The sequence below is a fragment of the Crassostrea angulata genome, chromosome 6 (genome assembly GCF_025612915.1).
Source record: "Crassostrea angulata isolate pt1a10 chromosome 6, ASM2561291v2, whole genome shotgun sequence".
NCBI lineage: Eukaryota > Metazoa > Mollusca > Bivalvia > Ostreida > Ostreidae > Magallana > Magallana angulata.
The window spans coordinates 28,286,975-28,566,683 of record NC_069116.1 but is presented as its reverse complement, the minus strand read 5'-3'; the positions used below and the strand labels follow the sequence as shown (position 1 = coordinate 28,566,683).

Sequence of the window (279,709 nt, the reverse complement as noted above, 5' to 3'; positions counted from 1 at the left end):
TACCTATTGCATTAGAACATCAGAAGTATTTGAGATTTAGATGAAAAGGAAAATATTTCAATATACCTGCCTACCATTTTGGTTGTCTTCAGCACCTAGAATATTCAGAAAAGTTCCCAAACCAATTTTTGCAAAGCTCAGACCATTAGGTTATGTTAGTATGACCTACATTGATGACATCTTACTCTTTGGAGATACTGAAGAAGAGTGCAGAAAAAATGTTGACATCACAAAAAGATATCTTGAAAAGTTAGGTTTTGTGATTCATGTAAAGAAAAGTCAATTTGAAACTAATAAAAGTATTACCTTTGGGTAACAAAATTAATTCTGAGAGAATGATCGTTGAATTGACTGAAGAGAATGAAGAAATGATTTATGAGAAATGTATTTCATTGATGAGCAAAAATTATGCTAAAATAAGAACTGTTGCTTGAGTCATTGGACTCATTATTTCAAGTTTCTCAGCAACAGAGTTGGGACAATTACATTACAGATTGTTAGATTCAGAAAAAATAAAATATCTAAAAGAAGCAAAAGGAAACTTTGAAGCAATAATGCCAGTAAATGATGAAATGAAAAAAGAACTTGTTTGGTGGTGCTCAAATATTTATTCTGAAATAAGACATTTCTAGAGGTAACCCAGAGGCTACGATTAAGACTGATGCATCATTGCTGGGCTGGGGAGCCATCATGAAAATATCGAAATAGGTGGAAGATTGAAAAGGAAGAAAAAATAAACCACATTAATTATTTAGAGATGCTTGCAATTTATTTTGGTTTGAGATCTTTTGAGAATCTGATACAAAACAAATATGTAAGAATATTATCAGTTAACACTACTGCCATCAGCTATATCAATAACATGGGCGGTATAAAATCCAAAAAATGTAACGAACTGGCTATTGAAATATGGGAATGGTGTAGTGACAGAAATATATGGTTGAAATGCTCATATATTCCTGGAAAGGATAATATTGAAGCAGATAGACTATATAGAGAATTTAATGATCAAGTTGAATGGCAATTAGATCATGATATATTCTTACAGATTTGGGATTTTTTGTCCTTATATGTACCAGTACTTGTTAAAATAAGAGAAATCAGTAATGGTATACATGTACTACATGTACTACATGTACCCGGTATGTACTAGTACTTTTAACATGATTTTTTCTCAATCATGAAAAATATAAGTAAATGGAGTGACAAAGGACTATGTGCGGTATGGTCAACTATCTGCCCCCGATTTCAACCAATTTTTAAATAGTATCGTATAAAAATAAAATCTTCACAAATCATTGTATAGAGGATGCCTATAACTTTAATAATGATTTCAGTCATCCTTGCTCATTCGCTGTGTATCTATGACGTCACCTAAATGGCCGAATTCCCGCAAATTTGCAAACAAATGAAAATATTCTGATTTTTGCTCTATATTTTGCATTCGGAAGTATAGAGCGCAGGTCTGCTCAAGTGCGATTTTAACATATACTTTTCTTCAGATAGTTATACACATTATACTAAAATATGGTACTTGAGCAAGCCTGCGCTCGATGTTTCCCAGTCGAAAAACCATCGGAAAACACCCATATTTTGCTACAAAACATCAATTTATCAAAATAATGCAATATTCATGACGTCATTTCTACATTATGACGTCACTGTGGTGATAACCTTTTACACCTTTATTTCCAATATGATTTTAACTATCTTTCACCTTATTTTAAAGCTCTTTCTAAAACTTCGATTTTGGGGGGCAAAAATTGCATAAAACCGCACTTAGTCCTTAGGAAAACCATATATAGATCTGTTTGCATCAAGATTAAATGGACAAACTGAAATATTTTGTTCTTGGAGACAAGATCCTGATAGCAGTTATGTAGATGCATTTTCATTGAATTGGGGGAAATTTGATCATGTTTATATTTTTCCACCTTTCAGTTTGTTGAGCTTGTGCATAAAGAAGATTCAGCAAGATGAGGCAAGAGGGATTATTATCGCACCTCTTTGGCCAACACATATTTGGTTTACAGGATTAATGAAAATATCAGTAATAAACCCATTGTTGATTCCAAGAAGAAAGAATCTACTGTTAAACCCACACATAAACAAGATTCATCCACTATGGCAAAAAATGACTTTAATTGCATGCCAATGGTCTGGCAATCATACAGAAATTCAGGACCTTCAAAAACTACTACCTCCATTATCATGGCATCATGGAGAACCGGTACTAAAACAATATCAAACATTCATTAAAAGATGATTTCAGTACATCTCTGAACGGAAAATTGATCCATTTTCACCATCTGTAAATAACGTTCTTGAATTTTTGACTGTTCTTTTTAATAATGAACTGAGTTATAGCTCTATAAACACAGCTAGAGGAGCGTTATCAGCTTTGGGTATAAAACTATAAGGTACCAGTGTGGGATCCCATAGCCTTGTCATAAGATATATGAAAGGAGTTTATAATATTCGACCAACAAGACCTAGATATTCAGGAACGTGGGATATATCGTTAGTACTTCAACAATTAAGAAAATGGTCACCTGTGAAGACTTTAAGTTTAAAACATTTAACTTTAAAGCTGACAATGTTAATTGCATTAACAAATGCAGCACGAGCTCAATCAATTCATCTTATTCATATTACTAATATGAAAAAAATGTTTTAACAAATATATTTTTTAATTTTCTGGACTGTTGAAATAACCCAGACCAGGTTATAAAACGCCTGTTGTACCTTCCTGACAAGAGACTTTGTATATACGTTGTAGTGAAGGAATATTTATCAAGAACTGCATTAATAAAAAATGGAGAACAATCACTTTTATTAAGTTATGTTAAACCTCACAAAGCAGTCACAAGAGACACAGTGTCACGATGGATTAAAATGGTGATGAACATTTCTGGAATCAATACAGACATATTCGGTTCACACAGTGTTAGGTCGGCATCCGTATCAAAAGCAAAATTTGCAGCTGTACCTGTGGATGAAATCTTAAGAAAAGCTGGATGGTCTAACACAGGAACATTTTCAAAATTTTATGAAAAAGATATCATTGTGGATAAAGTTTACGACCAAAAATATCATTTTTAAAAGTATAAGGCAAATTTGATGATCAATTTGTTGATCATCCAGCTATCTTGACAGCAAAAGAATCCTGAAAAGCTGCACGTCCAACGTATGAGACACGACTATGTTTAATGCAAAAAATCTAATTAAAGATAAGGAGAAAAATAAGAACGTAAACATCAGTTTGTAAATTATATATTTTAGTATTATTAGGACATTAAACTGCCATTGCTCTTTTGATATTTCAATGTTAAGATAAAGCTAAGACATCTGAAATATAATATATTATTGTAAGCAGCTTTATTGATACAGTATATGCCATGGCAACACTGACAAATAGTACATTTGATAGTAATAATCAATCATCTACGTAATATAAGGATTAATGGGGAAAACTAACAGAAATAGAAAGTATAATCATCATATTTTGTTTTTTCATTTTTTTATTTTGCAAAAAAATTGGGAAAACTCGTGATAATTTAAGCTTGAAATTATTCACTTTGAAAACAGTGAGCAGACCACTATGAGCAGAACTTAATTATAGACTATCTAAAATTGATTTGATTTGTCTGATAGTCAGTGCACTTTGTTGGACAATGTCATAAAACATTTTGTAGAGTTGATATAAAGGCATTGGTCGTCTTTACTTTAACTCACCTTTCTCTTGCTGTGTGTGGGTTGCATCTGTCTATGCACAGCTTGACGTAGTCTATAACCCATTTAAAGACACTAATTATCTTATTTTGAAGCAAATTCACCCAGCTGGCCGAGTTTCTCTTTCGAACATTTGAAATTGAAAACAGTTTATTGTGTATTTAAACGGTTTCTTCAAAATGATATGTGTAATGAGTTCTTTTGGATTTTGTCGGCTGAATGAAAAATAAGACTTTGTAAAGAAAATAAACAAGTTTAATTTGAAAAAAAATCAAGAAACAAAACAAATCATTATTCTCACTCCCCCTTTCACGCCACTCTCATTCGAAAATAACTTCAAAAAACAATAATAATTCAATTTAACAAATGAACAAGGATCTGATATTATCAACTGAATTCAAACTTAAATCACACTGTATCAGATATCAAATGGAAGTAAACTACAAAATGTTGTTTAGAAAAATAATTTCAAATAATAAAACTCTTGTTAAAAAAAATTCTCAAAAAATGTTGAAGTTCAATAATTCAAAAAACCGTGATATTACAATTACTTCAAATTTCAGCTCAAAATCATGTATATGAAAATTAGCCTGTAATAACAGTCACTTTTACACACTTAAAACCTCTCTCTGAAAAGGAACTTAGTCACTTCAAGGACACCACACACCCAAGACGCTCCTGCACTCGTCAAATTGCCTGTCCCTCTAGTATCGCTATCCTAACTGAAAGCCCCGGACTCACAGGTCTCTCGCTTCCAGTCTACGACCACTTCTTGGACAGAAAATTCGCTCAACACAGAATGCGTTCCCGACATTCGTCTGTTGCCAACATGACCTTTTCCTCATTATTATACTAACTGGAGATATTCACCATTTTTTAAATCAGGAGCTGCAAAACGTGGCACCCGGCTGATGTTGTTACCGGACCCTCTACTGACCACTACACCCAAACCGGTCACTTTAAATACTCGATCTAAAAATAGTACACTCACCGGGCACTCGTCACTCACATACAGTAACCCATTCATAACAAAAATAAAGAAGAATACAAATATAATCACCTGTATATACAAACTGAATCAACTTTATTACAATATGATTAAAACAATATAGTAAAAACAATTTGATTGTACACATATAAACCTTTTAATCAAACCATAATAGTTTTGAAAATCTACATCTTTTCATCCTTTGAACTAAATAAATGCGCTTCTCTTAGTTATATCTAGTTTAATTTCAAATAGATTTAAACAAGTTTTCTTTACTGTATAATAGTAAATTCAACTTTAGGGTTTTATATTATTTAAAGTTTATCAAATTTGTTACTGGTTTGTTAAAAGAATGTACCATATCTTATAAGTTTATTGCAAAACTAATACCTAAAAGATTGAGTTCTTTGTTAAACTGAAATTTTATGTGAGCGTTTGGAATCATATTCAGTGTAACTAAACAAAGTTTGTCGTCAATTAACAAAATTGTTATATTTGTTGTTTATTTAGATTTGATTTCTAATTTTCAATAAAATTCTAATTTTTGTTAAAATTTTTTGCTTTGGTGTTCATTAATAGTTTTTACATACTAACGGAAAAAAAACTGTGCAACGTGTGGCCTTGATTTGTCTTGCTGCAGAGTGATGTGATTTTGATTTCTCTTTATGAGGGTAACACATGACGCTGAATAATTTCATCTCGATAGCGTACGCCGGTGAGAATTCCATTGAGAATTTGTAGAGGGGTCCTTTCACGTGCTGATATTCGACCCCACACCATAACGCTACCTCCACCAAATTGTCGACGTTGCACAACACAAGCGTCCTGGTAACGCTCCCCAACGCGACGATACACCCTACAACGGCCGTCATTGCTATCCAAATGAAATCTGGATTCATCAGTGAAAAGAATATTGGCCAAGTCCTGTATTCTGAATCGCAGATGTCGTGTGCACCACGCTAGTCTGGCGATACGATGACGTTGAAGCAGTACTGGGTGCACCGCTGGACGTCTCGGTCTGATGTTTTGCTCGCGCAGACGATTACGCACAGTTCTTGGACTAATTGGTCGAAGCCCTGTAATGCTACGGACAGTCAAACTTGCTGTCTGGAAACTATTTCTCAGATGCACAAGTCTAATGTGGTTGTCCGGTTGACGTGACGTCACACGAGGTCGCCCAGAGCGCGGTCGATCCTGGCTGTTGCCAGATTGTTGAAAACGTCTCAATAATGACTGGGTGGTATTCCGATGAACTCCAAAGTGTCTTGCTACAGTATTTTGTGCCATTCCAGCTTGCAGCATCCCAACATCACGATTACATTGGTTTTCGTTGAGTCGTGGCATGACATAGGGGTAAATTTTGTTGAAACTAAAGTGATTTCCTTAACAAAAAAAAGTTTAAACAAATCCTTTACAGTTCTTATTCCAATCAGTATTGGCCCGTAAAACTCGTGCGTACAAATTCTTCAATAAACAACAGGTGCTCACTAACCATGAAAAAGTCCGTGCACCCGGACGGTTACCATCCGATATTGTCAAAAACAAAAACCATTATCTATTGTTTAAATTTTATAAATACAAACAATAGATATAGGAAAATTATACTAAATTTTATAATGCACAGTTTTTTTTTTTCGCTAGTATATGTTTAAGGTATTAAATATACACAGATGAGATGTACCTGTGTATTTGTGTATATGCCGATGAAACAACTTTGTCCCTATGTTTTCAGTGAACTGCAAAAACATTTCATTTCAAACAATTTTAAACAAAAAAAACAAATGGTTTTTGCTCGTTCTTTTGACGCTTTTCTCAATTTTTGGTCGTTTGAATACCATAATTTAAAAATAAACAGGATAAAAAAAAACGATTTTCAGAAGACCGGAGTTACTCATGTGACCATTTGTGACCGTTTTCTTTCGTCCTCTTGTGTCGTCCGTTTGACACGCATGCTTATAGACTTTCTGTAAAAACAAAAAACAAAAGAACAACCTTTAAAAGAATGTTAATGATCTAAATTAAATTCGATCACAATTTAAACATCTAATAAATATGTTTTCAAATAGCATTTTTGGACTTATTTCCCAAAGTAATCATGGTGGTTGTCACGTCAAGAACAATGACGAATGACATTTACCAGTTGCATAACAAGACGCGTATTCGACCCATAATTATCAACTTAATCAAACATCATACAATGAAGCGCACTGAAGTGGTAAAATTTTACGTTTGAATGGAATGTTCTAAACTTTAAAAATAGTATTCTTCACAATGTAAACACAAATAAATTTGTTACTAAAAATATTCTTGACAATTTATTTTGAACAATATCACTGTTTCTGAACATATATTTGGAAAAAAGTGTGTTTATGTGTGTTTTTGTGTATAATGCACGTGTGTGAAATTCCTGCTTGTGCTGTTTAGAAGAGTGGCGGTTCCGAAAGCATTGTGACGAATGCTGTTTTCCTCATTTCAAAAGAAATGGGCGTGTGTTATGTAGCAATTGACGTTCGATACAAAGTTTAGAACATTCCATTCTAACGAAAAATTTTACCACTTCAATGCGCTTCATTGTATGATGATGAGAATTTAAAGATCAACAATATTACTTAGTTTAACAGTTAATGTTTTCAAAAACTGTAAAAAAAAAAAATCGAATGTAATCATCAAACATCAGTTTACATGATTGTATTCTGTATCAAAATATTGTCCGAACCACATCCTGTATATCTCTTGACATAATAGTAAAAGAAGTAAACATGCACAAGGAATCAAAGCTGTAAATTGATTGTTTTATTGAAGCGTTGTTAAACGTTAAACAATATTGCGCTCCGGTACTTGTACACAGATAAATGACCGCTACAAACCATATAGCTTAAGTACCTTTTAAATTTTTCTCAAAACCAGTTTTTGCGTGTACACAGAGGATCCAAGGGGCTGAGGTAAAAATTGACATACATAAATAGGGTTAATCCAAAATTCAATGTTGTTGCAGTTAAGCTTAGGAAACTAATTTGCAATATCGAAAATGTAGTAAAACTAACATCAATTTACATAAAGCTGGTATTTCTAATTTTGTACAGATCCTTCTAAATAATAACAGTTTTCTATATAAAGGATTTTATTGATTAAACAACTAATCATTTAATATTTTTATTAGTTTGATAAGATATTGGCGCTTCTGATCGGTCGAAAAATTTCTTTGATACCTATGCATCAAAAGAATTTTTGCCAGTTCTACTTTTCTCATCTGATCTGATTTAACACTATTTATAGAACGGGAATTTCCAAAACAAACACCGTCAACAAGATGCAAAGCAGGCTTTTGTTGCATTCTTCTTTTTGACTTCCCATTCTTTATCACCCACTTACTTATAACATTATTACATTATACACACAAAAAAGAATTGATGACAATTTATTTCTTCCAACATTTTAAAAAATATTACTCTTCTTTGTTGTATGGGTTTCATACAATATACATGAACTGTTTTTTTTAAAAACACCATTGATTTGATTTGTGCTTAAATCGTGGAATTTATTGAAAGTTTTAAATATGATAATGGTTGCCGTGTGTAACCATTGTCAAACTTGGTAAGGAATATTATTCTAATTTATACAATATATGTTGCTAACTGCCTTTTTACATGTTATCTTGCCTCAAAGAAGACAAGGTCGCAAAGGGATATTGGAAAGTTTAAAGCTGAAAATTTACAATGGCAAGTTGTTGTGCGGCTGGATGTCATTCTGTTATGAGACTTTGATTGGAAAGATCGGACCATTTTATAGCGACATAAGGTCGCCCAAAATACACAACTTTGACACAAACGACAAATTCTATAGTAGCTCTGGTTACCAATAGAAATTGAACAGCAGTTGCACTAAACAGAGCGCCAACAGTCGCAAAAGAATGTTCTTGACACAACTTACAAAACAAACTATAGGATGCGGGACTACGTGCTATAATACGTTTGACCCATTTTCCTTTGACCGTTGAACAGTAACATTATTACTTTACTGAAATAAGACACAGTGCAAATACATCAGCAGATACTCAACTATCGCTCGACTAAAGCTCTTTATTAATTAAGTAGTTTTACTTATGCCGATAATATAAACTTAAGGTAATCCATCCATAACTAAGGCAAATTTAACGCTTTTGGTTGATCTATACTACATCAAATACGTATTTTAAAGCTATTATGAGGCTAACATAAACCAAACTCGGGTGTATGTATATAGTCAATTAAATGAACTTTTTGAACTTAAAACTTTTAAAAAGAGTTATCTGCCCTTTGGAAAAATTTAAAAAAAACATTTTCTGAAAATATTTATGGTAAACTATGAAAGTTTTTAGCATATTCGAAAAGAGGGAACGCTTTTGCAACTTTTTACCAAGAGAAATGTGAGAAAATTACTTGTACTTAAGAAATATATTTAAAAATGCATTTTTCCCATAGACTTCAATGTTAACTTCAACATATGATAAAGTTATTAATATTGATTTTTTTTAAAGACTTCAAAGGTGAATCTTTGTTATTTGATAAACTCCTTAAAATCACACTAAGAATTTAGTGATCAAACTTGCAATCTATTAGATATGAAAAATAATAGTTATGGATGGACCACCTTAAATCAGTAATACCGACAAAGAACTATATATGCGATAAGGGATAAGGCATACCTTCTGAAATTGTGAAAAAACTGAATACGCTAGTTAGAGAAATTTAAACGTTTCAAAACATCGATCATTCCTTGTACTTCTATGTCGTCACGTAAATGGGCCGTTTCCCGCATTTTCTCAAAAGCATGAAAATTTTGATCAGTTTTTTTCATGTTCAAAAGTAGGAGGTACAGTATATAAATAGTGCCTGTTAGGGAGGGTAACAGTGTCAATTTCAACTGCTATCCTCCCAAACAGGCACTATTTATTTTATCATACTGAATGTTTGAATTTTAGAGAATTTTTTATTGCTTTTATATAGAAATGACGTGAATTTTACGGCGAACCGTACGCACATAATTTACGCGCATGTGACAATTCGTTGCGTTACCCGTTGCCAAGTGTGTTGCTAACGCTGAGGGTAATAGAACGGATTTTTAACTGCATCTTAACCAATCAGGTTTCAGTATTCAACATGAAAGTATAATAAAGAGCAATGTTGGCCCAAAACCATTTTACGTACTTGTATATCATTGGTCGAAATATTTTGCATATCATATCATATTATGGAGCAAGCATGCACTCGATGTTCCCTTTTCAAAAAACTGATAGGAAATCCCCCATTTTTGGAAAAAATACGTACTTTTTGTGAAATAAGCTCATTATATACATAATATATTTCTATTATGACTTTGATTAGACAATAAACCTGAACTAGTAACCGATCTTTTAGAAAATTTCAAAAGCTCTTCTCATAACTTTGGGTTTTGGGGCATAAAAACACTTTATCCCGCATATGGTTTTTTAATTACACACATTTGTCTGATTGTAATGGGACATTACGATTCCTAGATCTAGATTTAATAACTGTTATTAACATGTGTGCGTCTACGAATAATTATTTTGATAAATCCTGTTTTACATAATGTAAAGTGAGTAGGAAAGCATTGAAAATTGCCCTAGTTATAATAAAATGTTCCTTAAAAAGGTACATTATTACACATAATTAATTCAATGAATCCTGTTTTACTTAATGTAAAGAGTGGGATAGCATTGTGTAAATTGCCCTTGTTATGATAAAAAGTGACCCAAAAACGTACATCAATTTGTTTGATAATTTGCTAGACTTGAACTGTGCATGTAATACGACCACCAGGCCCTTTCCATGACCTAAATAATAATATTATTGCCTTTTACTTTAAACTAACATCAGCTATGTAGGACTTATGCTTTCTCAGATACAAAAATGTTGAAAATTGAATAGAGCTTTAATATCTGCAATGATATCTGATTTCGAAATATAAACCATGAAGAATCCTAAGAGTATATCCTGTTTATAAAATTGATCTAGAGGTACTTATATCATCGGATTATTTTTAATGTAATCCAACATACAACATTTTCATAATCGTTTAACTCTGGCGTGCGTCCAATTACAACACATTAAACTATATACGAAAAATGACGTAACAATGCACTGGCGAGAATTGGTACACGTCGAGAACTGGTCGCACGCCCGTATTGATATTAATGATGACAAATTACGTTACTTACAATAGACCATTACAATTTGCATAATTGGAAACCGGTACATTTTAAATTAAAAGTTCTGGTGCTGAAGAAACACAAATACTTTAAAATGACAGTAAATTGTCTTCAGTTAGTTTGCATCATATGATATATAAATATTATATAAATACCACATAATTATTTGCTTATGATACAATTAGATGTATTTTAACAGGTTGGGTCAAATCAGTAATTTTGGGATATAATAGTGCAAAAAACGGAAAAATTATCTGGTTTTTAAAAAAAATAAATATAAATCTGCATTAATGTACCTTATATCAAATACAACAACTTTTGGTAAGCAAGTTTTCCTGATCCCAAGATGTTTTGGATACTGAGGGATCAATCACCACACAAGTACGTTTGCATAAAAAGTTTGTTACCAAAAATTGTTACATTTCGTGTATTCTAAGGCAGATTTAACATTTTTTTACAAAATAAAAAAAAAAGCTATTTTTTGCACTTCAAATTTATATCCCATCTGGGCTATAATATCCCAAACGGGCAATGCAATATATATATATCGAAACAGCTACTCAGGCCAACGAGCAGGAAGTATGTTCACCAAAAACAGTAGCTGAAGCATGTGAAATGGAAGTTATTAACTTATCATCAAAAGAACTTACTGCAGATCAAATGAGTTTATTGAAAAAAGGATTAAAATTTGTACCAACTAGAACAAATATTGATTTCACACAGTTACTAACAGATCTGCAAACTTGGGAACGTAGGATGCGGCTTCGGGAGTATTTCATTGACGAAGAAAATGGCATTTCTTCACAAGATGTAGGTACTGTTAATCATAAAAACTCTAAAAGTAATTGGACACCAGAAGAGGGAAGAGACAAGTGGTTGGATGAATACATCAGACAAGTGAAAGAAGACGTTATCCGGGGGTTAAATAGAAAATTTTCAAGTAACATAACTGTTTCAGAAGACAAAGCAATGAGGGAATTATTACATGATCAAAGCATAATTATTAGAGCAGCAGACAAGGGATCTGGGATAGTAGTGATGGACACCAATAAGTACGTCGACCAGTTGGAGAACGAAATGATTAACAGTGCGTCATATGATCAAGTTGAAGTAGATAAAAGCAAACAAATCACTAACAAAATTAAGAAACTAATTAACAATATGTATAAAAAAGGATCCATCACGTCTGAATTACGACATTATCTTTTACCTACAGAAATATCTTCAGGAAAACTACAGGCAAATCCAAAAATTCATAAGGAAAACCATCCATTTAGAACAATAGTAAATGGCCGCCAACATCCAAGGGAGAAGCTTGCAGAATATGTAGAATCTCAATTGGAGGAGGCAAACCGATCGTTAAAAAGTTATGTACAAGACACTACGGATTTTTAAAGAAAACTTTCTACCGTAAATCAACCATTATCCAATTCCTCAATATTATTTTGTATGGACGTGAAAGCGCTGTATCCCAGTATACCCAGACAAGAAGCGCGGGAAGTAATAGCAAAAGTTTTAAATCAACGACAGAAAAAAGAAGTTAACACAAATACCATTTTACAGATGATGGATGCTGTCCTGGAAAATAACAATTTTAGTTTTAACAACAAACAATATATTCAAACAGAAGGAACTGCTATTGGATCTAAACTTATGCGTGTATATATATGGGGGATTGGGAACGTATTCTTTTGGAACAGTGTAACGTACAACCTCTTTTTTATGTTAGATATATCGATGACATATTTGGAATCTGGTCAGGGACAGAGGCCGATCTCCTACATTTCCATGAAATGGCTAATGGTATACATCCAAATATTCAGGTTGATCTACGCTTTTCTAAATCTAGCATAGAGTTCCTAGATGTAAATATTTCTATTGAAAAAGGATATCTTTCTACCGACCTGTACAGTAAACCCACTGACAAACATGTGTACCTAAATAAAAAATCCAGCCATCCTGAATCTACAAAAAAATCTATACCATTTGGACTGGGTATCCGTGCGCGCCGAATCTGCTCAACAGATGAGGGATATTTCAAACAACGGGAGAAAATTAAAACTAATCTTCGCAAATGTGGATATTCCAACAAGGATGTCGAGGATCAGCTGGCGAAGGTGGATAAACTCAACCGCTCGGATTTATTGAACTACAGAAAAAATAACAAAAAGTGTAACCGTGTTCCGTTTGTGTTAAACTATTCCAGAGGACTACCAAATATTCATCAAATACTAAAGAAACGTCAAAAAATTCTCGAAAATTCCGACCGCCTAAAACTTGCGTTTCATAACACACCTATAGTGGCATTCAGGAGAGACAAAAACTTGAAAGACATATTGGTCCATAAGAAACATAATAACCTCTTTTTTAAAAAACAACACTTATCCGAGCCGTGTGGTGCAAAAAAATGTGTTATGTGTAAATATATTATTTGTTCTGGCCAATTTCAAGATTCTAAGGGCAAAACGTATCAAGTTAAAAATCATATCGATTGCAAGTCAAGTAATGTTGTTTATGGGGTGTTTTGTAAAAAGTGTAACAAAATTGTATATGTTGGGGAAACGGGGGTGACTTTATATCAAAGACATGTTTTAAATTTGTCACTGATCAGGAGAGAAACTAACGACCCTGTAGCAATGCATTTTTATACTGACGAACACACAGTTGAGGATTATTCTGTAATAGGTATCGAACAATTGTACAAAGATGAAACTTACAGAAAATTCAGAGAAAATTTGTGGAAGAAAAAATTAAATACTTATATGCCTTTTGGTATAAACAAAAGGGAACATTATTGTCTTTAGACTACATTATTACTAGTTTGTATAGACATTTCCTTTTTTCTTATGTCCCGTTATCTATACATTTTTCATATATTACTTATTTATGTACTAATTACGGCTATCAATGTGCTTTCTATAGACTCTCACCTATATTTCATATGTTTTTGGCGCCATATTGTTGTATGACGTCACTTGCCAGACTGTATTCATATTGTGACGTCATAGTATATGTTCTACGTTGTGTTGCTATAGACAATAAACACCGACTGATGAAGACCGGTAACACGGTCGAAATATTTTGAAACAGTGTTTTAAAAGTTTTATATATATATATATATATATATATATATATATATATATATATATATATATATATATATATATACATCCTATTTTGGTGATTGGTCCTAACATGTTTAGGTTATTTTCAAATAAATAAAGGGAAGTTATAAGGTTAAACTTTCAAGGCAGCTTAGATAAGACAATATGGATGTAGTCGTAAGTATTACTAATTCATTTATGATAATGACATGTTTGTTGTTTACAATAAAGAATATACATTTACATTAATCAAATACCCGGCTACTGCACTGACACTACAATAATACAACTACTATAATTTTCACTGCGTGCGCGAGAATTTATACTTTGTTTTACCCTCGATTTGCCTATGTTACAACAGAAAAAGTACGAATAACTAGCTATGGGGGTGTGTTCTCACGTCTGATACCCAATCACAACATTTACCGAAAGGTAACTAACTTACTGGTAAATGTCGTTCTTGAAATCAAAAGATTTTTCAGCCAATATGTTTGTTTCATACTGACTGCCATTTTACGACAAAACTATAAAATGAGATTCCTGCGACAAATTTTAAATTTCATATTCATCGAGAACGACATTTCACAGCAATGGCTATTGTCCTTCCAAGACAATACGGAATATCGCTCCTGAACATCATCGATGAGTCGACTACATCAGAATGTCTAACCATGCAAAGTGAACATCCACTGTCACTAAATATGGAACCACATGAGTATTACAGACTGGATGAAGTTTTCCATTCAAGGCTTTACAAGAAAAATGACATCTGTTCTTTTAGATGAAACAATATAGTTTGTGGGGACATTGAAGAAGAAAGAAAGCAACAGTTTTTGTGGCACTTTCGCTGAGATCCTTAAGAGCAGAATGTGAGCTGACAAGTGGCCAGTATCTGAATAGACTATTTTGATATGTTAAATAAATATGTAAATATGATTTTAGGAATATTTGTGATCCATTGATAAAATATGTATCAATCGATTTTATGTTAAAAGGAATGAAATAAAAAAAAAATGATTTTTTCCTTTTATGTCATCTGAGTCAGTAAGGTGTCTTATTGCTACCTGTTTTTCAGTCGGCGTTCTTCGTACGTCGTTCGTAAACTTTTGAACATTTGTAGATTTTTTCTGGAACCACGGTATCAATTTAAATGAAATTGAGTACATTGCTTATCTTGGTAAAGGGAAGATAACGTTATGAAAACCATGGCCTCTGTCCTCCTGGGGCTTGAGGGGTGGGGCTAAAATCACCAAAATTAATGCAATCTTTAAAAATCTTCTCCACTCCTGGACATCAAGCAGTCAAACTACGGGCATGATTGTAGAAATCGTTGAGCTCTCTACGAAAATTGAGAAATTGATGGCCCCTGGGCCAGGGGTTTCGGTGTCAGGGTGGGGCTCTAATGATTATGTAATGAAAATACAGTAATTTTAAAAAAATCTTCTCCTCTGCTCCTATGTATTTAGGCAATGAACTAGGTGGTACTATAGTAATTAGCCAATGAGCTAAGTACATAGTACAGATGAGTAAGAATACCTTTTCTAAAATTGTGAATTCATGGTCCCTAGGTCAGGAGCACTGGTGTTAGTGCGGGGCTCTAATGATTATATAGTAAAAATGCATTAATTATTTAAAAATCTTCTTATCTGCTTCTGGGTAATAAACAAATGAGCTAAGTACATCGTTATGATGAGGGACAGTGTTGCTTTCAAAATTATTACTCAGTAATTTCATGGCCCCTGTGTCAGGGGTTCTGGTGTTAGGGCAGGGCTTAATGATTATACAGGGTAGGATGGTGTAACTTTGATTTGCTATTTTTTTGTACTAAAGATTTTTTCAATTATGTCACTTTTATTATGCTACAATGTTTTAATAATTTGATTTGAATTTTGAATGATAATTGGATTAAACAATCCCGGAATATTAAAGATGATTTCGTTAGCCCGGTAATTATCATGCACATGAATATACATTGCAAAAGCCAGACCGCAGATTTCCATGTGACCGATAAGGTACATGGGCTTCTTGTTATTCTTTATAGCCATTGTTCCTCAGATGTTATCACCTTTATAAAGGAAAGGCAAAATAAGCAATAAACTTCAACAAATTATTGCTATAACCAGTAAATCAGAGTTATAGAGCAATTCAGTAAACTTTAAAGATTATTGTCTGTGATTAGTATATTTTCTTATAAAGGACATAGTAGGTGAATATCCAAAAAATGACTCAATATATCTGATTTTTTTTTTTATAAAAATAAAGAACTTGTAGGTTTGATCATATTTAAAATTTGTATATAGCTAATACGGATATTCTTTAATATCAATTTCATCAACGAATGGTCTACAGACGTTGTAATAATCTTAATACAGGTAAAAAAAAAGTTCACTTTAAATATTTATGTCCTGCTTAGATCTGAAGAACAAAACATTTCTTTAGTGGTCACAGAATAGGCAGAAGCGATTACAAACAGATAGTATTATAGACAATGTAAATTCGTATGGAAAGGGTGATTTATTGCACGATTTTTAATAAAAAAGAAATAAGACAATTTATTTACAGTTAACGTTAACACTTAACTTACATGTTAGACAATCGGATGCATCTGTTTTTCTGACATATCATGCTGCAACCCGTTAATCAGCGGAATATATTAAATTCGTTAGACCATTAATAAATTGAATATCACTCCATCCTATCCAGACTGTGGCTTACCATTCAATATCGACAAAGATCACAGGGCGAAAAACCATCTTTAAGCAAGTCCTTAAAGGTGGCTTAAAGGTGACTTAAAGGAGCTTAAAGGCTATACAACCTTTAAGCCGCCTGTAAGTCACCTTTAAGCAAGTGTTTATAGGTCCTTAATGTCCAAACTTCTTTAAGCTACCTTTAAGCCACCTTTAAGCCACCTTTAAGCATCTTTAAGTGGCATTTACGCTCTCTTTACACTGCCTTTACACTGTCTTTAAGTGGCCTTTAAGTCAATATTGATCAAGCTGAACAATAAAAACATATATTAAATGCAAAAGCTCTTTTATAGAGATGGGAGGGGGTCAACTGAGTGATAATATAATTTCCAAGGAAGGGGGGGGGGTTCCAGGCGGTTTTAATCGTCGCTCCATTAAACACAGATCGCTATCATCAGCACCGCTCCGATGGACACAGATTGCCGTTATAAAATTCTTTATAATTTTTTGGGGGTTTCAAAATTATTGTAGGGATGAGCGCAGTCTTTGTATCTTAATATGTGCATAAAACTAATTAAAGTATGTTTGTTTCCTATTATAAATTAATCGGTGAAAAATCTCTCTCTCTCTCTCTCTCTCTCTCTCTCTCTCTCTCTCTCTCTCTCTCTCTCTCTCTCAGTTCATCTGGTTATTAAACAAAATAAAGATAATGAACCAAAAATGCATGATTTAATTTGTTAATCGGTTTAATTTTGTATTTTTTTTTTCAATTTTCATTATTTCTAACTCTAGATCTGCTAGATACATGTTAAAGATGAAAAGACTCTCAACTGCCTTTGTTATATCGGGCAGGATATTACTGCTTTGTTTGTCTAGACATAGTTTTGTTCGTTTGTGTATATCTAATAAGAGTCTATTGTTTGTCCAACTTAAGAAAACCCCTGGAACTAACACAGAATATACAAGATATACACAACAGTTGTGTCGTGTGCCCAGGTGCATGTTTGTGTATATCTAATTAAAGTCTATTGTTTGTCCAACTTAAGAAAACCCCTGGAACTAACACAGAATATACAAGATATACACAACAGGTGTGTCGTGTGCCCAGGTGCACATCAGGGTTTCTAAAGGCGTTGAATCTTAGTATGTACGAGTATACGATAAGTCTAGTGAATAAAAGTTAATTTACATTTGTAATTCATTTTCAAAGTATTATTTCCTAGCTCTGGGTTTCAAATATGTTACGTCTACAAATTAACGATACATGTATGTAAGAGTGAAATCTTGAGGCTAATTAATTAATGTACCTGTGATCATAAATAGGGGTTGATTATTTAAATATATGTATAAGGGTAAATATGTCAAATATACCCGGCCTGGCACATCATACAATTGTATGTACAAGTCATTTGCAATTGCCACATGCAGTAAATACGTCACCGGTAATTGGTAATTTTGTTTGTTATAGAATTGATAGTTTAAAAATCATGTACATACAATTACATGTAAATATTTAAACATATTGGAACGGCGCCGCGATCATGAAAACCGGGAAATTGCGGGAAATTGAACAAATACCCTAATAGTATCAATGCATTTACAGCGAATTACAGAATACCGGTAGAGTTTTCAATAGCTTGTTGGATTGCTCAATAGGGTATTCAATTTGGTCAGCAAGGTATCACATCAGGTTTAAATCTAGGTCCTGTGGTTACTCAAGTGTAGATGCTTATTTTGCACTCAACCCATTCATTTTACACAAAGAAAACCTCTAGAACACTCTCTCCTATTCTATTCATAGACTTTTTAAAAAAAGTTCACCTGGACAGCACTGGGCTCTATAGAGTACAATTCTGCTTGGAGTAATTTGAATTTTGTTTTTCAAAAAATGTAATTCAAAAGGCAGTTCTGAAGAAACAAACAAAAGAGACAAGCATAACTTAAAAAAAGGAGATATTTTTCACTGCAAAAAATCATTAAACATTTTGGTTCCCTGATTCCTGGTGCATCTTACAGCACTAATAGTTTTTTTTATGCTGACTGCTTAATTAGTTCAGACTTTTATAGCAGTAATGTAGGATAACAGAGAGAAACAAAAAGGCCCAAAACATGCAAATGTTTACCAGATTAACTCACTCTATTGCTGTCATACCTGAGTAATCACATGACCTAGATTTAAACCTAATGTGATACCTTGCTGACCAAATTGAATACCCTATTGATCAATCTAGCAAGCTATTGAAAACTCTACCGGTATTCTGTAATTCGCTGTAATAAAAGAAATGATTTCATTTTCTTTCTTACATTTTTATAGCTATAAATTAGATGAATTACGTATATCTACTCGGTTTAAATTTATTAACTAAGAAAGCCTACTATAGTGAACCTAACGGTTTCCATTTAGGTATAATATATTTTTGTTCACTGAAGACCAAGTTCCGTATTTCATTCTAAATACATGCATGCATGTAATTTATAAATTAGATATAATTGATTGTTACAAACTGAATGGTTTGTCAAAATCTTTTCAAGTAAACACATTCAATACAGTGATTCAATATCCACTGATATATAGGATATAAAAACGCTTAAAAATATGTAAGTTGCCGTGGCGTAGAGGATGTGTGGTGATGCTAGTAAACTAAGGGTCCCGGGTTCAATTCTCACCGAGGCCGTTTTTTTTGGGTGTTTTTTTTTTTCATTTTTCTTTCTAGAACAAAAACCGTTTTAATACCTTTTCTTTCATAAAGTTAATACATTTTGTTGGAAATTAAGCATAATATTGAATTAAATTTTTTTTGATGGCTTAAAGGTGGCTTAAAGGTAGCTTAAAGGTGGCTTAAAGGTGGCTTAAAGAAGTTTGGACATTAAGGACCTATAAGTTGTCCTTAAAGGTGGCTTAAAGGTGGCTTAAAGATAGTCTTTAAGCTGCCTTTAAGCCATCGTTACGCTTTCTTTAAGCCACCTTTAAGCAATACATATAGCTTAAAGGTAGCTTAAAGGTGGCTTAAAGATCGTCTTTAAGCTACCTTTAAACACCTTTAAGCTATCTTTAAGGAGGACTTAAAGATGGTCATTCATCCTGTGGATCACCCAAAATACAGTAAGTACGTTCAAAGAGATGACATTTTCCACAGGAATTAACAAGGAAGTATCATTTTGTATTTTACATGCTTCGTGGATATTGATTTCCTTGTTAAAAAGAAAACTAACCAGTTTTGTTGTGTAATTTGGAAACAAAATAAACTTGTTTTTTTAAATCAATCCACAGTTAAATAAGTCGCAAACGACGCCAGTAGTCTTAAATTACAGTTAATCCGACTTTTTCAAATTAAAGTTAAGCATATACATGTTGAACACCCTTTCAGTGTGAAACATAATATCTTAAATGGAACGTCATTCAATAACTATTATGAGAAAAAACCTCTGACCAATTTGATTGCTTTTTCTGTTACCCTACACCTCTCAACGTCAGTCTGTTCTCAATAATGGGTGTTTGAGAGTTAAGCAATTGAAAAATTAAAAAGAAATTGGTTAAAAGATCAAATGTCGCACCAGTTCAAATTTCTCAAATTCTTAAAGATCTAAAAACATTTTTCGCCTTTTTATTTCCTGCTTATTTCTTTTAAAAAGGTGACTCTTGGGATATCAAATCGGAAACAACATTGTAAACTTTGCATTTGAGCAACACTAGCTTTCAAGGTGAGCATTTGATAGGCTGGAGCTACCCATCTATTTTAGTTGTTAATAGTAAGTAACATGCATTATTGAATTTTATGTTTTATATTTTGATTGCCTTATTGTTTTGTTGGAATTGAAGCTTTAAAAAACTTGATTCTACATCAAAGTAGAACGAAAATTTCAGTTCTTATAAATACAACTGTTGATATTTTTAAATGAGAGCTACAAAGATCGTAGATTTTAAGAATATAGGGCATCTGCACATAAAAAGTTATCGTTCTTTCTATGCGAACAAAAGTTTTTCAAAAACTTGTTTTGTAAACCGTAAAAATGATGAAAAACTCGGTAATGTCTTTATATTTTTAATTTCTAATGTTAGGGTGACCTATTTCACCTAGATGATTTATTTGACTTACAAATATTATTATTTTAAAAAACTAACCTCATAGTTTGTTTATAACTTACGAAGGATGATGCAACTTTGAATTTTGGATAAAAACCAACGAAAGTGACATAGTTTTAAAATTGATCCATTTCTATAGACTCTAGCATGTACATGTAACTTATTCATTTAATGCGTACTTCAAGTTACATTTACATATATTAGTTTGGTGTTCAATTAATTTTTATTTCTTTTCAGAGTGTACAATAAATACTGATTCCTTAGTCATGTCAAAATCCTTTCTTTTCAGACAATTTGACTGGAAGCGGTGAAAAAAGGAAAGCTCTGAAGTTATAGTTAATAAAAGGTGATAATAACAAACGATGGAAAAGTGACATATAATTTATAACATAAAATGCCTGTTTATATATACATGCCAGTGCTTTGACATCCCTTTCTAAGGCCTAACATGTCATTTAGCTTAAAATGATTTCTTATACATAAAACATTTTCCTCAAACCACATTAGGCACATAATTAGAGATCCAAATCATCTAGGGGTACCGGCTGATAACTCCATCGCTCATGATTTTCTTTTCACAATGTTTATCATAGTATTTTCTCGAATTTATAACCCAAATGAACTTCGATCAACAGATATGCAATACTTAACTTAAAGAAACCCTTTTTTGCTTTTATATTATTCGTCAAAATTGCTCAGGATTAATTAAACTTTAGACACAATATTACACCTTAATTGGATTTGCATGGTTCATGATAATTAATCATTGTGTGAACTAATTTAATATTTTTTTTTTCAAACCCAACATATCGACTCTGTGTCAGATAGTACAATCTAAACTTGACTCCTATTAGTTATTTCATTATTAACTCACCTGAGCTGAAAGCTGAAGTGAGCTTTTCCGATCACATTTTGTCTGTCGTCCGGTGTAATGAAGAATAATGACCCCAGTAGAATAATGACCGGGGGTCATTTTTCGACGTAGAATAATGACCCCCCCCCCTTGCTGAAGAATAATTGGATTTTTCTAAAGAAAAAAGACCCAGGGGTTATTTTTCTTCATGTTAAACACGAAGAAAAATGACCCCCCCCCCCCCTCCGGTAACATGAATAGAAATTGGTTACACCGTATCCAAGATATGACTTTGAAATTTACTTAATTTTTCACTCTGTTCAACTGATTTTGAAGTTATAAACACCGAATTTGTAAATAAATCGCTGTAGATAGTTTTTCATATCAGTAGCAGGCACACACAAAACACTCTTATATTGCCACAAATTAATTGTTAACAGTTTCGTCACTTCTCTCATCGACATACGGCGGGAAATGACGCAAATAAAGACAGATTCATACACAATGAGGATATTGTGTGATAATTAACGAACAATAATCATGAAAGAATAATTGTTGTAATAATATAAGCAATATTCACTGGTGAATGAATTATCAATCTTAGAATGATACATGTATATATCTTTATGGAAAAACACTAAGGGGACAAGTAACGTAGGAATATGAATTCTTCTTATTTACATTTCTTGAGGAAAGTGATTTTTAAAAAATCAATTTTGTCAGTGTTGTTTTTTTCTACGTGATACATGAACATCAATATTCTAAACATTTGTTGTAATGTTGTATTTGTGATCATGAATAGACTTTATTCTTTTAAAGCAAATGTGTGAAGAGTACCTGACTATAGTAAATCTTAATACATAATAAACACTGATCGATTATAATAAGAAAAGATTGTTTCTAAAAGCGTTGATAAGAGTTTAGGGCCCATGTTAGGGGTTTATATCCCCTTTGATTTTGATCACACGATCTTTATTGTATCCAAAGTTACCAATGCTCATACAAACTATTGATGCATTAATCATCTTGATATTAACTAAACTTACTAAAGTATGCCGACGATAAAGTAAAATATATGTTCTGTACGAGTACTCTCAGTACTTTGACGATTTTCCTTATTGGCCGTTAACTTCTACTGGCGTAATGGCTGCTGTCAGTGCCTACTAACTTCAGCTTGGTTATAATGCCTAACAGTGGAGTAAACTTTTCATAATTTTGATTTCATAAATTCCGCGGGATGCACTAGCATATCCAGTAGTTTGTAATAGTGGAAATCCTCAATGCAAGTATAATTCATGAACAATAGGAAGAATATAAAAGATGCGACGGCGAAGCGCGAAGATGCGAAAATGAAAGTGCCAAGTTGCGAAGGCGAAGAAGTGATACTACTATCGCTTCTTTGCCTTTGCAACTTCGCACTCTCGCCTTCGAATCTTCGCGCTTTCGCCTTTTTAGCTCACCGGGGGAAGTCAAGGGGAGCTTATGCTATACTCCCGGCGTTGGCGTCCGGAGCTGGTTAAAGTTTTTGGTGCAGGTCCTGTATTTTAATAAGCTATTACTACTTCACCTAACCTGAATGGATGGTGAGTCTTATGATACAGATGCAATTGACAGGCATGGATGCTGAATCAGAGCCATACGTTGGGGATGCTTGAGGAGGTAAAGGTTTTAATTGCTGGTGCCCTCTGATGATGATATCTTAGTTATTACTGGTCCTAACTTCACCAAACTTGCATGGATGGTGCGTCTTATGATACTGATGCACCTGACAGGCTTGAATGCTGAATCTGAGCCAAAGGTTTATGATGCTTGATGAGGTTTAGTTTTTCGGAACAGGTCACATGTTTTATAGATGATAGCTTGCATAGTTGATTTAACTATATTATAAATGAAACGCAGAGGTTGCTTCAGATGCAGAGCCTAATATCCATAATCAAGGATGCTAAAAAAATCTGCTACCTCACTCAAACCTGCTTGATAGATATATGTAGTTGTTCTTAAATGATATAACATGATTCCTATGATATAGTATTGTATGATATGAAACACTATTGTTTAATAGGATACAATATATTACCATATGTTATATTATAAAACGTTATATGATACGATATAATATTGTATCATTTTTTTATATTTTATGATATGATATTGTATCATGATATTGTTCTGTGTAGTATTGTATATTATGAAACAATATTGTATAATATTATATTGTTTTATTAAGGTAAGGTTTGCGGCTTGCATTTTTTAGAGGTTGTACCAAAGTTACATACCATTTTGTTCACTATACTAAAATCTTTTTACTCATGAAACTCAAATGAATTTTGCCCGTCCCGTTTTATAACTACAAAAGGTCAAAGTTCATGATTTCCAATTTTCATTTTGATGAAATGTAAACAATTTCATGAAAATATGTACATTTTATATGTGACTATTATGGGGGTTATTTATGCTTAAAATGTTCGAAAATAATATCACTATTAATATCATGATTCACTTTTATTAATTTCTGATGAACTATCTAAAAATAGAATAAAATGCAACAAAAGTCTTAATTTTGGACTACTATTATGTAAACGAAAACGTCTTATTTGAAACCTTTCCAAGTCCACCGATTTCAGGAAAAAAGTATCTTAGAATATGTGTAATCTGATGTTTCTAAAACACTATTCAAAACTATATGATGCGGATTTTGTTTTCGTGGAAATTGATAAAATGCTTGTGTCCTCTTATTTTTTCTTTGAAACTAAAAAACCCCGCGAAATAAAAAAAAGCTGAAATCAATTATGACGTCATATAAATTTTGACGTCATAACTGAAATAAAGGGTAGTTGGTGTTACGTCACAATGAAAATGTGTGAGTTATCTCCCTGTAACCGCAAACCTTACCTTAATAAATTATTAAATCACATTATGCTATTACATATGATATTGCAATATATAATATTGCATCCTATGATATAATATTGTATATTCTATGATATTGTATCATACAGTATTGTTTAATATGATATTGGTTTCTGTAATATAGAATTATATTTAATGAAATTGTATATATGATATTGATATATTATAAAATATCGTATCATACGATATTGTATAATGTGATATTGGTTTATATGATATATTATCATATTACATGAAATTGTATTTTATGATGTTGTAATATATATTATTGTATCATATTATACAATTTGTATAATATTATTGTATCATATAATATTTATTTTTTCCCATGATATTGTATCATTTGATATGGTACACTGTTGTATCAAATTATATTGTATCATATAATACAATATCATATTATTTATCAAATATGATACAGTATCATACGATACAATATCATACTTTATATACAATATAATAACGCATTTTCAATGTTATGATGTATAATTGCAATATGATATTGTTTCATATAATTCTATAGTGTATTATGTTTTATGATATTGCCTTATTTGATCAAATACAATAATGTTTAACACAATACAATGTCATATCATACGTTACAATATCATATCTCACAATTTTTGTACGGTATTTTATGGTAGTATATGATATATTGTAAGTATAATAGGATGCAATTTTTAAATTTATATTATTGTATTGATTAACGTATGATCATATGATTATCATACAATTTTTTAACAGATGATATACGATAATGTGTCAAAACAGAATCCATGAATATCCAAGATCAGAAAGGATGGTTTTCATATAATATTACAAAGGTGGTCTCTTTAAGGTGATGCCTCGTCTCAGTGAGCTTTGTAATCTGTGATTACCTATGTTTTATAATTGCTGAGCTCTCTATCGTTTAAGGGTTCCGAGGCATATTTTGGAATTTTTTTTCATAGAATTAATAAAATTAAATTATTCAGGGGGTTAGGGTCCGGACCCCCTCTCCCCTTTTACTGCGTGAAATTATTAATATTGAATTTTCCCAGGGGACGGACCCCCTCTCCCCCTCTAGATCCATGCATGAGCAAGGAGTGTCGCATAATGAAATTAGAATGTTACTGTGTTTGGTCCACGGTAAACAGACGGCTGGTAAGCGATAGGAGTCTGGAAGAGCATACATGTATGTACACAATATGGTGGACATTAGATTTTGTGTGGAGTATAAAATGATTAGGCATAGCCAGCACTGGTAAACATATATGTCACATGAACACATTAAAATATTTATAAACATTCATAGTAAGCACGATGGCCTAGCGCATGCGTACCAATAATACCCTGGATTAATGGAAAAACCTTGGCGAGTACGGTGCCTGCTTTAAATTCTATGTAATCGACCAAGACTTGCTGAATGCAATCAAAAAAGGCGAAGGCGATATATCATTCATTTATTCAATCTCAACACCATTGCACAATGGTACACAGAGATTATAATGATACAATATGTGGTATTTCTTAATAATTAACCATGCATGCGTAGGCGAGAGAGAAAAAAACCCATATACAACTCTGACTCGTTAATACAAATGTGAAGTATGGGGGTTCTAACCTTGGGAGCATTTTTAGGGTCTTCCGTCTTCAGCGGAAGACCCTTCTATTATTCTATTGTTTCTTTTTCACTTTTCTTATTAGGGTCTTCCGTTTTCAACGGAAGACCCTCTTGTTATTCTTCGGTTTCTTTTTATTATTATTATTATTATTCTTTTTCTTTTCTTCTGACTCCTTTTTTGCTTCATAACTCAAAAAGTGTTTAACCGATTTTGATGAAATTTTCAGAGATTTTTGTAAGTTGCCGTCCCTCAAAAATATTAAAGTTTTAAAGAGAACGTCACTCCCGTTTTGACGTGACGTCATTTTAAAAAATTTCAAAAAGTCATTTTGTCCCGGACTTTTCTCAAAAACGCTTTAAGATAGAGGCTTGAAATTTTGAATGGTTATGATTTGATCGATTTACCTCTGTAATAAGGCTGGAAATGAAAATCTATCACTTCCGGTCGAAACCGGAAGTAAAACAAAATTTTCGAAAAAATGAATTTTCTGATTTAATCAAAAATGTATATGTGTTTTGTAGAGCTTATTTAGCTGAATCTAACACTGAAAGCCGTTTTAAAATCGGACGATGCATTACAGAGATATACGAGTTCAAAAATGATTTTTCCGGAAATATTTATTCCGCGTTTTTGGTTAAGAAATTAGTATCAAGTTCTTGGTTAAATTAACTTGTACCTAAAAATTAATTGTTAAGTCGTACTGTAACACATTCGGATTTTTTTTGTTAAGTCGTTCTTGAAATCGGAAAGGTTTTTGTTAAGTCGTACGTAAAATTATTCGGTTTTTGTTAAGTCGTACCAGGAATAATTCGATTTTTTCATCTTTTTATTCAAGGTACTCTTGTTATTGGTTTAAGAGCTCTGCTTCTTACAGGAACTTCCAGCTTTACTTCCGACATTAACGGAAGACCCACTCGTTGCTTTGCAACGAGCTTTGCTCTAGTTCTTATTCTTATTCTTTTTTTTTCTAACCGATTTTGTGCAGACGATTTCTCAGAGATGGCTTGATAGATTTCATTCAAATTTTCAAGATTAACGTGTTTTTATCTGAAGTTTATTGTTTTTTATCCATTTCTGAAAATACACTTCCGGTCGGAAGTTATCGTCCGTTTACGATTTTAAAAAGTCAATTTTGTCGGCAACGTTTCTCAAAAACGAGAAAAGATATAGGGCTGAAATTTTTAGAGAAGATAGATCTACCGTTTTTCTGGTGCAACACACTCACCAAAATGTCCGCTGTCACTTCCTGTCGTTTTTGGAAGAAAATTTCAAAAATTGAATTTTTCGACTTTTATATTTTTTAATATTTTTCTTTGAAATTTTTACACCTTATAGTGACCCTTTTACTGTTTAAGAATATGTAATTAGTTTTAAAATCGATCAAGGCATTCTCGAGAAATTAAGTGTCAAAGTTCTGAAGCGGAGTCCGAGTAGCTCAGTCGATACAGTCGTGGACATGGTCCAGGCGACCCGGGTTCAAGCCTCGAGTGCCGCCAAATTTTTTTTCATTTTTTTTGCTTAGATCTACGATTTTATCTTTGAATTGATAAGTTTAATCTAATCTATTCAAAAATCGGGCGGAAGACCCACTCGTTGCTCGCAACGAGATCGAATCTAGTTTTATTTATTTTTCTAATAAAAGCACACAATATCCTCAAAGAACAGTGTTTTGTACTTGCCATTATAAATTCAAAACTAATAGCACTTTTTATTTTTATATTTATATTTGATAAGCATTGATTGCGTTCTTGCTGCAACGAGTTACAGTTAAGTATGTAGTAAAATTCATCTCCTATTTCGCACTTATTGCAATGAGCACAGAATCTTTCATGTCTAGGAATATTTGCCCAACGTCCACTTTCAATGGGTAGATGGTGATTACATGTTCGAAATCTACAAAAAGTAATTGCATCTTTTTTTGATAATGTATCAAAATAATGTTCAAATTTTAACTCTTCCTTATAAATTCTATAATTTAGAGCTTTTGGGGATGATTGTAGAATAGATTGCCAATTTTGTTTGAATTGGTCTATCAACGTGAGTTTTATTTTTGCCTTTAGCCATTGTGAGTTATGTATAGTTTGATTAATCCATATACTAGATAAACCGCAGTTATTTAGAATATGTTTGATGTTTTCATACCAAGGGATTTTCCCCCCAATTTCGTGATTCATACAAATTCCTAGATCATATATTAACTTTGCAATTTTTGTATCTTTTCCGGTAAGTATTCTTGACCAATAAGAAAAAATGCGTGTTTTAATTTGAATTTCAAGTGGGTATCGACCAAGTTCACCATATATCATGAAATCTGGAGTCGATTGTTTTAAATGGAGTAGAAGTTTACAAAATTTGAGATGAATTCTTTCTATAATTGCAATATTTGAAAAGCCCCAGACTTCACATCCATATAACAGTATAGGTTGGACAATTTTGTCAAATAAATCTAGTTGACACTGTACTGATAGGTTATGAAATCTCCCCTTTTTTAACACTTCATATAATGCTTTTGTAGCTTTTTCGGCTAATTTCTGTATTGCAATTTTTAAAGATCCTGTTCTGCTGAATACTATACCCAAGTAGTTAAAATCAGTAACAACTTCAAAAAATTTATCGTTATATTTTATTTGCACGTTTTCTTTCTGCCTACCTTTGCTAAATATTATCATTTTAGATTTATCGATATTCATTTTCAGGTTCCATTTTTTGCAATAAGTATGAAAGCAATCTATCTCTCTTTGCAATTCCTCGGGAGATTCAGCTAACAGTACGGTGTCGTCTGCATATAATATAGCAAATAATTTGAAAAAAATATCTAACTTATTTTCTAACATGTCAGTAATAGTTGGTAAACCTTGCACATCAGACTCATTTAAAATGTCATGTAAATCATTAAGGTACATAGAGAATAAGAAGGCTGACATATTTTCACCTTGCATCACTCCGTTTTCACAATGAAAAAAAGTAGAGGTTTCATTATTATAAACAATCCTTGAATTAATATGATTGTACATATTAAAAATAATATTAAACATTTTGCCACAAATATTATGGGATAATAGTTTAAACCACAATGCTTTTCGCCATACGTTATCAAACGCTTTTTCGAAATCTACAAACATACAATAAAGTTTTTTCTTCTTTATTCTCAAAAGTTCGAATAGAATATGTAATGTCAAAATATTATCAATTGTTGAATATTCTTTTCTAAAACCTGATTGGTTTTCATTTAGTACGATAAATTCATCCCAGAATGTATTCAGTCGTTCGTTAAGAATGGAGGTAAAAAGTTTTCCAATACAGATTAATATAGTGATTGGTCTGTAATTTTGTGGGTTGGTTTTAACACCCTTGTTTTTGTATATTGGTATAATATTTCCCTCCAACCAAATAGAGGGAATCTTACCAGACGAAAAAACTAAATTGAACAACTTTTCATAAACTGGCAACATTAACTGCTGTGTTGCTTTAATAGATTCGTTTCTTATCCCATCTTCCCCACTGGCTTTATTATCTTTTAGATTCTTAATTGCTTTTTTATTTCCTCTTGTGTAATGTAATTATTTAGATCGTGATTAAAATCTTCATACTGTAAATTAGCAATTTCATTATCAACCATGTGATTTTTTTCATCGCTTTATTGTATGCTGTTTGATTAAGTTGATAATTATGGGTCGAATACGCGTCTTGTTATGCAACTGGTAAATGTCATTCGTCTGTGTTCTTGACGTGACAACCACCATGATTACTTTTGGAAATAAGTCCAAAAATGCTATTTGAAAACATATTTATTAGATGTTTAAATTGTGATCGAATTTAATTTAGATCATTAACATCCTTTTAAAGGTTGTTCTTTTGTTTTTTGTTTTTACAGAAAGTCTATTAGCATGCGTGTCAAACAGACGACACAAGAGGACGAAAGAAAACGGTCACAAATGGTCACATGAGTAACTCCGGTCTTCTGAAAATCGTTTTTTTATTCCTGTTTATTTTTAAATTATGGTATTAAAAAGACCAAAAATTGAGAAAAGCGTCAAAAGAACGAGCAAAAACCATTTGTTTTTTTTTGTTCAAAATTTTTTGAAATGAAATGTTTTTGCAGTTCACTGAAAACATAGGGACAAAGTTGTTTCATCGGCATATACACAAATACACAGGTACATCTCATCTGTGTATATTTAATACCTTAAACATACACTAGCGAAAAAAAAACAAACTGTGCATTATAAAATTTAGTATAATTTTCCTATATCTATTGTTTGTATTTATAAAATTTAAACAATCGATAATGGTATATTTTTTGACAATATCTGATGGTAACCGTTCGGGTGCACAGACTTTTTCATGGTTAGTGAGCACCTGTTGTTTATTGAAGAATTTGTACGCACGAGTTTTACGGGCCAATACTGATTGGAATAAGAACTGTAAAAGATTTGCTTAAACTTTTTTTGTTAAGGAAATCACTTTAGTTTCAACAAAATTTACCCCTATGTCATGCCACGACTCAACGAAAACCAATGTAATCGTGCTGTTGGGATGCTGCAAGCTGGAATGGCACAAAATACTGTAGCAAGACACTTTGGAGTTCATCGGAATTCCACCCAGTCATTATGGAAACGTTTTCAACAATCTGGCAACAGCCAGTATCGACCGCGCTCTGGGCGACCTCGTGTGACGTCACGTCAACAGGACAACCACATTAGACTTGTGCATCTGAGAAATAGTTTCCAGACAGCAAGTTTGACTGTCCGTAGCATTCCAGGGCTTCGACCAATTAGTCCAAGAACTGTGCGTAATCGTCTGCGCGAGCAAAACATCAGACCAAGACGTCCAGAGGTGCACCCAGTACTGCTTCAACGTCATCGTATCGCCAGACTAGCGTGGTGCACACGACATCTGCGATTCAGAATACAGGACTTGGCCAATATTCTTTTCACTGATGAATCCAGATTTCATTTGGATAGCAGTGACGGCCGTTGTAGGGTGTATCGTCGCGTTGGGGAGCGTTACCAGGACGCTTGTGTTGTGCAACGTCGACAATTTGGTGGAGGTAGCGTTATGGTGTGGGGTCGAATATCAGCACGTGAAAGGACCCCTCTACAAATTCTCAATGGAAATCTCACCGGCGTACGCTATCGAGATGAAATTATTCAGCGTCATGTGATACCCTTCATAAAGAGACATCAAAATCACATCACTTTGCAGCAAGACAACGCAAGGCCACACGTTGCACAGTTTCTTTTTTCCGCTAGTATGTAAAAACTATTAATGAACACCAAAGCAAAAATTTTAACAAAAATTAGAATTTTATTGAAAATTAGAAATCAAATCTAAATAAACAACAAATATAACAATTTTGTTAATTGACGACAAACTTTGTTTAGTTACACTGAATATGATTCCAAACGCTCACATAAAATTTCAGTTTAACAAAGAACTCAATCTTTTAGGTATTAGTTTTGCAATAAACTTATAAGATATGGTACATTCTTTTAACAAACCAGTAACAAATTTGATAAACTTTAAAAAATATAAAACCCTAAAGTTGAATTTACTATTATACAGTAAAGAAAACTTGTTTAAATCTATTTGAAATTAAACTAGATATAACTAAGAGAAGCGCATTTATTTAGTTCAAAGGATGAAAAGATGTAGATTTTCAAAACTATTATGGTTTGATTAAAAGGTTTATATGTGTACAATCAAATTGTTTTTACTATATTGTTTTAATCATATTGTAATAAAGTTGATTCAGTTTTGTATATACAGGTGATTATATTTGTATTCTTCTTTATTTTTGTTATGAATGGGTTATCGTATGTGAGTGACGAGTGCCCGGTGAGTATGCTATTTTTAGATCGAGTATTTAAAGTGACCGGTTTGGGTGTAGAGGTCAGTAGAGGGTCCGGTAACGACATCAGCCGGGTGCCACGTTTTGCAGCTTCTGATTTAAAAAATGATGAATATCTCCAGTTAGTATAATAATGAGGAAAAGGTCATGTTGGCAAAAGACGAATGTCGGGAACGCATTCTGTGGTGAGCGAATTTTCTGTCCAAGAAGTGGTCGTAGACTGGAAGCGAGAGACCTGTGAGTCCGGGGCTTTCAGTTAGGATAGCGATACTAGAGGGACAGGCAATTTGACGAGTGCAGGAGCGTCTTGGGTGTGTGGTGTCCTTGAAGTGACTAAGTTCCTTTTCAGAGAGAGGTTTTAAGTGTGTAAAAGTGACTGTTATTACAGGCTAATTTTCATATACATGATTTTGAGCTGAAATTTGAAGTAATTGTAATATCACGATTTTTTGAATTATTGAACTTTAACATTTTTTGAGAAATTTTTTTAACAAAAGTTTATTATTTGAAATAGTTTCTAAACAATATTTTGTTGTTTACTTCTATTTGATATCTGATACAGTGTGATTTAATTTTGAATTCAGTTGATAGTATCAAATATTTGTTCATTTGTTAAATTGAATTATTATTGTTTTTTGAAGTTATTTTCGATTGAGAATGGCGTGAAAGGGGGATTGAGAATAATGATTCGTTTTGTTTCTTGATTTTTTTTCAAATTAAACTTGTTTATTTTCTTTACAAAGTCTTATTTTTCATTCAGCCGACAAAATCCAAAAGAACTCATTACACATATCATTTTGAAGAAACCGTTTAAGTACACAACAAACTGTTTTCAATTTCAAATGTTCGAAAGAGAAACTCGGCCAGCTGGGTAAATTTGCTTCAAAATAAGACAATTAGTGTATTTAAATGGGTTATAGACTACGTCAAGCTGTGCATAGACAGATGCAACCCACACACAGCAAGAGAAAGGTGAGTTAAAGTAAAGACGACCAATGCCTTTATATCAAATCTACAAAATGCTTTATGACATTGTCCAACAAAGTGCACTGACTATCAGACAAATCAAATCAAATTTTAGATAGTCTATAATTAAGTTCTGCTCATAGTGGTCTGCTCACTGTTTTCAAAGTGAATAATTTCAAGCTTAAATTATCACGAGTTTTCCCAATTTTTTTGCAAAATAAAAAAATGAAAAAAAAAAAAAATATGATGATTATACTTTCTATTTCTGTTAATTTTCCCCTATAATCCTTATATTACGTAGATAATTGATTATTACTTATGCCGATAATTTACTTAAATCAGTAATACCGACAAAGAACTATATGCGATAAGGCATAATTTCTGAAATTGTGAAAAAAACTGAATACGCCAGTTATAGAAATTTAAACGTTTCAAAACATCGATCATTCCTTGTACTTCTATGTCATCGCTAAATGGGCCATTTCCCGCATTTTCTCAAAAGCATGAAAATGTCATCATTTTATTTCATGTTCAAAAGTAGGAGGTACAGTATATAAATAGTGCCTGTTAGGGAGGGTAACAGTTGAAATTGACAACCGACGCGAAGCGGAGGTTGACAGTGGTTTCCTCGGGGTGTCAATTTCAATTGCTATCCTCCCAAACAGGCACTATTTATTTTATTATACTGAATGTCTGAATTTTAGAGAATTTTTTACTACTTTTATATACAAATGACGTGAATTCTACGGCGAACCGTACGCGCATAATTTACGCGCATGTAATAATTCGTTGTGTTACCCGTTGCCAAGTATGTTGCTAACGCAGAGGGTAATAGAAGGGATTATCAACTGCATCTTAACCAATCAGGTTTCAGTATTTAACATGAAAGTATAATAAAGCGCAATGTTGCCCCAAAACCATTTTACATATATCATTGGTCGAATTATTTTGTATATCATATTAAGAAATGGTTTTAGAGCAAGCATCCACTTGATGTTTCCTTTTCAAAAACTGATAGGAAATCCTCCATTTTTGGATAAAATACGACTTTTTGTGAAATAAGCTCATTATTTACATAATATATTTCTATCATGACTTTGATTAGACAATAGACCTGAACTAGTAACCGATCTTTTAGCAAATTTCAAAAGCTCTTTTCATAACTTTGAGTTTTGGGATATAAAAACACTTTATCCCGCATATGGTTTTTTAATTACAAACATTTGTCTGATTGTAATGGGACATTACGATACCTAGATCTAGATTTAATAACTGTTATTAAACTGTACTAATCGAGAGACATAGCCGCAGTTTTTGATAATGGTATGTTTTTCAACTTCAAAGGGTACTCTTCTTGTACGGATAACTCCTCTTACAGTTCTCGAGATAGAAAGTTCGTGTTTTGCAGATCAATTGTACATACACTAGAGGTGTTTGTTCTCAAGGTAATCAAATGATAGATGACAATTAACAATGTGCATCTATCAATAATTATTTTGATAAGTCCTGTTTTACTTTATGTAAAGAGTGAGATAGCATTGTGTAAATTGCCCTAGTTATGATAAAAAGTGACCCAAAAAAGTACATCTATTTGTTTGATAATTTGCTAGTCATGAACTGTGGATGTAATACAACCACCTAGGCCCTTTCCATGACCTAAATATTAAATAATATTATTGCCTTTTACTTTAAACTAACATCAGCTATGTAGGACTTAAGCTTTCTCAGATACAAAAATGTTGAAAATTGAATAGAGCTTTAATATCTGCAATGATATCTGATTTTGAAATATAAACCATGAAGAATCCTAAGAGTATACCCCGTTTATAAAATTGATCTAGCGGTCCTTATATCATCGAATTATTTTTAATGTGATCCAACATACAACATTTTTATAATCGTTTAACTCTTGGGTGCAAGCAATAACAAACACATTAAACTATATACGAAAAATGACGTAACAATGCACTGGCGAGAAATGGTGCTCGTCGAGAACTGGTCGCACGCCAGTATTGATATTAATGACGACAAATTACGTTACTTACAATAGACCATAACCACTTGCATAATTGGAAACCGGTACATTTTAGATTAAAAGTTCTGGTGCTGAAGAAATACAAATAATTTAAAATGACAGTAAATTGTCTTTAGTTAGTTTGCATCATATGATATATGAATATTATATAAATACCACATAATTATTTGCTTATGATACAGTTAGATGTACTTTAACAGGTTGGGTCCAATCGGTAATTTTGGGATTTAATAGTGCAAAAACGGAAAAATGATCTGGTTTTTTAAAAATATAAATCTGCATTAATGTACCTTATATCAAATGCAACAACGTTTGGTAAGCAAGTTTTCCTATGAGCGTATAGTCTGTAAGATTGATCCCAAGATGTTTTGGCTATACTGAGGGATCAATCACCGCAGTAGTACGTTTGCATAAAAAGTTGGTTACCAAAAATTGTTACATTTCGTGTATTCTAAGGCATATTTAACATTGTTTAGCAAAATAAAAAATGCTTTTTTTGCACTTCAAATTTATATCCCATCTGGGCTATAATATCCCAAACAGGCAAGATAGATAGATAGATAGATAGATAGATAGATAGATAGATAGATAGATTTGCGTGCGCGAGAATTTATACTTTGTTTTACCCTCGATTAGCCTATGTTACAACAGAAAAAGTACGAATAACTAGGGGGTGTGTTCTCACGTCTGATACCCAATCACAGCATTTACTGAAAGGTAATTAACTTATCGGTAAATGTCGTTCTTGAAATCAAAAGATTTTTCAGCCAATATGTTTGTTTCATACTGACTGCAATTTTACGACAAAACTATAAAATGAGATTCCTGCGATAAATTTTAAATTTTATATTCACCGAGAACGACATTTCACAGCAATGGCTATTGTCCTTCCAAGACAATACGGAATATCGCTCCTGAACATCATCGATGAGTCGACTACATCAGAGTGTCTAACCATGCAAAATGGACATCCACCATCGCTAAATATGGAACCGCATGAGTATTACAGACTGGATGAAGTTTTCCATTCAAGGCTTTACAAGAAAAATGACATCTGTTCTTTTAGATGAAACATTGAGCGCTGAGCTTCATTATAGTTTGTGGGGATATTGAAGAAGAAAGAAAGCAACAGTTTTTGTGGCACTTTCGCTGAGATCCTTAAGAGAAGAATGTGAGCTGACCAGTGGCCAGTATCTGAATAGACTATATTGATATGTTAAATAAATATGTAAATATGATTTTTGGAATAGTTGTGATCCATTGATAAAATATATATTAATCGATTTTATGTTAACAGGAATGAAATAAAACAAAAACAAAAAAACAAAAAATGATTTTTTCCTTTTTAGGTCATCTGAGTCAATAAGGTGTCTTATTCCTATCTGTTTTTCAGTCGGCGTTCTTCGTACATCATTCGTAAACTTTTGAACATTTGTAGCTTTTTCTCTGGAACCACGGTACCAATTTAAACGAAATTGGGTACATTGCTTATATTGGTAAAGGGCAGATAACGTTATGAAAACCATGGACTCTGCCCTCCTGGGGCTTGAGGGGTTGGGCTAAAACCACCAAAATTAATGCAATCTTTAGAAATATTCTCCACTCCTGGACATCAAGCAGTCAAACTACTGGCATGATTGTAGAAATCATTGAGCTCGCTGCCAAAATTGAGAAATTGATGGCCCCTGGGCCAGGGGCTTTGGTGTCAGGGTGGGGCTCTAATGATAATGTAGTTAAAATGCGTTAATTAAAAAAATCTTCTCCTCTGCTCCTATGTATTAAGCCAATGAACTAAGTGGTACTATAGTAATTAGCCAATGAACTAAGTACATAGTAAATATGAGTAAGAATACCTTTTCCAAAATTTTGAATTCATGGCCCTTAGGTCAGGAGCACTGGTGTAAGTGCGGGGCTCTAATGATTATAGCGAGTCCCATAATGCTCTATAATGTTTTCATCCGTGGTGCAATGCCAAAAATGGCCGACTTTTAACTCGTAATTTACGGTGACTTAAAGTTTGAAGACACGTTTTGAGTACCGCATATGCTTTGGCGAGACTCAAAAGATTTGTTACATGCTTCCATACCTTCGTATTGAGTCGAGAAACGTAAACAAAGACGAACAAAGTCATTGATGACGTCACTGTGCACTCGCGCTATATTTCCCGCGATAAATTTAGAAGTGGATCAAACATCTGTAATGAGTGTACTGGCTATTTCAGTATAGACTGCGATGCCTGCCTCATTGACATATGGTTTGTTTTTAATCTTTTTTTTTAATATAGAGATTTTATATATATATACTAGCAAGAGCCATACTTAACTGTCATATCGATCGATTTTTAAGCTAATTGTGCATGCATGTACAGTAGGCAGGTAAGTATATGAGTAGGGAGGAAATAAACAATAGGACATTTTGAACTAAAAAAAAAGGAATAAAATGAAAAAATAAACAGGTAAAAATTATGTAGATATTGCATATAGTCAGACCATTAAATTTAAAAGTGGGAAATTACACACCTACAAACAGGTACTGCTCTCTCTCTCTCTCTCTCTCTCTCTCTCTCTCTCTCTCTCTCTTTCTCTCTGGGTAGGGGGTTGCGCTGTATGTATCATAACCATTAAAATTAGTACCTTTCGCATACTCATTGTAGAGCAATACTCTCTCAAAAATTATTTGACGTTCGTTGATACCTAAATAAAACTATAAGTTGACAATGATGCAAGGTATGTGCAAGTTGCTGCACTCGCCAGAACGGTAGCACCGTAAAACATATTATAGTAAAATTGCATTAATTCTTTAAAAATCTTCTCCTCTGCTTCTGGGTAGTAAACAAATGAGCTAAGTACATCGTTATGATGAGGGAGAGTGTTGCTTTCAAAATTATTACTCAGTAATTCCATGGCCCCTGTGTCAGGGGTTCTGGTGTTAGGGCAGGGCTTAATGATTATACAGGGTAGGGTGGTGTAATTTCGATTTGCTATATTTTTTGTACTAAAGATTTTTTCAATTATGTCACTTTTATTATGCTACAATTTTTTAATAATTTGATTTGAATTTTGAATGTTAATTGGATTCAACAATCCCGTAACATTGAAGATGATTTCGTTAGCCCTGTAATTATCATACCCATGAATATACATTGCGAATGGCCACACCGCGGATTCCCATTTGACCGATAAGGTACATGGGCCTCTTGTTATTCTTTATGGTCATTGTTCCTCAGATGTTATCACCTTTATAAAGGAAAGGCAAAATAAGCAAACAACTTCAACAAATTATTGCTATAACCAGTAATTCAGAGTTAAAGAGCAATTCAGTAAACTTTAATGATTATTGTCTGTGATTAGTATATTTTCTTTTAAAGGACATAGTAGGTGAATATTAAAAAAATGACTCAATATATCTGATTTTTTTTTCATGAAAATAAAGAATTTGTAGGTTGGATCACATTTAAAATTTGTATATAGCTAATACGGATATACTTTTATATCAATTTCATCAACGGATGGTCTACAGACATTGTAAGAATCTTAATACAGGTAAAAAAAAGTTTACTTTAAATATTCCACATTCTTTTCCTAGCTCTTATTTATATCCTACTTAGATCTGAAGAACAAAACATTTCTTTAGTGGTCACAGAATAAGCAGAAGCAATAAGAAACAGATTGTATTATAGACAATGTAAATTCGTATGGAAAGGGTGAGTTATTGCATGATTTTTAATTAAAAAAAAAGAAATAAGACAATTTATTTACAGTTAACACTTAACTTACATGTTAGACAATCGGATGCATCTGTTTTTCTGACATGTCATGCTGCAACCCGTTAATCAGCGGAATATTTTAGATTCATTAGACCATTAATAAATTGAATATCACTCCATCCTATCTAGATTATGGCTTACCATTTAATATCGACAAAGATCACCCAAAATACAGTAAGTACGTTCATAGAGATGACATTTTCCACAGGAAATAACAAGAAAATATCATTTTATATTTTACATGCTTCGCGGATATTGATTTCCTTGTTAAAAAAAAACTAACCAGTTTTGTTGTCTACGTTGTATAATTTGGAAACAAAATAAACTTTTTTTTTTATCAATCCACAGTTAAATAAGTCGCAAACGACGCCAGTAGTCTTAAATTACAGTTAATCCGACTTTTTCAAATTAAAGTTAAGCATATACATGTTGAACACCCTTTCATTGTGAAGCTTAAAATCTTAAATGGAACGTCATACAATAACTATTATGAGAAAAAACCTCTGACCAATTTGATTGCTTTTTCTGTTACCCTACAACTCTCAACGTCAGTCTGTTCTCAATGTTCGAGAGTTTAGCAATTGAAATAGTTCAATTTTATTATAAAAAAATGTGGTTAAAAGATCATTTGTTTCACCAGTTCAAATTTCTCTAGATCGAGATCTAAAAACATTTTTCGTCTGTTTATTTCCTGCTTATTTCTTTTAAAAAGGTGACTCTTGGGATATCAAATCGGAAACATTATTGTAAACTTTGCATTTGAGCAACACTAGCTCTCAAGGTGAGCATTTGATAAGCTGCAGCTACCGACTATTTTAGTTGTTAATAGTAAGTTACATGCATTATTGAATTTTATGTTTTATATTTTGATTACCTTATTGTTTTGTTGGAATTGAAGCTTTAAAAAACTTGATTTTACATCAAAAGTAGAACGAACATTACAGTTCTAATAAATTCAACCGTTGATATTTTCAAATGAGAGCTACAAAGATCGTAATCATATTTTAATAGATTTTAAAAATTTCGGGCATCTGCACATAAAGAGTTATCGTTCTTTCTATGCCAACAAAAGTTTTTCGAAAACTTGTTTTGTAAACCGTAAAAATGAAAAACTCGGTAATGTCTTTATATTTTTAATTTCTAATGTTAGGGTTATCTTTTTGACCTAGATGATTTATTTGACTTACAAATATTATTATTAGGTCACCTGAGTCACTCAGGTGACCTATTGCAATTGGTCTTCGTCCGTCGTCGTGCGTTAACAATTTTACATTTTTAACTTCTTGAAAACTACCAGGCCAATCGTTACCATTTTTGGTGTGAAGCATCTCTATGGTAAGAAGAATCTAAATTTTGAAACTCATGGCTCTACCACCCCTGGGGTGCCACGGGCGGGGTCAAATATGCAAAAGAAGCCAAATTTTCAAAAATCTTATTCTCTACTTCCACACATGTGAGGAAAAAACTGAATGCATGGTTATGATGTCCATGGAGCCTTCTACCAAAATTGTTAAATTCATGGCCTCTGGTTCAAGGGTTCAGGCTCTAGGGTGAGACCAATATGGCCATATTGTAAAAATGTATTAAATCTTAGAAAATCTTCTTCTCTACTTCCATATATATTTGTTAAAAACTAAATGCCTGGTTATAATGTCCATGAAGCCCTCTACCAAAATTGTAAAATTCTTGACCCCTTTGTTAGGGGTTCAGGCTCTCGGGTGGGGCCAATATGGCCATATTGTAAAAATGTTTTATATCTTAAAAAATCTTCTTCTCTACTCCAACACGTGTGGGAAAAAAACTGAATAAATGGCTATTATGTCCACTTACTCCTCTACCTAAATGTGAAATTCATGACCTCTGGGTCAGGGGTTCAGGACATGAGGTGGGGGGGGGGCAATATGGCAATATAGTGTTAATGCATATAATGTTTAAACATTTTCTTATCTATTCTCACACATCTGTATTAAAAACTGACTTATAATTATGTTTACCAGGAAGTCCTCTACTGAAATTTTAATTTTCATTTCCCCTGGAGTATGGGTTTTGACTCTAGGGCAGGGCCAAAATGGATGTATAGGTGTTAATGCATATAATGTTAAAAAATTATCTTCTTTACTCCCACACACCAGAAAGGAAAACCGAATTCATGATTTTGTAGACCAGATCTTTAAGTTTTTTGCCAAAATTATAGGTTTCATAGTTCTTTTTGAAAGATTTCAGGCAGGGAGGTGGTCGTCATTACAAATTATAATTTTTCTACTACAGAATGAAACCTAATTAATTAAATGCAAATATGAGACTCCTCGACAAGTTTTTGTATGGGTTATATGCTACTCAGGTGACCGTTAAAGCCAATTGGCCTCTTGTTTTAAAAAACTAACCTCATAGTTTGTTAATTACTTACGAAGGATGATTCAACTTTGAATTTTGGATAAAAACCAACGAAAGTGACATAGTTTTAAAATTAATCCATTTCTATATAATTTAATTCTGGTTGTAACGCGGCATTTGATTGGATAGAAAAATTTAGTTAAATTTGTATAACCTGGTTTGCACGTCACAAGACACGTCACAATGCACCAACGTACTAATTCACTTGACGTTACGTTTGAATTTTGAACAGATTTATATCATTTTTAAAAGTAAAACGGACTCAATTTGTACAGCAAATTCCAGAAAATTAAATTATAAAGAATGAACTCAATCTCTACCCAAGTTATACTCGTATAACCTGGGTTGGAGCAATTTACGCTTTTTTATAATCCGCTTCGCGGATTATAAAGCGTAAATTGCCCCAACCCAGGTTATACGAGTATAACTTGGGTAGACATTGAGTTCATTTCTTAAAGACTCGAGCATGTTCATGTAAGTTATCCATTTAATGCGTACTTCAAGCTAAATTTACATATATTAGTTTGGCTTTCAATTAATTTTTATTTCTTTTCAGAGTGTACAATGAATATTGATTCCTTAGTCATGTCAAAATCCTTTCTTTTCAGACAATTTGACTGGAAGCGGTGAAAAAGGGAAAGCCCTGAAGTTATAGGTAATAAAAGTTTATAAACACAAACGATAGAAAAGTGACATATAATTTATAAGATAAAATGCCTGTATATATATACATGCCAGTGCTTCGACATCCCTGTCAACGGCATAACATGTCATTTAGCTTAAAATGATTTCTAATACATAAAACATTTCCCTCAAACCAGATTAGGCACATCATTAGAGATCCAAATCATCTAGGGGTACCTGCTGATAACTCCATCGCTCATGATTTTCTTTTCACAATGTTAATCGTAGTATTCTCTCGAATTTATAACCCAAATGAATTTCGATCAACAGACATGCAATACTGAACTCAAAGAAACCCTTTTTTGCTTTTATATTATTCGTCAAAATTGCTCAGGATTAATTAAACTTTAGACACAACATTACATCTTAATTGGATTTGCATGGTTCATGATAATTAATCATTGTGTGAACTAATTTAATATTTTTTTTATTCAAACCCAACATATCGACTCTGTGTCACATAGTACAGTCTAAACGTCACTACTATTAGTTATTTCATTATAAACTCACCTGAGCTGAAAGCTCAAGTGAGCTTTTCCGATCACACTTTGTCTGTCGTCCGGCTCTCCGTCTGTCTGTACGTTCGTAATCTGTTCACATTTTCAATATCGTCTCCAGAACCACTGGGCCAATTTTAACCAAACTTAGCACAAAACACTCTTAAACAAAGTGGATTCAAAGTTGTGAAATTTAGGACCGGGCCTTTTTTTAAGGGGAGATAATTAGGAATTTTTGAAAATCTTTGAGAAATTTTCAAAAACCTTTTTCTCAAGAACCGTTTGATCAGGAAAGCTGAAATTTATGCGAAAGCATCCTCAGGAAGTGTAAATTCAAAGTTGTGTAAATTTATGAGCGCCAGAGGTAGGATGTGGCCACAATACGGTGGCCAAATTTTTACATAGGAATTCATGGAGTAAATCTTTAAAAATCTTCTTCATAGAAACTAATCAGTCAGAAAAGCTGAAACTTGTGTGGAGGCATCCTCAGGTAGTGTAGATTTAAGTTTGTTCAAACCATGATCCCTCTGGGGTAGCATGGAGCCACAAAGTGGGTTTTATTTTTACATAGAAAAATAGAAAGAAATCTTTAAAATTTACTTCTCAAACCATTTGCTAATAAAAGCTGCAACTTTAGTGAAAAGAACTCAGAAAATGTAGATTCAATTTCTTTAAAATCAAAATCTTGAGGAGTAGGGTGGGCCACTTTGGGGATCCAATTTTACAAAGGAAAACATTTTATTCATTCACAAAAACACCTATGTTATAATATATGGTGTAACTTATAAGTAATCATTTTGATATGTTGGTTTTTCTTCAAAATTGTTCAGACTTTGGCCCTCTTGACGATTCTTAGGCATTTCAAGGGGTTCAGAGTTTGATGTAGGTTTATATCCCATTTGTAAACAATTATCTAGGATATTTTTTAAAGACTGCTCAACATGTGATATGACTATAAAATCATCCTGTTAGAAAAGGTACTTGACTATAACCATAAGAATATCCAGGGGGAAAATAGATATTTATTTATACAGGATCTACATGCATTATACGACATTGTCCAGATATTTTGTATTATGACCCAATTAAACGGATTTTTTCAAGCCTATTGTTTCTCAGGTTAGCGATGTGGCCCATGGGCCTCTTGTTTTGATTTATTATATACTGTCATTAAGACTTGTTTGTCAAGTATTCAAGGGGATAAAAAATATATTGATTTTCTTTGTTCAGCATTTAATGTGTCCTTTTACAGTCCCTTGGGGATTTTGTAACGTTATTTATCTTGTAATGCTTTTTAAGTATGAAAAACAGATCAAAAGATCAAAGCCACTGTATACTTTACTTAATTTATGAGTTCTTCTCTCTTTGAATTTGTCAAGTTACGTTTTATTTTGGGAATCCATAGATTAAACGCTCCTAAAACGTTATATAATAAATAATAGATACACACTCAGGTGACAAAAGTATGCCAGTTTTATTTCTTTTCCCTGTGCATTTCATTGAAAACCAACATTTTTCAAAGACTTTTTGAAAAGTAACCCCTTAACCAAATTTTAAAAGATCTGGATTGATAAATTCAAAATTTCTGTAGCTTTTTTTGCATCATATTTAAATATTTTCCCAACCTTCTGTTTCTGATATAGTATATTAATAATCCAAAGTAAGATTTTTTGACTAGCATTTTACAAAAGATATATAGGAGAACTCTTAAAAAATATGTAAGTATTGTGTTTGAAATATCTTTTACCAATGAGTGGTCAAAAAACTATTTCAATGCATGTCAAAAAGTGCAAATTGAATTTACTGTAATCTATATAATTTCTTAAAAATCTGAAAAAAAATAACATCAGAATATCTTTCAAAAATAAGTCCTGATTTCAATGAAATATAGAGGGGAAAAATGACACACTTTTTGCATGTAAGTGTGGTTCACAAAAATGACCTATTAGATTGTTTCAATCGAGATTTTCAATGCACACGTGCATGTAACTAACAAAAATATTTTTCAGTTGATAGCATATTGTCTTAATTTCTTATGAACTTTGAACACAGAGGCAAACAGATTTTTGGAGAGGTTTTGGAAAGAGTTTTATGCATACGTTTTACGATTTGATCTCGAATTTTCAATATAAACCAAGCTGCATTCCTGTAATGAAATACTGTGTCAAATCAACTTTGCTATGTACGCCTTATCTTAAGAATTCTCTCTATCATGCAAGGATGATTTAGATTTTTCATTTAATTTTGAAATGGTATGTAAGCTTTTATCTTATCTGAAGAAAGCGTTTAAGCATTTCTTAAACTTGTTTAATTTTTTTGTTTTCTCTTTCGTTAGGAAGAAAGGGGTGGCGGTAGTGGATAAGACTTGATTTATATGACTGCATTGATTTTGTACGTTTTGGAAATTTTTTAATTTGAACATATTTTATTATGCATAAATATATTTACATAAAAGGATTATGTAGCAGGCAGAGCTTATGTAAGCCTTCTCTTTTGGAAACATTGTCAGGGATGGCTAATTTCTGTCACTTTTTATACACGTTTTCAGTTTCTAAAAAGTCAAATCAGACATGCTGATATATATTTGTCAAATAAGAAATTTAAAAAAACCATTTTAATGTATAAGTATTGTCTAAAGTATTGAAAATCTAATCTTCAATTTATCTAACTTTACTTTTTTTCTAAAAATTCAAATTAAAAAAAAAATGATCTTACATGTAAGTTATCATTTTCGTTATCATTTGAATTGTTAATTTCCAACTGGTTGTGTAGTTATTTTAAAAAATCCGTTCTGACATATGTGTTGAAATAAATAGATAAAGTTAACAGTAATTTATTATCTACGTTTGGAAAAATTGTCCCTTTAATAAATGGAGACGAAAATATTTTTATGAATTATTATTTTTTATTGATCAATGTACAGAAGAACAAATTGAAAACTTTGTCAAATTTTTATTAAACAAATAGCAAAAGTTTGATCCGAAGAAAACAATTTCGATTTGCAATGCATTACAGTTTTGACAGTCAAATAACTTTATCATGTCTATTGGCATAAGATCAATTTAAAAGATCTTGACGGTTTGGCATTAAACTTTTAAATAGAAAAAGTAAGTACGTGTAAATATTTAAAATCAATACAAAAACGAGTGTTCATTCGCGGATATAGAAAAGTTTTCAAAGAGGAAAGTGTGTGTGTGGGGGGGGGGGTCAAGAGATATTTTTTGTGTTTTTACTACAGTTTGAATTTATGAAGTGTGAATTTTACAAAGATTAAGGGGGCTCGGACTCTTCGGACACCCCCGACTCCCTCTCCCCACCGTGGATCCGCACATTTTGTTATTGGCCACTGGGTACCTAAATAACATCACTGCTCATATAACGTTAGTTTGATATTTCAACTCTAAAAACAAAAGTAAATCTATTTTTGCAATTTTTTAAAAATCATAATCTCTTTCTTTGAAAAAGATAAATCAACAGAGAAAATGTTCTAAAATAAATCACAGTATGTTAAAGAGGACCAAACACAAATCTTTATAACAAATAAATAAAAAAGCAACAACGTGTAAATGATCATATGTATCAGATCATGCATGAAAAAATCCTCAAGCTTTGTGCACTAATTTTTTTTTATCAAGTCTTGTAATAAAAATTCCCGGGTGAAAAAGTTATAAAACGCACGGCAAAGGGTTCCTGTTGAGAGAGTGAATTGTTGTTAAGCGAAAGCCCATCTATTGCTCCCGGAAGTTTCAAACAAGCCTACTGTGCTTCCTGATCGACTATCATGTTTACTTCCGGTTCCAATAGATGGCGAACTTCCGCGTCTATCATCCCAGCGTCCGACCGGAAGTAAACTTCCGCGTCTATCATCCCATCCGACGAATGATGTGGAGCTTCCCCGACGGTCATCCCATCCTCTATGATCACGCTTGACCTCTTCCAAGGAACGAGGACTTGTTACTCGTTCGTCTGCCTCTCGCACGCGCATCGTTTTTCTGGGACTTTTATTGTTCCGCCAGCAGTAGACGCAATATTTGTAGATGCAAAATAGAAATGCACCAACGACCAGCAGACAGAGGGCTGCTATGGTAGCAATCTCGAGGGGTGTCAAGTGGATTCGTTTCCAACTGTCATCTACTTTAGGAGGCAGTGTCTGAATTATTGTCCTGGTTTGAGCGTTTCGTTTCTCGCGCGGCTCTTCGAAGTCAACGATATTTTTCGATACCACTGTCTCCAATGCTGTAAAAAGAGAAATGTCAATGTGTATTGCAACTTAAAACCAATGAACCTAAGTCCTAGATAACTCATATAAGCTCAAAATTTAAAAACAAGAATGCAATATGTGTCTTAAATTTACTTAGTGTAGATACAACCGTAGGTTATAAAGACTTGATAAATACCATTTAAGTCCACGCCTATATTAAAGTATTTATAAAATCTATATATAAAAAAAAGGATAAAACTTATTAACCGTTCATACGTATATTGCGAACAATAAATTATGTACAAGTTTTCTCGTATCTTTGGCTCCCACTGTCGCATAGAGACTTCTATGACCATTTTAACGGTATATTTCACGTCAAATTCTGTTAACGCTATATGAATATATTTATAGGAATTTACATCGCACTTTTTTTGACGTGTAAAAAATTACATTTTTGCAAAATGTAATGTAAGTATTAAATTGTTTTAATTTAAACTATTTATAACTTTACAGAAACAAAATTATAACATACTGTAATATATTAAACCTGATTATTACGACCTCACAAATCAAAATACCATTGATAACTAAAACAAAACAAAGAAAAGGAGGATATTCCCTGATTTTATGTACGAAAAAAGTTAGTGTTTTTTTTTATTATTATGTCTCTATTATATTTATTGTTTGAATTCTTTTATGTTCAAATTGTAAAAATTCAAATAAATAAATTAGTTTCATATGATTAACATGAAAGGCGACTTACTCTTTGCTCAGTTAATTATTGTACATTATATAAATATAAATTATAATAAATTATATAAACCGACGCGAAGCGGAGGTTGACAATGGTTTTCGAGGGGTGTCAATTTCAACTGTTATCCTCCCAAACAGGCACTAATTATTTTATTATTTCGTTGTGTTACCCGTTGCCAAGTGTGTTGTTAACGCTGAGGGTAATAGAATGAATTATCAACTGCGTCCAAACGAATCAGATTTCAGTATTTAACGTAAAAGTATAATAAAAAATAGTATTATACTTTCATGTTAAATACTGAAATCTGATTCGTTTAGACGCAGTTGATAATCCGTTCTATTACCCTCAGCGTTAGCAACACAGTTAGCAACGGGTAACACAACGAATTGTTACATGCGCGTAAACTATGCGCGTACGGTTCGCTAAAGAATTCACGTCATTCATATATAAAAGAAGTCACGTTTTCTTTAAAATTAAGACATGCAGTATAATAAAATAAATAGTGTCCGTTTAGGAGGGTAAGAGTTGAAATTGACACCCCTCGAAAACCATTGTTAACCTCAGCTTTGCGTCGGTTGACAATAGTTTTCTCGGGGTGTCAATTTCAACTCTTACCCTCCTAAACGGGCACTATTTATATAATGTTGTTTCACTTTTAAAACAAAACCTTTCTTATAACGATAAATGTGTGTTTTTCACCTTTTTAACCCCCCCCCCTTTTTTTTTGGCGTAAGTGAGTTGTTTTTTTTTTTAACTTTTGTTTTGTTTTTATTGTAACTTTTTTTTTCAGATTCAAAGTTTTAGAACAAGTTTTAAATAAAATGCGTTGACACATGAATTATGGCATGCTACTAAAACAAGACAAACTCTTTACCGTCACTTGTAATGACAATCGTTCTTAACAGGAATGAATTGATATAATTTTAATTCAACTTTAAGCAACCATGGTACTGTGTAAATATATCCTTCTAATCTTTTGCGTAGACAAACTTCAAAAAAAATTCTTATATTTTTTTCACATTTATCATGAGCTGCATTGATTTTATTTGATTTTTTTTTTGTAAAATGCATACACATTGATTTTAAAACTGAGCAAGCTTTGTTTGTTCAATTCGACTTTGAAATATTGATTGGGAAATTAGAATTTATATATATCTTAATCGCAAAGTTTAACGTGTTTAAGCGTCCTTGAAATGAAACCAAAAATGTATAAAAATTAAACTTGACTCTTGAAAAATATAAACAAAATTTACCCACCATATCCAATAAATAGAAAAACCCACGTTAGGAGATATGTCATCTTTCTCTTTGTGCTCTTTTGTTTATCTAAAAATTAATGAACATAGTCAGTAAAACATTAATTAACATAATTGTTCACTTGTCAACTATACAGTCTTTTTGAATAGAATTAACTTCCCTTTTCCCAAAATTATATATACTATATTTAAAAATTACATGATGATGGAAAACTGTTCAAATTTTAAACACAATATTGTTTAATTTGACAGACTAATATAAAAATTGAGATATGAAAAAAAAAGTTTTAGTACATAAAGTCTATTAAATATACCTGCAATTCAATGCCGCGAATAAAAATGGCTAAATCACGCCATAAAGATCTTTCGTGGTGCGCCTATGATAGAACTGACACTGTTTAAACTTAGATTGTGTTGTAAAGGGGGTGCTTCGAATGAACTGTCACTCCGGCTGATAGATAATGCTAGAGTATGGCACTACGCATCATCCGAGAATTGATTTTAATCTTATTAAACAGCTACCCAAAAATGACTTCAATAAATGGGACCCCCTTTGATTGGAATGCCACTGGTTTCACGATCTAAACTAGGAGGAAAACAAAACGTGGTACAGGCTTGTGAAAAGAAAAAAAACTAGATCTCGTTACGAGTAACGAGTAGGTCTTCCGTCCGATTTTGTTTTCATATGATACGATGAAATATCGATATTATCTGCCAAATCTGCGATCTTGGTGAATCTAGGTTTTTTGTCTCGAGACCGAAAACGGACGAACAAAAGAGGTTTATGAAAATAAAAGCTAGGGTTTTTTATACATATGTTTAGTGTACACTACTGTTAATCATAGCAGATGAAACACCAAAGATAATCAGTTAAACTTGTGAAAAAAATGAATTGTTTGAACTCTTCTGGTGAGTACCGGAAGTGACGGTTGACAAAAGAAAACCCGTTAAATATATCTTCAATCGATTGTCTATCATTTATAAAAGTTTGTGTCTCAATCACTTACAGTGACTAAAATCTCGCTGGTATCAATTTTGTAAAAAAGGCTAAGTACCAAAGATATTTGAAATCTTGCTTGTTTTCAAGTTATCTGTAATATAGTTTACGAGTGTCTTGGCTTCTCATTTAAGGGGCCAGCCCCTTTTTCTTGAGTTCAATCGACAGTTCTCACGAATACTAACATTTTTTGTTCTTACACCCATCTAAAATTGTTGTTCATTTTTGAGATACAAATGATTGAATATTTTAGGGGCCAGCCCTATAGATCCTTAATGGGGACAGACTTTGGAGTTTTGATTAGTGGAATTGATTAGAATCATCAATGCAAACATTTTCTTTTCTACATTGCCTAACAAAATATGTCTCCTTCTCTAGATATATTGCATCAAAGTTTAAGTACTTTGGCCCCTTAAAATCCCTAATTACGTCATAAATGGGTGTGAAAATGATTTCACCTGATAAATATTGCTACAATCAACAACTTTGCTTCTATATTGCATTACCAAATTTTGATCGTTTTCAAGTTATTTGCAATAGAGTTTACGAGTGTCTTGGCCCCTAATTTAAGGGGCCAGCCCCTTTTTCTTGATTTTGTTGGAAAGAACGTTTAATTATCTACTATATTTGTTATATATGTCTGAACAAAATATCAACTGATAAAAAGATACAGATGAAAACGTATGAAGAATTTGAATGAAAATTCGTACCCAATTTTCGTGCCTACGCGAGCTCCAAAAAATGGCGCCACTGGCGTAAAACAAAATAATAGTGCACAACTTCAGACTATAGACTACCTATCCTGAAAATTTCATAGTCATATCTCTGATAGTTTCTGAGATCAGCTCTGCACAAAATAGGTCGTAAAAATGTACAAAATGGCCGATAAATCGGTACCGGAAGTGCCGACAGGAAAAATCTCAAAAACGTATGAAGTTTACATCAAGACTCATCTTCTCTGAAAAAATGGTCGAAATCGGTCGAATAGTTTTTGAGAAATCTCGTGCACAAAATTTGTGGAAAAAAATAATAATAATAACTAGATCTCGTTACGAGTAACGAGTAGGTCTTCCGTCCGATTTTGTTTTCATATGATACGATGAAATATCGATATTCTCTGCCAAATCTGCGATCTTGGTGCATCGAGGTTTTTTGTCGCGAGACCGAAAACGGACGAACAAAAGAGGTTTATGAAAATAAAAGCTAGGATTGTTTTTATACATTTGTTTAGTGTACACCACTGTTAATCATGGAAGATGAAAGACCAAAGATAATCTGTTAAACTTGTGAAAAAAATGAATTGTTTGAACTCTTCTGGTGAGTACCGGAAGTGACGGTTGACAAAAGAAAACCCGTTAAATATATCTTCAATCGATTGTCTATCATTTATAAAAGTTTGTGTCTCAATCACTTACAGTGACTAAAATCTCGCTGGTATCAATTTTGTAAAAAGGCTAGGTACCAAAGATATTTGAAATCTTGATTGTTTTCAAGTTATCTGTAATAGAGTTTACGAGTGTCTTGGCCCCTCATTAAAGGGGCCAGCCCCTTTTTCTTGAGTTCAATCGGAAGGTCTCACGAATACTAACATTTTTTGTTCTTACACCCATCTAAAATTGTTGTTCATTTTTGAGATACAAATGATTGAATATTTTAGGGGCCAGTCCTCTAGATCCTTAATGGGGACAGACTTTAGAGTTTTGATTAGTGGAATAGATTAGAATCATCAATGCAAACATTTTCTTTTCTACATTGCCTAACAAAATATGTCTCCTTCTCTAGATATATTGCATCAAAGTTTAAGTACTTTGGCCCCTAAAAATCCCTAATTACGTCATAAATGGGTGTAAAATGATTTTACCTGATAAATATTGCTACAATCAACAACTTTGCTTCTATATTGCATTACAAAATTTTGATCATTTTTAAGTTATTTGTAATAGAGTTTACGAGTGTCTTGGCCCCTAATTTAAGGGGCCAGCCCATTTTTCTTGATTTCATTGGAAAGAACGTTTAATTACCTACTACTTTTGTGATATATGTCTTAACAAAATATCAACTGATAAAAAGATAAAGATGAAAACGTATGAAAATTTTGAATGAAAATTCGTACTCAAATTTCGAGCCCAGGCGAGCTCCAAGAAATGGCGCCACTGGCGTAAAACAACATAATAGTGCACAACTTCAAACTATAGACTACCTATCCTGAAAATTTCATAGTCATATCTCTGATAGTTTCTGAGATCTCCTCTGCACAAAATATCTTGTAAAAATGTACAAAATGGCCGATAAATCGGTACCGGAAGTGCCGACAGGAAAAATCTCAAAAACGTATGAAGTTTACATTAAGTCTCATCTTCTGTAAAAAATTGGTCGAAATCGGTCGAATAGTTTTTGAGAAATCTCGTGCACAAAATTTGTGGAAAAAAATAATAATAATAATAATAAGAAATCGTACGAAAACTATAAGGTCTTCCGTTGGAAACGGAAGACCTTAATAACTAGATACGATCTCGTTACGAGTAACGAGTAGGTCTTCCGTTCAATTTTTAAACGATAGCATTAAAATATCAATGAAATTTCAGAATTCCCCTCAACCACTCCCTTTCAGAAAATGTAAACGATTGTCATTATCCTTTAAAATGCTTAACAAAAAGTTTTGCTTTTTCTTATACAGAACATTAAAGATATAAGATTTTTGTCCCCTAAAATCCCTAATTACGTCATCAATGGGTTTGGAAATGAGTTCTACAAACTGATATTGTTACGATCAATAACTTTGTTCCTACAATGCATTACAAAATCTGTATCGTTTTTAAGTTAACTGTAATAGAGTTTACGACAATCTTGACCCCTAAATAAAGGGGCCAGCCCCTTTTTCTTGAGTTCATTCGAAAGGTCTCACGAATTATAACATTTTGTGTTCTTACACTTATCTAGAATTGTTGTTCATTTTATAATTACAAATGATAGAATATTTTAGGGGCCAGCCCTATAGATCCTTAATGGGGACAGACATTGGTGTTTTGATTAATGGAATCGATTAGAATCATCAATACAGATATTTTCTCTTTTACAATGCTTAACAAAATATGTCTTCTTCTCTAGATATATTGCGTCAAAGCTTTAGCACTTTGGCCCCTAAAAATCCCTAATTACGTAATAAATGGACGTGGCAATGATTTTTTCTGATAGATATTGTAACGATCAACAACTTTGCTTCTATAATGCATTACAAAATCTTTATCGTTTTTTCGTTATCTGTGATAGAGTTTACGAGTTTCTTGGCCCCTAATTTAAGGGGCCAGCCCCTTTTTCTTGAGTTCATTCGCAAGGTCTCACGAAAAATAACATTTTTTGTTCTAACACCTATCTAAAATTGTTTTTCATTTTTGAGATACAAATGACTGAATATTTTAGGGGCCAGCCCTATAGATCCTTAATGGGGACAGAGATTGGTGTTTTGATTAGTGGAATTGATTATTATTATTAAGACAGACATTTTCTCTTCTACAATACTTAAGAAAATATGTCTCCTTCTCTAGATATATCGTGATAAAGTTTAAGTACTCTGGCCCCTAAAAAACCCTAATTACGTCATAAATGGGCGTGGTAATGATTTTTTCTGATAGATATTGTAACGATCAACAACTTTGCTTCTATAATGCATTACAAAATCTTTATCATTTTTAAGTTATTTCTAATAGAGTTTACGAGTGTCTTGGCCCTTAATTTAAAGAGCCAGCCCCTTTTTCTTGATTTTGTTGAAAAGAACTTTTGATTTTCTACCACTTTTGTTATAAATGTCTTAACAAAATACCAACTGATAAAAAGATACAGATCAAAACGTATAAAAATTTTGGATAAAAATTCGTACCCAATTTTCGTGCCCAGGCGAGCTCAAAGAAATGGCGCCACTGGCGTAAAACAAAATAATAGTGCACAACTTCAGACTATAGACTACATATCCTGAAAATTTCATAGTCATATCTCTGATAGTTTCTGAGATCAGCTCTGCACAAAATAGGTCATAAAAAACTACAAAATGGCCAATAAATCGGTACCGGAAGTGACGACAACAAAAATTTCAAAAACATATAAAATTTAGATCATGACTCATCATCTCTGAAAAAATGACTGAAATCAGCTGAATAGTTTTCGAGAAATCGCGTGCACAAAATTTGGAGAAAAAAAATAATAATAATAACTAGATACGACCTCGTTACGAGTAACGAGTAGGTCTTCCGTCCGATTTTTTTTTTTTTTTAGATAAAATGATACCATGAGATATCGATACAATTTCAAAATTACCTCCCCCCCCCCCAAAAAAAAAAAATTGAAGATAAAGAATAAAAACCCTAATTATGTCAGACATGGGCCTGACGATGACTCTTTCAAACCGATAATGTAGAGATCAACAACTTTGATTTTTATAATGCATTCTAAAATATTTATCGTTTTCAAGTTATTCGTAATAGAATTTACGAGTCTCCTGGTCCCTAATTAAAGGGGCCAGCCCCTTTTTCTTGATTTTATTGGATAGAACTTTTCATTCTCTACTACTTTTGTTCTATATGTCTTGTCAAAATATCAACTGATAAAAAGATACTGATCAAAACATATGGAAATTTTGATTCGAAATATGTACCCCATTTTTGTGCCTAAGCGAGCTCCAAGGAATAGCGCCACTGGTGCAAAACAACTAAATAGTGCACAACTTCAAACCATGCTCTACCTATCCTGAAAATTTCAAAGTCATATCTTTTATAGTTTCTGAGATCAACTCTGCACAAAATTGGTCGTAAAAAATTACAAAATCGACCGTAAATCCGGACCGGAAGTGACAACGACAAAAAATTCAAAAACATATAAAATTCAGATAATTTCCCATCATCTGTGAAAATATTGTTCAGATCGGTTGAGTAGTTTTCGAGAAATCGCGTGCACAAAATTTGGAAAAAAAAATAATAATAAACAGTACGAAAACAATAAGGTCTTCCGTTGGAAACGGAAGACCTTAATAAGGTCTTCCGTTGGAAACGGAAGACCTTAATAAGGTAAAATATTGAAATCACGCGTTCTTCGTTTTCTCGCACAGTTTAAAAGTGAAGCTTTCCATATTTCATCTATATAATGATTAACGTTATGCGCAGACCTAGAAAGGGTCTTGGGAATAAAACTGCCAAAAATTAAGGGTTTTAGAGGGGGCTAACCCCCCCCCCCCTCAAAAAAAAAAAAAAATTAAAAATTGTTTTTAAAAAAATTGTAACTTTTATACTATTCATCTGATTTTTAAAATCTTTTCGGTTTATTGTACAGAGGAGAGAATACAATTTTTAAAATGTGGTCCGGGGGTTACTTTTTGACACCTTTTAGGAGTTTAAGGCGACTAAAAATGACTATTGAATCTTCAGCTGCAGTGTATGGCTTGATCTGTAGGGGAAAAATTTGAAACTCCCGATCCTTTCACTCAATTTTAAATAAAAACTCATGTAAATGTACATCGGACCTCATTCTTATTGTCGGCCAAATCTTAAGCAGAATGAACAATTTATAATTAAAATCCTGAAATCAAACAGCACGTATTGATTGTACGGGGAATCAAAATTTACACAGTGCACGGGATGTAAGCAAACGTATAACTATTCAGATGCATGTATATTTTTTGTATTTTGTTAAATCAGAAAAGATATGCATTATTCCTGAATGTTGAAACTGTGAAAATTACAGTCATCGATTTTATACTGAATAAATTTACATGTTACGTGTTTCGTCATTTCTTCATTTATCAAGCATAATTATATCAATCCCATTTAATTCAAACAGTAGATTATCCTTGTAAACGACGTGAAAAAAACTTTTAAAGCAGAAATACATGTGCAGAATGCATAACTAATTGTTTATCGACATCCTTGCGTTGGTGTAAACTGAACCCGCGATTTCTACTTTCGGTTTGCTTTCCGATCGCAGCTTTTGAAACTGACATGTTCCCCACTGTTCAATCAATTACTAACATTATTTAGACCTGACCTTTCTATTTATGTCCTTACCGTGGCATTAACACACTCTCACGTCCGTGAATTAAGTGGTTTTGATTGCACTTTCTGCATGGTCAATGAAATTCGTACGCGCGAACCCAAAGGTGCTTTCCAATCCCTCCTCAGACAACATTATTCAACTTATTGTCTACCACTCTTAAACGCCATGCACATAACGATTTTTGTAGAAGATTGTGCAGGATTTGGTATCACTAGATACGACCTCGTTACGAGTAACGAGTAGGTCTTCCGTCCGATTTTTTTTTTTTTAGATAAAATGATACCATGAGATATCGATACAATTTCAAAATTACCTCCCCCCCCCAAAAAAAAAAAAAAAATTGAAGATAAAGAATAAAAACCCTAATTATGTCAGACATGGGCCTGACGATGACTCTTTCAAACCGATAATGTAGAGATCAACAACTTTGATTTTTATAATGCATTCTAAAATATTTATCGTTTTCAAGTTATTCGTAATAGAATTTACGAGTCTCCTGGTCCCTAATTAAAGGGGCCAGCCCCTTTTTCTTGATTTTATTGGATAGAACTTTTCATTCTCTACTACTTTTGTTCTATATGTCTTGTCAAAATATCAACTGATAAAAAGATACTGATCAAAACATATGGAAATTTTGATTCGAAATCTGTACCCCATTTTTGTGCCTAAGCGAGCTCCAAGGAATAGCGCCACTGGTGCAAAACAACTAAATAGTGCACAACTTCAAACCATGCTCTACCTATCCTGAAAATTTCAAAGTCATATCTTTTATAGTTTCTGAGATCAACTCTGCACAAAATTGGTCGTAAAAAATTACAAAATCGACCGTAAATCCGGACCGGAAGTGACAACGACAAAAAATTCAAAAACATATAAAATTCAGATAATTTCCCATCATCTGTGAAAATATTGTTCAGATCGGTTGAGTAGTTTTCGAGAAATCGCGTGCACAAAATTTGGAAAAAAAAAATAATAATAAACAGTACGAAAACAATAAGGTCTTCCGTTGGAAACGGAAGACCTTAATAATAAGAAACAGTACGAAAACTATAAGGTCTTCCGTTGGAAACGGAAGACCTTAATAAGAAGAAATCGTACGAAAACTATAAGGTCTTCCGTTGGAAACGGAAGACCTTAATTAAATTAAGTGTTAACAAAAGAAATGAGATTGGAATACATATACTGTTGAATGTCTCGTTTGCATTGCTTTACCACTTCAGCATTTTGAATTTGCATGTTTGTCATTTACAAAATGCATTTCATATTGTCTTTTATAATATTAGTTAAATATTTTAGAAAGCCTGTTATTTTCAATTTTCAAAGTTTTTAAACTTGCTTAAATAGTCGCAGTTTAAATTTTTTTTTTTTTAGAAAGTATGATTTAAATAGAAAAGCACGGGATATTAAACACGGTGGAATCATTTTTATTCGTGGGGGTCAGTGTTCGTGGGGAGCCGAAATTTTCCTGGTTTGTGGGGACGTAATATCGTTAGTAGTGTAATCGTGATAATTCTAAAAAAAATATTAAACAAATGGTTGTATATGTGAACTGCGGGCAAGGGTTACACACGAAAGCCACGAACAATGCCGATAGTATTTTTATCCACACTAGATCAACCATTAATTTTTTGGCCCCGTTAATAACAAATTAATCATACAGAGCAGTGAAACATAATCATGTATATTAAACACATTGTATTTCTCCATTTTTAGAAAAGTGACATGTATCTAAGATAATTCATATTAAACTCTTAATGCAATGCAAAAAAGAAAGATACTGAACAGAAAGATATTCTTGCTAACTTTAATTACATGTATTTTTCTTTATTCAACTTATTAATTCGAAATGTCACGATAGATGTTCTTCTGAAAATATATTGATGTCTTCTTGAATCAAAATGATTTAGGGGTGAATTATTGACACCCTAATTGAAAAATATTTTTCGGGAGAAGGGCCAAAATATTCATTTCTTGATAATAAAGCTAATCAAATTTTAGAGATGGATCGGTCAACTTCAAGGGTATAGGTTATATTTACATGTGGTTTAAAAATGGAGATATACATTCTTCTTACACTAAAGCGGGGCCACTCACTTTATTTGTATTCGCTTCCAAAGAGAATTAGTACTGAACTTATGAGCAAATTATGGATTTACAGGTTTCGCTGGTCATTTCAATTTACCTTATCCTTTGTGCCCGAGACAACGCAAAGTGAAATTATCAATTTAGGATAAGAGCTCGAGGTAAATGAAAGAATATCGATTTTTAAAACTACAAACAATGTCCTACGGTGCTAGCCGGCATGATTGGAATAAGTAATCTTTCCATACAAAAAAAAATTGTATGAACTTTCTTGGATGAAAAGAGTACAAAAAAGATTAACGTAAGGTTGAGATGAACGATGAGTGATTGCAAAAGCCATAAACACAAGCATATAGTTTCAACAATCGTGTGATGATTGGAATAGAGCAAAAAAAAAAAAAAAAAAAAAAAAAAAAAAACGAGAGAGAGAGAGAGAGAGAGAGAGAGAGAGAGTCTATCGAATTTAGGATCTGCTATTTGGGACAAGTGAACGTTGCGTACAAAGTTATCCAAATAAAATAGTTTGAGAAAAAATTATTAGCAATCAATTGATTTGTTTTTATGGAAACAATTTAATCGATAAACTAAAGGACTGAAATCCGCCCAGCAGGTAACAATTCAGATATCTTACGAAACTTCACTTTGATTTCACGTGTATATACATTACTTTCTAATATGACATCATTTACAAATTATTTTGTTACTAATACTGTGTCGAAAACATAATGCTAATGCCAAGGTTGGTCTTTTGCACTCACTTATAAGTAATTTCGTAAACATATCAAATATACTATAAATATATATTTAACATATCTAATGACAGACCAATGTTCAGAGAGTAAATTCACCTTTTTGGTTTCAGCGTCTTACATAACAGCTAATGCATTCACCTTTAAAAATTAATCTTCTATCATATGGTAAAATAATGATTCCTAAGGAAGAAATAATTTTCTCGCAAGATGTTTAAAAAGATATTATATTTCGTTTTGAATAACAGTTTTTTTCCGTTAGGAATTAAATTTGGAGAGGTATTTTCAATCTAGGAAATTTAACTCTCGGATTGGGTTTTAAACTCATATGGGATTTCTGTTTCAATCCTTTAAGGAATTTAATTTGCAATAGGATTTTAAAAAATTCGGTTAAGAAATCCATTACATCCTACAATTTTTTTTTATTCAATTCGAAATTATATTTTCATAACAAATTTTGAAAATATGTTTTATTCAAAGTTGCACATTTCCCCGCCTATTTTACTTTTATCATTCCTAATCATCATGCTATCAATCATTATCAAGCATTGACTTTTCTGCTGAATGGAGAAACTATTTCAATGCGCATTGAGCCACTTTAAATGTATATTTCTCACCTTGTAGGTGAGATACATCAATTGTTACAGTGGTTGCATTTTTTTTTTCAACAATGACCTTTTGTATGATATCATAAATTGTTTCTGAAGCAGCACATGAGACGGATGCAACGATCCACCTTGGTACTTGAGTACTTATTCGGCACGGTGTTTACGATATAATTCATCACCCCCTTAATAGATGTACACCTTGTTACAAAGCTTCTTGATAAAGCATGTTTCCTATTTTGAAAACATGATTTTGATTGCATCGATCTTTTCGTGATTAAACATATTTGATTTTTTTCTTTATTAAGTCAATGCACACAAACTAAGAGAGACACCAAAGTTTAATATTATAAACATGTCCTAAAGTATCTACTACCAAGACATCCTTTCAAAATATTTCGGTTTCCACTCACGTAATCCTTTTGTTACCATAAAAAAACGAGATACAAACGTTCTTCGAACATACGAGAATGAATTTTTTGACATGTGATTTGGGAAACATAGAATACTACATTTTCATTTTAGTATTTCTTAAACCTTCTTATAAAAAGATTTAGACGATTATGTAGATTAGTTGTATATGTATGCGTTTAATTGAAAAGACCACTCCTTTAAACACCAAAATATATTCCTTTATTATTATTAAAGAAATTTTATTATATATAAGTCTTACTATAAGATACAAATATTAAATATATATTTTTCCAAATAATTTACACCAATTTAGCTCGAAATCAAAACTCGGGTTCGATTTTTTTTTTTATATAATTATTGATAACAACGGGCAAGGGTACATGCAATTCATTGTATCGATTTTTCTTTTGCCAGCTGGGATACACACCGGATGAACCTCGGCTATAAAGTCATCTAAATATTAACTGAAAGGTCTGAAAATGTGACTGAATGTCAGGGTGCCATTCATTTACCTGTAGGTTACATTTAAGTTGCCCGAATGAAAAAACTTCCATCTGAATTTTTTTCTTGGTTACATAATGTACATGAGGTGGTAGGGTGACTCCTGAAATTGAGACTGTCTCAATGATCCCAAAGATAATTTATCTCGCTAGAAAATTAATTTAGATATCTGATAAATTAGAGATTGATAAATGTAATCTGACCTTAGCCGGTGATAAAGGTAACCAATTGATTGTGCTCTGAGTATACGCGTACATAAATCAAGTGTTTATTGGATTAACATTTTTCTGTATTGAAATATAAATTTATATTATTTCCATATTTCAGTAATCCATTCCTGTTTTTCCAATAACTTCTGTCTATAATTAAAAAGATCTTATTAATCATCTAATTACATTTTCCCCATTTTTAAAATCCGACATTGTTCTTACTTGTGCATACATTGTATATTACAACATTACCTGCGTTACCTGCGGACTACATGTATACACAAGACACGTACATGTAGCTATCACAAACATAATTCCAGCTACTTTTATTGAGAAAAGATACAATTTTTTTTAATTTCCATTTCATAGAATTCAGTAAAATTGAATGCTAGTAGATTTAGCTTCACTTACAAATTGTGCATATAAGTAACTTTATCAAAATCAAATAAAATAATATTTCCTTTATTCAAGGCATGTATCCCAATTAAAATGTATATTACTCTTTTTCTTCCATTTACAAAACGAAAGCAGTGATACTAATCAGAATACCGGTAAACAATGAATGAATGAATTAAAAAAAATATATATATGAAAATAAAAAAAGAGAAAATTAAGTAAACTATAAGAAAAAAAGCATTTCGGCTAAACACCAAAGAATTTTATGTCAAAAGTCACCAAACTTGTTATTACATAACGATTCCCTTCAAACTGTCAAGAAAGTTATTGAAAAGCATTTGTTTTATGATAAGTGTGGTCGCATGAATAGGATAAGACTTTTCTAAAATAGTTATAGAAAAAAACGGAAAGTGTCAAGCTTTCTTCTTTTCTTACAAATTACTGGGACATTTAAGGGGCTTTTGAACAATCTTTGATATGTCCTCTCGAGTACTCCATTTCAAATTCCAAATAGTTAAACATCAAAATAGCAACTTACTATTCAAAAGTAGCGCAATTTATAGTTTATCATTAAATGCAAGTTGTTCAATTCAGAAAAAATAGTCCTAAGGTATGCTATCCTAAATTTTCCTTTACGTCAGTACCCATACCTATTACTATTAGCTGGGTCTGCCACTTAACAGTTAGTGAAAAGGATATCAGAAAGAACGGGAAAATGTTTTAAACTAGATTTTTCCGACCATAAATGTGCAAGCGTGTTTTAAGAGGGTACTTTAAACTAAACAATGGTTAAGGATTGAATTTTACATCTGAAAATGTGAGTTCATGGTAAATGGACCTACTTTAAAGGAGTGAAGTAAAGAATTGATTTTTTTTTTTTTTTGCATTTGTTTTTTTTATTTTGCCCCGATGACAAACCTTTCCGGAAACCCCTTTTAGTATACATATGTTAAAAATAAAGTTTTGTCGCTTAGATTTTTGTTTTCCATTGATTGTCAAGTGTCATATTATTTGGGATTATACAATAGTCCAGCACAAGTACAAATATATATATATAAAGTGATTTGGTATCATGTTATTTTTAAACCTACTTTTTATTATAAATAATTTTAATTTTAATTCATTATATTTTTTTAAACAATTCATTATAGTATTTTATAAAACTATCAAATTCATATGATGGCTCATTTTAAATATGTCATTATATATTTTATTTGAAGTTTTCAAAACTATTTAAAAACATTCTGTTTGGATGATTTTACAGCTACGTGAAACACATTGCATTTTGTTGTGTTTTTATTCTATACTTGACATGATCATTTATTTTAAATTGGACAAAAATATATTGTATAAATGATATTTATTGACAGAAAATTTAAATCACGTTTGAAATGAACGAACAATCATGAACACATCATAAAAATATCTAAGATTTGAATTCCATTAAGTAATTGCTACGAACAAACCTGGACTCAATGCCCTTTATTGATTATAACCACCTTGAATTAATATATGGCCTGTGTCAAGGATTTAAGGGTTTTATTTTGATTTTATTTTGATTTTATTTTGAACAATTATAGTAACTTTATCCATCTGGTTTTTGATAAGGATTTTCGACCTCGTTTCTAGGTACACGTCATCTCTCTCTCTCTCTCTCTCTCTCTCTCTAAAATAAATTATATTTATAATCATGATATATGCAGTGGCACGTGTGTATGTGTGTGACTTTATCGAACACGTGTTTTGTATAGGTCATTGTGAGGAACGTGTTTTTACCGCTTTCAATTGGTTATACGTGTACAGGTTTTTAATGTGATAATTATACAAGGTAAATCCTAAATCTAAGGTTACGGGTACGTGTTTATAAAATGTAAAAGGGTTATAAATCTTTGATTTTTAAAAACCAGATATTATTGAAATTGTTCATTTAAAATGTTCAAAACAAATACCAGTCTTCTGTCTATACTACTCCAAATGATATGATGTATGGTAAACGGGGTGTTTTCTATTATCTGTCTTGGGATATGTACAAAAATGATTTCACTCTGATGTAAACTGATCAGTAATTTCCCTCCCCCAAAAAACCCTTAATATTCAAACAATACTTTGGAACTATTAAGCAATGGTTGTTCAATCTTACACCAGTCTGTACATCAATTAAAGTAGGCTTAAATGCCGAATTAAAAAAAGAGTATCAATGCACTTTACTGAAGTTTAGTACCTAAATTCTAGTAGGTTACTTTTATATGTATCGATATAAAACAAAAAGTAAGAAAGATAATACGATGGTCCGTGTTTCTTTAATTAGCATTGTAATTTTCTTTAATGTTGTCTAGCCTCTTAGTTGTTGTGAACAACTGACTTCATATGCCGGTTAATTGATTCGTCATATATGAATCATGGAAACTATAAGTCTATTTTTCTTAGATGAATGTGTAACAGGTTAAATGCTAGGTTGTTTAAAAACAGATTTAAATGATATATTTCTTGACTATTTGAAAACAGAATTTAATTGAAAACCCTTTTCCTTCGGGTACACATTTCAATATTTCTTTAGCATTTTCCTGTAGAATACAAGTTGAAGAGGAAATTCATGCACTCGCAAAGTTTGGCTCATTGGTCTTTATGTAACTGTCTTTCAAAATGGTTATTAGAAAACCTTGAATAATTGTCTTCTATACTTTTTGTTCGATGACATGACACACTTTTTCTTCTGTTCATTTTTAGCCGGGCTCTGCTGAAAACGGAGTCCTGGCTGTAGGCAGGCGAATCGCCAATGTTACTATAAATAGCACAACTTCAAACGTAAACAAAAAACCAAACAGCGTCAAGGTAAAAGCTTCCGCTATACCAAATAGTTACACAGAGCCACGTTTTGTCAAAAGTTTTGGCATTTTGTTTCTTTTTTTTATAATTCCGAGAGAATTGTCTATCTTTTTTTTAGTTTCTTATTAATATTAAATAATGTGTTTTAAAAAACAAGACTATGCATTTTGGACACATACAATGCGAATGAATTTCCATAAACTACTTTGCTGCACGTTGAAGAATTGGGGATTTAATATATAACGCTTGTTGCAAAATTCAAGGCAGCAACTGTTGAATTTTTTCTACTAGACAGACATATTTTTGTTTATAGCCGCTAACAAAATTTGGTCGCTCTCTGACGCTTTCTCGACATTAAAAGTAAGAGAGAGAGAGAGAGAGAGAGAGAGAGAGGAGAGAGAGAGAGAGAGAGGAGAGAGAGAGAGAGAGAGAGAGAGAGAGAGAGAGAGAGAGAGAGAGAGAGAGAGAGAGAGAGATTTTCAGTCTTTACTACACAATATGCATAAAGACACACCAAAAGAGCCATGCTTTAAGTACTTCAGTACTTTGATTTATTTTGTTAAAAGTAGTTATAACATTTATCCCACTCATAGTGCAGTTGTCACGTGCACAAATGCAGCCGTGACAACTGCACTTAAATTATGTGTCATAGAGGTTTGTGGGCAATCCTGTTTCGTGAGTACAGTGAACGTTGTTTTGGCACTCCATGAAGTTTAAGGTTATCATACAATCTTTATTCTTTCATCAAAAAATAATATTGGCGATAAGCGATATTAGATTGCTTTATATGAGCACATGGGCCTTGACCCAAACCATCCAGTAGGCACCTACAGATCATCATATTCTTAAACGACTACAATATATCGTTTACCTGTTGTCAATAGAATAAATCGAAAGAAAAACGATATATGAAAAAGTATTTAATTTAGATGAAATGCCAATTAGAAAAATGGAAAACGATAGTGTGCTCTCTAAGGCATCCTATAAGTAAACCTTTAAAACCAACTCAAGATACTTGAACATTTAATTAAATTGTTATCATAACACCAAAAGGTGGTTTTAAGAATTGGATTTTAGCCAAAATACAAATTCAAAATGGATAAAATATTGGCATTTATACGAAATAGCATTTAATGTCCTTTACTATGATGTATATTTACAGACCTTATTATTGAAATTCATTTCGATATAAATTTTTATTGGTTTAACGATCGCAGATAAGAATTAGATACAATTTGAATGAGGAGTTTCAGTCATATTCAAATCAAACATTCTCTTTATCAATGGGTGATTCTATAACAGCACAGCATTCTCTCTTTATTAATGTAAATAAAATAACAGGTTGGTAGTTCAATGGTTTTAAATAGTGTACTGCTTGGGGACGAGAAAGCACAAAACTCGAAGAATATAAAGAAGACAAATTTAATTCCTTCTTATTTAAGTGTAATCTTCCTATTTTTTAAAAACATTAATCAATTTATAATTATTTTAAATATTAACATCTTAAATGTTAATCATCTTAACATACGACTTGGCAATTTTACGATGTCATCAAACCATTTCGGTCAACCAATACCAGTACACAACGTTTAAAATCAAATAATGACCAAAATATATTTGATAGGACCTTAACTTTAAAAACTTTGTAAGAGTTGTTAATATGTGATATATGTATATCGATAAAAGATCACGAATTCCATTATCTTGTATAATTAATTTAACATTTTGCACCATCCAGAAAAAAATGAAAAAGAAACTCAAAGTTTGTCAATAATCAAAACAGTAAGAATAAATTTTGTTTTGTCTTAAGGTTGATTTGGTTTAGACTGTGTCCTTTTAGGAAATCAATATCAGCAAATGTTTACCGGACGGGTATCAGAATTCGTCCTCTTTCTGTGGAAATGAATCATTGGGTTACTGACAGTAAAACACTTGTCTTTAAAAGATTTTAGCAGAAGACAAATTGAAATTTTTGTTCACTTACTTTAAAGCTCACGGTTCTGATGGTATGTCAAAATATCTTAAAGAAACAAGAGATCCCTGGCAGCATCCAACACCTAATATAGATTGTACAATTTTTATTGCCATTTTAAAATTACATGTTATTGTTTAATGACTCCAAGAAAAGGTTATGAGTTTATAAGCGTTGTTTGGTGTTTGATTTTTATCCACGTTTGGCTGTTGCGTGAATTCAACAACAATATTTTTTTTTTCGTTTATACAACTGATAAATTTGCTTTTTTGAAGTCGAATTCTTTGCATTTAGTACATAAGTGGAGAAAAAAAAATGTTCATAACGAATACGATACAATTTATTTTCCAAATAAAAATTGTATAACAAAAGCCAAACTTATTTGTATTCGTTGCATATGACGGGTTAAATCAATGAAAGCTCTAGTCCACGGAAATACAACAGGCAGCGTCCGGCTTAACATATTGTTGAGTCAACTTTAATATTTTTGAGAACTCAAATAATTTACATCTGAACAAGTTCCAAAGGCAAAATTAAAATTAGACAGTGTATATCAAAGCTCAGAGTGTATTACCTTTGCATGAAAAAAAAGAAGATTAAAATGTTTAAATATACAGCAGCACAATACTTGCTAAAAGACAAGCTTACAATAATATTGCTTATGTACGAACTGAAAAAAATTGATATTAGAAAATGTGCATTGCATAGAATGTGTGTCACTTTTGTTCTACTTATTTAGATAAAATAACATTATATTAAAATCTGCTGTTTATTTTGTTATAATCAAACGTCAACTTTAATTCAAATAGATAAAATCAACAATTCTTACATCGTTCATTGATGTCCGGTTTTGCACTTTAAGAGTTGACTATGTGTGGATTATTTCTTGATCAAATGAAACGAAAGCTACATTGAGATCATGAATTTACAGACTCAAGTCGTCAAAGATATTGTTATCGCCATGGTGATCTTCATATATAATTTGACAATTGGCTGTTCCTTCTTTGAAAGGTTCTGGTCAACAGCAAAAAAAAAAAAAAAAAAAAAAAAAAAAAAAAAAATACGTACTTTGACCCACTTTTTATCAATAAGTGATTAAATGATTTAGATATATATGCTGTCTTTAATGTTTCACACAGGTATGAAGGTAACAAACGTAGGAGAAAAATATACATAACCCTTATGCTACTTTCATACTCACATGAAACACTAAAGATAACAATTTATTCTTTAAAACAATTCGTCGATTTTCAAATGTTGATGTGTGATACATAAGTTTTAGACACAAAATTATTAAAAAAGGAATCTTTCAATCCATATATTCCTTTTTCAGAGAGTTTTACTTTTGTTTTGCTTTTAAAATGGGTTTTTATCTTTTCGATTCCTACTTGTGTATCCTACTTGCTTAGTAAACTACTGATCTACCCAGTTACGTGTAACGAATAATGTGTCACTGTCAGTTAGATTAGAATTCAGGGATTGGAATTAAAAAAAATGTATTGTAAACTGTATATGATTTTAACCAATAATCCAATCGTGATAAAGAGATTGAAACAATTATAAGAAATATAAACAAACATAAACAAATATAGTTATACGCTGAACGCTCGGTTCTCCTGCGGTGTGACTGGGTTATTGGACACCTCCATTACAAGATATCCAATGACTCCCAACACAAGTGTAGATCCGATCAAACAAACTTTGTACAGGAGACTGAGTACGATGGAGGAAAAGAAGACAACACAAAGCCCCACTCCCTGACACACCCTGTAGCAGATGACAGCCGGCTCCTTTCGCGCAGCAGACGACACCAAGATACCTTCAACAGAAAAGAGCAAGGTAATCAAAAATGCAAAAGTCAGAGACCTGACTGGTGTATTTGTTTGTTTGTTTGTTTGTTGTGTGTTTTATCTGCGGTAAAATATCTTGTATAGACATAGTATACAGTAGAATATGAGTAAAGAAAGATAACTCAATTTTTGCTGACATTAGTTATGTCATTTTATCATGGACTCTCTGAAAATTATGTCCACGATGATGAAAACTTTTGTTACATGGAGATGAAAGTTTCAAAGCTATATCCTCCGGATAAGGAACACTCAAATGTATACCGGTATAAGGAAGTCAAAAATCGGTTATTTTTTTAACATTTTGGAATCTTTCAATTTGTGGTAAAATTGAATCCCCTAACTAAACATGCCCCTTGTATCCTTTAATAACAAACACCAAGTTTTGCCAACCTTTTTAACTAATGTAAAACACAAGCTAAATCTTCATGATTTAACCTACTCCACTACAATACTCTTGTAAACTGTGTAATAAAATACCACGTAATCTTCACCACACACTATTCAAAACAGCAGATAAGCATGTATCTAACTGTCAATGATAAAAAAAAAAATTATATGTAAATTTTATCATAGAAGGCTAAAACTAAAAAACGCAGTTTCTACCAATTTATTATGCTAAAACCGCTTAATATTCGTTCCCCCTGAGAAAAGATATAGTACGCGATCTGTAATTCAATTTATCGATTGCCTGTGAATCCATTCTCGTGTAAAGTCAGATTTGATAGAAACTTTATTCTAAATGCGACTCATTTATTTCCTCACAATTCACTCCGAACGACGCAATCAATTTCCCGGAAAGGAATATTTTTTGCTGCGTATTTTACAGTATTTTGGATCGGTGCCATAAAATGGACATCAGGCAGAGATGAATTTTTTTTTCGGAGAAGTTCCCTCTGTCGACTGTTTCAACTTGTCAGATGGTATTATTAATGCCAAGGCAGAAAGGGCAGTTAAACCACTCTACATTTTGACATGATGAATGAAAAAAAATAGATGTCAAAAATTTTGAATATCTTAATATTGAAACAAATGGGATACAAGTTCCAGTAATTACGGCAACAGGTTCGACCTATCGAGACGGAACAAAATATATACTGCTTAGATAAAATGCATGATCTAAGTTACACAGATAAAAGCCTAATGTAAAATAAAATATGAAGATACAATCATCTACATGTGAGCAGAAATGCTCTTCAAAACAACAGCCGAACAAATGGCCAAATTATACAAAATGGTTGCCCCTCTGCAGCACTTAACCAACGTATGACTTATGAGATATTGCTAATTGCAAGTGTAACTCTATCAGACAAGGAAACAAATGGAGGTGATATGGAAACAATATTGGTAAAGATAGATATGGGAACTATTTGGCGGTCCTCACCTTGCACTTGCGACTGCCAAACGGCATCCACGGCTCCCCAAAGGGACATAAATCCTAGAATACTGTAAACAGAATCAGAACGAGGCTCCCAGATGTAAAGCACAAGCAGAAGACCTTGTGTGACCAGGAAACCTTCAAAGAGTTTAAATGTACATGTTATTTCATTAAAAAATTACGCGCAATTCTACAATACGTTTTAGCTCAATTTGCAGTTGATTGTATATTCACGAAAAGAAATCGACCAGTAACAGGGATTGTCGGATTTTTCTTTGGTCTCACAACATATACCCGATCAATAAGCTTCCTAAAGAAAATCTCACAGGAAACAAATTCATTTAAGCTAAGTTCCAGAGGACAGCGATCTATGATTCAATTCTAGTTATTGTAAATCTTGATTAAACCTTATGCACATGCACCCCTTTTCTTTACTTAAAGCTGCTTGGTCCGATTTTTTATCAAATTTTATGCACGCTTTTAAACGATGGTTATGCTTAGTATATGTATACTAATAGACATTGCAGTAGTTTTCCCAGTCAATTAAGCCAAATTTCAATGAAGAAAAATACGTACACATTATTGCTTACAAAACAAACGACATAAAAGGGTACCGCGTTATTTCGCCTCATGTTATATTTCACCCCTGACGACGAGGCGGGTATGGTTGTATTACGACTTTGTCATCGCTTTGAATCGCTTTGAATAAAGGTCGAAATGATCAGACAAATTACAAATAAACATGTGTACGTTTTGTTCGCTAATATTTCTGAAGTTTGTTTTCTTTACAATCGATGCAGAGCATGCGTGTTGAATGACCCGAATCATTCGGGGGACGAAACCAAATGGTTTCTTTTTCTAAACATTCCCGTGATGCATTTTAGTTTGTTTTTTCGTTTGCCCAAAGAGAAATTATTTTTATTTACTTTGAATATTTCTAACTTTGAAAGGAGATTGATTCTGCTGGTTTAAATAGGAGAAAGTCCATAACTCTCTACGATAAATGGTTTGTATGGAAAAAAAATTGATACTGTTATAACAAATAAATCGGACCAAGCAGCTTTAAATAGATAGTATGAATATGTTTAGCTTCAAAGTAGAATAATGTTAGGTCATTTGATATATGCGTCACGTGTTTGAAATTTAAATTTCGTTAGATATATAGATATACACGTAGTGCAAAATGGCACCCATAACCGGTTTTTATTATAATTTTTCTTACATTAACATATTAATATACAATTTAATTTTCACGCAAAATTGTTCTTTGCTTTGATCTTCATTTTAAAAAAAAAATGTTCATTTATCATTCAAAGAAAACAATTTTTAAACATCTTTATTCGCCAATTAGATAGAACTAATTTGCACGAGAAAATAATATGGTACATGATACATTAACGATTTAGAATCATAGTATGCTTACAGAGTTGAAGGAGTGCTGCATCCTATAATATGATGGAACGGAAAAAAAACAATGACCACTGTGCCAGATGATAATGCCAGTGCCAAGGTAATAAACTCTTCAAGCAATGTCATATCAGGTGACATATTTGAATATTCTAGATATTGCACTTTTGGCGGGAAAACGTACGTGCGGATGTTTTAGTCTTGAGAGGTATGATACACATAAAATCCATCAATTGTAGCACCTGTTTCGACGTCTGCGGATCATCATATACTGTATACTCCTATGTAACTCTGATTTTGCATATCAGTCAGAGAATCTTAACCAATTTAACCATTTAATTATGAATGAGCATGTTAACATTAGATTTATAAGGTATTTTAAATTTATTTGTATCAAGGAACTAAGCAATTGTTGTGTCACCATGTCTCCGTATTAAGAATAATCTTTTTTAGATAAACTTTTAGGCATATTTAATGAAATGTTTATATCACAAACGGCGTACCAGTGAAAATCGATATTTGTATGATAAGGATGTATATAATTCATTGGCCGTTGTTTGCATAGATATGTCATAATATATAGTGATTCATTCATGGTCTATAAAATCAATATTCATATTGTACATTTATGGCAAAATAATGAAACTGCCAACGACAGAATTTTTTGTTATATAACATTACACAATCATATTTCATTAAATTACATGAATACACAAATGCAAGTCTTTAAAACAAAAATTATTTTTCTATCTTTAATATTTGGCACCTTGTTTGTGCACTCAGTGTTGCTAACTAAGACTTATTTCATTGCGTAGATAGATTCAGTACTATATCCCGTTACCTTTCAGAACAAACACAACTGGTTTTAGTCTCTTCTGCAGTTTTTCAATGATTAACAACATGGCCAGCTGAGAGGTTCCATAGCACATCATGATGTACCCAATCATTCCCAGTCCTAATGTGTTCGTCCCGTACATCTGGAAACAAACAAAATCCTGTATTATGGTGGTTATGGTACGTAAACATTTTTTAAAGTCTGGTGGTTTCAATCTTAACAAATCCTTTCGATTATGTTGTTGTATCAAGATTATCACTAGATCAATTCAGATGACCCTTGAAGCATTCTAGGGAAAATATGAGCTCGATGATCGATTTAAAACCATGCTTTTGTAAAACTTCTGGATCTTAAGATTAATTGGTTGGTGCAGCAGACTTAAGATAAAACAAAATCAAGAAATCTGTTAACGACGCTTAATAGCAAGGGAAATCTTATTGTGGAATAAAACAGAATGTTAAACGCAAAACCAATACAAATCGTGAACTTCAGTCTCTCGAGGACCCATCCAAAGACTCTTTATTTTACGAGCAAGAACTGTTATGTGTCATGTGGGTCTCATTATTTGAACGAAACAAGTTCAGTCTACAAGACACTTAGCCCTGTTATAATCCAAAACGTTTCTGACACTTTAACGCCATTGGAATGGGTCAATGAATATTCATATAGCATCCTGATGCATTTACATCCACATCGTGCTTTTTCGTAAAATCATATAGCTGATCGGAACATGTAACCCAAATCTCTTATTTTCTAGCCTTTCTGAAAGAAAGTTTCTAGATATGTAGAATTAAATCAAATTAAAAAATTGGCTGAAATAATGAGTGTAATGAGAGAGTATTTTTCATTTTCAAGAGAAATGCAAACTTAAGATTCTTAAAAAAAAACAAATATTTAAGATATCTACATCCACAACATAATGAAATATCCATCACACAATGACAATTAGAAATGAATGGAATCTATGATGGAAAAGCAAACTTTTAGACATCAATGATGATGAAAGCACATGTACATATATTGCATCTAAGGTAATTCAGATACATATTATTTTTTGGGCAAAAACGTGCTTAATGTAATATTTTCAGAACCAGGCAAAAGGTCAACGGCATACAGAAATAAAGCTAAGCTGGAAACAACTCATATTTAGTGGTACATGCATAGATAGCAATATTTTTTATGTGAATGCGAAATAAGATACGTCATATGTTGTCTCATTGGTCCCTTATTCAATTATTTTAAGGACTATCTTTACACTACGCCTTTGGGTAGTTAGGGGTATCTGCAGTTAAATATAACAACGGGGGAACTGCAATGTTATGATGCAATATGTACAATAAATGTTATAATTTGGAAGAAGTTTAAATATTCAGCAAATAAGATTTGATTAACATAATGTTTTTGAAACCTTTATTTTAATGCACCATTTTTAGGTAATAGTGATAATTGTATTTTAAGCAATATTAAATTAATTTCGGAGCTTTTGTGTGAAAAATTTACTTGCAAAAAAATTGGCGCAGCCATATTTAGAAATTGCACAATATAAAACTAAAAAAAGCCCACTATTTTCCAATACAGTTATAAATATGCGGTGCTTACCTTCGTGACGTCACTAATAACAATGGCTTGCTGCATACCAGTAAATGTCATCAATAAACCAAGCATGAGAAATGTCTTTGTTCGAAAAAAGCTCGAAACATCGCAGATTTTATCCCAAAATGGTGTTTTTCTTTTGTTTATAATTATGTCTGGCTTCCTCAGGCAGCATCCTATTAGAATGACTGAACAACATGCCAGACACAAGTAAAACAACTTTAAGATTTGCAAATAATCCAGCTTTTCAAAATCCTCCGCAAAATAACGCATAAATTTCTGGCCGAAATCTCCGTCGTAAGTCACGTGGAACTCTTCTTGACACATAGAAGAGTTATTACATATGGTTATATGGTTTTTCTCGGTGGGAATTTTGGCATGACTGTAATTATCATCAAATCTTAGAGTAATGCTTTGCATTAAATTTCCAAGAATCTGTGCAGTATGGCAAAACACGACAAAAACGCTCTGAAATTGATGAATCGAACGTTCTATCCTAATTCCTGTTATAGTTGAATAACTCGTTCCGTAGCTTCCAATTAAAAGTTCTTGAACCGACCACAAAGGGGCCTGAAAAAATCCGAAAAGCACTGACATCGGCAAAAGCGTCCAAAATGAGGGAAACAGGTTAGATGTCACAAAGAATACATGTGAAATCAAGGAAAGTAAAATTAACCCTTTCGGTCGAGCATTTTGTACCAACCACGGCGAAATCATGCAACCAATTACAAAACTTCCATATATAAGTCCTAGTGAAATTGTGCCAAGATAATAGTCTGAAAATATACTGGTTTGAATGTTTCGAAGCGGCAAGAAGGACATAAAAGCCAACATTAGTCCTGTGCACAGAGCGACAAAATTTTTCCAAACGGAACCTTTAGTGTGCGTTTTCGGTGGCCCCATGTTTAGGTTTTCCGGTGTTCCGTCAGTACTGCGAAGCCGCTTTAATTCCTTCCATTCTTCGCTGAGACTAGTGGGTCTCTCCGCCCGATATGACGTCACCTGGTCGTCTGCTTTAGACGACATTGAATTATCACTGACATTCTTTTCTCTCTGTCGGCCCCAGAGCATGGCTCTCATCTCGGCGTGAGAAACAACGTCGGTGATTTGGTCTTCGTCTTCGCTCTCCTTCGCCATCATTTTTGTTTTCAAAATTTACACACTGACCTCTGCAACAGAAATTTAAATTTAAATGTTACTTACTTTGTAGATTACATCAACAATAACCCAAGTAATTATATCACTGATAACGAATGGATACCATCGGACGCGGTTATCGGGAAACTAACAAATTCCATACTCGAACATTTTTGTGTGTCTGCTGCAGCAATCAATACAACGCTACAGTTTTATGCTTTTGAAACCGGGAGATCTGAGATCTATGACGGCCATTTTCACTATGAAACTCATTGATTGAACAGTTCTGCAATTAATGTTGCTTTGGATCCTCTATTAAATGGTTATGGAAAATTAGTTTGCGGTTCACATGTAGCATGGTATTTTGGCATTTTCATTGTTATTTCAATTGTGAGGAAAAGGCCTAAGGTCAATCAAGAGATATTCGATAATAACTTTCCATTACAGTAACTATAAAATAACAAAATTAATATCAAAGTGTGTGTCTAATTTGATTCTATAATGTCTTCCATTAGCAATGAATTATGTGCTCCGAGTATAGGATTAAATAACTAATATCGATGACTTAATCCTTCACACCTACTTGTAGTCCAATTTATATCGATTCTAATCTGCAAGTACACAAGTTTGCAGGTAAATGGAGTCCCAAAGAATGCCCAAAATCTAGAGATCCTCGGCAATTCTTAATCAAATTTTCATGATTTCAATCAAGCATCGTGCAGACTTCCTAAGGGGAACTCTTCCTTTTTTATGCGGCAGCGCAGGATCATCATCTTTGCATGTCGTGGGGAAAACAAAACAGTAGATCGGGCAAGTCAGATTTATTGATTCAATGCAAAATGTTAACGAACAGAAATCCCAGAGGAGAAACGGTTTTAACTATGGCGATTGGTACTTCTCGAACCACGCCATATTCAGGGTGTTGAACTCTGACACAAATAATGTTAAGGTGGGCAAATTGTGACGTCACTCAAGAGATTTCTGGTGTGATAGTACGACACGTAAAGGACAGGAAAGAAGGAAAATTCCAAAATTACCATACGGACAAGTTCCAGTTTGATATTGTGGATCTGGACAAGATCTGTCATTTGCATCGCGATGGGATCGAATGCTAATAAGATATATTGACTAACAAATGGAAAACTGACAGCCAAATGTAGCCCCAGACGGGAAAGAAGCCTTAACGTGTAATGTTTCATCATTTTTTATCTCTCTGTGTGAGACAACCAGAGAAATCTCATTATGCTGTCAAAGCTCTAGGTTCATACAAAAATCGCCTCGTTCATATAACACAACTATAAGCTAGATATAATAATGGAAGAAATGGAGCTTAAAATTGAATGGGATGTTCTTGTATACATGTATAATTATTCACCGTTTCAATAAATCCACAAAAAGCGACTGAGTACCACAGATTCATCATATGGTCATAAAGCCCATATAAGGGTGTTTTTATTTAATTTATAAAAGTCCGTGTCTATTTAGAGGGTTTATCAAAAATCTAAATACAAAAAGTGTATAAGGTAAAAAATAATCAAGCCAAAGTCTTAATTACATTCTTGTGTTTTCAAGCAAGTTAATGTTTCACATCCTGTTTCCTTGTTGCTTTAAAAGCTGCATACAAAATAATACGTGTTTGAAATTATGTTTGCTGTTGCATAGTAGTTTAACTAAAAGTAAAATCAAAATGATGACAACTTGTTTGAATAAACTTTGAATTTACTAGAACATGCACTAGCTTTCGGTCCTATTCTCATGCTGCAACATTTTTGCTAGCGTTGATCTAAAAATAGAAACCACAATACGTTTCGATGTTAACACAAGATTACGTAAATTCTTTGAAACGCCCCATATTGTAGGTAATTTAAACGAAATAACAATTACTTATATTTTATCAGCTCTTTATATTAATACGTTATCACACACGCTAATCAGTTTAGTTTCCTTCTTTTACAAAACATCGAACACAAATGCATGCTCTCTCTCTCTCTCTCTCTCTCTCTCTCTCTCTCTCTCTCTCTCTCTCTCTCTCTCTCTCCGATTTTTCCAATATTTAAAGCATGATAATTGAAACACTTACTTTTATCAATCTTATTTTAACGAGTCCCTCATATACAGTGGACCGGTAAGCCATCCATTGCTACACAGTGCAGTGTTTTGAGAGATACAGCTTTCCGAGGAGGTACTTCCGCACCGTGACTCACACAAGTCTTCCCCTCGTTAGTCGCTGGATCTCTGGATGTGTAGCCCGATCACTCCTCCTGCAGTGATCTAGAGCACACAAAAAAAATCATAAAACCCGGAGAGATCATTAAAGTTGGCTTGAATCGATATATTGATCCGTGCCAGGTAGCTGGATGCTTCCAGGTTGTACTGTTGAAATGTTAGAGATGATACTTAAATTAGGAGAATGAAGTTGTCAAAAGGAATGGGTAAATACTTGCGTATTTGATATGCTGCATCATTATTACAGGTAGGGCAGGTGATGCAATGGAGGAAATACAGAAACTTTCAATGTAAAAACGGAATGAGGTTTTTGGCATAAATGCGATCAGAAAATGTTTCCAACAAGTTCAGAACAAATTATACTTACATGTAAGGCTTAGATTGTGATTAATAAAATAAAAAGACAAGTATGTATGTATCTTAATAAAAACCTTGACACGGTAATAAAGCCAGCTTAAATTAATTATAGATCAATATTGGAGGCTATGTATGTATTTTTTTGAGAGGAAATAGTCGATAGTCCTTTGTAACATGTTAAACAACAGCCTTGTCGAGTGCTGTGTTTTCTTTGTTGATTCATTCCTTCGATATTATACCAGTTTTCATGATATGAAAATATTGTATACAGGGTTTAATATTTTCGCCCCGCGTTTTTCGCTTTTCTACAGTTGCAAACGGTTTCGCCCCGTTTTGAAGCCGCTCAGACACATTTATAAGCAGATAAAACTGTAAATATTTGTATGAAAGAATTAAGATTGCCTAATAGGGCAAAAGGGGCAAAAAAGAAACTGGACGACCGAATATTTCCTGGCATACGAAATTCGGTTCTTTCTCTCGGTCGTTCTTTCGTTCTCATTATTTTCATGGAGATTGTCATATTAGACATGTGTTGATTTAAGATAATTTATCTTATAATGTGAATATTTATTTTAATTCATTAACTGCTGATGCGAACGTGGCAATGCATAAGCATTGAAGTCGATATTCGTTATGCGTGTACATGAATTTGTTACACAATGTACCGTATTACATCATGCATCTTGACTGCACAATATTGTTGAACGCAAACAAGTAATACAAAAACATAAAAAAAAACTGGCTAGGTAAAATTATTGTAATAAAATGCTGTTTCCACCAGTCTCTAAGAGTAACAGAAATAGTAACTTTGACAATAATTTAATTCTTCCCTTGCATGGCATCAGGGGGAGCATATAGCTGGGGAACACATTAAGAAATTTAAGTGTTACTATATGCCAAACACCTTCGAAGTTCTCACTGTGATAATTATTACTGACAATACATTATTCTATAGGTTAGGAACTTATGAAACTGCAATATTTTTTATTTCACCGATATACAAATTCTTAATTCCAGGCGAAAATATTTAAGCGTTGTAACCATACGCAGTAATATTGTTAAAAAGTGAAAATATCTTGTGTCTTTTTGGTATTTTCGAGAAAATTTATATTTTCTCTCATGAACACTATGTATGCCATACTGACTTACTTCTGTGTGTATTATCTGACAATAAGGTTTGCCTACTAGATGTGTACAACAGAAAGGCCAAGTCCACATGTTAAGTGCACTTTCTTATCGATCTTCATTATTAAATTAGGCCATAACAATATATAAAAATGATCTGTTTGAACTAGTTTGTTGTTGTTAATTTCTTTTAAAGTCAGCAATTATATACCAACTCTTTCGTTTCAATTTCTAATGCTTCAGCAATAACTTACCAATTATTCATACGAGACAATATCCTGTTCAAGGACGCGCCGAGTCAATGTACATAATGTAGGAAATAAAAGCTTTTATCAGGAACAAAACAGTTTTATTCTTTCTAAATAGATATTAGGGGAAGAACCGTCATTTGTCGTTTTTAACAAACGTAATATGTAACATTTTCTAGGATTTGATTTGCCGAGAGCATTGGAGATGTTTGGTCAGGTGCTCTTTAACCTTTCCCTGGATTTCAGATGGAAAGGACCCAATACATTTTCGTGTTTAGTCTCCAATTTTTTCTTGACCGCATTTTTACTTAACACATAAACTTCAAGCAGGCAGCTCTTCCATCAAATATAAGACTCGTTCTACCATCACGTGAATACTTGTGTTTATTTTCAAAAGACTTTACTAACACCTTTTCATGGAAATTTTAAAATTTACGTTCAGAATCTTTGCCGTATTTTATGAAGCGTTACTAGTGGGCTTATCATTAAAAGTTTTTCATTTCTACCTACGATTTTCATTTTCAAGAGGAAATAGATCGAACACACAATTAATTGATTTACATATATTAACATCTACCATGTATAATTTCCTCTTTTTCTTACGGAAAAATATAGTCAATTCATAGCTCTATAGAAACAGCCAAACTGAAATTTACAAGCCCCATTTATCGATTGGTCGATATCTACAGCGGCTGAAAGTGACAGGACTGAAATTGACACGCCTTGTTTATCGATTGGTCTGAATCTACAGCGACCTAAGTAAACTCACGGACTGCACGAAATAATCATGATGATGCCAGACTCAAAGTCTCACAAGCGACGATTTGGATGTTTCTTTTAGCTAACGTACTTATGTACATTAACAGTAATTTAGTGAATTTTACTAACTTTTCATAATCAATTTATTAATTAGTTAAAGAAAGATGTTAATATAAACAATAAAATGCTTTCTTTGATGATTCATGCGGGTTATGAAGGTAGCGATCATTGCAGGAAAAATTAACATAACCCACTTACGCGGGAAGGAGGAAAGTTTGGTTTTTCCCTTTTAACCTTTTGGTTGACCCTGCAAAGGGAAGCAACTTTTGCAAAGTGTGGATTGGTCTATTATATTACACATCAAATGAGACCGGCCAAGTTTTAAGGTCTGAAATTCCCTATTTGTAGTCAAAACAATTTTTCTCATTTCATTTAAAATAAACATACAGTAATCTCATATTAAACAATTGAGAGTCGGTATTCGTCCCTGTTTTGTGAAATCGTATTTTTAAAAAAATAATCTTTTTTGATCCATCGAAAAAATATTGGTATTTCGATGAACCTTCACTGTTTGTCATTGGATAATGCATTCTCATCTGTTTTATAAACTAAACTAAACTAAACATGGAAAGTCATCATAGTCTATCAGTGATTCCTACATTGTAAAAAAAAATACCCTTTTCTTTCCATAATCTTTACTATCGTTTGTTCCTTTGTCTCTGATGTGTAATCGTGACTCAAAACTTCGTAAGAACTTAGATCCACACCTTTAAAGTTGTTTGAATTTAAAGGGACTTGGACACGTTTTGACTTAAAATTTTCAAATTTTATTTTTCCATTTTCAATGTTTTTGCTGATAAATATAGAAGTTTATAATGCTATGTCGAAATTTGAAAGTCAAATATCAAATTTTAAGCAAGATACAGAGTTCATAGTTCTTTGTTTTGTAAACAAAGCTCAATATTGTCATTTTTTTTTTTACACATGTGTTGTATTGGTGTAAGTATCGATCAAATGTAACTTTCTTTTGTTAATAATAGTATTTAGGAAGATGTTGAATTAGTTTAACTTGTTTTTTACACGTCTTTTTGTCTAAGAAATGCTAATTTTCTACATTACATTTTTGGTAAACAACTATAAGACTCGAGCTTTGTTTAGTACATAACAACCAATTATTACCTCTGTATCTCGCTTATAACTTGACTTTAACATTCAATATTTTGGTCAATCATTTAAAATGCACCAGTTAATCATTTTATACATAAAAAATCAAAATGAAATTTTTGATCTTGAATCGTGTCCAAGTTCCTTTAAAGAACTGCGATAACGATTTAATGTTTCTCATTTATGTCGGGATCGAAATTAAAAATGACTAATCTAAAAAATTATAACCTCACTACATGTATTTGAATATGACAAATTGATCACTATTAGGTATTGATCACTATTAGGTATTCACTATATCTTCTTATTTTTTTAGACTTCTTTTAATAAAAATGATTTAATAATTTGGAATCTACAATATCTTAAGATGTTTTCAAAGTAATCTCACAAATTGTAGCATTGTTGTTCTTGAGAAAGTTTTAAAACATTTTCCTTATACATATTTCTTTAACCCCTCTTGCGGCGCCAGTATTAGTCCGTGGGTCACGATTTTAAAAATTTAGAATCTACACTATCTTAGAATGCTTGTATAGTAATATCACAAATTGTAGCATTGTAGTTTTTGAGAAGGTTTTGAAACATTAACTCTACTTGTAAAAAAATAGCGTATTCGTGTAATTATAATAAAATATCTTTGGACCAGTACTTTGTTGTCATTTGAATAACAACATAATTCTAATATCGATAAATGAAAGAAGTTTTAATCGACAAAATATTTGATGACTCAAACAAACGACATGACCCAATTTGTAGACCATTTCGTGGTAAAAAAAAATATTTTATACATTACTTATTCAACACATATATTACACTTAAAGAATCTTTTACTTACGCAATTGCAGAAAAAGATACAAGATATGATACTGTTACTATGAACGCAACTGTTTTAAAAGGTATTTGCATTCATTCCAAACCGAAAGTGGAAAACCCATACTCTCGGGTCTTCCGGCAACGCTCGAAAACACACCTCGATTGTATTGTATAGGCGTCCATGACAACCACCTTTGTATCAAACTTGATATAAATACAACACACTTAACTATATGTTGATATGTGCGCTACACTTAATTTTTTTTTAATAAATGATATACATGAACCCTAAAATATTCCATAGAAATGGCATACAAGGCTGCCTAGCCGATTCTTAATTTAAAGGAATGCGACTTCATTTTGTATACAAGTTTAGCCTTTAAAAAAAAGCTTATATTATCGTCTTTAGAGCAATCTCTTAACAGAAATAAGATATCAAAGACAATAAGTGCAACAAGTTTTGTAAATTATGAATGTATCCTTTTCTACATTTTTCAACTTGTAATTTTACTATATATCTTTCATTATTTTTCCAAAAGAATTTCAGTCTCCGCAATGTAGATTAATATTTCTCAATTTTATGTGAAACTTTCTACATCTTGGCTTTCAACAAGGGATGTCAACTGGTACTCGACTATCGCTCGGTCACGCCGACCATCGACTAAAATTTTCTTAGTCGATTACTCGTTATATAGTGAAGAAAGAAATTCAAAACATTTTTTTCTTTATAACGCCGCAATTTTGGGGCTTCGAGTAAAAAAAGGCTTTTCTTTTCTCGGTATTTTTAATCACGTTACACGGGTGTAACCAGTAAATATATTCACTTTGCGTAATCATTCACTGTTATTTCATTGCAAGTATATACTTTGATGCAAACTCCCTCTGACTTGGATCCGCCAAAGCGTGTCCACTACTACAAAATAAGCAGTTACTCTGGCGCAAGCGTTCCGTAGTTTATTGGCGAAATGTCATAATTTTTACGTATAGATTTTATGTTACCCCTTTATTAATCTACGAGCGCACAGTTAAACCTCAATTCAATAGCGGTATCAACTCCCCCCCCCCCCCCCCCCCCCCCGATAGTAAAAACTGCAGCTGATCTCGAACATATAAAACCTACAGATCACTGTCCATTAATTGGAAACCAAAACGAGCTAACTCTTATTTTAGAAGCTATGCTAAAGACAAAATTAATCAAATAAGAATTGATTTCGTATGAGTTTAAAAACTAGCCATCCAAAAAACACACCGTGTCACACACATTAAATAGCGATGCTACGTGTATATCCTGTGGGAAGCTTGTTGCATTGGGGGGATATAAAGAACAAAACTTAAAGATCGTTATCCAATAAATGAAATAATAAAATTTTGTCTTTAATTTTAAAATCATTTTACATTTGTATTTCTATCTTAAAATCTCATTCCTGAGAGGGCTCGATGGCTGTGACCATTTTTAGACTTTATTGATCTCCTTTATGTAGAAAAAGAGCTCTATCTATACTACTGTATCAAAATAATAGGCTCGAATTTTTGGGCTTTAATACCGAAAAATCGGAAGAGTACTGTCTTTTGTTTTATATATTTTAAACATCATTGGTACTTGAAGATTACCAATTTGTTTTTATTTTTTCTCAATCAAGCTGCCTTAATTAATAATCAAGGAAAATTCCTTTAAAATACATGTATCCGGAAATCATCTGAATTTTTTTGGATTATACAATCTTGCGCATGCGCATTACATTCACGCTAATTCACAGGAGGCTCTTTAGTTTATGTTTCCACAATATCACAGTTGCATGGAAAAGCTCAGAAACGATAATACAAATACGTGGAAATCATTGAAAATTTGTCACATATTCTGTTCATCAAGGGAAATACGGGAGATAACTCTCAGTGCATTTAATATGAAAAATCCCTGAGTTCGAATGTTAGCATGGTGTGTTAATTCGAAGCGAGTAAAAACGTTGGCGTGAAAAAGTGTTTAATGCTTCATTAATATGAATTAAAGATTTAGATGAAAGGTATTTACAACATTAAAATGGTTTGGTATGAATAATTTAACTGTTATTTTCAATATAGCTTCTTTAATTTAATCCAAAATCGTTTCAGAGCAATCCTGTAATTTTTTGCTACATTAAGGGTATATGAGAGGCATTTTGACTGTTGTGAAGGCCTGTTCCGAGACACAGTTAGATCATTCTAACGAAGCAGAGTGTGGTGAAATTAATAGCATTATTGTAGACTGAAAGCTTGGTCAGTATGTAAATGTCAACAATACATTGTATGTTGTGTCGATGATCTATTTCGTAAATGTCCGATATCATATGCGATTCCAACCCGTGCATGCACGGGTCAAATTCTAGTAGATGTGTAAAAATATAGAAAATACCGAAAATTTGAAAAGACTAATTATTAATTATTAATTAATAATTAATTTTCTTCACTAAATGATAGTTTATAGTTAAATCATATCTTAAAATTCCAGGTAGATCAGGTGGTTAATTTGTTGACCATCCAGCCTCCTTATATCATAATTGAATACTACACAAGTTTTACAAGGAGTGCCAAATGCATTCCGCCTCCTTAAAATAAGTCGTGCATTCTTTTATGTACAATTATCTTATAAGAGATAGAAATATTCAAAATGAGTGCATATTTTCGTGTTCACTATAATAACTAATAAGATATTTATGGTTTTGCTAGATCTAAGTCTCTTTGTTGATGACTTCAGTGGATCAGAATTTACACCTACATGTAACGATAAATAAATCGACTTTACCACCATAAAATGAAGGGGAAAAAAAAACCCGATATCGGAAAAGTGGAAAACGAACACTTCATCTAGGCGGTGCAACTAACATAGGGGAGAGGAATGTCATAAAAGATTAATACCCCAGTCTATATTACTCCCAAAAGATAACTATAATGAGCGATCTGTAGAATTGTAACAGCATTAACTGGATAGGTATTTAATCATTAAGTAGTCAGACTCATGCAGTAAACAAATCATAAGACAATGAACTGAGTGTGTTATCAAGAGCATGTCATTTCCTGTTTGTGTTTATCATACTTAAAAACAAGCAGTTAGTAGTGGTAATGTAGTTGTCTTTTACGGTGTTCCGATGGGGCCATTTCGACATTCGTACTTAATTTTGCCTTTAGGGCGAAGATACGAGAGTGCGAAGTTGCGAGGGCAAAACTGCGAAGATGTGATGGCGAAGCGTTAAGATGCTAAGGCAAAAGTGCGAAGTTGCGAAAGCGAAGGAGCGATACAAGTATCGATTCTTCGCCTTCACACTCTTGCCTTTGCACTTTCGCCTTCGCCTATTATGTTTGTTTTGCTCTCTATGGTTTAAAGATAATTTTAACTCCGCGGCAGAAGACGAAATTTTGATAGCGCCGTTTTGACGTATTTGAAAGGACATTAAGCAGTTTTTTCGTCAGAGCTTGAAAAGACTAACAAAACTTGGCGAATTCAGTCAAACTTTACAGCACATATTGCTGTTCTTCCAAGCAATATATAAGTAGAGGATGATTAGATGATACCAATGGGAAACACAAAATATTATATTTACATCCACCAAGTATGAGTCCCTCTATTTCTTATGAAAATTGATTGTAATTGTAAGCTCTGTAAAATCTGACATAACTGAAATCTACACGCCCCGTTTATCGATTTCTTGAAACCTTCATCGACCTAAGAAAAATCACGGACTGCACGAAACAATCGTGATGATGTCAGACTATAATTCCCATAGAAGTCAATTCAAATGGCCATTTCTTTTATCTATCTTACTGATGAACATTAACAATAAATTAATTTTACATACTCTTTACGATCAATTTGAAAGATGTAAATATAAACAATAAAATGCTATCTTTGATGATTGATGCGGGTTATCAAAGAAGCGATCATTGCATTAAAAAAAACCACATTACCCGCTATTTTTTCTGCAATGTCGCCGCTTCATTTCTTGCATGGTTCACAAAAGAAAGCATTTCATTGTTAGTAAGTAAACACACTCTCAGTTACTTTAAAGATAAAAACTATTTAATTTTTTTGTAAATTATTTTAACTCAATTTCAAGTAATTAAACTTCTCAATTTATTTGATAACACAGCTTCTTCAAAACTTCCATTTCGTTAACTTTTACTACATGTATACAATGCTAATTTATTTCTTGTAAACTTAACACCTTCCTTTCTCACGTATCTCCAAACGTGAAAAACTATAAACTGATGTCTATTTCTGCTGGTTTCCTATCATAACAGAATTACTCAGAAAGCGACTTTGTTGTGGAAAGTATGTCTGAGAATTTCTGGTTGATGTGGGTGTTATTTCTTAAGCTGGGCGATGATAGCCTTGCAGAAATCAGGTAAATCTTTCGGTAGGCGAGAAGTGATTAAGTTCCCATCGACAACCACAGGTGAATCTTCGTATATGCCTCTACAGAACCAAAAAAAGGTATAGTACCATATTAATTAATATATAAAGTTAACACATGGAATTGCATGCAAAATTTTATCCCATAATGTTTCACTGTGTTCTGTTGTATTAAGACCTATTGTAGAATACATGCTTACATAAAATCTAAATATTAATAATCAATTTCATATAGTAAAAACAATACTATAATTAGAACTTTAAATCAATCGCTTCATTTATTAGGGTCATGATTAATGGAGATAGCATCTTTATAAATGCATTTATAACATATATAACTTTGATAGATGTTAAGATGAGAAATTGGTCCAGCTTGTTTTAAGAATCGAGAAGTCGGCGATAATTTATTACTAAGTTTCATTTGTTGATCAGTTTTTGTTCATGCATGTATTTCAATTACCCTGCATTTTCGACGTCATCTTTTATAGCAACAAAACAGGTCAGTTTTTTCCCTTTCAGAATCTTTGCTGAGCAGAACATCCAAGCCCCGTGACAGATCGCTGCAGTAGGTTTACCTGTGTTACATTGAAAAAAAAAACAAATGAAAGTACAATATATGTATAACTAGTGGGTATTGTTTTCTGTCGAAGTATATTTTAATCAAGGACGAGAATGTTTTTTTTTCTTATTTGACCTTGAAAAAAATATTTGTCCTAGGTCAAAATTTTTTATAGGTTCCATCTAGGTTACTTACTATCTATCTGTGATACAAGTTTAAAGTCTGTATGTTTAAGGAATCTCATGTTATGATTAAAATATTTTTTAGAAAATGAATGAACTTGAGACAGAAGATTGGTCAAGGTAAAAAATTATGGTGCTTTGCACTCTTACTCAATACCATCTATCTATGTTTTAGGTTTGAACTCTTAATGTCAAAAGGTATCTAAGTTACCACCCAGACAAAATTTTATTATATTTTCTTCATTTGACCTTGAGTAAAACAAGGTCAAGATCAAATATTAATTAAAGGTACACCTCAGTGTATTATTATTGTTCTTTGTTTAAAGTTTGAAGTCCTTCTGTCAAAGTATATTCAAGAGATGAAGTTTATTTCTAATTTGACCTTGAAATAAAATTTTTTGGTCAAGGTAAAAAATTTTGATGGGGTTCATTTAGGTTATATACCATCTATCTATGATACAAGTTAAAAGTCTGTATGTTGAAGGAGTCTTGTGTTATGGTCGGGACAATATTTTTTAGAAAATGTTTGACCTTGAAGAACACGATAGGTCAAGGTCAAAAATTGTTTAGGCATGAACTCTTTCTCAATACCATCTAACTTTGTTTTAAGTGTGAAGTCTTAATGTCAAAAGGTATTTAAGTTATGACCCAGACAAAATTTTATTATTTTTTCTTAATTTGACCTTGAATAAAACAAGGTAAAGGTCAAATATTAATCAAAAGTACACCTCAGTGTATTATTATTGTTCTTTGTGTAAAGTTTGAAGTCCTTCTGTCATAGATTATTTAGAAGGTGAACAATGAAGTTTTTTTCTAATTTGACCTTGAAATAAATTTTTTAGGTCAAGGTAAAAAATGTTGGTAAGGTTCAACTAGACTATATACCATCTATCTATATTACAAGTTAAAAGTTTGTATGTATAAGGAGTCTTGTGTTATGGTCCGGACTATATTTTTTATAAAACGCTTGACCTTGAAAAACAAAATAAGTCAAGGTCAAAAATTTTGTTTGGGTGCACTCTTTCCCAGTACCATCTACCTGTGTTTCAAGTTTGAAGTCTTAATGTCAAAGGTTATTTAAGTTACGGCCTGGACAAATTTGGATGAAGAAGAATAAGAAGAAAGTCGACAAAACAATATGTCTCCCCTTTGAAAGGGGAGACATAATAATCAAAATTCATGTGGTATAATTTTGAAATTAAAAATTGATTTACAGAATATTTTGCAGCAAGGACAGTCAACGTCAACTTAAGGTTCTGAACTTTTGATATATTACTTTTACAATTATCATCATTAAAGTCTTACATTCATTCAAACTTACTAATATACAACATGCTTAAGCAGTCAACATCGTTTTCCAGTAAACAAAGCAATTGCGCTACTGACATATTCCATGATCTGCTTTGCTGCATTATGATAAGTTTACCAACAGGACAATTGTAGTTTATTAGAAGCCATCATTGCTGGAAAACAATAACTACTTGCACATTCTATTGGAAGCAATTCGTTGGATTTATGAATGTAACCACAGAATTGTTGCAAAAAATGGTGCAATAGTGTAAAAGTTTAAGAAAGGGGTATGGTCATGATTTAAGTCAAAAATCATTTTTCCAATTTTAATGTCTACAATGCTTTAGTACTAAGGCATTTTTAATAGGCAACCAATGTTTGAATGTCATTCGTTGAGTTATAAACGAGTGACAGAGCTTACAGTTCTTTGTTAAGTAAACAAAGCTTTTGTTTACATTTTTTAAAAATGTTGAAGTGAAAATTTCAGTTTTAAACATATATTGAATGTGCTAAACGTTAAGAAGTGTTTTTTATGCTTAAAATGAATAAGAACATAGTCAAATCAGTTTAAAATGATGGTATATTGAACTTATGTTTATATATTTGCATTTCCATTGTTCTTTCCCACTGGAAATCCATACGGAGGAACTGCAATTATTTTTCTATAATCGCGCACCATTGCTCTGTCTGTATACTATGAAGTCATAAAGGTGTGATGTCATATACTTTTCCAAGACGTTATAGATTAAAACCACTATACGAAACTTAATTTTCTCCAATCCATAAAATTGATGTATTCAATTAAAACATGTCTTACAATAACATTTTAAACGAATTACTGTTATAATATATCATTGATAATGTTAACAAATTAATGTTAATTAAAAAGATACATTACAGTCTGAATGATTATTTTTGATGCAATAGCTAATGTCAAGGTCTAGGCTAAAACAGGGTATTTGCAAGGGGTAAAATGCAAATATAAGTAATAAACAACGTTTCTTTAGTGAACATGGCGTATTTTCCATGATGCGCTAGCGCGCATCATGAAATATGCCAGCAGAGCAGTTGCTATTCATAACGCCATGTTCACTAAATAACGTTGTTTATTTCTTAAATAATTCATTTTTGTACATAAACATTATTTACAAAATATCTTGCAATCAAGCTCGACATCTTCAAATTAATAATTCAATGCTTTATAATTTGAGCGCATGTTTCATAACTCGCTGGGTATACAATCTATGATGTACATGAATTGTCATACAGAATGTAGCCCAGTAGATGGGTGACGATGCGCGTCAAATAAGTCTAATGATTATTAAACAAAAAAAACTACTTTGCTGAACAAACAGAATCCTTGACAGCGAGGATTTGAAAGATTTGATGATGGGCTTATAAGTAAAAGTACTGTTTATAGTGAAAGAAAACTATTATGAAGAGTGGAGAAAAAGATTAATTGAAAAGGGTTTTGAGAAAGTCCTCACTAGAAAAATAGGTTTCTAAAAAAAAAATAAGAAAAAAAAATCTCAGTATATGAATTTCATTACACAGAGATTGGTTTAAATAAACATTTATCAGTGATTTATACACATTATTAGTGATTAATAGATACAAATCCGACTGTGACAATCGTACATAAAAGTTAACACCATTTGTCTACATAGCTTAGTTACTCCGCAGTAACTTTATCTCATATAACTTTGATCGGGAATATTGACAGTAGGTGCATGATTGACATCATATCAGTAACAAGAGGATCACTATAACTTCCCCGAATCAAGTCAGAGTACCCCGACCCTTTTGTAATACTATACGGAAGTGGATGTATATGTGTATTCTATGAAGCAGGTCCATTTTTGACTAAAATGTCTGAAAACTGTTCAAAATGACTGACACATTTGAAGAACATGGTGACAAACCTAATGGTGTCAAACCAATATACAGGCTTAAATGTGTCGTAGTTGGGGACCTAGGAGTTGGGAAAACAACGCTAGTAAGGTCATTTGCCGAAGGCCCCCGGACCAGAAGTATTGCTGCTGAACCCAAGAGCATGTGGCAAAAGGAAATTAAAATGGCATCTTATATCGTCAGCTTATCCATATGGGACACTGCAGGTATGGATATATTTTTTACATTTGAAAAAAGTAATTTTGGTAATAATTGGAAACGTTTTTCATTATTTGTACATTGTTATATGCAAGTAAAACACTGGTAGTTTGTTTTTTTTTTTATAAATATCGATTCACAGTAAAATATTGTTTTAAAAATAAACTAGTGTCATTAAAGAGATCAACTCGACTATCTTTACTTAACAATTGAATTTAAACTATTCGTCAATATGACCTAAGATTAAATGTGATAATGGGCCGTAGTACGCCAAAATGAACCACAATATTGATATTTAACGCATTAAAAAGAGTTACCTCATTGACTGATTTCAAATATTTCATACACCTGAATATTTGCTTATTTGATTTTTATCCTTTTCTAGATATATGGTTGTAAATATATCGTCAATTATTACAAATTGTTCATCTACAGTACAGGAAATAACAAAGAATTTTTTTTAAGTATTTGAATTTGAATGGTAAAATATACTTGAACGTTTTAAAATTACCGGGTGTCAGTAAATAAAAAATTTACAACATGACAGTCGGTTGTATCTTGCTCACAAATGGTTTGGAAACTTCTGTCATTTTCAAGTGACCCCCATCTTGTTTATGATTAATTGTTCAATTAAAACAGAGCGCAAGGCGAAAATTCATTGAAATTTCTTGTAATATACAAACGCTTACCGTATTCCTTTGTTTAAAAAAAACACAACATAAATCGTGAACTGTACTTTGGGGCAGGCATATATTTTATTAGGTAAAAAGGACTGTTTCTCTTTTTTTAAAATAAATTAAATATAGAATATACAAGGGCTGTTCGGAAATCATTGAGACATTAACTCTTACTCCCTATGGAAAAAGATATATACATGTAATTAAAATTTCAGTAGATACTAATCAAGGATACTTTTTATTAACGTGAAAATGTGGAAGTTAATGATATAATTTTTTCATTCCTGGTAAGCTAGCAAACTTGCCTACAACCGTTGACCCTGAGCAACCACAAACTCATCGCAACATCATTTTAAAGCTGCTTGGTCCGATTTTATATCAAATTTTGTGCACGTTTTTAAACGATTGTTATGTTAAGTTTATGTATAATAATAGACATTGCAGTAGTTTTCCCAGTAAATTAAGCCAAATTTCAATATAAAAAATTATGTTCAAATTTTTTTAAAAAATCAAACGACATAAAAGGATATCGTGATATTTCCCTCATGTTAAAATTCGCCCCTGACGTCAAGACGGGTATGGCTGTATAACAACTTTGACATCGCCAAAATTAAAAAGTCGCAATGTTCAGGGTTATTAAAAATAAACCTTTGTACGTTTCTTTTCGCTAATATTTCTGAAGTTTGCTTTGTTTACAATCGATGCATAGCATGCTGGTTGAATAACCCCAATCTTTCGGGGGACGAAACCAAACGGTTCCCTGTTGTAAACATCCCATGATGCATTTTGGGGGTTTTTTTGCCCAAAAAGAAATTATTTTTATTTACTTTAAACATTTCTAACTTTGAAAGGAGACCGATTCTGCTGCTGTAATTAAGAGAAAGTCCATAACTTTCTAAGATAAATGGTTTGCATGGAAAACTATTTGACACTGTAATAACAAAAAAATCGGACCAAGCAGATTTAACGTTTCTCGTTACTCGTTTGTATTAAATTTTTTTGCAAACGAACGGAAATCATAAACCATAATATATAATTTTTCGTTTTCAAATGGCAACAATTACACGTTTTCACGTTAATAAAAAGTATCCTGGTTTCAGTCCGCAAAAGTTATTCAGACACCTTTGCAAAACGAATAAAAATAATTAAATGATTAAAAAACCACAAACAGTGAGAAAGTAAGGAATACCTGAAATACCATAACAGAACGTTTCGACTCATATTGTAAAAACGGACGGCTTAATTACATAAAAACAAACGGAAGTCAAAAGTAGGAATATTCGTTAAATTATATAAAACAAGATATATCATAACGGTTACTAACTCTAACTATACAAGCATATACAATGCACATGATTATACATTTCTATCCATTTAAAGTGGACGTTGGTGTCAACAGATTGGATATAATCTGAATTTTAACTCTTTCTTCAATCCTTGGGGTTTTTAGAAGAACTTTATTGGCCTCCAAGTTGTTGAAACTATCCTGTTCGTAACTTAAGTCAATCATTTCGAGTTGTGAACATGATAGTTCACGACAACATGAAGACCAATGCACTTTTTATTCACCTTGGGGTTTTAGTTTGAGTTAATTTGTAAACAAACGTCTGACGCACGATGTCAGTTACACAAATGAGCATAGAGTTACCTCACTTTGTATGTCGTCTAAATCTATGCATTGTCACATTTACGGATGAATATATCAATATACTTTCAAAATCAATTCTGAAATTCATTTCTATAGGATGATGCTCATTTAATTTCTTTTAAATGTTAAACAATATGTTTTGGACACTAGGTCAGGAGAGGTATAGGAGCCTGACTGGATCGTACTACAGAGGGGCTCATTGCTGCATCGTTGTTTTCGATGTCAACTGTTTAGACTCTTTCCAAAATGTAAAGGAATGGTAAGTTAAATGAAATAAGATATTGTCTTGTGCTTACAAAAAAAAATATTGACATAAACATACATCTTGAGTTCAGTTTTTTTAAATCAGATGTTTTTGTTGATGAATTTCATAAAGGTTTCAGAATATAGATGAAAATTCCACAAATCCAGAAGAGATAATAAAAATCCTTGTTGGAACAAAACGAGAGCCATCATCAAGAGCAGTCAGCCTTGAAAGGGCGGAAAGCTTGGCTGACCATCTAGGGGTTTCGTACAAAGAGGTCAACTTTGGAAGCCAGAATAATATCCGAGAACTTTTCGAATCGCTGGCGGACCTGACTGTTCTTGTTTACAAAGAAAACAATTTTCATTCAAACATTCCGGTGGAATTGCCTCAATATCAACAGAAAAAAACTTACTGTTCCTGTGGATAGTTTTACCCGGCAATCAAAACAAGAAGAAACGCCAATGTGATCTACCTATGATACATTTCAAATTCTTGTGGTACTATTACTCACATGAGGTCAAGTGAGTGATAGGTTTATTACCAGTCTACTTCGCTGCACCGGGATTCAGAAAATATCTTTTAGAGGTATATTTCCCATCACCATAATGGTTCAAAAAGAAGAAAATATTAGAAAAACAAAACAAAACACTCATTATTTATATGTCATGTTGTTTTGTTAGGGGTCTATAATAGATTCGATTAAGGAGCCCGTAGTAATGTCAGAGTGTTATCATGAAAGTTTCACGTAAATAAACATTTTCAAAAGTTGAAAGGGAATTCTTTATGCCGTAATTTTATTTTGTTATCTACAAAACAACGGAAAAATACTCATACTTGTGGCAATACAAGTTTAATTTGGTTTTAAATAATTAAAACCTTTATTTGTCAAAAACATTTCATGTATGTTTTAATATCATTGGCAGAATTTTTTAATTAATAAAATTTTTGAAAAACTATCAATAACTAAATGAAATTGCATCTACCTCTTAGTATAGCTAAATATGGAAAAGAGGAGTGATGTTGTTTTAATTACCTGTACACATCATGTAAAAAAGAATCAGAAATAAATATGTTTATTCTTTGAGACTACTCTCATATTAAGGTCTTTGAATTAAAAATAAACAAAATGGAAAAAAACCCTTAAAAATCTCACAACCTTCATCGTAGCAAAGCACAGTTAAAAATTACTATTCTCTCCCATATGAAGTTGCTTGAAACCAAAAGGATATATCGTATATGTAGGCCGTTAATGCATTTGTTAATGTAAGTTAAGCATAGACGAAAATTATCCTTACTTTAAAGGAGTTGTTTAATACGCGAAATTTAGTATTAAAATGATACGAGCATAACTCGTCCTAAAACCAGACGCTATTTTTTACGATATTTTATGACTAAGCAGTCAAAGCTATAATGTATGTGCACTCAGGATAATGGCTCGAGACTGCATTACCCAACGAGCCTTAAATTGTAATATATATATATAGAGAGAGAGAGAGAGAGAGAGAGAGAGAGAAGAGAGAGAGAGAGAGAGAGAGAGAGAGAGCGATTGTATTCCTATGTATTTCATTATTTTAATTCTGAATACAAGACTAGACTGTACATAACATTAACATAATAAAATATATTTTTCAATTTGTTGTTGCAGCATTTGTTAATGCAAAGTTTTTTCTTAGCAACAGTAGAGGGTTACAATGTATGTTTGTTAATAATAGTATTATCGTCCAAATATATTTTATAGGCAATGAAAAATTCACACCTCAAGATCATAAAGCCCATCTATGTGACACATATCTAATATCCTCATTGGATATTTTCCCTTTAAGTTAGTTTAATTCATCATTTAAAACCTTTTAAAAAGGAGATGAAAATATTTTGACATCCCTGAACTTTTAACATTAATACTATCGATATTATCATGCTTGAAAATGTGTTAATAATTCACAAAGGTGTGTGTGTGCGAAAAGAATTGATAACCTGTTAATTATCATTAACTGATTTCGTTAAAGGGGCATGTTCACGATTTTGGTAAAAAGAAATATTTATCCGTTTTAATGTTTACAATGCTTCTGAAAGGCGTTTGTCATTGTCAACCAATATTTGAGAGTCAGTCGTCGTGTTATAAACGAGAAACAGAGCTTACAACTCTTTGCCATGTAAACAAAGCTTTGTTTACGTTTTAAATATAAGAAGGGAAATTTCCAGTTTTAGACCGAAAATGAATGTGATAAACGCAAGGTATTATTTTTTTATGCTTTAAACGAATTTAAAAAAAGAAATTAGCTTGAAAAAGTACGTCAACCAGTATATTGAACCAATGTAAACAAAAACAGGGCACGAGCCTTGTTTACATGACAAAGAATTGTGACCTCTGTACGACTGACACTCTAATTTTGGTTGAATATTAGAAATACATTCCTATAGCATCATAAACACTTAAAATAGAAAAATGAAATTTGATCAATATCGTAACCATGCCCCTTTAACTTATTGATTAAACGCGGTTTAAACCGGACCCAAGAAGATACCGGTATGCGTATTGAATTTATTACTCAATGCAAATGACATCCATCGGATATTCTTCAGCAGTATAGGAGAAAATACTTTAAAATGTATTTTATTATTATACAAGGGCGGGAAAAGAAAAACTCGGTACATAAATATAAGACAATTTAAAAATTTGAAGCTTCAAGAAATCTGTTGACCATCCAGATTCCATCGTGTACTTCAGAAGCGTGAAAAAAAATAATTGCTCGATGGATTATAAAAAGGGGTTCTTAAAACTTGTTTGAACCAGTTTAAACCAGTATACCCTTTCTTTGTTTTGCTGTTATAAAGAAAATTTTCAGGTAACGTTCGGACATTTCAGGACAGGTGGTGCCATATCTGATCAGATTTTAGGCTTTTAGGTCATGAACTTTTCACAGTCTTGTCCTGAAATGGTTACATTTTTCTTTGTTGTGTTTATTTTCTCCTGGAATCTACAATGTAGTTTGAAGGTCAAAAAGTTGAGAGCAGATACGTTAACGTGTATACTCTGAAATGTTTAATTGTTGTTTCCTACCTTAAGGTTGTAAGTAAAACATCAATAAAAATGAAAAAAAGAAAGAACTTGTCTTTTTATGTATAAAAAAAACAGTTGGGTCGCCATATTAACTAAATACTAGTATGTAAAACCAAATTTTCAAAGCACTTATAAGAGCGTTGCAAATAAATATGATGAGATGACTTGTAAACGTATGCTGGAAAAGACGCATTAGCATTAAACGCAATTCAAAGCGCATCAATTGTATGAATTGACTTAAATAACTGCATAGCAAGGGAAATAATATTAACTGTACAGCTTCTCTTTTATGACTTATACTTATTCAGAGAACAATAATAAGTTTTATTTGTCGACCTTGGACAGTATTGTGTCTAACCCAAACGCTCGATCTTCCCTCACATATTCATGGAACTTATGTGTTCAGCAACAAGAGTAGCAACAACACATGGTCGATCTGGAGACACTGAGGACCATGGAATTTCCTACTTCGTTATTAATGGTTATTCTCATTTTGTATTTTTTTTCTTATCATGTAATTGTGGCTTCTGGAATTTTCATTTGTTTAATACACCTGTGCCAATGGTAACTTTCCATCTTATGGCGATTTTTATTTGAACTTTAAAAATCATAATTTTACACGGAAATATTTCATATTGAGTATTCTAACATGATCCACGATTTCTATCGGATATCAGATCTCTAATATCGTTTTTCATGTACAAGTGTCACACTAGTGCTTATTTATTAATTGCTATTTATTAGTGTTTTAGTTGAAAGGCCACCACAAACGATGGTGACTTCCCAAAATTATAGTTAAATGGTATCTATTTCATATGAAAACATTTGCGATCATACTATTTGATGTATACAGGTAAAATTGCAACATATGTTCAACATATGTTCAAAATATGTTTAACATATGTTGAACATATGTTCTGAAACATATGTTCGCAATAAAAAACGAGCACCATATGTTAAACATGTTCATAAACATGTTTAACATATATTAAACATATGTTTTGATAACCATATGATTACTCTATGTTTATAAATATATGTTAAACGTATGTTGAATATATGTTTATTTCATTTTTGTGTTTACTCATTTTCTTTATCCTTTGGTATTATTTACACAACATGTATCACGTATGTCTTATGCATATTTAGAGTCTGTAATATGTTTAACATATTTTTCAAACATATCTTAACAATATTTTTCAAACATCTGTTCAACATACTGTGATAAATTCATTTGTTTAACATATGTTCAATGGATTTTTAACACGTGTTACTCGAAACATATGTTGAACATTTCTTGCAGTTTTACCTGTATACCGGTGCATTTCAATCAAATAGAATTATATATTTCACCATTATTTCTGTGCAATAAGGACGTTACTTTATTAATCATTGTCAATAATTTCACTGGACCTTGATTTAGTTCGTATATACATTTAGACATCAGTTTAAACAAAATACAACATGACATTCAAATGAGATGGCGTATCTATTTAACTAGACTGTTTGTAGATAAATCAGACAATCACTTCATGAAATGCCAAAGTACATATCATTTAATATGCCCCTCATTTCACCCCAAATTATCGTGCTTGTATGAAGCCACATCATAAACACATACAGTTGCACGTGTTTATATTTCGATCCAATAAAGCAATATAATCGAATAATTTAAATAAGCAAGCTTCAACCTTTTTCTCAACAAATGGTTGTACAATGGACACCAATGACCTTTGTTAATATTTATTTTCAGATTGTTACATTTTCAACCTAAGTTTACAGCGGTGCAGTTTTAAGTGATTACAAAAAGAATTGTTCTTTACTTGTATGCATAATCATAAAAAACAGTATGTAAAACCTCATACATGTATTTCTTGTTTTTTGTATTAATTTTTAAACAATTTTGGTCAGACTTTGGCAGAAACAAGTTATTTCAAGAAATGTTAATATTTTGGCCGTACCTGTCCCTTAAATACACTTAAGCTTTCTTAATTTATCTGTTATCCAACAACTTTATATTTTTTAAAAACATATGTCACATCTTAAATAGTTGACCATCTGAAACGTGTATAGCATAACATTTTTACACGTGTGAATTTATGACCTAAAATCGACTTTTTAGGTGCATTAAGTGCAAACTGTATTCAGTATTTACTTTACTGGCGATGGCAAAAACGCCTTGAACGTATGCTAGATCAACAACTGCAATAACATGCACTTCACTTTTATGTTAAATGAACGATAGTGTCTTAAAGTAGCCATTACACAAAAATATAGCATGCACTAATATATAATATCAATAGCAACAATAACAAAATTTGATGCTTCTACGGTAAGTGTTACATGTATCTAGTTGCTAAAATCATTTGAAGTTTATGGTCAAATGCTTAATCAAAAATTCAACAATTTACTATCGCATTAAAATTATCGTTCAAAACTATGATTTCATTTTAAAAAATAAAAATTATTTTGTCTTACTTAGTTATTTATCATTGTTGTTGATTTTTTTGTGTGAAAAACTGGAAAAAATGTTTTGGTTGAAAATACATCTATAGGCTTAAAGTTTGCTGTAAAAAGATTTTTTTTATAAATTTATTAATTCAAACATGCACAGACATATCATTAAGTCGATTTGTCTTTTACATCCTTTTTCATGAAACACCTAAAACAAGTAACTCAAATCAAAAAGTCATTAAAATTTTTATCAATATTTATTTGTCCTCATTTGCACAAAAATCGAAAACTTCCAGAAACCTCCAGAAGAGTACGGTTCTATGATTTATGAAATGTATGCAATATTATTTTTGGTATGCTATTATTTTATCATGACAGAGAAACAAATTTATCTTTACAAATTACAGTTATGTCTTTATCGATGAATATGATTTGAAAAGGTGAAAAAGTATTTTTAAAAATGCCCAAATAAATGGGCCAAGATAAAGCTTGCCTTTCCGTACTAACTACAGTAAAACTCAGTTATAACGAAGTTCTTGGGACCAATGGATTTACTTCGTTATATCCGTAATTCGTTATATCCATATAACGAATTCGTAAAAATATCTATAGCGAATTCACTATAAACATATTTTCTTTCACCAGACCATATTTTTTTCTAATTGAGGCTTAAAATAAAAATGCATTAATTTGATAGCTTTAAGAATCGGAATGGGAGTTGAAAAAATTATATGAAGATAAATTCATTCAAACTATTATGTAAAATGGTAGTGCAGTCTTTCTTAAGTTGTAAAGAAATTCGTTATAAAAGTGTTAAATTTTGCTTTTATTCCTCTCCACGGGACTCAAAATCATTTCGCTATATCCGTAAGTTTGTTATATCCGAATTCGTTATAACCGTAAAATTTTGCAAAGATTTGTTAAGAATTTTATTGGGGACTAAAAAAAACTTTGCTTTATCCAATAATTCGCTATAACCGTGTTCGTACTCAACGAGTTTTACAGTATCGTGTAATTTTAATTTGCCAAACTTTTTATAGCATAAACTCCCGTGGGTTATATCTTAGGACTCCACCAATTCAACAAACTGCTATTAGTTTTACTAGAAAAATCTCTTCACTCAGTCTATACGCATACCATATTATACGTATTTATATTTAACAAAATATTAATTTGAGCACGATATGCTTTCAAGCATTGAAACAAAACTGTGAAAGTATGGATAAATACAATAAAAAAGTTCTTCTTTAATATGTTTGATGTGTCAATAACTTCTTCACCCTAATCTCTACACGAACATTCTTTAAATATCTCAGAGTTATATTTTGCGGTAGATATAGAAAGATTATTATTCTACCTTGATATGTTAACCCCTTTACAGATTGCAATACTTCTTGCCCTCAAAATAACCCCATCCAGACAAGAGTACACAAAGGTTATGTTTGACAAATAAGTAAAAGGCCTACATGCAAAAAACATTGACATATTTTTGATAACTTGATTAAGGTGGAATTAAAACAAAACGTAGCAAGAAAAAAAGGCGTGTCTGTATTTGCATGCACAGTTAAATGCTCTCCAGCAAACATCATGATAAATACTAATATTTTAATCTATCACAACCTCTTACTCATTCCAAATCATTTTATACGTCTTATCGAGAGCAAGATTAAAAGTGTGGTCAATTTCGTCGCGATTAAAAGTGTGTTTCTGGTCATTTCAGTTTTCGTGGTCTATTCAGTTTTCGTTGCGATTAAAAGTGTGTTTTTAAACATTTCAGTTTTCGTGGTCTATTCAGTTTTCGTTGCGATTAAAAGTGTGTTTTTGGACATTTCAGTTTTCGTAGAGATTAAAAGAGTGTTTCTGGTCAATTAAGTTTTCGTTAAAAAATCAAAATTATGTTTTTGGTCATTTCAGCTTTTGTTTCTTTTTCACAATTGTCACTTCTACATATTCGTTGATATTTTGTTTTATCGTTTAAATTAATCATAGTCCTCTGTGTCTCCGTTTAAGTGAAACGAACTCTGGCGGAAGTTTGAATTTGCACCTTTAATCGACAGGCCGATGCAGCTCTGTTTCACACTGAAAAGGGTTTTTAAACAATACTTAATTTTCCATTACTCCAATTTAATCTTTTTATCAAGGACAAGTATCTACATGTATTTAACAAGGACAAAGATATGCGTTAGTTTAAAAAGGTTAAATTTCGTATATGCAACATACCAATGACTCCATTTGAAGATGTCCTAAAAATAACCTTTAAACTTCAGATTGCATATCGAATCTATTCTTTATATAAATATCTAGGTCGGGTAAAAAGATAGTGCTGAGAGTGAGTATATGACTTAAATTTGAAGAAAGTATAAATAATGACCATCTAAAACAGAGTGGGAGAGGGAAAACATCTTGCTTAAAAATTAAAAACAACATCTTCATGATGTAGATCAAAATGAAAATACACTTCAGTTTTGAAAGTACTTTATTATAGGGGAGAATCATTACTTTCATCTTTTAGTTTGAAAACAATATCTTCTCGTTGGCAGTCAATTTAAAACAGTCATTAGTAAAACATGAAGAGTCAAACTAATAAATATTGTACGTTATCAGATATTTGTGATAGGCACATGGACTTCTGAATTTATCCAAAGGCGGTTTTAAGGTATACAACAATCTACTATAGAGGGTAATATTCGGATTTTTTTTCAGCATTGAACTAATACGATACCGTTAACATGCATATAATCATCTTTTTCTCTCTTCTTTAAGTGGATGAAGCTTTCAAAAAATTGGTGATGCTTTACACATAACTTGGATTGTTTTAATATAGATTACAAATAAATTTAAAATAAATAAGTTACTGCTGAACATGTTTTACAACTTTTGTTCACGACTATTTATGTCTAGGACAAAGATTTACGTGATATTGTCTGATATGGGGTCTGCTATTTTACACGTCCCCAAAATAACCTTAAAACGACTTCAGAATGCACAAGTTCAGATAACGACAAAGTGTTTCGGGTAACATGGAATTTGGTAGATGGTGGCCCACACTAAAGACAAACTAACATTTTGATACGAAATGTGGATCTACTTGTCATGTAAACTCACTGCCTACACATCGCTAAACTATTCATTTTACAGTTCACTAATTTTTTAAGAACCTTTAGTATATAACAGTAAAAGACTTTTACTGTTGTATTTTTTTTTTTTTTTTTTTTGGAAATGAAAAAAATAATTCTGACTACTTCATTTCGTATAAGTACTCTCTACTCATTTTCGAGTTTATATATATGGATAAAATATAACACTGTTAATCAAAAGAAACGCTGTATTAACACTCGAAAATAGTTTTAAAACTTGGATTTGAGTCCATTAAGTTAGGTTGTTTTATCTGGTAAGACTTGAAAGAAAGTAGTCCGTACACGTCTATCTATTATATTATTAACAAATGAATGTTAATTTTTTCAGCCAATCCAAATTCTTACTATTGACACAAATATATACACATGTATATAAGCCGAAGGTTCTGGCAAGCATGTACAGAAATCTTGTCAGATATTCTTTTGAATAATTGACAACATTTACTTTGCTAGCTGATCGTGAATATAAGTGTTGCTTGCAGTTTAATTAAATTTTAAAATGCAATCAAGATGATAATATGTTTTTCGTGTTCTAAAGAATTTGATTTGATTTTTTCTTATTGCAAGAAAAGCAGGCATGGAAAATATTTTGCGAAAAATAGGACTTTACAAGTTGTATAATTAAGATACATTATGTACAGGTATATATTTTATAATGTGTTTTATAAAATTGCTCTTTAAATCTTGCTCATGGCAAAAACTGCAAATATAAAATTCATATGAAAAGTTTTTTTGGACAAAACATTAAAAATTTTTAAAAACTAAACATTAGAAAAAGACAATGGGTGAATTAAATGTATCAAGTTTACAAATTATAATTTGTTAAACGTGTGTTTCCTTTTTTTTGCATTGTCCATGCAAATAATACCGAATATGAATAAAATTAAATGGACAATTTCTGTAATTAATGAATTCTATTTTCTCAAGTTTTATATCATTGCTTAAAAGATATATATCACCAAGCAAATAGGATACAAAGACTTTACGAAGCCAAGTTTCTTAATACCCTTAACAGTCATCTTCAATCTCACCTATCTCATTACACGACCAGGACAATTGCGGTTTGGTCATGTTTGATCTTGTTTGGTCGACAGGCAGTCTAGGCGCGGTTACAAGGTTATTTTGAGGATTCAATGATGCGTTATTATCTTGAGAAGTTTCACCTTTTCGAACTTGGGCGTAATCCAGGATACTTTTAAGAAAGCAGATCAAAATGTGGAATAAAGAACATGTAAAGTGATGAGAAGAGTTTTAAAGTACCATTTTAAAACAACATTTTTGTGACCAAACTGACGCAATTATTTCTTGAATTGGCGAAATGATTAAAAGCACTGATGAATGTCTATTTAAAGTATTTTTAAAGCAACATTTTCGAGTTCAAAAGGGATAGAATGTGCATCACTGCACTGAAGCCGTCATTGACAAACTAACAATTCAAGTTCACCATACATCACTTTACTAACTTAATGTATCTTTATTCTTTCTACCAACGATTCAAACTAAAAAGTTAATGTAACATTCTGTTGAAATGTCAACAAGTTCTGTTATGTACAAGCATTATCATCAAACGTTTGTATCTTGTTTTAATTAAATCTTAATTTATTCGTATATTACCTGTTGATTATGGTGGGAAAGGGGTAAAAAAATCTTTTTGACCCTATAACTAACAATATTAAAAAAACCCCAATGATCCTGAAAAATCAGATATAAAGCGGAAATAATTTCATTACACAGATGGTTCGTACTCACACGAGTGAGGGGGGGGGGGAGGAGAGTTTCCTTTTCTTGCAAAACTGAAATGTCTTGATTACCATCGAGGACACCCAGCAACTTTTGAATACACGTATTTGATTGCCAACGAACGGTGGACAGCAAACAACGACGCCCAACTGATATGAAATGGTCAGCAAAAATAACATTTCAAGGAGTTGCATGGTAAATACTACGTGATATTTTGCAAGATTCCAGATAATTTTCTGGAATAAATAGTATTTACTCCAAGGATTGTATGAATTTGCTTCTAAACCAAAAAAAAAAAAAGAAAAAGAGATTACAAATATTTCACACAAATATTTGATAATTTTTTTTTATATTTTATAAAAGCTACATGATCCATTGCTTGTCATCACTGCATGTACATATGCATTTATATGGAATGTAATGCACAATTACAATTCTTAAAACAAGATTTACTTTCAATTATGAATTTGACTAATTTTTTGGGCAAAACTCAATGCATATTCAATAAGGTACTGTCTGTACCTCTTGCGATCTTGATTAATCTGGAAAACACCTTAAGAAGGCTACGTCTGTCTTATCTCTAAAAAAAAATTAGCTGCTCGCCGAAACAAAAATGAACGTCGGCCAGTATTCCGAAAAAAAGTTCATTAATTCTAAGCGTTACATTCATGTTAATAATGGTTAATCTCGAGAAAAACCCAACTAAATGAGAATCCGTAGAATAAAAATAAACTATTAAATTTTGATGGAAAGAGTAATTGTGGTTTTGATTTAATTAATTAATATTCATTGAAAGTGCAACATTACTTTCAAGAAATTTTCTTGAACAATATTTCACAAATAATCTAAATGTAAAATTTGCGACCGATCAACTTGCATTTATTTGAACACGACTTTAACTGGACATTTTTCTATCTTTTTAAAACGTTCAGCTAAGGTACTGGACTGTTGTCGTCAAAGTGCAAGGTCAACCGTAAAATGAACTTATTCATCTCGGATAATGCGGACCCTTTCAAAAAATAATACCCCTATTGAGACAAGCTACGTGTGGCCTTGAGGACCAAAGCGACACCTGGACATAGTTCGAAAAGTTGAACAGGAAAATCAAAGAGACGAACGTATGTCATTTAATCGATGCTCCTCCCACTATGCTACCAGATACACCTTTGTTCAGGTGGTGGACAAAAGTATAAATAGGACTAAGCCAAAAGGAAAGTACTATTATAACTTATAACGCACTTGTTCTCAATTGTGGACATACCGAGTTTAGTACTGATGTACAGGTATGACTGTCATATATTGTTATCTTTACCTCAACCTTTAACACACGACTCTGACGGATTTCAGTTTCCTTTTAAAGCTCATTGTCTATTGAAGCAATTCACGTGAGAAAAACCGATCTACTTTTTTAATGCGGGGTACATATTTAAATCGCTGATATCCGAATTAATAGTTTACAAGATGTATTCAGTGAAACCAACGTCCATTAACAACAAAGACAGACTCTTTAGAAGAAACAAAAAGGACTTGCATTTGAAATTTATAGTAATCGGAGATTCTAGAGTTGGTAAGACGACGCTTGTGGAGAAATACTGTGGTTATGATCGAGACAAAAACCAGAACAGCCAACTGTATTACCAACATACATTGACCACAGCAGAATGGAGCTGCAATCTCAAAATAGTGGATACAGCGGGTAAGGATTCAGTAACTTTAATTTCTTTGCTGAAATCTGTGTCCTATGACCTCTACCTATAGTATGTCCCATTATCCATTAAATAGTTTAGTGTCACAATCTGCATATTTTGTTGTTTTTTAAAACGCAGTTTTACCTTCTTTTAGGGCAGGAGAGGTACAGAAGCGTTACTTCTTCCTACTACAGAGGATCACAGGGCTGTCTAATTGTATTTGATACCTCGGAGGAGACATCTTTCGTCAATATTGAACACTGGTAAGGGATACATACGTCAGACATCAAACAAAATAACAAAATATCAGAAAGAAGGTTTTTGTATATCTTAACAATGTCCAATTTCTTGTATATGAACTAAGAATTTTTCACTTTACTTAAACAGGTATAACGACCTGATGAATTACTGCAATAGCACTTCAATTTCTATTGTTTTGGTCGGAATCAAGCGAGACTCTCGCGAAAGAGTTGTGAGCACAGAACGTGCACAGTCGTTCGCAGACCACTTAAACTTGCCTTACTTTGAAGTGAACTTGGACAACAATAGTGAAATCTCGGACGTGTTCGACAATTTGATCAAAACTGTCGCGCAGACACTTCTGTCGCGTGAGAACTCTGTCAGTTCTTCCACCTTGTCGACAACACGCCTTTCAAAAGCTGTTACAAAGGCCGAGTCCAAACTCGGCTGTAGCTGCTGCTAGTTTCAAAAAAAAAAAGCCATGTTAAGCTTTTAGATAATGTGCCAAATATGCATTCTATTACACTTTTATCTGTGACTAGAATCTCGCTGTCTTCATTATCATACCCATCATTGTGATCGCCATTCCATTACCATCACCACAATAAGTTATGTTCATGTATATCACAATTGTGACATTTTAATGTAATTATGTTTCTATAAATACAAATGTATATAAATAACAGGGTTTTTTTTAATTTTTAAAAGTTTTTGACTGAACTGTAAAATCAAATATATTGGTTGACAATTCTCACTTTGATGTAGACGAAATAAATATTAATGGAGATCAAAAGCTGTAGAGTGTTGATTAAAGCACAAGAGATGGAAAACAACAGTCATTATGGTAAAGAAAGAGCTATAGTTAAAAAAAAAACAACAAACGATGGAATCAGTAGTAATATAAGCAGATTTGAGTACAGCTTACTTTCAAACAGTAAACGTCACTGTCTTTATAAGCATTACACCGGGTACATGTTTGTGACCATTCATTTGAGTACAACCTCTATATGGACAAGGCCTAGATTGCGATTCTGAAAGGGATCCGGATTACCTTTTTTTCTAGGTTGCAGGAAAACAAAACATTTACAATACCATATTGACAAAAAAAAATGTCGAAAGCAAGTCTCGCTCAATTTGGGCACGTAAAACATGGGCATAGAATGCTCTCTCTCTCTCTCTCTCTCTCTCTCTCTCTCTCTCTCTCTCTCTCTCTCTCTCTCTCATATAGAGAGGGGACTGGATGGTCGTGGCCATTTTTAGACTACATTAATTGTTTTTTTTAAAACAAAGGGATCTGTAAAGGAAAGCCTTCAGATTTGAAAGCAAAATATTTCGGTGGTTTTTTTTTTTTTTACTAAATAAAGCTTATGGCAAAACATTAGGATATTTAAATTAGATAGATCTGACGGGTAATTTGTTGACCAATCAGTTAATCTAAATTTCGTATTGCTTGCTCGTTAAAGAGTATAGTGATCTTGCAACAACAATCGCTGAAATTAGAGGGGGTGGATAATTTCGTTAACAGAATTGTTATACGTCACTTCAGGGGATATTGAGTGCTCTTCGTCACGCACACTGTCACCTTGAATATCCCTCTCCTTTGAAAAAAAAAAAGAACGGTAAGACCGAATCATTTGTATATAAAAACCTTTGAAATTTTAGTATGTAAAAGTCATATTACTGCATTAGAAAAGTTCACCTTTTCAAAACATATTATCTGCTTTTTTTGCAAATAATTGCCGACGTAAATAGATATAAATCGTTTGATTTTTTTCCGCCTTTCAAATCAAGATTAAAAGTTGGCTAGAAACGATACTATGCTACGCATTATTGAAACATGAATCACATTGTGAAACCACGAAGGCCATGATGCACTTTCGTATAAACAAGCCCAGTTACTGACACGATATCAAAGACAAAATACTGCACATAGATTGGGATAACAGCACTACAGACAGAAATACATCTATGTTAAAATCTAACGCGCACAAAACAACACCAATCTCACTGGAATATTAAAAGGGCAATAACAACAACATTTGATCCCAATTCAAGGGCGGTTAAAATCAATACATTCAATTGGTTACCGGGCGAGGAAACATTAATATTTTGCAATTCGAAAATTTAAGCGAAATCCCTCGATTGGACTTACGTTTAAATGTTTAGGTGTAATCTATTTTTAAAGCATGTATGTACATCCGATCTCTGAACCAGCACGACTCTGTCAAGTATATAATAAAAGATTATAGGTTCAATCCTTATTGACTTCATGCCTCCTAGACACCCCCCCCCCCAAACCATTTGATAAAAAGAAGTACACGTGGTATTGAATAAGCGTTGAACGGTCAATTATGATTCAACTTGTGTCTTGACCATGAGATCAAAGGGCGGACAATGATTTAACACCCGACATGTAATGACCACGGTCCATTCAGATCTCATAATCATATCACTCATCCTTCAATAAAACTTAGTAAGAGGCCGAGCCCCAATTGCAACGTGAATGAAATACCTGAAACTTACTGAAAAAAAAAGTGACATTTCTCTTTTTATATTTCGGAAACATTTTCCCATGCATTCAAGAAAAAATATTGTCAATTAATTTCTATACTTGTTATTTGTTCTTGGTCGTTAAGAAAATGTAGAATTACATATATTATATGTTTGTGACATGACTTATATACTAGTAATGATATTATATTTTGTAAAGAGCGTAATTTTGTTAAAATGGGGTAGGGGTAGAGGGTGACAAAACTGAAATGTGGGATAATACACACTGGCTGGTTTCATTTAACGTTACATGTAAGTCGGCAGTGAATAAGGTAGCTAGCTTGGTAAAGAGATTTACATGCACATGTATATGCAGACAGTTTGTCTCTCGCCGCCGTTTAACCTCCAGTGTGTATTATCATGATAAGCAGCTTTATTAAAGATTAGAAATCCGCAGATATTTTAAGCACAGCGTTCTTTTTTCCTCCTCATTTTAAAAATGCATTTATGGTCCCTATATTTATGCAAGATGTATTGTATATATAATTTTTTAAAATGATACATGACTGAAAGCGACGGAATTTCACATTTTATGTTTATAAACCTTCGTTGAAAAAACAGTATTCAATATCATAACTCTTGCATGAACAAAGTCGGAAATCAGTGTATTGAAGCAAAGTAAGAGATAGTTTGTTGTGGAATGACTTTTTGACGGTAAAACTCTCAACGGTTGATTTCTTTTACATCAATATATAGCATACATAAGGGCATTCACAAAACAATGACAGAACCATATACATGACGTAGCATTTGCTGACTAGTTTTACATGTACGTTAGCTTTCTTTAATGGAATGAAATTTCATATCATTCTTCCGAGAGACATTAGGTTACTTATATTTCAGGAAGTACTTAGTAGTAAAAAAACATTTTTTTTTGGGGGGGGGGTATTTTATTGATGATATATAAATATATATTTATAAATCTCGGTTATGATTGGTCATTATCGGCTTAAATAGTAGCCAAACAAACATATCTTTAAAGCAGATTCGAATTTGTTTTTTAATTTCCTCGTTATATTCTAATTTTCGCTTTCAATGCTATCCAAGCTACATGTACATGTATACTGATATAGATTTTACATCATCGTATTGGATAACAAGAAAAATTACTATTCAAATTGTACAAATATACTATACAGGGTGGAAAAGAGGGTACATTTTTTATGTATTCTAAAAATTAGACCATGTAACTGATATCTCTTCCCGAAACAGTTTATAACTACGTTCTCCAGCAAATTATTTTACATGTAGATCAGCATTTGATTGTCCAGGAAATACGAGAGCATTTTTTTTACAAGAATTCCCTCGCATTATTCTGACAGATATGAGTGTTTCCAACAATAAAGTTATGTAATATTAAGATGATACAACACAAAAGGGTGCATACAATAATATCACATGCACCAGTCAGTACAAGTAGCTACATACGTATTTTTACCGGGGTACATTTACATATTGTAAGTCCTTGACAAAAATAGCTACTAAAGATCAAATTAATTCAAAACAATGGACTTCTGCCAAAAATTCATCGCTGAGCTTCCACTCGACTTTAAAGCCCTAGTTATATTCCTGTTCTAGCATGATGGTTTCTCTCTAATATATAAACAAAAACAACTGTTACGTGTAACTTTGATTCGCCTAAATCAGTGATTAGTTATGAACATCAAAGATGATAAGAGGAATATTTAAGTTCCAATTAATAAACTATGTATGAGGATGTAGATACTTTATTGAAAGACCCAGTGCTTAATAATTTACGTTGCTCACCTGCGCCATCTTTTCCTTCGAATAGATTAATCGGCAAAACCCTTGTATTCGGGTGCTAGACACCATAAGACAAGAAGAAATGGCAAATCACTCCAATTTGTTGTACAGTTGTTCAAGAGAATTCCAAGTGCATCTTAGTTATAGAAAAAACCAACATTGTTTCAACGGTCAAATAAACCCGATGAGTAGAATTTGGTTTTCAACTGAAGGTCAAATGTCTCGTGACTTCGACTCTGAATTTTCCAAGATAAATCATGACTATATCACGTGACCAAACAGAAACTGACCGCACTATATTTCAAGTCAATTCTAAAAGTGAGCTACAGAAGATTTCAAAAGCAATTGAAAACGCAATCATAAAAATCGATTGAAAAAGACATCAATGTGTTTTATATTTGATGCATGTTTCCAAAATTATATTAAGACCGTCTCATCTGACCAAACAGAAAGGGACCAAACTATATTTCAAGGCAATTCTAAAAGTGTACAACAGATGATTTCAAAAGCAATTGAAAATGCAATTATAAAAAATCCATTGGAAAAGACATCAATGTATTATTTATATTTGATGCATGTTTCCAAAATGTATCATCTTACACAATAAGTCACACCGTATATATTAAATATACAAAAAAATATGTACAAATATGTACAAAAAAACCCCGGACGGAAACTTAATATTTGGCTTATTTGTAAATAATTAAATGATATAATATTTGATAATAATGTTTTCAATGGATAGTTTCAGACCATCAGAGTTGCCATATGTTGAATTTTTTAAGAACCACAAGATTGTAAAGTTGCAAGCACCAGTCGGTAAAAGTTGCCATGTGCATATGGTAACTAATTCTTATCTGATTGCAATTTTCTTGCATGTCAACATAATTATGTTGCATGTTGACATAATCATCTTGCAAGTCAACATATTTATTTTGCATGTCAACATATTTCATTTTGATAGAAAAATAACTTGCACACAAGGGGCAGAGATATGCCACCATAGATTCCCTCTATTTTTTACGGAAACTTATAAAGTTAATTCATAACTCTATAGAGACTAACAGAACTGAAATATACGCGCAATGTTTTTCGATTGGTCGAAACCTACAGCGACCTAAGAAACATCACGGACTGCACGTAATAAGCATGATGAATATAGGAGACGATTTGGCTGTTTCTTTTAGCTAACGTACTGATGTTCTTTTACAGTAATAAATTAATTTCACTTCCTTTTTACAACCCATTTATTAATTTGTTAATAGTAAGATGTATATATAAACAATACAGTGCCATCTTCGATGATTCTAAGGATTATGAAGGTAGCGATGATTGCACAAAAAATTCACATAACCCGTCAACGCAAGTTATGTTTATTTTCTGCAATGTCGCCACCTTCATACCCTGCATGAATCACCATTAATATTTCGCGTGCGTTTCTCACCTGCTCCAACTTTTCCTTCGATTAGATTATTCAGATATCGGCGAAAACCCTAATATTCGGTTGCTAGACACCACATGACAAGAAGAAATGGTAAATCACTCCAAATTGCTTAACAGTTGTTCAAGAGAATTCCGAATACATATTAGTTAGAGAAAAACCAACATCGTTTCAACGGTCAAATTCGATGAGTAGAATATGGTTTTCAACTAAAGGTCAAATGTCTCGTGACTTTTCATTTTTCAAAGATACATTAAGATCGTTTCAACGGTCAAATTCGATAAGTAGAGTATGGTTTTCAATTAAAGGTCAAATGTCTCGTGACTTTTCATTTTTCAAAGATATATTAAGACCGTCTCATCTGACCAAACAGAAACTGACCAAACTATATTTCAAGGCAATTCTTAAAGTGTACAACAGTAGATTTCAAAAGCATTGAAAATGCAATTATAAAAACTCGATTGAAAAAGACATGAATGTATTAACTTTTATATTTGATGCATGTTCCCCAAATGTATCATATTATACAGTAAGTCAAACCGTATATGCTCAAACAACAACAAAACCGGAAGGAAACTTAATATTTGGCTAATTTGTAAATAAAAAAGGAATAAGTAGTAGTAGTAGTTTATTTGACGTATAATTTACATACACTGCCATAATAAGGGACATAAAAGGAATCAAATAAATAAAAACAAAAATATTTTTTTAAAATAATTTTCTAAATGGTTTGGTTAGTTTCAGACCATCGGAGTTGTCATATATTTAAATTGATAATTTTTTTCGGGAACCACGCTATTATTAAGCGATGTCTTAATTTTATTAAATTATTTTATATACGCATGGCTGTGCTGTTGGACCGAACAAAAATAATTAACAACACCAATAAATTCATTAATGAAGAGAGGTGTTACATTTAGGTCAAGCAAAATAACGCAGATATTTGCTCTGAGACAATAAATACAGGTGAAGGAACGTCCACTTTTGCCTATCTACACTGAAGACAAAACAAATACCACTGCAAGGACGTTAGTCTATATGCACTGAACTTCACTTGAACCCGTATCGGATCTCCTCTTGATTTACAGTAAAACACCATTACAGTACGTTTCCGAATCACCGAATGGCTTTAGTGTACCCAATTGTTAACCGTTTATACATGTAACCCCGAGTTCACGTTTGTCTTCACGGGTACGTGGCTTAATCTTATCTACCCACAGAATATCAGACAACTACTAGATGCACTGCACTGCTGGGCGGAGCCACAAACAGTCATGAACAATAAATTTCACCCGATAATGCATGCATACTAAAGCAGATTCACAAAATTTGGCTGAGATATATTTACAGCTCAAACCTGCATGAAGATTTAATATTGTGTTGAAAGTTACTACAAGTACTAGACTGAAATTTCAAGCATGTGTTAACATTAGTTTAAACTTGTATCAATGCAACTTCTCACAAACAATGATCAGAGGTGCTTGAGGACAGGACCGACCCCCCCCCCCCCTCCCTCCATCCCCCACCCCAAGTATCTAGACCTCCGGGACTTTACTCATTTTTCTTTAAATTATCCTTTTGTGGCATATTTAAAATCTGTTTTATACATTCATTGCACAAAATATGATTTCTTTCGTTTGAGGGACGATTTAGACAGAAATCAATTTCTACTTGGTGTAATAATGAATTAATTGTCCGGAAATATAAGATTTTTATTCGAATACCTGTTTGTGTCACTTGGTTCTTAGGAACCGGTTCATTAGCAAGGCTATATGTGTTAAATACCAGTTTAGGACGACACATACAGCGAAAAGTTTAAATGTTAAGAATAAATCATGTGATCCAGCTTTATGTCATAATTATGTATTTATAAATTTAATATACCAAATATTAAACAGCTGCAGCGTGTCGTTGCTAATTCCACACAGTGTGTTGTTATTTACTAGTATTATTATTTTCAGCTTTCATTTGGAAAGTAATGAATGGATTCAAAGGAGAAATTACTTAAAACAAACATATTGAAAAAAAAAATCATATCCCTTCTCAATGTAATATACAATTGTAAGTAATTTTGTACAATGATTGTATACATTAGATTATTAATGTGTCATAAAAAGATAACTTAAAAAAATGAGTAAAGTCCCAGGGGACTAGATACTTGGGGTGGGGGGGGGGGGGGGTTGGAGGGGGTGGTCGGTCCTGTCCTCAAGCACCTGTGATAATGATACGTATATGCAATAATTGTAATAAACACACATTATAGACAGATATTTCCTTGTTGTTTTCAAATTATATCTACATTTGAATAATTTATCATCTGCCCGTTATCTGGGATTTGACATCAGTGTCTAGAAATAACAGGGGACGAAACTTAAACTGAAAATATACTGTCGATAACGTAATCATTATTTATGCGTATATCAAAGACGTATATCAAAAATAATAATTTTCAGTCTTTAAATAAAACATCGTAATATACATATCACGTGTACATGCACAAAATTCAAAAAGCGTTCTGTGAAAATCAATTCACCTGTACATGTACTATACGTGTACAGTATAAATTTGCAATGAAAGTTCACTCATCTGCCTTTTGCACGTGGTCTCCGGTCACGGTTCTTTTTTTACACAGACAATTAAAATGATATCATGATGTCTGTTTTGTTTCTCTTGGTTTTTATTTTAGGTTGTGGATAGAATATTTAGTATAGACCCTTTTTTCATGAGCAAAACTGTATGTTAGGTTTTAAAAGTGAACCAAACAAAAAGTTATGCTGTAGAATCTACTACTAAATTTTTAAAAATTCAACTCCAGGCACGTAGCAAATTGTGGAGTGGTTTTTTTCTGTTGGAACAGACATTATTCTTAATCTACGCATACACAAAAATGAATGTTGAACAAACTGCCTGTCCCTTGAAATTTTATAAGACATAGTTAACAATACGGAAACTTGGTAAAAAAAAATCTTAGATACGATACTTCTTTCTCCTTCACACACCAACAGAATAGGATTTTGAAGATTGATTAGGTTAGTGGGTTTTTTTCCTTATCAAGATTTTGAGTTACAGGTACACCAATCCAGTAAATTCAAATCATCAAAAACGACAGGAGGATAAAAACCCTTTGATCTAATTAGGGATTTCTATCCGATGCTTCTATGCAAAATCTATCCGCCATTAAGTTGTTCTAAATGCTATACGTGTGTACATACCCGACTGGTACATATTCTTCACCAAGTCAAGGAACCGTTTGTCCCTTCTCCAGTAGTCGGGGGCGAATCCTCCCGGAATAATGAGGGCCGCCAGGTCCTGCAACCACAAATACAGTCATACGAAAATCAGGATGGGGACAAATAGTAGGCCTACTTATTTTTTTAATATAGGTGGATTCTTTTTTCTCATAGGCTGTTATAATAATATAAGAATGACAAAATGTCGCTGATATCGTATGCAATGAACTACTTTACATATACATGTAATTACCTTTGGAATGCAGTGGAATATTAGGTAATGATGTACCTTAGCTTTGTTTGTACTATTGTGATACTTTAACTCCAGGGAAACAACTTGGTTATTATTAAAATGTTTACAATTTTTAGAAGAAGAAAAAGCGGTGTCTTTAATGAATAATACCTCATGGTTGACTTCATCAATGCCCACTTCCGCTTTGCATGGATACCCGTGTTTTGAGTTGTAAGTTTTGCCTTGCTCCGGACCAATGGTAAAGGTCTCGAACCCCTCCTCTCTCAGACGATAATATGGATACCACAACTGTAAACATCAATTTCTATTTTTTTAATAATTGTTCAAACATTTAAAACATTAATATTTTCATAGCTATCAAAATGACTAAGTATGGAATTTACTATGTTCTAGTTAGTTAAGTGAATAAAGGCAATAGGAAAATGGTGAATCGAATGTAAAACGATCTTTGGATAGAATTACCGTTCGTAACAAGTATACATGTAGTATTGTGATTTTTGAAAAGGGCTAAATGTACGTTAAACAATAGTATAATTCCAATTCAAGCAAGGTTTTTCATGAGCAATTTAAAGCGAGTTTGCAAACATTCAAATAAAACAATCATTTATGCTTTCTTTAGTGATTCTTGAAGGTAGCGTATTATTGCAGAAAATAATTGCATAACCTGTGTTATCAAAGATGAAAATTGTTCATAGTACATTCGATAAAACAAATAGCCATGTGTTCGTATATGGGATTTGAAGTCGGATATCATAATGAGTATTCTAGCCGTGAATTTTTTTTATTTTCATCAGGTTGCTGAAGATTTCGACCAATATGATAAACTGGTAATAACTAAATCATTTACATTTCAACCATTTTATAAAATTTTCTATAGCGCTGTGAATTACAATACATGTAGGTTTACTTAAGAAATATTGGAGAAATATATCGTACAGTGAAAATAAACTATATGCCTTAAAATGTATATATTATAATAAATAGCATACGTATAACTATATCATCAGTCAAGATCAGTAAGATTTTCTTGAAATTGGCTGAATTCTTTTAAACCTTGCTAACAGTACTTTATTCATATTTGCAAAAATAATGTTGTAGTATAGTGTAATAATTAGGGTCTTCCGTTTCCAACGGAAGACCCTATTGTTTTTGTTAGGTTTCTTTTTCTCTATTTTTCACTATTATAATTCTTTTTTTTCTTAACATTTTTCTTAAAACTCAAATATCTCAAATATGCTTCAATGGATTTTTATGAAAATTTCACGAATAATACAAAATATCAAGGTCTTTTATCATTTACATTTTTGTTGATGACGTCACTTCCGGTCGGCCGTTATATTCGTTTTTCTTTTTGTAAAAAGTGATCTTGTCCTCCCTTTTTCGCAAAAACGATTAAAGATAGAAAATTGAAAGTTTCAGGAATGATAGATTTTTGAATTTCTAGGGCCGATCAGGTAAAACTACGATCGTCCGTCACTTCCGGTCCGCTCAAACAGCATTTTTGGAAAATTGTGTTTTAAAATTTTTTTAAATCAAATAATCTACAATTTGTTTTCCATCAGAATATGTTTTAAACTTATCAAATTTTAATATTAGCAGGTCATCCGTCACTTCCGGTCGTCACCGGAAGTGATATTAATATTTCGATTTTTGGAATTTTAAAAGCATATGCGTTTTGTTGACATTTTTGTACTGAATACAAAACTGAAAACCGTTTTAAAATCGGACAACACATTGCAGAGATGTTGAAGTTTAAAAATGACGTTTTCTGAGATCTGCATTTCGCAGTGTAGGTGGAAAAATTAGTTTAAAAGGAGTAAATCGTACCAAATGTCAACAGATTAATTGAACCCTATCAATTCAAAATCAAACGAAAGACCCACTTGTTGCTCGCAACAAGGTGCTTTCAAGTAATTCAGGCATTCTAGAGAAATTAAGCGTCAAAGTTTTGAAGCGAGAGTCTGAGTAGCTCAGTCGATAGAGTCGTGGACATGTCCCAGGTGACCCAAGTTCAAGCCCCGATTGCCGCAATTTTTTTTTTTTTTTACTATTTTTCGCTTAGATCTACGATTTTATCTTTGAAGTGATAAGTTTAATCTAATCTATTCAAAAATCGGACGGAAGACCCACTCGTTGCTCGCAACGAGATCGTGTCTAGTTTTATATCCAATTGTGGTCCCTTTAAGCTACCGTAGTTATCAAGATCGAAACTGGAAAATAAAATATGGATTTTTCCCCCTTGGAACGTGTACATCATTGTTTTTGTTTCAATTATATTGTATGGTTTCTATATATTGTATGGTTTCTTATTCAATATCACACTGGGTCCTGCAACTTAAGAAATGCTAACTGGCAAAAATGAAAGTACACTGCATACTTTGACCATGAAGTCTAACAACGGTAATAGGGTAATTCTGCTGCACAATAGATTTCTGCATGATAAAAAGCGAAGGAAAATGTGATTGCAGTTACACGTTATATAGTTGAATTCTTACCTCGAGGTCTTCATAATTGAATTCGGCCAAAATACCCACTCTCTTCGTTGTCATGTTTGTGTAGTCAGAAGAGGTCAACGGGAAATAACTCTTGAATTTTAACTTTTAAAATATTTTCAGTTTTTTCTAGAATTAATCATATGTGTACCCTTATCGAATAGGAAAGAATCAGTAAAATTTACAACAATGTTAACAATTCCCAAAATTCACACAAAGCAATTTAAAGTAAGGTTTTTATTCAGTAGTTTTGCATTATATATTTTTTCAAGGTTTTTTATACGTGCCAAATGTGCATGCACTTTTCTAGTTTTTTCCTTAACCATCATATTTTTTTTTTTAGGGGGGGGGGTCTTTTAAAGTTCTAAGATATGACACTATTAGAATATTTTGGAATGCAAACCAGTTCAAATTAATATACTCCAAGTACTGAACTAATTATTTAAGTGTTAAAATCGATGTTCAGTTAAATATGCAACGTTTGGAACAGAATAAGGAATTATCAGCTATGCTGATATTTTCATTTTCAGTATCCTGAACTATATCTTATCCATCCTAATACTGGCATGTTATCTGCCTTGTTCACCCATGTTCTTCATGAAAATTTTAGTTAATAATATCATAATTGTTTGGTCTAATGTTAAGGTCACAAAACTATTCTGAACAAATACCTTTCAGATTTTATTTCTGATAAAAGAAAAATTAATAGAGTTAAACTTCGATATTTCAAACACTGATATCTCGAATACAATGGATATGTCAAAGTGATTTTTAAGTCCCAACCCCTTATTTTTTAAGTATTTTACCATCAATATCTCGAATACTCGGATATCTCGAAATTTTTAAACAGTCCCATCTAGTTTGAGATACGAAGCTTGACTGTAAATTACACAAAATTTTCTCTTAATAGACAAAACTAAGAAAAAAGCTACCAAATAAACTAACACTGAAGTGAAGTTTAGCAAATAATTTATTACCAATGTGTTTTAACAGAATATACAAAAATATATCTCATTTCTTTTAACATCACAACCAAACTTGCATAAGAAGAAGCAATTTCCTTTCCTTAATCTGTTTGAAGTTTTGGCAAAGCAAGCACTTTAATTAATAAATATGTACCAGTAAATAATGATGAAATATAAAAAAAGGTTTAAGGATACATTTCCTATGACAGTTAAATGTCTCTAATCCATTGCTGGTGCATATATAAAGCTTGAGCTCAGATGGCGTACAAACCATCTTAGAATAATTGAATACAGAAGAATTGATACTAATTAAGGTTTCTTAATAAACATTTTAGAACGAGACATACCCTGTTTGAAGATACTACATTATGTTAACAACAGAAAGAGAGAGGAGGCCAAGAAAACCAAATTAACAAAAATTAAACCAATTCTTAAGGTGGCTCACTACACCTTGAAATATTTTCTCAAATCAGCAGAAAATTACTTGATTTTGATAGATATCATAATGGATAAGAAGTATTCTAGTCAAATAGGCAAAAAATGTGCAATTTTGGATAAAAAATTTCATATTCGAAAATTTAATTCAGTTAACATGAACAAAAGCTCCAGGCGGATTCAAACTCATGATCTGCTGTTCAGAAGCCCACTACATTAACCAAAGAGCTACAGCGATATACAACCGAACCAAACGATATAAACAATTTAACAAAACATTTAAATTGCCATCTTGTGATGTAGTGTCTTAAAAAGAATAAGTCTGGGTGTAGTGAGGTACCTTAATCTTTTTCTTCTTCAGATGTCAATATTTCATTAATATTTATCAATCACATTTTTACTGATTATATATGCATCATGTACAATGTACGTATCACTTAAATGTGAAAATCTTAACAACCAAACTTTAAAATTTGAGCTTAAGGGAAGAAAATGAGACGGGTGATAGACTCTAATTACTTTTTTTTTTTATGGGGGGAGGAGGGTAGAAAGAGGGTGGGGTGCCTGCAATGACAAAACTGTCACAATATATAAAAGAACTTCAATAATCCTCAATAATACAATGTATATCAAAATATAAATATATGAACAGCAATATGGATTTTAACAAAAAACATAATTATAATTGAACACAATGTTATATTTGTGCATTTTTAGAATTGCTATAGATTATTTTATGTACCTTGGGATTATTTTACGTACCTTCAATTTTGAACCACTCAATATTTAATAATCATAATTTATCCCACAGACAGATTTGCCTCTATTTTCCTAGGGTCAATGTACCGTAACAAATATTTTAGTACAATTTCAAAATTCTAATTCAACAAACCATAGGAAAAGAATGTCAAGATATTTACAGAAATACCAGTAATTCACAGATAACTGTAAGAAAAAACTTTGCCAGAAACCTCATACAGTGTAATGAGACAAGACTGTCCAAAAGCTTCTGATGAAACTAACAGAAATATTTTTGGCAAATACAGCTAAAATTAATTTTTTTTAGGCACTTGTGTCTACAGTAGCTGAATAAGAAAACATTGTTTACTAGACATTACAAAATAGATTCTATATTCGAATCAAAATAATATAGAAGTAAATGTATTATGACTATTTGTTTTGCACCATAATCAATAAAATCCCGCATCTAAAGATATATATTGATGCAAGCATGTTTAAAATACATAGTGTCACGATGGATTGCTAAACACTTTGAAGCAAGGTCCATGAATATATTAGCTACATAGTGAATTTGAAAATGAATCTACAATCCCCAATTTTGTTAAGTATTTAAAACTGAACACTGTAAATAAAGCTGACATTTGCCACTACCTGATACAAATGTTTCAAAATTTTTTTCACTTTGCTATTGATGGAAGAAGTACTTGCAAATTAATTTGGAGGCATTTCCCAAGGATCATTTCAATTTTGACTTTGTTCCTTAACTATCAATTGCATACCAATTTCCAAGAGTCATTTTCATTATTATTAAAAATACATAATAATTATACATGTACATATAAATGGATAACAGTTTACAACATCTAAACAATGGTTTTAATGAAAAGAATACTACATGTAAACGAATCCATCAGCAGACTGAAGAATTTTTTTCCTTATAAGGTATAATGGATCAATGCCATTAAATGGTCACCTTTACATGAACATTGAATGTACACAATTTAAACATACTGTAATCCAAGTTTTATTCACAAACATCGATGTCTGAAATTGTATAGACAAATTAAGGCATAAACTGGTCCACCATGAGAAATATTAGCCACCACATCATTCTTGTTAACTTTCTAGCACCTGAATAAAAGTTGGTTCACAGTATGTAAGTATACCAAACCTTACTAATCTGTTTTATATATCTAAGCACTACTGGTATGAACTATTAGAAACCTTATAATATATCATATAACGTCTATATTTGCATGGTAACAGGTTTATGTGGTTTTGTGTAAACCGGTAAACTTGTTAGCCTTTAAGTGTTCAATTTCATTTAGCAGTTCTCAATTCAACATATCAATATAATTTTTTTTTATGAGATTTGATCAATGCACTATATGCAATTAAGACTGAAGGACTCTTAGAATAGAATTCTACTGGAAAAAAAAAATGTTTCCCTGACTAAATTAAAATTCCAATTAAAACCTGGAAATTGGTTTTGAAAAAAAAACACAACTCAAAAGACAAATACATGTATATAAATATATATAATAAGTACATGTACTCATAACTGTGAAAATGAACACCTCTGGTACAAAAGCATCTGTACTCAAATATCCAAAGGTAAAAGTGACTAGCTAGAGGCTGGGCATGCCTATTTTTCCCCGCTCTGTGTATATATCAGGAGGACATCTTCGTCGGTGCCATGACTTTTGCGGGCTTTGTCAAACCGGTCCATTCTGGAGCAGCAAACCTCTGTAAAATCACCACCATCCAATCAACTCTATACACATCAATCTAATTCCACTACTCAATAATAGCCCCTTTTTAAGTGTACATAGATGTATAATCACAATTTTATGGTATGAATTCTTTAAAATAGACATGAGTAAAAATATCTTGATGAAACCCTAAAATGTATCATTTAGAAACTACGGCAATGTAGATAATATGCATTTGCTCCTCATAATGTTAGATAACTCTTAAATGTCTGTTTATATTTTAGCCCATAGCACAGAAAATGTGTGATGACCATCTGCTGTCTCTAATCAGTTAATGTAAATATTAAGATTACTGGTAGTGATTTTGGAGAGGTGGTTTCAGGAAGGACATTTGTCTGAAGAATGTGGGTTTATTCTTCGATAGGCAGTTCAAAAGTTTAACTTAATTAAATCTCAACTTCCATTATATTCCATTAAAACTCAATGTGACAAATATGTTTTCATTTTGATATACACCTGCATAGCATGAATTTGAATTTACACATAATGAATTATTATATTATATATATTATATGAATGAATTATAAATAACATTTTTGACTTGGGATGATAACAATGCACTGTACTTTGAAATTTTGTGGGATGGGGATCACAGAACCTTTACAATTATTTTGACATAAGAAATGTTTACCTTCATCATAGGAAGGATTCTTGTAAAATATCTTCTTCTTTTTCAAATCATGACCACAAACCACCACATAGTGACCTAAAAGCAAGAAAAACACCACATAGTGACCTAAAAGCAAGAAAAACATTTCCATAAAATGAAAACATTACTGAAAGGAAGGAATGGGGTCTTGTCATGCCCTTATAAGCTTATCTATATCATTTGCAACATGTAACGATAGACTGTTTATAATTCCACATCATAGCCTTGTCAAATTTTCATTAAATAATTATAATAAGCTGCAATACATATAGATGTACCTTGGTAGGATTTGCAACAATGTCCACACCAATTTAGACACTGCTGTTTCTGAAATAGAAACAAAAAATTGAGATATTCAAGATTTGTATAAATTAGCATAAATATGTGGAGTTACGGTGTATATGGACTCCCAACCTACTTTCATATACATTTGTACATGTATATTGCATGGTATACAAATACATATACCAAAGTTCACCTTTAAATGTACAAGACTTAGTCAAACACAGTCACTATGTATAAGCTAATACCAATGATAATAAAAAAAGTGTAATATACATGTATAATTTCCCACAGATCTAGGAATTTATAAAAACCCTGTAGCCATATAACCTAATGACAAAATAAAACACCAAGGCTTTCAGTCTGTTGATTACCATTCAGCCGCCTAAACTCGTACATTGAGTACAGCATCATTGTCCTTGGGCCTAAGTCTGAAATAATAAATAATTAATTAATAACTAAACAATAAATGTGACCCACTTACCACCCTGTCACACCATATGCACTCTAGCAAGCTCCAGTCCACCAGACAAATCATCAGGTTGCCTTCAGATAGGTGATTAACAATATCACTCATAGTTAGTGACCTGGTAAAAATAATGACATCAAATAGTCAAAAAATACCTCAAATTATCTGTATTGTTCTGTCATAATACGATACTTTTATCATTCATTTGTGTATATCAATTTTCATAAAAGAAAATTTTAAAGTTAGCACATATATTTGTTGAAATAAAAGATATACCTGGTATATATATTGATTTTGATACCAAACATTTGCTTCATAATTATTGCACGTTGATTAAAAATTCATTCTTAAACAAGTGCTGACTGAACACATATTGTACCTTTTGGAGACTTCCAGTCCAGCCTGAGAGGCTTCAGCAAACTTTCTGCCAACCCTGTCTGCATCTTTGTCAAAGTTTTGCATGTAAAATGGCTGAAATGGAATGAACAACTGTCTAGGACTCATACTATTTTTATCATTTCACCTAGATCTATTGAACCTTAAAGTTTGCAATGCAGCTGCCAATACTTTATCATATCTGCATGCATTAATAAATAGGGACTCCAAATACTGTATAAATCCCGGAGGGGAGGGGATGCGAGTCAAAAAATTTACTCAATAATTCGAGATTTTAAAGAGATTGCGAAAATGCAAAAAATAGATTATCGTGAAAATTACCGGATATACAGTATGCTTAACATTTTCATAGTGTATACATGTTAAAGATGCTCATCTTTTACACATGCTTTTAACTTGTTCTGGTTTACTAGTACCTTTTTGGCATACTGATCATCAACTCCAAGTGTGACAGTGGTGAACTCTACTTTCACTTTATATTTCAGAAGGAGGTATCCCAAATCAATTGTCCATATGCTAAAAAGTAAAAATATTTAAGCATTAATAAGGCATAACTGAAACGGATCTTTAATTTTGAAAATAAGTTGTATGAACTGAATCCAAGAACATCAATGTCAAAAGGAAATTAAATTATGCTTATCATGCGTAACTGCAAATTTTTTTGTTAAAAAACAAACGTGTACTCTGAATTTTTTTTAGTGATAGCAGCCTAGTGCCACTTTGAAGTTATTGCTATACATAGTAATGCCTGGAAATACATGTAGCTGAGAAATTAATTGCATTTTTTTTTTATTAAAAAAAATGTATGTGCTGCGACAAATATTACCTTGGGGGGGGGGGGGGGGGGCCTGAGTGCATTGCTACATAAATTACCTCTCTTTTCTTTTTGGGGAGGATTTACAGTAATTTATCTAATCTGATACTTTTCAGTAACATGGTTTACTTTGGTCTTGCTAAACAAATACATAAGTTCTATCATACCTCTGTCCACATTGAAGTTCCTCCAGATCACTGGTGTACACACAGGAATCGTCTTTACCCAAGTACCTAGAAAGTGAAATTTATAAAACTTTCCTTTTGATTCAGTTCATTACGATTTGTATCATGAGCTAATCCTGTCATATGTTATCTTGTAAAAAAATAATGACATGGTCACATACTGGAGTCTTGGTAAAATGGGTAGGCAAACCCGGGCCGGGGCAAAATAAAAGCCGGGGCAGATCGATATTTTTCAATTTTCTTTGTTAATACTCAACCAATCTCATTGAAATTTTCAGGACATGTCAACAATTAGTATAAGTATATTCGCTGTAAATATTTCTGCAAAACAATGTATATTAAGAAATTTATCGACGATTATTGATTTTCAAGTTGGTAAAATGGGTAGGCAAACCCGGGTCGACATTTTACGGTTTTTTGGACTTATTTAAGAAAAAAGTGAACATTCCACGTTTAATGGTAAAATGGGTAGGCAAACCCGGGCCGGGGCAAAATAAAAGCCGGGGCAGATCGATATTTTTCAATTTTCTTTGTTAATACTCAACCAATCTCATTGAAATTTTCAGGACATGTCAACAATTAGTATAAGTATATTCGCTGTAAATATTTCTGCAAAACAATGTATATTAAGAAATTTATCGACGATTATTGATTTTCAAGTTGGTAAAATGGGTAGGCAAACCCGGGTCGACATTTTACGGTTTTTTGGACTTATTTAAGAAAAAAGTGAACATTCCACGTTTAATTCCGGTAAACCATATAATATACTAATAAAAAATAGTCATTTATTGAACGGAAAGTAAAAATTCTTCAATTAATAACAGTTTTTAAGAAAAACCGGGTCACTAAAACCGGATCCGATCACCCGGGACAAACTTAAAAATTCCGATATTATGAGGATGTTAGCTTTCACAAATATTGTGACATTGCTCAGCTCTAACCACAAGGAGGTATCCTCATTAGAGCCTAATTTATTAAATTGAAAAGGTAAGTAATGTTTGGTGTTACACATAACCTATTTTATCAGCAAACAGCAGTCAGATCAGGAACTCAGATGGCAAATAGATATCCATAACACTCCTAAATTAAGAACATACAAACTTTTAAAGGAACATTTCTGCCTAGAAAATTATATTTCAATGAATATTCCTAAACATATTAGGTCAGCAATGGCACAGTTTCGGTGTGGGGTATTACCGCTGAGGATAGAGACCGGACGATTTCGGGGGGAACCTGCCACTGAGCGCACGTGTAAATTCTGTATCTTGGACGAAATAGAAGACGAATTCCACTTTCTCCTAAAATGTGCTCTATATAACAACCTCAGAAGTGAACTTTATAAAAGTGTTAATTTTTCGAATAATTCATATTTATCTCAAGACAATCTATTTCAAACTCTCATTTGCTAAATAAAATGATGATGATGATGATCTATGATCTTTATTACAAAGTAACATTATAAAACTTAACATAAATAAAATCACGTGGGATAACATAGACACGCAACTATTTCGGAATTTTTAAGTTTGTCCCGGGTGATCGGATCCGGTTTTAGTGACACGGTTTTTCTTAAAAACTGTTATTAATCGAAGAATAATTATATTCCGTTCAACAAAAGCCTATTTCTTATCAGTATTTCATATGTTTTACCGGAATTAAACGTGAAATGTTCAGTTTTTACTTAAATAAGTCCACAAAACCGAAAAATGTCGACCCGGGTTTGCCTACCCATTTTACCAACTTGAAAATCAACAATAGTCGATAAATTTCTTAATATACAATGTTGTGCAGAAATATTTACAGCGAACACAGTTATATCGATTGGGAACATATCTTGAAAATTTCAATAAGATTGGTTTATCATTAACAAAGAAAGTTGAAAAATATCGATCTGCCCCGGCTTTTATTTTGCCCCGGCCCGGGTTTGCCTACCCATTTTACCAAGACTCCACATACTGTACTATTCTAAATCACTTCATGTTCAGTTTGTTTTTCTTTCAAAAGTCTTGAGTGGATTATATTCATTTCAAGGTAATCATGCAGTTAAATGCATTCTTCTTTTTAAAGTTGTTCACCTTAGCACCATACAACAGCAAGCAAGCCCACAGTCCCATGTGTATGTCTGAATACATGTATCCAACTTTAACACTAGTCTTTCGTTGTGGGGAACTTTTTGGATTTGATCTAAAAAATTAATCAAAATCACGTATTTCTCTGATTACAGCCATTTTAAATCCAAGTTCACAAAATCGTGAATGAAACAATTGTCAACATGGTCAGTCTGATTAAGACAGAAGCCATTAATATGGATATTTGGAAACATAAACTTTTACGGTTTTACTACGAATGCTCAATATTTTGCCAGTTTGTATGTTTTTTTATAGAGCGAGATATGCATTAAATAGCAATTAATGATTACATAACAGTGTGAAAAATATATTCACCTCTACCCTCAGCCATTTTTTGTTGAATAAGTCATTGTCGTCTGTTAAAATCCATGAACTTTTGTTTGTAAACGAATTTTCTCAACTTGTCAAATTGCGTCTCCAATTGTTTTTTTGAATATCGAGCCCGATCTAATTTATATTTCGTCGCCTCAGGAAAGCCATATGAAAACAATTTGTTATGCTGTAAATTGACATTGAACATGATTCATAACTTTCATATTATATAATTTGAATGCAAATAAAATGGTAAAATACTAGGCAAATCAATCTGAGGAAATAATGCGCCGACAGCAGCTTTTTATATAATTTGGAATATATAACGTTAAAATCGGTAAACATGGTAACAGGCTTCCATGGTTCTTCTTTTTCTTCTTCCATTTATCCTCATCCCTCAGTTGACCCATTATTGTCGATCTTCTGTACACAAAGGGTTGTACATTTAAGAGAGACTATCTTTAATTCTAGAGAAAGGCCTTTAAACCACATCAAATTCTCCTTTACCTATAATCTTTACTACAAAATATCACCGTAGAAGCAGGAAGTTTGGTTGAAAAGAGTCCAGTAAATTGTCGAGAAAGAGGAAAACAAAGATGACGCTTAGACAGATTGACTGCCAGCAAATGATTTGACGTCCATTCTCTCTCTCTCAAAAAAAAAAAACCCCACCAAAAAAAACCAAAAAGAAACGATGTATGAGAATTTATCTTTTTCATTTTATTGAAGAAAATCTTTGTAACACGTACAAATGTACTCATGATAGTACTTTAAAATTGAAAAGATCAACTTGAATTCTTTTTTAAAAATTGACACGAATCACATGTATGTATATACCGTTAAATGTCTATGGTATATATACCCAACAACTTCTTTCGTTATACGGAAACATATGTAGTGAACGTATGTATCATATATGAGCGAACATACAAGTCCATTCCACTGCAAATGCCAGTTTATAGAAAATACATAATTTTTTGTCATCATATATGTATACAATCTGATCCATAACATCTAAAATTAAAAATACCACTTTCAATACCCACCACCGGAAAAGTCGGATATCTCTATAAAGTCCAAACAAATAATTTATATAGTATGCATATCTAGATATAAATTTTATTAATTGTCTTCGTATGGACGTTATCTTTCATCAAAAGAACGGAAATTATGATGAAGCTCATACAAAATCATTGAGCAATTGAACTGGAAGAAAACGACAACCGGAAATAGCGTGCCGTTGACAAAGTCCCAGGTCTGTTGACTGTACATCTTGTAGTTGACCGTGTTGATGAAGGGCGTTCTGTTCTGAAGAAAACTGTCGTTGAACCAGAGACCAAGGTTCATCACAAATAGCAGCATGAACACATTCTTGATGGACAGAAATTCTAGTCGTCTGTAGCGACGGTACCGGTAGGACTGCAGCATCAGCACTGTCTGGAAATAGATGTGAATTAGGCTTAGAATGTCATCCGCGATGTTCAAAGAGCCAATGGACTCAAAATGAATGCTGGCAACCATTCTAAACAGTAGATACATGACAGTTCCCAGCAAACTGAATAACAGGATGTTTTCTCCAGCCGAAATTGGGCGGGAATTATTAATGGGTACACACTGGCCGTACAAAAGCCCGAACCCCAAAAACACGAGACCAATCATGACAATGGTGTATAGCAGACGATAGATTTTCAGTGACTTGTAGAGATCTAGTTGTTTCAATTCGCCTTTTTCGGTCAAAATTGCCAACACGATGATGACAAGAACGATCACAAACACTGCTCCAACAGCGGCGCTCAGATACAACAGGGCCGATTTACGGCGAGATCCATACGGAAACTGTGTCTGCTGGTCGATTTCAACGTATTCGCTTTGGTTCATAAGAGGCGTTAGTTCTTCCCGTGGGTCGGTAAGATTCATAAGAAAAGTTCTGATCATGGTTTTTCTTGCGGTCGACCAAATCCGGAAAAGAAATCCGATGGACACTAGGCAGAACTCTGCCACGATAGGCAATACAAATGGAAAAGCGTTTTCGGCAAGACATACGACTGAAGGTTCTTTGGTGCAGTTGAAGGATTCCACCCCGTTGTTTTGCGTTGTTTCATTGTGAAAAAGTACGAAACGCTTTTCCTGTAACAATATGGAGTCAAACCAGATGGAAATGTTTGCAACTATAATGAAAATCATTCCATAGTGAACACGAAGCGATCCTACGATTTCAGTGTTGCGAAAGTAACTAATAAATGCCGTCTGCAGACAAGCAAATGCGAAAAGTGAAATGTTCCAAAAGATGCTGACGTATGACCTAGCCAGATGACGAGATACGCTGATGTTGTGGAACCTACGAGCCACACTAAGCGCAGTTCGAACAATCAACCCCATGCAAAACAGCCAAAGAAACTTCAGTCTAAGACCAGTCGGTTTTGCATTGGTCGCATAGGTCACAGTGTTATCATTTTCGCGTATCTGTCTTCGGAACTTGTGCCAAAGTAGTGAAAGAGCGGCTATACCGACGGCGACTATTGTCATGAGAACGTATCGAATGGCGTTGTCCGGGTCGGTGTGGATGGGCGAAGAGGAAACAAAGATGGAGACGCAGGCAATGGCGACGAGGAACACGGCAATGGCGACGGTGGAGATACTGCCGTCGTGGATACGTAACCCCTCGGGGGTCCGCATTCCATTCCCAGCCGTAAACGGCACGGCAAACAAAGCATACAGTACTTCCTGGTATTGCTTCATGTCTGAAAGAATGTAAGAAATTAATTATCGACGGTATTTTCTCAATTTTCGAGGGTAAACTTTTGTAGCTATCATGAGAGAGAGAGAGAGAGAGAGAGAGAGAGAGAGAGAGAGAGAGAGAGAGAGAGAGAGAATGTTCGCCCTACCTTTTCTGTCAATGATCTTATCTACGATATCTAAAATGATTTCCTTGATATCCGAGGTTTATTCTAACTCAGTTTATCCAAAAAGTTGCGTAACGTCTCAGCTATTTTATAAAGCGAAAAGCCGTTTTACCAATGTTAATTAATGAGGAAGAATTTTTTTAAGAGTTGGGCCTGAATGAAACTTCAACAGTTCTTACTTCCTGCTCAATATCCATTTGCCTTCAGTTTATTAGTTTGTGATACCAGTAGAACAGGAGCAAAAGTTACAAATTTGTAAGGTGGAATAACACACCTGAAAAAATTACTCAAATTAACAGCAAATTATTTGATTATGAAAGATATAATGATAAATACATTTTACATACATTGTATATCAAATAAGCGAAATATTTGCAGTTTGGGAATAAAATAATATCTAAAATATTCAATTCAGTAAGTAACAAAAAAAGTCCCTGCGGGATTCGAACTCATTATATACGGACCACAAGCCCGAGACTTTATCCACTCGGTAATGGAGTAAGTAATATGTTGCCGTCTATAATATCCTTTTAATAAAACGAAATGCCGTTTCGATCAGAGGTCAGCCATGCTGTGATGATATGTTATTCCACCTTAAAATGATTATTATAAAAAAAAAATCAACCAAAATTCTTCTAGTTTTCCTTTAAACATTTAAAAAGGGGTCGTTAAATGATCCCCTTCTTTTGCGAAAGAGGACAGGAAACGCGTTTTCTTAAACCCCGTCAGAAAAAAAAATATTATTAAAATCAACACAAATTTATTTGTTTTCTAGCAATTGTATATAATATAAATGTTAATACATGTAACTTAACATAAATAATTCAATAAATAAATCCTGCGTACCTTCAAGATTAAACATCTGTAAATATAGTAACTTAAGTAACCTCATTAATATAAGTTAGTAAAAGTATATATTTACATTTTCTAGTGTCTTTGCCTTTGATAACACTACGTATCGATTTTGTACTATATCACTCATAAAGGCAAATTGAGGCGCCAGCGGGGTTTGCTTATTTATACTTAATATATAATCGTACGGTGGTTTAAAATTATATAAATATAAGTAATAAGGAATCATTATTTGAATAATATGAGGTGATAATTTCGGTCGGGGCATGATCACGTCCCGACCAAAATTATCACCTCATAATACTCAAAGAATGATTCCTTATTCCTTATTTAAAAACACCTTTACTGCTGTGCAATACATGTAGTTAATGTAATCAATTCACGCATGCAATATCTTGGTTAGTACATGTATAAATTTCCGCGATCTCAACATGATCCTGTCTTCTAAGTAACGAAATATGCATGAGGAAGCAGGAATTTAAAACTCTATCTAGAAGACCCGGTTTTTTCATAACAGTAAAATAAAATAAAAGCAATGAGAGAGAGAGAGAGAGAGAGAGAGAGAGAGAGAGAGAGAGAAACCGTTGAAACATTATTTTATTAATTGTCGAAATGCCAAAAATACGAAATAAAATGAAGCAATGTTACAATTTAAAAGTGAACTTTCAACTTTTGTATTTTCAGACTTATTGCTAAATGGCTCCATATCAAATATGGTAATGATATCTACTTGTTAACTAGTTTTACTGTATAGAGGTAAAATTAGTAGCAACTAGTTTAAGGTTGGACAAGAAACCTTTTCTCTATTCAATTGTTTCCTTATCATCGATTAAGATGGTCTTTGTTTTCCACTGCCAGTTGGTCTTATTTGAACGAAGTGATCTTTACTATTTAAAATTAAGTTGTGATAGATATCAACTTAGGACGAGGATAAAAGCCTCCCCCCCCCCCCCCAAAAAAAAAAAATATATATATATATATATATATATATATATATATATATATATATATATATATATATATATATATATATATATATATATATATATATATATATATATATATATGAGGCGAGCAGAGAAAACGAAATAACAACATTAATGCATAAGAAACATGTAAATGCTGTATTTAAACATGAACTCAGTTCAGCATTTTATTTGATATAAAAATTTTATTACATTTACTTCAAACCCTGTGGACTTGCCTATTGATATATATACCAAAACCCCCAAAGTATTATCTGCTTATATTAGCTGACCTGAGTAGAATGATAAATTATGATGCAATGAATTCTCAAGGTACCGAATGGATGTACATGTACAAAGCAGGAGCCTTGTAAATCTTACTTTTTTATTCAAGATCAAAGAACGTCATATTCTGACGCTTAAAATCAATCTAAGGTTATACTTGTATGATATTTCTTTTTTGTAATAAAAAGCTAAAAGCTCTCAAGATATTGCATAAACATTACCTAAAGCAATGAATTCTCAAGGTATTGAGTGGATTTGCAATGCCGAAATTGTGCACATAGCGATCACCTTGTTAAATCTTCAACCAAGATCAAAGAACGTCATTTCTGACACTTAAATTCAACCGAAGCAGTTATTGTAAAATGTTTTATAATTTAAAGCAAAGTGCTTTCAAGATATTGCACAAACATTACCTAAAGTTTACATTGTCATAAAATCTGACAACCTTTAAACCAGTAAATTTGCAAGTCGTTAATTTTACGCATTATGGCCAGGTACTATATGCATTTTAATGGTGATATTGACCTTCAATAAAATACTCCCACAATATTGGTTGGACAATATATGTCATTATGAAAAAAAGTAAATATCTCGTCCTCTCAACCTGTTTAGTTCAGTACTCTGTTCAAAACTAGTGTGTAAAAAGGTCAGGGTCATAAAAGATGGCCATAAAACTCAAGTCAAAATAAGCATATTATAAAAAAGAAAACAAAAAATATAAAATGTAGATTTGTTTCAAATTACGGCACTTAAATATGTAAGTGGTTCACATAAATGCATGCGGAAAATTTCTCGAAAACTGTGAAAAATTAAGTGCATTCATATGAACAACAAAACAATAAAAAAATTCTGCATTTACAAAACCAAAAAAAAACGAACACAGTTCTTTTAAGTAAAATCAATTAACAAAAAATTGAATTAATATCTAATTTTCTACTGCCAAAAATAATATCAAGTAATGTATGATGAAACACGTCAATGCTATGATATAAATAAAAAAAAAATAATCTCAAATAAAAAAAAAATTGATTAAAAGTAAAATATACCAGTAACCATTTTGCAAGGAATCTTGAGATATACCTGAACATAATCTTCATAATGGTCAACATAATTCTTTCATAAAACAAAACAAAATCAGAAAACATAAAATAAACATAATATGCTGAGGCTATTTCAATACATTACAATGTAATGCTTTTGTCAATCAAAAGAGTTACTTGCAATTGTATATTGCAGAGTTGGAAAATCAATCTGACATCTTTCCATCTCTTACTCAAATTCAACCTGATTCACAAAATTTGAAACAAAATACAAAAATCTCATTCAAACTCAAGGATAAATAAATAAATAATTTTTGTCTTTCTTCAGAAGTAAAAAAAAAAATTAAAATTAGAAAAGAAATCAATGTCTATTACAACAGCTCAGATTACTTGGAGATTCAATCAAATTTATTCTGAGGACATATTCACATTTTATATTGCACACTTTATACAAAAACAAAGGGTATAATGACAAAGGTTAGTGTCAGTACCTGGTGTAATTTTGTATAATTTTTCTTTGCATTTACAAAATTTTGGGACATGTTTATTGGTACATGTTATATACACAGTCACTGAAATATTATTCATTTAGTAGCTTTAATTCCATTCTATCAAACTTTCCACCTTTCTGATACAGGCAAGTTTATGTGTCTGTGTTTCATAAAATCATACATTTTACATGCGCATGTAGGTTTTAAAGATGAATTGAAGAAAGCATGAAATCTACAGACCTTTCCACAAAACTTCAGATTGTGTTTAACTACACATTCAAGAACACACAGAAATAAAACTTGAGATTGTATAATCAATTGTATCACATTAAAAACACATACAGCTCATGTATCACAGTATAGTTTGTTTCAATAAAATGCTTCAACAATCGATAGTGATTATCAAAACTAAAAAAAAAAAACTTAACAAAAATTCTATTATTTTTTATTGTCGCTACACAAGGTGATTTTTGTGAAGCACCAATAAAAAATAAGGAGCAGATCAAGGATCTGATTGTAATAGGATTGACCAAGGATTCATCTAAAATTCCTTTTTAGACCTATTTATTGTAAGAAAGCTACACCTATTATTTTTCCCTATTTTCAGTAAATGCTAACACATATAAAAATTGTAAGTATTAATAGCCTCATTATACTGATTCATCAGTGATCTCCCCTATTTTAACTGGCTGAGCCTATGGAGCAGTGTAACAATAATATAAAGAACTAGATCGTTCTCGTTGCAAGCAACGAGTGGGTCTTCCGTCCGATTTTTGAGTAAATGAGATAAAATCCTTCACTTTTAAGACCAAATTGATAATCAACTCAAAAAATTAGGGAACAAAATGTCGGCACCCGAAGCTTGAACCTTGGTGGCCTGGGCACATGTCCACGACTCTAACAACTGATCTACTCGGACTCTCGCTTTAGGTCTTTGATGCTTAATATCTCGGGAACACATCAATTGATTTCAAAACAAATTACATATTCTGAATCAGTAAAAGAGTCTCTATCAACCAATTAGAAAAATATATAAAAAGCAAAGAGTTGAAAAAACAGATTTTTTATCTTTCCTTCCGTTGAAGACGGAAGACCCTAACAATTAATTTGCATGGACTGAAAATCTTTGGTGAAACTATCAGTATTATGCATGATACACAACAAAAAAATAAAAATTTTCAAGAAAAAAGTGAACATTGAAATATTTTCCCCATGACACAGTTGTGCTGATTTCTGTGTATTCATTACACATTTCGTGGGTGCCAATTTTTCTGGATTGCAACCCTTTTGCAGTTTCATCTAGACAATTTCCTGGACTTATATGTATAAGTAATAAGTATATGTAAAGAATGTTTCTCATAACTCATCATGTATATTGTATTCAGCAACATTATCTGAACAAAAGTATGAATATTTCATCCTGCGACATGATACATGTGAATTTACTGTGAACTTTTATGCAGAGTGAGTAACATATCATATTCAAGAAGCAGTTTGTTTCTGTTCTACACGTAAAATGCAATCACATGTGCATGTACAATAAGTGGGTCACTTAATGCAAAATACTACAATGTAAACATGTAAACATTGGGTGAATCAGACAGAATTGTGTAAAATGTGTTTTAGATTATTTTAAATGAATGTTTTTACGATAAACTCGTTAAGTTGAAGCAAAGAACTGCATGTAATATTGGAATCTATACATTGCAGCTCTGATTGTCAATAACTTCTACAGCACACTGCATGTCTGTACATTACTGGTACATATGAGAGGGAGTATTTTCGGTCAAAATTGTGGAAATTTTTTTACAAACAAGATGGACTGTATAAAAATGCATCGGTATATATGCCCTGATGTACAAAATTTCCATATCAATCAATCATTATTATGTTCCAATTTTCTTTGTTTGGAGTTGTTTTTTTTAGTACATGGAGTTGATTTTCATTCAGTGAGCGAAAGGAAAAAAATCATTCTTGTCAAGCCTTGTTAAAGATTAGTGATATTGGTAGACACATGCTACATGCACACTGTAAATGTTTGGTGAAGAAACAGTGTATCGGTGTGCCCATATCGGCAACAGGTCGCCACAAAGCCATCAACTACTGTAAGAGACATCGCGATTGGGCGATACATCCACGCTGGGACTACTCTCTCCACTGGATGTGTACTTTCCACCTTCTACCAGACCCTCCGATGAGGAACCCATCTGGAAGAGGGCTGCTCTTTTGTGTTTGGCGTTAATTTCTCCACGTAGAAACTTTTCTAGTTTGTCGACACATGCATCTTGGTAATCATGGATCCATCTACAATTGTGGACACAACAATATTCATTTCACCACAAATTGATTCAGAAACGTGCATATAAACTTTTCCCTAAGAATTTGTTCAAAACAGTTAAGAATCTTATAATTTCATTCTGAAAGATGATTCTGTGTCTCTGGGCTTGGGTCTAATATATTTTATTCATTTGAATGTCAAATAAGTATCATAAATCAACATGATCTCAATGCACAAGAATAATATCAATAAATATAAATCAAGTTTGTTCCATTTATACGAAAGACGAATAGGGCCACTTAAAAAAATATTTTTATCTCATAATTACGAGAAATGATATCGTTATTACGAGCTAATTATCTCCTTACAACGAGAAAAGATCTTATTATTACGAGTTAATTATCTCGTTATAACGAGAAAAGATCTCGTTATTACGGGTTAATTATCTCATAATTACGAGAAAAGATCTCGTAATAAAGAGAAAAGATCTCGTAATTACGAGAAAAGATCTTGTTATTACGAAAAAAGATTTATATAAATGGTGCATTTCTGAAAACACCTCCAAGTCGACTTCACTCTTTCCATAAACATTAATTCAATTCTGATTATTGTTAAAATAACAACGGACATTATTCATTAATTTTAAAATAAAATGATCAGATTTGACATTTAACTTATATGAGTAAGTGGAAAGAACTTCATGTAATTCTCTTTTCATCTTATATATTATAATCCCACTCCGAAGTAAATACCAGGTGGCTTGTTGTAAAAACACAATTATATTGTTACAGTTGACTTTAATGACTATGTAGTTTCAATCATTGATATACAGGCTTTACCTGAATTGTGTTCATACACAACCTATATGTATATTGAAAATAATTGATTTTGTATATCAACATTTTGGAGTCTGAAAACAAATTACATGTATCCCTCTAATCAATAATCAATTCATCAATCAACCTGCTTTGGTCCTTCTTCTGAAATTTCGTTAAAACTGATTGGTCCGATTTTATATCAAATTCTGTTTATGCTACTAAGCGATGATTATGCTAAGTATGTGTATAATACAAGACATTGCAGTAGTTCATACACTTGACATAAAAAGAATAGAATAATGAAACGCGCCATTTTGAAAAGATCTTTTCTCGTAATTACAAAAAAATTAACTCGTAATAACGATATCTTTTCTTGTAATTACGAAATAAATAACTCGTAATAACGAGATCTTTTCTCATAATTACGAGATAATTAACTCGTAATAACTTGATCTTTTCTAGTTATAACGAGATGAATAACTCGCAATAACGAGATCTTTTCTCGTAATTACGAGAAAATTAACTCATAATAACGAGATCTTTTCTCGTTTAGCGAGATAATTAACTCGTAATAACGAGATCTTTTCTCGAAATTACGAGAAAATTAACTCGTAATAACGAGATCTTTTCTCGTAATAACGAGATAAAAATATTTTTTATGTGGCACTATTCGTCTTTCGTACATTTATATAACACTGGCTTGAAAAAGTTTCTTAATGAAAATACTATAGTATCTTAAGAAAGTGAAATCAAAACAACTTGCCTAATTCCGTTAAAGAATGTGATTTGTCTCATGTCTTCAGGAAGTTTTTCAGACTGTGGCCAGTGGAAATTGTCGAGGAGTGGAATAATGTTACAGCCGCATTCCATGGCAGCAACTATCTCCTGTACAAACACCGACATACAACAAGGAATGAAATGAAATTCTGCTCTTTAACAATAACTCAAAGGAGAAAAGATCTGCATTTACTTTTTGAAAAAAAAAAATTAACAAGAAATAAGCATATCAAATAAGAAAATCAATTTACGAGCAGAAAACTGATTAATAAAAAGTTTGTATATTTTGTTCCAGGATAAAAAAAAATCATATGATATTAAGTCTATGTTCTTTATAATTTTCATTACAAAAAATAAAATTCCATTTCAATGCAAAGAAAAATAACTTTCCAATATTTAGTGGAATTTTAACATGAACTATATGAAATGTATCCGCAAAAGTACTTTATATTAAGACGTTATACATTAACATACCTTGTGCACCCAGTCATTTTGTTCATCGTCCCCCATACACCGATCCAAGGCATTAGGGGTCAGGACCAGGATGAAGTTCTTGGCCAGCTTTACACTACTGAGGAGATTCTCGTCAAACTTTCCCGCCTTCAGTTTCTCAATATCCAGGAAGACTGAGAACCCGCGTAACTGGAGGTGAACCTTCAGCAAACTGCAAAAGACAACATACATACTGTTACTATCATATAGTTGTAAAACATACATACAGACTGTAATAAATATTTGTTATGATATTACCTGGTACCTTTGTTCAATTAATAAATCAAAGACCTTTGCAATACATACAAATGACTTCCAATTTATTGTCATTGAGCATAGTGACTGATTGTTGATTAACTAAAAGAAGAATTTCTACAACATCCTTTACTGAATATGACACTGTGAATTAATAAGTGGTAAGTTCATCTCAACACAATTTTTTAATAATCTACTACATGTAGTGACTCATTTTTAAATAAGAAAGTCAAAGGCATAAAGTCATAACATTATTTAATGAAAACAAATGCAAAACTTGATCATATGAAACCTGATAAAATGGGAAACATAAACATGATAGCTTTATAGGCTACACTGTAATGGAGAACCCCCAAAAAGACTGGCCCTTAATTTAACATTACAGAGTCCAAGAGTACTGCTGATTAATTAACTTCAATCAATATATCAGCCTGTCCAGGTAAGGACTAGGAACCTAGTTGTACTGACCTGGCCAGTTGAGAGCCATTAACTCGGCGGTAGCTGATGAAGACATCAATAGGTCGTGTGACAGCAGCACTCGACCCGTCCATAGACTCCACACTCTCGTTGCTACTCTCAGAGGATCTAGTGTCTGTAATCAATCGATACCTAGCTGTCATTTATTCTCGATAGCTTTCAAATTAAAGATCTTTCATACATGTAAATGAAATATTATTGTAACATTTACAGTTGTATTTCTCTTCTGTTTTTCTCAAAGCATTTATTAAGTATTTTTTATTAGTTACAGTCACAGAATTTAATATCTTTGCTTTTATTCTATATACACCCCTCTTCACAACTTCTCTTTCCAAGTCTGCATGTTGAAGATGATAACAGATTACAGAAATTCAGTATCACACTTGAAATTTCATAATACTTTTTTTTTTTTTAAAAATGCATGTACTTGTCCAATGTAAATGTTTATGAAAATATAGAAGACAATATAATGAAGATGTACTGGTAATTAGACTAAATGAAGACGTACTTGACATTAAATAGAGATCTCTACATATATGGTTTCCTTATCAAAATAATATTATACACAAAAACATTGAAACTGAAGACAATATACCCGCAACCAAAATATAAAGTTAACTTAACTATAAATACAAAAATGGAAGATGGTATGATTACTTAACAATAAATTTTTTGATATTGAATGTTGTAGCTTTACAGCTTTACTTGTATAATGAAGATAATTATCATATTATACATGTATAACATTGAACTCCATGGGGAGACATACACAGGTATGGGTCAGGTATTGGATTATAAACATATGTTATCTTCATTTATGAGATATATTTGTATGTAAAACATGTATTTAAGTTTCTCTGATTATACAATTAGTCATAAAATTGCAATGACATTAACAAGCTCCATTTACAATGTACAACCTGTTCATATTAAAGGTAATTCTATTCTCCTTTGAGAAGTGGACAGGCATAGCCTACATCCACATGTGGATGTAGGCTATGCCTGTCCACTTCTCAAAAGAGAATAAGGTAAATTCCATCAAACTATTTCAAGGTAGCAAGACTTTTTCATCATAGAGGAAAAACAGTTGCCCCCCCCCCCCCTCTTATTTTTTTTAAATAAAAATAAAATCATTGTAAAATGAAATAACATGAATAATTTTTCATTAAATCATGTTAATTGAAACCATATGTTTTAACACTTTATGATTATCAACATGTAACTGGGAAAGTTCTATATTTTATAAGGCATAGTGTCACCACAAACAAAACGTCAAGACAGAAACTAAAACCAGAAGGTTCTGAAAGAAAGGAAAAGGTTCGATACTTAAAGTTTCACAGCATCACATTAAAACTCAATTTACGTAATATACAACAAAAAGAAGCCATCATGCAAATTTTGAATATTACATCAATCATAAGTCATTAGGAGAATGAATCCCATTAAGGTGTTCTTCTCTCTAATTAACACCCTGATTGATCTGCTAGTGATTTAAAAAGGGAAAATTGTTCATAATAATGACATTCAGTGATTTTACCTTGTTCAGTTAGTTGTACATTGTATGGGGAGTCTTCTGCGTGAAAGCATAGGAAAGAGAAGAAACATCACACTGACCAAGAGCGTGTTAATACGATCAACGTAAAAAGGCAATCAAATCCAGACGGATCATGGAAATCCTTGGCAGTAGAAACTATTAATACTATAAATAGGGAGTTGATCAACATTTGTGCAAGCTAAAATTTTGTGAAGCATTACCGGTACATGAATAATGCTGGTCATTTTTGCACTTGTAAAGAAGTTATTGTTCTCAATAACACTAATTTACTTTTTTCAAACTGTTGGAATAGTTGCATGTATATTGAAATAGTCTTTGAGAATATTAAAATTTGTGCTTTTAGCAATGATATGAATCTTGATCGAAATTCTAAAAACAACTACAGTTCTGTGAGAAATTATCTAATTAAGTGTGAAGGAGCTTGGTGGGAAGAAGATATTTACCAGTCCATATCCAATGAGTTACAGTTTCCCTAGTGCAATAGGTATGACCTGGCGGAACAAGGCAATATTTGAACAGTATAACATTCAGCATAAAAGTTTAACATCATTTTCAGCTACATGTATTTTTACACAAAAAACTATCCTTATGAGTAGCGTAACCCAGTAACTTGGCCCCAATTTGATCCATTTTCAAAATTACATGTACATGATTATAGTAGTACTGAAAGGTTTTGCAAAATTATTAGAAATAGAAAACATCTTTCCAACAAAATTAATTTTTAATGTTACGCCACTTTCTGTTAGTAATAATGTCAAAGATAAGGTTTTTTTAACTGATAAGTTTGCAATTATTGCATATTTTATGGTTTTACTGTTAAAAAATCAGCTTTTGTGACATCTTCTATTATTCTATTAAAAAAAAATGCTTTTTGAGAATATTACCGTAATTCTATTTTAATTTTGGACCTACCATTACTATTCAACATGATGTTGAAATCAATTAAAGCATGTAATTTTTTTCTGGCAAAATACATGTATATTTGGCTTAGGATACATGTACACCTAGTTCTTAAATGTTGGTATAAAAACTTTTTGAACAATGGTAGCATTTAAAACAGTAATGGTGTTACCCTCCTCTAGATTTGATTGCCTTTCATTTGTTAGCATTAAACCTTTGACCTCTACCACCAGAGTGTAACAGTTAAAGAATCACATCAATACCTCTGCTTCAATTAGATGAATGTAGTTAGGCCCTAAATAAATACATATAAATCAAGCAAATCAAAGAAAAATTGTCACAAAGTCACCGTGTGAGGAAAACTTTAGATACACCATGAAAATAAAACATCATTCACACAAGAAAGAAAAGGTTATAAATTACCTGCAATTTTAACAAAAAAAACCAAACATAATAATTCTGACTATTTTTTACAATTTAACCCATCGAAAGAAAATGAATAAAGAAATTAGCAAAGCTTTAACATGCTTTTCTCTTAATCAATGTTAAAAAAAATATACTTGTAAAATGGTGAAGTATACAACTGCAACGCTACCTGAAATCTTTTGGCAGATTTTCTTTCTGTGTATGCTATTGACTATGCCACAATCCTTTAGATCTTGGTCAGTCATCAGCATCAGGAAGTTTCTGTCAATGTCATTTTTAACAAGGCAGTAGGTATATTGTCTATGCTCAGAAGCAATTTCCTGCAGCCAATCACTGAGCCCAGTTGGATCACATGATGTGTAGTCAGCCTTAATCTTCAAGTCTTTGACATCCCTTTGAAATCTACAGATCACAAACACCGAAGTTATTTCAGGGAACAAGTGACTAAATTTAAAGCCCAGAAAGTTGGCATATATGACTGTTAGTAAGATAAAACTAGTACAAAGTAAGTGAATATAACAATGCCTCATTTTATTCAAACCTTTTCTGAGTGATCTTGCATTTCATTCCAACACTGCAGGCAAGGTCATCTTCATTCAAGGTGAGTAATAGATCCCCATCCACCTTACACTTGGAGAAGCACTCGGCAAATTCCTCATATCCCGTCTACAATTTACAATAATTCAGATTTTAAACATTTGATATGTGAATGGTTATCATAATTTTAAAATTTGTTTAACAAAATATTGCATTCCTGCATAAGCCTTGGTAGTTACAAAAAGTCGGAGGTACCATATATTATTTTTTACGCAAATGCTTCAAATTTATTTTAACATCCACTCATTCAAAGTTGAACAAATTTGATAAAGAAAGTTGTTACCTGCGTACAGAGATGAAAAGAAATACAGGAGGTTTTCCTTTCAAACTTACTCTGTTTACCCAAAAGACTACATCTTCTACAGTCCAGATAGGCACCTGCTGGGACAGCTTGTGAGGAAGCTCCTCACCAATTGTCTTCAGAGCCTCAGAAGCTAGCTTGGAGGTTGTAGGGTTGGGATTGCTTGCAAGGCGCTTCAATGGTTCGATGGCTCCAATTTCATAGAATACCTACAATTCAACTCAAAATTTTTATTGTGATTTTCCAACAGTCTTTTTTTAAAAAAACAAAACAAAACAATGAACAGCTTTTGTTACACTTAATCATTCATTAAAGGTTACACTCTTCAAATAATTTATAGCATAAGTAATGAGGAGCAAGCAACATGTATAAGGACTCTTGTATATAATTGCTTACATCCTTTTTGCCTTGCTCCATCTTGATTCCAGCCTCCATGGCAAAGTGGAATGCAGCCAAGGCCTGTGCCTCCTCTCTCTTGCTGGAAAGCAGGGACACAAGTCGCTTCAGCCAGTCCTTGGAGCGGCCCTGCTGGTGGGACAGTTCCATGCGAGCAAACTGGCTTGGGGTGTGACTGGTAAGAAAGGGCAGCACCACCTCTAGCGTACCTGAGTTCTTCACCACTGTCTCAATCTCTTTGTTGGCCACCAAAATGGAGATGGCCAGGCACGCATAGTACCTGACACCGTCATCATCATTGAAGGCTAAAGGGAAGAGCCACTCTGGGACTTTATGCTTGGTCATCTCTTCCTGGTTCTCTTTGCCCCCATACAATGCCATGTTGGCTACTGCCATAGAGCAGTGTCGAAGCGTTGATCGGTCGTTGCATCTACACCAGTACACTATGACATCTAGTCCTCCCAGGGATATCAGCTTTGCGCAGACATCCTCAGATATCTTGAAGAGACTTTCTAATATACCTGTGACAACTCTAGCCATTTCAGTCTCTCCTTTAGATGAAATGGCCATTTTCACCACAATTTCTAGACCAATCTCTGCTACCCGCTTTCTGTTCCCAGTGGTCAGAACCTTGTCCAGCAATTTAGCAGAGGCTCTCATCAAATCACTGGATTGTGATGCACAGTTTTTAACAATGATATCAAGTGCTTTTTCATTCTTCAGAATGTCACATAAGCCATAGGCTAGATCACGCCCAAAGCTTGGAATGGCCCAAGCCTGATCTATAATGACACTTATCTCCCTCATCGACTGTATCTGCTCCTGAATGGATCCCATCTGAAGTTGCTTGATCTTCTGTTTTATATTCAAAGAGAAGGCCTGAAAGGTAGACTTCATGTTAGTTTTGGCTTTAGTGGTGTAATCAGGTGACCTTTTGCCCACTTTAGAGTAAGAACTAGAAACGACACATCGACTAGATTCCTCTTTGATTGTCAGCGATTTAATATGCGACTTAGAGGTCCTTTCTTCCAAACTACTTGCGCTGGAATTACTTTCAGTAGAGACAGACCTTTCTCCCATTAGACTAAATCGAACATCGTCTGTCTGCAATTCCTCATCCTGGGGAATTGTCTCTAGCAGACGTCCTGAGCCAGTACGAAAAAGTGAAGTAGGATAAAGAATATGTTCATTGGCATTTTCATAAGCTTCAGCTGTGGACAAATCAAGGTACACCTTCGAACATTCAGACACATTATGAGCCCCTAGGTCCAACCCTTCAGCTCCCATCTCTTGCTCTGAGTATGTCTCCCCGAATCCTTCCTCCTCTGTTACATCCTTGTGTCTGTTCTTTAGCAGAGCTGCTTCCGACTGGGACCTTTCCAGAGTTTTGTACGGATCAAATTGAGGTGCGTCTCCAGGTTTCGACATACATGAACTGGCGAATGTTCCTGCTGACTGCATGCGTCTCACTGTTGTCTTCTGCTCCATGGATCCATTAACAACTATGGTTTCTTTAGTCTCTGCCATATCGTTTCCTCTTCTTCTACCACCTTTTCACATTACAGGCTTTAAAATCTTGAAATAGAAAAATAAAATAAGTGTTAAAGCTGCATCACATATTAGTACAGAACTATACGAAAACAACAAAGAAACACCATAAAACTATACAGCAGTGACTTACATGCAGTTAAATTCAATGCTATATAACGCTATCAATGATCGAACAGATCTTTCAGAAATCAAATTGTTTCATTGGCATCCACTGATTTTAATGTAATGGTTAATTTCCTTTTATTCTCAACCGTGAATATTAATTGGCATTTAAATTCATATAAATATATTTGTACATGTAGGTTAGCTCTTATGTTATCATATAGATAAAACATTTCATAGATATGACGTTATATAGCTTAATTCATCGTCTGAACCCACGGGTTTTCTATCCGTTACACTGTACAGTTATAGTGTAACGGATAGAAAACCCTTGGGTGTCGACAATGAGTTAACATTTTATTTTAAAATCAAGTATCGATCAGTTTTGGTTGAGTTGCTTACATAGATGTACAAAACTCATAAATTATACGTTATATTCGATCACAGTACATATACTTAAATTGCAGTAGCTGAGCAATAAGTCGATATAAAATCAAATAATGAAATACACATCTAACCTATCCCTTGATGCTGAGTAAAGGACAAACGAACATTCCACTATACTGAAACAAAAAAAAATGTCGAGCAAGACATTTACTAATTTATTACTTCCGATAAAACACTCTTCTAAATTTGTTGCACTATAAAAATACTTACCAAAGCTTCACAATTCACAATTCTGTTTCCATCTTATTTTTCCTGAATTTCGACTGACTCATTTTACGAAAGGGGGTATTAGGTTTAAGGAGTTGTTAACTGACAAACTATCAAACAATGCTTTAGATACACCATAATCAAAAAAATTTAACACAAAGCTATTTTTAATACTTAATTTCTTACAAATATCGATCAATAAGGGATTTGAATCTTTATTTCGTCGAAATTTTTCAACGAGAAACACCCTTAACTTTGGAATCGCCCTGTAAACATGGCGCAAGGAAAATTCAAGTCCAAGGGAAGTCTTCCGAAAGGAGTCAAAGGAAAACAAAGTCATAAACATAAGAACTCAGGACCAAAGAGAGGAGGTGAAATATTTAATAATTAGTAATTTACAATGTTTTAAACAACCCTACTTTTTTATTTCGATAATTTTCATATTATTAATGTCGGTATTTCAAACCCGATCAAATTTCCATGCCATGTGTTTTGTATTAATATTTTTCTTTATTTAAGCTCGAGTGATTGCCCCGAAAAAGACAAAACAAATAGAAGCAAATAAAATAAAAAAGGTATGTCGAGTTTATAAATCAACCCAGTGGCCAACAATTGTAGCCGGAATCGGCATGAAAGCAATTATTGCTGAAGTTAATTATTATAAGTTAACATTTTAAATCATAGAATCATTAAAGACAAATAATAAGACATGCAGCTTATGCTTATGGTTCATGATATATATCTCCTCTGGAGCAGATCATACACCCTTGACTAGTGAAGATGAGCCACAGAAAGTCATTATCAGAATTTTTTTATTCAGTTCAGCATCTGTCATCTCTGATTGACAGACGTCTGGTTCAAATAGAGGAGATAAAATGTTCTAACGTCAAAATGACAGGTGACATGTGGATCTGTTTTAACATTAGAATATGCATCTTTCCCTTGCTGATTATTTTTAGCAGACTTTAAATCAATGTGAAGCAGATCTGCTTCGTGACTGTTATGCTGCTTGTGTATGGGACAGCTAGATTAATTCTTATTCATAACTGTGACTTGACTCACCTAAGCATAGCCTGGTCACAGTAAGATTATTCTTCCTATAGATAGAGCACCCGACTAGAGATTCAGGGGGCCTGGGTTTGATTCTTTGTGTGGTCCCTCATTCCTCATTATATCTTCCATCCTGTTTCATTTGGTGCTGTGAAAATCCCGGGAACTGACAGTTTCACTCCTGCCAGGAAATGAGTTTTGTATACAAAGGGCAATAATCATTTAAGGGTGGAGGAAAGTGATGGTCCGACCAGTTCGAATACCGGCTCCAGATAGTTCAGTGAATGGACCACCTGACTAGAGATTCAGGGGGCTTGGGTTCAAATTCTGATGTAGTTCGTCATTATTTCTTTCATCCTGTTACACATCAAAAAGGATGCTTTAGAAAGTTAAGAAAATTACATTGTTACAATAACATAGTAACATGGTTTGATTGTGAAGCACGACTTAATTAAGGATGGATGGATATAAGAAACACTATATGCTATGCCTCAGTGATATGTTGGCATAAAAAAGGCATGTAATTAGCATTTTAAAAAAAGGAGTATCAGTTAAAAGACTTGTTATAATTGTACATGTATTTCACTTCCCATTACAGTTTCATTAAACGTCACTGTCCTTTAAAATGGTGTGTTTATGATATGACTTTTATAAATAATTATGAAAAGAAGTGCAAATATTTTAAAATTGAAATCGAAGAAAAACAAAAAGTTAAAGAGCTACATGTACTATAAAACTGTCATATTTATTCGTGCATCATAAATCTCATATGAATGGAAAGAACCCTTATTTTATGTATGATAATATATTTGGTAAATAAAATAATCTGACATACTGTAGATTCCTAAATAAATGCGAGGAATTATTATCCATGTATAATTGCGAGAAGCACCCCTTGCAGATTTTAAAATCTCGCTTTTATGTTATGAGAGTTGAGACCTGTGAGAAATAAGTATAAAAATTCAGTGGTCACGATTTTTTAGTCTTGCAATTTCATACAAAATGGAGGAGTCAAGGAATCAAATACACATAAAATAAGGAATCTACAGTATCTAAAATGACCCTGAACATCATTATATTTTTGTTCAATTTTAGGGACTGGAGAGGAGTATCAAAGCAAACATTGAACATGAAACTGCAATGAAAGCCCAGTCTGTGGAACCCAAACATTTCAGAGTCGTCAAATCATCAGCAACATCCTCTTCCAGCACCACAGACAAAGGAAACAATGTCAAAAAGAAATAATCGGGGATATACATGTATATAAAAAGTTAGGATTTTTTTCTGTTCTGTGATGTTACAAACAATTTTTAATAGATTTATATTCCAATGAAAACTAGTTTCCTCAGCTCTTTTTATGCTGTGATGGCTTAAAAGATTACTCATAAAGGTTATATCTGGAAAAAAAAAGCTTCGGTAGTTACTTCTAACATGTAATTGTAATTACCTGTTCATATAGGATATTTGACTGTTGGCTTTTGTTTTAAATGTCATACTGGTAGCTCTATATATGTCAGAACACTCTGCATTGGGAAGGTTTACATTTCAGTGTATTCATGTACCGGTATATCAAAAGCAGGAAAAGGTCTTTTAACATATTAAGTGGTGAAAATGAGTAAGTTCTTCAGCATGTACTTGAAAAGGGAAAATCCCTATGAAATTATTGTTACCGGTATGTGTATTTAGAAAAATTATGAAGATGCAATAAACAAATTTTCTATACTTGGTATATTGTTTAGTATTTTTATTAAAAAAAGATATATTCAGTATATATGACATGTATCTGAAAGGATTTTTTTATGTCCGAATAATATTTAAAGATGGCTTCCAAACGCATAGATTAAAATGTTCCATCATATTTTGCTGGACATATTTTAAGACATTCAGAAATATGTGTATTGTAAGATGGTATGCTGTCATGTAAAAGTTAGGTAAGACAAACGGTAGGGATGAAAGGTAACCATATTCACCCCCACCCCTTCCCTCGGAAAAAATCCTGGCTCAGATCTGAGTATGAAAAATATACTAAGTCTAAGTCGGTACTGAAATGCAAGTATCTCAAATATCATATTTACTGACATGTTGAGGTATTAGTCAGTGTTGTATGGTACGTCACTGACATGTAAATTTGTATGCAATCTTGCTATTACAGAGAGGAGATGTGCCAATGCATTCATTTACTCTCATTTAGGTGACCTACTGGCATACATACTGATGTTTACCATGTCACAAACTGTAGCGGACTATATAAGTATTTACAAAGAATAAATGACATGTAATTTATGACAATTTACTGACATGTAGCATTTACAATGACATACTGACATTATATTATAATGTATTATAAAGACGTTTAACAGCAAGAACCATTTTAGGTGTCCTGATATTTATTTTACAAGCCCAACTAAATCTACATCAAACATAGACACAACACTGATGCAATTTTACGTACATGTTAGCTACAGCAAATTACGAGTAGCAACACATTATACTGCTACTATCCCAAAGTGTTTTAAAAGGCATAGAATCCACTTTCTGTCATAGTGAAATGGTTTAACATGAAATTAATAATACCTTGTGATAAATTTGCAGTAACTCATGTGCGGACCTAGAGAGGATTAGGTCCCAGGTAGGCCCTAAAACAATCCAAGCTTATTGAATTCACATACATGTAGTAAAATTACCAAAAAAGACACCTTGGATGCCCCCAACCGGCAAATAAATATAGCCATATGACCCCCCCCCCCCGGCCCTGGGAAAAAATTATCGATCCGCAAATGGTAACTTGTTTGAAAATGTACTAGTACAGAGTATTATATGAAACAGGCACATAGAATCTGAAGCCCCCCCCCCCCCCTCAACCATTTTCTCGTAGCGAACATTTTTCTTAATTGACAATATAAAAAAGAGAATTAACATGGAGTTGCCCACCACCCACTTTTTGGAAATTCAGAGTAAAATTTGAAATTAAAGTTACATCTATATATATATATATATATATATATGTACAGATACAGTGCGCTCTGAATAACGCAGATATTCAATTGCTCAGTACATGCGTGAATCTAGAGGGGTGGGGGGAGTGTCAACAATATTTTGTGGTTTTTTTTGCGAATTATTATATCACACAGAATGTATAGAAACCCGAAGAATACTGAATGATAAGTATATTTGATTTTTTTATTCAATATAACAACTATATAGACACCCCAGCTTATTATCAAATCTTCTGAAAATTCGATAAACATGTACATAGAAAAAAATCACGTTAAGATGGATTCGATAAAAAAAATCTTACCGTTGACTTGGCCGAGCAAATGCTATTTCAAACGTTTCTATAACGAATTTACATGATAAAATGCGCAAGATAATAATCTAATTCATTGATAGTGATGAACATTAAGAAAGCTAATATCGGTAAGCACTGAGCCAGAATGAATTGGCTGGAGGCATGCATCAGAAAGCTTGATAGGGATCCGACAAGCGTGCAGTCAAAATAAGATGTAAGGATAAAAATAAATTTTCATGACTTCATCGGCTAAAATGCATAAAAATCAAGTTAGATTACTCTATCGTACATTGTGTAGAAAAAAAGATTTATTGTAAACATTTCGCATTTATCGTTCTTCGAGCTATCATCCACCTTCAAAATATTTAAAGATGATCTCTCTCTCTCTCTCTCTCTCTCTCTCTCTCTCTTCTGACATTTGCATCCTTGTGTCATTATCCTGTATATATATATATATATATATATATATATATATATATATATATATATATATATATATAGTCTTTTTCTGTGTGTTTCACCAACTCTTATGCACCTTAGATAAAGATGAATAGATATTATGGTTTTTCCCCTTCGAAATATCAAGTAAGCTTTAAAATAACTGTGTATAAAGTACATCCCAGGATAGGCTCCCCCTTGTTTCTTCAAGATCTGGTCACTAGCAATATTTCAATTACTTTAATTCACATGTTGGCTTGCAGCCACCAAACCTCCGTTACAGTTTTTTGCATACATCATTTGAATAATAACCAATGATGCGCTGAAAAATAAATTTCAATTAACTATAAGGAAGAACCCAGGACGATCTCTTCGAACGCTTGATGTCGCAGACTCTCGAAGCCGTTTGATCGCCGACTGGCTCCAGTTGGCGTTCCTTTTTTCCTGTCAATTAAATTCAAAAGTTGTTTATTATCAACATGATTCAGACTTTCAAAAAGATTATGATCACATTTCTTTTCAAAAATACTTATATAAGAGAGAGAGAGAGAGAGAGAGAGAGAGAGAGAGAGAGAGAGAGATATGTATGCCTTTTCTTTTTTAGGAAATTGTAAACGAGAGATGGATCTAGCGAGCGAGAAGTAATAGATATGTAGTTTGCGTCTTACCATTTAATTTTAAAAAAGAACATTCTACATTTTGATATTATTAGTACAAACCCACTTACAAATCGCCCAATTCATATTTTGGTTTACTTGTGTTTCGTTAACATTTTAAAATCAAAGATTTCTAAACGTATATAAAACTGTAAGTTTAGAAATCTTTGATTTAAACGTTTATCGTAACACCTACCTTTTAAAACACAAACAGATGCAAATGGAGATGCTAAAAATAAACGATACTCCGGATAAAGACATAGTAATGAGCCATTTTGGTTCCAAGATATTGTCTAAGAAATCTGTAAAGAAAATTTAGAAAATTTTTCAGAGCCTGTTTATTGAGAGAGTATTACATTTAGAAACTTAATTATAGTTTTAATCCCACCCAGCTAAAATACATGTAGTATACAACAATATAGAATTTGATGACGTCATGCTTGGGCAGAATTATGCTTGTTGATAAGCATCTTTTCAAAATATTTGTTGTTATCCGTACAACTGGACTTAAATTTGCCGAGAAAAATGCTTTTGAAACAATACATATATATTATTCTATACAAATGGGACATGCTTTCCAGCAAAATTTTAAAAAAAATGAATCAAACTTGCAAATGCATGTATGCAGTCCTTAATAACTAAGATATTTTATCAAATTTCAATGCGGATTATAAGAGAAGTTGTTCTAGATAACAGTCTGTTTCAGTGCCATGCCCGGTAAACTTCCAAAAAATTACGAATCGAAACCTGTAAGTTTTTATAGATCGGCTTTATCATGTCGTATTAAAAAGAAAAGTTGAAAAATAAAGGACTGAAAGACAGACCATACAGAATATATACAACTCGTTGTGTAGGGTATGCTAAAATTAAATTATGAAATATAAAATCTGACACAAATAACACAATCAGAACCCGTACTCAAGCTTTGAGTGTCATCTGTTTTCGGATCACCGTTGATCAATATAACATCTTCAGAATATCCATCTTTAATGCGCTGATATGTGAGAGTTGTTACGATCATCAAAGATGTGTTGTACTCTTAAAAGGCATGAAGTTAATTATATTTCAAGTTAATTAAATATTTTTTATTAATTCATTTATGAAATGATTTTTCAAATTTCAGCGATCTCTGATATTCAAATAAAACCATACTCACGCTTCTGACAAAGAACTTTGAGTTTCTGACCACAGTTTTCATAACCGATCTTGAATCCTTCTGGTGTTTTTGTGGCCAGCCGACAGTGTGTAATAATTCCTGTTTAATATAAAGTTACTTAGTAACGTTTACGAATTTTGGGGATGGGATGGGTGTTTGGGGAGTAGAGCATAATTCAGATATGGTGAAAACGAAGTTTTTTCGGCAATTCATCCTGAATAAATATACATATAAATTGACAAAATATACCAAAATATACATGTATATTGACCATTTAGGTGCACTTCGTTTACTTCGAGGTCTTCGCCACCGACATATTCTGGTAGGTTGAGTAGTTTAGGGTGGTCAGCTATGCTGGTCAAGTTGAACACGTGTTTCCCGGACCCTTTACAGTCAAATTCTGCCGTTATATTATCACCTAATATACAATATAGTTTTATTTTAATATATTTACGTATATGATAAGTACAGTGTGAATGTTTGATGGAATCACAATGCCATGTAATATATATATATATATATATATATATATATATATATATATATATATATATATATATATATATATATATATATATATATATATATATATATATATATTAAATTCATAAGAAAGATTTCTTTTGTCTAATTTAAAATACTTTTTTCAAGTATAATGTGAATTTAACGATAATATAACAATAAAAATATGCAATATGACTACTTTAAGGCATATTTCATAATTAGAATTAAAATGTGTCAGAAGGACAGTGATTTTATTTGTGTAAGCGGTTTGTTTCCTTGTATGTACATGTATGTATCATGATTTTTACACTTAAATGTAATTGATGAACATTGATAGGCCTATGTTATCATGTTATTGGGTCGTTATTCGTGATAAGTTAGTCTTATAATATCTATTTTCATACAATTTTGAGCATTTGAACAATTTAGATTGTGATGTTGCAGAATTCATAGGAATAGATTTGTGATAAAGGATATAGAAAGATACAGCGTTTTATATGATTCATAAAAGCCGTATATTTTTGGATTTTCAAGTACAAACGATATATAGTTATCCAAAATGGACTCACACCCCGTTAATTCTAAATGATGATAATGACCTAAAACCTGACCTTGACCTTTGTCAAAAATGACCTCAGATCGTGAGCAATCTAAACGTGCTTTTGCAAGTCATAAAGGGAGGCAAACAAACGAACGGACGGCCAGAGAGAGAGAGAGAGAGAGAGAGAGAGAGAGAGAGAGAGAGAGAGAGAGAGAGAGAGAGAGCGCTTCACGATGGTTCCATTACACCTCAACTTATAAAAAAATATACATGCTACATAAGTATCTGTGATACACCCTGTCTTTACAAAATGTAAATCAGATGGTTAATTACAATGTCGGGCCAGGGGATATGAATGATTTAACCAGATATCCTTTACATTTATATTTTTCTTATCATTTTTCAATCATTTTAAAAATATATATATACATATGTATATTGTTAAAAAGAATTGTAAAGAGTTTTTTCCTCTATGTACATAAATTAATCACATTTTCTTACCCGATATGCATATAGATTTCAGCTCTTGATTAGTGGCAATATGTTGGGTAGTGATATATTCGCAGGTTTTCATTGTGTCTAGTACAAAGAAAAGGTAAATATTTAAACAATAAAATGCTTTCTTTGGGGATTCATTCGGGATATGAAGGTAGCGACATTCAGAAAAATACATAACCCGCGTTAGCGGGTTATGTAATTTTTTCCTGAAATGATCGCTACCTTCATAACCCACATGAATCATCAAAGAAAGCATTTTATTGTTTATATTAACATTTCTCTTTTAACTAATTAATAAATTGATTATGAAAAATAAGTAAAAATCACTACTGTTAATGTACATAAGTATGTTAGCTAGAAGAAACAGCCAAATCGTCTCCTGTAAGACTTTCATTCTGACATCATCATGATTACTTCGTGCAGTCCATGATATTTTGTAGGTTGCTGAAGTTTTAGACCAATCGATAAACAGGGCGTGTCAATTTCAGACCTCTCAATATCTTCTCAGTTTCAGCCGCTGTAGATCTCGACCAATCGATAAATGGGGCATGTATATTTCAGTCTGGCTGTTTCTATAGAGCTATGAATTAACTATAAGTTTTCGTTAGAAATAGAGGGAAGGGAATAATACTTGGAAGATGTAAATATATACGTATACATAAAGTTAACTTTATTGATATTAGTACCAATAAACTAGTCCGTAACTTTTGCATCAATTACTTATGCGTCAATCAAAATATTTTTTAAAAAGTACAAAAATGCAAATATAATTATTATTTATACACATTTTGTAAAGTACTGGAATTTTGAAATACTTGAATTTAAACACTAGTGTTTATAGTTTTATATCATGCATGCACTTGTTATTTTTAAGAAATAAAAACATTTAGCAGTGTCTCATTTTTCATGATATTCTGTCATTACCGTTACAACCAAGATGGAAACGGTAACCGTCGAGCCAAACACTCTCTTGCTCGTTGAGGAATCTCAACACTTGTATTTGCTGTGGTTGAGAGGTCAAATTCGCCGCCATGTGTATGGTGCCGTCACCAGGATGAAACAAGATAGGACACGCTCTGTCTGCCTCATACCATGACATTACATCATCCGAAACAAAATGCTGAGTGAAAGATAATCCTTCGGTTACTAATCCTAATATATCAAACAAGAGAAACAAAAATATGTTAAGTAATACGATGATAAAACTCAATTTTAGAAATTGATGAATATCTCTCTCTCTCTCTCTTTCTCTCTCTCTCTCTTTCTCTCTCTCTCTATTAATTTTGTTTTATCATACAAATTCTCTTTGCGTTAATTTATCGGTATTTTGACCGTTGTCAAATGACTGCAACTTTATTTATATAACTTAAACAAAAATTCACACGTAGTAACGCAATCAGCAATCCTTAATTTTTTTTAAATTTGTGTTCGGTGTAAAAATAATTCAAGTAAACAACAAAGTAAAGTAAATAATTATCTTTTGTTTTCAGCTTCTAGTATATCTTCATACATTTTTTCCTTTGTCAGTAAAACTGGATCCTATAATCGTTACTTTTATCTTAAATAGTATACTTATAACAAATAAAGGTTCCAAGACATTCTAAGGTTTTCAAAAAAGGGGGGAAAAAGTAGTTTCGACAACCGACTTTGCATTGAAAAAGTATAAGACACTTCAAACCTCATATATACCTACCGCAATCTGCGAATAAACATAACGTTAACAGCAAATTTATATCCAACATGTTCCTTCCGAAAAATACATGTACGGTACGATACATGTAATTAAAACCATAAAGGAAGATTCCACTCAGTCTCGATTTTTAATTCAAAGCAGGAAAAGTATCATTTTGGTGAAATCTCAAAATATGTTGTTAAGGGGCATCGGAAGTGTGCAATCATTAAATTGTGTGTGTGTGTGTGTGTGTGTGTATATATATATATATATATATATATATATATGTGTGTGTGTGTGTGTGTGTGTGTGTGTGTGTGTGTGTGTGTAAAAGTTTGTTTATTTTCATTTTCATTGGTTTGAAATTTTTGAACATGAATTAACACTTCCGCATTGTTATTCTACAAGAATAAATGTTATCACTGTTAATTTCCCCTACACGAGTTTTTTAATGAAAGTATAAGAGCTTTTGATGGAATGTATGAGTTTTTATGAAGGTCAATACAAACAGATATTTACCCCTCGTTATTAATACTTGTGGTACTAGTAAACAAAGCAGTAATTTTAAACATAATTAGGTACACAGCAGGAAGTTTCGAAACCACATGTCCACATTTTTGGACACAAGTAAGAAAAACCATTGCGGAAGAAAGGACTATCCTTGAGCTGCTGATCAAATCAAAGTACTGAAGTACTGACGGGAGTTGATTTTAATGACTCTTTGTAGGCAAAACATGTTCTTCTTATTATATATTTCAAAATGAACAATATGTGTTATTTTTCATGACAAGTAGATTTTTAGCCGTATTTGAATAATTTCGCATATTTTTTTCTAATATGAATTGATTATATTCTCGGGGTCTTCCAAAATAAGGATTCCGAGCTACAGACGGAAAACTCAATATGAATCATGTTGTGTAATGAATTAACACCATCAAAGTCTACTTACGATGCATTATGTATCAGTTATCGAAATATTTCTGAAAAATTGTATATCCAAGCAATTTTCGGGAGTTGATTTTAATCAACTCTCCTATGCAGTTCCTCTGGCAAACCGAAGGTGAAACAGTGTTTGGACCTAAGCACAAATCATCACCGCTGACAAGACGTAGATCTTGAAAATAATAGATAAATTCGGCGTTGTACCATTGTTTTTCAAAAGAAACATATTTATAAATACGTTGAAAATAGTCAGATTTTATATAGTACGAACAATTTAATTGTTTTTTGTAGTTGTATGAGTTCAATATAGTCTCGTTCAACCAGACGCTCGGCTACCTCCGTAAATCTCCGACAAGCAGAGAGTCTCTCTCTGGTAGTCGGAGATTAACGGAGCAGCCGAGCGTCTGGTTGAACGAGACTAGAGTTCAATATTGCTTGGATCCAGACCTGTACAATTTTTAGACACATTTCGATTAGTGATACAGTACACAGTTTGATGGAATTAATTCTATCTTTAAATATTACACAACATGATTCATATGGGGTTTTCTCGAAATTCTTGTTGGAAAAGTTCGAGAATTTAATTATTAATTGAAAAAGAGCACAATTCAAATACAGATTAGAAACTACTTGCCAGGCAAAATAACATATCGTTGATTTTAAAATTGAAAATAATCAATAAAATCAACTCCCGACAGTACTTCAGTACTTTGATTTAATAATAACAGATAAAGTCGAGTATAGTACGCCAGTTCTAGCTTTAGATTAGATACTAGTAATCTGCTCTTGATTCCAAACGCTATCGCTGTAGAAACAGCGCTTACTTATTCGAACTCTGGCATAGGAATACTAGTACATACGACAACAAAAATATCTGAATTGTTCGCACCATTTAAAATTTGACTATTTTCAAGCTATTTATTAATACGTTTCCTTGAAAAATAATGCTTCTGAATTTTATCGATTTTCTTTCGGTATTAAGTCAGCGGTGATGATTTGTGCTTAGGTTCAAACACTGTTTCACTTCCGTTTTGCCAGAGTAACTGCAAAGGAGTGTTGATTTCAAAATGAACTCCCGAAAAGGTCGCACGTTCCTAAATTAAGGAACATTTTCCTTTTTTTTTTGCCTTCCCTGTGTTTGTATTAATTACTTCCAACAGTTTGTTTGGTGTAAAAGAGCGGTAATTAACAAAAAAAAAAAATATCAATTTAATTCATAGCACCTTTCCTAAAAGCAATTCACTAATTAGTGTGTCACGAGGTACGGTGACGTCACATGCGACCTTCTTTGATCAGCTGATTGAAAAACAGATAATAGGATTAGCATTATCTTCTTTAAATCTTTGACATTTATTCGCCAAGGACGAGGTTTATTTCAATGTTGACTAAATCAAAAGAATTTTACCATTTAGTCGTACATTTTGAGCCACAAGCATTGAATAAACGATGTTATAGCCGAAGAAGTAACGATAAAGTAGGCAATAACGATCAATTTGATCGAAGTGTAAGAATTTTAACTAAAAAATCTTTGAAACAGGTGTTTATTTTATTAAAATGTACAATAGTTTTGTTTGTTGCCTTTTACTGTGAATCAGAATGTTCATTGTTGTAAGATTAAGGTCTTAAGTTAGACACAGTCCTTCAGCTATGGTGCACTTGTTTCTTCGGCCGTAACTGGAAACAACTTTCTGTGGTTTTTTTTTTATTTCATATCACATTATATCAAGTGCAAGGGCTTGTTGAGGAAATAGACCGTTTTTCTTAATTAATGTTTCTTCTGTAATATCCCATCTCCGGTTTTAATTTTTTAGGTGTACATGTATACCCGTTTGCCGTTTGTCTTAATTTCCATAAATCAAAGATATTAAATGTAACTTATATACATTGTGTAAATAATTGAGTCTAAAAAGATATTTGTCCTATTGTAAATTTTGAATTTATTGGGTGGGTATTAATATCAAATTTACAACATGACAACTTTTTAAGTTTTTTTATTTGCATTACTAGTAATCAAATGAATTAGATACAAAATAAATTTACAATATGACATCATAATCAAGCGTGTCCTGAGCCATTTGAAGGAAGAGGTACGTTCAGTGCACAATGTTTTATCATTATTGTCGACATCGCAGTGTTGGCCAACATCGAGTCGACATTGTGTTAATATCGCATAAGTATTTGCACCGTATCACTATATTCTGTTTATATCGTGGACATTATCGACATCGCAATGTTGACGAACATCGAGTCGACAATGTGTTTTACATTGTGTGCCTTCTTACTTGTTTACATCGTCGACATCGCAATGTTGATCAACATCGAGTGGTCATCGTATCTACATCGTACTTAATTTATCCTGTTTCATAGACAACATTGTCGATGTAACAATGTTGAGCAACAACGATTTGACTTTGTGTCTATACCGTGCGCCTTCTTTCTTGTTTACATTGTTGACATCACAATGTTGATCGACATCGTGTCTTCATCGTACCTTTTTGATTGTCTACGATGTAACGTTAAAGAAGTACAATGTATATGCGATGTAAACAATGTAAACCAAATAACGGTTCAACATCGTATAAATTGCGACAATGTCAAAGATGTAAACTTGATATTTATTAAAACATCATCGACGTTTCTTTGTCGACGATGTTAATGTCAAAGAAATATCGGCAATGTTGACAATGAAAACTCAATATCGTTTCAACATCGTCGACTTCGCGTTCTCGAAAATGTCGACGATTTAACGGCATGTTGACAAATGTAACATTGATATCGGTTCAATATCGTACGACGTTATGTCAATATTGTATCAACTTTATATACATGTACATCGCGATGTTGACGATATCGAAAAAGAAATATGTATTGGACATGAATGATTAGAAGGAGGTAAAAATGAAATCAATGCAATTCTGTCATCTGACATCCGTTTTATTTTTGTCAATTATCCTCTACTTTAATCGAGTAACTACAAAACAATAGTACCATCAGAACTCTAAAAGGTTGTTTATCCTGTGTAATAATATTACAAGTATTTAGTACCAAATACGCATATATACAGGCGCATTGGCTGTAAGTTATGAACTCAAAACACTTGTCAAGCCAAAAGAGTATTTTTGTGTTAGCTGCATCTATATAGTTTGATTATTTTGATACATCAAGCATTGTGTTACCAGTTTTTTGCTAAACAATGATTAAAAACACTTTGGGGCTATGAATCTTTTATACTGGGTATATACTCAAATCTTTTCATGGTGATATACTTATTGGCCACACTTCACACTTTTTAAGTACCGGTATTAAAAATAAAAGTTCAATATTAATGACATAGTTTAATGTAAAAATTACATTAATTTTGACCATGTCGAGAACTTTGAATTTATTTACTAAATAAATAAAGTGTATCATACTTACCCTACATAATACAGACGTTTGTTGCTTACAGAAACAGCTTATCCTTCGGATTGGAGAATGTTTTTACTCTACATTAATTCAAGTGATAGGGATGGGGCTCTAACCCGGCTCTCTTTTGTACGATGACTTAATTATACTCCTGCATGAACCATCGTGCATTATAAGTAATTTTTGTTTATATCATATAGAACATTGTAAATTTCTTCACAATATCCAAAATATTAATCCTCATTTTCCCACTCAATAGTTATTTCCTATCTCACTGATCTAAGCATGGATATATGGGAAACATGTATTTACATTTTCTCAACCTCTTGAAAGTTATTTTAGGCATTCATGCTGTTACAATCGTATCTTGTTCTTTAGAAACTATTATTCTTGCATTTTGTTTTAGACTGTTATAATATTTTTTAAAAGAGCGTTTGATTTAATTTGCAATGAGTATTGCTCTATTTGATTGATTCTGTTTCCCGTTTTCCATATTGTTCACACACTTAATTATGTCTTAAACAGCTTGATAACAAAGTACAAATAAACGTTCAAACCAATATCCACTTTCTTTTTGTTTGTTCAATTTGGCGAGTAGTCTCAGATTGCAATTTTTCTTTGCGAGCTAAAAAAAGAAAGTGCAATATCGGAGATGTGTTTATTCTCTTTAATTCAATGATCTGATGGAAAAATGGTATCACTGTACAATAAACATACACATTCCTTTACTCTGAAGGAATCTTGCATAAAACAAAATGTTCAATTGAATTAATAAACAATTCTGTGTCATTTTCGCTGCAAATTCGATTACCAAGCGACACAAACGAACACGTTTACTCAATGGAAAAATTAAACTTCGTGATCGATTTTGTTTTTTCATCAAAGAACATCTCTGTACGATGAGGAGGTGCTTGATTTATGACTGCAATGGAATTAGATTACATCTAATTTTCAATTTTTTTGAAATGGATGAAAGAGGTAAAGAATAAGTCGTACCAGGTGTGTTTCCGTTTGATTCTTTCTCTCTCATTTCGTTTGATTGTACGATAATGAGAGAATGGCACGTAACAAGACCAAGAGCCTCAGAACAAAAGTCTTTGAAAAGTTTTAATTTGAGAATATCGGAACCGACAATCGATCGATATATTGTTGTAATGAAATCGGTAAAGGGTGTAACGTTGGATCAAAAGATCTGGCATCATCAGTGTTCTTATCTCAAATATATCTATTTATAATAATGCAAATCAATCTTTAGTTCAGAATGTTTTGAATGAATGAATGAACGAATGAATTAATCAATTAATAAGAATTCAAATTAAATACATTGCTAAACAAAATTAAAAGTATACAGCCTTTTAGGGTGGTGTGAATTTAAAAAAAATATAACTTACTTACAAATATCATGATATCATAAATAAATTCATGATTATTTTCTTGACAATAATTAACAAAGTCTAAGTAAAGAACGATCATGTTCCTTTCTATGTATGATACAGAATAAAAGTTCATGAAATCATTTGTCTTAGCTTAAGTTCACAGCCAAGATAGCACTTGTGTACAAAACGATATAAATAACAACAAATGTTTGAATAAAAAAAACCGAATGCCAATATGTACAGCTACCGGGAGTATAATACATTTCAGACAATCAAATAATAAAACAATACAACAGAAATTAAGTTGACAACATAAACGTGGCATCTCTCGGAGTGACTAGTTTCGCGGATTCTCTCTTCTACTGTCTGTAGCTTATGGTCTAGAATGTCCGGCGGTTCGTCCTTGGTCGGAGACTTTGTCGTTTTAATAAGTTCTTGATATTTGTCCTTTTCCCCGTTGGAGTCGCTCTGCACAGCTGACTCTATTGAAATGTCCGGCTTACGTTGTCCGATGGGAAAGCTGTCTGTCGTCGTTGACGATGACTGTGTCTCGAGGCTTGTCGTTGTCATCATCGTCGCTGACGTCGTTGTCGGAATCGTCTTACAAGTTTCACCGGTGGAATGTATCGAGAATTCAACCAACGATTGGCGAATGTTGGCGTCTACGTACTGCCAGGCGTACACGTCACAATGACTAGTAGGAAGTAAGAAAGCACGATCTGGATAAACAGTCGAGAAAGATAAACACTTGGAGTCTTTGGACTCCGTAGCACTTTGCAAAATCACAAGCTTCTCCCAGTAATTCTCTTTGAACGTTGCTGCACAATAATAGGTAAAAGACTTTATTGTCACATATCTACAGTTGTGATACTCTAAGCGAAATACACTTGAGTCTACACAATCCTGATATATCTCACCAGGACAACTTTTGTTTTCACCAAACTGCGCAGTGAAAGTGAACACTGACGGTAAATCGCATGACGTGGATTTGAAAGTTCGTGACACGGAGATGATTGGCTTGAAGGAGTTTGGGTAGGAGTGGTACAAGTCACCCACAGGCTCTTCGTCCGGTCTAAAGCGGGATTCGTCGCAAATAGTCTTCCCGGGGCTGTCTAAAGTAATGGGCCAAACGAAACTTTGGCTGATGCTGTATCCAAGCACAGATTTCCCCAGACGCTTAAATGACACGCAGGTGTACCGAGGTCTACATCCGTTAAAGTAGACCGATTCCGTTGTATACATTCTCGTAGAACGAGACGGAGAATCTTCAAAATGAACACAAGAGAACTCCCCTACGTCGTCGACAGAGAGAGTAGAGTCACTGATGTTGACCCTCCTCGTACCATCGATATCCTGTGAGTACCATTCGCCAAGAAACCTTCGAGGAAATGAGCAGATCGGTAGAACTGAATTTGGATCGCACGATCCACAGGATTTTGGACACTGGCGTTTGTCCATTGGAGAACACAACCTTGTAGAGCAAGATTCGTACTCGTCTGCACAAAAACTTCGTTGTACTTCTTTTTTTAATGTTAGAGAATACGATTTCTCTACGTTGCTGTTCGTATTCGAGTCACTCGAAATCAAATCGGGAAACAATTCCACTATGATCTGATTATTATAATAACCCAAATCCCGTTTTGGTACTCTCATAATCCATATACCGTCGCCATTAACGGCTTTGATAACTACAAATATGAAATTCTTTGTATACCAGTTTGTAACACAAAAAGTCTTTTGATAGATATTCATTGGGACAAAGTATGTACATTCACTCCTCCGGAAGTCAAAAGTCATTCCCTCCCCTGCTATACACTCGATCTCTAGCCTCATAGGAAGTTCCATGAAGTTACAACCATGGGCGTTACCATCAGAATCACGCATCTTTAAATTGAAACCCCCACTAAACGGACACCGTCCAATTTCTTTGTCCATCTCTTTATACGAAACTAACAACCACTCATCCAATACTAACTTTCTATCATCACACACATCCGTATTTTCGGAGAAAGAGGAAACTCGCATTTGTAAAATAGACTTGCCTCTCTCCAAAAATTCAAAACACTTGAATTGTTTTCTCGTTGCGGAGTTGGATTCAAAAAGAAAGGCATATTCACCACGCCTCTCTACACAGTTAAGCTCGTAGGAATCCCCAGGAACTTGAAGATTTTTCATCACTAAGACGTCGCCGCTGAACTGCAGAATCTGTCTGGCACCCTGTCCCGATTTTACTTTGTAGTGCCACTCGTTGTTTTTCAGGTGATCTGAGAAGAAGCACGTGCTGGCCACAACAGCGGTTTTGCACGTCAGCCATACGATGCCTAGAGCAAGCAGCATCGTTGTCTTCTGTGAATGAAAAAAAATCATGCTTACATAAAACCATTCCTCCAGCCTTGACAATAATTTAAGTTACCATGGTGCGTTATGTATAAAATTGTCGTTGGGATTTCGTCATTTCAATTATAAAGATTTTAAAAGACAAACTGTATTCATATACATGAAATGTACTCATAAAGTACATACACCCTATTAATTCATATACATCTCCATGTATACCAGCTTTTACAAGCATTACGTATCTTTAAACAGATCATGACGTTGCATTCAATTACATGTTGCCGTTAGTAAAATACATTTTCTTTTACAGTTATACGTTGTTTCCGTTTTGTTTTTGTTCTGGTCAAATCATAATTTCACCAAATAAAGTAGAAACACTTCTCGTGTTGAATCTAAATATCTGCCGACAAATCTTATTTTTGCAGTTAATCGTGTCAATGAATATCTTTTTGACCCTGTTATTGGCTTCGACAATTTTCATACTCTTCTATCACGACACAATTGAATGTCCTATCCTCCTAGTTGCTTGCAGACAATAAATATCTATCGAGCATCTAATCATTGAACCTCTAATTAATCTCTCAAATGAGGCTGTGCCTTGGATGTCATGAATATGTCGTATGCGTTGCTGGCAGACGACAGACCAAAAAATAAGTAACACGTCAATACAAAACATTAAAACCATGGTTACAAAAACCAAATGCTTTTTCGTGCAATTAAGACATTGGTCGGAAGGTACCAAGGATATTCGCCCGCATTAGATAGCCTAATCAGAATTGTGAGTCTGCATTGAGGGATCTTAATAATCTGACAATGCAACTCGTTTGACTTTCCTCGCTTGACAACATTTTGCACTTGACAGTTGGGTTCGTGCCCCGTTGTTCGCTTTTCATTTTTTCTGCGACATAATCTTTTAAACAGAATACCATAGCTATAATCACGGGTTTTCACTGAATGAATAACTGCGGCATTTAATCATTTTCAGCCAGCATGAATGATCCATCTACCCTTTGTGCTCCTAGTTTTTGTTCTTTAGTATGTTCTAAAACATCGACACAGACTTTTCTCTTTTTCCCCTACTCCTTGCCTACATTGTTAAAGGGTTATTGTAAATTCCAGCATTCAAAAGCAAGTAGCTATAACAAGCCTCGGGGTTGCGTTACAATCAATATTTGGGACTCGTTGTACGTATAATTCTTGTAATTAAAACAAGAATAAGAGAGACTATTATTCCTAAGGCATAATGATCCTGTTTAAGATAGCTACAACGATTACTAGTGAAAACCGTTTTAAGTTGTTCCTTTTCCTTTCAAACTATTTCCGATGAAATGGTCAAATATCGAGCCCGATGTTATTTTAAACCGTTAAAACTCTACATTCAATATTGAAAAGCATGAAATGTATTCACTTTTAAAGTACATATGGCAAACAAATACCTTCTTCATGTATGTAAGCAATCATTGACAAAGGCCCATGACACCCAAACATTGTGATAATTCGGCCTTGCACTTTTAAGATTAGATACCTTAATTCTAATTATTGCAGCACCTATAGCAATACACCACACACATGTAGGCTTCAAATCGAGTTAAATAAAATACCTATTGTGGAATCAAAATGATTTCCAGTGGTTAATTCCCTGATGTCAAGGAAACGATAAGTGTGAACATATCAATTCTGAATTTAAAACACATGAGTACGTTATCAGTAAATTTAACTTCATGATATGAACATCAAGTGCAATGGCTTTAGTGAAGTCATATACTAGTATACAGAAATACTCTTTATTTAAACAGACTACAAAAAAGTATGCTTACTATTTTATCTAAATTTTTTTTACTATTTTAAAAGATTTTTTTTTGGGGGGGGGGGGGTGGGGTATAAAATAAATCAAAATTTTGATAACTATTCTAAATACATGTATCAAAAATAAAACTTTAAAACTGGAAATACGTGTATAGTTACAATTAACATAATTATATCTATTGGTGACTGGCCCTCTAGTTCTTATACACCAGTTTCCTGTTACGTGTAAATACAATTCCGAACCTAAGCCTAGCCACCAGTTATTTACATCTGCCTTAATCAATTGATGTTCATATACATGTACATGCACTTTGCGACCACGCATCCAAAAATGTTCTCTTGTTAAAAAAAAGGCAACGATCTGTTTATATCCGGCTATAACTGGCAATTGTTGGGGATTATTGTAGCTTTTGTGTGTATATCCCCTTTTCCAGACAATAACTCTTTGACTAATTACAAAACGGATGTCGAGGAGATGATTTCTAATTAACCCCCTTTTTTCTCTCTCGCTCTCTTCTCGCCGGCAACGTAATACATAGATCAAGCAGCAGCATGGTGAAACATCAGTAGCCGCTGCCGATTTATATTCCTCAATATTGTCTTCCACCAGCCCTATATCACAGAGACTGTTATTGGCGTATCTTTCAAAAATGCCAAGGAATTGAAATGCAAGCATGATGGAAAATTGTAAGTTGCTATGACAACTTATTCGAAGCCATATAAAGTTGCGTTTGACATTTAACTAATTTTTTGTTAGCTATCTTGCTGAAAACAATCGGGTTTTTTCTTTTGTTCAATTTAAAAAAATCTGAGTTACTTCAGGAATCAAATACAAATTTACACGAACTTTATAAGAAAATATTTGTTGACATTACAAAATTTCATTGGAATGCAAAACACAAGCAAATAGCTCCTGTATATTTACTGGTTGAGCTCATATTAGGGGACACTTTAATTTAAGACGTCACGCAATTTACTCGATAAAAATGAATTCAATACCATGTAATTATATATTAAGCATGACAAATATGTTGATTTAATTTACCCGTTCAAAAAAAAAAAACGACCCAAAAACGAGTCGACTTCAAAAACTTAAACATCTCTAGACCATGTCAAACATCTAAAGTAATGATAAAAGTTAACGAACATGTTATACTAAATTACTGGACAATACAAAGAAGTACTGTGCTAAGATATAAAAGAAAAGAAGACGTACTTACTCCTCGGCATCAGCTGACATTTAACGTGATATCATCTGATGTGATCTAACACGGATCACTACCACCCTCGTGTGTTCAAGGCAGTCCAGTTCCTGCAAGCACAAAGACCGATTAGAGGCCTTACATCTTTCTTAACTAATCAATGCTTACCTAGCCCAGCTTCTGCTGTAAGTACTATACATGCATTTACCTAAGCCAGGTTGGCATTTTCAGACGCGTTAGAAGACACGTGGTATGTGGTGTACATTTCAATTAAGCACTCAATCATTATTCGCCAAAGATGATATCAATTTTTGGACATGCTCGGATCTATTGTTACCCGTTTCAATATGTTCGTGGGTTTTTTACTCAATGTCTTTAAATATTTTAAAACTCTCCAGGTACAATTGAAAGGGAACTGAACAAATATATTATACTAGCTCGACATTGATCTAGATTTTTAACCAGATGGTTAGTTAAAAGAGTTATCACCTGCGCGCGCCAATAAATACAATGCAAATCGATCGTTTTTATGTTGCTCATGAACACCCAGGCGAGCAATTACGTACGGGCCCTGGCAGAATACGACTACTGACGAAACAAAAGCAAAGGCCTGAGCGGCACGTAACCTATTGGAATAGAGGCCCTATAATACTACCCTTTTTGACACGGCGCGATTTCCTCCGAGAGACAAGCCACCAATTTGGGCTGGACCGAGTTAAAAAAATTAGAGGTTCCATTGAATGCATGGACACTTCCGATCGTTTGTTAGGTTTTCAGTCACGCATCGTCTTTGTTTATTACGAACAAAAGCACAAAAAAGCAAGAGGAAAAAGCTTAATTTTTGTACGATAAAATACAGGAAATACTTTTTTATTGCCTAAAAATAAATGTATATACATGAAATAATAGTTAAAAAAAAGCTATGAAAGTCGTTATTTTCTGACTTTAGCCAATACTGACACTTTCATAATTTTTACGTGTTATGTTTCAATTTTCAAAATAACGATACAAAAGCAGTGAGACATATAAAATCAGTTAAGAAAACAGCAATCGATATCTTTGTGTCACGAACAACATTTGGAAGCACGTGGAAAATCCTGTCCACTAATTACTTGTCGTTATCGTAATGTTGGTAAGATGCCGATGTTTATGTTGTATTCAGTCTGCTAATGACCAGGGTAGGGTTCCTGTATATTTAGAGACTGATACATGTATGTACTTCGCATATCGTAATGAAGTGATAACAAAGGAGGAATTTTGTGCGCTAATTTGTATTTGATGGTAGGATCACGTTAGTACCTTGAGAAAAATACATGTTACTTGGTAATGAGGACCTAGAAGTGAAAATTATCCGGAAACTATGAGAGAGAGAGAGAGAGAGAGAGAGAGAGAGAGAGAGAGAGAGAGAGAGAGCACACAATGGGTTTCAGCTGTGTAAAGGTATCATTTTCATAGATCACGGACATCAAATGTACGGTCATTATGATGTGAACTTATGATACACGTATAAATTAATGTAATGCAATATACAGCAAATAAAGCTAGAGTTTCTCTGGACCATATATCGAATTTAAGAAAGCTGATATACCTAAACACCGAGTCCGAGACACTATCATTGTGTGACTACTGTAGTGTACGCATATATATCAACCAAAACCGGCATGATGTATAGTGAGGATGTCCGCAAAATGAAGCAAATCTGATCCCGACACGATAATTCCCGCGGATTCCAGTGGCAGTCCTTCCCTACCACCTGCAACTAACTGTCAACAAATCTGTGAGTTATTAGCAATTCCAAAGACAAACCTCGAACAATTACGTTGTTTTACCAATACATTGTTATTGCATTGCATTGTTCACTGGCTTATCGTACCCCTGTTCCATATTGTGTCGACTGAAAAATGAACGCGAGATAGACATAGATTTTACGAATTATTAATGGCTTATGACTAAAATGAATTTTATTTTTCATTTTCATCTAGTAAGATTGTTGGTATATGCGGATATTTCGAAATGGTGGGGAGACGGAGGGGGGGGGGGGGGTTGTTGGAAGTAAAAGCCTTCAAAAATTATTCAGGCAATGGATTATATGTCTGGAGTTAATTGTTTAAAACAGGAAGCAGTTCGACTCTAATGGCTGCACTTTGAACAATGTCTGTCTGCTAGCTGATGCTCAGTTGTGCTTTACTTTGTATTTTACTAGTTAACAATGCATGTAACTCTCTTTCATATAAATTTCGCTGATTGCAGACAGACAAAGAACCTTTATCAAGAATGCATCCACCCCTTTCTGTGACTCTCTGTATTTAAGAATATAGAAAAAAGGCAATTTCGGTGCTTCTTATTCATTATTCATTTTGACTAAGGCTAGATAACTGCCAATCATTGCCATGGCAGGAAATTACAAACCTTCTCATTAAATATTAATACCCAAGGAAGAAGGCGCGTAGATTTATTGTCGATAAGGTAACAATATTATTCTTGTATTTCTTCCTGTTAAAAGACAAAGAGAAAAATTGGCAATTTTTTTTTAAATAATAAAAATAGAAGAGGCCACCTTTTATAAAGTATTAGAGTTTAGCTTGTTTTCCTATTCGAAGAAGGAGAAGAAAGAACTGGTCAATGTTATTGCTCATTAGTACGCGAATTTTGAAAATCCTGCGGCTGTAAACGATCTGTACATGTATAATATATACGTTTGATCTATCTGATATACTGCATGCTATCTCAATAATCTTTGACAAGTTACAAGAGAATTGTTGAATGATCTATTATGTAATTCTCCTATGTTGTTTCATATCACTGATATGGCACGGTATGGTACTTCCGTACGTTCATCACCAAAGAGGTTTAGCCGCAAATATGTACAAGTACAGCGCTAACTAAAGGCAAAATTTCTATTTTGACGGTTGGACTACAATTCTACATCTAAATTCGGGGAGGCTGGCTGGTCAACAAATTACCCATAAGATCTACGTTAATGTTTTTATAAACATTTACTAATTCATCATAATTTAGTTAGGAAAATTCCCATTTATATTAATGAAGTATGAATATGTTCACAAAGTTTAAAATATGAATATTTTTTGTATCTTTATAAAATGGAATTCTTCTTTTTTTAACGAGACTTATATACCGAGGAATCATTAAAATTCCTTGTGGCGAATATTCGTGGATGTAATTTTGTGCATGCGTCGGTTTTCAGTTTTAGTTTCAAAATTTGTTCTTGTCGAGGATGTAAATTCATGGTGGGGGGGGGGGGGGAGGGGGGGGGGGGGGCTACCTACAAACACCACGAAAAATGAGCCACCATGAATTCTTAAACTTCCACAGTAGTCTAAAAATGGCCACAAACTTTCAACTATCTTTTGCTTTTTAGTAGATGGGAAGCGACCATTGTTGAATACAAATATTCCTTTTATGTCCTTATTTTAATTGATGATGACCACTTCAGCGTCTTGTGAAAGAATCTTCAGATAATCTTAGTCTTACACACCTCATTATGAAGGTTATAACATAAAGGAGATGTCTGACAACTTAGCACAGTTCAACGCAAAAAAAACTATTGGAAGAAGATGCAAGAACACAATCGGATTTTCTTAGAAATAGGATAGAAAATATACAATAGATGTAAATATACGTGTATATTGTAATATGTTTACGTGAATAGATAGATAGATAGATAGATAGATAGATAGATAGATAGATAGATAGATAGATAGATAGATAGATCTGTACATCTATTACAGGTATATACATGTGTTGGCGTTAAACCTTATCATTATCTTTACTAAGAAGCTTATTGGCGACCACTAAAATACTTGTGAAAGAATTTTTCAGATAATCCACTTCCTACGTCTCTCAGAATTAATATTCTGACGTGAAAGGTAGTGTTGTTGGACGACCCATCGCAGTTCTTCCACAAAAACTGTATGATTCAATAATTCATGAAATACGTCCATAGAGTGCCATTTACGCTACTCATTAACTGATCCAAATCAAAGAAAAGGCCTCGTCCTATAGAACAAACACATGCAACCGTGCATGTTTTAAAACTGAAAATAGTAGAAGGATGAGATGAATTGAAAAGAATAAAAAATAGACATGGGTTTCTAAGACACGACCATAATAGAAAGGTAACATATGTGGAACAATAGCAAGGTTCACATGATAATGAGAGATATGATAATGAGTCTATTTTGTTCATTGCAATATGAACGTCTTTTTAAACATTGCCTATATTGGGCTTGTATTGTAAACAAGTGACCCCCTGGAGATTCATGAATATTTTAATTTCTGGGTTTTTTTTTGGTGTGTTAGCTCTATATTCTTAATTAACAAATACCACCTTTAAGCAATATTGTACCAACTTAGAAGATGGAAACTAATGCCAGCTTTGCTATAATAAAATATCAAAATAATAAGTTTTTCCGCATTCTCCGTCGTATTTTTAAAGGAACCGTGATTAAGCATTGTACATGTGTGTTGTAATTGGTTTGGTAAGCATTGTGTGTCTTTTTTTGGTCCAAAAAATTAATTTGACAACCAAGATACAAAGAGTAAGCTTATAAACAACTACATGTGACTTCATTATAATTATTATATTGTTCATCTTGTTTGTAGATTAACGTTCGTGATGTAGTTAATGAAATCAAAACCAACGTTTTTCAAACCGTTTCCATATAATTTACGATTATCAAATGCTTGAAGTTAATCACAATGGAAGCCAAACCCTATCTGCGTAAAAATCAGATTCAAGTTCACTGAAATGTTTTTAAAAATAAAGTCAAAAGTCAATTTTTTGCAGACCTAGCCTCAGAACTCTGATCGATCGAAAATTCTTATAATTCATCGAATGATAGTTGATTTCTAGAAACAATATGGTATAGCTTAGGTTGAAATCGTTTATAGCGGAGCTTTTATTCAATTATCATAATGTTAGGTTGGTCTCTCAATATAACGCGAACAGTCAGTTAATTATTCAGTGGACCTCGCAAATGGTCAATTGTTGGAGTCCCGAACGCATTTGCGATTATTAATAATGTAATAACAAATAACAAATAATAACAAAAAGTGTTATACTGTGCAATCATCATTGTTCGTGGGAACCAAAGTTCGTGGATTTTGTAGATCAATCTAATTCACGAATTTATTTAAACACATAAATGAAGTGGGTTTTTCTCTAATTTATAGTCAGTTTATCAGAGGAAAATTGTCAGTATAACTAAATTTCAGATCAATTGTAGTCTAAAATTTCATTAACCCCCCACCCCCTTAAAAAAAAATTGAACATGCAAAATGTAATATCTTTACAAAGATAAAATACAAAAAAACAGCACTATCGCTTTTTCATAACAAGTATGAACTATAACACAACTGCTTTAAGATGTTAAAAATACGTTAATACACCCACTTCTGCACTAATTAAAAATCCTTATTCACTCTAATAGAGTTTATCATGAGATAAATTTTAAAAATTTCAAAATCGTTCTATCAGAGATACTTCTGATGTGAAAATTTGACAAACCCTGTTGTAATCTTCGGTACTTACTGTGTAACGTTCCTCCGATCTTAGCATCATTGCTTTAATCCCAGGCGAGCTTTGGTCTCGGTTGTATTAAAAAAAAAACCCGATCTACGCCCTCAGTGAAAAAAAAGACTTAGTCTTTATTCCGCCTTGCTGGCTCGAACATATTTAGTTCCACATCTATAATCCATTTATTCAGTTAATCGGGCAAAAGTTTCCTATAAAAGTAAATTGAGGACCGGGAGACAATTCCTGGAGCCGGAAAAATTTCCTGTGAATGCGGGAACTCTACCTGCTACTAAGCTAATGAAATTTATCGCTAATAATTGAGGAAGATGGCTTAAGCTAGTGCGGTCAATCTTTGATTGCTGTAACTGCAACGGACCGGGGCGTAAACTGATGCATAATTGATTTATGGTGGCAAATTGCATGCACAACCCATAATTAACTTACATCGACGTGTAATTTTATATTCCGGAATGCATGCTAAGGGGGTTTAGTCAGTTATTACAATCCAAAAAACGAGATCCCCTTTTCTACCAACTATCAATTTTACTCAGTTTTACACAGAAAAATCGCGAATAGCCGATATACAATTCAATTTGGTTATGGCAAAGTACAGGGTTGGGATAGAATGCAATGGATAACATAATTTTGGCATACATACAGCATACAGATATATACGCACGCTTACTTGCCACCCTTTTAGCTGTGCTATTCATTGAGAGAACGCAGAGTGTCTCCTGACCTGCTTTGGTAAATGAATAATATTCGGTGACTGAAAATGCGCAAATGAAGTCCTCAAAATCTTATTGATTCATCATAATGTACGCCTCTGTCAACTGTTCACAGACTTCTCTTTCCGCCTCGTCAGACAAATTGTCATTCCTTTTTTGGAAATTTATACTGTTGCTCTGATTTTAACGTTACTATGACAATAGTATATTAGTAGATCACATTGGCAGGATATTCGTTATATACAGAGAGATATTTGGTAACCAGGTCTCTGGTCAAAGACTAGTACATAAATATTCTTTAAATTACATTACAACTGTGAAATACTGTGATCTTTTAATGAAAGTTTTTTTTCCACGTTGAAAGTTGGTGTTATTTTTCATTAGGAGAAAAGAACCATCAAAAGCTACCCTTTTTTATTGATTATTTTCCATATGTGCTCTTTTTTGTCCTTATGCTTACATGAAAATGTAAAGGGGAAGGTACAGATTTGAATTAAATTTCTCGCTAAAATGTAGGGGGATGGGGAAACAGAAAACTCATACGGACCCAATTCACCGTTTAGAACCATTTTAACAAGACCTTGGACTTTCGGTAGGAGGTGCTATCTATTTCTTGCATCATACCAAATTGAAAATGACGCTCGTTTCGAGTGAAATATACATAGATTGCGTAGTTTTAGCTCAAAAGCCAGCCAAGTCGTGTTGATTTAATTCAAAGAGCCATGGCTGAGTGGCCAGTAATGAAATAGACAGGCCTACAAATGTACGTCACAGAGCAGTTTGACACAACTACCCAAAGTCCAAGCTCTTGTAAAAATGGCTCTAATTCAAATTTACTTGGTTCTTTTCTTTAATTATTCCTTAAACTTTTCCTCGTGTTTAAACTTAATTGGTCATTATTTAAACTAAGTTTCATACGCAATGTTGTTTTGCATTTCAGCAGAAATGTATACAGATAGGAACAGATGAAAAATCGAAGAAAATGTGTTGAACAGAAAAGACAACATTGAATATCCCCTACATATATATATTGAACTGACTTAAAAGGTAAACGAAATCTTAATACATTAATGCCAAAAATGAGAATTAAATCATAATAAAAGAATCAATATTATCCTTTCAGTGCCAGAGGTTGGCTCTCTCCCGACACCTTTTCCTTGGATCTTGCTATCGTCCATCAGTGAAGCATAAATCGGTGCCAAAACCTACAACGGCATTGTAACTGTGAGGTTTAATCCAAACATTATGCATAGGCGTCGGAAGCAAATTGAAAGTGGGGGGGCTAGACTAATCCTCAGATATATTGAGAAAAAAGTAATTCCAAAAATCATGGAAATCCTAATCCGTGTGGGGGGGGGGGGGGGGGGTATACCTATACTTCCGAAAAAAAAATTACTTACCCAAATTTTTTTTCCAAAATCATAAATCATGAAATTCCTAATCCGTGGGGGGGGGGGGGGGGGGGGGGCTAGTATGCTTCTGAATCTAACTTCTCAATCTTTCAAGGTAGACTTAGGAACAATAATCTTTCCTGCGACAAAAAGTGGGGGGGGGGGGGGGCTGAACCCTCTATCATGCTATTAATGGTTAGGTATAACTTTGCAAAAAAAGTGGGGGGGGGGGGGGGGCTAAGCCCCCCCCCCCCCCTAGCCCCCCCGGTTCCGACGCCTATGTTATGCTATGGTACTGTAAAAATCCACAAAACTTTTTTACACCCAAGGAATGGTTTCGGTTAAATTGGAATCGATTACTACGGTCCCGTAAAAACCCTACAAAGTTCTTCAAATTCTGTGTAATTCCATTCTAGAACGTGAATGCTTACTGTTGCACAGCACTTATTGGCAGTTGTATAACGTTTGAATTGATAATGATTGATTTTTAATTTAGATGGTCGGAGAGACTATCATCTTTATAAGTATTCGTCCAGACTCTTTCTTTTTTATATGCCACTACCTATAAGTCGTAGTTTTCAAGACACGTTCTTACTTGTCAGAGAAAACCAAGCTCACTGGTAAAAAACAAAATCAACATACGCATCTGTTCCGATCCATTTGCATGTTATGTTCATGCATATTGTAGCCATGTTTTTATCATTGATATACCAGTATTTATATATCACCGGTATATCTGTGTCACTTCTCTGTAACAACTCTTTACTTTTCATGACATATACATTATTGCATATATTCCATTGCATGCACAATAAACTAATTTAAAATCAACAATATATCGATGACGTGTTCTGTTTATCGATTGCCTGTATACATTTTGTCAGAGGCACAATGTCATGTAAAATATATTAAATAGTTGACATGCAGCTTCAAGAACATTTACAAGACACAATTTGATCCCATGGCAAACAATATATGTAACATGTATCATACCGGGTATTTGTCATCATGACAATTCTACGCAATAAAATAAGAATTGGTGCTAAGATATTGAAATTGTACAATGCATATATCACTTGACTGCCAAATAGGTAGCCAAACAAAATATCATGTTGGCTGTATTTTCATAAATAATATTGAAAGATTGACGAACAAAAGTAAATCGTGAAGATTAATAAAAAAAAATTGACCATAGAAATGCATATGACATTTCATTCATTTCAAGAATTCATCTTGCACTTTACCGATCATTTCTCGGTTATTTATTTCTTTAATGCCTGCCCAAAAAATACCAGACTACATTTACGGTTAAGTAGTATGTATATCATTACATTTACATGTAGTACGTTGTTTACATTTACATGTACAAGCATATTGCACTGTATACATTTACAGGTACAAGCATATTGCACTGTTTACATTTACAGGTACAAGCATATTGCACTGTTTACATTTACAGGAACAAGCATATTGCACTGTACATGAACAAATTGATGCAGTAGGACTGCACTAGCAAGACTTTGTACAAGGGCTACGTAATGTTTTGTATATGGTTTAAGAGGGTTTGATGGTCATGACCATTTTTAGACTGTATTGATCTTCTTTAGAAGAAGAGCCCTGTAAAGATAAAGGAAAATACTTAAATTTGAAACTAAAATATATGGAATATTTAAACATGTAGATAAACAAATCATATCTAAAAATTTAAGCTAGATCTGACGGGTAATTTACATCCAGCCTCCTTAATTAATTAATACTAAAGTTGAAGTACATTATGTTAATTGAAAATGACCGAGGTGTCGGCGATTGTTTAAATAAGATTTCTTTTCTAATGTAACTAAAGTGAATGCATTTTTAAAAGCAGAATTTTTAGAATTGATTCTGGAGGAATGTAATATTCTTCTTCCTGGTGGTAAAAGGTCGAGGCAGTTTTGTAGAATCCTACAAAAAAGTAATATTGGTTTCGATAAATTCGAATAATATTAGAAACTTCAAAAATATTCAAAACATTCAATAACTTATTCAGGATCCGATCGAGTTGCATGGTACCAATGAGGTTTACTGCCTGTGAAGACATATGAGATTACGTTATATAAAATTCAGAATGTTGTAAACATATATTTTTAACTAGATTATTTACATCCTCAAGGGGGATTAAGACTTAATATCAAAGGCAAAATGATCGACAAAAAAAGTAATAAACACCAGGTCATGAAGAATGAATCATTTTATGGCGACTGGAGTACTAAACATATTTAGCAAACTTGGTCACTGACAAAATCCAAGCAGGTAATTTCATAACAATACATGTAGAATAGGTAATACCAAAAGACACACGTGGTCAAGTCTTTTGGTTTGATTACACGTGTTTCATTACGTCTAACTCAAGTATAGAAATTCCTAGAATAGATTCTTATGTTTATATATAATCAGAGAGAGAGAGAGAGAGAGAGAGAGAGAGAGAGAGAGAGAGAGAGAGAGAGAGAGAGAGAGAGAGAGAGCAGCGGGGGTGGGGGGAATTAAATTTATTATTCATAAGTCATGATGGAGGTTGTTCAGAAAAAATAATGCAACACGGAGAAAATGTCAAATGATTTGATTGGTAAAGAAGTATGGTGGTGAACTTTGTATACAACATCGATATTCCCATCAATGTAGCGCAATTATAAACATCAGTTAATTATTATTTAACATTATATTAAGATAAAATATCCAGACCCCCCCCCCCACCCTTGAAATTTCAGATTTCTAAAATTTACAGAGTAAAATTACCCCCCCTCCCCCTATAAAAAAAACTATGAGGAGTGTGCGGATTTTTTTTCTACATACAAACGATAAACGGGTAGATAGACCAATTGGGAGCAACGTGTAGGTGTTTTGAAAAAAGGTTATTTTTTGTCTAGTCTACTGGTAAGGAGGGTAACAATAAACATTTCCCGAATACAAGCAAACTGTTTTTTTAAAAAGAAATTTTATTAATGTGTATCAGTGAACAATGTTCGACAACTCGTCCCAGTTGTTCTATTCATGAGCTACCACTAGTTTTTTTGCATAAGTTTCCCTAAAAAAAAAAGAAAAGAAAATATATTGCTTTTATACCCAACACACCAACAATTGATTTTGAAAAAAAATATTGATACATGTTTCTAAAAATGTTTTAACCTAGGTCCCTTACATTAAAAACAGGGCTATGAATTACTTGTGTGACCTATCTCCAGTGAAATTAAATTATTTATTCGGAAATGTTTTTCAGCTTGACATTCACGTACATGTATGACAAACACAATGACGTCATAGAATTAAAATCTTAAATAATTTGTTTGTCGACATTGCAAGTGCATGTGGGTTTTAATTACATTGTTTTTACTTCTCCAAACTTCCCCACTCAAAATTGAATTCCAAATTATGTTGTTTTCTGTCATTTGCAATTGCGTGGGACAATATTCGTGGACTGTTAATCTTAGAAGGATCTATCGGGTTGCTTTTGCGTGGAATTTCCTACGTGTCATGTACACATATTTGCTATATAACTTGTTGAGATATGTATATAAGGGATTACAACGCTATCCACAAAAAAAGAAAAGAAAAGAAAACAAACCTTTTAGAATCTTAAATTCAGTTTATTCGTTACCCTAGAATGTTTACATTTTACTGTGACTGGCAGTAACTAAGCAACAAAACTATCTGTTATTTAATGGAAAAGGTATTACATGTACAGTAACTAGGTCAATAACACCGAAAGGATAATACCCCGAACCATCAATAAAAGCTGATGTATATTTAATGGTGAATCAATAGAACAGGAACACTTATTGTTATTTACTACCCAAATGGGCATATCAAGCAACAATCAAACAAACTTAATTTCGACTCCCCCTTCTCTCTCTCTCTCTCTCTCTCTCTCTCTCTCTCTCTCTCTCTCTCTCAATACTAGTAGGTTCTAAAAGCTTTGGCTACTTTGTGCAGTCGACTGACAGTTGTCCAACAACCTTGAACCAACCTACCTTCCAACATCAAAGAGACACTTAAATACAAAAGACAAACGAGAACCAATCAAACAACATCAAAATGAAACTAATTGATCTTTTTTGTACCAAAGCAATATCTGTCACAACTACAAAAATATATATTGGGAGTAATTATGTAAAACCTTATTCTTTATCTTGAATACTCATTGATCATGTATATTTCACATCGATTTGTATTAATGATCAAATTGAGATGTTGAATAAGTTATTTTGTCATTAGAGCATATAACAAGAACAAACTATGATAAGAATCTACAAAAACGATAGTTTTTTACATAGTTGTTGTATGCTTTGCCTGAGGTACACTTATATGATTTTATATCTCTTCAATAATATCGAAACTGCAAGAGAGCCAAATTCTTAGTGGGTTTTCCCTCTTTGCTCTTTCTTGCTTTCCTTGACTGAGGTTTCCTCATGCCTTCTTCATCCAAATCACTAAATCCAAAATTATACGACCTTCCTGTCACATCCATTTCATCTACATCCGTCCCAAATTTCGACTCGGCCCCCTTACGGTCCGCTGAGAAACGCCCACTGTCGGAACTTCCTCCGGAATTTTCCTTGTCAGACACCCGAGTCCGATCCAGCTGCTCCAAGCCAGATTGCACTTTATCTGCCGATGTTATGGAATCCGTCTCATTGTTTGAATTTGATACTTTATTTGAAAACATTTCAGTCAGGCGCCTCGCTCTTGTCCACAAAGTCCTCTTATGGTTGGTTTCTTCATCGTCAAGGCTTTTCGATCTCATGTTAAGGTCCTCGTTTGACTTTTTTTTACTGAAGAAATTCAGTAATCGTCTGATACTCGTTTGTCTATTCAGCTTTGAACCTGAAACCACATCAGAGGCAGTGGTCTTTGATTGTTCGGTTACAAACGGAACGGTCAGATGCATTCCCATTTTTCTGGAGTGAATGTGCATGTGGTCATTTTCTTCTCTTTTGATCCGTCTTGCTCGATGGTACAAGTAGAAATCTACGATGAGCCACGTGACCACAAGGGAGGTCGTGCATCCGACAACCAGTAGCACAAGTTCGTATTTACCAAAATCTGAAAAAATAACATTGATTCACTTAACGTGTACTATTTTTTCACATAATTAAAACGTATTAAATTTAGCGTGTACGATATTTGGCGGAATGTGATTTTTCAACAAGTTGGCGTGGATTTGATTTGGCGCATTCCTGAATGTACCTATTCATCTACTTATATATATTACATCTGGCGATGTACTTGATTTAGCGGACGCCATTTACCGCCGAACACGCTAAATAGAATACACAGCCAAATGTAATACGTTTACAGTATTTACGCTTCGATTTAAGATTCTAATTTTTGTTGCATTTAATTCAAATCCAGTTTGTTATCATATCAGATAAATTTGCAAGTCAAATGTAGAATGATTCCATCTGCATTTTTCGCTGAACAAATAAAACGCACACCATAAAGCAACTCATATGTCAGATTATCCCCCCCCCCCCAAAAAAAAGAGAAAAAACAATACAGCAAAACTAAAAAGTCGAAACCATTAAAATAAAACAACAAAAACAAATTTTCTAACTGTATAAAAATCATTTTGGTAAAATTATGTTTTGATCTACAATGGACGATCTTACCATACATGGGTAACATAGCATGAGCCCCATTTAACGGCGGTCCAAAATGCATTAACCAAAAGGAAAAGGAACAAATCTCAGCCAATCCTTATTGATAAGACCAAAGCAACAACATGATGCATTATTCATGCCCCTTGCCTTGTATTCGTGTTAAAAAAACCTGTCAATATTGCATGGGGTTAATAAATGCAAAGCAAAGAAAATGGTTTTGTCCATGTTTATTGCCTAGACAGAAAATTCTGAATGGGTATGATTAATTAATGCATGCTGAAAACACGCATCCCGCCATAGATATATGTATATAAACGTATGTACAAGGTTGATTATTCTAGATAAGAATACTTTTAACTTTTTAGTATTTTGAATTAGATATTAATAACCAAAGATTTCGAAAAGATCTCCGACATCAATCATTTAATATTCATACATGCATGTGCTTTAACTTATTGGTTTGGGTAGAGGTTAATTGACAATGTAATAAAATAAAACTAGCTGTTCCTCCTTATATCGATAACGAGGCTCTATTTGACGGTTGTTTCCTGTTATTACACATTGGCGTTTCCAGAGATATAGTTTTCATATCGAGAGACCAACAACTTGCTTTTAGGGAGCGCAAAGCTAACTCCTTAAAACAAGAACGTCTGAGCGAAGAGCAAATTCGAACTTAGTCTACTGCTACCTATAGCTATGCCATACTATAGTGAAAATTTTGTCGTCAGATTCGTACCCACAAATCCGTGTAAATCGCAAATGACTACTAATGATCTCAGAAGAAATATTTTTTATTATAGAAATCAATAAAATAAATAACTGTTTTTAATTTGATATTCACCTTTGATTTCTTTTGTAATAATCGGCCAAGTAAGAATGTCATGCATTTAAAAGATAAATAAAACGTTCTGCTGATTCTAAATAACATTTTGCAACTATTTGCTTTTCATTTTTTTTCTTAGTAAATTATTCGGAGCATTGTTACTCTGACGGGAACTGTAGAATAATGCCCGCTCTACTTACGTAAAGTCACAATGTCTAGACTAAGCACGCGACATTAAGCGTAATGAATAAATAGATAGGGGGATCCAACTGTGCACGTTCCTAATGAATCTGAAGGTGAAATATTTAACATTGTTAATGGTTTCGACCTCCAGATCGCCACATCGTAAAACATAACTGTTTATATATGTATACTGGAAAATAAAATATTTTATATCTATTCAAATTAACCCCTTCACGGTAACTGCGGTACTGCTCTTTTGCAGGGCAAAATGACATAGTTAGGTGAAATATGACGTAACGTCTATTGTTTCATTTACGTCGTTAAATTATCTACCTACTGAAATTTCGGCAAAGTATATCATTTGGCTCTGCAAGAGAGCAGTACCGCAGTTATCGTGAAGGGGTCTATTGATGCATTCATTTGGTAAACTACGCTTATATATATATATATATATATATATATATATATATATATATATATATATATATATATATATATATATATATATATATAATCATGCACTCGTGTGCATTTACTATTCAATTTATGCTGCGCTCGCACCAACGGTCGTACCTTAAAACAGACTATTTCATTTTAGAAAAATTTATTTCATTTTCTTTTTTTTCTTTTTTTTTCCTTTTTTTACAAAAAAATTGAAAATATAAAAGTTGGAATACAAGGTTCTACTGGTTTACACTATCTGAAGGCACATCTGTCTCATTTTCCACGCTTTCGTCTCGTTTATCATTCTGAATCACAGGAAACAAATCAAGTTCCTCGTCTTCCGACAGCCTAAAGGAACCTTTCTCATCAGAAGACTTTCTCTGAAGATTTCGTGGCGAGTTGACTGCTTTTGCTTTGAGTTTCTTTTTAAGCTTATGTTGTTTCGGGACAAACCTATTTTCTGCTGGGGACGAAAGAGATTCTTGCATTGGTATCAAACACCTAGGCGTTTTTCCTGTCACTTGTAGTTCACGTGAACATTCTTGTAAATCTGACGAAACAGGCGCAGATAAATGGTGCATTTGTAGTCTTTTGGGTTTCTTTACTGGAGCAGATGCCGTTTTCTTTTCCCTTTGCTTCACTTTCTCTCGATGAAACAAGCAAAAGTCTGTTATTAGCCATGTGCAGATCACAAGCATTGTTAATCCAACAATGATGCTGACACGGAGGTACTTGTCCAAGTCTATGATATAAAGAACAAAATATAAAATCAACATTAGAACTCACCTGAGCATTTTTGTCATACCCATATTTATTTGATATACTATTTTATTTAATGGCCATAAGTATCACAAAGTTCTAAATAAAATAAAACAATATAAATACATGTAAATCCCAACTGTGACAAGACTTACTTGCATGTTATTGTTTCACCCCACCCCCTAAATAAGGATATTTTTTTTCATAAAAGGAATAATACTTATAATGAAGCATAGCGTTTTTATTAATAGATTATAAACAAAGAATATGTTTTATATCATTCTAAAATACAATGTATATCCATCTGTTGAAATTCACTGATACATACAAATGTATCAGGAACTTAACTCTTAGTCATCGAGGAAATGGGGAGGGGGTGGATCATTTCCGGTTGAAACGGGTTTATATTTCTCATAGTTGATTTCTTATAGTGCAGAATTTTAACAAGAACGACATAAAGTCTAAAATTTACTTTGTTGTCGTTAAGAAATGTTTTATCGACGAGATATTTAAATAGAAATTTAAGTATATCTATATAACAATTTCCATCAACAAGGAAAACATAATTTATCGGATAAATGAAATCAAACAAAAATCAACTTTGTATTTACCACTAGTTGTCTGCGTCATCTTTCAAAATGGCTTGAGTCACAAATAACACATATTTTTTTTTACATGTATTTGTACACACTTGAGAAATTGCACCAACAATCAATAGTTACAGTAGGTCTGAGTCTAACAACGCATAGGATTATCCCTCTTTAATCGCATTACATATAGTTCATTAACAGGAAATCCTTTCAAGTATTAAAGCACGCCATTTTCTACTTACATCTCGTTTTGATATATATTCAAACTTTAGACTTTAATAAACATGTTTTACGTAATAAATACTATAGAATTCTATCATTTTTTATTAGTTTGTTGAGGAAGAAAAACCCCGAGAAACCACATAATTTTCCTTCGCCTTTAATTCAGAATTTTGATCCGCGCCTGACCTAATAATAGCATTAATAATGAAACAAAAATTCCAATTATATGCAGTATGTTTCTTGAACATGACACGAAATCCTAAGTTTTAACACAAATTTTTTAACCCTTCAGCAATGGAGGTTTGGAAAAATCTGAAAATGAATTGAAAAATAATAAAACAATTGGTTGATATTTTGTGGGATTTAAACTTTTATCGGTGGAAAACTTGCGTTTTAAATTAAGGTTCCTCACTACAGCTAGACATACTTTTTAGGACACAACGTCACAAGATGCCGATTAATATGTTTTGTTAATTGTTCGAATCAAATCTTTGAAAATGTGAAGTTTTATCCAAAGTTGCATATCTTTTTAATATCAAAACTTCTTATTCACAACTCTATCTATCTATCACAATCTAGTTATTTTCTGCTGAATCATCCTGATTTCAGAAACTATTTCAAGGTGTAGTGAGCCATCGTAAAAGGTAGTTAAAAGGATATCCTAAAAAAAAAAACCAAAAAAAAAAAAACCAATTAAGCGGACAATTAATTTCAAATCAACATATTTCTATCGTCAACGTTTGGTCAATTTTCCCCGAATCACTTTGTTTGGCACTGGTCTGAGATTCGGAATAGACGTTAGTCAAATTTTTCCGTCTCGACAAATCTCGCTGAGATTATGGTAGAGTAGTATCTGCACAATAAAGCCCCGTCTTTTTTTTCTCACCCTGATTTTTTTGGAACACTGATTGAATCTTGCGCTAGCCCGATTGTAAATATGAGTCACATCAAAAATATAATTACAGTGGAACTTCGATGTCTCGAACACTGATATCTCGAATACGATTGATGTGTCGAAGTGATTTGTAAGTCCCAACTACTTATCTTTTTAAGTATTCTACCCTCAATGTCTCGAATACTTTGATATCTAGAAGTTTTTAAACAGTCCCATCTAGTTCGAGATAACGATGTTTGACTGGACTGTACATAAATACACGTGGATCTAAAGTCACATCACTCAAACTGTAACTGTAAGGTATTATCCCCACCACCCAACCATTCCGTTTCACCAGTCGGAGACTAATAACAGGAAATAACTATAGATTTGGAGTTTTTTTAGTTACAATTTTTGCAATCGCGTTTGCTAATTCGTTTTATAAAATATGTAAAAAAAATCTTCTTAATTCCCAAAATTCTGTATATTTATTACGTCTCTTCTAATATATCTGTAATTCAATATACTATGTGTTTTTGCCGTATTAAGGTGGGTCGCGGGTTTACCCCATAAAAAATCTCACGAGAAAACATACCCTGAAATTTTGTTTAATCGTTATTTAGGATACACAGTTCATTATATAAATTTTTTATCAAATTTGCCTACGCTATTTGTATGCAATACCGCTCTAAACTTAGTATCGTTTGTAGTGCTGTTTTGACGCTTTTCTAATGAAATATATAGGAAAATGAGCATATTTCTCTTTATATTCGAGATGGAGTTTTATTGAAAAATTGCAAATAGCTTCTAAACAATTTAGACGAATTTATCAACGGTTTCTATGTGTAAAGAAAACATGATTTACAAATTATTTATGTAAAAAAAATTATATGTGTTCTCGCTAGATTTTTTGCTATTTTATTTTATGTTTCTGATTATTCTACCAAAAATGGTCGCATTTCCGTATTTGACGTCATGATTACGACGTCAAAAAATGTTAAACCTGTTCCACTTACTAAGTGATGCAATCATTTAAAAACTAAATTTAGGACTGCTAAAGCTAAAACTTTTACAGATTTAAATAAGGTTCAAAAGATGATGCAGATTCTTTTTACATAAGTATTGTCCACAAAATTACAGAAAAGAGACAATATTTTACATACATCCATACATAGCCACGTTCGTACACATAAATCTGTAACAGTTAAAGTGACAATTTTCCTAGAGATTAGACCACCTACCATAATAAACTTGCTGAAGCATACATCTTCTTTAAAAAATGGACTTTTTGAGAATATAAATGAGCTCAAGATTAAACATATTTTGATCATGAATCCAAAACTATTAATTGGAGGGGGGGGGGGGGGGGCGCATCCTCTCGTGTACCTCCGGTTTTATATACATGATATCTGTTCGGTTAACGTTGATATTAAAAAAAATATTAGCCAGAATAGCTAGCTTTTACAGTCTTATTCTAAATCAGATGATGCAGAGCATAATATTTTAAATATCTAAAATCACGGAGGAAAAGGGGGCATCAAATTTTTTAGCAAGTGCATTTCCATATTAATTTGCTTGGTCTGAATATAAGTTGGACCTAATGTATATAATCTCAAATCTAGAAAACGGTTGCTATTTGTAAGTCCGGGCAATTATTTTGCTTATCGAGATCTTCACAACTAAAAAGAATTAATTCCCCGACTGTGCTCTTCCCTATTTTTCGGGCAAAATAGTAACATATAATATAAAAAATATATTATTGATATATTATTATATCATTACATATTAATTCAATAACTAATCAATTGTTAAAAAATTATTGCCGAAGCCGAGGACCAACATATTTTACATACATCTCTCTCTCTCTCTCTCTCTCTCTCTCTCTCTCTCTCTCTCTCTCCTGTGTTACAAGTTTGAGACTACACCGCTGGTTTTTATTTACAGTTTGAACCTTTACATAGACTGAAAAAGAACGCTCCAATTCTTGCTGATTATCTCCATAATTATAATGTGTTGCATTCAATGTGCACTTCCTTTTTTGATTCGTGGAGAATAAATATGAATGACTACTACTGTCTAGTGTTAACGGCATATATATAAATGATTACTTCATTATCACCCCGAGCATTTGATTTTATCTAGAGTGTAATGCGGGAAACTTGAGATGTATCCGTTATGACGTCATAAACGAATGTGCACAAAACGGCCAAACAAGTTGTCTAAATTGCGTACAGAATTTGATGACGAAAGCAAACCCGCGACCCACCTTAAAATAATGAACGAGTGATCTATTGACGAAAAAAACACCTTGACGTGACAATGTATGGCTAGCTGACGTCACAATACCTTATTAACTGTGACGTCACAGTAACTGCTTACTTCACAAGGAACGCGTATATTATTTTGCTTGGATTAGAAAGAAGATTTATTGAAAATGTTCGGATTTAGCGACAAACAGTTAGCCTTTTTTAAAAGGCAAGTCTGTAAATATTTGTCTTCTGGTTACTTTTTGTCCAATAATACATTATCCTGATTATTATCTTAAACACAGTTATTTCCATTGCGCAGTGAGAAGATATCTGAGTTTGCTAGCCAGTTGGCACTTGAGTTGGGCAAAACATGTGGAGTTGGTTTATTGGTAAGTAGCTTACGCCTTGTTGATCACAGAAATGTCGGGTATATACACGTATAATTAACTATATGTATAAATAAAATTCAAAATTGTGCGTTTGCACACCCATACAATGTGCCTTACTCAATTCAATGCACAACTTCAATTATCTATGATTTTTTCCACAGCCCACGGTGGCAATGTCTGCCGGAGCTTTGATTATCCTGAACAAGAAGCCTGCAATAATGGTAAGTCAACTCCTACATGTTTAATTATATACACGAATATGTTGTTTAGTATAGTGACGTTAATTCAACGATCTTGGCTTTGAGCTACAACATTAACAACCAAATGCTCTGTACATATAAATACTTATTTTCTCCTTGTCTTGTAAAGAAATAAAAAAAAATGCAGTCCATAAAACTTACATGTAGATCATAAAGATGTTTCTTGTAACTTAAAGCTTGTGTAAGCAAGAATCAGCATGCACATCATTAAAACAGAGTTTCTTCCTTAACAAAGCTGAATATTCACAAAGAAAAACACATCGACATTACAGCAGTTGTTTTCTAACAATACCTATACCAAACATAGCATCTGAAGAGATGAAAAAGACCCTAAGCTTGTCATTCTGAGCATGCACCTCATTTGTTGCCTAACTACAGCACTGAATAATATGAAGAGAATATAACTTTATTATCCGCCCACTCTTGACTTTCAGAGGTTTGTAAACATGGCGTGGAGCCCACAGGGAGGAGGTTCTCTTCTCACCAGGCGTGATTCTGTGATGTGCATCACAATCCCTACCTCGTCTAGCTGCATGGTCGGGGTAAAAAATGAATTTGTGGAGTCCTCCACAACTACCAGCTGTGTGGAAGGGGTGAAAAGCCGTAAAATTGACCTTGATCCGACACCATCGACACATCTGTAATTACACATTAATGCATATTGATTATTACACCCCAACACCGCAACAGTTTTGGGTTGATACTAGTAGGATTCACCTTGTCCGTCTGTCTGTGCAGTCGTGTCAGGTCAATATTTTTCTAATGGAAGAACAGTGCAAATTCTAACTTCATACAAAGATTGCCTCTGACCTGAAGGTGTGTCATGATTTTGTCTAAAGGTCATTTTGGCAAGTCCAAGTTCATTGGAAGGAAATGTGCAGTGCAAGGGTCAGTTATGCAAGGTCAAAGTCGTTGTTTAAAAAATACATAATGATTATTCTTGTCTCGGCCAAATCTTGTATAATGAAAAATGATAAGAAACCAAAATGAGACACAATGATTGCTTGTGACATGTAAATATCCCTGACCCTGAACTTTGGTTATATAGGTTCTAAGTTCTAGTTCATTGTAAGAAAAAAGACGCATCCATTAGAGAATAATTGAGTTATTATAGATTCTTAGCGGGAGTATCATTTGTGAACCTGCTCACAGTATCTCATGTGTAGTTTTATTATTTTAAGACAGTTATCAGAATGAAATTGAAATTGACAGAAAACCACATTCCTATTCCAGTACGTAATCATTTCTTTTTGGTGAAAAAAATATTTTTTTGTAAAACAATGTTGATCTCATTTTCGCGATTGTATAGTTTTAGCAAAGTTCAACCAAGTATCTTCCATGAAACAGTTCACTAGCGCAGGCTTGTTTGTGTTTAATATCTTTTTTATATTTATTCGTTCATTCATTCATTCATTCAATCGTTCATTTATTGTCTAACCAAATTTCATATAAAAAGCATACACAGATTGTTGGTCAAGGTCGAGCTGTTTCGCTATGCATCATTAACCACGCCTGGTCAGACCCCGTTATTGGACACAGTCTTATGTCGAGGATGCCTAACCCGCGGTTTGGAGACTTCTGAGCCAGGGCAACCGTCTTAAATACAACAAAGAAAAAAGAATGGTCATTACAAATTTCGTACCCACTGTACCCAGTACTCGGCCACTGTTTCCCACGCACCACTTGGCTCAATAACCATGTAAAGACCCATCACCAAACCTCTCGACAGTCTCCCTGCTTCGCACTGAAAGTCTTCCCTTTGGAAGCATGCATTTGTATATCATATATCCTAGTATACATACACTTGTGATATGTTCAGCTGAATTAGATTATAGGAATTGTAAAATTTTAACTGATTATACAATGAATTAACATTAAAATAGTAAAGGTAACTCTGATATTTACCTTATTCTTCCTCTCTCAAACTGCACTCACAGACAACTCAACCGTACATTATTTATAACTCATAGGCCATAGGCCATATTGCTCACCTTAACAACAATTCTTGTATCTCTATTTTTTTAAAGTATGAAACTCTTTTAAAATATTGTATTACTGTATACTATTAATAATCATCATGAACTTATAATAAATACCATAAATGATATGTGTATAATGTTGTTTTGTCTGAATTCAAGATTAAGAAGAGTCGCTTTGAATCGAGGAGTTACAACAATAAACATGATAACAAGAGGCCACATCGCTCACCTGAGCAACAATTGCATTAATTCTTATCAAATTAGCATTGCAGTATCAAAATATCTTGACAACTAAGTACAGAAGATCTTGCTAAAAAAAATTGAAAATCTGCCATTTTTTATCCACCTCTATATTTTTGGTAAATACCAAGCCCCTTTTGTTGTTGCACCTGTAAGAAGATTTATCTCTATTCCTATATACCCCCCCCCCATTTCGTGGCCCCACTTTCCTCTAGGGAATCATGGTTTCATCAACCTTAAATCTGCATAACCTGTGCTTTCACACTAAGTACTGAGTTGGACCGAAAACTTTCCCAGAATATTTTTAAAGATTTTCTCTATATATTCCTATGTAAAAATTCAAACTGCCATCACGGCCCCACCCTACCACTAGGGACTGTGATTTTGCAAACTTGAATTTACACTACCCGAAATGCCTCTACACAAGTTTAAGCTTTTCTGGCCAAATAGTCTTTAAAAAGAAGATTTTTAAAGATTTTCTCTATATATTCCTATGTAAATAGTCATCCCCCATTGTGGCCTCACCCTTCCCCTGGACAATTATTTAAACAAACTTGATTCTATACGATCTGGGGATGCTTCTACTCAAATTTGGGCTTTCCTGGCCTAATAGTTTTGAGAAGAAGATTTTTAAAGATTTTCTCTATATATTCCTAGGTAAAACTTAATCCCCCAATTATGGCCCCACCCTATCCCCAGGGACTATGATTTGAACAAACTTGAATCTACACTACCTGAGGATGCTTCCATTTTAATTTGAGCTTTCCTGACCTGATAGTTTTTGAGAAGATTTTTAAAGATTTTCTCCATATATAAAAATTTATCCCCCATTGTGGCCCCCCCTACCCCCAGGGACCATGATTTGAACAAACTTGAATCTACATTATCTGAGGATGGTTACACGCCAATTTGAGCTTTCTTGGCCAAATAGTTTTTAAAAGAATTTTTTTAAAAGATTTTCTCTATATATTCCTGTATAAAAATTCATCCCCAAATTGTGGCCCCACCCTACCCCTGGGGACCATGATTTGAACAAACTTGAATTTACACTATCTGAGGATGCTTCCATTTTAATTTGAGCTTTCCTGGCCTGCTATTTTTTTTAGAAAAAGATTTTTAAAGATTTTCTCTATATATTCCTATGTAAAAATCCTTTCCCCCATTGTGGCCCCACCATACCACCAGGAACTATGATTTGAACAAACTTGAATCTACACTACCTGAGGATGCTTCCATTTTAATTTGAGCTTTTCTGGCCTGATAGATTTTGAGAAGAAGATTTTTAAAGATTTTCTCTATATATTCCTTTGTAAAACTTGATCCCCCTCTTGTGGCCCCTCCCTACCCCCTGGGACCATGATTTGAACAAATTTGAATCTTCACTATCTGAGGATGCCTCCACACAAGTTTAAGCTTTTTAGGCCGAATAGTTTTTGAGAAGAAGATTTTTAAAAAATACCAAATAATTTTCAATAATTCTTAATTATCTCCCCTCTAAAGAGGGTGTGGCCCTTCATTTGAACAGACTTGAATCTCCTTCGCCTAGTGGTGCTTTGTGCCAAATTTGGTTGAAATCTGCACAGTGGTTCTTGAGAAGAAGATGAAAATGTGAAAAGTTTACAACAACAACGACGACAACGACGACTTCGATGACTACGACGACGACGACGACGACAACGACAGACAACGGACAAATTGTGATCAGAAAAGCTCACTTGAGCCTTTGGCTTAGATGAGCTAAAAACGTTTAGAAACAGAGGTATTTCCATTTATTGAATTTCAGCTCTAAAAAAAGGGAAATTAAGATATTGTTTTTAATGTTAAAAGAGGAAAACTTTGTTGCTTTATTCGTAAAAACAACTTCACAATAGTGAGTACTGTTTCTTGCATGATCGTTGAAACTCATCTAGCCATTCTAATTTTATAAGTTATTCGTTAAAATTACCCTAGCAAAACATTATGAATCAAAGTACTGAAGTACTGACGGGAGTTGATTTTATCGATTATCGTTTATTTTAAAATCAACTTATCTTGCATGGCAATTAGTTTCTAGTCTGTATTTGAATTACGCATTTTTTTATTATATGAAGTTTTGACTTTTCCGACAAGAATTTCGAGAAACCCCGTATGAATCATGTGTAATATTTTAAGATAGATTTCAAACTATGTATAAGTAATCGAAGCAATTCTAAAAAATTTATGGATCTAAGCACTATTGACATCGAACTCTAGTCTCGTTCAACCAGACGCTCGGTTGTCTCCGTTAATCTCCGACAAGCAAGAGAGCCTTTCTGCTTGTCGGAGATTAACGGACACAGCCGAGCGTTTGGTTGAACGAGGCTATATTAAACTCTGGCGTAGGAATATATGAGACTATAAAAATATCTTAGTTGTTCGTATTATATAAAATCTGACTATTTTCAAAGTGTTTATTGATAAGTTTCCATGAAAAACAACGCTTCAGAATACATTACTTTGAATTTTTCTATTATTTTCAAGAACTAAGTCTAGTCAGCAGTGATGATTTGTGCTTAGGTCCAAACACTGTTTTATTTTCGGTTTTCCAGAGTAACTGCATAGGAGAGTTGATTAAAATCAACTCCCAATAAAATAAATGGTAAAAGTAATCAGCTCAAATTGTGACCATGTCCCTATTATTAGTTAAAAACAATCTATAAAATCTATTATATACAGAGATATACACTAAATGGAAACACCATATAACGGACAATTAGCGCCATTAAGAAAAACGAAACACAGGAAAAAGTAAGTCAAAGCGAGCCTATTTTGATTTCAAAGGAATACAAAAAACATTGTTGCAACATTGTTAACGTAATACATAGGCATTGTTACTGTTTTTTCTAATTTTAGATACAGTCTCTCAGACGGAGTAAAAGTGTGTCTTTCCTAGGAGTACATCGCCACTCCTAAGTAGCACAGTGGATTTTATAACTAGAACAAAAGAAAATGCCTTTAATCTACACAAAATTTACAGGTAGTTTCAATATAATGCATAACAAACATCACATCACATTCACACTTGTTGTAAGTTGACTAACGTGTCATTACAAAACCTCAAATCAACTTTTTTAGTTTTCTGGATTATTGAATCATAATTTTTATCAAATAAGACAGGCTTAACCAAATTAGAAAGAAAGGTGAAACGGTATATTAAGAGGAATGTGGTCATGATTTGCGTTAGAGGTTTTTATTTAGAATGCAAAAAATGATTATATGTTATTTTTAGGTTACACTTAAAAAGCTAGTTCTAGAATAAGGAGCAAGATAGAGGGCTCTTAAGTCTTTGCTATGTAATTAGTTGTATTGATTTTGCTTATTAATAAATATGAAAAAAAAACCACTTGTATTTGTATGAATTGCATAAATTCATGGGTTGTAAAGCCTAAAATATAAAGAATGAATTAAAGTTAACAAAGATCCTGCCAAGGTTTTTGTTTTCGGGTGTTTTTATCAAAGTTTCATTTATATCAAATCATTTTTGGAAATTTGATTATTAACATAAACCATAAACAAAATTGAACAGTTGCCCGTGTGTATCAGTAGTCACTTATTAAAATATAAAATGTTCTTCAACTTGTCAGATCACCATTGGAATAACAACCCCTCCTACCCCGCCTCAGACAAGGCTAAATTTGAAGATTATTCACTTCAGATAATTCCGTTATTAATTACTTACTAGAACGTGCTTTATAAACACCCTCTTTTGTATGATTTTTTATTCCATGTCCATGGTATTTTTTTCCAGCCGTTATTATAATAGATTCGTTTAAATAAACAACAATAGTTCTGTTATAAAGAAATTGAATAAAATTTCTTAATTAAACGTGCATCAATATTGATTTCACAAATCTGGTATTGATAAAATTTTATGTGTATTTTATATCAACGCCAAAGAGATACCTATTTGTAATTCGTTATGTAACATTTTTCTAAGACTGATATCTAGTAATCCAGTAAATACACTTCGTATCAATTTCTTAAGATTACATGTAAAAGAAGCCATTTATTTTATCTACAATCCTAAACATCAGGGCATTTGCTATAGCTAAAACGTGACAATAAAGACAAAAAGTCACAAACATGCACTTTTTGATATCATTACTGAATGCATTTTTCAGTGCTGTTGGGTTCAACGCCATTCATCACGGAAAAATTAGTGATGAGTACAGTTTATTAAATTCATACAATGAATCAGATGCATCTCATGGCCCTGTATTAAAATTAAGACAATTTAAATTATACAGTGATTAATTTAAAGATCTATCTGGTCATGCATCATTTTGCTATTCCATCACAGGGAGAATCAGTGTATTCTACATTACAGTTGATTGGTTGGTAATCTTCGAACATCTCTCGGAAGATAGATAAGGGACAACTTATACAGTAGTAAGTCGGAAACATCTGGCATCTTCTGAAAGATTGAAAAGTTTCGCGAGAACGTCATTTGATCAATTTTTTTTTGTCACTCTTCTTTAGTCAATGTACACTATAAACATTGCATATATAAGTTAATGTATTGCCAAGGTTTTTTTTCATGTCGTGAATTTTCATGACTGAGGACCAATCAATACCTGCCACAACGGAGCCAATTAGACATCAGTACTATACTGATAGACATACCTGTGTCTCACTGGTGACTTAAATAAGCCATGTATGCTTTGTTGTAAATTAAAGCGTAGTAATATCATATAATCATGGCATTGTTGATTTTCTTCAATTGTGAAAGAGTGATAATATATATATATATATATATATATATATATATATATATATATATATATATATATATATATATATGTGTGTGTGTGTGTGTGTGTGTGTGTGTGTGTGTGTGTGTGTGTAAGAGAACAATGGAAATGCATATACTTTTGGGCCTTTTCTCAAGTTTATCACGATCTTTGTTTATATTATTTCCAATGTTTTAAAAGTTTTCTAGAGAATTTTGATATGGAGTTCTATCAGTATGTATAGTGATTCCTGTGATATTTTATATATTTTATAACCTAATCATTTTGAGATCGGGATTGCTTGGATTTGCGAAAAAGGAAATTGTTCTATGTAATTTCAAAATGCTTTTCAGAACTATAATCAACAGTATCCGATGGCATACCTGTACCAGATAATACTAAAAATGATTAAAGATATTGACGTATTAGTAGATGTAGATATACGTAAACAAATAATGCGATTTGAAAAGAACGTAGGGGACATATCATGTAAAATGAAGGACGTTACTCAGTGAAGGTACACGACAGGTTCTTTCGTACAATGAAAAAAAATACATCTTTATTCAAAGCACTTTTGACTCAGTCATATATAATTTTTATTCCAGTAGCTTTTTTTAAAAGGTATAATGTACGAGATATCATTTTTTCCCTATAAGTTTTCGACAAGGATACTGAACAAATAATGTATGTCAGGACAAATTTTAATGTTCCTTTAGTCGTGACAAAGTAAAATAAAAAATAATTAAAATGGAATCAGCATATAGTGTCTAAAATGTAACGAATGACCCCCTCCCCCCACCAATCATTTTTTTCTTTTTTAGCCTTTGTAATATTTTTGTTATAAATCATATATAATAAAGCAATTATGTCCACAAACATTGTTGAGGCGCGTTGATATGACTTTGAAAGAGGTTTTTTGTGTTTATCGATCCGATGTCATTTTTTTTTTTTACGTTAAAGTTATTTTGAATAGATGTTATAGTTCTTCATTAATCTGAAAACTAGCCAGAACAGTTCACAGCACATCTGTAGAGTTATAATTTAAGAGAATATTTAGTGAATGAATTTAAGATCGATGATTTTTTTATGGGCCTGCTCTTTGAAATACTTTTCTGTCATTCCGTGTTCTATTGTTGATTTTGTTAGTTGCTCGAAAATACATGTGAAATGGACGTTTGCAAACACTAATTAGATACAAAGTATAAAATATGTAAAAGTGCAAAACAATTTTTTTCTTACTGATCCAAATCTTGAATTTACAGCCATGCCATATTATTCCTGAAAACTGCGCGTTACATTAAAATTTGAAACAAATAATGTTTTAAAATATTTCTAGTAAGCTGTTAACGATACCTCTAATTATAACTGCGTTAAATTTGATCATTCATGATGAAGTATGATGAAATATTGCCTCCAACCATGTCTGTCTTATAGATAATCGCCTTCCATAAACGTAGTTTGTATTATAAATGACCAATAAAATTTTTGACTTGCAGATGTATGGTAAAATACCGAGGTATCCCCATAGTTCCTCATATTATGACTTTTCATCATTACTTTATTCTAACTTGGAAGACCGGGGTTATTTTTTGTGGTCTTTTCATGAGCATATAAATTTTAAATGAAGTGTTAACTCAATCATAACCATTTAATGATCTGCAAAAATATGATATATCTTTATCACGACTCATTCAAAATAACGGGAGAAAACCAAAAATAAAGTTTTTAAAATTCTTATATTTTCCGTTATTTATTTTTTGAAAGTTGAAAAGAAAAATGTAAAGGCCTTAAAACAAAATTCATACAGCTGAATATTTTTAATTTGGAGGATGATTTTTGCTACGTCTTTTGAAAAAGCTGACCTAGATATGATGTCATTTTCATCTTTTATCGAATACTATATGACGCATACGTTTTAAAAGTGTACTCTAAACTGATAGTGATGATATTAATTTTGATTACAATTTACAGACATGCAACATGAACAAATTTTGTCATACATGTAGATCAAATACACACTGGTGAAAACGTTTTGCTGATAATAGATATAAACTTAAATATAAAGATAATACGATATCAACTTGAAAAAAAATCTTGATTGTGCTTCTATATAATTCGATATCGATATTATACCGATAATACTTTCCTAGACATAATCATCTAGTAAAAAACTAATCTGGATTAGACTATTTTCTAAAGGAGTTCCGATCTTGTGTAGAATTTTTATCAGGAGAAAAAACTTATTCTAAAAAATATCAAATTTAAAAAAAAATTATTCAAGAAAAAGTAAATAGCTTACAAAGATTCAGGTAACTGAATACTCTTACTTGGAAATGAATGATGATACGTCTATCGACCATACTGACCTATATATTTATAACATTGTTTTTATTTTTTGTCGGAGCTCGAGAAAAAAAAGACGCAGTAAGGATTTGTAACTGTACATCTGACAGTAATGTCTTTAAAAATTCGATAACAGTCTATCGACATCCAACATAAGCTGGAGTTTTTCATAATTTTGAAAGCAAATTGTTGCATGCCTTAAAATTCACATTTTCAAAGTTTTGTTTAGAATACGAGTTCCTTACTGTATCATAAATTCGGGAGTTATATAGAGTTATAGCTGGGGAACGCCTTTTCATTGTATTTTCACTGACTATAAACCAGTGGAACTGCCAAAAAATACATTTCGTAGGCTAAGAGGAAGAGGACGCCAAAAAGGGCGCCAAAGCTCTTTGCTCAAAAACCTTTCATAGTACACTACTTGTGACGCGACCTTGTCCAGTTTTCTTGGAAGTCTGGTATACAATCACTATAATTCTAAAAACTTCTGCTAGGCGATTCGTGTGTATATCAGAAAAAAATGTACCTTTTCAAAAAGAATTGGCTTTTTAGCAATGATGGAAATGCATGTATGTTGTAGTATCTTTTAAGTAGCGTCTTTAATGATCATCTAAATAATCTGATGATTTTTACAACGGTTACGTGCGAGTAGTAACGTTAGACAATGAACGATTTGGAGACCTAGATCTGTTTTTTTTTTTTAGCTTTGACACTTTCCTTTTCTTTAATGAACAACGCATATATTTTTTGCTTTCCCCCTTCTCCTAACAAATTGTCCCACTGTTTCAACAATGACAAGACGTCACTAACCTTTTATAATCATATAATCATGGAAACGCACTTTTATAGAACATGCAGTTTGGCGTTGAGTAGCTGTATCACCTTTTTGTAACAATAAATAATCGTAATTGATTTATCAGCTTTATGGAATCAGAATCACATATAGAGTGTCTGGAAAATATTGTATAATTTAATTCGAAAGTTATCTCGTAAGACATTCAAAATATTAATTCCCTATTGTATGAAAAACACAAGGCAGAGCACGGCTCGAGCTGTCACTCTTTCCTAACACTCGTGCTCTAGATATAACTCAATGTACTCTGTACGTATGCATCGTAAAACCATTTGAGTGAAGAATCCTTATGATCTGAAACATATTATCATCATCGCTAAAAATAGACAATTCCGTATCCTCTAGATACAGTACTTTTTTTTTTAATCTCAATTACATACCAAAATTGTTCTGTATCGTAGCTATTGTACAGTAGTCTTTAAGGGGAAATACGTTCTATGTCATTTTAATCAATCATTTTAAAATAAAGTATGCTTTGTCAATCGGACCTATAATTCACTTTTAATATATATATATATACATATATATATATATATATATATATATATATATATATATATATATATATATATATATATATATATATATATATCGGCGAGCACAATACAAAAAATCAGTCCAGTTGCATCGTCTATATATTAATTGAGGTAAGTGCAATGATCAATTAAAACATAATCAGTCATACATTTCCGAGCCTGTAACATTGCAGCTGTGATGCTGCTTATGTGTGGTCTTGGTTTTATAGATTTTTTTTTCAGGTGTTACCTAGTGATATAACCTATCTAAGTTAATGAAACAGTATGAAAATACAGAACTAATGAAAAGTCAATTTTCCATAAAGATATACGTATATTTCTTTGCGCATTTATTGCAAGTTTTGTAAATTAAAAATGACCGTCACTGACATTTCCTGATATTCAATTGTGTTTATCTTCAGCTAAAAGCGCCTACAAGTTATGTAACATATTGTCTGGCAATAAATCTCTTCTTTGGAGAATATATTTTAATAAAAGTATCAATTGACTATTCAATCATTGTATTTAGATTTTTTTGTTAGCGAGTTTATGATGCAGTCAGTTAAAGGTAAGAGAGGTGTAACTGAGATATAAGAATCACACAATCCCACAATCGATCATTGGGCAGAAGTTTACATAAACTTAAGTAATTAATTGTCACTTTTTATTAACTTACTTAAGGTACATTAGCTATTGTAAAAAGAGACTTCTGTACACACTTAAAGTGAGTCATATTTCGCTCATTCAAACCTGACAGATTATTTTTAATCTCGTATAAATCTGATTTTCATAGAAACAGATTTCTGTATTCACAGTTAAAATTTATCTTACCTGACTGTAAACCGCCATATAATAGTAATATTTATACCAGAAAACAATATAATTTATAGTTGCTCTATATGGTGCGGTGTAATTTTCCACTCTGAAAGTCTAAAACATAAGCTAATTACTAATTTTAGGATAGTGTCATTTCTTTGATACATAATAAACGAGTACTGAAAGGTCAATCTAATATATGTAGATCATATCCGAACTATTGGGTCATATCCTGTCCTTTATTTTAAAATGTTTCTTTTTAGTATATTTTACACTAGTCGTCTAGGAAGCAATTTCATGATGATAAATCATATGTTCCTTACCATACCTCGTATTTTTTTGATTTTATTAAAACAATACATGTCATTAAGTCTAATTAATAATCGATTATCAAAATTGATGATTGTTTTTATTATAAAAATCGTCCTCAGGCGTCAAGGACGATGTACATGTAGATACGAATTGATTTACCAAACCCTTTTTCATTAGGTGGAATTGAAAGGGAATCCATTTATTTTTAATTATTGAATTTACGTGCTCCATTTGTGCACATGGCGCCAAGTTTTGGGTTTCAAAGTCACCTTCCTGACATGTAATTTCATCATGGTCTCTGATACTTTGATAAACTACATCAATAGTATATGATTCTAACATTTACGAATGAAATACTATAATTTCTCCTCAATTTAATATTTATTATGAAACTAAAACGCATATTACCCTCTGTATAAATCGTCTCTCATGTACAAATACAAAGTAAATGTTTTACAAACAAATTTATTATGATTATACATTGCTACCATAAATGTTTCAATGTATTGTGTGTGGCTTGTAATTCGTAAAATTTTTAGCAAATGAAATAATACTATGCTAAATTATTTATTATTTGATATTTCTTCAATCCCCCCCCCCCCCTTCTTTTCGTACCAAGCCTTTTGTGATTGGTGAAATGAAAATGATCTATCAATATTTTGTTCATGATGAATCTGTTAGAACCAAACGCACAAAAGCAATTTTATAAAAAAAAAATGAAAACGTAGGAAAAAAAACCCTATTTCATAAACTGAAAACAGATACAAAATACCATTCTTTACATAAACAATTTCAAACAGCAAAACTTTACTTCTCCTGAAAAAATAACAGTCCATGTTCTGTATGCTAAACACATTGTGGAATTCAGCTCAGCAAGCATGATACTTTCTGTTTTATCGAGTACATTCACATTAAAGTTATAAAAGATATATACTCTTTCTGTACATTGTTTATTAGACAGATATAGATACACTGATCAGTTATTTATTTATTTTTTTTAAGGGGGGGGGGGGGTTGTGGTCGTTTGATTTTCTTGGAAGGGGGTATTATCTTTTCTTTATTTAACACAATGTTTGTTTTGTTTTCTTTTTTTATTGCATTAAAATATGTACAATATTCAATATGCAATTACCCATAATCAAAAGCTTTGCCAAACTATAGTTAGTTTTCGTTACATGCAAAAGAGTAATACAACATTTATCATGAAAAGGTTTAATTAATTTTTTTTATCAACTAGTGACCTGTCCTCGAGACAAGCGAATATTTATATTTGAAATATCAGTTTAAACATCAATATGGTAATCCCTAGCTTTCCTGCATATGTTACCTTTTGAGTATAAAAAATCATTTCATTTTATTTCCCTTAGGCTTTATTACAAAATTTACATATCAAGGTGAGGAATTGGGAACCAATATAAAATACAATAGGACATTCATCATAATTTGTTTTTGCTCAATATAAGCAAGCGCAATCCTCATTCCCAAACCTATATAAATCGGACTGTTGAATTGAATAACACCAGGAATTTAATCAAAGGTAATTTCAATTTATTTTAATCAGAACTCCTTGTCTTACTTTTCAAAGAGCAAGGTATGAACTTAAAAGAATACAAAAATTAATATTTCAATCATTTATTTATTTGACGAGAAAAAAATGTTAATTTATTAAACTTAAACAAAAATTGATGAAAACAAACTAGGTCACTTGTATACACTGCCAAGAAATTAACAAAATTTATGCAATTCATTAAAATAACATTTTTTTTTACTTAATCGTATGCTAGTATGTATTGTTCAGATCATACATGTATTTGATTTCATAACATACGATAGAATAAAAGCCACCAATTTTGCAAACTATCGAAAGTAAGTTCTTTTAGACGACATCAATGAAAAAATTATATCTTAAAAATAGAATCCTAGAACTTCTGGCTATGAAACAAATTAACCGTTTATGAATTATTAATAATGCCATAAACTACTGAAGTCAACTCAATTTAACAAGAATAAAAACTGCGTAATAAAAAAGTAATATGAATGATTGCCTACAGTGCAACAGGTAACTGTTGTGACACATGTTAATAACAAACTGATAGAAATAATTTCATACTTACAGAGATGCTGCTGAAACTGAGAGATATCTGTATTTACGTTGTATCCGTGACCACTGCTTCTGCGCTTTTTCTTCCAATACCCCCTCCACCTCCACCCCCGAAGTGTACCTGTCCGTGGAATTACGAGCCTATCTGTGGAACGGATGGGAACACGTATAACAACCCATGTCTTCTGGACTGTAAAAGGTTAGACCAATTTTTCTATAAGAATTTTCAAGACATCTAACAAACGCTGTATGACAGAAGAAATAAATTCTAAAAAAAAAAACAACTTTAATTTTTCCTATTAGCTATTATCAAGTACTGATTAAGTTCTCATATTCCTTTTTTTTTTTTTTTACTTACGTGTAAGACCATATTTATTGACTATTCCGATGAGAGAGTTTAATTTTTTATTTATACTTAAAAAGAAACAAATGTCCTTTTTTTAAAATGCACATTTCCTATCTGATTCAGTTATTTACTCATTCACATGCTTATTTTTGGTTCAAATTATTTATCTTCATCAAGAGTAAAATTTATAACAAAAATCAAATAACTGCTGAGTTTTTTCAGATGTATGTACTTTAACTCGAACAACAATGACCTTCCGTTTTCTGTTTAAGCAAATGTTATTTATAATAAAGTGCCATTTAAACATTTTACATAATTATTATAATGGTGATGTTTAGTCATATCCTTATTGACAGATGCAAATTGGCAAATAAGTGAACGACAATATCTTTTCTTGAAATGAAAATAATGCCCATTATATTCCTGAAATAATGGGGGGAAAACAATCACTTCATTTTCTATTCCACAACCAAGTCTTTGTAGTCAATTTTTTTTTAAATCACGATTTTATAATTTATATAAATGATGATGTATCTTCAATCACCCCATTTTAAAGCTCATAAAACAAAACTCGCCATGATGTGTGTGACTAAGAGTGACAACGAACACCTATTTGTCATTTTCAATAAATCTGATCTTTTAAAATTCATATTTTAACATTTCAGTTGTAAAATTTAATACGTATTTATTATGAATGATTATTGCTACAAAATTATGAAAGAAATGATGGATTAATTTTTTTTGATTACTCTCAGAAATTGTTGCATGAACTGACGTGGCATGCCATTTTCATACGCAGTATGATTTTCCACATCATTATGTTGTAAAGAATGAAAAAAAAACCTATTAAGCATTAAAAAAATCTTTAATTTTGATATTGTTATAATATTTGTTTTCTAAAGTAATCAAAACCAAAGTTAATAACTGAAAAATTTAGAATAGTTCACATGTAAAATTCAGTATTCAAGATTTTGACATAATGCTTATAAAATTAAAATTAAGAAGACATAACTAAATAATTTACACATTTGTTAGCAAATGCCGTAGAACTAAAAGAAGTATAGGGAAAACGGTACATTTACTTTACACGGAAAATTTCAGGGCAGAAAACGCTTACACCGTAATAGTATCTTAGTCGAATGCATTCATCTTTAAGTTACTTGCGCTTTGCATTCATCTTTAAGTTACTTGCGCTTTAACTCCACAACGAACGGGGTTTGAACTCTCGATCTGCGAAATCCATTTTCCGAGCGGTGCACGATCATATATATTTAAAATTAAGCCATTAGTATCGCTGAACTAAATACGCAATTTTTAAGAATGAACGTCTTTAGAAAGTTGAAAAAGTTCAGATTAAAGTTGTCTTATTCATTCTCCAGGCTGGCGGTTATTCATCATATTTCTGCACTTGAGAAAATGATTTCAAATTAACCTCATTTCCTTTGTTCTTGCTGTAGGTGCAAATATAATTAGGGAAGGTGCATTTTAATTATTTTAAAACGATGTTTTATCTTCGTTGCTTATGAAGACAAAAATCAAAAGGTTAATAGTTTTGGTTGTTAGTGATAATTTAAAAGTTGCGACCGGATTTGTTCAAATTTCCAGTTTCACCACGAAATATAGAAATAGCTATTTAAATTCATTCGTTTGTTACTTGTCATTCCATAATATATGATTCGATTGTCAATACACTATGAAATATGTCCTCCTCGAGGACAAATGAAAATCAAAGCAATTACTATTCTAATACAAACTTCATTAGAATGCTATTTTCGTTCCAGATCAGTAAAAAAGTTATACGACGGGCCATGTTCTAAAGGATGTGTTTGTCCTAACACAAATGAGCCCGTGTGTGGCAAGAATGGAAAAACTTATGACAATGAATGCGAGGCGACTTGTGCGTAAGTTGATTGGCGAAACTTGATACTTTAAGAACATAAACCTTTAATGCTTACATCGTTGTTCAGCACTTGTTTGTGTAAGGTTATTTTGCATTTTGGGTGCCTGTGCTTTCCGTTTTGTTTATTGGCAAAAACAGATATATATATATATATATATATATATATATATATATATATATATATATATATATATATATATATATATATATATATAACCTTTGATTGAACTGAATATATTTTATTGTATACAACATATACAAAAGGATTAGAAACAAGTTTGAATAGCTTACATCATAAATCAATAAAACAATTAAACAACTGTCATTAAAATTGTACAAATCAAATACACAGAATATGCACAATTTAAGTAATATATAGTTTTTAATGAAGTATAATTTCAACAACAAAATCTTATATTATCTTTAATCATTCTTTATAATTAAATAACTCTATCCATGTTTTACAAAGGTACTAATTAACAATAATCTTTTGTCATTTTTATGATACATGCTGTTGATTTTCTACAGGGGTACTAAGGTGCTACACACGGGGAAATGCCGTAAGTCCTGCCGCTGTCTGACCACATCGTACGCCCCCGTGTGTGGGGATGACGGAAGGACCTACTCAAGCTGGTGTAGCGCCGAATGTGAATAGTAAGACATTCAGTATTATGTTAATGATAATCTCAATTCTAAGTCAATTACAACAGAACTATAAACTAAACTTTAACAACTCTATATTTTAGTTTTAAGGTAAGTAAGTATTAAGTAAAGATTTAGTACAGTGACGTGTTATAACAAAGAACATGTATATAATACAAAATAAATAATAGAACATCCATGTACATTTCAGTCGCAATTTTGTAGTTGATACATCTTTCCCAACAATTTATTTTCATAACTAAGAAATAAACATGTTTTTCAAATTCAGTAACATCACAAAGTAATAAATTGTCATAAATATGTAACAAATTTATAATTATCTGCTTGTTATCTTTTAATGTAGCACATGCTCAAATAATTTTGAAGAACTTTCATCTGTTGCATATATAAATGCATTAATCTGTCTGAAAACAAACCATCATCATAAACCCAAGAACAAGATTGCAAACACTTGCCGATTAGATCAAACTTGCTGAATATTTTTTCCTTTCTCATGAATATTAATCTTACTCGATCCGATCGTCGTTGCCTCCTTCACACTTTTGAGAAAAAAATCCCATCAACCACGTATGCATGCTTATTGAAGCAAATGATTTTGTACAGAAAATATCTTTGTTTTCAAGCCTCCAAAGATACTCATTGGTGGGAGCAGAATGATAAATATTCGTTAGAACGATAAATGTTCAGCCAGTTGGCCAATCGTCACTCGGGGGTTATGTAAGACTTGCCGTGGGTTTCTGACAATGATATGCCATGCATCCAAATTATTCGTAAATATTAAAACCAACAAAACGTATGTTCCATCGGTGTTTGATGTAAAAATACAACGCCTAAATCTTTCACTAATTAAAACATTGAAATAGCGTTAATATATACATTTCAAATATTTAATAATTTGGTAATGGTTAGGGATTCCGTTTACTCTTTGCTTGAGATAACAAAAAAAAAAGAATGGAACAGATTATTGTAAAGTTTCTTAAGACAAATATTGTTCCTAATCCAAGTAAAAATGATGAAAAAATAATGATATGATAGCTCTAACTTTTCGAATAAGATATTCAAAGTCATTTGTTAATTTACATTCAAGAAAAAAAGATATGGCCAAATTTTACTTTTATTGTTTTTCGCTCAAACACACTGGTTGGAAAACATCACATTATTGATGTTTTAAAAGGTCAATATCATTATATTATATCTCATTTATATTTTTGAGGTCATTTACCCATATATTTTCAATTAAAATAATCAATCAATTAATAGCTGCTGGTTCAATTTTGATGGATCTTGTTGCGACATAATTAGCGACCATTGGCATGGCAAAATGGCCATTTACCCTTTTATTTTCAATGAAAAATAATAAATCAAAATTATTACTACCGTAAATACACATTAGAATTTCCTGCCTGGATTGATTTTGCCTTCTGAGAAAAACAGTATTCTTAACATTTGGAACTGATGGACCCATACTATAATAACAAGGTCTGCAACTGAACATAAAAAATTTGAAGATCATAAATCAAAAAGAGCATAGCAAGCCATCGTTAGGGGTTGTCAAAATGCCTATTTCTTGGGACACAGATGATTACTAGCACCTTATTTGCCAAGCAAGATTCTTGTTTTACTTTTTAAATGAGGTATGCTGTAACAATTTTAACACTTAAAAGTTCACTACAGTCCGTTTAAAAACTTTATACTATAGTGATATAAGATTTTAAATAATTCATTTACAGTAGTGTGTCATAAATTATAATACATTATAACCCTTTCTACACCAAAGCATGTCTTTGTGTACTTTGGCGATATTTGACTCACAATTTACAATAAAACATAACTGGTCCGTACAAAACAAAAGTACGTTTCTGGATACTATAACGATATATGAATTTTCTATTTACAGTCGTGTGTCAGTAGTACATGCTGGCCCGTGCCACACTAAGTGCACGTGTCCCGAAAACTATGAACCAGTTTGTGGATCAGACGACAAAACCTACAGTAACGAATGCGAGGCTGACTGTGCGTAAGTTGCAATTTGTCACAGAATTTTATTTTTGTTCATTTTTGTTTATCCGAAATCTTCAAACACAAAAAGTATCGAAGATTTGCACCTGGAGCGTAGAAAAAAAAATCAAAAATCTTTGAAATCGTGTTAAAAATTTTAAACATACATATAAGTACTACTACTACATATTCAACTTCGAATCCTTCTGCTAATGCTACGTGTACTAAATAGATCTAGATCTATTGTTCTCGCATAATCACTGGTGTGAGATCGGTTTGTCCAGTGTGAGACAGCAGTGTGAAACTTTTCTGTCTTACACTGAGTATTACTACACCGCTCTTAAATGTAAACAAAAATCGTATGCTGCAAGAAAATGATAAATGATGGAATTAGCTAATCTATAAGTCATTATTTTGTTTAGATGACTACAATTCAATCATATTTTCATTGAAAATATTGTCGTATGATCTCGTCTTCACTTGCACTATTTGTAGTGCGCGGCGGGATAAACCGAAAGTACACTTTTAAACGTCAAAATAGAAAGTTGTCAAACATCAGTTTTTATGTAGAATAATGCGAGAAAAATAATCATTCATTACATACTCGCGTGGGATAGTGAAATTCCACCTCGGGGCCAAGATTCACCGTCTAGGACTCGGCAGAGCCTCGTCCTAGACCGTGAATCTTGTCCCCTCAGTGGAATTTTACTATCCTACACTCGTAATAATGAATGATTCTATTACTCTTCTGTTAGTACAACTCATAGACGTTCTTATTCTAGTAATGATATATAAGTTTGGAATTTACCACAACCTTTAAGTTAACTGGTTTACATGTACAAAAATACACACAAACGAGAACTATTATTGAACGATCGTACAGTAGAGTATGATATTTCATGGATAAACTTATATATATCAAAATATAATTTATTAGATTATACTAATTTACCAAATCCACGGTTATTGCTTTGCAAGTTTCAAGTGAAAATTACTTTCAGTCTCGAGTCTATGTTTCCATTCAAATTGAAAATGGTAAACACATGTATGTGTAGGCACGCCATTAGCTGGCTTGATCTTTGTTTGTACTTCTTTGGATGCTAGGGTCCATTACAATTTAGGTTAATGAGAAATAAATTGTACATGACATTAAAAGATACTACATGTATAGTCTGTTCCTAAATATATATATGCAGCACATTTGGACGATTTTTAATAAAAAAAACAATATACATACCTGTGAATAAAGTGAAATTAAACTCGATGTAAGGTAAAATATCTTCATTGACACCTTATCATTTTTCACTCGAAAAAAATCACAGGTTCTAACGGAGATTAATAATGGGGGAAGATTACACATCTTCTTCATTTGGAGGTCACTCGGAATACCTCGTGCAATTTTTCGACGTTATCATCCGAGCTTGCTACAATACAAAATCCCCGTAGTCATCACTCATTTTTTAGCCGTGTATCGAGACCTGATAAGCTACCGGGGGTTTCAACTGAGAAATCTTGGAATTTTTTGTTACACTTTTGAATGAACATCGTTTGAACCCTGAGATATTTATAAATATATCGAGTAATTAAGTAAAATGTGAATCAATGATATCTTGGGACAGAGTATAGTTTTATCGTAAAGTTGAAACGACAGTGGCATGATAACAAAATACATCGAAGCAGTTGAGATTCAATTTAACAAATACACTTTTCTATCCTTATGATAATTTATAATTTCAATTATACAATATGCTGAAATGACCTTTTTAAACCGTATAAAATTAAAGAAAACAAGACACTGGTCGGTAAGTCGGATTCCAAGTATTCTAAGAAACTAAGTCTTCTGCATGACTTGTAGTAACTGTTCTTTTCTTTTCTACCTGTAACCTGAGAAAGATGTACATGTATATTTAAAGATATTTCGATCAAATACTGATTTTTGTTAATTTAAAAGTGTTAAAGATTGAGTTTTATGTATAGTTGTGAGTTTTCTTATGTTTGCATGGAGTTTCTTGCTCTTTCTGGTGACATTTACAATATTTTGAATATTAGTATACTCTTTCTGCATGTTTGGTCATAATTTTCTACCTTATATTATCCATTTTTGTTTTTGTTTTACGGCTTATTAAACATGATTTGTTAACCTTTTAAACAATAGACTAAGTAGTACATGTAAATGATGGAAATGTCATTTATTTTAATTAAAAAGAAAGACAAAGTTAAACAATGATAAAGATGTTAAAATAAAACCGAATTAATTACGGTTGTTATTAAAATATATTATATGATTAAACATTCACAATTCAAACGGTTGGGTATTTTTGGAAACTATTTCCATTTAATGGAAAGAAGGTAAAGTAACCATAGTTTATCACGTTGTTCTGTATAGGAGAGTCATAGTTCAACACACCGGAGCCTGCAGAAAGTCCTGCAAGTGTTCTTACAAGTACAGCCCCGTGTGTGGTGCCGATGGAGAGACGTATGACAACACTTGCTATGCTGAATGCGCGTAAGTTGTGTGGGCTCTTTTGTCTCGCCAAAGGTCTTTGGCGTAAGAAAATGTCTATCAAAAAAAAAATGAAGATTTATTTAGCCGAAATTATAACCTAAAAAGTAATGTATTGAATCTACATAACTGAACATTGACCTGGATGTAGACTTATTATTCAACAATACTTTGAGTTGTTTTTATAAAATAAGGAATCATGCCACATTTTATTTGAAAATTCATGGTGATATTCTTTTTCCCCAGGGGCGTCGAAATCTTTTCTAAAGGAGAATGTCCGAACTCTTGTAACTGCCCTCACCAGTACAAACCGGTCTGTGGCGGAGACGGCAAGACGTACGGAACACAATGTGACGCTGACTGTCTGTAAGTGTGACGTCATCTGGTCCATTGATAGAATGTCCATTTTTAACCGGGTTTTCCAACGGAAAAATCCGGTTATTAAAATGGCGGGCGGGCGGCTGCCAAAAGGGTACCCTCATTGTACGGATAACTCCTCCTACAGTTTTCAAGATAGGAAGTTGTTCTGTTGCAGATCAATTGTACATATATCAGAGGTGTGCATATTGCTAGGATTTAGATTTCCGATAATTTATGAAAAAAATACCAGCTTTTGAACTTAGTCATTTTTTCGGCAAAATATTGCATATAGGGTAACCTCATTGTACAGATAACTCCTCCTACAGTTTTCAAGATAGGAAGTTGTTCTGTTGCAGATCAATTGTACATATATCAGAGGTGTGCATATTCCTAGGATTTAGATTTCCGATAATTTATGAAAAAAATACCAGCTTTTGAACTAAGTCATTTTTCGGCAAAATATTGCATATAGGGTACCCTCATTGTACGGATAACTCCTCCTACAGTTTTCAAGATAGGAAGTTGTTCTTTTGCAGATCAATTGTACATATATCAGAGGTGTGCATATTGCTCGGATTTTGATTTCCAATTATTAATCAAGAAAATACTTTCTTTTGAACTTAGTCATTTTTCGGCAAAATGTTAAATATAGGGTACTCCATTTCACTGGATACAGGTTGACATGAATTATGGATACAGCTCACATAAAAGAAAACCCGGTTTGCCGTCACATTGACAGCTTTTCACTTGTATCTTGTTTATTTTCATCTTAAGAATCAAACCAGTGCAACTTTGAAACGGTACCTTGTATAACCGAGTTATCTTTGTCATAAACTCACAAAATCTAGCAGTTATTCCTTATTCAACACATGCTAATTTGGCGTTACTCTCATCTACTTGTCATATCATTCATCATGATAACTAACAAGTCGACATAGAGATCGGACAAGACAACAAGACAAAATTAAAGATTTGACCTATCTACTCGGCCATCTTAATATGATAGGATAGGTGGAATGCAATTTTTTTAATAAACTTTGCAATCTCTCTCTCTCTCTCTCTCTCTCTCTCTCTCTCTCTCTCTCTCTCTCTATATATATATATATCAGAGAGTCATTGCAATGTTTACATGTATGTAATTATGCAATGTATATAACACATGTTTTTTGTTAACAGGGGTGTCATCGTTGTGTCAGACGGTGAATGTTTGCAGGAATAAGGAAAATCAATGATGGTAAGAGAGGCTATGCACCTAGAATTATCGGTTAACGTATTCAGTGTATAATGAAGAGATATTGAACAATATTGAATCATTTTGAATAATTTGAATAGGTATTGTTAGATAACAATGAAAGTGAAATGAACCAAATTCACATGACTGACAACATATAAGAAGCCCGTCGTTTTGTATCTTAAAATTGTTTGAAGAGATATCTTTCCATGATGGAAATAAGAAAATTTTAATTTTTTTCAAAATATCTGCGGTAATTGATCCATTATATTTCCTATTTTGATAAAAAAAAAAGTGTAAGCAAATAGTCTCCAAGAGATTTGTATGAATTTCAAGTTACTTTTTACAATATCAAAATTAAAAAATGCGTTGTCCTTAGAGTTCAATGTAAAATTCAAGGTACAGTTTATTGGGCAATAATCAAAATTTTGAAAATTCCTTTGTCGGAGTATTTGATAACAGCTTCTAAACGTCATTAAGAATATCGGACCATTCATTTATTAGGTACAAAATGTGGTCGTTTTACATTGAATACCTTAAGACACATTTTTATGATAATAGAGCTCTACATGTATAAATATTGTGATCTTGATACTTTGACTTATTTGGAAAATATCGCCATTTTGAAGAACTACTTAATTAGACAGTCTTTATTTTATTTGTTTGTTATTTTTTACAAGACAATCATTGTAATTTAATTTATCTATATTTATTCATCTACATGTATATATATTGTGATCTTGATATTTTGACTTATTGGAAAATATCGCCATTTGGAAAATATCGCCATTTTGAAGAACTACTGATTTAGAGAGTCTTTATTTTATTTGTTTGTTTTTTTTTTTACAAGACAATCATTATAATTTTATTTATTTATATTTATTCATCTACATGTATATATATTGTGATCTTGATATTTTGACTTATTGGAAAATATCGCCATTTTGAAGAACTACTTATCTGGAGAGTCTTTATTTTATTTGTTTATTATTTTTTACAAGACAATCATTATAATTTTATTTATCTATATTTATTCTTTCTTTTTTTACAGGTCCTGATCAATACTGATGAAAATGAACCTGTTGGATTTCTATGTTGTTTTTTCTTTTCTTTTTTTAATTTATTAAATAATTTAAATATATACATGTATCTACTGAATTTTGTAAACTAGGTAAAAACAATTATTTATAGTATTTGAGGGTCTTAACAATTTCGACTGGACCCTGTACAATATTTTTTTCATAGTGCGTTAATATCGACCATATTTATGCATGTGAAAAAAATAAATTTTACTCAAAATGAGTTGACTTGATCCTAAATTTATCGTACTTTGATTTATTTTCAAAGTGCATAAATTTTCTAAGTGCGTTATACATGTAGCACAGCTACTGACAAAATTGAACCCTCGTCGAGCCAGTTAAAATAAAATTTTTACGTATGAATACGTATGAATAATTATCATGATACATGCAGTGCATTTCTTACGTATGTTTTTCTTTGCTTTAAACGTATTTCATGTGCATGTACTGTGCTCAGTTCATCAGTAGCAACTCGAGTGTGATGAATGATTTCTTACTTCATACCGTTAAAGCTATATACTGATCACAGGCATTTGGGGCATTGACCTTCCTGTTTTTATTTATATGATTTTTTTTTTGAGTTAAGGCAAACTCGCACAAAATGCTTATTTATGTTTAATTTATATGTATTTCTATAATGTTACATATTCGTCTGTTTAAGTTTGTTTTAAGAAAAGCGTTTTTCGACTTGTACAGAAATTGAAAAACAGAACTGATTTCAAATTTCATCAATAATGAAATGAAATACCAGGAAAATCTTTCGTTATACTTTTATGTTTTCATTTAAACATAAACTGAAGCACATTTTAACATCAAAAAATCGTACTTTTTTGTTTAAAAGTAGAATTTAAGTTGCAAGAAACTTGTTCATCTGGTGTGATTTAATTAACTGTGTCAGAAAACTAAACTTACAAACATATGTTAAAATAATTGTTGGTATAAGAAAATTTATATTTAGACATACATTTGAAAGAAAAATCAGAAATAAGAGTTATTTCCCCTAAGCAATGATAAAATGTATATTAAACTTTGAAAATTTAGGGAAAAATTGTGCTTTGGACTTATCTTGAGCTTAACTTTCATTTAAATTACTTGTCGGTGACGATATTCATGAAGGATATATAAAACTATCTTGCACAAATTTTAAAGAATATAAAGTTTTACAAAAAAAATATGAAATCACAGAACACTGGAGCGAGCCAAACAGACGTCGAGCAAAGAGTTGCTTATCTTTAAAAATGTCAGTCAAAAATGCAATTGTTAGAAATAAGTTGTAGCTCATAAAGTCAAAATGTTTCATGATAATTTTCTATAAATAATGGTTTCATTAGAAGAAAATGATTATCGGCCTCGGTTTTTAAGTTAAAATAATTGTGAAATGGGAAAAGGGGGTATGTCCTAAGTCCCTGCATTACTAATATACATGTACGCTGTATTCTTCGTTGGCTTAGCAAACTTCTCGGTATGATAAGCTGTATGAGGGTACACCGTGTGACAAATCTGATAGGTTATCAAATTATAATAGTTTAAACAATATTTAATTTAAAAATGAAATAGGATTGGACAGCAGGCATGGCCTATTTTTGTCCTATCCAATTATATTAATGGAGTACTAGTACTTGAGTTGTATATTGTAAAGAGAATGTGAAACTTAAACTTTTCTGCTTATTCACGAACAATTCACGTTTATTAAACTTTTTAAGAAATCTTCCCACAATGGCGATAGTGACTTTTATAAACGAAATATTAAAGGAGTACGTTTTGGTGCCGTTTTTGCACTGCCTAGCGTTATCGATTGGCGTCGAGTGACAGGGAAATTATTTGCATAATGACATAACAGACATGTGACCTGTAGACAAATATGTGGATTTATTGATATTTGATATACCTGTAATTCCTAACAGAATGAGCTAAGTATATAAGCACCTGTACGTGTTAGTTATCTCACAATTATTTGGGGCACTACTTCCTCCACAAATTCAGTTTTGTTTAAAGTAAAAAAAAACTGAGGCCGACACTTCACTCTCTTCTAATGAAGATATTCCAATTTTGTATATTTCATAGAAAATGAAACTTTTTTTGACTCTATATTAAACTTTTTTTATAAATCTCGCATTTCTCTCCTATTTAAGAGTAAGTCGAAAAACGCTGTTTTTAGAATAAGTTTAAAAAGACAAATGAGTTGCTTTTCTAAATAGAGCATTGTGCATTTTAAACAAGTTTCAAGTGTTAGTTAGTCTAGATTTTAATTTTCAATAAATAAAGACGATGGGGGAAGGGATAATAGTAATATTTAACTGATTTAAGATCCGTGGATGTTGGAACCAATAAGAATAAATAATTTCTTTTCTCGGAACTTTCTAAAAAACAAGACACAACCAATAAAAAATTAACATTTATTATATGTCTTAATTGATTAACAATTGAGTTGTAGTTTGAATGCTGGTAAAACACGCGCATGTTATGTTTGCTAAAAGGTAGAGGCTATTTCGTCTGAGATTGTGAACACAAAGAATAATGATAGTGATTGTTCTGATGAAACAATTTCATTGGAGACAAAACTAAATAAGTAAATAATAACATCGTTAAAAATTATGTTCTTGTGTTATTTTACAGCAATGAATCTATATGATATTAGTACACAGACACAAAAAAACCCAATATAAATGACAACGCAAAAAGAACATTCTTGTTAAGAGACCGAGATCAAGCCGGGAATGATATACACAATTTGACAATAAGTTGAAGTAGATGACATAATCTATAGGGACAGAAAGAAACGTTCAGAGTCCCCATTTACAATGACAAGACAGACACTGGTTGTCGTTCTTGGCAATGATGTAACCACGCCAGCAAAACGGACACCTTAACACCGGGCAACCTGCAGGAAAAAATAATTTATGATAAAAAAAAATTAAATTAACGGTTGTTTTTAATGTACTGCAATGAAAACACCCCTTGATAATTCACAGTCGTAAGCAAAACTACAGTTTAAAAAGGATTACCCGCATTGCTTCCCACAGATATTTGATCTTGGCTGTTTTTCATTATTTTCACACTAGCAAGGCTTATTTACATTACTTTATTAAAAACCAAACTAATAATCATATGTATAGTTATGTTTGTTAGGAGAGAATATAGTATGAGCACAGTGATTGGACAGTCCTCAGTTTTCCCTTGTACTTACATTTACAGGTGTTGCAACCATTGCTGTCGTGTTGGTATCGAAAAGGACATCGATTTACACACGGTTTCTGTTCCACACACGCAGAACCATATGATTCTGGAAAAGAAAGATACCCAGCGTGTTAATTTTCGTCTCGACAATTATTATTCTGAGAACATTCATCCGGGTTCTAGAATCATCCGTACTGGTAAATAACAAAATGTTCACCTTTTAAATTGTATACATTTATCTTTTGAAGTAATTATATGACAGGAATGGAAAGTACATGTTCTAATGCTTAAAAAAAGAAAGAAAAACCGGGAAGCAGGAAATGGTCTATGTATGGGTGTTAATTGTTTATTGATTATTCTTGAAATGACAATGACTTTCAAAGTTGTGATAACAAACACATTCCACTCTTTTTTTTTAAATCTTAAAACCCCCAAACTTAAAAATAGATTAATAATTCTGGCACTGAGACTACATTTATGAATTTTTTTTTTTACGGCAAGTATCATACCAGACCTTTTCCTATTACCGTCTACCTAAGTTTAATAAAAAAAAAATTAGGGTACATGTAGTTAGAATATTTACAATTAACTTAAGTAACTTTCTACGGTCAGTGTACCATTATCTGTTTTGATTTTTTTTTTATTAATCATGAAGTTCAAACAAATTGTCTAAAAATGAAATTTTGGAATGTGAGAACAATATGTCCATATTTTTGATTTGATTTCAACACATTTTATTCTGTCAAACAATAATATGTTTAAAAATGAAAAGACGATAAACTCGCCCTGATCATCACTGATGTATTCTTTTATAAGCATCTTCTTCAAGTGCTTTATTTACTAGCTGATTGGATTTTGAATAGCACTTCCGTAACTAAAAAAGACTACTATGTAAATCTTATATTTAAATGCATCTGGCCTTGTGTACACAAAAAAAAAAAAAAAAAAAAAACCAGCGGAGATACTAGCAACCATTGCAATTGGTCATTAAATCGGAAATTTCAAGCTACATGTGTGCTTGTTGTCATTGTATTAAATCAAATATCAAGAGAAGCAGACTAAATGTGTTGATATTTTAAGAAGGAAACGGACTTTTGAATTAAATATTATCCCGGTATCAGGATTTATTTTTCCGATGTCTTTTGGTACTAGTATTGGCCAACTTCAAATACATTATACATCATATTATATAGGTTATGTTACAACCATTGTGCTTCCCACGTGGCATTTATTCCAATAATTACCATTTCAAAAATTGCTATTACGAATCTTATATCAAATTTTTAAATCTGATTAAATGGGTGTTAATTCTATTGTTAATCATACCAGAGTCGAGAGGGAGATGATAGAATTAGTAATATTACGCAATAATGTAGGCAAGAAATCAAACAGGAAACTGTTTAAAATTAAACATCTGAACTTGATCATGAGCAATATTTCGTTTCAATGAATTCCAAGATATAGATATCCAATGTGACAATTAAAAATAATATCTCAAGGTTTGATAAACAGGATACTTACCAAAGGTAGCTACAAACGCTACGATGACGAAGACCATCCAAGATGCTGTTATCCCCCGCATGTTGACAGAGATACTGAAGCCGTTTGTTCGCGAGAAACATCTTTAAATACAGCAAACGTGATCTGACAAGACACGCCTGTCAAAAAGGAAGGCGGAGTTCACAGTCTAACGGCAAGATCAGACATAAAAGACCTCAGTCCAAGGATGAAGCATCGATGAGGGGAGAGAGAGGAGGGGGCAAAAGGGCGCTGGGTTGGTCCATCACTAATTCTCGATGGAAAAATGTTTCTTAAATTTACATGTCGAAAGTTTAAATTTCAGGCACGCAGCATCGTATAAAAAAAGGGGGTGGGGCAGGTTTATCCAAAAAATCTTGACAAGCTAAACAAGAGGCCAATATGCCTTAACGGTCACCTGTCGAGGAGTCTCATATATATGCATTTAATTAGGTTTCGTTATAGAGTAGAAAAAATATAAATTTGTAATGACGACCACCTCCCTGCCTGAAATCTTTCAAAAAGAACAATGAAACCTATAATTTTGGCGAAAAACTTAAAGATCTGGTCTACAAAATCATTAATTCAGTTTTTCTTTCAGGTGTGTGGGGGTAAAGAAGATAATTTTTAAACATTATATGCATTAACACCTATACATCCATTTTGCCCTGCCCTAGAGTTAAAACCCATACTTCAGGGGACATGAAATTTAAAATCTTAGTAGAGGACTTCCTGGCAAACATAATTATGAAGTCAGTTTTTCATACAGATGTGTGAGTGTGTGAGAATAGAGAAGAAGATTTTAAAACATTATATTCATTAACACTATATTGCCATATTGCCCCCCATGTCCTGAACCCCTTACCCAGGGGCCAAGAATTTCACAATTTTGGTAGAGGGCTTCATGGACATTATAATCATGCATTTAGTTTTTAACAAATACATATGGGAGTAGAGAAGAAGATTTTCAAAGATTTAATTCATATATGGCCATATTGGCCCCACCCTAGAGCCTGAACCCCTGACCCAGGGGCCATGAATTTCACAATTTTGCTTGAGGGCCTCATGGGCATCATAATCATGAGTTTAGTTTTTTACAAATAGATATAGGAGTAGAGAAGAAGATTTTCTAAGATTTAATACATTTTAACTATATGGCCATATCAGCCCCACCCTAGAGTCTGAACCCCTGACACTGGGGTCATGAATTTCACAATTTTGCTTGAGGGCCTCATGGGCATCATAATCATGAGTTTAGTTTTTTACAAATAGATATGGGAGTAGAGAAGAAGATTTTCTAAGATTTAATACATTTTAACTATATGGCCATATTAGCCCCACCCTAGAGTCTGAACCCCTGACACTGGGGTCATGAATTTCACAATTTTGGTAGAGGACTTCTTTCCTCACATGTGTGAGAGTAGAGAAAAAGATTTTTGAAAATTTTGCTTTTTTGCATATTTGGCCCCACCTGTGGTGCCCTGGGGGTGGTAGAGCCATGAATTTCACAATTTAAATACCATAGAGATGCCTCACACCAAAAATGGTATACCTTTTACTTCAATTTCACTGTCTGTTTCCTTACTTTCAATTCAATTTTTTAACATGGCCCCATAAAGGAAAGGGGGTGGGGCAATCCCATGTTAATTCAATTTTTTGTATGTAAATAATAGAAAAACCTTTCTCTCCCCCCCTCCCCCCCCCCCCCCCCCCGATGCTACACGCATGAAATTTGGAGAACTAGCCCACTCCCCCTCCCTTTTGGTTTTCGGAACAAGAAACTTTTCTTAAATCTTAATATAGAAAATTTGAATTTGGATGACCCCCCTCCCCGACTTTATAAGTCGAGGGAATAAAATGTAAGGAAAATATGACATTTATCTTTTCATCACTTTTTAATTCTGAAGTTGCTTTTGTTTACAATCGATGCATCGATGCATAACATGCGGGTTGAAAAATCTCATACATTTGGGGGACGAAATCAAACGGTTCCCTTTTCTAAACATTTTTGTTTTGTTTTGTTTTTTATGCCCATAATGATTAAACGATCATTGTTCATAAGTCGAATTAAATTGGTTATGTAAGTTTGAACGTTTCATGTAATCTTGCAACTTTAAACATGCAAAACAAGCGATAACGTAATATATACATTGTATTTGTCTCATGCTCTGAAGTGTTTTCATAGGAAATTGGACGTCAAACGTTTCCCATGCAAACATTAGGGGAAATATACACTGAATGTAAATGTAAGCGAATGATGCGTTTTATGAAACCTTTCAAAACTAAGTAGTTTTGCCAAAAAAATTGACCAAGAACACGTTTATTAGAACCATTTTAACAAGAGCTTGGACTTTAGGTAGTTGTTTCATACAGCAATGTGACGTTGGTCTGTCTATTTAATTGCTGGCTATTCAGTCAACATGATGGCACTTTAAAATCAACACGATTTGTCTGGCTTTTGAACTAAGACTACGCAATTTGTGTGTATTTCACTTGAAACCGGCGTCATATTTAACTTGTTTTGACGCAAGAAAAAGATGGTTACATCCTACCGAAAGTCAAAGGTCTTGTTACAATGGTTCTAGATAGCTACGTCCTACCGAAAGTCTAAGGTCTCGGTAAAATGGTTCTATTAATATAATTTGTTGTTTTTTTTAAATTTGTTCTAAATTATCTCTTCTGTTATTGTATTGAGTTCGAATAAAATTAAGGATAAAAGTTTTTGAGCGTTTTTTCAGAAAAAACCCCCAATAAACGTTGAAATCAATGGATCACGTGGGCAAATCATCACGGCAGGTTTTCTCACAAGCAATTAACGCGCTCACTCCATTCAGAGACTGTTGGATGCATGTCAATGGCTATAGATCTTTTTATGATCATCATCTCATCTTGTTTGCTAATAAGTCAACTTGTGAACAAATATGACATCATTTTCTCCTCACGTGCGATATTCGCTTACGATCCTAAATGCTTACGTAACCTATACATGTACTACATTCAGTGAATTGCTGCTTGCTCTACATAATGGAGTAACGATTTCTTTGCGCGTTTTCTTTTGGAACTCGAGTGCGGTATCTAGTTGCGAGTTTTTGAGATAAAACAGCAAGAGTTTACATCGAGTCCGACTCTCCATCTAAGCAGGGTAAAGACTCTCCAACATGCATATGGCAGACACGGATGCATCAGGCGCCTTTAAGATTTTATTTACGTATTATATCGACGAGTACATATGTAATTATAAAAATAAACACATATGCTGTGCATAGTTAAAGAATAAACTGACACACAAATTTTATACTTAATCAGTTTGTTTTACAACGAATTCCATATAAAAATCTTTCAAAAACATTGTACAGATACCAAGTAATGTATGATGTTTCTATGTCCGATTTAAAACTTATTGATTCTTTAAAATTAGAAATTGTCAAAATTAATTGTAGTTTAAACCTATAATTTTTTTTTTATTTTAATGATTGAAGTTACGTTTATTACCGATATCTGATGTTTCTTTCTTTAAATATAAAAAGGGGAAAACAACTTTCAAATATTATATTGCAAGAAGTAATATATAATTTTTTTGTTGTTTCTTAACGAAAAATTCATGGAAAAGTACCTACGCATCTCATTTTCATTCCAAATTTTAAATTTTTAATTTACAGTGCATAATGTTATTGACAACCTCCATTTTGAAGAGTACATGGAGTTAATTTTTTTGTTCGTCTTAATTTGTGCGTGCGCGTCAAGAAGTTGGTATCTAGAGTGAAAACTCGAGTTCCAGGAGAAAACGCTCTTTGCCACGTTTCTGTACAGATTGTTTTTTATCTAAAGATTTGAAATCTAAAAAAGGGGCTTGAATGAGCTTCACATCATATGCAATAAACGATGTGCCTTATTTTAATCTGTGGAAAGTTTTAGTGAAAATCCCACAAAGAATTTTTTTCCTCGGAAATTATAATGAATTTCCGTGAAGATTCTTTTGATAAATGTAAATATTTACATTTTCCAGTGTCTTTGTCTGTAATAACACTACATGTACGATTAGAATTTTTATACAATACAGTCAAATTCAAATGATGTTTTGTTGTTTGAGGGGTTTGCATACGTAATATTCAAATTTTATTCGTATAACTGCTCAAAATTATGAAAGAAATAACGAATCGTTCTCTGTCAGTATTATCACCATGTGAAATGTATATTTTACATGTGCGAACATTTTCTATAGTTGAGCTTGTTGGTAAATTAACGTTATTAAGTCTTAGTGTAAACCATAGTTTATTATGAATACGACGTACAACATATATACAATGAAGCATAATTAGGCAAGGATTCGGAAACAAGTAAACACTTCCGTTTCCTTAAATATAATTTACAAATTATAAATCACTGAAGTGCCCAGGTTGGAATGTCTTCTTAATTATCGTGAAATTCCTCCTGACTGTGATGTGATAGAATGTATATTAATGTTTATCAAACGTCTTAACTGTAACAAAGAAATAGGACATCAAAGTAATCAAGTGTAGCTTTAGGAAATATACTTATTAGAAATCACGATAATTAAGAAGACTAAATAACGTTAATTTACCAACAAGCTAAACTATAGAAAATGTTCGCACGTGTAAAATACACATTTTACATGATAATACCCTCTTGTCCCCAAAGGATTCTCCGAATCCGTAAAAATTAAAGAATTAAAGAAAGAACCATATAAAAATATATTGTAGTGAAAAAAAAACTAAATAAAGCGGGAAAAAAAATGCAAATTAAACGAGTTATTTGAAGAAAAAAAATGGGGGGGGGGGGGGTGCGATAAATGCGGCATAGTAATAATAGCCCCATTTAATGACCACGTTTGCATGATGTTCTAAATGTATGACAATTATTAATTACATGTACACATGTATAGAATTGCATGTAATAGCACATCTATTGATAAGCCGGCGCTGTATGCCATCCCCCCTTTAAAAATGACTATAGGAGTATTCACACCCCAACCCACCCATCCCGGGAAAATGGCTTTGTCGGTGATTTCCTTTCACGGAAAGCTGGCTACACATTGTAATTTCTCCATTTTATAACCAAGTTAACCACATCTGCTGGGGTGGTGGCTACTATAAAATAGCCTCTTTTTCTTGTTGGGGGTTGGGGCTACATGTACAATGGGAGAAAAACTGCTATACAACACTGGTTTTGAATTCTTGATATATAATTAGAAAAGACGAGAGCATCATATTTGAGTTTTAAGTCCAGGTTGAGTTTTTTTAAGCCGTACATTTTTTTTTTGGAAAAAAAAAACCCAAAATAATTATACATGTATGTTTATAATACATGTATTTGTAAAATGAATTTTGCTGTACATTATACATTTTGTAATAAAAAAGTGAATTATGATGTACTTGGTCCCACTAATTTGAGAGCATGTGAAAGTAAAAATATAAAAATCTACATCTGTAAGAGTTGAAATAAAAGTTACAGGTACTATATACACGTATATGTATACTACGCATACCCCCCTCCCCCTCCCCCTCCCCAAACACACATACACACACATAAACACACTGATTAGGATTTTCATGCATTATTTCAAATTTAGGGAAAATGCCCCCCTTATTTTCAAGATTCTTTAGATTAGTCTACCCTCCCCATCCTGGTACGTGCCTGGAAATCTGAACATTCACCTTGACCTATAAAACTCGTGAAATTTAGAGTTGTCTTCCCTTGGAACAGCTGGCAGTTGGCGTCGGTAACTAGAGAGAGAGATAGAACTCAGAGACATCCACGATGGACTCGACAGAATTTGAATATCCGGGAATGACCAGTGAAAGTCACCCAGAATGCTTCAACAAGGAAGCAATGCCGGCCCAACCCAAAGAGAAAAAACCAGGTCAACTTCCTGAACATCTCGTAAAGCAGTTCTTTGAAGAGGTTCGTCAAAAATATCTACCGTCTATTATGACATTACTTCGTCTTGTGCACATCTAATATAAATGGTAGCTTTCGGTTATAACAATTATAAAAATATTGAAAGAAGCTAAGACATGATACATGCCAATCTGTATCGTTAGTCACAAACCTGTACGGTCACACGTTTGGGTTATAAATTCATACATTTGTGATCGGGTTAACGTTCGGATTATTATTTCATACATTTTTATCGGAAAATCGACATTAAAATGTATATCTTTGAATTGTCATTACCAGTGATGGCATTTGAGCACCCAATATCAAAACTGTAAGCGCCTTATACTGTCAATTACACATAGACGCGCTGTTAACGCTTACATATTACACCTTAGTGAAACTTTTTGAGATCACGCGACTGAGGAAAGGATTATATTTAGGCTTCAAGCACTGAGAACGTGCCGCCTATCTGCGTGTTTGTACACCGCGGTCTCTCAACTTTGATTATCAGACTGGCGGGGCCCTTGATCGTTGTCTTTAATAATGTTGAGTGTTGATCGACCCTGTCATACTTGTGCACGTGTTATTTAATCTTATTAACATGTAGAAATATATATTGTAACCTCCACTTGCGTTTTCCAGAAGAAGAAAAAAAGGTAAACCGAATGCAATAAAACATGTCATAATATATTTTTTAACGAATTTTTATTTACTGTGGCGTCGGAAGCAAATTGAAAGTAGGAGGGGGGGGGGGGGGTAAACTTATCATCAGAAATCTTGATCATTATAAAAACAAAAACAACAAAAACAACAAAAATATCAAATACAAAAAAAAAGAACAGGCAACTCCCCAAAATCATGAAATTCCTTATCCGTGGGTGTGTGTGTTGGGGGGGGGTGGAGGGGGGGGGGGGGGGGTGTAGTATACCTATAACTTCAATCTTCTATGTCATTCAGTCCTTAATGAAACTTGATTTCCTTTTATTTCATTTCATCGTTTAAAAAAAAAAGTAGGGGGCAGCTTTGTGATACTTCAATTTTTTTATATGCAAATTTAAATTTAAGGTGGTATGAGACGCTTCCATGTTGTGGCGTATTGTGTTTATCGAAATAGACGATAAAACCAAAAGTAATTATTTAAGTAGTTTCTTTCCCAATATTGTCACCTAACAGCGTAGCACAGTGGGTTAGAGGGTTTACTATGAATCTGTAAGTCATGAGTTGGAACCCCGCTGTGGTTTTACAATTTTAACCCCTCCAAATATTTTAAAAAGCTATTTTTTGGTTAAATATTGTAAAATTTGAAAATTCTAAACCGGTGAATGTACTGAGTATTTCAATTATAATGTATAATGTACTTAAATCCACATTAATATCAACAGATGTCCCATACCACCTTAAGAAATATTATGTTTGTTGCGAGAAAAAGTGGGGGGTGGGGGGGGCTGACCCTTCCCTATTTCTATATTGCTACGTGCCTGATAGTTATGTCTAACTTTGCAAAATAAGACCCCCCCCCCTCCCTGCGGTTCCGGCGCCTACGATCGGGTTAGTTTAGTGCTCCATTTAATGAAGGTGAGGAAATAGAAAACATGACTCTTTCGTGCATGCGCAGATCCTAACATACCATTTTATCCAACACAGCATTTACATGTAACAGTAATGGAGTTTATCGCTTGGTTTTAAAGTTATTAATTTTTGGAAGATTCCTCGTAATCTGATTAATGTCCCATAAAACTGCCGCAACACTATAAAAAACAAATAAACAATATTCTATTAAACAAAGATTTAGATAAATGTAACTGAACTTCGAGTGAAATGAAAAAGAAATTAACAAAATAAAAACAGCTCCAATACTTGAAGACGAAGATCAGTCGGTGGGATTTCATTGAGTTGGTTTCGTTAGGGGGAAAAATTGTCCTTTTGAATTTAATTATATTAATGATACAGGAAGATAGTGCTAATGAAACAAGTCCAACTTGTCTCCAGTGACAAGATAATTACATACTATTTGTTTGTCTAACAGCATAACGCTCAGTATGTTACCCGCTTAATTAATATCTCCAAACAGCCTCAGCCTCAGATCATGGAAAGTTGGCTTGTCGCGGCTAAGAAATGATATATCGAAATGCAGTGTAAAAATTGCTTATTATTTGTCCAGAAGTGATATTTTATTTTTTAAGTATCACTTCCAATAAAGAAAATAAATGTAATTAATAAAAAAAAAGTAATATGTTAGACAAGGGTCATTCAAATGAATAAAAGTACATTTTTTTTTAACTCAACGCAAACTGAACTCAACGCAAACTCCCCAGGAGCTAGTCATTTTTCTACGAGATACCCCAATGACTTTCAGATTTTTTTTTTTAAATTTCCAATTATTCATTCTAACAAAATATCTTTTAGCAGTCCCTTATATATTGATTATTTTTCAGGGATACATCTTGATAGAAGATTTCTTCGACGTAAAGAAAGAGCTGGACCCAGTCAGGGAAGCCATTAACACTTTAGTGGATGACCTGGCCAAAAAACTGTACGACGCTGGCAAAATTAAAAGTAAGCAAATATTGTATGGCAACTTCCTTAGCTTAAAGAATTATGCCACAATTACTTGTAAATATACATTTATGGTAAATGTCATTCTTTTTAAACTGGTGTAAGTCTTTTTGAGACATAGCACTTGAAGAATCTCTCTCTCTCTCTCTCTCTCTCTCTCTCTCTCTCTCTCTCTCTCTCTCTCTCTCTCTCAAGTACATATTTTTATTCAGAACTGTACAAGGACCTCGGGTTTTTTGAGCGGCTGACAAAAATCGAGGCAGAGTTTCCTGGGGCCAACATCATACTTCACAAGACGGGTAAACTGCCTCAGGTACATGTAAATACTGTATTTTGAAACTGAGCCGTGTATGTTAATTTGATTTAATTTATGTGTGGACCGACTGAGCAACATTTAACTTTTTTTGGTGAATGGTTAAAGAAAACGGAGACGGAAAACATTCTAACCAAATTCAATCCATGGGAAATGGTCTGTTTGCATTATCTGGTATGGGAGGACCGAACCCAGCGATTTGTAATATCTGGCATTTGATTTAATCAAGAGTTTAAACAAATGATTGTTTTAGAAAGTATAATTACCAAGATATTTATTATTGTTAAAATGGATGATATGATAATTATCATCCACAAATCTAGTAAGTAACTTTTATTTTCAAGATATATTAGTATGCTTTTCTAAAACTGTCATATTTTGAACACACAGTGGACATATTGACTCACTAAATCGCTGTTCTAAAAGAAAAATGACGAAATTTATTAACTCTCTGCTGTTGGTGTAGATATTAAAATTTACCGCGAAATTTCGCTTAAAATCAGAACATTTGTTTCACACCTCGCCATGCGTTAATATGCCCACACAGAGTGACAAACCAGCTTACAAATTGTGCTAATGATATTATTTAACTTTTAAAAAGCTCAAAACATATCAAAAGAAGCTTAACGCATAACATTATTAGCGCCATTAAAATGTTATCTGAGAACATCTATAATTGCCGATTGATATTTAAAAAAATTATATCATATTTGCCTCAATAAGAATTCCTGAAAGATTTGTTGTAAGTTCTTTTTGAGACAAATTTAGTTTATAAAGATCAACCGCCAATCTTTTGTATAACTAGAAGTCTTAATCCCCATTGACAAATTATATATGATAGAATCAATATAATAGACAATTCGTCAAAGTTTCACAGCAGTTTTTGAAACGCAATTTTGCAAAATTCGTCGCGACGTCTTGATGAGTACAATTTTGCCTTTAATCAGATGAAAAAAGAAACTTGCGGATGACTAATTCAAGGGTTGGTTTTCTGATTCCAGGCTTTCCGAGATCTGTGGGCAAATGACAGGTTATTAAACGTCATCGAGCAGCTGATTGGGCCCGACATTGCTACGTCACCTGTATGGAATCTGAGAACAAAAACGCCAAAAAACAATGCCACTATTGTTCCTTGGCATCAAGGTGAATAATTAAGGAATAAACTTGCTACACTGTACATGTTCTTTGTATACATTGTTTATATGTCAATTTTGTCGTTAATTTTTTTCCAAACATGAATTGAGAAAGAAATCATACGAAGTATGTTTTTTTTTTTAGAAAATGTTTAACTTGAAAGAATTGCCTCGATAATGTTTGATTTTATCATAAATATATACTCAGTATATGACATGATACCACCAATGCATCAAATTAAATAACGCACGTGTTTGTGCATGCGTGGGTACATGTGTAAGTGCGTGCGCGCGTTTTATTCATTAGGTCCATAAAGCACTTGCCAATGCAAATAATTACAAATTGAGATTTAATTACGTATACTGTAATCAATATTCTTGTTTCCTACTAAAGTTCATTTCTGAATTTGTATTGGATTTTTTTTTTTAGGTTTTGTATTTCAAAGTCTGGTCATTTATTTCAGTGAGATCCTTTTATTTAAGATTTCATGCTAGATGTATTTTAATTCTAGATAGTGGATACTTCGACAACCAATCGTACAACGTGTTGATACCTACTGCGTGGATCCCCCTTTTAGACACTGATGAGTTCAACGGAGGAATGCAAGTAAGCTCTCCCGTATATTTACGCCAAATGTTGCAATGTTCATAGAGGTTTGAAGCCGGAAAATTTCAAACGCTATAATTCACGAGGAAAATGAAAAAAAGTAACAAAACCAGCCCCCCCCCCCAAAAAAAAAAAGAACAACACAATTTTCCCTCCACCCTTATCCCCCTTCCCAAACCGGAAATATTTTTTTTATCAACGCACGAGGTTACTGAATATATGGTTAGTATGAAATCATGACAATATCATACATCTTCTGTAAAGGTTTTGCAAAATGTTATTTAAAAAACTAATGGAAGAAAGAATTTATATGTTATCATGTGTATGATTAATAGCATTATACATATGAAATGCGTTTACACGTGGTAAATGGAAAAAGTACTCCTGAATATTCATTTGTTATGTTTTGAACTATTAGGTTGCAAAGAAAGGTCATCGCACCGGCCGCGTAGCAACGCATCAGTGTTGCTGGGGAAACACGTGGTACGTCATGCTAGAGGAAGAAGAAATGAAGAAAACATTAGGTATGCGTATATCATTTTACATTTTGATTGGATTACGTCCTTTACGATAACAACCAATGAAATCATTAAACATGAAAATCTATACTGGCGTAGAAACAATCCTTTTGAGATAATTTTATGATGTCTCGTGATGTAAATGTCTATAGTCAGTAAAGAATATAAAAATAACCTTAATTGAAATAACATTTTTTTAAAGCAAAGACATGCTTGAGGATAACAATTATACAGTTACAAGACTAGTGGAAAGTAGCTTTCATAAATGATCCCCTATAGTGTTTTATGCAATTAAAACATTGGACTTCGGGTGCAGTAATGCGATTTTTAAAAGTCTGTCTGTTTCATTATTGAATCATGGCTCTTTGAAATTAACGAGATTTGTCTCTCTCTAGTGCTGTACCTACATTATCTTTGCATATTTCACTTGAAACAGCGTCATTAAAACTTGTTTTGATGCAAAATGTAGAAGAATCACAAAGAAAGTCCAAGAGCATGTCAAAATGGCTCTATTTAAGAAGTGAACTCAATGTCTACCCAAGTTATACGAGTATACACTGGGTTGGGACAGTTTACACTTTATGATTCGCGAAGCGGATTATAAAAAAGCGTAAAATGCTCCAATCCAGGTTATACTCGTATAACTTGGGTAGATATTGAGTTCATATCTTATAATTTAATTTTCTGTAATTTACTGTACATGTTGAGTGCGTTTTAGTTTTAAAAATAACAATCTGTTCAAATTTCAAACGTAACGTCAAGCGGATTAGTACGTATTTGACGTTGGTGAATTGTGACGTGTCTTGTGACGTGCAAACCAGGTTATACAAATTTAACTAAAAATTTTCTATCCAATCAAATGCCGCGTTAAAACCAGAATGAATTATTCTTGAATAAATAAAGAAATTGCAGATCATTTTGGACCCAGATCAACTCGATGTATAGAAATCTGACACATTAATTTTCATTAATTCCCCTGTAATTTAACACAGTAAAATGTACGTCATTTATTGACAAGCTTTAGATAATGATATATTTGTAAGTATTTTTTTAGAACGGCGTTTTATTAGAATGCTTTTCCTGATCTGAAAATGAATACTGTGGAATTATTAGATTTCGTGGTGGCTCAAATTTCATGGAATTCGTGGGTAACTCACATCCACGAATTAACACCCTCCACGAATTTCCAAATGTTCGAAATGACGTCCCCACGAACCTATAAAATTTCAGCAATCTACGAAAATTGGCCCCCACGCAATTTGATGATTCCACAGTATGACGTGAACGGAAATATCAATTCACTTCCAAGAGTTATATTTTGTTTGTTATGCGTTTGTTTACATGATTTGCAGGAGTGGACATGGACAATGACGTAATCACTTGTCCAGTACCCTACGGAGGAATGCTGCTGTTTAACAATCTGACCCCCCATCGAAGGTTTGAGCAAATATAATAATCTTAAGGAAATAATAACGTTAATTCGATATTAAAGAAGATTATTTTGTGCTATCACTAATCAGTCATTACCGTTTTTCATTAGCTGTGGATTACATTAACGAAGGATTTACCACAGAGATGTTATTTAGATCATAATATCCGATTTTGACATATAAGATAAGCAATGCTTCTAAACAATGACATCAAAATACGTTACGACATGTCATTCGACCTTCATTCATGTATGTTCATGTATATCCAGGGAGTGATACATTTAATAGGCGTAGAATCAACAGGAAATTAACTGTCGAGTTCGAAGGTTTTGAAAGATTTCCACAGAGCTTAATATGATCTTATTCAATTGTAATTACTCAAATCACCCACATTAGGGTGCGGTTGATGGCATTCTATTTTACAAGGTAATAAAAACCAATAATTAGATTATATGATAACGAGGAAAAAAGTCAAATTCAAAGTAACCTTTTAAATAGCGGCAACAGTTCTTTGACAAATGACGAAATCAAGACTACTAGTACTAAATAGTTGACAAGAAAAAATGTTTTGATCATAAAAATCCGATAACCAAACATAAACAGGGAGAAGGGTTTTTTTGTTAGAGCCCTGGCTGATGATTAAAACAATCCAGAACTTAACATTCATTAATGCATGTAAAATGGACTGTGCTAAATTACCTCGAATTGGCGATTGACTTTGATACAACTATATTTGCATGTACATGTATACAGCCTTCTATGAAAAACGTGCCATTAGTACTTTTATAGTACTTTACAAGATATGGTGTCAGTTTCATTGAATTTCAAAATCTGCATATTTAACACAACATTTGAAATGTTCTCATAGTCTCCCAAACATTTCCAACCAAATCCGCTGGGCCCTAGATCTCAGATGGCAGCGACCGGATCAGCCCTTTGGACTATATGGCCTCAAAGACGGTCTACTTCTACGCAAAGACGGCAAAAATGTGGAGCCTGACTGGGAAAAATTCGAGTCGGTGGATAGGACCACCGTCCAGAAGAAGTCAGTCGAGGGATTCGTGGACGTAAGTTGCTTTATACCGAGAATCAAAATTACATGAACGTTGACGTGAATTTATAGCATTATTGTATAGTGTTGGAGGGGGGGGGGGGGGGGTGGCTAAGGGCTAACATACATTTTTAAAAAACCTAGTACCGTTACGGACACTTAATGAGTCATTAATAATGACAGTACATATATGAAAATGAAGGAAAACAAGATTGTAATTTACAACTGTTTTATTGTTATTATAGGTGATAGTCGATGAAGAGTTTGACACCACGATCCAAGGTCCCTGGATGAAAAAATGGCAAATTACTCACATGAATACGCACACTGACGCACATGAACGCGCAGAGAGGAAGTGACGTATAAACTTGGCAATATTCTATGTTAGTGAAAATCCATTTTGAATCATTTTTGCATACTTGTATTGACTTTAAAATATAACAAGTTGACAACTTTAAATAATACCTGCTCCAGTGTATCACCTTTGAAAAGCAGGGTATTCCTTTTTCCGGAGTTTAAAGATTATGCAATCTGTTCATCGAATAAAAATCGAAGCATACTTGTAGTACTAAAATCTTTTACATAATTAATGATTTAATATTTCATAAAGATTGTGTTTGCAATATTGAAAGTCAATAATTTGTTTTATACAATGTATACAGTTGTAACAAGTCTAATATAAAGTACAATAAAACATTGTAAACAAAAAACCCGAAACCAATCAAAACTAAAATTAATCAGAAATATTCCTTTTTACATTTTTTTACAGTTAATTTCATCATGGTTTTATGTTATCATAATTTATGAAAAAAGTGTTACATTAATAAAAAAATATTCAACAATATTTTGTTATTTATTCTCCAAATATTGATATATTTCTTGTTCGAACTCTCTTGTCCCCCCCCCCCCCCACCTCCCATGCAGCTATTTGTAAATTTCTACTCACTCTCTACACACTTTCTAGTGTATGGAGTAACCAAAGTAACATCGTGTGAATTTTAAATGTTTGTTGGCCAAACAAAGAAATTGACGCATGGAGTGATAAATGAAGGTCTAATTTTTACTACACGCATTTTGGATAGAAATGACAAATAGATATTACTAACACAATTGATAAAGAAATTTCCTTTTGTTTTAAAACTGCTAGTTTGTGTCATTTTGATATAAATACATATGCAAGACCAGAAAGTGTCTGTGTAAATATTTGCGCTTATATATCTTAAGCATTAGAATAAAATCCCACGTTTCAATATTTCTAAGATTTCTTAAATAAAATTTACTATAAATCATATGAAAAAACCTAAAAACAAAAAAACTATGTTCCACATCTTTTTTACCTCTCGTGTTTCTAGATGAAATGCATATGTTTTTTTAATGCACTAGCATATTTGTAAGTTCTTATTTGTATAACCCCCCCTCCCCCTCACCCGACTTAAGGGGGGTGCTTGAGTTGGTTGAGGGGTTTTATCAATTAAAAAGTTTCATCATTTGTATTTAGGAAACAATAAAAGACAACCTCTGTTTAAACGAGGAGCTTTGTAACTCATCATGTGCCCCGGTATCTATCAGAGGCATGATATTCATAATCTTGAAGCTTCGTTCTACATACTATACTTATTATTAGGTTAATGCTCAATTGAAAAAGGTACACGATTCTCAAAATTTGATGGCATAAAATTTCATGAAAATATTAATATATTTCCAATTATCAATCTTACAAATAGCATGTACCACAGTGCACTTTGGCAGGTATTGTCACGTTTTCTCATCAACAGTCGTTTGGATATTGCATTTGGTCAGTCACAACTCTATGTTTAGATAAAAGAAGAACATTACAAAAAGTGCGTGTACTAGTTTACTTACCCGGTGGCTCATTGTAAAAGGAGTCCGCCATGAATGCTAGGTGAGAATATTACAAATGTAATTAGTTTATGGCCATGAGTAATCGAAAAATACATGTAGAAGAGAGATTAAAAGGTTTAGTGCCTATTCTATGATATAATATTATAATAGATGCCCAGTTGATCATTGTATTTTCAAACTATTAAAACACTGTGTTTGATAATTTCAACTCTAAAAAAATAATAACACATTTACAAACACTATTTAAAGCTGATCTCACATTGATTATTTTTTCTTCAAAATTGACAACTCATCGAATTACAAATAATAGACAGTACACGAATTTTAAGTGTTGGAATTATTTTGTTGGGCCAGAAAAAAGGCTTTGCGAGGAAACAAAATCGCACAAGCTTAACAACGTGCTTAAGATTAACACATACATATATTATAGTATCAGGTTTTTCCTTACAAATGTTCATGTTATTTAAATCAAATGTTCACGACCATCAGACATAATTACACCGTAGGTTACGATTCGTCCAGGTTGTTTCATGATGGGATTTCTTGACATCAACCTGTCTCGTGAGTCGTGACCATTCAATTACAAATGCATTCGAACCATTTTAGGACCATTTTGAAAGAGAATTATAGGTTGTTAATAAAGTTTAATATGTGCGCGGATTCCGATTTTCTTTTTAAGGGGTTGGCGGGATAATTTTGTTTACAGGGGAGGTCCGATGCCAATTTTCGGTAATTTTACAATGTGAATTAAATAAGTTGGAATTTTCACGAGGGGATGGGAAGGCCAGGACCTAAAGCATATCCTCAGCCATTGTCAACGCCTCTGTCCATTCTCTAGATCCACGCATGAAATAATATCAACTGTTTGAGTCTTTGCGCTGTTTTAACTCAAAGGGAGTCTTAACGGCACTGTTTTATACCTTTGAATGATTGAATGTGGCAAGATTCTGTATTTTCTTAATTAAAAGCAACACTCACATATCATTTCTTACTTATCACTTTACTTAGTGTTTCATCATTCACATACACTTGTATACATGTATATCGAGTATGGAAGTGGAAATGATTTGAAAAACAATGCTTAAAAAATCTAACAACGTGCTTATATTTTTTCGTATTGTACATGTATTTTTTAATTATGTCAAGTAATCAATAAGATTACTTTTATCCATATCGCACAAAATTCAAACTTAAAAAAATTCTTGAAAAAATATTAACAAAATTGTTTTCTTATTAACATTTTTAACATGAGAAGTCAATATTGAGAAAAGAACAATTTGCATGCAGATCGAAACGTTTTCATCATAATTCTTTATTATAGAGGCTTTAATGTATTTCTACATATGTAATTTTCATACTTGCATCTATGCATGACAAATTTGAATTTACAATGAAATGAGGAATTAAACAATAAAAGCCTTCTTTACCTTCGTATTCTAAAATGACAATTTATACAGCGTGTTAGGTTTTTTAAATAGTCTAACAATTGAAACTTACGCCTTATGTTCACCGTTCATAATAAAAATTAAAAACAACATGTCGACATCATAAGTCTTTCTCTAAATATTGGTACACGTTTTCAAGTACCATTACTGTCTTTCTTTTGTGAAATAACTGTTCGTCTCGGACCAAAACTTTTTAATTTTCTGTAAATCCCCCTTGACAGTGGGTCGAGTTTTAAGTTTCGGGGTTTTTCTATCGACATTTTGGAAGTGTTAATTGAAACAGAAGTAAGTGAATCGAAATTAAAGAATATTTCTATTACTTTGCTCAGGAAATGGTATATCTGGAAAGATGATTTTGAAAATTTTCATAGAATAGATATATAACTTTGTTTTTTGATTGTTGTTTACGTCTTAGATATAGAGGTGAATGATCAGGTGTAATTTGTAGTGACAGCTTATAATAACCGTTTATTATTTATTATGATCAAAACGTACCAATCAAGAGGTTCTGACAATTTACATGTTGTTTTGTGGTTTATCTGTATTGCTTGTAAAATTGTTCACTCGGGCAGTGTGAATGTCACATCGACTATTGACTTATAACCCCCCCCCCCTTTCTTCACCAGCCGCAGGGTGACTGTAAATTTTGCTTTTTTCTAAAATTTTTACTGATATCTGACATTGTATCTAATTTAAAAATATTTATATATGTTGTACCTCATGTACCGTCACGTTGGCGGTTTGGGTGAAATAAATTGAATTGAATTGTACGTAAAAGATAACAACTTACAATTATTTCAGTATCCGTTATGTAAAACTAAGTTCTCTATCTGAATGGTATTGTTTAAATTGTCACCTGTACATGTATATTCTGTTACAATATCTACATCCTTTGGTATGTGTTTCATCTTTGTACAAAATTCTCTAAACGTTTGATCAAATCAAATCATCTTTATTTCTACTTATGTAGATGTTCGAAGGGAAAAATGTTTCTCGACCCCCAATTTTCTTTTTATTTCGATTTATAGTAATGACGTAGAGATTTTATTTCGTTTCCTGTTATAAATTCCACAATGACGTTATTGCTACGAAGCCTAAGAAATACACGATTGCAGTTCTACTTGTAAGAACTTCTACTAAATTACAATTGCTGCAATTACAATTGAGTTTCATGATTTGGCACATGAAACTTATACTTACTTAAGTATATACCAATGTATTTGTTAGCATTAAAGGTATGCTAAGTATAAAATGTAGAACAGGTTGTTTGATTTTAGGCTTGGCGCCTTTTGTTGGAATTCGCGTTCAAGATTTAATTTGATAGCTTAACCTTCATGTATAACAAAATGTCTTTTGAAAAGGTCAATTGAAATACCGAAAAATGTTCAACATCAATTCAAATTATGAATTATGAGAATGATATATTTTTCCTATAATGCTGCTATTATTTATTTACAGGTATTATGGGGTGTGGTAATTGCTGCTCAAAGTTTTTCCTGGTTGTTTTTAATACTTTCTTTTTGGTAATTGTTTTAAGTATACATAAATATCGAATGTTCATATATACTCTTATTCATGTAAATAAATAAATCTCTCTCTCTCTCTCTCTCTCTCTCTCTCTCTCTCTCTCTCTCTCTCATGTATTGAAACTCAATTTGCAGAAAAAGAAAAAAAAATCCAATAACTGAACGTCATTTTACATTCTTTGATCACCCCCCAAAAGAAAGTGAGCGCACAAGATTGTAAGTTTGCAGGAATCCTCGACACGAATCAATTGGGATTTAAATGTCTATAACCTCGAAAGGCTATGTACAGGTTTCAACAAAAATATATTATGTTGAGAGTCGAAGTACATGGCTATTCCGGTTATTAAAAAACTCACAAAGCTTTCAAAAAATGGCAATGAGAGGTAAACCGATAACTAGTTGGAAATGTTAATGTAAACATATTTTAATGAAGTTATATTGTGTATATCCTAAAAAACTAGCAATAAGAAAAGAATTTTTTCATAGTGTTCATACAGCAGATCTAGAAATCAATAAGAACAAATTAAAATATTCCGGTATATTATAATTCAACATCATGTTATAATAACAAACATTTAAAACAAAAAAGTTTATTTTTTTTTTTAAAAAAGACCACCAGTTGGATTTGAACCCAAAACACTGCATTTATGTATTCACTAAATCCAGGACGAAACCACTGCGCCACGGAGACTTGTCAATATATGCTCTATAAAGTACTGTTTGAAACAACACTGTCATATCAATGGACTTTGTTTTTTATCCTTCAAAAAATAATTTGAAAAAGTACATAGTTAGTCATCTCTGGGTCATCTCTCCATCTTTTTTAAAAAAGCGACATTTTTAATGTTGAAATATGTTACCTTTACACGTTTCAAATTGGTGGAGAGAAGACCCAGAGACAACAAAATCATTTAAAAACAGTTGTAAATAAGTAGGATTTTGCATGAATTGCATCGTGTTGCCATATTTAGACCCATATTATAATAAAACCTTTTGCATTTCAAATATTTTCCCACTCATTCCACATCCAACAGAAACCAAATAACGGTTATAATTCGAAAAATATTCAAACTTAATTGATGAAATTTTCACTCTCCTTTTGCGCCCAGATTCCTGCCGAATCTACATCTTAAGCGCCCACATTCTTTTTTTCTATAAAAAGAGAGATTAAAAAGTTCTCAGAAGTTTAGTTTCCCTATGAACATTTTAATATTATATGAAGTTTTCACGTATATAAGAGCTTTTGAAATAAATCAGCGCTATTACTTTTACTAGTGTGTTGACTGTTGCTTTGCAGTTGTTTGGCGCAGCATGCCTCAGTTTGGGGATATATGTCCTGGTGGACAAGAATCAAATCCTTGTTCTGACTCGAAGTGTGGACACAGATAGTCTTGACGTCCCGTCCCTGCTAGAATCGGCCGCTTATGCCCTCATTGCTGGAGGAGGGTTCGTGTTTCTGGTGGCTTTCTTAGGATGTTGCGGGGCCATGAAAAGAGACAAATGCATGCTCACAGTGGTAAAACTGTTCACTTGTGTGATAATTATTACTTTAATAGAATTGTCAGTCGTCATGTATTTGCTTAAAACCAACGAGCTCATATTCAGAAGTTATAGAACACGACTTGTATGTATGTGTAATCAAAGAAATGTAACTCTTAAGGCAACAATGGCATTGCATTATCATGGAGTTATCTATAAAAGTATATATGCATTGTACCTATCAATTATAAAAACAAGACGACAACAAAACTATATCTTTATTCTCAATGTCTAGACTTCTTTAGAATTCTAAAAAAAAATTTACATTTCCAGTGAATTTTAAATCTATTATAAAATTGATCATCATATAAAATCATATTATATTAAACACAAAGGAAAGGAATTGATCATTTGTTAGAAGAGGGAGGGTCCGAACCACAGCTATGATTAGAGTATTACTTACTTCTATATATATAGTTCAGGGGCACGGGTATTCACAATGCCACAAACAAAACAGACATTATATTTATCTAATTTGATTTAAACAATATTTTTGTTATGCATGATTAAAATATTTATCTGATATGCATGCACGCGTAACTCCTGTTTTCTTACACTCTAGTATGCGATAATCGTCGGACTGATTTTCGCTGTGGAAGCTGCAGCTTGCATCTTGGCAGTTGTTTACAAAAGTGACGTAAGTATAACTTCCGGTCAAACAAGAGACACAGTTGGTGGAACACATCAGTAAAGATAGCTTAATCTTCACGAAAATAAATCTTTTAATATCATTTAAAAACCATTTGCTTTTGTTTACAGTTTGACAAATACGCCAAAGGAAATCTGAACACTTTGATGCAGACGAGATACAGAGGCCCGTATGACACGTCAGACTTCCTCAGCTTGGCTTTCGATTTGACGTTCATTTTGGTCAGTAGATTATAATCAGATGTCATTTATAATTCTCGATATCGTGTATTGTAAAATTGTCTTTAAAATAACAAACAAACGAAGAAAAATTGCCAGGCCCCAAAAAATAAAATTTAAAAAAAACACTCACCTCCCTCAAAAAAAAAAAAAAAAAATTAAAATTCATTTTTTTTCAGTTGGAGTGTTGTGGAATTGAATCGGGTTCAGAGTTCAACTCAACGGTCACCAATTGGAATACCACTTATGTCTACCAGAGTGGAGGTAGCTACACCGTTGCTACTGCCACAATACCCCTCACTTGTTGCGAGTTCTCCAACAAGGACGCATTTCCTACAGACGTCACGACTTTTTACAACTCAATGACAAACAACCAATGTCCAATTAACCAAGCCAACTCTTATTACAATCAGGTAAAACTTCACACCCTCATTTCATTTCAATTATCTTCTTCGGCTTTTACAACCAAATTGCAAAGTAAGTTATTCTTTCGAAAGAAAAAAACTATAACCCCTTAAGACTTTGATCCACATTAATTTATTGGCCCATTCTCACCTCACCGTAAAAAGGCTTACAGACGCCCGGCGGAAGGATAAACGGTGGCATGCTGAATTTACGTTGGTGAAAGTCGTCCTCACGTACATGTATATTGAAGGTTCTACAGATCAGCGTATTGCAATCTGATTAAAGTCAACTGCTCTGATACGCGTCTGATAGCGTACCAGTCTATCAAAACAGATGATTTTAGTCAGAGTGCGTGTATCGAGGCAGAAATCAATTAAGCATTGAATCCTTATTTTTGGAAGTCGCTGGTCCTATAACACACCAAGCGGTGCAGACAAATTGGATACCGCGCGTTAGACATCATACTGATGTGTACCGATATTTGGTGTATCGTCGGTTTTAAGCCATAATTATATACGCTCTTAGTCAGGGATATGAAACATACATGGAACAGTCATATTTAACCCATCGCAACTTCTCGGGCCTTTCCGGCAGGCTCGGGAAGTTGAGATTGATATTTAGTTCGCTTCCGGAACTACGTGTAAAAACAAAGTACCAGAAACTTTGTCAAAAAATATTTTTTTATTGACAAATAGAATTAATTTAACGATCATTTTCCATTAGTTCAAATTGGTGACGTAAGTTTGAACGTTTTATTTAATTCTAAAATAATATAAAAATATACTCAAAAGGCGTGATGACGTTTATATTTGTGCTCATAGCGTAAGTGTATTCAAAAGATGAACGTCGCAGATTTCCAATGCAAATTAAACATAAGGGGAAATGTACACTGAATGTAAATATGGATGCTAACGGTTAAAACGGAAATAACCGGACCTTTACGGACATTGAACGTGCTCGCTGATTGTGCTAAGGACAAGCAAATTGCAACTTTTGATCTTCCTATAGAACATGATTCGCCATCCTTTGGAATTCCTTGGACCTTATTCAGTGAAATGTGACTGAGTTTTCAATTATCAGATCAAATATAGGCCTAATGTAAATTAACGAAGTCTCGGTGTATTGTATTATATTGTATTGTAAACTTTATATGCACAAATGAAGACGTGCAGGGACATATACATTAAATCAGAAGCATAATTATCATTATGACAAGTAATGAAAATTATTAAAGTGAATATAGCCCAGATGGCAGACATTCTTTTTCTACATGTAGTATGATTCAGACAATGAAATGCCACCGTCATATGCAAATAGAAAAGCAACAAAGTGCTTTTATAAACTGAACGTGTATATTGAACAGTAGGTATTATAAGTAAAATAAAATACTAGTAACTGTATGGATTTTTATTCAACATTAAAGGGGCATGGTCACGATTTTGGTCAAATTTTATTTTTCTGTTTTTATTTTTTACAATGCTTTATGAATGCATTTCTAATGTTCAAATGAAATTTGGGTCCTCGTCGATGAGTTTTAAGCAAGATACAGGGCTCACAATTCTTTGTCATGTAAACAAGGCTCGTGCCCTGTTTTTGTTTACATATGTTCAATATACCAGTAAAAAATCTTTTTCAAGATGATTCGTCTATATTCTTATTCTTTTTAAGCATAAATAAACAGTTCCTAACGATTAACACATTCATTTTAGGTCTAAAACTGGAATTTTCACTTCAACATTCAAAATGTAAACAGCTTTGTTTACAGAGCGAGGAATTGTAACCTCTGTAACTCGCTTATAACTCAACAAATGACACTCAAATTTTGGTTGCCAATACCTTACTGAAGCATTATAAACATTAAAATCGAATTAATAATTTTTGACCAAAATCGTGACCATGCCCCTTTAATACTCGATGTGCATTTCAGAAGCAGCACAGTTTATGAACGTATAATGTCTCTTTGTAAAAGTTGTAGCTATATATTCATATTTATAGGTAGAAATACTATTAATCTAATAGCCACGTCTAAAGCGTAATGATTTCACATCTAAACTCCACAGTCTACCTTTTTTGATGAAGGATGGGGGAGGGGGCTAAAATTTATTATGCAACAAATGGAAAATAAAGAATAATCACAAAAATATGGCAAATAATAATAAGCTGTTTCCTTTCAGGGATGCTATGATCAACTACAGTCTAAATTTGAATCGTATCTTTATATCCTGATTGGAATAGCAGCAGGCGTTGGTTTGTTACAGGTGTGTGAATTAAGTCATCATATAACATGCATACATGTAATTATGTTACTGTAGCATATAAAACAAATGAAGAAACTTACTTCATTTAATTTCTAATTCTTGACAATCAAAGTTGTAGCAATATCTGTTTAATCTGATTAAATAGACCGTCGTTACTGTCAACAGCTGTCATGAAAGAGTCAATATTTGCAATCTAATATTAATTTACATCTGCATTTTTTTTTTCGAATGTTAAAATAAATCACTGTTCCCACTTTTTATATCAAATCTATAATTTAGAATTTATTGATCATTTCCAATTTCAGCTGATCGGTATAGTAGCCGCGTGCTGTTTGTTAAAGAAGGACAGTGATGTTGACGATGAAGATGGCTTGAAAAAGGCCGCCAAAGCTTAGTACTAGTGCACCGGATATGAGATGTACACTGACCGCTATGACGAAATCGGAATGACGTCATGAATCTCATCATAACACTTTTTTACGCAATTTGTTAATATATTTTATTTTTAATTGTTATATTGTTGACATGAATTTAACAGTGAAGAGAAATTAAAACAGACACCATACAGATTTTAATCTTTTTATTGACTATAAATTATTACATAATTGTTGATTTTGAAAAAATTAAAAAAAAAATTAGTACAGCTCATCAAATACTAATTTTACAAATGCAACCAAAAATAGCGTTACCAATAAACAGAATTTCAACGAGTTAAATACAACAAAGTACGAGCATGGCATAGATGACTCGTTTAGAATTGTTGTCAACCAGCCATTCTCACAAGACTAGATAGTTAAAATAACGGACTGTTTCTCCGTTCTTCTCGTGTACTTTCAGACGTGTACTTTGCAGTCTCGATAAATACTCATGAATGCAAGTGTAAGGGTACATTCAAACAAAATAAACAATTTCGTTATAAAGATTCCTTTATTTTTTTATTGATTAAAATATATTAATTTATTTATACGATTTTTAGCAAAGTAAATTTCAAAGAAACCGAATCTTATTTGTGTGAACGTGTATGCTTCTTTAATAATGTGTGTTCTTGGACAAAGGTGTAAATCTTATTTTAGATATACTGACCGTGAATGCAAATAAATAGAAAAGCCTTCACGTTTGGCAAAATGATACAAATAAATTATTTAATACCGGTATGTAACCAGTTTCGAAGTTTTCTTTATCAACGAACTTCGTGCTTTATCAGTCTACAATCACAGTTCTTGCATAATGGTATGATCTGAACGCTCCGGTTCCGCTTTTAGCAACATGGGAGATACTTTCGACCAGGTTCCATTATGTGGGTTAGGATTCACCCCCAGGATATTGCACATCAGCTGGTAAAGCTCGACATTATAGAAAGGTGGACTGACGAAGTTCTTTTTGAAACCTGGAAAATTATAAACTACCGATACAACTTCCAATACAATGGAAAAAAGGAGAATGTGGAACAGTGAAGGCTAAATGTACATGCGAGGATATTGGGGGGGGGGGGGGGGGGGGGAGGGGACACTATCATTGGACAATTTATACTTGCTAATCATGTTACCAAAACTAAATATGGCCTTGGATTCCATAGCTAGTTGTAATTGTCTTTCTCTACAAATGCTGTTATATATGAGAGAGAGAGAGAGAGAGAGAGAGAGAGAGAGAGAGAGAGAGAGAGAGAGAGAGAGAGAGAGAGAGAGAGAGAGAGAGAGAGAACTTGCACTTTGTAATCTCCCTTCACTTTATATGGGAATGGGCAACAGATGAATGAGATATTTTTAAGCTGAATCTACTTTAGAATATAAATCACATTGTACGTACCCGGTCCAGAGGCCAGAAATATGGCTCTCATATCAGAGTCAGCGTTGTCATAGCCATGCATCCCTTTCATCTGATCAGTGCCATCGTATCGAGGAATACTGGTATAAACGATATTCTGAACAAAAATAGAAAACATGAAGACTGATTTTCTAAACATTCACCACTTGGAAGTTGAAACTACAATCAACATATGAAAACAAATCAATTTTATTTAATGCCTAGGTGATGACAATGGCATTGCCATCTTTGGAATTTATAAGAGGTATGAATCGTCCACTTACACACTGTAGACACCCCACACATTTACAGGGCGAGGTGATGTACACCCCTTCATCTGCCTCCACAAAGATGGGGGATACCCGGTAATGGCCCTTTAGATTGTAGCGCTCAGGTATGTTGTCTTTTCTGTACACCGTTATTTTACCGTTCTTGGCAACTTCTTGGAGAGCGTCGTATATCTAATGGTTAATTTAAAGATTTATTGAACAATCTGACGAATAAATATTGTTAAAAGTAACACATTGATAGACTAACTAATTTTTTGCATGCATGTCTTGAAAACGAACTAAGATGAAAGTATATTCTTAGAAATAATAAATCTATTTCCTTTAACGGGGGCATGGTCACGATTTCGGTCAAATTTCATTTGTCTATTTTTAGTGTTATAATGCTTTAGAAATGCATTTCTAATGATAAACCAAAATTTGAGAGTCAGTTGTGAATTATAAACAAAACACGGAGCTCATAATTCTTTGTCATGTAAACAAGGCTCGTACCTTGGTTTTGTTTACATTGGTTCAATATACCGGTACACATTTTTTTTTCAAGCTTATTTCTCTCTGTTCTCCTTCGTATTGAGCGTATTTTATAAATAAATGGTACCTGTAGCGTTTATCACATTAATTTTTGGTCTAAAACTAAAATGTTCACTTCTTTCAAAACGTAAATAAAGCTTTGATTACATGGCAAAGAATTGTAAGCTCTGTTTCTCGTTTATAACACGACGACTGACTCTCAAATTTTGGTTGACCATTACAAATGACTTACTGAAGCATTGTAAACATAAAAAAACCGGGAAAATAATTTTTGACCAAAATCGTGACCATGCCTCTTTAAACATACATTGCAAACAAAGTTCAGGCAAATCTAATTAAAAGTGCTTCCCAGTAATGACATTTGTGGCTTTATGGTCCCGCAGAGAGGAAGTTTCTGAAAGCTAATCCAAAGCTAATAAAGAAATGGTTCAGTGAGGTAAAGCTGCTATATGTAGTCATACGCCCTCAAATTAAACCCTGAAATAAACAAAATGTAATCGATGTAAGAATCGACAAAACAGTGATGAAATTAAAAAATTGCTTTATTTGTTAAACATCGTGTTTATTGTCTGGGTTTGCTAAATTGTGATAGAACGAAACCATAAACAAAATGAAATCAGATACGACATTGAGATATAATAAACCAAAACCAACCAGTTACTTACTTTGTAAATCAAGAGTTTTTCGATTCTAAAATTTTGAAGATGACGATTGATACAAAATTATTGTCATCTGAGAACACCAATACTCGAGTTTAGTTTACCTTGTCAATCAAACCAGGCCTTGGCCAGATTTTCACCGTGGATCCCTCGGGAATTAATGCTGTCACATCCTCCATGTCTAGTGTTTTAAATAAATCAACCGTTTCTTGAATATTTGCCATTCCATGGTCAGAAAATACCATCAGACTGACGTCATCCAACCCTAATGACGTCATTTGTTTGATCAGATTGTAAATCTCGTCATCAACTTTCTTGATCATATCCTTAAGTTCTTTGGAACCCACACCGTATCTGTGGCCATAATGGTCCACTGCTTCAATGTATATCCCTAGAAAAAAAAACCTTAAGATATAATTGTAGCCGCAAATCTTTGCATAGGTACAGAAATATTGCTTTATTGACAGTATAATTGTATTTGAAACATATATTGCTTGAAAAACTTCCATGAAAATCAATCATAAAATGGCAATTTTATATATTTAAAAAGTATGCAAAATTAAGATGAAATTAGTTTTACTGTTAACATAATGTACGACGTACCCTAAATTGAACAATAAATTTTAAATCAGCTTTAATCTTCACTCACATGTATAATAAATAATTAAATAAAGTATATAAAAAATCAATTAACATCTCAAATTACCAACAAAATCCGCAGAACCATTTTGAAATAGATTGAGCGATTCTTGGATTGAATACTGCATTTCTGGAATTTGTGACACTTTTGGTCTGTGTAGACAAAACGTAGGCTTAACTCCCCTGATGGCAACATCACACTCCCTCCAGTAGTAAAAGTATGTCTTTTTACCCTAAAAATGATAATAATTGTCATCAGTTCTGTAAGAAAAAAATTTCAATATTCTAACCAAAAAAAATGCTGATTTTTATAATTCATCATGAAAACTACATGTACATGTGAGCCAAGTTGAACTTCAATTCGCGCATATTTCTCGCCGCAAACAAGGTTGCTATTACTACACGGGTGTAAATCAGACTCGGTTGGTCGCGAAGGATAGTCGCTGCAAACCAGTTTATCTCAGGTTAATTGCGTAATAAAGTCGTTGCGAAAAAAAATTGGTTTACAGAAAACAAAAAGAATTTCAAAAGTTAGAGTATCTTATGTCTGTCTTTTTTAACCACCCAGACTTTTATAATTCCTGCATATCTTGCTGCTTTGTATGCTTCAACGATACATATGCATAAGATACAAAAACATGATTTTAGATACTATTTAGTTATGTTTATCAACCAATATAAAGAAAGCCGCATCAAAATGCCAATCAGTATATTTTAGTACACCTGACCCCCATCCACAGGCCATTACCTGTTTCTCTGCAGTCACCCACAGTGGTTCAGCATCGTCCCACCAATGAGGCTCGTGCTTCTCTTGGGGAAAGTTAGCATCGTCCATAAAAATGTTCCGACCGCGTTTTTCATCAAACATGAGGTTTGAGACATAACCATGACTTTCTGTATGGACACCTGAAATTGTAACAACAAACAACATGTCTTCATCTTTATGCGAAGTCAAGAGAATTCTCCCCGGGGTCCGGAGAATATTTTTTGTTTGCTGGGGGAGGGGTAATAACTTAACAATGTAAATTTAATAAGTTTGAATTTTTCGGAGGGTGTGGGGGGGGGGGGGGGTCTTCATTCGTATGGGTCTTAGTTTGGTTAAGTCGGACTCCTTGGTCTTTCTGGAGATAAAACATATCTACAGATCAAGTTACGGCGAGGTTAACTAAAGGTAAAACACTGACCTTATCTCTAAACCAAAAGAGCGACAACTATGCAAATCTTGAAACTTATCAAGTGTTATCGTTTCTACATTATAGATGACAATTCTTTGTCATGTAAACAAGGCTCGTGACCTGTTTTTGTCTAATTAAGTAGCTCTTCTTATTCATTCATAACATAAATGAACAGTTCCTAACGTTTAACACATTTATTTTCGGTCTAAACCTGGAATTTTCATTCCAACATTCAAAATGTTAAAAAAAGGATTGTTTACATAGCAAAGAATTCTAAGCTCTGTAACTCGCTTACATAACTCAAAGAATGACACTCAAATTTTGGTCGCCTATTAAAAATGCCTTTCAGAAGCATTATAAACATTAAAATCGAAAAATAATTTTTGACCAAAATCGTGACCGTACCCCTTTAACCTCTAACCTGTCATGATGGAATAGTAATTAGGATACGACAGCGTTGGATACACAGGTATCATGTATTCGGCCTTCACACCGTGCTGTAGAATGCTTCCAAACCCAGGCAGCATGTGCCCATCTTGTTCCAGATAATCCCAACGGAACCCGTCCAAGAGTATCACAAGCAGACGGGATCCCGACGTGTTCCGGGAAAAAAGCAGGTGCAAACACATTATTGAAAATATCCATCGTGAAAATCCGGAGAGATTATTATAGGGCACCATGGTCGTCCAACGGTTCTTTAACCCAGGATTCACTGTCCTATAATCACAATTGTCATTCACCTCACTACATGTACAATGACACAAGGAAGGTGACAGAGGTTATATTTTACGGAGCGCATTATCAACATAAAATTGTACCCGCGTCGGAAATTTGGAGGAAGTGTAGGAAGTTCCTGTTTTGATACTTGTTTTGTACGATAAATTATTGACCCCGTTTAATGTTGGCATTCATTTATTATCTGAATAAAACTCGCCATGTTTTTTTTATCTGTTTTTTGCGATCGATAATGTAACAAATAAAAAATTAAAGGAAGTACGATGAAGCATAAATGCCATCTTGATTTTTTTTAACTCAACGAAACATTAATATCATCTTGGTTTTTTTAGTCACAAAAAATACACTTTTTTCCTTTTTGTTTTTTTTGAGTTTGTTGGTTTTTTGGGAGAACCGTTTTGTTCTATAAGTGGTTAAAAAAAGTGAAAAATGTTGGCTGTTTATGATTTATTTACCGTTGCGAAAGAAAAAGCTTTTAAAAGGTTGAAATTCGTATATGAGTAGTAAACACTATCAACATTTTGGTACCAATTAAGAAAAGAATCAGTCTTTTTTTTTGCAGTTGATGTTAATGAATATCACACTTTTCAAATATCATTACATTTCTTAACTCAACCTTTCAACGCAACATTATTTTAAAACATCTACATGTTAATAATTATACTCTACTAAATATCTCTCTTTTCATTTGATGCAAAACGACACGTGGTGACTCTGCAGCGATTATAATAGTTTTTTTTTAATGATCTGTGGGTTTGTGTCACAGAGTATGTAATTATGGCAGCATGTGAGTATAAAATTGCGAAAATTCTCGGCATGTCAGTGTTTTCACCCTCTGCACCAAATATGTACACAAAGGATCGAGATGACCCTTAAGAACACCTTAAAGAAGTTCAAGTATCTGTCTTTGAACCGACAAATTTATAACGGATCTAGAGTGGGTAGGGGGGTCAGGGCACAAAGTAAAATTACACCAAAAATGTTTCGGCCCCACCCCCCGGAAAACTAGGATATCCCACGCCCCCCCCCCCCACCCCGCCGGAAACAAATATATTCAGGATCCGCGGATGTCACTCTTTCAGTATATGTTTTCATAATATTTTCATGCGAGTTGTACAAATCTGTGGGTCATAAAAAGGTGCACCAGGTCTATTTACCTGAAGTATAGATAAACAACTGTAACCTCTTGGGACAAGAAAACACTCAGTCCTACTTATGACCCTACTTAAGTCAAACTCTTAGCATGCTTCATGTTACATGTCCGAGGTCGGAGCCCCAGGTGTATCAATCATTTGCAATATTACGGAACAATTTCAAATCCGTAGCTTCCATCAACAAAACCCAAGCGATCTAGGTCGACGGAGATTGCGTTTCCTGACTGTTGAAGTGTGTTGGAGGTGAGGCATTAACCGGACATGGATAGGGTTATTTTCACGTTTGTGCTCCTGTGTTCCTGTGCCCATGTCGGGTATACTTCCAAACTTATTGTGATTCTAATGGACGGTTTCCGCTGGGACTATTTCGATCATGTGGACATGCCCGGGTTTGCAAAAATGGCCAAAGACGGAGTGAAAGTGGACTACTTGCAACCTGACTATCCCTCATTGTCCTATCCCAACTATTACTCAGCCATGACAGGTACGGTTATAAAAAAAAAACTATTTAGTTTTTATTATTCACTTGCAATGTTTGCTGCTACGCCTCGGGCCATTGCGCTCTAGAAATGTTAATAAGTGCAAACATGGACGTCATTTTTTTTAAATTAACTGAAATTATTATTTTTGACTTTAAATTAGTTATTTATGCGATATATGCTGGAAAGAGCATTCTTTGAAATGATTCATTTTCCCTTTTCGTTCCCTGCTTTAAGAGGGATCGATGGTGGTGACCATTTTTAGGCTATTTTGGCCTCCCTAATAAGAAAAGCTCTATATAAAGATAATAGTATGGAAAATGATGAAATTTTAAAGCTAAAATGTTCAGATTTTTTCTTTACTAAATATTTATATTTAGTTTATGGCCAAATATATCATATGTAAAAGTTTAAGACAAATTTTAGGATCACGAAGAAATTTCAGACTTAAGTTCAAATTTCATTTAGTCATAAAATAATTGTTTATCGAAAAATGACGGTTAAAAGTTTTAATCGACAACGTTATATCAAGTCCCTTTTCATAGCATTTCAATTTCATCAGTGTCTTCAATCAATAGGCATTTAACAGTGTACAATTTTGACTTAAGTCTAAGTTTGATTCATGATCATGGGGCCTTATGTTTAATTTATTGACCTCCCAGCCTCCTTAAATGTTGCATCAGCGCCCATTGAATATCCTAGGATTTTAGTAATATTCTTTCTTTATTTTCCTTGTACCTTGATTCATATTTCCTAGTAATTCACATTTAACAACTTTTTCAAACTAAAATAATTCTGTATATCTACAGGTCTTCATTGTGAATCCCACGGAATGGTAGGAAATTACATGTATGATGTTAATCAAAACAAGAGCTTCCTGATTGGTGCTAATCCGGACCAGAGTTTGCCGCTGTGGTGGGATGATGCAGAACCCGTGTGGGTTACAGCAGAAAAGAGGGCAAGTTTATTTAATATACTTCCTACCACATTGATCTGATAACACGTGCATACCCACCGCCGAAAGCTTCACCTATAAATATTGCAATTCATTACTCTTAAGCTTGCGCTTTTCACCTAAACCTGAAATTGATTAAAAAAATCTAGACGTTAAGGTCAAGATCTAGTAAATGAAAGGTGCCTATAGGTTTATGAATTCAAGATATGAATTTTTTTTAATGATGTTTCATAACAATATCTTTGTTTCATAGGGTGTAACGGGGCTTAAATCTTTGGTAAACACAATGAAAAATCATGTTTAAAACAACCACTCTCTATGAAATATGAAGGATAAAAGTAACAAATCTAAGAATTTTGTCTATTTTCAAGTTCATCGCATTATCTACATTTACCATCCAGTCAATATACTCGCCTTTTCAGATAGCTCGAACTGTCAGTGGCTCTATTGCATTATATTTGTTACAATCACGCTTTTTGGCATCTTCCAATTGAAATTAAGTCTCTTACACGAAATTAAGTAAATGAATTTGTTTCGAATTATGTGCTAGTTCTTCGTTTTGTTACATTATATATATTGAAGATCATCGTTTATGTTTCTATTTGTTTGTATGATTCATAGGGAAAGAAGTCGTTCTTTTACTTCTGGCCGGGCTGTGAGGTGACCATAAGAGGGGTCAATCCCACGTACTGCAAGCACTATGAGTTGAGTCTGGTTCCACAGTTCGAGTATTCCCTTCAACAGGCCATGGCATTAGTGAAAAATAACTCAGCTGATTTAATCGGTATAGTATTATTGTATTGTGAAGCTGGAATATTTATAACAATTATTATTATATAAGGTACATGTGATCGTCACATGATAATTCATAAATATATAGTCTGGTTATGTGTGGCGATATATGTTTAAAGGTAGGCAGAAATCGAAACTAGTTTTACTGTCATGTATGCCACTGCGTAAACCTTTAAATTATAAATTATCATAATTTATATTTGTTAATCAGTTAGGAACTTGATATAGGTTAAGAGTAATTAAACATTAACATCATTGACAGAGCTTGGAAAACAATTCTAGTATAATTATCTACTCATTTTTATTAAAAGACAAAATTTATAAGCTTGATTTTCATTAGCTGTGATTTATGAATAGGCATATATCTGGAGGCCCCAGACCACTATGGGCATAAATTTGGAGTGAAATCTCAAAACCTAACTCAAGTGCTAAAAGAAATTGACGATAGATTAGCCAGATTTAGACAGAGTCTTACGTCATCGGGTCTGGATAATGACGTCAATATCATGATCATTTCTGACCATGGTATGGCAAACGTCACCAAGACTGTTGACATCACAAACGCTTTTGTCTCAGAAGACATTAAGGTACTCTTACCGGAAGTGCCATACGTTAGCATCTGGCCAATGGAAGGAAAGCTTGAAAAGGTTTGCATTCTCTACCTCAGATTTATCACTTTATCAGATTGAGTATTAAGTTAAAAGTACTTTAAAGAATATATGAATGGAACCTTCGTAAAGATATAGAGATTTGGGGGGTTATTGACTACTACATGTATAAGCTTTGGATATTATAATTATGCTTTTTATAAATTTTATTTGCTTCTTATTTAATAAGTTTGTAAATTAGTATCCGCTTTTGTCAAAATCTTTCATTTTGGAGAAAAAGATTTAAAATCAAAGGCTATTATGTAATTTCATTTGATAACGCAGACAGACCACATGTTCAAATTTATTGCTGTTTCGCAAAGACAATTTCCGTACAAGGTAAATAAATGTCCATAAACTGGGACAACCCAAGCAAACAAATTAAAAACAAACCAAGGACATCCAAGGCAGTTGCCTTTTTTGACGTTGCTATTCTTTGATAGGTTTACAACGACTTGATATCTGCAAACAAATCCAACATTACAGTCTACAAAAGAGAGTTTATTCCTGACCGATACTTCCTGAAGAGGCACCCTCGCACTGCCCCGATAGTTATAGAGGCTGACCAAGGAGTGCTCATCAAAGCGCCGTGGATTTGCAGCGAATGCAATGTAGGGTTGTATTTCAACTGAAATAATGGTTTATTCGTGTATTTTAGAGTTTATTGAGACATTTTATTTGCTAGATCTAAATATTTTGAATCATTTATCAATCATATAATGTCAAAATGTCTTTGGTTTGGCCGTAAACTGCAATGTTAATCTATTTACAAAGGTACTCAGTTACCTAGTTTAAAGTTCTTTAGTGCTCGCCTCATGGTCATGAGCTCTTACTTTTCTGTTCAAAAAGTATGTAAATGTGCTACAAAGGCACCTTTCAGGCACGAAGCATCGTTTTTGAAAGTGGGGGGCCAGACCCATCCAAAAAATCTTGACAAGCAAAAAAAAAAAAAAAGGAAATTCAAAGTTTCCAAAAATCTTCAAAATCCTAATCCGTGGGTGGGTTGGGGGGGGGGGGGGGATAAACTAAACTATACTTCCAAAAAAAAAATTCTTCCCTACCAAAATTTGTTTCCCTCCAAATCATGAAATTCCTAATCCGTTGGGGGGAGGGGGGGGGGGGAGCTAACTTCAATTTCCCTCCTCATTTCCTTATCTTCATATCAATTCTTATTTACTTCCAATAAAGTGGGGGGCCAACTCCATTATAATTCATTTTTTTATATGTAGATTTTAAAAAATTTGTTGCTGCGAAAAAAAGTGGGGGGCCAGGCCCCCCCCCCCCGACCCCCCCCCCCCCCTGATGCTACGTGCCTGCCTTTGGCATGAATCTCTATTCTATTGGAAATTTAAAATAAAATGAGCCCACCTCACACTTATTTCTTGTTTTGGTTTTAAAATTACATGTATGTATTTAATTTTATTGATACTGTAACTTATTCGTCTTTTTAAGCCTGTTTTTATAATTTCGTTTTTTCGACTGACATTTGAAAATAAAGAAGGCATACAACTCGTATGCATCAGCCGTTGATACACAAAATGATGTTCCTAAATGACATTCTGCACACGATGACGTCAGAAACTTCCGAGAATATTTTAGTGCTGATATAAAAGTATCAAAGTTTATGCTTCATGGATGTAATATGTACTCAGGTGCGGATCTAGAGGAGGGGGGTGTTGGGTGGGTCCGGACCTTTTCCCTCTCTAGAAAAATCAAACGTCTTAAATAAATGTACATTGTAAAATTTACGAAAATATACTGGATCCGCGCATGGTTCTAAAAGTAGATTGTAGGTCGAGTCAATCTTCCAACTTACTTTTAAGTCAAAGTCAAGATTTTTGCTAGTCTTGTTCAGAATAATACTTTTATTTTCTCATTTGAAGCTCTAGCAGGCTCATGCTTTCCTATATAGTGTTTGTATGAAAATAATGTACTATGACCTTAAGTGTCCATGCCAGATTTCAAAGTTACAGCAGATTTTTTTTTGTGTGTAAAAGTCATGGGCATATCTTTTATTATATTTGTCCACACCTGAATTATACACTTACACTACACAAACCAGATATTGCCAATGAGAAAACTTAAACTAGTTTCATGTATAATTATGCAGATATAATACATACGTCCTTTTTATCACAGGATATAACTTTCTCGTCATATAAAGGAATGCACGGATACGACAAAGTGAATCCAGAAATGAGGGGAATTTTTCGCGCCGTTGGACCAGGTGATAAAAAATGATTACATAAATATTTCATTCATATTTGCTTTCATTTACTCGCATATTAGATATACATGTTATTGATGAACAAAGAAACCATATTACGTAAGAATGATATACGGTTGTATATTTTTAAAAATCTTAATTCAGTGCTCTATAATTTGTATTTTTTTTTTGTTCATTTTAGCCTTCAAAGGGAATTTTACGAATAAACCCATTGCTATTATTGAACTCTATCAAATAATGTGCCATATTCTTGGACTCAAACCTAACGCCCATAATGGCACTTGGAGCAATGTTGCAGAGATGATGATCAAAGATGGTACATCTGCTGGAAAAAAGAACGGAATCTCAACTCTTTTCATATTGACTACCATTTTTGCAACTATGTTTGCATTATCTTTAACTAACGCTGCATGAATTGTTTTGTGTGTGTTTTTGTATGAATGTTTCGTTTTTCGTTCATGTGCCAATTTATAAATAGAATTGCAATTGAATTTGAATGAAATTCCAACTTTGTTGATGTTTATTATGTAATATACATGTATTACAAAGTTTTGACTGACACTTTACATTTGCAGATGTGAAAATTTTGAAAATATTAATGTAGAATTAATTGTAATATTTTCCGAATATGTCCAGTTTTTAATGTAATTGTTTAGATGTGTATATTTAGATGTATGTTTTATTTCTATTCTAAATATAAGTATCGTATGCTTTTTATTACATTAATTCAATTAATATCTTTTTCAAAAGATTCCCGAAGAAAGCAAATACTTTCACACGTACACTGTAACATAATTGTACAAACTCGTTCGGTAGGGATGCATATACTTCGGGTTTAACATTAGCATATTTGACCGCTGATATATAACTTTAAGAGGACGAAAAAGTCTTCAAACCCATTACTTACATGTATTTAGTAATACAATGTTTACGCTACCAAGTTAATTATAGCAATCTTTAAAATGTATATTAAGTATGATAGTTTGTTATGCGCGCGCATCTGTACAAGAGACCAGAAGAAGAAATGCCATCAATAAGATAAGCTGTTAAGCAATGTTTCTGAGCGGTTGGTTATTTATCTGAATTGATTTCATACTTTAACTTCATGACTGTGTAACATCGGAATTAATATATAATTATTTCGATGTGATATGAACGAATGCCTGAAAATAAGTCGAAAAAAAGTGTCGAAATACAGGCTTTCCATAGTAAACAAGCATTTTGAGAGTATTGCATAAGCAATACACGTCCCCTACCGGTTTGTATTACTCTATGAAAGCTTCGACGCATACATTTATTTCAAAACTATTATAAAAGAGATGTTATGCTTTAATCAGAGATAGATGAACAGAGGAAATTCAAACTACATAGTTGAAATAGAAATTAAATAAAAAATGGGTTAAATAATACTCTTTATTTTATCTCCAGTAATTTCGCCAAGTCCATTAAGTATTTGCTGGTAAAAATTTGTGAAAACAATGCACTGTAATGCAGAATATCATTTCTTTCCGTCTTCTGTTCCCTGAATCAACAGACTAACCCGATAGCGAACCCGATTGTAATAATACAAAATACCCCGTCGATTAAATTTACAACACAATGCTTGACGCTATTATACAGATTGAACTTATTTGTTTGTTAAAAACAATAAAAGAAATGGTACAAGTAAATCACGATATTATTACTGACTACATATTTTCCTTGTTTATTCAATACACACCGAACCCGATAACGAACCCGAACATTAAAAAAGTGGAATATAAAAAATTAATTTTCTCGAAAATATGTCAACCAGACGTTACAAAAGTGTAAACTTGGTCTGTAGTTTGACATTTTGAAGCTGTTCAGCAAATTTCATATTATTCCTCAAACGCATAAAAAAAAAAGTGTGGAAAACTGAAGTGGGACAGACAGACGGACGGACGGACGGACTGACGGACGCAGAGGAAAACTATAGTTCCCTCCGGTGAAACCGGTAGGGGACTAAAAATAGACTTTTGACATTACTTAAAGATTCAAAAGAATATTGGTTTAGTCACCCTGGGTTTATTTTCTACCCCTTCATTATATGGGGTAACTTTTGATGTTACATCTACGTGTCACATCAAATGTCTTGAGAAGTAATAACCTAATTGTTTATTTTCAAATGACACAGTTTTGAAAAGCGGAAAGAGATAACATACAATGCCAACGAAAGAATGCTCTGTCCAAAATGGTTACATAAATGCGCCGTCGATGACGTAAATAACCAGTTACCTCAGTCATACAGACAAGAATTTGTATTATTGACCAGGCGAAAAACAGTCGCTGACTTTAAAGATTGATACGACGAAGTCATTCTAACTGTTTAAAAAAACCGATTACCTTTAGCAACGGATAAATGTTCGAGTCCATTGATCTTTGTTCGATGACGTATCAAGCGCTACGCCGCCGACGTCAAACGACGATCGACTAACCGTTAACCACATCTCGCTTGTTCTTTTTCGTCACGATTCGTCATATATTAACAAAGAAATGAAAGCCGATTGAATCAAAATTATGCTATAAGTTAGCCCAACGATCACAGAAATTGTCGCCCAAAGAAATAAAACCCGCCTAGATCTAACAGGACTATAACCGACGGTCTTTATACAACCGACGGGTGGAAATGGCATCGGGGACCGTAATAACATATGGATAAAATTTCTATACCCAATCCTCACCAAAATCTATACCCCATCTTTATGTGGCCTACATGTAAATGTTTTTGAATGGTTTGTTTGTTTATTTTTTTTTTTAAACGCGATATCGATGTACGTGCATGTGAGTGATGAAAATACATGTATCTCTAGATCTATGATTAATCTATCCAGACCCCATGCATTTCTGCATTGTCAGTATCAGTAACAATTACCTACTAGAAGTACGTACAGCTGAAGTTCAATTCTTACGGATACTATAACTTAGACAGTAATAGTTTCCGCCATTTCACATCCTCTATGTCAGCTCACTCTAAGTCTAGTGGGGATCGTTTACTGGTACGTAACCTCGATTTATTTTTTAACATGTACATGTCCATATACATAAATGTTATCAACTGTATTAGTTAAGTTGTTAGAGTATTAATCAATATTTAGCCATCTAGGAATTTGCAATAAGTAATAAAGAATCAAAACTAAAGTCAAGACTTCATTAACAAGCATTCTGAGAGTATTGCATAAGCAATACACGTCCCCTACCGGTTTGTATTATTCTATGGAAGCTTCCAAGCACACAACTATTTCAGAGCTATTGTAAACGAGATGTCATGCTTTAATCAGAGATAAAAGAACAGAGGAAATTAAAACTATATAGTTGATATAGAAATTAAATAGGAAATAGGTAAAATAATACTCTTTATTTCATCTCCTGTAATTTCGCCAAGTCTATTCTGTATTCGCTGGTAAAAATTTGTGAAAACAATGCACTGTTTTGCACAATATCATTTCTTACCGTCTTCTGTACCCCGAATCAAACCAAACAGTTAAACAGCCCAACCCGACAACGAACCCGAGTGTAATAATAATACAAAAAAAACCTGCCGATTAAATTTACAACACAATGCTTGACACTATTTTATAGAATTCATTTGTTTGTTAGAAATGATAAAAGGAATGGTACAGGAAAAGGAATGGTACAAGTAACGCACAGTATACTGACTACATACTGACCTCGTTTATTCAGTTACACACCGAACCCGATAACGAACCCGAACATTAAAAAATTGGAATATAAAAAATTAATTTTCTCGAAAATATGTCAATCAGACGCTACAAAAGTGTAAACTTGATCTGTAGTTTGACATTTTTAAGCTGTTCAGCAAGTTTCATATTATTCCTCAAATGCATAAAGAAAAAAAAGTGTGGAAAACTGAAGTGGGACAGACAGACGGACTGACGGACAGACGGACGGACGGACAGACGGACGCAGAGGAAAGCTATAGTCCCCTCCGGTGAAACCGGTAGGGGACTAATAAGTCAATTCAGAAAGTAAACAATTTTACTATAATTATGATAACGGATTTTTCTATTTTATGACTTGAGCAACCTTTGATTGTTATTAATTAATGACCATCTCAAGAGTATTGTGATCTGCAGATGCAGATGAAATCGTTTGTTACTAATTGTATTCAACTGAATCCGGTCAAATATTGCACAGGCACTTGTTTCTGTAATAAAAAGCACTCTATTGCATAATAATAGCACAAGATATTCAACTCCAAATTACAATCAAGAAGCTTTGATTCCCCCTTTCGTAAAATGCAACAATTTTTGCCTTCAGACGAAACACAATACATGTAAGGAAGTGCTCACTAACATACTTCTCTGCAATAATTGATCAAGAAACTCATGTAAGGCATGATTTCTTTTATTTCTTTTATCAATGTAAATAGCGTGCAAATCGAAACATTGCTCAACGACTAGTTCTTATGTTCCATGAAATATAGTCTCGTGCATAATGAAAAAAAAATTGTTTAGAAAAATACTGTGTTATCAATGAATCAGTGCAAAAAATAAAGCACAGCGATGATTGATTAAAGAACTTTACAATTTACCAACGACCTCGGACATCGAGCCCTCTTATACTCTGTCCCGAGTTTTTGCTTCCACCACTTTTTGTGTGATATTTCGATAATCATCAGCCATTATCAAGCCCGGATGATAACGTTGAAAAATTGCGCGAGGTATCCCGAGTACTTCCGAATGGAGAAAAGCTGTAAACATTTTCAATTATAGATCTAGTGGACTTTTTAAAACAAAAACAAAGTGCCTGTAATATATTGATATTAAGATTCTAACAACATAACTTTCACCATGAAATCTTTTAGTGGCTATTACTGTCCCTGTGTGACGTCATAAAAACAACAACCCGATGACCTGATTCAACAAGGACAGTATATCATCTTTTACATGCACTGTACACCCTCACGAAAAAGACAACGTAGTAACGCGTATATCAGCGGACCCATCCACCTGTAGATAACCGGTTGAACTGACTATTTTTATTCAATTTTTTTTTCATTAGATAAGCTAACCATGATGTACAAGTTTTTCTTGGGATTAGCCGCTGTGATGACCTTGGCCTGTGTATCTGATGGATCTAAGCTTATTGTCATTCTTATGGACGGATTCCGGTGGGATTATTTTCAAAATGTCCATATGCCTGGTTTTTCAGAAATGGCGCAAGATGGTGTGAAATCGGAGTACATTGTTCCTGATTACCCATCGATATCTTATCCAAACTTTTACTCCCTCATGACAGGTATACATGTAAAATTTATTTAGTTATCTGAACAATTTATAATCCTTTTAACTAGCCATGAGTCACATGTGTGACCTATTTGTAGTTAGTGACTGTGAAGTCCATTAATCTATTCTTACCCCCACGAAACTTGGGTTTAAACTCCAAACTTTTAAGCTCTTCTTATAAATGCCTGTATGTTTAGAACACAGTGGCAGGGATGCAAATGATAAAAATGGGTGGGGATCTTTTCTGCAAATGTTGAAATTTGATTGAAAGGTAACTAAAAGGTGCGTGAAAGACATTGCTCTACCATTCAGCCGAATCCTATACCTTAACGCTAAGTTGTCAGAATGGCAGCGCCTTCATCCTTTGAATGCAGGAACGGTTACAACAATCATCATGTTTTAAAGGGTATGAAAAATAACAAGTCTCCAGGAAGTGATGGTTTTACAGCTGAATTTTATAAATTTTTCTGGAATGATCTAAAAATATACATTATAAGCGCTATTAACCATATCTTTGTGCATGGTCAGCTGCCAGTGTCCCAGAGACTAGGAATCATAGCATGTCTGCCAAAAGGGGATAAACCCAGGCAATTTTTAAAAAACTGGAGACCTATTACTTTACTTCATGTTTTATACAAGCTAATATCTGGATGCATCAGTTATAGAATAAAATCCACCTTAGACCTACTTATTTCAAATACACAAACAGGTTTCATACAGGGCAGATATATTGGAGAAAACACTAGATTTATATATGATCTAATGTCTTACACAGAAATTAATAATTTGCCTGGTTTACTTATGCTTATTGATTTTGAAAAAGCTTTTGACTCGGTATCATGGTCTTTTCTATATAAGGTGCTGCACTTTTTTGGATTTGGAAACAATATTATAAAATGGGTAAAAATTTTAAATACAAATTTTAAAGCTTCAATCCTTCAAAGCGGCTTTCTATCGCAGCAGTTTGAAATACAGAGAGGTTGTCGTCAGGGTGATCCCGTAGCCCCATATCTTTTTATTCTCTGTGCAGAAATCTTAGCTATACTTATAAAACAAAATAAGGATATAAGAGGTATTTTTGTCTATGATAGGGAACACAAAATTTCCCAATACGCTGATGATACGTCACTTATCCTTGATGGTTCAGCTTCATCCTTGTTTAATGCTCTTGAAACTTTAGAATTATTCTCAAAAATTTCTGGTCTGCAAGTTAATAGCTCAAAAACTAAAATTGTATGGTTTGGATCAAAAAAATTCTCTTCTGAAGTTTTCCATCACTCTAGATGGAAACTAGATTGGGGGGCCACTGAATTTGTACTATTAGGTATTCATTTTTCAGTGGACTTAGAAAAACTTCCAGATTTAAATTATGACATTCAAATTCCCAAAATTACTGCTTTGATTCAACAATGGGAAAGAAGAATTCTTACTCCCATTGGAAGAATTACAGTACTTAAGAGTCTTATTGTACCTAAATTAAACCATTTACTCATTTCCCTACCGAATCCTAAGAAAGATACAATTACATTTTTGAATAATGAGTTTTTTAGATTTGTTTGGAAATCCAAGTGTGACAAAGTCAAACGTTCAATTGTGACCCAAAAATTTTGCACTGGAGGTTTGAAAATGTTAAATTTTAAAAATTTTATAATTTCGCTTAAATGTTCTTGGATCAAAAGAGTGGTGCAAGGGGGACAATCTTGGATGAGCATTTTTAAAGCTATCTTTGGTGACATAAGGGTTTGTTTTTTAGAGTTTGGTGATAATTTTATTAAAAAAACTTATAGAACAATGCAATAATATATTTTGGAGAGATGTCTTTGATGCTTGGCTTAATGTTATGAACGTACACTCTAACCAAATTTCTGATTCTAACAATAATATAATATTTTCTCCAATATGGCATAACTCAAACATCAAAGTAGAGAAGAAGTCTATGTTTTATAAAGAATGGTACAAAAAAGGTGTAAAAATTGTTAGAGACTTTTTACATGATGATGGGTCATTTTTATCAAAATCTGAATTTGAAAAAAGATTTCATTTGAACAAAGTATGTTTTATGCAATATAACAGCATAATTAGTGCTGTTCGAAAGTTTGTTAAAGACTCAAATTTTTCAAAGGAGAACTATGTCAATATTGTTGGTCCTTTTCTATCCTTTTACTGTGTTGAATTACTTTTGTACAAGAAATGCACTAAACCTATTTATAATTTAATCAATACAAATGTCCAATGTATTATTCCAAACTCAATCATTCGATGGAATTCAAAAATTGTTATGAGAGGCTACTCCGAACTAATTTTACAGGATATTTTCAAAGTATGTTTCAAAGTTACAACAGATACTACTGTACAGTGGCTACAATATAGAACTCTACATAGAATTCTTCCTGTAAAATCGTATCTAAAAAAGATAAAAATAGTTGATAATGATATATGTTCTTTTTGTAATAATGAAGTTGAAACTATTGAACATGTCTTCACATCCTGTTCCTTTGCTTTAGATTTATGGAGTAGTTTAAGTATGCATATATATCATGCTGTTTCAAAAAGAATTGGCTTTAATGAGTATAACATATTAATTGGAGAGACTCCTCCTTCTAATTCTAACTTAGTCATCAACTTTTTGATCCTGTATACCAAACAATATATTTTTCAATGTCTGTACAACAAAAAAGTTCCAATATTTGCAGGTCTACTATGTCACTTAAACTTTAGATATGAAATTGAAAAATGTGTTGCTATAAGAAACTCTTCTTATGATAAACATAATGATAGATGGTTTGAATGGAAAAATCTTTTTCTTAATATTTAACTTCAAGAGCTTTATTCATTTCAGTTTATGCAAAATTGTATCAACTTAAATAGTTTTCAAAAATTATGAGATCATGACTTGTATGTATGTGTGTATGAATGTGTTATATGTACAGTGTATTATAAAATGAAAAACTGCAAATAAAAAAAAAAAAAAAAAAAAAAAAAAAAAAAAAAACCAATCATCTTCCTGTACAAGCAGCAGGAATTACCTGAATACTATGATGGAAAATGTTGTCGTGTTTGTAAATGATAAAATGAATGCCATTTTGACAGGTTTACTGGATGAAGAGTTGGAATCGTTAAATGAATTCAAATATTTGTAGCTCTTAAAAGTGTAAACTGAGCCGATATTAAATATATACTAGTCTCGACAGGGGGTCTCTAATATCAATTCGCGATGATTAATATTGTATTTAAAAATTAATCAAATGGATCATGGATACGTGTATTTATTTTCTGAATTTATGATAAAACATGCGAAAACAATTTTTTGTACAATGTCATGCACTATTTCCATGCTAACGCATTTCACGTTACATGTACATGTAATAGACGCTGTAAACAAGTTTGCACTGCTTGACTTGGTATATTAGGCTTAGTCCTATTAACTGGCTGTCCAAGTTTAATTCTACGTTTAACGTAATCCGCGCGCAAAGGTTTAGGAGAAATTGGGTTTTGAATAAAAACCCAAACAAACCCCTATTTTAATTAGATTTTTCGAGTTCGATTGTACTAAAATACTGTAATCTGTTGCAGTTTGAAATGTTTAGAGCATACCTGTATTATGGACTTTAAATCAGATACTTAAGGGGATTATCAGAAGACATAGGCGTCGGAAGCAAATTGAAAGTGGGGGGGCTAGACTAATCCTCAGAAATATTGAGAAAAAAGTAATTCCAAAAATCATGGAAATCCTAATCCGTGGTGGGGGGGGGGGGGGGGGGGGGTATACCTATACTTCCAAAAAAAAAAATTACTTACCCAAATTTTTTTTCCAAAATCATAAATCATGAAATTCCTAATCCGTGGGGGGGGGGGGGCTAGTATGCTTCTGAATCTAACTTCTCAATCTTTCAAGGTAGATTTAGGAACAATAATCTTTCCTGCGACAAAAAGTGGGGGGGGGGGGGGGGCTGAACCCTCTATCATGCTATGTTTGTAATGGTTAGGTATAACTTGGCAAAAAAAGTGGGGGGGCTAAGCCCCCCCTAGCCCCCCCCCCCGGTTCCGACGCCTATGGAAGAGAGAGAGAGAGAGAGAGAGAGAGAGAGAGAGAGAGAGAGTCAATATCATTTTAAAGAAATTAAAGAATTATATTCCTGTTTGTAAAATTTCGTTTAAGCGAGTAAGAAGTAAATGCCTTTTAATAGTGGACTCCATTCAACAGAAAAAATTGCAAATGAATAAGTATATTTACATTTTCCAGTGTCTTCCTGATAACACTACGTATCGATTTTGTAGTATATAACCCATAACTTCATTTGACGCCAAATTGAGGCGCCAGCGGGGTTTGCTTATTTATATTTAAATATTTAATCATACGATGGCTTCAAGTTATATAAATATAAGTAATAAGGACTCATTCTTTGAATATTTTGAAGTGATAATTTCGGTCGGGACGTGATCAAATCTATCATAAAGCCCTTCGGATTTGATCACGCCCCGGCCGAAAGTATCTATCATACATGTATATGATCAAATCTATCATAAAGCCCTTCGGGCTTTATTGGATTTGATCACGCCCCGACCGACATTATCACCTCATAATACTAAAAGAATGATTCCTTATTCCTTAAATATGGCAATAAAAGGTATAATCATTTGTTGTAAATATCCAGGTGTACATTGCGAAAATCATGGAATGGTCGGGAATTTTATGTATGACACGACTCGTGACAAAAACTTTCTGATCGGACTTAACCCTGACCAAGGTTTATCATTTTGGTGGGAGGATGCCGAGCCCTTGTGGATTACTGCAGAGAAACAGGTGCGCAAAGGAAATAAAGTTATTTAACATTTTGATTTTTGATTATTATTTTTTATATTGTTGGGATTTACTACTACACATTTTTAGTGATGACTTACCTTGCTACGTTTATTATGAAGGGCAAAAAATCGTACATGTTTTATTGGCCCGGATGTGACGTCACAATTAGAGGAACGACTCCTACACATTGTGATAAATATACCAAAGTTACCCTTCTTGCTGACTTTCGAAACTCGCTTCACCAAACCATGGGTCTTCTAAGAAACAATTCAGCTGATCTCATTGGTGGGTTAAAAACTACTACAGTTAAAATAACGTATAATTGTAATCATTGTACTATGAACTAGCTAACTGTAAAGTATGCAGTATAAATTGTCAATGAAATCCTACATGTAACTATGGCAGAAACTTCATGTTCAACTTTTACTATTAGAATGTATGTTGCATGAATTATTGAAACATTTATAACAGGAACTGTATTTTGTGTGGGTATGTTTGTATCTTAAAACATTTTTTAGGAATATATTTGGAAGCTATAGACTCATATGGCCATAAATATGGTGTAAACTCGCCTCAATTAAACCAACTGCTCCTTGATGTTGACAAAACGCTACAAGATTTCCGGCAGAATTTGACGTCAAATGGTCTTAATGATGACGTCAATATCATCGTATTTTCCGACCACGGAATGACGAATTTAACGCAGATCGTCAATATCACCGATGTCCTGAATATGTCAAATATCAAAGTCATCTTCCAGGAACCACCTTACGTAACGATTTGGCCAGAGGAAGGACAAATTGAAAAAGTAGGTATATAGATAAATTAAACTGCATCGCTCATCTCAAAAACATGTCTATTCCTAGACCTAAGTATTGAAATACCTAACTTTAGTACTTTCGTTTACGTTAACTTTGCATTTTCAATGCACCTGCCTGTTCTTCCATAAGATTTTCCTCGGTTATTTTGGGATGTTTTTCATCTTAGAATTTAAGCGTTCTATTCTAAAAACAATTATAAATAAATTTTAAATCGCAAAATCTTGAACGTAATTGCAAATAAATTTTGCTTTGTATAGTTTTTGAAATATACTTTCAATTTTCGAGGTTTACAATGATTTAGTGAGAGCCAACAAACCAAATATAACAGTGTTTAAGAAGGAAGATCTTCCGGAGCGGTATCACCTCAAAAGACATCCTCGGACGGCGCCCATTGTGATCCGACCAGACAGCGGGGTCGCCGTCGTGGCGCCATGGAAATGCAGCGAGTGCTCCGTAAGATTCTTTCATATGTGAAACAGAGTGTACTAGTGGATTTTCCGAGACTCGCTGATTTTACAACACAAGTTGCTGTCCTTTAAAAAAAGGACTACAATACGTGGACCATTTGCATGTGATTCCAACGAAAATGTGAAAGCCTTAAGATTATCAGAGATTCCACCGACTCTAGCCCTCTGCTTTTAACCACTAAATTTGTACGTTGAATTACGTATACATGTACATGTATACATGTATAGCCCTGACTTTTTATCTCAGAATTTAAAGGATTAATACTATAATTATTATCTATCTATGAATGAAGTTTGCATGTATAGTATCAGGCATTCGGTGAATTCTACTATTTGTGCACACATTACGATTCGCACTACTTTGTTAACTATGCAGTGACAGCTTTGTGTAAATTAAAAATTTCATATTTTGATGCATTTTTCTTGAGATTAAAACTTTTATACAGTGACATAATTATTCAATCACACTTAAATGCTTAAAACATTTAATCGTTCTCTAGCCTCGCCTACTAGAAAAGTAAAGTTAAGTTACATGTGTATTCGGAAAACAACAAAACATTGCAAATTATGCTTTTTGATGCATGTTGTAGTTTCGGCATAACATTAACTTATTTCATAATACTGATAGTTCATATCACATGCCAATCATTTCTTTGAAATGAATATTTTGTTTCTGTATTGTTTACCGACAACTTTACAATTACAGCGCCTTTGAACTTATGCACGGAATTCCGATCCCGATTCAGATAAACGTGTGCTAGCCTGGTTCCCTGAGCTACCCATTATGCACAGGAACCAAGTTAGCTCATGCGCAGGCTGAATTTTCCCCATAGCATCCGGTTTAACCTCGCTTATATATTTTCTGCGTGGACCTCAGGGTCCACGCAATAAGGCTTACTTTTTTCAATATGAGAATTTTGGATGTTCTTTTAGGAACGAAACAATTTGACGTATGTACATGTACTCATGTGTAGATTAACGGGATTACGAGACTATAAGACTGAGCAATTTCTATAGAATAGCGCTAGCGTGGTTTTGTTTATTTCATAAGTTTTCAGTTCATAAGTAAAAATACACAAACCAAGTTAAATTTTTGCAGTAACACGCCGATAAAAAAAAGGCATGTGAATATCAAGATGCAGTCAACTTTGACACATGAAGAAGAATGTCTATATTTAAATTCAAAACAAAATAACAGACCTTTTTTTTATTACAGGTCATTCCATCCGGAACCACTGACATTGGTTTCCATGGATACGATAATAAACTGCCAGATATGAGGGCAATATTTAGGGCAACGGGACCAGGTAAGAATGTACTCTGTCGCATTTTATCTTGGCTCTTTCGCTTCAAACGAAGACTTTAAGCTTCAGCTAAGTTTGTTCTAAAATATGATAATATTAATGGATACGACATTGACGATGATTGTGGCACGACGTCTTTGATTCAGTTGATACCCTACTTACTGTGGAATCATTTAAATTGATTTAACTAGCTTATTTGTTAAGATGTAGATCTAATTTAGTGGATGCGTCGATTTTCATGGAACTGTAAATTCATGGGTGATGGCTACCCACGAATACCACGAAAATTGAGCCACTAAGGATTCTAATGATTCCACAGTATTTAGTCAATATTCGCCAAAAGCTTGTTCGAAAGCAGAAACTTATAGGGATTTTTTCCCAAATAATATTGAAACAGCGTACATATACATTTCATTTGTCGTTTTTAAATATTCTATACGATTCAAACAATTACTTAGAGTATTTAAACTTCATTTCATTTCTTATATCAATCTGCATTAATCTTAGATTCTGATATTTATTATACTTATAACAGTATTAGGCTTATCAAAATTACTACCTCGAGTTTGTACATGTTATACTACATGTAGTTGACTACATAAAGGTAACCGATGGAACCTATTAAGTTTAACTAGTATCAGAGCTGGATGACATCACAACATAAAAGTTCCCATTTCGATCAGACAAACGTTATTGTTGGAGATCGATCTGTAATATATTAAGGCAGATGTGTAATATATTAAGGCAGATGTGTTGAGGTGGAAATTTTGATACATATGCATTTAATGTTGATTCTCTGATTGCTATATAACTAAAGGTAGTTATGAACAAAAAAATCCCACAGAGTGTATCTTTGTTTTAATTGTTAATTGCATCTAAAAATGTCAGATACGCATTTGATCTACACATTTTTTATATTCAATTTTTAACATTTTCAGCCTTCAAGAGAAATTTTACAAATGGACCACTAGCAAACATCGAACTTTACCAGATAATGTGCAAAGTTCTTGGCATACAACCCAATGCACACAATGGAACTTGGAGCAATGTCGCAAACATGATGATGGTGGAACCGACCAATTCCAGCAGTAGTTCCTATGAACTTGCAATGTTTCAAGTTTTTATTGTTTTTATATGTTCTTACATAAGTCAATGGAACTATTAAAAAATTGTTTTTTATTACAAGTGGATTAGTTTTTATATTTGGAGAAAACCCTATATGAATATCCGGTTTACAACACAAGCTGTGAATATTTCGAATGTGTGAGATAAAGTTATTGTTTTTTTATGAATAACGTTTACTACTCGCATGTATTTCCCATTTACCTTTTATTATTTTATTATTTTTTTAAAAGGCATATTTGTGAAAGTTGTGCAGTGTATGTAATAATCATTATTAGCTGTATCCATAAACGTAAATTTACTGCAGACGTTTTTTTTTTATATTTTTATATCTGCTTCTTCTACACCATCTATTCAAACCAGCTACATGTAAGAACCTATCACATGGTCTTAAAAAATATTTAAAAAGTGACATGGCTAATCAGTATGATTATTTTAATGTTATATAGAGGACGTTGCTGTTGTGGTCAGGATATCTGTAAGGTTAGTCGACAGTGACTGGTTTACCGCCACCCTAAAACCGTCAGGGAGGCTGTGAAAACCAAAAATGGCGTCTCCCCAAGTCTCCGTGCCGAAAACCAGGACTAAAACGGCTATGATATTCAATAGAAAGCCGGCTGTTACCTTTAATGTAAAAATTAAATTGATTAAAAAAAATGTTAGGCAGTATCTTCACCATATAAGCAAAACTATATGGAAAAATGCATTTAATATATATGAAATTTCATTAATTAGTTTACCGTATGTGAGAAAAATTATTCCACATGCGGACATACTGCAATATGTATTTTAAATACTTATACCGTTTCTTACCATGTCAAATACTTTAACAAATCCATAAGAGAACACGACAGCATTAGGCGGGGTAGCAACCGGAAGCATGAAGGCAAATGACGTAGCGATGGCGGTAGGAAACATGAAGTACAGCGGGTTTACTTCCAATGTTATTGCCTGGTTTGAAATAAAATGTCAATGTTACATGTAGCTATGGAAATGATCATTTTATCCATCACTCAAGGGTTCTTAACCCTTTTTTACTAGTGTGAGTTTCTGAGTAAAAGAAAACCGTTTCCCAATTCTTAATTATTTTAATAACACTGATCTTATTTTGATCGATAATTAATTGATAAAGTTAATTCATAATTCATCCTCTGATTTTAACATATCACGATTGATTAAGATAAATATGAAATACTAGAATACGTAGTCTTACATATACAATGTACATGTATGCATACACGCATTTACATGAAGTTTTGATGAAACATCAAATGTATACATAATTATCATATAATAAAATATTACATCTAATTTGCTTTAAATACACGTGAAAGCTGTCAATGTGACAGCAGACAGGGTTTTCTTTTATGTGAATAGTATCCATAATCCATATGTCAACCCTGAATTGATTAACATGACCTATCCAGAGAAATGAAGTACCAGGACCATATATGCAATATTTTGCAAAAATAAATAAATAAATAAGTTTAACAGGTAGCATTTTTTATGAATCATCAAAAATCAAAATCCAAGTAATATTCACATCTCTGATATATACATGTATATAATTATATATCTATACAATTGATCTGCAAAACAACAACGTTCTATCTTGAATCCTGTAGGAGGAGATATCAGTACAAGTGGAATACCCTTTTGGCAGCAGCCCGCCATTTTCACCATGATTTTAATTACCGACTTTTCCTTTGGAAAACTCAGTTAATAAAATGCTTTCATTAAATCATCTTTAAGGTACTGTGTCAACAAATATATTTACTGTTCCTAATCATATATAACTAGCCGGATAATGCGATAGTCTGGAAACTACCGTCTGTGTTATTGTCGGCCAGTCAGACATTGCTCTCTGAAATCAACAAGACTTGTACGACTTATCTTAAACTGTGTCTACGTACTTAATTAGAGCATATTTTGCTTGAGACCAGTGTCATTTTATACTTGTTTTGATGCAAAAGTAGATAGTTGCGTCATATCTTGACTCCACGGTCTTGCAATCATGGTTCTAATCAATAATCATTACTTTAAATAAGTGTATAACACTTAAAAAATTATAGATTTAGAAGGAATAGATCGTTGACAATTTACTTTACTGGAGAAGGAATAAACTTTAGCAATATCTTACCAATTCTTTCATTATGGGCATCATTAAGGTACATATAGCAGTGTTACTGGTCACCTCTGTGGCCCCGGCTACTATGAAACACAACACAAGGTTCATCAGCCAGGGCTCAAAATCCTTGAACACAGTTAGTTGGTCTCCGATCAATTTTGATAATCCGGAAACCTTAAAAAAACAATACTTCCATGAAAATTTATGAGGCTCAAACAGAATTACAAGGGAACCGACAAATTTTAAGGCTTGATTAAATATGTTATCTTTTTCATAACCCTTACAAAGGAATGAATGGGCATTGTATCGTTTAAGAGATGAAAACAAACATTTTATCAGCAAAATTCTTAAAAAGTTTAAATAATTACATTACTTTTTTATGTTACTTTACCAACATGCCAAGTTCACTTACCTGACTTCCTTTAGCTAAAGCGAACCCACCCCCTAGCAATAAGACTACTCCCCATGGCACCATTTTTTCTGCAGCTTTCCACTGAAGAAGTGGCGGTAGAGGTTTGCCTTTTTCTGAAAGAAGAAATAATATTATAGCATTATATTTTGCATTTGAAATTAAATGTCGACGCTTTTGAAATTCTTACTATTATCATAATGTACCTAATGTAATTATTTACTTAACTTACTTACTTTGTTATTTAACTAGTATCGATCCATTTCGAATACAATGTTAGGAATCTCACAATACATTGTATATTGATTAAAAATAATTATCTTTACGTTGTACTATGTTTTCCAGTTTCTTTGTGATCTATTTTTATTCCACAAAATATATCCTTTTTACGTTTATCAAATATAAAAAAAACCAATTAATGATATCTAAAAAAAATTACATCAAAATATGGAGTCAGATTACAATACCTTTGAAGTTATGTGGCAATATTGACGGGAAAAGAAAAAGACTAATGGATATGAGTATGGCGGGTGTAGAGTCGGTAACTGTCCTAATTATAAGAAATATAAAGAAATGTCAATAAAATCCAAAAAGATTCCAATACGTGTAAAAAAAAACCCAATTACAACAAATTGTTTTGAATCTTTTTCTTTATTTAAAAAGATTTTGTACATAATTGCTATTGATGGTGTGAAAAAAACCTACTTCTCGTCAAAAATGTCTCCCCACCCTCCGACTCCTCCCAGATCCCTCGTGACCCACAGCACGGCCAGCAGGGTGAAGTGGATGATCACGGCCACCTGTCCGAATCTGAATGCGTGTAGACTTGACGCGTTATCAAATCATCGTAATACATGTAGTTGTCATGTTGTAAATTTTGTATTTACTGCCACCCGGTAAATTCAAAATTTACATCATGACAGATGGTCGAATTTATCCTGCTTCTTCTAACATGTATTTTAATTATACTTCTAACCCTCCCTCCCTTTTAAATCTCATTGGGTATAATTCAATTCAAACTTTGATGTTTTAATTTTTTTAAATACATGATAAGGAAATATATCCATTGTTTCCCATCCTTCAAATCGTTTTATTTTTTGAAATGATTTTAAAATAAAGACTTGATGACGATTTTTTGACGGATCTTTCAATAACCATTCAGAGATCACTAGCATGAAAAGTAGGTCATTGGCATTTAAAAGTAAAATAGTACTAACATTATAATAGTACGACTACAATATACAATTTATTTGGTAGTTATTCATTCCACAAGGTTCAATTTTTGCATCCATGAGTAAACGTAATCCATTCCGTTAATTTCCTTTAGTTTTTGTTGATTTTTTCAATCTGATTTCAATGTATCTTAGTTTCTGACTAAATTTGCGATACACCTTATAATTTATATTTTGGCTTTGTTTAACACGTATATATACCTCCAATATACTTCACTAGCTAAATATTGAATTCAAAGTTCGATGCATGTTATTTTGCATTGTACAATGAAATATTTCATAAATTGGGGTCACTTACGTGATTGGTCCAAGTTCTTCGTACTGTTTTCGCACTGCATTTCTGACCCTTTTCGCTTGTTCTGGAGAACCGGAATTATACGTTCTGAAACCGAAAATAAACACAATGAACTGCGTTAAGTTCAATTTATACTGAATAATACACTTGCACGAAAATTATCTTAATAACATTTATTTGTCTTTTACAACTTACTTGCAGCGTAAAAACAGAACTTGAAGCCAAATCCATACAAATATCACAATAATTGCTGAGATGGGCAAGCAATACTGCATCCATGAGGCAAACGTGACAGGCGATGTCATATTCTTTTCTTGGAAAACACTGTAGATAATTATATGAAGTTAAAACAAAATTTAAATTTTTGATTTTGAATCATCTTGCTTAAATCATCGCTAATCTGATAAAACTTGTTTGTAATTGTTTGATATCAACGATTTAGTAGGACGAACATGTCTGCAGCACCCTTCATGATGACGTTAGGACCAGTTCCGGTCAGGCTAGCCACGCCACCACAGTTGGCCGAGTAAGCAATAGCCAATGACAGAGCCTTACACATACGTAAATACTCCGCCTCTGTTGATTCGTCACTTTTCCTATCGTCTGCTTCACTTCTTTTTTCTCTGGGAAACGTTAAATAGAGCACAAATCACACATTTACTTTGTACATCTATTCAAAAACATACATCAGATTCATTTGTGCTACATTTTAATCAAGTTGAAATAGTCCTATTTGATGTTACTGGTTATAATTCATCTTTTAAAAATCGACGTACATGTATATCAAAGTCCTTGTATTAGCACTGTACTTGTAAGAGTACTGTAGTGATCAAAGCCAAAAATTTGTTTTCTTAGGCTAACCACGAAATTCATATATTTTTAAGATGATTACGAAGCGCACCCTTGTTTTTCTATGCCGTTGTTTATGTTTCCATTTGTGGAGTTCTTGACTTCGTCTTTACCAATGACTGTCAGTTGAATGTCTTCCTCACCCACAGCTACGAGGCAAAATATGAGTAAAAATAAATAGTCTAAATATCACAATTTTAACACATTGCAAATTCATTCAAAACTAGATTCAAGATTGCTCCGCACTAAATTTATACGACAATTAAGTAATTAAAATAAACATAATTTATTAAAGATAGTTACACAAACAAAAAAATTAATCAATATTTAATAAACCACAGTAGAGTTAGTCGCAAAAGAATATTCAATGTGACAGTTATAATAATTCATTTTAAATAGAATATTTTTGAAGGATAATAGTTCAGATTTTATCCCGTACCTAATATATTTTATAACTAATAACCGTTATACAAATTTTTATGAAAAATGCCTGCTGTTTCCGGTGGTTTTCTAAGGACAAATTATTTTCAAGTTGAAATTATCATCATATTTTTTTTTTTAAATACTGTTTCAAAATCGCATCAAGTCATCTCAGATTACACATTTTTGTGACATGTGGTTTAACTTGCCAACTGTTGACCGAACGTTTATGAACCCTCTCCACTTTCTCAAAACGGTTCTTGCCAAAGCTTTTTCTGCTCAACATGAGACCGAACTTTGCAAGGCATTGGATGCTCAAACATTCATTGATTTTAAAGAAAATTTAACCTAAAAATTTCTTACCAACAACCATGATTTTGAAAAAAAAAAAGTTGTTTGAAAAAATACCTACGCAAAAGTTATTTTCAATAAGCGATGCCCATCGCCTGTATTGCATAGAGATAATCGCCCTAGCCTATAAAGGTTTGGTTCTACTAGTATCCTGTCTTATATTCAAATATTTAGGAAACAATTGTGAAGAGAATCAAAATTTTTATTGAGAAATTACTGTTTCAGCCTTTTTTTGCTTGTCATCCTCCTTTGGTTTTTATGTCATCGATCTAGCAAGCATACCAGACAAAACATTTAAAAAAGGGGAAATTTCAGAAAATCAAAACACAACAAATATTCCCTTTTCTTTCTAACTACTATACATATCTACAACAGGATTCGTAAAGCTTATAATGGAAATTTTTTTTTTATTTATTCATATACATTATGATCATTCAAATATCCAGTTCAAATAAAAGTACATTTTTTAATCTTCAATCTTTTTTAACAATACCCCAGTTTTTTATTTGAAGTAACTGAAATAATCTGTGCGTCTTGTCTCCTCACCAAAACATAAAAAAAAGATTATATTAAAGTGCAGACCAAGTTACATAATCCCGTTGGTAAGGAATACCGTTGTAGAAAACTAGAACATGACCTTGATAAGATGTGTAAATGTTTCCATGTACTACTATTTTAAATGACAGCCACAATCTTTAAGTTTTACATTTCAAGAGTCCTGTTTATCTTTGATTGTTTAACTGACTGTTAAATAAGAGAAGTACTAGACTAAGTATGTATCATGTCTTAAGCATGCCTCAATCATCTATTTAAGATGTGAAGCGATTCTACTCGTATGTTTTAATACTGTAACAAATTAATTCATGTCGAATTGACAACACTAAATCTACATGTAGTTTCGTGTAGTGGGATATACACTGTACATGTACAACCTAAAACATGATAACTTTCGCATAGCTAATTAAAAAGAGGGAAAATGACATTAACACTGGGGAAAGAAAAGGGCGGGGGGGGGGGGGGGGGGGGCAAATTACTTGTACCTGTGACGCGTACTGTCTCGTCTTTATCTCTGGTTTCTTTGAGTTGCACCAAGACTGCATTTGCAATAGGAATCATCATGGCAGTTGTTGCCGTGTTGCTGATCCACATGGACAGAAACCAAGTGGGCAACATCATCCCAAACATCAACCTACAAGTTCATTTTCGTTTAATTCATCATATGCATCTATAAATAATGAAACGACACCCACCGATTATGGCAGATATGCATGTATTTTTTGGTATAATAGAAGCATAGAACGATATTAGACAGTTTGTGGACATTTTAATTTACGATTTTGGTTACCATCTCGGTTCTGAGCCGACCAGCATGAGTACCCTGAGAGCCAGACGTTTGTGGATGTTCCAGTACTCAATGGCCGCCGCCACGATCAGACCTCCCACAAACAGCATGGCCGTGTCCTGTGGAGAGACAATAGGAAAGCTATAATTCTTATCATTTCATAGAATTACACATTAGAGGTAGATAAGTGTTAGGCAGTAATTTAATAAAATATTTTGTGTACTTTTCATTCAGTAATTATTTTAGAGTTTTAAAACTTTTCTTTTGTTAAGAATCACCAAACTTTTAAAGAAAAACACATCTGAAATGTCAACAATTGATAAAAAATACTTGTCCGTGAATGAGATTAACCAGTGCCCCTTTGAATATACTAGTATTTACGCTTGTCAAAAACTTCAGTTATTTACATAATTAATGGCCCAATGATTCGTCAATTAACAATTATAATGAATATCTAATGACTTTAATATATCATAAATCAAAGCATGTTGGTGAATATCTTTGTTCAGAATATTAAAGTGGTCAGAAATTTGTTTGTTTGTTTGTTGTTTGTTTTGTTTAATTTTTTTTTTAATTTTTTTTTTTTTGGGGGGGGGGGGGGGGTAAATAATCTTAAAAATTTGATATAAACACACGTTGATATATGTGCTGGAGACATCTTTTGCATACATCAGCCCCACCATCGGAAACAAAATAACGGGAAGCAATGACGTCACTGCTATAGGAAGCGCTTCTGTCACCCAGAACACAGCCATGATGATGATGCAATATCCGCATTTTGCTTCCTGTAAAACGTACAAAATTCCTTCAAATAATGTTAAATTCTTCTCGTAAAATATGTATAATATATACGAAGTAAAAGTTTTAGTGTGTATTTATACGAATTATGTGAAATTGCATTGAAAAATGAAGCAAAAGTAAAACTGTTATAGGTCCTATATACTCAGACAAATAAACAGTCCCATCTTACCAACACAAATATATGTACATTCTGATGCATGTAGCACATAAGATATCGCACTTAAAGGAAAAAGTCCCGGATTTTACTCTTTATCAAGACACCTCTGTTTAAAAAGACATCTTTTTAAATCGCTACCAACAAAAATTGCTTGTATCTTGTTTATAATTACATCCAAATGTCAAACTGTAATATTTGTTAGTTTATGAATTATTTGTTTAAAATATTAAATGTCTTATAACCATTAAGAAGGTGTTTAGAAATTCGCTGCAAACACTATCGTTTTCAGAAAGATAAACATAGCAATATTTGGTTAGAATATGTTTTGGTCTGTCGCTAATGCCGATTCTTTGCAGAAGGCAATGTCGGCAAATATCGGCTAAATCGGTCAATGTCGTCTATCAAGATAATTTGAAAAATTGAAGAGGTACATGACATTAGCTGGATAGCCATCAGATTTATCATGCTTAGAGTATACATGTTAGCCATGGTTAGATACGTATTCGTTTGCTTGCTAAACCTGTTATCATGTCAATTCTGGGGTAAATTCTTCAACGTCTATGTTGTCTACGTAAACTTTATAAATCGATTCTTATCGAAATTCAGGATAATTGATAGGCTAAACCGATTCAAATCAAACCAAGTCAAAATGACACATGACACCAAATGCACAGCGCGGTGTTTATAGTGTTTACAACTTACATCGATTTCAAAAAATAAATACAGGTGCAAAAATCATGCGTTTGTCACTGTCCAGTAAATTCAACATCTTTGAAACCTTTTAATGCAAAGTTTATTTGTTCTGACAAACATCCATGAAAATATTGTTGATTCTACTACAGTTATTGCCGAGATCAAAGAGATGCCGCGGACAATATTCTCCAATATACCACGAACGTCATCAGTAAATTATCGGATCAGAAATACCTATTTGTCTCGCACTGATCATGAAAGTACAACTTCAAACCGTAATTTTTTTTAAAACCATGTCAATTTCACGTGTTAGTTCCAGTCAAAACGATGTGTATTGCCTCAAATGTTTATTTTTATGAGATCAATGTGGCTGTTCCTAGGACCTCCCTAGCACATTTTCACTGCGTGTTTTTACATAAAATATATAACGTGTAGTAGTAATTATCGTATTAAATTGCCCTTAAAATATCAGGAACATGATTCATAGATATTTTATAAATAAGTAAAGAGTATTAAACATCCAAAGAAAAAATTCTGTCGTCTGCATGTGATTCTTTTGATCGATACACATGTAAACATTACTAACAAAACCATTGGGGTTACACGGAACAGCTGTCAAAATGACCTAGATCGTCTTTCTATAGGAGTAATGATCTGTAGAAATACTGAGCTGTTAGTAGAATAGAAATAAAGTTCTTGTTATCGTGAATGTTGCAGAATAACCTCCTCGGTCTCGAAATGTTGTTTGAAATATTAAAGCCTCGGCTAACGCCTCGGCTTTTATATTTATAAACAACATTTCTCGACCTCGGAAGTTATTCTGCAACATTCACGAAAACTCGTACTTTATTTCTCAAATAACTGACACTACAAGGACATTAAAGGGAGTTAATTGTATTTTCATTCACTCATGCATGTTTTTTAGACAGGCGTTACGCCGTGACGCACGAGTGATTTGTTTCTGTTCTTTTTTCTTCATTTGCAAAATTTTCGTAAGACCCCGTGTAAAGTAAAATGTGATTTTTTTTTTTAGGTTTAATAAAAAAAATGAATACTTACATCTCCCTCCACAAGAAGTAAGAGGGGCAACAAGACTATAGGTGTTAGGACAACGACCAGGATATTCCGTACTGTTAACAACCCACTACAAGCACCTCGTATACCAGACGACATCACTGCAAGATCTCAACTAAATTTTACCTGAACGCAAAGAGGATATGTATCCTTTAACACATAACACACGTTCACTTTAATCCTAAGGTAAGCACATGCAATCAAAACATACAGAAAAGCAACAACTTCCACGTTACATTTACATTTAGAAATTGTTTACATCTAGATACGTATAATTATCTTTAAATAGAGTCATCAAGAAATGCTATCAGTCTTTTTAGACTGGTTGTCAAGGATTTGGTCTTAGTGGGATCTTCTATCATTACGAACGATAAAGAACAAACATTCGAGGAGAGTGATCCGTGTTCAAATATTATAGTTATGCAAGCTTCTTCTTAAACCGACTGTCACACAACGCAGCTTGGCACAGATGTACATTGTATGCTAACGAATGTAAAAAGATGCATACAGTTGCAAGTACTAGATACGCTTACAGGCCTACGTAAGCGAGGGAATACATGTAGTGAATGTGCTGCGTTACTGGATTTCCCACAAACTTTACAAATCCGTTTCACCATTTCTTTCATGCGTTTAAACACATCTAGGATGGCTCTCATCAGTTGCTGTTTCAAATGATCACGTTGGAGATGAACATCGTATACATCGAAATCTTGTTTTATTAATTCGACTACTCGGAGAAGGGTTCTAGCTATACAACGAAACTTCCAACAGCAAACGAAAAATACAATATCATTAATTATACGTGTTTTGTTAAACTTGATGTCATGTATTTTATCATTATACTTGTACCTAGTGTATCAGCCTAACCAGCATCTAGATAATTCATTTCTTACATAATAATCATACACTGTAATGAATTTTAATATTGAGCGACACTTATATTAATTGTACTTTCTGTTTTGAAATACTAGTATGTATATCTTTACAAAGATAAAACTGTAGTACATCCATTAAAGCTTTTTATTCATTCTTGTAAAGAGAAGTTTTAATAATGCAAAGAGAATAATATACAGCTGAAAAAATTAAGAAAAATCACAAGAAGACACTCTCAGATAAAAAAAAAAAAAAAAAAAACATCATTCATAAATTGAATATTTGTGTCTGAAGGACTGATTCTGTTGTTTAAAGTAGATCCAGTGTTCTGTGACGTCACACTTTTTTGTAAAAGTTTGAATTCTTTAAGAAATGTGCAAGATAGTTTTATTTATTTTATGTGAATATAATCACATGGGTGTAATGAGAAGTATTGGTAGGTTCAAGATATTTTCGCACTTAATTTTATACTAAATTTCCAAATTTTTATATATTTTATCTATGCAAAGGGGAAATAACTCTTTCTGACTTTTCTCTTAGTTGTATGTCTAAATGCTATAGTTTTTCTTATTCCAACGATTAATTTTAAAATATTTTTGTAATTTTAGTTTTCTAATAAAGTTGACGTTAAAATTAAATAAGAAAAACAAATTTCTGCCTGCAAGATTTTACTTTTAATAACAAAAAATACGGTTTTCTGATGCTAAAATATGCTTTAGGTTATTTTTATCTGGCAACTCAAAAAGTGTGATGACATGTATATTTTTTCTGACAACTGATGACATTTAAGTCTTTTAAGTCGAAATCAGTTCGGTTTTTCATCTTTCCTCAGAGAATTTTACGAGTATGGAGCTACCTTAAGCTGAACAGTAATTTCATGGACGTTCGGTAACGTGTATGATGTTGGGTTTTTTTAACACTTTAATGTCGAATTAGACGCTGTGACATTCAGAGTTTTAAAAGCAGCAGGTAGTGTATGAAAGCCAAAGATGGCATCTCCCCAAGTCTCTGTTGCTAGAACCAACACAAGGACAGCTACAATGTTGATGATGAATCCAGCCATTGCCTGAAAGAATACCAATGTAATCTTGGATGTTTATCATGTCAAATCCAAAGAATTTGAATAAAACGACATTTTAACTATTTGCCACATCTTTGAATTAATTTATGTATGCAACTGCTTTATAAAATTACTGGCTTATGGTTTGTTATACAAAAAATAGATCGTAAAGTACCATGTCAGCAACTTTCACGTAACCGTACGAGAACACGACAGCATTAGGCGGGGTAGCAACCGGAAGCATGAAGGCAAATGACGTAGCGATGGCGGTAGGAAACATGAAGTATAGCGGGTTAACGCCGAGAGTCATGGCCTGTACAATGACAACAAAGTACAATTCTTAAAAAAAAAACGTGAAAGGGGTAAATAATATCATACAAATATAATTATTTCATCTATTTCATTGCATGTGTTATGAAAAATATGTTTTAAATATATGTCACACAAGTTAGGGAGACATTTTGTCAGAGTTTTTTTTTCCAACAACGCAATTTTTTTAACTACTTGCTTACCAATTCACTCATTATTGGCATCATCAGTGAGCATATAGCCGTGTTACTGGTCACCTCTGTGGCAGCGGCAACAATATAGCAAAGTACAAGATTCATCACCCAGGGCTCGAAATCCTTGAACACCCTTAGCTCGCAGCCCAGCCAATCCGACAGACCAGATACCTATCAGAAACATGATTTTGAATTCTACGGAATTATTCACGTCTTTCATTTTGAATTTATAATAAACTTATATTAGGAGTCCTATTGATTAAATACAATGTACCGGGTATATTGATATACCTGACTTCCATGAGCTAAAGCAAATCCCCCACCCAATAAAAGTACCACGCCCCATGGAACCATCTTCTCAGCTGCTTTCCAAGGTAAAAGAGCTGGCACACTTTTTCCATGGTGCCTGTCTGTTTAAAAGTCAAGATGTGCTACATTTATTTGGTTGTACAATTTGATTACTAAAAGACACTTGCTATAATAAAAACTGCTTGTATTGAAAACAATTAAACAAACCACTGAATTTCCAGGGTAAAACGGCCGGAAACAGAAAGAGGCTGATAGAAACTAAAATAGAAGGCGTGGAATCCGTCACTGTCCTGAAATATACATGTCATATTTACAGGCGAGACCAATAGTAAAATATTCGACAAAGTACTTTATTCACAAAAAAAAAATAATACAATTAATAACCATCCATAATCACTTACTTGTTTACAACTTAAAATTCCTCTTTTATAAAGAAACATTTCGAACAAACTTTTTAATAAGAGAAAAGCCAAAAATCGAAAACTGTTTGCTAAAATAAACAGAATTTATGTAAGTTTTTATGATCCTTTGAACTTGAGATTAGTAAAGATTGCGTCTAGTAAAAAGAATGATTTAAGAAAATGTGTCAATCGTGTAATGAGTTTATGCCAACATACTTTGGTGGGAAAATTCTGCCCCATCCTCCAGCCCCGCCTAGGTCTCTGGTGATCCACAATACGGCCAAAATCACAAAATGAACAATGACCGCCCCCTGGGCAAAACTAAAACAATTAAGGATAAACTGATGATACTATAATGTAACCAAAGAAAACATCCAAATACTGTGGGAAAAGCAATTTGATTTCGAAGTTTTATCATTGACAAACTATATTTCTAACGTATATATATTGCTTTAAGAATCCTCTTCTAAAATAGTACATGTTATACTTTTAAGTCAACAAACATTTTTAAAACTGATAATTTTTAAATACATCCCAAATATTTTTGACTCCCTAATTTCACCAAACTATCCAAATGAATATACTTGTACATATACATATATCAATAAATTTTCAACTGTTTTTTAAATGTACAATTGCAAAGTAAAACAATATCTCATGGAAATCATTAAAGTTAATTAATATAAACGGACGCGTCTTAATTGGTTTCACCTGACTGGTCCAAGGTTCTTGTATTCCCTTCTGATGACAGCTTTGACTCGCTGCGCTTGTTCTGGTGAGTTTGCGCTTCTCCTAATTAAAAAAAAACCGTCGATTTAAAGGGGTCTTGAATGTTACTGTCAAACACCAGTCGACGAAAACTAAAGAGGGCAGTATTCTCAGAAGTTTTACAAGTTGATACTTAACGCAGAATTTGTGAATCTTTCCCTCATTTTCAAATTAAATGTACAAGTAAGAAGATTTGAAATACCGCCATTTTCATTGATAATTAAGATGTTCTGTACATGCCTGCACCGAAGAAAGATAAACTGCAACCAGAGCCAGATGAATGCTACAATGAGGGAAGAAATTGGGAGGCAGAACTGTATCCAAGAGGCGAAGGTTACTGGAGATGTGGCATTCCGGGATTGAAATACTCTACGGAGAGATTAATGTATAAATGATGTAAAAGATACCATGTGCTTGAAAATCAAATTCTACAAACATTGATGCATGCGTGCATACTGGTTTTGTAAGCAAGTACCACGAATCAACAGATCGATTTCACTTAATAAATTCAGCTACCTTTCCTTAATAATCATTACAGCACGAACTCATTCTTAACTGTTATAAAACAAGTTTTAAAAATATTTAAGTGCTACAAATGCATAGAGTTTTTTTTAGTATTTTTTTTTTATAAAACACTCATTATTTGTTTCAAAATAATGACAATCAGTGTCCAAAAAATTCTCAGTATTTGTCGCTCTAGTTGCTTGTAATGTTACCAACATAAAAAACAAAACTGCATTAAATTGACTTTTAACAATGATATCGATGCAATGCTTCATTTCAGAAATGATTTGATTGATGAATAGTTCTAAAATACTCACATTTATTTAAATGATATCAATTTAATTATTTTTGGGGGGTTTTTAATTAAAAAAAAATATAGACTGCTTTTTTCATTATTACTGCAATATTATAATAATGAAAATGTATCTCAAGTGAGATATACTGTGGAATCATCATTGTTCGTGGGAGACCAATGTTCGTGGTTTTTGTGGGTAACCCTTCCCCACGAATTTACACATCCCTACGAACCTTTACACAATAATTATTAAGTTTTTATTAAAATGATCAATATGCTTTTCCCGGTTTGTTCTTCTGTAAATATATCACGCAAGCTATGTTATACATTATTATAATGTTAAAGATTATATATTTACAATCGTTTCCATACTTGTCTGCCACGCCCTTCATGATGACATTTGGATTGGTTCCTGTCAGACTAGCCACGCCCCCACAGTTAGCGGCGTATGCAATTCCGAGGGACAGGGCTTTGCACATGCGCAGATACTCAGGGCTCTCAATCTCATTTTCACGAATTTTCCTTGATCTAAAGAAAAATGAAATTATGTATTTCATTAAAAGCCATATTCTTTGTTTTAAGAATGAGTTGATTTTTCATATCCGATGAATGTGCCTGATTTTGTTACCTGCTACATTTACTTACGTATTTGTCTTTTCATCGCGGATTATCGTAACACCATTTTGTTCCGTAAGTTCTGAAGAAATGAACACAAATATAACCATTATGGTTAACTAAATATACATGACGTATTTAACTTTTTACTTATAGTTGTTAAAATGTTTAGTTTGCGATTGTTTAAATTTTTTTCCAAGTTTCCTTATTCAGGTGATTTGATTAACGAGCATTTTATTTTGTCCTTCTAAAATGCACATTGTACAAACCTACATCCTCCGCTGCATCTGAGTTTTCTATATCTTTTGTTTCCTTGAGTTGCACTAAGACTGCGTTGGCAATTGGAATCATCATGGCAGTTGTTGCTGTGTTGCTGATCCACATGGACAGAAACCAAGTTGGCAACATCATCCCAAACATCAACCTGGAACGCAACATACAGTCCATAAATCGTTACACATTCAATGTTGTTCAAACGATTTAATGCGACAACTGATCAAAAATGTTTGCTAACATTAGATGTCTAGATTTAAACCAACTAGATTCATTGTGCTTTTAATAAATAAAGGGAAAAAATAGTTTTAAAATGTTTTTAAGTAAATTTTATTTACATTTAGCTTTAAAATTAAAATTGCAGTCACCTTAAATTTTTATACATGTAGGAGAACGAAACTCGTTATAAGACAAAATGATTCCAATCTACATAAACTTTTACTATTATTGATTACCATCTCGGTTCTGAGCCGACGAGCATGAGTACCCTGAGAGCCAGACGTTTGTGGATGTTCCAGTACTCAATGGCCGCCGCCACGATCAGACCCCCCACAAACAGCATGGCCGTGTCCTGTAAGGTTCAACAAAAAATTAATTGATGTTGTTGATATGACGTCCTGGCCCCACCGTCACCAATATTTTTAAATCCCTCAGCTCAGTCCTCAACTCAAATCCTTAAAGGAAAAGAGCATGAATTTGAGGCAAAAACTCAGACTTGAGGCTGAGTTATGACTTGAGGAAAGTTGGGGAGGCGGGGCCTGAAATGGAAAAAATTGTATTTAAATTTCGATCTTTTTCTTACAATTTTAGATTTTTTATCACTTTATTATCTGGTGGATTTATTCTTTAAGAGGTGTGGGGAGGGGTGTCTTTTGTCGATACTTACCGAGCAATGTGTTATGTGTGATAATTGCATAAAACTCGTAAAATTAGGTTCCAAGAATTTATAAACTGTACTCACGTTGAGGTATTTGTTGGATACGTCTTTTGCACTTAGTAACCCGACCATTGGAAACAGAATTATGGGAAGCAGTGACGTCACCGCAATAGGCAGCGCTTCTGTTATCCAATATACCGCCATAACAATGATGCAATAAGCACATTTTGCTTCCTGGAACCAAAAAAAATATATGTTATAAAATCAAATAAACTTTGGTAATATAATATGGTATTCGTTCATTTTCGTTCAATGCATTGGTAAATATGTAGTGTGTATGCTTGAAACAATGTTTGTACAATATCACATTACATGTGAGGATTTAGAGGCGCCATAGTGTCTAGACACCCCCCCCCCCATCCCCAAGTAAAATTCAAACATATTACGGTACCTCTACGCAGTTAACCTATCGAAGTTAGGTATCGGGCTATCGCTCCCACCCCACGCACTCGAGAAATTAAATAATGCCTCGGACCCCATGCCTGGAATGAAGAAATTTGATGACGAATTCCATTTTATCCTAGATAACATTTTACTCATTATAAAGTGTACTATAAAGTGTACATGATCCATCGCTAAAGGGCATTTCATGCTATCTTCAGAGAGTACCAGTTTATACTGGTCAACGATGATTTGTTTTATGAAACTGTATGAATATTTTTCCTTTAGAAGGTATCTTGGTAGCTAAAATCCTGTTTGAATATCCTGTACACTTGTATCTTTGTTGTTGATGGGTAATTAAATAAATGTCACTTGACCACTTTTGAAAATATGGGAGGTAATCCATTTGATTATCTAGTTGCAATTGAGTACTAAATGCTTGTTAAAGCCATGTGTTTGTCACTCCAGATAAATTAATAATTCTCTTTACACAGTCTCACCATGGGTTTGTAAATTTCTACCATAATGGTCTTTATAGTACATTACAAAATTTAAACGGTTTCTTTTTCTGAACCTAGGAAAAGTTTGGTCCAGTATGAAATCATGATCTGCAACACAACCTTTCCTCCCTCGGAGCTGAAAAAATCTAATATGATAAGATGGAAGATTTCAACATTTACAGCCAATTCTACCCCGGAAGAAAAGTTAAATTTTCAAATCCACCGTGTCGACTTTGTGGTCCTAAAGATTTGATGTTACTATATGGCAACAGTATTTGCTTTAGAACATCCGGGGGTTTTTAATCACCAATCAAACGATGCATTATTGCATTTGATTGAACAAACTTCCAAATATGATTTATCTTTACAATTGGTAAGGACATACGTACATCTTGTGCTAAAAATTCAAAATCACCTGTATGTGAATACATTAACATTATATCAACATTCACAAATATGCGAGGTCACGGTCTGTTTTGAGACAAACAGATGAGATATGTGTCAATTGAGAAAAAAATCTACATGAAACTTACATTTCCTTCCACAAGGAGCAAAATCGGAAGCAAGATTATCGGAGTGATGACGATGGTCAAAAGGTTCCGAACGCTGAACACGAGGTTAAGGATGTTCCGCCATCCTTTCTTGGACGGCAGACGGTCGGACGGAGCAGAGGCCATGACTGTTTACCGTGACACACTGAAATTTGACCAGCGTATGGTTACACTTAAAAAAAGCCCGCGATCTGCCTGCCCTCACATGGAATTTTGTCCGTGTTATGTTTGTTGTTTTCTTATCTTCGAAGAGGATGAAAATTATCAGTTGTTGTTTTAGGGAAGTTTATAATACAGACAACGTGATTAAAGTGCCATATGAAAGCGCTTTTGATAGTCAAGGAACCAGGCTGAAGCTAGCAGCCACTAACAGCAGCCACTAAGCCCGTAGAAGCTAGCAGCCAATAAGAAATTTC

The 279,709-nt window shown here is 32.9% G+C and overlaps 20 protein-coding genes and 3 long non-coding RNA genes across 31 annotated transcripts; 9 read left to right on the top strand and 14 right to left on the bottom strand.

The window, feature by feature from the left end:
- Positions 1 to 45,295: 45,295 nt before the first annotated feature.
- Positions 45,296 to 49,043, bottom strand: LOC128188709 (uncharacterized). The gene is made up of 3 exons (XM_052859931.1): positions 48,889 to 49,043; positions 48,576 to 48,644; positions 45,296 to 46,599 (listed from the first exon to the last, which is right to left on the bottom strand). Exons 2-3 carry the CDS (start codon positions 48,616 to 48,618, stop codon positions 46,076 to 46,078), a joined length of 567 nt encoding a protein of 188 aa, XP_052715891.1. The 5' UTR covers positions 48,619 to 48,644; positions 48,889 to 49,043; the 3' UTR covers positions 45,296 to 46,075.
- Positions 49,044 to 65,682: 16,639 nt separating this feature from the next.
- On the bottom strand, positions 65,683 to 80,300 carry LOC128189185 (protein unc-93 homolog A-like). Of its 2 annotated transcripts, XM_052860689.1 has the most exons (6): positions 80,273 to 80,300; positions 75,642 to 75,832; positions 72,431 to 73,593; positions 70,838 to 70,973; positions 68,596 to 68,727; positions 65,683 to 67,183 (listed from the first exon to the last, which is right to left on the bottom strand). In XM_052860689.1, the coding sequence occupies exons 3-6, from the start codon at positions 73,562 to 73,564 to the stop codon at positions 66,957 to 66,959; spliced, it is 1,629 nt and encodes a 542-aa protein (XP_052716649.1). In that variant the 5' UTR covers positions 73,565 to 73,593; positions 75,642 to 75,832; positions 80,273 to 80,300; the 3' UTR covers positions 65,683 to 66,956. The 2 variants fall into 2 exon arrangements, with proteins under 2 accessions (XP_052716649.1, XP_052716650.1); XM_052860690.1 differs by lacking the exons at positions 72,431 to 73,593; positions 80,273 to 80,300 and having other exon boundaries at positions 75,642 to 76,491.
- A 4,041-nt stretch (positions 80,301 to 84,341) lies between these two features.
- Positions 84,342 to 115,508, bottom strand: LOC128189339 (uncharacterized protein SAV1875-like). The gene is made up of 5 exons (XM_052860908.1): positions 115,400 to 115,508; positions 113,055 to 113,192; positions 112,634 to 112,730; positions 85,095 to 85,209; positions 84,342 to 84,697 (listed from the first exon to the last, which is right to left on the bottom strand). The coding sequence occupies exons 1-5, from the start codon at positions 115,451 to 115,453 to the stop codon at positions 84,586 to 84,588; spliced, it is 516 nt and encodes a 171-aa protein (XP_052716868.1). The 5' UTR covers positions 115,454 to 115,508; the 3' UTR covers positions 84,342 to 84,585.
- Positions 88,408 to 94,405, top strand: LOC128189338 (uncharacterized). Its single transcript, XM_052860907.1, has 3 exons — positions 88,408 to 88,782; positions 91,250 to 91,358; positions 91,476 to 94,405. Exons 1-3 carry the CDS (start codon positions 88,554 to 88,556, stop codon positions 91,771 to 91,773), a joined length of 636 nt encoding a protein of 211 aa, XP_052716867.1. The 5' UTR covers positions 88,408 to 88,553; the 3' UTR covers positions 91,774 to 94,405.
- On the top strand, positions 102,861 to 104,349 carry LOC128189337 (uncharacterized). Its single transcript, XM_052860906.1, has 3 exons — positions 102,861 to 103,434; positions 103,581 to 103,689; positions 103,814 to 104,349. Exons 1-3 carry the CDS (start codon positions 103,200 to 103,202, stop codon positions 104,127 to 104,129), a joined length of 660 nt encoding a protein of 219 aa, XP_052716866.1. The 5' UTR covers positions 102,861 to 103,199; the 3' UTR covers positions 104,130 to 104,349.
- An 840-nt stretch (positions 115,509 to 116,348) lies between the features above and the next one.
- Positions 116,349 to 124,687, bottom strand: LOC128189321 (protein GUCD1-like). The gene is made up of 9 exons (XM_052860880.1): positions 124,549 to 124,687; positions 124,180 to 124,288; positions 122,087 to 122,152; positions 121,522 to 121,621; positions 121,089 to 121,180; positions 120,725 to 120,827; positions 120,237 to 120,285; positions 119,941 to 120,015; positions 116,349 to 119,283 (listed from the first exon to the last, which is right to left on the bottom strand). The coding sequence occupies exons 1-9, from the start codon at positions 124,562 to 124,564 to the stop codon at positions 119,183 to 119,185; spliced, it is 711 nt and encodes a 236-aa protein (XP_052716840.1). The 5' UTR covers positions 124,565 to 124,687; the 3' UTR covers positions 116,349 to 119,182.
- A 563-nt stretch (positions 124,688 to 125,250) lies between these two features.
- On the bottom strand, positions 125,251 to 129,239 carry LOC128190876 (uncharacterized). The gene is made up of 2 exons (XM_052863089.1): positions 127,431 to 129,239; positions 125,251 to 127,286 (listed from the first exon to the last, which is right to left on the bottom strand). Exon 2 carries the CDS (start codon positions 127,282 to 127,284, stop codon positions 125,689 to 125,691), a length of 1,596 nt encoding a protein of 531 aa, XP_052719049.1. The 5' UTR covers positions 127,285 to 127,286; positions 127,431 to 129,239; the 3' UTR covers positions 125,251 to 125,688.
- Positions 129,240 to 130,268: 1,029 nt separating this feature from the next.
- LOC128188644 (NAD(+) hydrolase SARM1-like) lies at positions 130,269 to 141,923 on the bottom strand. 3 transcript variants are annotated; one of them, XM_052859816.1, is made up of 9 exons: positions 140,354 to 141,923; positions 139,990 to 140,166; positions 139,601 to 139,725; positions 139,229 to 139,461; positions 137,716 to 137,751; positions 136,170 to 136,293; positions 135,429 to 135,618; positions 134,941 to 135,062; positions 130,269 to 133,385 (listed from the first exon to the last, which is right to left on the bottom strand). In XM_052859816.1, the coding sequence occupies exons 1-9, from the start codon at positions 141,878 to 141,880 to the stop codon at positions 133,178 to 133,180; spliced, it is 2,742 nt and encodes a 913-aa protein (XP_052715776.1). In that variant the 5' UTR covers positions 141,881 to 141,923; the 3' UTR covers positions 130,269 to 133,177. The 3 variants fall into 3 exon arrangements, with proteins under 3 accessions (XP_052715776.1, XP_052715777.1, XP_052715778.1); XM_052859817.1 differs by lacking the exon at positions 137,716 to 137,751; XM_052859818.1 differs by lacking the exons at positions 130,269 to 133,385; positions 134,941 to 135,062; positions 137,716 to 137,751 and adding an exon at positions 138,897 to 138,928 and having other exon boundaries at positions 135,480 to 135,618.
- Positions 141,924 to 142,880: 957 nt separating this feature from the next.
- LOC128188833 (leydig cell tumor 10 kDa protein homolog) lies at positions 142,881 to 145,437 on the top strand. The gene is made up of 3 exons (XM_052860114.1): positions 142,881 to 143,031; positions 143,180 to 143,235; positions 144,806 to 145,437. The coding sequence occupies exons 1-3, from the start codon at positions 142,935 to 142,937 to the stop codon at positions 144,953 to 144,955; spliced, it is 303 nt and encodes a 100-aa protein (XP_052716074.1). The 5' UTR covers positions 142,881 to 142,934; the 3' UTR covers positions 144,956 to 145,437.
- Positions 145,438 to 147,508: 2,071 nt separating this feature from the next.
- On the bottom strand, positions 147,509 to 152,632 carry LOC128189997 (uncharacterized). Of its 2 annotated transcripts, XM_052861849.1 has the most exons (8): positions 152,486 to 152,632; positions 151,717 to 151,944; positions 150,796 to 150,873; positions 149,521 to 149,667; positions 149,250 to 149,348; positions 149,012 to 149,131; positions 148,290 to 148,395; positions 147,509 to 147,881 (listed from the first exon to the last, which is right to left on the bottom strand). In XM_052861849.1, exons 1-8 carry the CDS (start codon positions 152,568 to 152,570, stop codon positions 147,782 to 147,784), a joined length of 963 nt encoding a protein of 320 aa, XP_052717809.1. In that variant the 5' UTR covers positions 152,571 to 152,632; the 3' UTR covers positions 147,509 to 147,781. The 2 variants fall into 2 exon arrangements, with proteins under 2 accessions (XP_052717809.1, XP_052717810.1); XM_052861850.1 differs by lacking the exon at positions 149,012 to 149,131.
- Positions 152,633 to 157,464: 4,832 nt separating this feature from the next.
- LOC128189907 (uncharacterized) lies at positions 157,465 to 169,475 on the bottom strand. Of its 5 annotated transcripts, none has more exons than XM_052861704.1 (3): positions 169,084 to 169,475; positions 163,547 to 163,642; positions 157,465 to 160,533 (listed from the first exon to the last, which is right to left on the bottom strand). In XM_052861704.1, exon 3 carries the CDS (start codon positions 160,522 to 160,524, stop codon positions 158,452 to 158,454), a length of 2,073 nt encoding a protein of 690 aa, XP_052717664.1. In that variant the 5' UTR covers positions 160,525 to 160,533; positions 163,547 to 163,642; positions 169,084 to 169,475; the 3' UTR covers positions 157,465 to 158,451. The 5 variants fall into 5 exon arrangements, with proteins under 5 accessions (XP_052717664.1, XP_052717663.1, XP_052717669.1 ...); XM_052861703.1 differs by having other exon boundaries at positions 163,551 to 163,642; positions 169,084 to 169,473; XM_052861709.1 differs by lacking the exon at positions 169,084 to 169,475 and adding an exon at positions 163,741 to 163,948.
- On the top strand, positions 164,952 to 171,129 carry LOC128189908 (uncharacterized). Its single transcript, XR_008244292.1, has 3 exons — positions 164,952 to 165,309; positions 170,737 to 170,843; positions 170,920 to 171,129. It is a non-coding gene; the product is annotated as an uncharacterized LOC128189908 (long non-coding RNA).
- A 4,127-nt stretch (positions 171,130 to 175,256) lies between these two features.
- On the bottom strand, positions 175,257 to 177,003 carry LOC128189441 (uncharacterized). Its single transcript, XM_052861050.1, has 2 exons — positions 176,830 to 177,003; positions 175,257 to 176,263 (listed from the first exon to the last, which is right to left on the bottom strand). Exons 1-2 carry the CDS (start codon positions 176,879 to 176,881, stop codon positions 175,542 to 175,544), a joined length of 774 nt encoding a protein of 257 aa, XP_052717010.1. The 5' UTR covers positions 176,882 to 177,003; the 3' UTR covers positions 175,257 to 175,541.
- A 1,459-nt stretch (positions 177,004 to 178,462) lies between these two features.
- On the bottom strand, positions 178,463 to 179,775 carry LOC128190860 (uncharacterized). The gene is made up of 2 exons (XM_052863071.1): positions 179,641 to 179,775; positions 178,463 to 179,012 (listed from the first exon to the last, which is right to left on the bottom strand). Exons 1-2 carry the CDS (start codon positions 179,657 to 179,659, stop codon positions 178,510 to 178,512), a joined length of 522 nt encoding a protein of 173 aa, XP_052719031.1. The 5' UTR covers positions 179,660 to 179,775; the 3' UTR covers positions 178,463 to 178,509.
- A 3,410-nt stretch (positions 179,776 to 183,185) lies between these two features.
- Positions 183,186 to 184,185, top strand: LOC128190861 (uncharacterized). The gene is made up of 3 exons (XR_008244394.1): positions 183,186 to 183,353; positions 183,515 to 183,574; positions 184,048 to 184,185. It is a non-coding gene; the product is annotated as an uncharacterized LOC128190861 (long non-coding RNA).
- Positions 184,186 to 196,559: 12,374 nt separating this feature from the next.
- On the top strand, positions 196,560 to 207,693 carry LOC128190859 (serine protease inhibitor dipetalogastin-like). The gene is made up of 9 exons (XM_052863070.1): positions 196,560 to 196,956; positions 197,536 to 197,719; positions 199,648 to 199,767; positions 200,295 to 200,420; positions 202,327 to 202,446; positions 204,814 to 204,933; positions 205,177 to 205,296; positions 206,467 to 206,524; positions 207,573 to 207,693. The coding sequence occupies exons 2-8, from the start codon at positions 197,538 to 197,540 to the stop codon at positions 206,507 to 206,509; spliced, it is 831 nt and encodes a 276-aa protein (XP_052719030.1). The 5' UTR covers positions 196,560 to 196,956; positions 197,536 to 197,537; the 3' UTR covers positions 206,510 to 206,524; positions 207,573 to 207,693.
- Positions 207,694 to 209,982: 2,289 nt separating this feature from the next.
- On the bottom strand, positions 209,983 to 212,455 carry LOC128189577 (uncharacterized). Its single transcript, XR_008244253.1, has 3 exons — positions 212,299 to 212,455; positions 210,788 to 210,883; positions 209,983 to 210,481 (listed from the first exon to the last, which is right to left on the bottom strand). It is a non-coding gene; the product is annotated as an uncharacterized LOC128189577 (long non-coding RNA).
- Positions 212,456 to 217,986: 5,531 nt separating this feature from the next.
- Positions 217,987 to 236,274, top strand: LOC128187325 (uncharacterized). Its single transcript, XM_052857725.1, has 14 exons — positions 217,987 to 218,217; positions 220,629 to 220,749; positions 220,962 to 221,062; positions 222,064 to 222,205; positions 222,708 to 222,802; positions 223,221 to 223,326; positions 224,673 to 224,757; positions 225,619 to 225,817; positions 231,933 to 232,151; positions 232,737 to 232,811; positions 232,934 to 233,044; positions 233,221 to 233,454; positions 235,621 to 235,704; positions 236,010 to 236,274. The coding sequence occupies exons 1-14, from the start codon at positions 218,074 to 218,076 to the stop codon at positions 236,097 to 236,099; spliced, it is 1,806 nt and encodes a 601-aa protein (XP_052713685.1). The 5' UTR covers positions 217,987 to 218,073; the 3' UTR covers positions 236,100 to 236,274.
- Positions 236,275 to 236,334: 60 nt separating this feature from the next.
- Positions 236,335 to 241,780, bottom strand: LOC128187324 (glycerophosphocholine cholinephosphodiesterase ENPP6-like). The gene is made up of 7 exons (XM_052857724.1): positions 241,220 to 241,780; positions 240,372 to 240,529; positions 239,691 to 239,856; positions 239,089 to 239,375; positions 237,792 to 237,968; positions 237,511 to 237,625; positions 236,335 to 237,091 (listed from the first exon to the last, which is right to left on the bottom strand). The coding sequence occupies exons 1-7, from the start codon at positions 241,476 to 241,478 to the stop codon at positions 236,916 to 236,918; spliced, it is 1,338 nt and encodes a 445-aa protein (XP_052713684.1). The 5' UTR covers positions 241,479 to 241,780; the 3' UTR covers positions 236,335 to 236,915.
- A 999-nt stretch (positions 241,781 to 242,779) lies between these two features.
- On the top strand, positions 242,780 to 249,688 carry LOC128187323 (glycerophosphocholine cholinephosphodiesterase ENPP6-like). Its single transcript, XM_052857723.1, has 7 exons — positions 242,780 to 243,171; positions 243,976 to 244,124; positions 244,743 to 244,905; positions 245,271 to 245,560; positions 246,004 to 246,171; positions 247,700 to 247,787; positions 247,969 to 249,688. Exons 1-7 carry the CDS (start codon positions 242,949 to 242,951, stop codon positions 248,199 to 248,201), a joined length of 1,314 nt encoding a protein of 437 aa, XP_052713683.1. The 5' UTR covers positions 242,780 to 242,948; the 3' UTR covers positions 248,202 to 249,688.
- Positions 249,689 to 250,655: 967 nt separating this feature from the next.
- Positions 250,656 to 261,864, top strand: LOC128187322 (glycerophosphocholine cholinephosphodiesterase ENPP6-like). The gene is made up of 8 exons (XM_052857721.1): positions 250,656 to 250,804; positions 252,831 to 253,067; positions 257,710 to 257,858; positions 257,978 to 258,143; positions 258,377 to 258,666; positions 258,965 to 259,132; positions 260,363 to 260,453; positions 261,389 to 261,864. Exons 2-8 carry the CDS (start codon positions 252,842 to 252,844, stop codon positions 261,613 to 261,615), a joined length of 1,317 nt encoding a protein of 438 aa, XP_052713681.1. The 5' UTR covers positions 250,656 to 250,804; positions 252,831 to 252,841; the 3' UTR covers positions 261,616 to 261,864.
- Positions 261,865 to 261,992: 128 nt separating this feature from the next.
- On the bottom strand, positions 261,993 to 271,559 carry LOC128187321 (Na(+)/citrate cotransporter-like). The gene is made up of 14 exons (XM_052857720.1): positions 271,309 to 271,559; positions 269,234 to 269,383; positions 268,602 to 268,717; positions 268,297 to 268,445; positions 266,538 to 266,634; positions 266,089 to 266,259; positions 265,832 to 265,960; positions 265,640 to 265,723; positions 264,815 to 264,919; positions 264,577 to 264,659; positions 264,113 to 264,225; positions 263,713 to 263,874; positions 262,386 to 262,523; positions 261,993 to 262,196 (listed from the first exon to the last, which is right to left on the bottom strand). The coding sequence occupies exons 1-14, from the start codon at positions 271,420 to 271,422 to the stop codon at positions 262,014 to 262,016; spliced, it is 1,794 nt and encodes a 597-aa protein (XP_052713680.1). The 5' UTR covers positions 271,423 to 271,559; the 3' UTR covers positions 261,993 to 262,013.
- Positions 271,560 to 273,059: 1,500 nt separating this feature from the next.
- On the bottom strand, positions 273,060 to 279,466 carry LOC128189202 (solute carrier family 13 member 2-like). Its single transcript, XM_052860712.1, has 14 exons — positions 279,276 to 279,466; positions 277,886 to 278,035; positions 277,380 to 277,495; positions 276,921 to 277,075; positions 276,682 to 276,733; positions 276,409 to 276,564; positions 275,478 to 275,606; positions 275,181 to 275,261; positions 274,686 to 274,790; positions 274,276 to 274,358; positions 274,051 to 274,169; positions 273,769 to 273,930; positions 273,432 to 273,569; positions 273,060 to 273,262 (listed from the first exon to the last, which is right to left on the bottom strand). Exons 1-14 carry the CDS (start codon positions 279,417 to 279,419, stop codon positions 273,110 to 273,112), a joined length of 1,743 nt encoding a protein of 580 aa, XP_052716672.1. The 5' UTR covers positions 279,420 to 279,466; the 3' UTR covers positions 273,060 to 273,109.
- Positions 279,467 to 279,709: the final 243 nt, after the last annotated feature.

What these genes read in the sequence shown, in the direction of transcription:
- LOC128188709 (XM_052859931.1), bottom strand. Translation starts at nt 48,618, where the DNA reads ATGACATATCTCCTAACGTGGGTTTTTCTATTTATTGGATATG. An exon ending in TTTTCTATTTATTGGATATG is followed by an intron (nt 46,600 to 48,575) that starts GTGGGTAAATTT and finishes CTCTTTTTACAG; the next exon opens with CATTGGAGACAGTGGTATCG.
- LOC128189185 (XM_052860689.1), bottom strand. Translation starts at nt 73,564, where the DNA reads ATGATGGCGAAGGAGAGCGAAGACGAAGACCAAATCACCGACGTTGTT. An exon ending in TTATTAGTGACGTCACGAAG is followed by an intron (nt 70,974 to 72,430) that starts GTAAGCACCGCA and finishes GTTTGTTTCCAG; the next exon opens with ATGTACGGGACGAACACATT. An exon ending in AGTTGTGTTTGTTCTGAAAG is followed by an intron (nt 68,728 to 70,837) that starts GTAACGGGATAT and finishes AACTCTTTGAAG; the next exon opens with GTTTCCTGGTCACACAAGGT.
- LOC128189338 (XM_052860907.1), top strand. Translation starts at nt 88,554, where the DNA reads ATGACTGACACATTTGAAGAACATGGTGACAAACCTAATGGTGTCAAA. An exon ending in ATCCATATGGGACACTGCAG is followed by an intron (nt 88,783 to 91,249) that starts GTATGGATATAT and finishes TTTGGACACTAG; the next exon opens with GTCAGGAGAGGTATAGGAGC. An exon ending in TTCCAAAATGTAAAGGAATG is followed by an intron (nt 91,359 to 91,475) that starts GTAAGTTAAATG and finishes AATTTCATAAAG; the next exon opens with GTTTCAGAATATAGATGAAA.
- LOC128189337 (XM_052860906.1), top strand. Translation starts at nt 103,200, where the DNA reads ATGTATTCAGTGAAACCAACGTCCATTAACAACAAAGACAGACTCTTT. An exon ending in CAAAATAGTGGATACAGCGG is followed by an intron (nt 103,435 to 103,580) that starts GTAAGGATTCAG and finishes ACCTTCTTTTAG; the next exon opens with GGCAGGAGAGGTACAGAAGC. An exon ending in TTCGTCAATATTGAACACTG is followed by an intron (nt 103,690 to 103,813) that starts GTAAGGGATACA and finishes TTACTTAAACAG; the next exon opens with GTATAACGACCTGATGAATT.
- LOC128189339 (XM_052860908.1), bottom strand. Translation starts at nt 115,453, where the DNA reads ATGACAACGAAGAGAGTGGGTATTTTGGCCGAATTCAATTATGAAGAC. An exon ending in TTGATGAAGTCAACCATGAG is followed by an intron (nt 112,731 to 113,054) that starts GTATTATTCATT and finishes TTGTGGTTGCAG; the next exon opens with GACCTGGCGGCCCTCATTAT. An exon ending in GATGACGTCGAAAATGCAGG is followed by an intron (nt 84,698 to 85,094) that starts GTAATTGAAATA and finishes TTGGTTCTGTAG; the next exon opens with AGGCATATACGAAGATTCAC.
- LOC128189321 (XM_052860880.1), bottom strand. An exon ending in GGACTGGAAGTCTCCAAAAG is followed by an intron (nt 120,828 to 121,088) that starts GTACAATATGTG and finishes TATTTTTACCAG; the next exon opens with GTCACTAACTATGAGTGATA. An exon ending in GCATATGGTGTGACAGGGTG is followed by an intron (nt 120,286 to 120,724) that starts GTAAGTGGGTCA and finishes TTTCTATTTCAG; the next exon opens with AAACAGCAGTGTCTAAATTG.
- LOC128190876 (XM_052863089.1), bottom strand. Translation starts at nt 127,284, where the DNA reads ATGAAGCAATACCAGGAAGTACTGTATGCTTTGTTTGCCGTGCCGTTT.
- LOC128188644 (XM_052859816.1), bottom strand. Translation starts at nt 141,880, where the DNA reads ATGGCAGAGACTAAAGAAACCATAGTTGTTAATGGATCCATGGAGCAG. An exon ending in TAGTCTTTTGGGTAAACAGA is followed by an intron (nt 139,726 to 139,989) that starts GTAAGTTTGAAA and finishes TGTAAATTGTAG; the next exon opens with ACGGGATATGAGGAATTTGC. An exon ending in ACATTCTTTAACGGAATTAG is followed by an intron (nt 133,386 to 134,940) that starts GCAAGTTGTTTT and finishes CCACAATTGTAG; the next exon opens with ATGGATCCATGATTACCAAG.
- LOC128188833 (XM_052860114.1), top strand. Translation starts at nt 142,935, where the DNA reads ATGGCGCAAGGAAAATTCAAGTCCAAGGGAAGTCTTCCGAAAGGAGTC. An exon ending in CTCAGGACCAAAGAGAGGAG is followed by an intron (nt 143,032 to 143,179) that starts GTGAAATATTTA and finishes TCTTTATTTAAG; the next exon opens with CTCGAGTGATTGCCCCGAAA. An exon ending in AAGCAAATAAAATAAAAAAG is followed by an intron (nt 143,236 to 144,805) that starts GTATGTCGAGTT and finishes GTTCAATTTTAG; the next exon opens with GGACTGGAGAGGAGTATCAA.
- LOC128189997 (XM_052861849.1), bottom strand. Translation starts at nt 152,570, where the DNA reads ATGTATCGTACCGTACATGTATTTTTCGGAAGGAACATGTTGGATATA. An exon ending in TTTCCATCTTGGTTGTAACG is followed by an intron (nt 150,874 to 151,716) that starts GTAATGACAGAA and finishes TCTTTGTACTAG; the next exon opens with ACACAATGAAAACCTGCGAA. An exon ending in CAAAGTTCTTTGTCAGAAGC is followed by an intron (nt 149,132 to 149,249) that starts GTGAGTATGGTT and finishes ATGCCTTTTAAG; the next exon opens with AGTACAACACATCTTTGATG.
- LOC128189907 (XM_052861704.1), bottom strand. Translation starts at nt 160,524, where the DNA reads ATGCTGCTTGCTCTAGGCATCGTATGGCTGACGTGCAAAACCGCTGTT.
- LOC128189441 (XM_052861050.1), bottom strand. Translation starts at nt 176,881, where the DNA reads ATGCATTTTGGACCGCCGTTAAATGGGGCTCATGCTATGTTACCCATG. An exon ending in TGCTATGTTACCCATGTATG is followed by an intron (nt 176,264 to 176,829) that starts GTAAGATCGTCC and finishes TTATTTTTTCAG; the next exon opens with ATTTTGGTAAATACGAACTT.
- LOC128190859 (XM_052863070.1), top strand. Translation starts at nt 197,538, where the DNA reads ATGCTGCTGAAACTGAGAGATATCTGTATTTACGTTGTATCCGTGACC. An exon ending in GAATGCGAGGCTGACTGTGC is followed by an intron (nt 202,447 to 204,813) that starts GTAAGTTGCAAT and finishes TGTTCTGTATAG; the next exon opens with GAGAGTCATAGTTCAACACA. An exon ending in CAATGTGACGCTGACTGTCT is followed by an intron (nt 205,297 to 206,466) that starts GTAAGTGTGACG and finishes TTTTGTTAACAG; the next exon opens with GGGTGTCATCGTTGTGTCAG.
- LOC128187325 (XM_052857725.1), top strand. Translation starts at nt 218,074, where the DNA reads ATGGACTCGACAGAATTTGAATATCCGGGAATGACCAGTGAAAGTCAC. An exon ending in TATTGTTCCTTGGCATCAAG is followed by an intron (nt 222,206 to 222,707) that starts GTGAATAATTAA and finishes TTTTAATTCTAG; the next exon opens with ATAGTGGATACTTCGACAAC. An exon ending in CAGGCGTTGGTTTGTTACAG is followed by an intron (nt 235,705 to 236,009) that starts GTGTGTGAATTA and finishes TTCCAATTTCAG; the next exon opens with CTGATCGGTATAGTAGCCGC.
- LOC128187324 (XM_052857724.1), bottom strand. Translation starts at nt 241,478, where the DNA reads ATGGTGCCCTATAATAATCTCTCCGGATTTTCACGATGGATATTTTCA. An exon ending in GGGTGACTGCAGAGAAACAG is followed by an intron (nt 239,857 to 240,371) that starts GTAATGGCCTGT and finishes TATCATTTTTAG; the next exon opens with GGTAAAAAGACATACTTTTA. An exon ending in ATTTCTGGCCTCTGGACCGG is followed by an intron (nt 237,092 to 237,510) that starts GTACGTACAATG and finishes ATAATTTTCCAG; the next exon opens with GTTTCAAAAAGAACTTCGTC.
- LOC128187323 (XM_052857723.1), top strand. Translation starts at nt 242,949, where the DNA reads ATGGATAGGGTTATTTTCACGTTTGTGCTCCTGTGTTCCTGTGCCCAT. An exon ending in CTATTACTCAGCCATGACAG is followed by an intron (nt 243,172 to 243,975) that starts GTACGGTTATAA and finishes GTATATCTACAG; the next exon opens with GTCTTCATTGTGAATCCCAC. An exon ending in GGGTTACAGCAGAAAAGAGG is followed by an intron (nt 244,125 to 244,742) that starts GCAAGTTTATTT and finishes TATGATTCATAG; the next exon opens with GGAAAGAAGTCGTTCTTTTA.
- LOC128187322 (XM_052857721.1), top strand. Translation starts at nt 252,842, where the DNA reads ATGATGTACAAGTTTTTCTTGGGATTAGCCGCTGTGATGACCTTGGCC. An exon ending in CTTTTACTCCCTCATGACAG is followed by an intron (nt 253,068 to 257,709) that starts GTATACATGTAA and finishes GTAAATATCCAG; the next exon opens with GTGTACATTGCGAAAATCAT. An exon ending in AGGAAGGACAAATTGAAAAA is followed by an intron (nt 258,667 to 258,964) that starts GTAGGTATATAG and finishes TCAATTTTCGAG; the next exon opens with GTTTACAATGATTTAGTGAG.
- LOC128187321 (XM_052857720.1), bottom strand. Translation starts at nt 271,422, where the DNA reads ATGTCGTCTGGTATACGAGGTGCTTGTAGTGGGTTGTTAACAGTACGG. An exon ending in GTTCTGTTTTTACGCTGCAA is followed by an intron (nt 265,724 to 265,831) that starts GTAAGTTGTAAA and finishes TTTCGGTTTCAG; the next exon opens with AACGTATAATTCCGGTTCTC. An exon ending in ATTGCCACATAACTTCAAAG is followed by an intron (nt 264,226 to 264,576) that starts GTATTGTAATCT and finishes TTCTTCTTTCAG; the next exon opens with AAAAAGGCAAACCTCTACCG.
- LOC128189202 (XM_052860712.1), bottom strand. Translation starts at nt 279,419, where the DNA reads ATGGCCTCTGCTCCGTCCGACCGTCTGCCGTCCAAGAAAGGATGGCGG. An exon ending in AGATGCAGCGGAGGATGTAG is followed by an intron (nt 276,734 to 276,920) that starts GTTTGTACAATG and finishes TCATTTCTTCAG; the next exon opens with AACTTACGGAACAAAATGGT. An exon ending in TTTATCTTTCTTCGGTGCAG is followed by an intron (nt 275,262 to 275,477) that starts GCATGTACAGAA and finishes TTTTTTAATTAG; the next exon opens with GAGAAGCGCAAACTCACCAG.